The sequence below is a fragment of the Furipterus horrens genome, unplaced genomic scaffold (genome assembly GCF_987537825.1).
Source record: "Furipterus horrens unplaced genomic scaffold, mFurHor1.1.pri manual_scaffold_6, whole genome shotgun sequence".
In the NCBI taxonomy this organism is placed as follows: domain Eukaryota; kingdom Metazoa; phylum Chordata; class Mammalia; order Chiroptera; family Furipteridae; genus Furipterus; species Furipterus horrens.
The window spans coordinates 161916689-162205046 of NW_028327176.1; the positions used below are offsets into that span (position 1 = coordinate 161916689).

General features: G+C 38.2%; 3 protein-coding genes across 6 annotated transcripts; 2 read left to right on the forward strand and 1 right to left on the reverse strand.

Annotated features, from left to right (window-relative positions):
• The first annotated feature begins 15789 nt into the window (after positions 1-15789).
• RNF217 (ring finger protein 217) lies at positions 15790-125516 on the forward strand. 2 transcript variants are annotated; one of them, XM_090279808.1, is made up of 7 exons: positions 15967-16052; positions 16326-16904; positions 88939-89172; positions 104320-104484; positions 118841-119042; positions 123210-123281; positions 124653-125516. In XM_090279808.1, exons 1-7 carry the CDS (start codon positions 16032-16034, stop codon positions 124724-124726), a joined length of 1347 nt encoding a protein of 448 aa, XP_090135934.1. In that variant the 5' UTR covers positions 15967-16031; the 3' UTR covers positions 124727-125516. The 2 variants fall into 2 exon arrangements, with proteins under 2 accessions (XP_090135935.1, XP_090135934.1); XM_090279809.1 differs by having other exon boundaries at positions 15790-16904.
• Positions 125517-169237: 43721 nt separating this feature from the next.
• TPD52L1 (TPD52 like 1) lies at positions 169238-244266 on the forward strand. 3 transcript variants are annotated; one of them, XM_090279813.1, is made up of 8 exons: positions 169238-169482; positions 212902-213017; positions 221058-221206; positions 232524-232625; positions 235761-235775; positions 237378-237416; positions 240328-240388; positions 243634-244266. In XM_090279813.1, exons 1-8 carry the CDS (start codon positions 169464-169466, stop codon positions 243760-243762), a joined length of 630 nt encoding a protein of 209 aa, XP_090135939.1. In that variant the 5' UTR covers positions 169238-169463; the 3' UTR covers positions 243763-244266. The 3 variants fall into 3 exon arrangements, with proteins under 3 accessions (XP_090135939.1, XP_090135936.1, XP_090135938.1); XM_090279810.1 differs by lacking the exons at positions 169238-169482; positions 235761-235775 and adding an exon at positions 202223-202294; XM_090279812.1 differs by lacking the exons at positions 169238-169482; positions 235761-235775; positions 237378-237416 and adding an exon at positions 202226-202294.
• Positions 244267-249615: 5349 nt separating this feature from the next.
• HDDC2 (HD domain containing 2) lies at positions 249616-269110 on the reverse strand. Its single transcript, XM_090279814.1, has 6 exons — positions 268977-269110; positions 267490-267611; positions 265784-265886; positions 260402-260470; positions 252590-252728; positions 249616-250319 (listed from the first exon to the last, which is right to left on the reverse strand). Exons 1-6 carry the CDS (start codon positions 269058-269060, stop codon positions 250222-250224), a joined length of 615 nt encoding a protein of 204 aa, XP_090135940.1. The 5' UTR covers positions 269061-269110; the 3' UTR covers positions 249616-250221.
• Positions 269111-288358: the final 19248 nt, after the last annotated feature.

A 288358-nucleotide genomic window follows, 5' to 3' on the forward strand; every position in this document is an offset into this window, starting at 1 on the left:
ACATTCTGTTTCACATTCTTTCCCTTTATTTTTATTAATAACTCCTTAAAAGCATAAAAACTATTCTTAGTTTGAGGGCTGTACAAAAGGAGGTGGTCAGCTATAGTTTGCCAACTTCTGTATATTAAACAAACATTCCTGTGGTATAATGCTGAGTAACGGCATGAGATAATGCATGTGAAAACACATTTTGCATCATGCTACAGACATGTGTTATATTATTAATGATAATATTTATCTTTTGTCATTTGTAGGGCAGCACAAAGTTCTGAAGGAATTAGACATGGGTAAAGTAGGTTTTGATTGAGGGAATGATTAAGGAAAATTATAGTTCTTGACAGATTAATAGGGTGGGCATACTATTTTCCAAGTAGCAGCACAAAATTCTAGCACTTGTACCATAAGAAAAATAAGGTAGAGGAAACACCAACACCCACATTGTTTATATCACAATATTTTTACAGAGCTAACCTCAGCAGAAATAATCTAGCTGCTTTGAATTTAGGGGAAAATGGCATAAGACCAATGGTTATAATTCTTTCTAACCAGGAAGGTGGAATAATTTATAAAAATAATTTGATTAAAATTCTTTAATAAACAACTGAATTTCTCTCTAAGTTCCTATTTTAAACTTTTACTTAATAGTCTTTCAAATGATTATTGTAAAAAAAATTTTAAAGTTTCTGCATGGCTAAAGAAACCATCAGCAAAATGAAAAGGGAACCAACTGTATGGGAGAACATATTTGCCAATGATATATAGGACAAGGGTTTAATCTCCAAAATATATAAAGAACTCATATTACTCATTACCAGGAAGAGAGACAACCCAATTAAAAATGGGCAAAGGACCTGAAGAGACACTTCTCCAAGCAGGACATACAGAAGGCCCGTAGACATATGAAAATTGCTCTCAGCATCACTAGCCATCAGAGAGATGAAAATTAAAACCACAGTGAGATAAAACCTCACACCTGTCAGAATGGCCATCATTAACAAATCAGTAAACAAGTGCTAGTGAGGATGAGAAGAAAAGAGCACTTTGGTGCACTGTTGGTGGGAATGCAGCCTGATGCAGCTACCATGGAAAACAGTATGGAATTTCCTCAAAAAACTAAAAATAGAACTGCCTTATGACTCAGTGATTCCACTGCTGGGAATATATCCTAAGAATCCTGAAACACCAGTTCAAGAGAACTTATGCACCCCTATGTTCATAACAGGACTATCTACAATAGCTAAGTGTTGGAAATAGCTTAAATGCCCATCAATCGATGAGTAGATTTAAAAAACTGTGGTACCTTTACACAATGGAATACTCGTCGTCGTCGGCAGCCGTCCGTCTCGAGAGACGATGGTGTAGCTCCTTAAGAGTCTATCTGCACCGCCGAGAATGGCTGTGCAGTCCGACTCGGGAGTGACATGGTATCTGTCTCCTCCCCTGTTGAATCGACATCTTGCGATGACGCTGAAGCTACAGAGCCTGGGCAGGGTAATATGGAGGGTCTGCTGTTGCCCATGCAGCAGACCCCCCCTCTCTTCGCAGCTGAAGGGTCCAAGGAAAAGACGGAGTCGATACAGCTTGGGTTCAGGTGCGCCGCAGGAGTTGCCGGTGTTGACTACAACGTCAAACCGCCTTAGGGACTCCGGCTCCGGATTTTCTGTCGGGGTTTACTCCCTTAGCCTTTCCCCTGAAGAGGTATGCCGCAAGGCAGTGGAGGTTTTTTGGAGTCAGAGTTTTCCTTCTCTGAATGGAATACTACACAGCAGAAAAAAAGAAGTCCCACCTTTTACTACAGCATGGATGAAACTGGAGACTATTATGCTAAGTGAAATAAGTCAGCCTGTGAAAGAGAAATACAGTATGATCTCACTTATAACTGGAATGTAATGAATAAGATAAACTAGTGAGAAAAATAGAACCAGAAACATAGAAACATGGAACAGACTGATGACTGTAGAAGGGGAGGCAGGATGGGAGGGATGGTGAAAGAAAGGGGAAGGGACTAGTCAAAGAACATGTGTGAATGACTGGTAGACATGGACAATGGGGAGGAGATCGACTGTGGCGATGGGGGTCATCTGGGTGGAGGGGGGTAAAAGGGAAAAAGGGGATTGGGACAACTGTAATAGAATAAACAATAAAAAATATTTGGAAAAGAGAAAAAAATTATTATACACTCTGAGTTCTCACTGCTGCATTTTAATGAACTTTTCAAGTATGCATTATATCTAGACTTTAAAATACTTTATTAATCATATGATCTGAGGGAAACAAAGAGGAGAGTTTTCCCAAAAGTTATGTTTGATTCAAGTTCATAGACAGTTACTTATCACTGAGAACTTTAAAAATTATCCTAATTTTCTTACTTCATTTTCCCTATCAATTTAAAGGGACTGTTGTTGTTGTTGTTGTTTTTTTTTAATTAAAGAATTAGGCATGTTTTTAAAAGACTTTATTTATTTTTAGAGATAGAGGGAGGGAGGAAGGAATAGAGAGAAAGATTGATGTGTGAGAGAAACATGAGTCACTTGCCTCTTCCATGCCCCCAACTGGGGACCTGGCCCACAACCTAGACATGTGCCCTGACTGGGAATCAAACCTGCAACATTTAGGTTTGCATCCAGTGCTCAATCCACTGAGCCACGCTAGCTGGCATGAAAAGGACTATTCTAAACAACATAAACACTCTCTAAAGCATAGGGTCTGAGAGGTTTTGCAGATCCATGTATGACTCACTGTAACAGTTAGAGATCAGCATACTGTGTTCCCATATGCTGGCAGAATTTCATCCTCAGACACCATTTTGAGAAATGGTGGCACCATGCTGGACAGTTTCTTAAGTGTGGGAAAGTCTATACCATAGGGCCTTGTTGAGTTGTAATTGCACAATATCTCTTAGTCATCCTTAACATTGAAAGCAAGCAATTAAATAACAAATGTACATCACAGAACAAAATGGATAATGACATTAAACACGTTGACTAATTCTCTAGGTTAACTATATCATATAAAGAAGGAAGCATTGCGTCAACTAATGAGGCACAGGCAAATAAGACTGTTACATGGAGTTAAGGGAAAGGGGAAAAAATGCTATAGAGGTCCCAGCCACAACCCCCCTCCCTCCAGAACAGTATTAGTAGAATCTGCTAATATACTCTAGTAACAGAATACAAACCTGAGACACCAACTTAAAAATGTATTTGAGTCACAACCTGCTCACACATCTCATAAGAATTACTGATTTCTATCACTAACATTAGGATTTTTTACAAGATATTTGAAATTTTAACAAATTGTTGAAATGTAAATGCAGAAATAACTAAGCAAGGTTAGAAAATCTTGTTTTAGAAAGGCATAGAAAATTACTTGTGTGAAATCAGGTTTACCTAAGAGGGAGGAAAAACCATTGGAGTTATATTTAATTCCTTGTATGGAATCCTTTTTACTGCATTACATCTATTACCATATCCCACAGATTCTATCGCTAACGGTGACTACCATTTAATAAGTGTTTATTGAGCACCAACTATTGCAAGGCACATTTTTATCTACTGGGGACAAAATAACAAACAAAAATATCCCTGTTCACAGGGAGCTCAAAATCTAAGGTGGGGGTGGACACAATTACCAAATAAAAAATAAATAAATATATACTATGCCACTTGGTGAATATTTTTTGGGAAAATAGAGTAATGGGCTAGAGATGACTGGGGATGAGCTATATGAGGGTGGCGATATTTTATTGAGGTTGGTGAGGAAGGCCTCCAAGACAAAGGGACACATTGAGTAGAGATGAGGCACAAGAACTCGTCAGGCAGAGGGAACAGGGATCAAGGCCCCGGAGTGAGAGTATGATAAGAACATTTGTGTAACAGTGAAGGGCCAGTGAGAGTCTGTGTAGTGAGTGAGGGGGAATGGCATCAGGGGTGCAAAAAAATGGGAAACCTTATGAAAGACCTTAAGAAAGCTTTGGATTTTACTCTGGGATACAGGAAGCCATGAGTGTTCCTTCCCACTTGAGACCCTGTCATAACTCATCAATAGGCTACTATCTCATATCTTGCCTCCTGTGTCTCCTTTTTCTAACTCATATTTTACTTTTTCACAATAGCTATTGTTTTTACACCCAGAACTGATTATTCCTCTCCTATTAAATATATCCCACTGTCTAAAACAAAACAAAATAATTCAAAACACCTGATCAAATCATTGTCAAGGCAATCGACCAAATAATCAGAATCTCTGAAGAAAACAGATAGAAGCAAGCTTAATAGAGCTTAGTAAGGCTCCAATTACAAAGACATGGACAGGATTTAGGATTTGCATAAGAGATAGTGCAGTACCCTGGGATTAGCAACTGTAGAGAACCTTACCTCCTCTTGTAAGTTGAATTGTGTCCCCTCAAAAGATATGTGAAGTCCTAACCCTCTAGTACTTCTTGTTTGGAAATAAGATCATTGCAAATATAATTAGTGAATATAAGGTCATACTGGAGAAGGGTGGGTTCTTAATCCATTATTACTGATGCTCATTTAATAAGAGACATAGAGACAGACACACAAACAGAAGATGGCCAAGTGATGACGGAGGCAAATATTAGAGTAGTGCTCCTACAAGCCCGAAAATGCTGAGGATTGCTAGTGCACACAAAAACCTAGAAGAGACAAGAGTTTTCTCTTACAGATTTCAGAGGGAGCATGGCCCTGCTGACACTTTGGTTTCATATTTCTAGCCTCCAGAACTATAAGTCAATACATTTTTGTTTTCTTAGGCAGCCCAGTTTGTAGTATTTTGTTACAGCAGCCCTAGTGAATGAATATACCTCTCTTTGGCCAGAAGAAACTATCAGAACCCAGAGATGCTAGTACCCGAGGCCTTTGATAGTAGGGCATAGATAACATACAGAGGACCTGCCAACTGACAGCCAGAAAAATAAAGACCAAAACTCTGGTTGCTTGCCAGTGTCTTCCCTGAGTTGAACTGCTTTGGAAGGCAGAGGACAATTGAGGCTGTTGATGCATGCCCCTGAGAGTCAGCCTCCAGGGGCACAGAGGGTAGACAAAAGCAGAAAGGAGATCTAGAAAGAAAAACAGAACTATCCAGCACAAAGTCCCTGAACAATTTTGGGTCATCTTATCTTTCCTGTTTCATCTTCTGTCCTTTCTCTACACATTGCATATGATCAGACACCAGGACCACTAGCTGCCACTCAAGATACCATGTATGTTCTGCCATCATGAGTTTGCTCATATAATTCCCCTACTGAAACATTTACTATCCTTACCACCTTCTCCACCTGTAGAAATCTAATTCATCTTCAGGTCATCCATGAAACTTTTTATGATCCCCTTAGACAGAAATCTTCCCTGTATTGCAACTTCCAAAGTCCCAAGTTTATAGTTCTATGATAGCATCCACCAAAACTTCTAATGCTGAGGAAGGCGAGGACTTCCGGCCAAGATGGAGGCTTAGACAGACACACTGCGTCTCCTTCTACAACTAAGAAGAAATACAACTACTTCAAAACTAGAGACAACCAGAAGTTCCAGGAAACCAAACTGCATGGAAGCCCAACAAGCAAAGATATAAAGAAGAAATACTCATCGGGATAGGTAGGGGGGTGGAGCCGGGGTGGAGAGGACATGGTGTGGTGGTGGCAACAGCGGTGGCAGCAGCAGACCGGCGGAAAGTGCAGTCACATGTTTTAAAAAGTTGGGACACCTGGGGAGCACTGCCAGCACCAGATCAGACCACACAGCTCATGGTCCCAGTGCTGGGGAAAATAAAGCCTCATTGCTTTTGACTGTGAAAACCAGTGGGGGTTGAGGCAGAGGAAGAAACTGCCGGTCTTTCAGCAGAGTCTGCTTATTTATAGGGCCCTCACGGTCTTAGAACGTCTGCAGACCGACCCACTCTGGGAATGACGACCAGGGCAATAGCTAGAGAGGCACCAGTCCCATACAGAAGTGGGAGAAGTGCCTGGAAAGGGGGCAAGTGCTGAGCAGGCAGCATTGTTCCCTCTTGGACCCTTCCCCCACACACAGCGCCACAATGTGGTGAAACGGGTGGCTCTCTACTGACGCTATATAAGGCTCCACCCCTTACAATGTAACAGGAATGACAGTTCTACATAAGACACAGAGGCAAACAACACAGGAGTCTGTCAAGATGGGGAGACAGAGAAGTATGGCCCAAAAGGGAAATGGATCAAGGTTCCAGTGGAAAAACTAAGGGACAAGGAGATAGCCAACCTAACAGACATAGAGTTCAAAACACTGTTGATAAAGATGCTTGCAGACTTGATAGATATGCTTAAGTATGGTAAATGCATAAGGAAAGAAGTGAAGGCTGTGCTAAATGAAACAAAGAAAAATGCACACAAAACCAATGGTGAAGGGAATAAAACTGGGGTTGAAATCAATGATTTGGAACATAAGGAAGGAAAAAACAGTGAACCAGTACAGAATGAGGGAACAAGAATTGAAAAAAAATGAGGAGAGTCTTAGGAACCTCTGAGACAACTTTAAACATGCCAACATCCAAACCATAGGCATGCCAGAAGGAGAAGAGGAAGAGCAAGAAATTGAAAACTTATGTGAAAAAATAATGAAGGGAAACTTCCCAAATTTGGTGAAGGAAATAGACATATAAGTCCAGAAAGCACAGAGAGTCCCAAACAAACTAGACCCAAAAAGAACCACACTAACACACATTATAATTAAAATGTCAAAGCTGAAAGAGAAAGAGAGCATCTTAAAAGCAACAAGAGAAAAGCAGAGAGTTTCTTTCAAAGGGGTGCCTATAAGACTCTCAGCTGATTTCTCAAAAGAAACTGCAGGTAAGAAGGGACTGGCAAGAAGTATTCAATGTGATGAAAAGCAATGACTTACAACCAAGACTACTCTATCCAGCAAAGCTATCATTCAGAATGGAAGAGCAGATAAAGTGCTTCCCAGACAAGGTAAAGCTAAAGGAGTTCATCATCACCAAGCTATTATTATATGAAATGTCAAAGGGCCTTACTTAAGAAAAAGAAGATCAAAATTATGAACATTAAAATGACAACAAACTCACAGCTATCAACAACTGAATCTAAAAAATAAAAACAAAACCCAACTAAGCAAACCAGAATAGGAACAGAATCATAGGTATGGGGGTCATTTGGAGGGTTGTCAGCTGGGAGGCTGAAGGGGGAAAAATGGGGAAATGGTGCAGGGATTAAGAAGCATAATTGGTTGGTACAAAATAGACAGGGGAAAGTTAAGAATAACAGAGGAAAGGGTGAAGCCAAAGAACTTATATACACGACCCATGGACATGAACTAAGGGGGATAGGATTGCTGGAGGGAAGGGGATTACTGGACAGAGGAGGGAAAAGGATAAAGAATTGGAACTACTGTAACAACATAATAAAATACACTTAAAAACAAACAAACAAACAAAAATCCATTTAGTAACTAAACAAATAGCCAAGCAAGTAACAAGAGAAAGCCTCAGGTAGGGCACCATAGTGAGCTCTTACAACATATGATCTAAAATGGCCAATTTCCAACAAAAAAATATGAGATATGCAAAGAAGCAAGAAAGTATGACTCATACACCAGGAATAAAAAGAAGTAACAGAAATTGCCTATGAGAGTGACCAGATGTTGGATTTAATAGACAAAACCTTCAAAGGAGCCAGAACTAAAGGAAACTGCCCTGCCTGATGAAAAAAAACAAACCAAACAACAACAACAACAACCTTCCGATATTATAGTTTGACACCTGTCTTCTCTGTTTAATTGCAAGATTCCTCAGGGCATGGATTGAGTAATAGTCACTATTTGTAAGCCCTATACATTTCACAACAATGTGCCCAAAGTTCAGATTAATATCTATTAAATTGAAAATGATTTTAGTATGAAATGAGCCTTAGAGTCATCCAGTCCAATATTCCCATTTTGCAGAAGTACAAACTGAGGTCCAGAAAAGTTCTGGTAAATATATGACTAAGATACAGATATTCATTTGCCCAGTCTTGTCCTTTTCCCATTTTACAATTATACAGTATAGCATTATTCTCACGAAGTTTGTAATAACAGCTCCAAAGTCTTCTAAAGATAAAAAGTAAAATGTAAATGAGTTAGGAATATTTGTGTAAAAAACCTTTTAAGATGCTTACATGCTGAGAAATTTTTTTGAAGTATTTGAGAAAATATTTTCAGCTTTTTGATTCCACAATGTATGAGAAGCAGCTTGTGGTATTTAACAGCACCCAAAGGCAGCTGGGTTTTCCCATTCCAGCTTGGTAACAGTGTGTTAAGAGATAAATAAATAAAATTATTTCTATAATTCTAAAATAAATACAACTGAATGACTTAAGCTGTCAGTCTAGAGAATTTCAGAGTCATTTAATCCTCTTGTTAGATTTTGTCAAGCAAAATGTTAAAACCAATTTCAAGCAAACTGTATATTTAAAAAGGTCAGTTACTTATCTCTATTATCAGAGGAAATCAATTTTCTTGTGTGACCAGAACAAGGTAATACATTTTCTCTTATTTTTACTTTATATTAAACTAGTCTTATTCTTGCATTAGTGAATATCATACCTTCTCAATGACATCTTTTTGCTTGGGAAACATAAAAAATGGAAACCTAAAAATGTTAATAAACTTCTGTTTTTGAACTGTTGTCGTTCAAGAAGTTGCCAACAATACCCTCAGGTTCAATAATTCTCCAGAAAGACTTATAGAACTCAGCAAAATTGTTAACTTACAGTTATGGTTTATTATACTGAAAGAAGACAGATTATAATTCTCAACAGGCAAGGGTACACAGTGCAAGGTCTGGGAAAGACCAGGCATAAAGCCACCAGCTGCACTCTCCCAGTGCAGTTGTGTGGACAGCATTTATTTCTCCCAGCAATGATGTATGACAATATGCACGGAACATTGCCAACCACAGATGCTCACTAGGCATTAGTGTCCATGGTTCATTAGAAGTCAGTGAGATAGACATGGCTGATCTTAGTTCCCAGCCTCTCCATGTGTCAAGCAGATACCACATGGCCCAAGACTCTAACAAAAATCACATTGTTGGCATAGACTAAGTACCAGGGCTAAGGAGCCCAGGTAATCAGAGAGACTCACTGGTTAAGCCTTTCCTTCAGTCAGAGCCTAGAAGTTACCTCCCAGGAGCTGAGGGCAAGGACCAAAACTTTCTTTAGGCAAGGTTAATCCTTTTATACACAAATGTCTTTTGTAAGTTTGAAATATAAATTTCTTAGAGATTAGAGTCTCTATCCTGTTGTTTCCAACCCAAGGTTCCAAACGTTCTTAATTTATGGAGCACTACGTCTCAGTTATTTTTCATGGAGTCCTTTAGGCCAAAAGAAATTCCTAATAATGTAACAGTAGTAGTTTGCATTGTGTCCAACAGGTGATGCTGTGATTCCCTAAAGAATTTTAAAGGGTTGTTCAAAAAGTCCGTTTACTTTTTCCCATAAAATAAAAGACACATTTTTCATTTTCAGCCACAACTTTATTGATTTGGATATTTTCAGTATGTTGGCTATTTCCTGCATGGTATAACATTGATTGTTCTCAATTAGTGTCTCGATTTGATTGCTATCAACCATGGTCTACCCAACCATGGAGCATCGTCCAGTGAGAAATCTCCAGTATGGATTTTGCAAAAACTTTTGACACATTTGATCAGTCACAGCACCTTCCCCATACACTATACAAATCTTTTTTGCATTTCAGTTGTGTTTTTACATTTCTTGAAATAATAAAACAACATGCCAAAAATGTCACTTATTTTCTTCTATCTTCAGTATTAAAATGTCTACACAAAAATTCTCCAGTTTTGGTAATTTTTAAAAATGCACGCTGATATAACAGATGTCACAATGCAAGCTAACAAAATTGTTTTGAATGAAATTAAAGACAACTAAGTGTTACTAGAGCCATCTTACAGAAAAAAACCGAATGAACTTTTTGGCCAGGGCAATAAATATCCCATGATAACCCTAGAGTTTGCTGCTGTGCCTCAGGGTACCTTGGCACACAATTTGAGAACCATAATTCTATATAATGCTTAAGTTAACATAAAAGACCATTCTTTCATTTTTCCTTTAAAAATATTTTATTGAGAATTAAATATGTGCAGAAGGCTAGGAACTAGGCATTCATATACAGGTAAGATACTCTCTGGACAGTTTAAAGAGTTTTGTAGATATTATAAAGTTAATATTAAAGAAATAAAATTTGGGGAAAGGAGTATTTTCTCCATTGAACAAATAAGTAAACTGAATTTTCCAGAGCTGACACAGGATCTATAGGGCAATCAGGAAGTGTTTGTTGAATTGAATTGTAACAAGTAACAGGACTTGCTTACTTTAAATGTCACAACTGTTCATGCAAATAACATCTATTAATACAAAGCCTATGTTCCTGTTCATTAGAATAAAACTGTTTCACTCTTTTGAAGAATCTTCTTTTTATGTTTTTATATGTTGTTATAAAAGCAACATAGTATTTTAGAAATTTTAGGAAGTAGAGAAGAAATTCATCACCACATCACCACCCTTATGTAATAACCGCTATTACTTTTTTTTTTTTTTTCTCAAAAAGAAGGGAGTTTATTGGGGATTGGGGGCAGCTAAGTTACTGAGCCTGGTCCCTTAACAGTCAAGGCCCGAGGAGAGGATAGCTCAGTTTGCAGTTAGGGCTGGACAGTTTCACTGTTTAGGTTGCTGTGGAGGTGTTTCCCAATGCGGAATAACAGTTTTATAGCAGAAACTGGTCAGTTTCAGAAAGTAAAGTACAAGAATGTGCTGGTCCATTTCATTTTCCCTGTGCAGACCGCTGGCCCCTCTCCAGGACTTCTGATCCCCATGACACTCCTGGCACCTCCATGGGATCCTTTGACTGGCCTCTTACTTTCCCCAGGATGCCTGCCTGCTCTAACCTCAAGGCTTCCACTGCTCCTACTCCAGGAGGGTCTCCTAGGTCTTTCTGTGGGAAGGCCAGATCACAGCCAGATTTCCATCGCCCTGATCCTGGAGCGAAAGGGGCATTCAGTGGGATACCACTATTACTTTTGTCTTTACTTTATCATATAAATGCTACACCGTTGTAATCATACTATGCATTACATTTTCCTGCATTTTTCACTTAACATAGTTGTGTAAGCACTTCTCCTTTGTTTTAAACAAATTTTCTTTAAATAACCTTTTCCTTCTTCCCTAATTTGGAAGAGATTTACTTTTTTTTTCGCTAAGAAAATCTGAAAGTGTTGTCATGTACAAATCCATCTTTGTCTCTCTTACTTTGATGCTTGATTAATCTTTAGTTCAGACAAAAGGATACCCTTCACTGTGAATGACCCAGCAAGGATGGTACCATGAGCTGTACAAGAAGAGATTTATCTTGCACTTGTTTACTCAACGAAGAAGGCATTCCAGTCGCAGGGCCTGCAAGAAGCCAGGCTGTAAATTTTTCTGACTCCTGTTGTAAACAAGCCCATCAGTAGGCAGCTGTGACCTGACACCCTTTTCAGAAAGGGAAGCTGAGGAGCAGAGAGAGCATGCGTCTTTCCTCATTGACTATGTGCCTTGGGAAGAAGAGACTGGGGATTTCTAGATGCAGAGCTAGGGCTGACACTTTCCTGGTAAACAAAAACCACAGTACTAGAAGCTTGGAGTTGCCTTGAAATTGTAAAGCCGTACTCCTTCAGTGAGGAGGTAACTGGGTCTCTCAGGAAAAGGAAGGATCGGTGTTGCACTGTTTGTGAACCTCTTCTTGTCTTCATTCCAAGAGCCTCCATGGTGTGGGCTGAGAGATGGGATTTCCTTGGCACAGCATTCATTTAGGAGTGAGTCTGGGGCACTCGAATAGATACACCTGTATTTTGTAAATGAGGGATTGGCATCTTGGATTTAGAAGTATTAACTATGACTGAGTTTAGCTCTGAACATTTTTAGAGCACTATTGTCCATAGAAGACGTAAGGAGGAAATTTTAAAAAGATGAGGAGGGGGAAACTGTCACAACCTTAACTTCAGGAATAAGAAGTCCTGTAACATATAACACTGCATTATGTATATTCCAGGGGTCATCGACAGTTAATATTTGATTTTTTCCTTTTTACTTAAAAGAATGTGCTCATTAATTAAAAAGTAAGATATTAGTTACACCATTTTTATTTTTCAAAACTCTCCTTATAGTGATTAGGGAAATAGTCTCTCATACCCTCACTATTGATGGGATTATGAATTGGTACTAAGTTTCTGTGGTAAAACCTCGATATTGCACCTACTCTTTTCTGCAGCAATTTAATTTTTAAGACTTTATGCTGTGGTAGGTTAAGAATGTATACAAAGTTTATGTTATATGGTAATATAATACATATTAACGCATTAAGTGTTATATATTCAAAATAATAATCTAATTTTTAAATAAAATAGAACTGGTTAAATAAATTATGACGTATCTATTAGTAAAATTCTTTATGGTCATGAATCCTGATGTACAGATGTTTTAGTAATATGAAAATGTTCAGGATATATTACTAAATTTTTAAAAAGAGCATATATCATTTAATATATATTAAATACAGTCAGATGCAAATACAAATACTAGAATAAAGTATATAGTATACTAATATGTTAAAGTAGTTTCAGTGTTTTTGAAAAGTAGGCCCTTCTTTCTTCTTTCCTTTCTTCTATAGCCTCTTCCTTCTCATTTTTGATTTTCTCTGTTTTCCAAGCTTTGGGGTTTTCATTTTACAATTTGTTTTATTTTTAACATTATCTTATGAAAGTCTGCTATTTGAGTTTTCCGTAGGGAATTCAGGTGAAAAAAGAAAATGAAACAATTATGTTCTTTTCTGTTCTATTTGATGCCCTTTCCCCTAATAATTCAAAGGTCTCTCCCTCCGTGGGTGGAGAGGGGAGTATATAAGAAACATTCCATTATGCCTTTCAGAAGACCTAGAAGACAATTCCACCCTGGTCATTCCTCATCAGGAAATTATGTTTTTTAATAAGAAATGATTTTTACTTCTTTTTACCTGATTTGATAATTGAAAGACTTGTAGAAAAATAAGTCAGGTTGCCGTAAAATTATTTCATGGCATTTAAATAGTATGTATTTCTTCTCCACAGCAGTTAATAAATTAGTTTTGTCTTTAATATATAAGATTTAATGATTTACAGCTTTTCTGATACCTCATAACATTTTTCTTATAAGTTAACAAATCTAGGCTTTTTAATTTTCTAAATGATGTCTGAATTAAAAATTTCAAGAAAACCAAAACAAGTCATATTTAAAGGCTGGGATAAGAAAAGCAGAAATAGCAAAAATAATGTTCAATACTGACTACGAGCAGTTAGTTGACTATGTCACTTTTCCAACTTGAAGTCTTAGGCTTAGGAACGATGCACAGTTTATTGCAGGTTAAGAAATGTTGAGAACTGAAACTGGTAGTGGCAGATAGTGCTTATATTATACTAACATCTGTATATAGTCTGAAATGAGTAGATGGTATACGTTTCAAGAATATCAAGCTTGTGGTAAATAAGTGAAATTTTTGCTAGAGCATATTTTCAAACAACCCTTTTTTAAATAGTGAATCCTATCAGTAAAATCACCATAGGTACTTCATGCACTTCTTTTCAGGCAAAATTGGTGGTAGAACCAGTGTTTGAACTTTGCGCCTTTTAATTTATTTCCATGCTGCCGGTGTCCCCTGGATCCCAGATTGAACACCAATGCTGGGCCCATGATTCAGACAAGTCTGAGTCTATCTTGGGGATGGAGATTTAGATTGCATGCTTCTCTTTTCCCAGAGGCCACATGAAGTGTGCAGGGAGGAAGTCATGGCAATAAGGGCTGAGAGCCATGGGCTGCCTTCAGGAATCCCGGCAGAAACTTCAAGTTGGTTCAGTGTCTAGGAAAGCCCTGCCAATGAACCGAAACCTGAGGGATAAGGAACAAAATGGTGGGCTTTGTAAGAACAAATTCTTGTAATACCTATGACAAATGTGTGCAGGGGGAAGCAGTCCCAAACTATGGGAGGACCTTGAGGGGTTTGATACCTACCAATACCGGAGATACATTTTTTTAATTTTTTATATCCATTATGGTTACTCTGGTCTTACTCTTAGCCTGTTGTCACCTGGAAACAATATTTTTATATTCCTTTTGAAAAATAGTTTTCAGGTGGCATGAACAAAAGGCACATACATGGGTTTCTTGTTCCTGACTTTAAAACAATAAACACTAGAGGTATCATTTGGAGAAAACAGCAGTTACCAGGAAATTAATCAGCCAAGTTGGAGGAAAAAAAATCTCTGAATAGCGTTTCATCTTCCAAACAAGAAATTTTCATTCTTGGGTCAGAATGATAAACGAGGTGGGCATTTAGACTGATAGATTGGATTCATCCCTTTGGTGTGCAACTGAGCATCAAACACACTTGATAGACATGTTCTATGGTGCTGCACTGCTTTTTTAGTATTGCATAGCCACTCACCTTTCTAGCACTTGTATCTGATTTGGAAAATATTTTAGAACAACCCAGTAACAAGTTCAAGATTTAAAAAAAAAAAATTGTACACAGTTCACAGCTCCTTCCTGTTACATGAATGTGTAAATTGAATTCTCTGTCAAGATGAGAAAAACAAGAGTTGGCTTCCCAAAACTGTTTTCATTGGCTTTAGGGAACTAAAACACACCAGTCTGGGTGACTAATACTTCCTGTAAAATGAAGATAGATCAACACATAATTAAATTCTGGCTCAAGTATAATTGTTGTCTTGGAAACAGTTTTGAGGATAAATATGGTTATGCTAATGAAACTCCTCATGATTCCTACCAATGATGCAGTTTCATAATTAGGCCGGGCCATTTAATGACTTTGTGCTTCCCATTTCGAAATATTTAAAGGGTTAAAATTAGTTGATAAAAGAACACTGAAGAGGAGGAAACAAGTGATAAATCTTAAAATTCGTTAGTTAGCAGTGCTCACAAGGATTCCAGCTGGTCCTCTGGTCCAGTTTAAAAGTGTTTTTTGGCATGTTTGTGGCCTTCAAGTCCTTCTTACCCCATTAGGCTTTGTATATTCCGCATTTTGAATAATTCCTAGAGTTATTTTTCTCTCTTTGGGGGATTTAAAATTTGATGGATCCAAGAGAAACAAGAGAAACCAATCCTCTGTAGCCAGTGTTTTCTCCTTCCAGCTTTGAGTGTTGAGTAGTTTTGTACGAAGTTCTACTCAATGCGTAGTCCAAAGAGCAGCCTGCCTGCTCAAGAAGGGTTCTGTTGAGGCCCAGTGTGAACTCCGGGCGCGAGAGCGCATCGCGGCTCTTAGATCACACCCACTCGGGGTGTGCGTGTGGGTGAGCGCGCGTGTGCCTGTGCGCGTGTGTACGTGTGGGGAGGTGTGTGCCAAAGGGGTGGGGTCAGGGGCAGCGAGGAGGGCGCTAGGTGAAGCAGGAGGAGAGGGAGGTCGCCCACAACGGCCTCTGCCCCGGGGACCCCGAGGCTCGCTCGCATTCCGGCTGCACCTCCGGGTGCGCGCCGCGGCCGCGCCACAGGCCCCTAGACCCTAGGACCACCGCCCTCCGGCCGCCTGTCCCACGCGGCCCGCAGCTGGGATAGGCGATGGCGCGGGACTGACGCCGCCTCCCTCCGGACCCCTCTGCCCCGCCCGGGGCTCACGGGGCCCCGGCGCCGCCCCGATCTGCATGTGGGACGGGCGCGCTCGCGCCCGGAGAGAGCGGCCCTTGGCGCCCCCGAGGCTGTGCCGGGCCGCGCGGGAGGACGAGAAGGAGGAGCAGCAAGCCGGGCCCGGCTCCCCGCGCCGCGGCCCGGGAGCAAGGGCTCCCAGGAGGGAGCTCGTGGCGTCCCAGACCCGGAGGAGGGACCCGGAAGCAGAAGCACAGCCGCCAGTCGAGCCGAGCCGCTGCCCCCGCTGCCCGCCGGCGCCGGGTGGGGGTCCCGGCGGCTGGATGGGCAGCGGCGGCGCGGGCCGCGGGCGGCGATGGGCGAGGAGCAGAGCACGGTGAGCGGCGGCGGGCCCCAGGAGGCGGGGGACCCCACTGGAGGCGCCACGGGCCACCCCGAGCCCCCGAGGCCGCGGGGGGACAGCGGTGGGGCGCCCGGCCCGTGCAGCGCCTCCGCGGATCCAAGCGGCGGTGGCTGCGGAAGCGACTCCGGCTGCGCGGACACGAGCGCCCCGGAGCCCGCGCGGAACCGGGGGACCCCGTGCTGGACGGAGAGTCAAGTACCCGGGCAGCCCGCGGGACTGGCCCTCACCGTGCCCCTCAACCCTCAGACTTTGCAACAGCAGCTGGAAGAGGAGGAGGAACAAGCTGGGGACCGAAAAAAGGGAGAGGATGAACAGCAGGAGGTGTCTCCCGGAGAGGAGCCGAAGCCAAGGACCCGCTTTGGGGCCCCGGACGCACTGGTCCTGGACGTGTTGGGTCAACGGCGCCCGCCCTCCGCCCAGAGGCAAGTCTTCTGCTCGGTGTTCTGCGTGGAGAACGACCTGCCCCAGGACCCCACCGCGGAGCAGCTTTCGCCTCCAGCCTCGCCACCTCGGGCTCTGCCGGTGATGGACCCTCCCAACGCCCCCGCCTCCTTTCCCAGTCCCCGGCTGTCCCTCCCGAAGGACCCCCTGCCCCCCGATGGCGGCAGCATCGAGCTGGAGTTCTACCTGGCGCCCGAGCCGTTCTCCGTGCCCAGCCTGTTGGGTGCTCCACCCTACTCTGGCCTGGGTGGGGTAGGGGATCCCTACGCGCCCCTCATGGTGCTGATGTGCCGGGTGTGCCTGGAAGACAAGCCTATCAAGCCCTTGCCCTGCTGCAAGAAGGCCGTCTGCGAGGAGTGCCTCAAAGTCTACCTGAGCTCCCAGGTAACTTCACCCCCTGTGTCCCCTCCTCTGCGCCCCATTCAGCATTCCAAATCACTGGCCAGGAAGTCCAGCTCGCCAGCTCCCTGCTCACAGGAAGAGGTGCCTAGACACCCTTACCGAGGACTTCTATCAGTTTCTTACATCTCAGTTGTTGTAACGTAATTATTTAAGTATGTTTTGTCCTCCCTGGTTAACTTGATTGGAATTTAACTCTGCTCCGAGCTTCAAGCTTTGGTTGGCACCAGCGGAAAAAAACAGGGTACAGTGAATTGCCCTCTTCTTATTTCTTTTACTAGATTGCAAGCAAGAGCTTGCTCAAAAAGGAGGGCCGTGAGAGTGCATAATAGGCCTGGTATCCCAGAAACTAACAGATTGTGGGCATAAAATAAGTATGTATTCACTTGGTGAACGTAAGGGTTGAAATTAATGTTTCTCGTCAGTGATACCTGATTGTTTAAAAAAAAAAATTGCTCCATTTATATATTCCAGAAGTGTAATTTATTTATTCTTTGGCTCTTGCCCACTTTTCAGGTTTTTTTTTTTTCCACAGTAAAGTTGAAGTACTTTTCCTCACTGAACTTTTGTGCCAGCACTGTACTTAATTTCTTTAAGAGGTAACAAAACAGAGAGCAAAGCCAAGCTAAGAGTTTTAACAAAACAAGTGCTGGTGAAACTTTCTTCCTCAGCTTATTTGAAAGCTTTCTTTTTTTTTTTTTTTTTCCTTGGAAAGATTAAGAGTGCAACAGACTTGCTTTCCTTCACTGATGGTGAATGTGTTCTTCCAGCAGTTTTCAGTCTGTTGTGTTTCTGCCAGTGTTTTGCAGAATCTGGAATGCCCTTTGATCCTGTGTCTGATTGTCCTAGGCCTATTCATCCTTCAAACCCTGGCTGTGAGTGCCAACTTTCCTGTGAAGCCTTCCTTCGTCCTCCAGGCCACTGTTTATATATTCCAAGATACTTCTGTGTGTTTTACATTCACTGAAGTTGTTCCTTATGTGTCTGTTTGTATGGACAGGGTCTTACAGTCTCTGTAGCTGGTAGTTTCATGTTGAGCCCCTTTCCTTTAATAGTCCTTTAATAACATTGGCTGAAGCGAACTACACAGGATTCCACGCAGCACAGTGTGGTTCCTTTGTGTTTTGTGGCTAATCTATGCTTGTGTCTAGACTGAAAGTGTGTACTGCGCCCAACTGAAAACGCAAAGGGAAATTTATACAGAATGGAATGTTACACAAACAGTAACTGGCCCAAGATGGTTGAGATTATCCAAATGCCTGTAAGAGAACGATGTTTCTTTCATGCTTTTTTCACAAACAGATACTTGAAACAGGAGGACGTTAGCTGCTCATTGTGGTTGGTCGTTTCTATGACATCACCATCAAACAGATATTGGTACCATCCGTGTGCAAAGACATGTGGTGGCATTCAGACATTTCCAATGTTGTGAGCCCTGCTCCAGTGAAGTCACTGTGAGAGCAGATGTGTACACAACAATACAAAGTAGCATGTAATGAGATGTAAACAGAGTAACAATACCAGGTAGTGATTAATATTAAACACTGGATACAAATACATTAGGTTACAAGTTCAAGAGAAGTAGTCACTGTGGGTTGGGTACTCTGCATTGCAGTTTGATTTCCTTCAGGTGACCCTTTCTCCAAAGCATTTTTTTTTTTTTTTTTTTTTTACTTCTTTGAGTTAGTTATAGGAAGTCAATGTTTTGATCTTTTCGTGGAGAAAAAATGGGAGTGGGAGTGTGGCAAGGAATCATTACAATACACAACCACTAAAAACTCAGAAGTGTCCTAGTATCTGAAGGTTGTCTGCAGCATTTATGATTGTATGTTCCTGACCTTCCCAAGTATGTGACAGAATTTTCAGTAATGAAAAGTATGTTTTATTTAAAATAATAAACAACAAAAAGATGAGTCATGCAGGCCAAGCATGCACACGCCTCAGGGCTTTTGCACTGTCTTCTTGTGCCTGGAATATCCCTGAGGCCATTCCCTTTGCTGGCTTACTCCTGCTCCTGCCTTCCAGGTCTGTATGCATACGTCACCCTTATGGCCTTTACTATCCACACTTTTTGAAGATGAGCCTCACCCCACATTCCTGATATCCTTTCCTGCTTTTTATTTTCTTCATAATGCTAACTTAATACTCTATCTTATACTCCTGCAGTTAATTTCCATGAAGACAGGAGTTTCTGCGTGATTTATTCACTACTGTATCTTTAGCACCTAGAACATTGTCTGACGTATAACAGATGCTTAACTAATAGTTACTGAATTTATGAAGAGCTGAGTGACAAAGGATGAGAGACCCCCAGAAGCCATGTCTGGGAAGTGAGGATCTGCTTGGGCACTAAATTCTCTCTGAGTTTCTTGATGTTTAAGAAAAACACAGACTTAATAGTTCTAATATAGAAGACAAAAACAAAACTGATGTGTTTGCTAAGTTTGCTATTAAACATAGAACTAACGAGTTTGTTGTCAAACTTTTACCTTATACAAAAATGGCATTTTTTTTTTTTTTTTTTTTTTTTAGTTGGATAAAAATGTGGGCTGTTGTTGTAACATTTCTGACCTGGGTTAATTCTAAGGTCCCTTCTATTCAAAGGGTCTGTGTGCCTTAATTCCCTCATCAATATAATGGAATGCAGACCAAGATCTGTAATGACACACCAGTTCTAAAGCAAACAAAATCAAACTGCAGAGTTGTTTTGTTGTCTTATTTAACAAGATCAAAAAGGCATAGTGAGTGCTTTCTTTCTTATTTTATAAGATTTCTTAGGTTTGATAGAAGCAAATCTGGCAAGCCTGAACTTGGCAGGGTTCTTAAGACCTTTTGAAATTATATCTTTCAAAAAAAAAGTCACTAGTTACTTTTCACCATATTTTGAGTCTGCGCCAGATAATGCATTATTTAACATAACTTAAAAAATAAAGCAGAGTCCCTGTTAGGCATTATATACACCCATAAAAAAAAAATGCATCCTAAATGTAAGATGAACTACTCCCTGTGTAAATTAACTTTCTCCTGAAAGGGGATGTTTTATTCTTTGAAAGAAGGTACTAATGTGGACATGGAAGATAGGAATGCAGATTCTCAGATGAGTCTTATTTCCATTTAAGCCATAGACTGAACGTGTGGTAAAGGTCAATGGGTAGCTGTCATCATTATTTCAGTAGACATAACAACTTAATCAATGACATAAATAACCTCCATACTGTGGTTTTAAAATAATAGCTTTATTTTTCAAAAGGTAATTCTCCATTTATTGCTGTTACTGTGGCTGTTGGGAACCTTCCTTAATGGAATGACTTTACAGTGCAGTAGGTACCATCTAGTTTCCAATCGCCATGGTGAAGGCTGGAACTAATAAATTATAATCTTTCACTCTGCACAGGTGTTGACTCAGAGTCTCCAGAGCATGATGACAGGGATAGCAGGGTTATATTGGTTCATATTGCCTGGGTACATTACGTTTTGGTACATACAATTTAGAAGTGCTTTCCAGTGACCTATGTACGCATGCATGACTGGTTAAAGCGCACAACCCCAGGGATGTCTGTAGTCTCCTAGACGTCACTGAGCCATTATAACTGTTGACCTTCTCAGCTGGTTTGGCCTTTTACCACATTTTCCTAGGAGGAAAGGTTGTTGCTTTCGTTGTTTCATACAATGAAATGAATGATTTCATTTCAGAAATCCTCCACAGGTCTCTTTCCTTTATGATTTTGGTTTTAGACAGTAAAATCTGTTATAATACGAAGTATTGATATTTAGCGCTTGAGCTAAAGACAGGAAAGAATTGGGCATGCTTTCTAAAGGTAACAGCTGCTGCGGCTTTCATCACTCTGCTTCAAAGTGGTGCAATTGGCAGATGCATAGGAGTTGGAATGTATACACCTGTCAAACTAGTATTAATAGAGGCACGCAGCACATTTCTCCTACAGATTTTGAACAAAACAGCTGCTGGATGGTAATGACCTAAAATGAGACTCTACTGTAGTCATCCTGAATCAGTGACCTAGGGGTTAAGCTTATGTATCCTATTATTAAACTCTGAGTCATCTAGACCTTTATAGGTAAAAGTATAACCTACTTTTTCCCCCTTAAACCTTAAAGCAACCTGTATATTTGTAGAAACTATCACATTAGGTATGGAGTTTGAATGCTGTTGTCTTCACACGGGTGAATTTACAGATCCTGTCATGCCAGGTGTGATTCTGGTAGTCCTGAGAATGTCACGAATAATATGAGACTGAAATCTGTTAAGTCACTCTACAAATTTGAAAAGTGAAAATTAAGGCATATGTAAGTTTATTCTTTTGTGGTCCAAATTTGTGTGTTTGTGTGTTTGGGAGGTGAGATAACAGTTGCTTTCATACCTTACTGACTCATGCCCTAATTGTTCTCTTTTGTCTCTTTAATAATATCTGTTTCATAGTGTTTTTATTTAACAATTTCTTTCATTTTTTTCCTCTTATTGTTCAAATCTGATTTTAACTGGCATTTGATTTCTGTGGAGGAAACCCCTGTTGAATGCTGAGCTCTGGGCCAGCAGGACCTGGCCAGGGGCTGCCTGGGTGTCACTTGTCTCTCCCAGCTCTCTGGAGAGGAGGCGACAGAAAGCCTGCATCGCGCTCCACTGCCTTCGAGAGCTTAAGTAACAAAACTAGCAACCGCTCACCTGAGGCAACTCCTCAAGCCTGTAGAGTGGTGATTTTTTTTTTCTCCGAGACTAGAGCTCAGATTTTAAACTTAAAGGCTTTGCCTTACTTCTTATGTGAGAGGCTGAAAAAGGAGAATATCAGAACTTGAGCTCCCAGCTTTTTATTAAGAGTTCGTGATGGACAGTGTGGACATACCTGAGCGGCAGTTCCTTATAATTAACTTATTGATTTGTTAGTGTACCATTTATGCACTTAACAAACATTTATTGGGTACCTGTATGCCGAGTACCATGAGATACTCTCACAATGTACTTAATGCCTTCAAGAAGCCATCTCACGGCCTTGTCAGTAGTATTCCTTCTCAGCTTTGTCTGGTGGCATAAATAAGTTTTCCTGTAAGTTCCCAGACATCTGCAGGTCTCTTTCTTTTCTGCTTCATTTCTAGAAGGATTTTACTAAACCACTTCTGGAATACCAGCTTACGTTTTTAGTAAGCACATTACAATTCCTTCCGTTATGTTTAATCTAAAGTAATAAAGTCATTCATTACTTATTTCTCTCTACCCATATTTCTTGGAGCTCTTTCTAATTGTTGGAAATAGAATATTAGTAAACATCTTGCTCCTTTCAAAATATTTATTACCTTCACTTAAAAGAAAACATAATCTTGCCCTGATCCGTATGGCTCAGTTGGTTGGGCATTGACCCGCAAAGTGAAAGAAAGGTCACCGGTTTGGTTCTCGGTCAGGGTACATATCTGGGCTGGGCGTAGGAGAGGCAACCAATTGACGTTTTTCTGTCACACTGAAGTTTCTTTCCCTCTCCTTCTCCCTCCCTTCCACTCTCTAAGAATAAATAAGTGAAATCTTAAAAAAAATAAAACATAACTTTGCTAAGTTTGTTTTGGATCATTCATGACAATATGAGATGTCTTTAAAGTTATGATATATTTTTTAAAAAATGTTTATTTTGTTCAAAATTAGTCTGTCCAAAGAGCTTCATGTGATAACCTAAATGAACCTTACAAATCAAGTTCTTTCTTAAAATAAAATCCAGTGTTCACAGGAAAATAATTTCTAGAATATAGCATTCTCTTTCAACTTCAGCAGTACTATTTGCCCCATCAATTTGAGGTAATTAAAACTTGAGTTTTGAAGTTTCCACAAATAATAAGAACAAGTTTTGTTGGATGTCTGTTTGCTAAGCATTTTAATACTTATTTAATTTTAATACACTTACATATTAAATAGTTGTTACATACAGTCACTCTTATAGGTATTAGGGATACAGAGAGCAAAAACAGATAAAGCCCCTGCCTTCATGAAGTAGTTTATATACTAGGTTGGGGGAGGGGGAGACAGGTAATCAAATAAGTATATTAGGAGATAATAAAGGCTATAGGGAAAAGGAACAAGGAAAGAGTGATAAGAAATTTGGGAGGTTCTTGATATATTCAGGGTTCTGAGGAGAGCTGTCAGGGAGGGTTTGTTTTGCAAGGTGACTTTTGAATATTGGTCTTAATGATGATAGTGAGGGAGCAAACCACGAGGACATCTAAGGGAATAGCAAGTATAGAGTTCCAGAGAGAGGAACAGACTTGGGGGTATTCCAGGAATGGCAGAGATCCATGTGGCCAAAGCACAAGGAATGAGATTAGGAGCCATAAGAAGAAAACAACAGGGGTGGGGAAAGCTGGTTGGATAGGGTTTTTAAGGCCATAGAGAATTTGCATTTTCTCTGAGTAAGACAGGAAGCTAAGCCATAGGAAAGTTTTGGGCTAACCAGATGCGACTTATCCTTTATAAGGGACTACCCTGGCTCTCTGTGGAGAGCATACTGTTATAGAGTCAAGAATGTCAGCAAAGAGGGATGTCAGTTTAGGGGGCTATGACAGTAATCCAGAAGAGATGATACAGTTCAGACCAAGGTGATAAGAGGTGAACATGGTTTGAACTGGTTGAAGTTTGAATATATCCTGAAGTTAGAGCTAACAGAATTTGCTGATGATTGGGTGTGAGATGAGAGAAAAAGTATGGGATGACTCAGCTCTTGAGCCTGAACAATTAGAAGAATGGTGCTGCCCTTTAATCAGATGAGGAATACTGTGGAAGGACTAGGTTTAGGGAGAATCTTACTAAGTTTAAAAAGCTGTTTCAACATCCATGAAGGGATGTTGACTAGACATTTGGTGTCTGGCATTCAGAAGAGAGCTGAACAGAAGATATAAATTTGAACTTTTTTGACATGTAGATGATATTTAAAGCCGTGAGACTAGATGAGGTCATCTGGGGTGTGACTGTAGATAGAGGTGGATTGAGGATTGGGTTGGAGCATACCGCTGGTTACATGTATGGAGCCTGGGACATACAAAAGAACCAGCGAGGAATCTGAAAGGAAGTGGGCCAGTCAGGCACGAAGAGAATCGAGGTAGAGCAGTTACACAGAAGCCAAAACAAAAGTGGTGTTTTGAAAAGGAAGAAGTGACTATTTTTGTCTAATGAGTCTGAGAGTTTCAACAGGGTAAGGATTGAAATTTACCATTGGATTTCCCAACTAGGGGATTGTTTGTAACCATGATCAATGCTGTTTTCATTGGCAGTGGTGGGGTTGGCTTTCTGATAAGAGTGGGTTCAAGAAAACAGGAACAGCTTCATTTATGTACTGCAGTAGGTAGCGAATGTGACATGAGGAAACTCAAGGTTATAGAGAATAAGTAACTTGCCCTACGCCACCTAACTAAAAAATGGCAAAGGTAGGATTTCAATTCAGACCCATTTGGCCCTAAAAGAGACAGCCTCTTTACAGACTTTAAATTTGTTATTATACAAGAGTAGGTTTACATTTGTTCATCTGGAAAAATAATACAATAATTAATTAATAAAACTACAAGAATAAACTTGTGCATTCACAACTGTAAACCTACTTTTGCCACACCCTGTATTTACGAGTTAAATATATTTATTTTTCCTTTAAGTTTATATCTGTGTTGTACAAAATCACAAGTCTTCCCAGTCTAAGAAGAAGCTTAATCACATGCTTTGGGGATGTGGAAGGCTCTTGCCCAAATTTAGATCCAGAGAAAGATTTCTACCAAAACCAACCTCATCTTCATGTAAGAAAATCAAGAGGAATTGAGTTTAGAAAAGCTCTCATTTGACTTGCTGTTAAGTTTTAATGGCAGCCTACATTCCTGTTTTCTCCTTAACTCCCTGGCGTTTCCTTTTGTTTTCATTGGAGCTTCCTTTAGCATCCCTTAATGTTGGTGTCCTCATGGTCCTAAATCCTCTCTTCACATCTCACCCACTCCCATGATTTCAAGTAACACTTGTATGCTTTTGACTTCCAAATCTTTATCTCTATCTCAGATCACTCTTCTCACCTTCAGTACCTTATAGCTAGCTCTCTCCTGGACATTTCCCACCCAAAGACACCTTTAGTTGCTCAAAACAACATCTCCCCTTCCTCTCCTTCCTTCCCATACCCCTAATTCCTTGCTCTTCCTTTGCTGTTCCGTTTCCCTCAGTTACACCCAGGTCATAAACTTGACAGTTCTCATTGAGTACTTCCTCTTTTTCACCTCCCCCTTCTGATTAATCACCAAGTTCTTTCACTTCAAAAAATATTTCTTTCTTCTCTACTTTTCTCCATCTCTACTGGCATTTCCTTTGCTCAGGTCACCAAATCTCATGGATTTCTCAACCACAGCTTCCTACTTGGTCCCACTGCTTAAGTCTTGACCATTTCCTATATGTTTTCTACACTATAGCCAGAGTGTTCTTAATAAGATGCAAGAGTGGTCCTGGAGCCCTGGCTTCTGTGGCTCAGTGGATTGAGCGTCGGTCTGCAAACCAAGTGTCACTGGATCGATGCCCAGTCATGGCATGTAACTACGTTGCACGCCAGGTCCACAGTTTGTGGCGTGTGAGAGGCAACCACACAGTGATGTTTGTCTCCCTCTCTTTCTCCTTTCTCCTCTCTCTAAAATAAATTAAATAAATAAATAAATAAATAAATAAATAAAATTGTTAAAAAAAAGAAGAGTAGTGCTGGCACTCCCCTTCTTAAGCTTTTGATATGTGTCTCTTGCTTTTAGAATAGAATCTAAACATTGTTTACATGTGTCTGAGTGACCTGACTCCTCTTTACTACTCCTCACTTTGTTTCTCAGCAAGTACCCTGCTAAGCCTATAGCCATATTAAACTTCTCTTTGTTTGTTGTGCACTCTGTGACTTAATTATGAGCTTTTGATGTAGTGAGTGACATGAGTTTTTGTCACAGGGAAATTCACTTTTTTTTCTTCCCCTTGAACTCTGGTTTGCCTCTTTCACACTTACCCATCCTTCCAGTCTCAGCTTCAACATTTCTTCCTTTGAGAATTCTTCTTGACCTCTTATATCTGCATTTAGTATCCTTCCTATATTCTTTGACAACTCTTTGTACTCACTATAAAAGTCTTCTTATTTCTGTATTTGAATTGCCTGTTTTCTACTCTGTGCTCCTTTTCTTTTCTGATTAATTTCTTAGCTCTTGGCATATTGTAGGCATAAAATTAGTATTTGTATAGCAAACTTACGTATTTAGACCATAAGCTAGAGGCTGGTTTTGTCAATGTATAAATAATCAAAATAGCCAAAATGATATTTAAAATGAAAATCTTTTTTCTCCACAACCTCTCCAACACTTGTTATTACTTGTCTTGTTGATAATAGCCGTATTAACAAGTGTGAGGTGATATCTCTGATATCTCAAGAGTAATTTTGATTTGCAGTTCCCTGATAGCTGGTGACATTGAACTTCATTTCATATATCTGTTGACTCTCATTCATTGCTGGTGGGAATGTAGACTTTGTACAGCCACTGGAAAATAGTCTGGCAGTTCCTCAAAAAAATTAAGAATAGAGTTACTATATGACCCAGCAATCCCTTGAAAACATTTCTTTGCAAAGATATATGCAGCCCTATGTATACTGCAGCATTATTCAGAGTGGCCAAGACATGGAAACAATCAATGTGTTCTTCAATAGATGACTGGATAAAGAAGATGTGGTGCATATATACAGTGGAATACTACTCACTCATAAGAAATGATAAAATAACTGCTATTTGCGACAACACGGATCTTGAAAATATTATGCTCAGGGAGATAAGTCAGAAATACCTAAGAACCATATGATTTCACTCACATGTGGGACATTAAATTGAAGCTCATAGGCAGAGACAACAACATGGTGGTTACCAGAGGGAAGGGGGTGGGGGTAGGGGTGGTAAAGGAAATCCAATATGTGGTGACAGAAGAGGATTTGACTTTGCATGGTGGACACACAATGCAATATACAGATCATGTATCATAGAAATGTACACTTGAAGCCTATATGATCCTATTAACCAATGTCACCCAATAAATAAAAATAAAATAAAAATAATTAAAAAATGAAAATCTCAACATTTCATTATCTTGCCTATAAACCTGTAAGACCTCCTCCCCATTGCTCTCTGCATAGATTCTAGTCCGTAACACTGCTAGTGAGGTTTGACCTTGGCCTCCCCTTCAGTCCCTGCTGTTTAGGCTTTTAGAATTCTTTTCACTCTGCTGACATTGTATTTCATCCCCTTTTGTCACTATATGTTTGTGTGATGATTTGATGTTTGAATAATTACCTGCCTTCCCCCCAACTATTCTTTGAGCTGCTTTCGAACCAGCACTTTGCACAGAGGCCCAGAATTGAGTAGGTTGCTCAAAGATATATATTTTTTTAAATTTATATTATTTTAATTTTAAAAGATTTTATTTATTTATTTTCAGAGAGAGGGGAAAGGAGGGAGAAAGAGAGGGAGAGAAACATCAATGTGTGGTTGCCTCTCGGGCGCCCCCATCTGGGGAGCCGGTCCACAACCCAGGCATGTGTCCTGTCTGGGGATCAAACCAGCGACCGTTTGGTTCGCAGGCCGGCACTCGATCCACTGAGCCACACCAGCCAGGGCTCAACAGATATTTCTTAAGAGACTGAATGATTGAATGTAAATTATCATATGTTTTATTACACGATATATTTACTTCTTAATGCAATGGAATACTATAACCTGAATCTGTGTCCTGGCATCGCATCCATAACTGAGTACTTCTCTAGTTATAAAACCTATTCTGGTTACTATGTCTCCGGCTTAACAAATTCCTCCAGAACCTAGGGGCATAAGGCAACGATTTTATTTTGAACATAACATGTGGGTCTGGAATTTGGGAAGGGCTCAGCTGGTCAGTTCACACGCGGGGTTTCTCATGGGGTTGTGGTCAGATGTCAGCTCACTCACTTGGCTGTTGTGAGGATGTTCAGCTGCCACTGTCTCAGAAGTGCCTGCATGTGACCTTGCCAGCATGGTCGTCTCGGGGCAGGAGACTTCTTACTTGAAGACTGGCTGCCTTCAAGGTCAACAGTCTTTAGGGACCCAAGTGAAAGCTGCATGATCTTTTCTATCCTAACTTTGGAAGCATCACTTGAGCAAAGCAGTCACAAGGCTGCCTGGATTCAAGAGGAAGAAACTTAAACCCCAACATTTTATGTGAAGGTGTTAGAGAATTGGGGGCCATATTTTTAAACTATCACCCTATTTCAGCCAAAAATCAGGAATGTTGTGAATTTAGGTAGTAAAAGCTTTTGAGCCTTAATTTTAATGTTTAAAAAAATAGTGTTTCATATCTTGTCAATCATTTGATTAAATATTTTCAACTCATTTCGTAGTATTGATCAATGTACATTGATGTTGTTTTTTTGCTTTATCCTTGAATAATTTAATAATAAAGCTTCACTTAATTTGAAGCAAAGCTTACATAAAATCCATTCTCTTTTAAAATGAAATATTTTAGTTAATTTCATTGCAACTGAAATATCTCAAGATCTGACACTGCTTAATTTTCCTTCTGTTATCAAACTTTTAGCTTCAATAATGGTTAAAATATTATTTGAAAAAAATGAGTATCTTTCTGAATCAGAGGAGTTGATATAACATACTTTTGTAGTCCAGGCATATTCCATACAAAAATAATATTGTATATATTAACACCTTAGAAATACCTACCCTAGTTAATCTTTCTTAAATTGTCCCACCATTGTATTTTTATTGTTTGACTTACTAGTTAAATTGGATGATTTTATCATTTGATTAGTGTCCTTTCACGTAGGTAACCATTTAAATTTCCAGAAGCATAACCACTAAAATTTCTTGGTTGAGGTCTGTGCACCCTGAAATAGAGAGGGTATATCGCTTCTATGATGTGTTACCCTCCTTCCTCGGCTCAGGTAACTAAATTCTGGGCTCATTCATTCATGTGAACGACTAATCCCTTTTTAAAGCTTCTTAAGCTATTTACCTCAGTAATATTCTCTACTGTAAGTTCAGAGGCTAATTATAGGCTACCTAGCAAATTACTTCCTTTTTTGTGGTGTTGATTCTTGCCATGTTTCCTCACATGCTTATTGGCCATACTCAGTATTCCTGAGGCTCATTAGCCCTGAGTTGTACAGCGCAAGTTAAATCACGACAGCTTTTTCCTCTTGTTGCTTAACAATTAAAACAGCAGGTAAAATAAAACAATTGCTCATTATATTTCACTTGAGTTTTGTTTCCTTTGATAATGCCATTTTTCTAATGTTTACAGTTTAGTTTAAATTAGTTTATGTCTAAGTAGAACTGTTGGGTCAAATCTGAATTGACTTTGATATGGCCTTATCTTGGTGGACCCTTTTTACGTGAACATAGGACCCCGGTGGGGAAAATGAAATTCTTTCAGTAAGTCTGTAGTGATTAAGGGTTTTTATTTTCCCTGCCAGAGTTTTTTTTATCTTACATTTTTTCCTCTCCAAGACTGTGAAAGAAAGATTTTGAAAATAATAAGCTCCTAAAAATAAAATTTTTCATATGTCCAGTGTGTTGGTACTTTATATCAAAATTATGTGTTTGTGTGTGTGCCAAGGTCTCAAGGTTGTTTATTTATCACAAGAGCATTATTTGCTCCTCTCAATTTGTAAAAATCTAAGTATAGTCATTTCCAGGTAAATTTATGGATTTCAGATGTAGTTTGAATTGACCAAAAATAGGTATTCCTTTGGCTTACCTATTTTTGTTATTTTTTAGTATGTCATTTTGTGAGCCACTGAGGCTTCACCCTTAAGATAAGGGAAGAGCTTAGAAGCAATGCTTGGAAAGAAAATATTTGAAATAATAGTAATTTTTCCCAATACTTGGCTACTCTGTTAGTTTTCAAGATTTTTGAAAAAACTGTTCAGATAGCTTTTCTCTTTAAAAATCACTACAAATTTAAAAAACTTGTAAACTTGTTTTTCTCATGCATAAAAATCACCCAAATGAATTGCTTCAAACAGTTTTTAACCCATTTGTTTAAATAGCTAGTATTTTCTGATTTGCTGTAAGAATAGTTGATTGACATTCAGGAAGATGTAAATTAACTAGCTGGATTTCATTAACAATCTTTAAATAATTGGTAGATGAAACACAAAAGTAAGCATAATGATTTAATAAGCACAAGCAACAATGTCTTTTTCTGGAGCTGGTGTGTGTGAGTTGTTTCTTGTTGTGATAGTCATTAAAACAATGTATCAAAATAAATTGAACATAGACCTTAGATGCCCAGGATCACTAAATGCTGAAAGAAGATTTTTAAAATAAGGGAGTCAGTTATAATACATTGCTTTCACAATTATTAATTTATTAGTGATTATAAAATGTTTTGTATTAATAAAATTAAATTAAGATGCTAAAAATTTACTGGAACTTTTGGATTATTGTTATAGTATTTTTTGGTTTGTTGTAATTTAGATGGACAGAACCCTGTTGGTTTGTTGCTAAAAAGGTCAAGGTCAGCAGTCAGTCTTCACACAGGCTGTTTAATGACATTCTGATGTGTGAATATAAACTACCCTTAACACTACACAGTCATATCATAATATGTCTGTTTCTGATCATAAGACTGTAGCTGAGACTAGATGGAAGAATTAGTATTAATATAATCAACATTTTGGGAAAAAACAAAGTACATGTTTCAATATATAATTAGGGAAAAACAAAGCACATGTTTCAATATATAATTACTTGAGTTGCAGAGATTTCCACATAGAGAAATCTTTTTCACGGGCAAAGACTTTCTTTTCTTTCACTTTGGTTAAGCCATAGAATATCTGTTCTCTATTACAATAGTAAGTCTTCAGTTAAAGTCATTAATAGGTTCTATGATTTTTAAGAGAAACAACTTACAACATAACCAATTTTGACATAGGCTAATTGATACAAACAAAAGTTAAGTTCTTATGGCATCTCATCAAGGTTATAACAAAATGATGTTATTTGAGGACATGCTCCATTCACTTGGTGTAAGAGAATCCAAGGAGTGGGGAGCTAGAGTATTCAAATTCTATTATAAACATTTACTGAGCACAGAACATTTGCTTAGCACCATGCTAATCTCTATGAGAAGAGGCAATTTCTAAACTCTTAGCAAGTTAGAAATTCAGTAGGTGAAAAGTAAGCTCTCTAGGCGAAGATTAGGAAATGTTTATGACTGAATTATGTGATGCTGATTGTTGATTTAAGTGGTTGTAAGGAGAGAAAGCTGTAGGTATGGGAATAGAAAAATTTGGAACCAGTTGCTGTGTAAAAAATGGTTGTTGATGCACAGGGAGAGCAAAAGAAGGGAGTTGAGGTGGTAGGGTCTCTCCAAGTGAGGTGGAGTGAGCGAGCTCATATACACATTCAAAAACACACTTGTAGAAACAAAGTGAGGGTGTGCAGATGACCATGAATGGAGGGGGGTCCAGGTGGACAATATGGCAAATACAGGTAGAGATGTGACAGCTAAATGGTGGGCAGTAGTCAGTGGAACAAAGACTTCTGCACAGAGCAGAGCACCACAGAGCCAGGACCACAGATATGCTGTGTTTCAAGACCAAAGAGTGAAGGGGCTGCTTGTCTCACAGAGGTACATATTGACTCACAGAGGTACATATTGATCAGATCATTTAGAGCTGTGTTGCCCCTCTAGAGAACTGATACTTCATTCCAACTGCGATGAGAAGTCATTGGCAAGTTTAGTAGAGTTGTGAGATGATAATGCTTTAAACAGGTTCTGGCTTTGGTGTGGAGAATCAACTGTTTGAAGGGTGGATGGCAAGAACAGAAGCAGGAAAATGGGTTAGGCTGCAGTTACAGGACGGGTGTCCCTTGGTATTCAGAAGTTCTCTTTGTTTTTACACAAGACCTACATTAGTACTGTTTTTGCTAACGGAGAGAAATCAAAGAGGAATTTTGCTTTTAAGAAAAAAAAAAAAGGCTAAAAGTGAAAATATCATTTAGTATTTCTTTTGTGGCCAGCTGTTAGAAACGCAGAGTGCACCAGGATGCAGTGTGAATGGCCCCACCAAGCTCCTTCCTGGGTGATGACACTCAGTATCTCAGCATCAGGCTGCAGTAGCTTTGACCTGTGTCTCTGAGCAAATGAAATGCTTTATCTCAATTCATTTTGTGCATTCATTAAGGTAATTGCTTCCTAAGGTAATTGCTTCACGCTTTACACCGTTTCAGCTTCAGAAAGTTTCCATAGGCACGTTCTCCTTTTGGATAGTAGGGTGTAAACCTGTAGACCTGACAGAGATGTCAGTGGTTTGCACTAGTCTACAAGCGGTGGAGATGGTTATGTTTCCCACTCTATGACTTATTGGGGTTTGGGTTTAAAACATGTCTTGGGACTTGCATTGCCTTTGGTAGAGCGGAATATCATGCCACTTCTTGCAGCCTTTTCTGTTCAAAGGTCCCAAAGTTATAAAACTTCAACCACAGTCTTTGTCTTTCAAGCAAAATAAGATTAATCTTTATTCAACTTGATTCCGGCTCATCCTTTACCTGTCCGGGATGATTTTGTTCATTTGGTTTTAATTGTTTGGTTTCAGAGACACCATGTTTCAAGTCACTGACCAAATAATATGAAAACATATTTTGAACCACAGTTGTTATTATCCTGATTGTCAGAATCAATTTATTCAAGCCCTTGCCTTCCTGCAAGAAGGCCGTGTGTGAGGAGTGCCTCAAAGTCTACCTGAGCTACCCATTTTTTTTTTCTTTTGCAATTTGCTGTTTTAACTTTCTTCAGTTTCTGCTTAACAGTTTGCTTTCATCATTTTTTGAAACAAGTAAGATCTCCCGCCCTTCAATTCCCACAGGTAACAGGTTTTACTGGTCAACCTTCAGTTCTGAGAGGACGTTATTAGAATTTTGGTAATTCTACTTAGTTTTTGTTCTTTTTAAAATTGTTTTTGATAACTGTCACTTGTTTCCTCCGTTAATTCCTATCTATTTACACATACTTATCTCCTACTTCTCAGAGAAGGAAAACTCTGACTCCAAAAAACCTCCGCTGCCTTGCGGCATACCTCTTCAGGGGAAAGGCTAAGGGAGTAAACCCCGACAGAAAATCCGGAGCCGGAGTCCCTAAGGCGGTTTGACGTTGTAGTCAACACCGGCAACTCCTGCGGCGCACCTGAACCCAAGCTGTACTGACTCCGTCTTTCCCTTGGATCCTTCAGCTGCGAAGAGAGGGGGGGTCTGCTGCATGGGCAACAGCAGACCCTCCATATTACCCTGCCCAGGCTCTGTAGCTTCAGCGTCATCGCAAGATGTCGATTCAACACGGGAGGAGACAGATACTACCATGTCACTCCCGAGTCGGACTGCACAGCCATTCTCGGCGGTGCAGATAGACTCTTGAGAAGCTACACCATCGTCTCTCGAGACGGACGGCTGCCGACGACGATCTCCTACTTCTAATTCTTGTTTTTGTAACAGTGTTCTCTTTGGTGGCAGTTCCACTTCCTCTACCTTTAATGGGAAAGGCCCTTGGGTCATGGCTTAACCATACAATAGCTGTTTTATTTTGATTGTGGCTGTCCTTTTCTTTGTTTTTCTTTCTTTTTAAAGAGTACACTGATAAAGTAACTACATCAACAAAGATTTACTTTGTGGGTTTGAAGCAGAGTAACCGAGTTCCCTGCCCCTGCATGCTTTCATTTGTTTATTTCAGAGCCCCGAAGTTTACTGTTGATCATAAGATGAGTAATATTTCTGTTGGAGGTAATAAATTGTTAATTTTTAAAAAATTTATGAGAAAATCTCAAGTATTTATCTTTAAAACAGGCTTGTTCTGTGTGTGGATTGTCTCACCATAAAACACCACTGGATAAAAGTAATTTGAGAACAATAGTGTTTACTAAATTTAAAATTATAGAGTGTGAGTAACCACAGGGACTGGCTATTATCTAGGAGTACTTTAGCATTTATAAAACAATTTGAGAAACGGTAAAGTCATTAAAAAATTGGACTTCTATATTTTATGTTTAGAACATTCATTAAGTTTGTAATATCTCATTTCAATTCTCATTTGAATTCAAGGAATTTAACTTTTTTTTTTCCGTTTATTTTAATCTTCCTGTCAAGAACAACTCATTTCAAAGTGCATTCATTGTTTTTCCTCTGTAAGGATGAATGGGATTTAATTTTTGAACTCAACACTTTAACATTTTTCCTCAGAAGTAACATTTTATTGAAAAATAAAAGCTAGTTCAGAAGGTAATAGAAGATATTTTTTCAATGTTTCTTACTTTATAGATACTTTGATATTTTCTATAGCAAAAATGTTGATGTCTCATAAAAATTCCATCCTCTAAACTCCATCCTCAACCACCAAGTATTCTTGCATTGCATTTTGTATAAATAACACAGTTTACATAATAATTTATAACCATTGCTATCTTGTAAACTATTTATCATTAATAATGTACTTACTTGTGATGTTATGGTAGATTTTACCTGAAAAGAAATTGAAGAGTTGTTTTACCTACATACCTAACCTCTAAAGACTTAAAAAAAAAATTGTGACATGCAAACACTTTTTTCCCAAGTCGCCTTGGATACATCATAGATAAATTTATAAAGAAAAATATGTCAAAACTGGATGACTTTATGGTATGTGAAAGTAATTTACTCAGTTTTTGATGAGAAGAATGGAAATGGGTTTGCATTACTCAATGTTTTCTTTGAATAGGATTGAAGAATTATGAAGGGAAGTCATTCATCTTTCTTTGCTTAACAGGTTTCCTATCAGGTGAGAAAAGGAAAGAAACAGATGGAATTGTCATAGGAGAAGAACCACTTTACAGAGTACTTTGTTTTAAAGGAAAAGAAAAGTTTTTATGTATTTCTTGTTTGTTACTACTTCAGCCCCCTCCCCCTTACTTCATAGTCTTACCAATTCATGGAATGTCTTAAGGAGGGTTATAAATGCCCTGAAATCTTAGCAAAATATGCTTTTTCTTGTGATTTGCTCCATGATAATTATTGAGTTTCAGACCATTACCCAGAAAAGGTTTAGAACCACTAACTTTAAAAAGTTTTCATGTCTTGGGAGCTAGAGACAACCCAATTGTGGTGATTATTTTGTTTTCAGATAACCAGGGTGTGGGCTAGAACCCTGAATATTCATCTGTGTATTGCACAGAGGAAGACACAAACATTAGAGGACTGAGGTAGTGAATGAAATATGGCCACGATGAGTGTAAATGTGGTTTAGTGGATTTATGTCCTAACCTCTCACTGCTGGAGAGGACCTTAGATGTCATCTATTTCAAGGTAGATATCTAGGAATCAAATCTACCTTTTTAGCAGTCGTACACCTATGTGAACAGAGATAAACAGTAAAAAATATGGGTTATTGTGTTTTATTGTCTATGGTTACCCTCACTTTTGTAAGGGAGGGGTGCATAATAGTGACCTTTAACCCCTAGTAAAATTAATTAATTTTCTATAGTGCTGTGTGGACCTATATCAAATGTAGTGCTTACTTACTGGACCAGTAAAAATAGACTTGAATTTAGCACATTTGAGTTTTACTCTTTGCCATATAATAATCATGTGACTTTTAGAAAAGACATTTAATAGATTGGTGTATATGAGATCTTCACACATTGTAAGGTGTTTATATTATGAAGCTAGTATGAACTTGATAAACAATGAAGGCAGACATGGCGAATACAAAAATAACAATAAAAAGTATTGCAGAAATCATTAATATTAATTTTTAAAAACCTAGATAAAATGCTAGATAATAAAATCCAGTAAATGAGTTTTAAAAAAATATATTATTACAACACACAAGGAGAACTTACCTCCGGAATGCAAAATGTTTTGTCTAACATTGACAAATCTACTTTATATTATTTATTACATTAATAGAGTGAAGGAGAAAGACAATCTAATAATTTCCATAGATGAAGAAACAACATTCAATAAATTAAAAATAAAAGTTCTTTAGATTTTTAAGGATGTATCAAGGGAACCCTAATACACTGTTGGTTGAAATGCAGACCGGTATAGCCACTGTGGAAAACAGTATGGAATTTCCTCAAAAAACTAAAAATGGAACTTCCTTTTGATTCAGCAATTCCACTGGTGGGGTTATACCCAGAGAATCCTGAAACATCAATTTAAAACAACCTGTGCACCCCTGTGTCCATAGCGGAATTATTTAAATGGTCATTGATTTTGGAGGATAATATTACCTGCATGTAATATCTACAAGGATCCAGAGGTAAACTATTAGAACTGACAGGAGACTCAGAGTTGCTTGATACAGGAGCAGCCCAGAGAAGTCTTGGTGTGCTATTCATCAGCAAGAACCAATGAGAAAAAGAAATTAAATTCAAATAGGTTCTTAGAAGTAAATCTAAAGGCAAACAATCTTTACAGAAAAAAAAATCATTAAGCATCGAGGGGGAAAAAAGAATACCTGAATGAATGCAGAGATATATCCCATTGAATGGGAAGATGCAATGTCATAAAGATACCAGTTTTCCTGAATTAATGTAAAATTTAACGTATATTAGTAGGTTTATTTTGTATGTGTTGAAGAATAAAGGTGCAGAGTGAACAGAAGTTGGATAAATAGGGAGACCTTATTTTTGGTTGTCATGTTGGCCTTTGTTTTTACCACGTTGATAAAGATGCAGTTTTGTGGTTAGAGGAAGGGGAGGACAACCATCAGCCTACAGACTTCCTTTATGATTATTTTCAAATACTGATCTCAAGTACTTTCTGGATTTTTACAAAGATATATTCATGGCTTCCATCGTTGATCTCTTCCCCCAGTTGTCTTGAGCCTTTGCTGCAATCTCTGTTGATTTTCTATACGTCCTATTTCCATGTTAGTCATGGTACCTCATCATTTCAAATAGATTTTTTAAAAGTCTGAATTAAACCGATCTCCTCATTGGTACAACAGCTTTCTTTTCTAGCTTACTCAATTTTTCAACATCTGTATTCTTCTTTTTCCTATATCATGGTTGGCAAATATTTTCAGTAAAGGGCTAGATAATAAATACTGTAGGTTTTGCAGGCCAAGAGGCAAAATCAGAAATGTTATGTAGGGACTTACAGAGAAAAAACAAGTCTCTACGTATTTATCGACAAACTTGAAAGTAAGATAGTACGGTATTTTTTATTTGCAATACAGATCTAATAAAATAGAATTGTTTATTTTGTGATAACGTTTTGCTTAACTGTTAGTGTTTTCTATTAATGTTAATTGAAAATATTCATTAATCGATGCTGATCTGTTTTGAGATTTTATAGATTTCATCTTTAAAATGTCTTTTCACACAGGAAGGTATTGCAAAACACTGATATAAACTCACTAGCAAGCGTTTATATTTACCTTTTGAAATTCATTTATAGGATTCATTAAATTTTTCTCTTAGTTTTTGCCTCTTAGAATGTTACTACATTGCAAATTAATTACTGCCAATTGAAGGTTAGTTGGAAGTTCCTCACTTGCACAATTAAATGTATTTTAAAAAACATTTATTGAAATGTATTTTACATACACAGTTCACCTATTTAAACTGTATAATTAAATATTATTTACTATCTTCACAGGGTTGTGAAACCATTATCATTATCTCATTTTAGAATATTTTAGTTCCCTCTTAAAGAAACCCCGTACCCATTAGCCAGACACTCCCAGCCTCCTCCTCTTCACCTTGCCCTCCAGTCCTAAGAAACCACTAACCTACTTTTCGATCTCTTAAGATTGCTTCTTCTGGACATGTCACATAATAGGATCATAAAATATGTGGTCTTTTGTGACTCTTAAATGGATTTTGAAATATGAAATTTCCATTGAACCTGCATGGGGGCCTACAAAGTGCTGTTAAAATTGTAGTTTTAGCTCAGGAAATATGTCTGCTGAAAATTTGCACAGGAATGGAGATCTTGCTTCTCATTTTAATTTTTCACAGTGCAGGAAATTTATAAAGGAGCTTGACATTACTTGTATTCCAATGTTAGTTGTCAAAATGATTTTATTACAGTACAACTTTTGCACATAAGTTCTGTAGTTACTGTGATTTTAGGCTAATTCATCAATAAATACTATAAAGTTTTTAGCAAAGGCTCATTTCCAAAGATGATTGAAGGTGGTTCTTATTATTTAACCTAACCCTGAGCTAAAAAAAATAACAACCTAACCCTGAGCTAAAAAAAATAACAGTTAAATTTTACCACTGCTAGCCCATCAGACTGCTGTGTGATTAGGCATATCAGGATATTCAGCTTCTATTTCTTCCAATATTCACAGAGCTCATTACAGTTTAGCCCAGGAAAGCAGATTAATTTTACTGGTGACACTACTGGTTCAATAACATGATAGATTTGAATATTTTTCAAAAAGTTCCTGCTGATGAATAATGCAGTGAGTAATCATAGCCTTTAAATACTTTAAATTTTCATTATCTCTGAAAAAATTGTCAAACTAAGCCTTTTTCTATTCTAGAGATATTTTTACCACTATCTGTTAAAACACATCTTAGCAGATCCCACTTCAGGCTGTACCGAATTTGTTTTCTCAACTTCTTAAAAAATATCTTTGCCTGTACTTACTCCACACAGGCTGTTTCATAAAGGCTAATTTTCCTATCATTTCAGACACAGCACTGACTCCTAAAAAAAACAAACCAAATCAACAATTAAGCAGTATCTGTATATCTATCAACATATATAAAGCAAAGGAAAATGATTTGAAAACATCTGCCTTGCTTTTAAATTGGCTACTGATATTGCTTCCTATTTCCTCTACTCTTCATGAGTGGTGTTCTCACCCAAAGCCTAATCCTCTTACCAAGTTTATTTTCTTTAGAAACATATCTTTGATGGATGGAATATAAAATGTTTTAATTAACTTAGACTTGATAAACAGCTCTGTTGTGCTTGTCTAAAAAATATGACATTTAAAAACTGAACTTTGGTTGTAGCCTTATGATAGTTTTTACATTTTGTGAAGAAATTCTGCTGTGATAGGTATTCTGGTCTGAATTTTCTAATTTTTCTGACCATTGCTCTTCTATGAATCGGAAACATTTTGATGTTGACATGTATTATATTTTTTAGTGTAGCTTTGATGTTGCTACCTAACAAACAAAATGCTTTGCCCTCTAGTTCAATAATACAATAATCCACTCTCCACTGTGCCTTCAAAGCATGACATTTGAAGTCCATTTTATCTCCTTCTGACATATGCATTGGTAATGAAAAGGTGTCACTGCATAACAATATGCATGGCACTTGAAATGCTGTCAGGTTATAACTCATTAATTGTGATTCATAGTGCACTGTGCAGCAGTGGGAATTAACACCATGTCATCTGTGATCTCTTATCATGGAAAATCATCTCTGCTGTTGATGAGAAAAGCAGCCACAGACAATGCATCAATGATGAGCCTGGCTGTGTTCCAATAAAACTTTATCTGTGCACAGTGAAATTTGAATTCAATATCATTTGCATATGCCACAAAATATTATTCTTCTTTTGATTATTCTTTTTAACCATTTCTAAGAGTAGAAATCACTCCTAGCTTATGAGCGGTACAAGACAGCTAACAGGCCAAATGGTTTGCTGAACTCTGCCCTGTATTATTGATTTTTCCCCGTATTGGATCATTCACATCAGCACATGAATTGGTGCTGATACTGCTTTTTTCTTTAAAAAAAACAAACTACAAAATAAAGACAATAAAAATCCTTCATGGCCCTATTTTCCCTTGCAGCTAGTATTACTTTTCTCTGCTCGCCTTATAATCCTTTTTTTTTTTTTTTTTTGCAAAAGTTGTCTGTACCCTATTGCATTTTTCTTCTTTCCATTGTTTTTTTGAACACACTTCAATCAAGCTTTGCCTCTACTTCTCCATTGTAACTGCTCTTGTATGTGTCATCATTGACCTTTACATTGTTTAATCTGATGGTCTTTTTCTTTGCTATTACATGACTTTATTTCTCAACAGTATTTGGCACAATCAGTCACTCCCTCCATTTTGAAACGTTTTCCTCGCTTTGCTTAAAAATACCATAGACTCCTGATTTTCTTCCTTCCACACTGGATTTTTCTATGATTACTTGTTAATTTCTCCCCTTATGAGTTACTTCTTAACTTTTGCTCAAACTTCCAACAGTCTTGGTCCTCTTCTTCTTTGTATATTACACTCACTGCTCTTGTCGTCTTAGACAATTTCTGCAAATATTCTCTATATGCCATTGAGTCTCTGATTTATATCTCCAGCTTAGGCCATTCCTTCTGTGCGATACAGGTCCACTTGGCTGTGTAATAGACATCTCAAATTTTAAAAAAAACCATTCAATTATACCTCTCTACCTTCCATCTCAGTTCATGGTCATTCCATTTTTCCAGATACTTAGATGAAAACCTTGGCATCAACTTTGACTCTTCTCTTTCTCTCACACTACCTTCTTATATTTCATGAACTGTTGTTAGCTCTACCTTTAAAATATCTCTAGAATCCAGCTGGTTCTCACCATTTCCACTGCTACCATTACGAACCAAACCCCTATCATTTCTGACCCAGGGATCCAGCAATAGGGCCTTAATCATCCTTCCTGCTTCTAAGCCCTGGTACTTTTGTAGAATGATCTTGAGTGAAGCCAGAGGGATCATTTAAAAATGTAAGATCTGACATGTTTCTCCTTTACAATGGATCCTAAGAGTAAAGGGCAAAAATTCACAGTGGCCTGAAGGCCCTACATGATTTATAAATGTTTGCTCGTTTTCCATCTCTCTGACTGTCTCCCATTCCTCCTGCCATGCATGGATCACTCACATACAGCTTCCTGGGACTCTTTGCTTTTCTTCATACAGGTCCTTACTCACATTCTGAGTTTTGCAGAAGCTATTTATGATCTCTGGGTATACTCTTCCTCCTAATATTTACATGGCTAACTCCTATCTGCTTCCAGTCCTTGTTCAAATGTCATCTTTTCCAGTATACTGGCCTCCTCTTAGCGCCCCATGTATAAATGCTACCAACCCTAATCCCCAATACCAGCATCCTTCATTCTCAATCTTCACTCTTTTTCCATAGCCTATTATCTTCCAGTAATTATTTATTAGCAGTATATATTTTTATTTTCTCCCTGTGAAATTGTAAACCATGAGAACAAGAATTTTGGACTGTTTTGTTCATTGATGAAGCCTCAGTATTTGACACATAATAGGTCTTCCAATAGATATTTGTTTTAAATATAGTCCTGAATATTATTTTGTAAATCCTTTTTCTGGACCTAGAATTGTAAGATTTTTAAGCAGGGAGGGATTTTATATTATCAGTAGTCTCTAGTTTCTAGACCTGTGCTGTCAAGAGAGCCACATGGTACTATTTAAACATAGATCAAATTAATTAAAATTGAAATTAAAAATTCTGTTTCTCAGTCTCAATAGCAACATTTCAAATACTAGTGTAACTAGTGGCTTCTGTGTTGGACAGCCCAGGTATAGAACTTCCCCATCATCACAGAGAGCTCATTAGACTGGGCTGCTCTGAGACCTTGGTCATTCAGGTGGATTTCTCAAGACCATACAGGAATTGAACCCAGAGGACCCAAATAATTTATGAAAATTATAAAGCATGCTTGTCCTAAGAAGGCCCTGTGTGATCTTGTTGATATTGCATTCTTATTCAGTAGGTGTGGGATGGGGCCCAAGTTCTGCATTTCTACCAAGCTCCAAGGTAATGCCAGTGCTGCTGTGTGGACATCATACTTTGAACAGTAAGGCTGCAGAACATTCAACCAGTGCTAAAGAACACTAACTTTTAATTATTATTTTAATAGGATATTTACACAACTGTGCTTTTTTATTAGGATAATGTTTTCTGAATAAAACTAGCTGGTGTCTTTAATACTGGTCTCACATTCAACTACATAGATTACAGCGTGTTCTCTATACTCAAATAAAAGCTTCATAAATAATACAGTCAAGCAGGAGAAAGCAAGAAACTGAGAGGCTGTAGAACATCCATTTTAAGACTGTACGTGACATAGGATGCTTTGAATTTCTAATGGTGTGTAGATGTAAAGAAATGTAATAACTACTAGGGCTATGTTAATTCATTCTGGTTTAGGTATTGAAAATTGAGAATAGTGGGTGGAGGGGAGGATTTACTTGTTAAAACTCTTTGTTGTGCAAAATTTTGATTTGGTTTTGAAGAGTGTAAGATTAACTTGAATTATAAAATTACATTGGTGGTTTCTACTTCAAATTTTTATAAAGAATAGTTATTCAGCAAGGTATTTTTTCTTTGTTATAATATACTTTGTTGTCAAATTCTAACTTCAAAGTACTTGAAAGTTTAATAAATTTATTCTAATGAGGTAATAAAGTTGAGCAGCCTCTTTTACCTGAAAGTTTCTTTGATGTTGTCATACTTAGATGTCAGAAAAAGTCAGTGCTGTGAAACCTTCTAAATTCTGTAGTTTAAAAAAATTTTTGTCCATTTTATAAGCTAAGCAACTAATGTCATTGGCCTTGCCTACGCTAGGATCATTCTCAAATGCGTATATCATGGAATAATAAATATTAGGCAACAGTGAACTGCAAAATGAAAACTGTACATTATATCATAGGAACTTTCTTTTTCTCTGTACTACTAGGCCAGTTATTCTTAAAGCTGACTCAACATCAGAAATGCATTTCTGGGCCCTTCCCCCAGGAATGCTGATATAGTAGTTCTGAGATGGGGCCAAGGAATCTGTATTTTTAATAAGTGTCTTGGGTTTTTTGGTTATAGAATTAATATAGAGTATTTTGAATAACAGCAGGTAGTAAACACTAACAAATATTAGCTTTCTCTACTCTCCCTCCATACTATTATTAAAATTATCATCATTAGCCCATCTATTCACAAGCATGTGGTTAGTTCTTCCTTTCTTTGATGAAAAGGCTGAGGAAATACGAGAGAATAAGATTATTCTCTAATTGAAAAAATATTCACTGTGTGCTTTCTAGTGCATTGTTTCAGGCCCTGGAGGTAAAGGTGAACGAACTTGCCATGTTTTTAAGTCAAGGAATTACAGGCTAGACAGGTAGGCATATAAGTAAAAGCACTTGTCTTGCAGTGTAGCAATTCTGCATTCGGGGGCAGGGGCAGGTGTAGAAGGGACTGAATAAAGAGTGTTCAGGCCTAAGAAACACAGCTGAAAGAGCATAGTTCTTCCCACTGAACTGAACTGGCTCCGTAGAAGCAGGAGCTATTCCAGAGAGGTGAGGATGAAATCAGTCACCAAGAGCTTTGTAATCCAGGGCAAGGAACTTGGGCCTTTATGCTGCAGGCCGTGAGAAGTCATTGAAAGTCACTGAAACAATAAGGTGTTGTATTTTAGAAAACAAATAATTTTCTTGAAATGTGGAAGAGAGATTGGAAAAGGGAGGAGTTCATGATGGGAGTGAAGGAAATGGCTAGCCTGAAAGAAATGGTAAATTTAAATTGTTAGCCTAGAGAAAAAAAATGAAAGGTGTGTGTTTTATGAATGTGTGTATGCATCTTTTTACTATGTAAAACTTTAGACATATAAAAAATGGAAGGTTAATATAATCCCCATGTGCCTGTCACACAAATACAGTGGTGACTCATAACCTATTTTGTACTTCCCCTTCATTTATTATTTTGAAATAAATTCCTGACATATTTCATCTGCAAATGTTTCAGTGTGTATATCTGTAAAGTCAGGGCTCTTTCTTTTTAACGTAACCATAATACATTATTACATCAAAACAATTAATAATTTCTTAATGTATCTCTAGTCAGTCATGTTCAAATTTCCAGTTGCCTCATCAGTGCCATTGTTGAAAACTTATAAGTGAAATAACCAATAGTGCCCACCTTTCTGACTCAAGCTCTTCAATGCTGACTCAGTTTCATTGCTGCTTACAGTTATGAGAAAAAGGTTAGTTACTTACATGACTTTGGGTAGGTAACAAGAATTTCTACAACCTACTTTTAAATATATCCTGAAACAAATGTATCCTGAGGTACTCACTATTTTCTTCAATGCTAGTAATGCTACAGTAGGCAGTGATATGGCATTATATTTCAAATTATGGTTGTATCTTTTTAGGGGGGAAAATTACGTTTGAAAATTTGCACCTGTTACTTGACTCTGAATTTCATAGCCTGGTGGCTGACTGTTGGCAGCCTGAGGGATTTAGAGCTCACTTCCTGAAAGAGATAGATAGCATTGAGGTAATCAAGCATATGGGACAAGAATTTTTGATGATCTGGGAATTTATATCATTTGTAAGTTCAGGCTGCTAGTATTATGCCAAAGCAGGATGTTAAGTACTCAGATATTACCTCAGGAAAACTTGTATTTCCATTAAGAAAGAATTAAACAAGATTACTGCTGGTTCTTAGTTGTATTTGTAACCCTGAGTAGGGCAATATTTATGGTTTTTATTTGTACATTCACTTCCTTGACTCATAATTTTTTCAAGTTAGTATAATTTTATTGTCTCTCTGTAATCTCCTTTACAAATTGTGTTTTGTGAAATATTATAGATGCAAAAGAATGTATATAAGATGTGGTTAGATTTTAAAAACAATAAATGCTTAAATATTCATTACTATGCATAAGAACTAGAACCACAAAAGTACCTCTGTTCTGTTCACTGTGCTGCTCATGCAAAATACATTCTGTGCTCCTCGCTTGAGAGATAATCAATATCCCAGATTTTATTGAATCATTAATAATATAGTTTCACCACAGATATATGTATCCCCAAACAGTATTGTTTATTTTTGCCTGATTTCACCCTTATATAAATGAAAACATATATGGTATATATTTTTATTGCATGCTTTTATTTTTTTTATTATTCTTATTTATTTTATTATTCTTATTTATTCTATTATAGTTGGCCCAATTTTTCCCCCTTTGCTCTCCTCTACCCAGCCTACCCTCTGCTCCCTCAGTCAATCTGTACATCATTGTCTGTGTTCATGGGTCATTCGTACATGTTCCTTGACTAGTTCCCTCCCCTTCTTCCCACTATACACTCCCCCTCTCTGGCAGCTGTCAGTCTGTTCCATGTTTCCATGTCTCTGGTTCTGTTGGCTTGTTATATTTTGTTCATTAGATTCCTCTTATAAGTGAGATTATATGGTATTTAGATAAATTTCTGAGGTTCATCCGTATTGAAGTGTGCAGTAGCATTTTGCTCATTCTTAATTGCTGTTTTGTAGTTCATTGTATGAATACGCCCCAGTTTCCTTAGACATTATACTATTGATAAACATTTGCATTGCTTTTGTTGTTGCTCTTTCCTATTTCTCTTACAGATAATGCACATATACAGGAATTTGTCCATGGTTTATATCTGGGAGAGGTAAATTGATGCATCTTAAACATGGCTTGGTATTGCCAAGTTGTTCTCCAGAGTAGTTGTGCCAGTTTCTCCTTGCTCTCACTGATGATGAAAGCTCCTATTGCTTCACAACCTCAATAGTAGTTTGTAGTGTCATACTTTGTTTTTTGCCAGCTGGTGGGCAGGAAGAAAATCTCATGATTTGAGGTATGCACTTTCTTCATTTACAGTGAGGTTTAGTGTTTGTTGTTGGTGGTGGTATTTTTCTGGATGATTATGGCTCATTCACGTTTTCTTAAGGTGATTTTTCATGTCTTTAGCACAATTTTTCATTTGGCTCAGGTTATTTGTATCTTACTTATGGGTTCATAGAAGTTCTATTTTTATACTCAGAATACTAATCCTTTGTTAGTTTTATGTATTGTAAATATCTTTTCCCAGTTTGTAGTTTTTTTCTATATTTTTTAGTGATCTTTTTCCAAAGAGTTTTAATTCTCTTTAATTCATTGCAACCTAAGTTCTGCCCCCACTGTTCCGCTGTTGTTTTCTTTTGAGGATAAACATCTATAATCAGAGGTAGGTCCAGGTTTTTTAGCATTTGAAGCTTATGCAATGTAGCTGTACTTTTTAAAGACAAAACACTTAAGTTGTGAATATAAAATTAGGCTCAAGAAACAGAATAAAATATAAATCAAAACAAATTCTAATTTTTAAAAGCTCACAAATAATACAATGTAAGTCATAATTTTAAAATATTTTTGTATTCACTGCCTTGTACATGTTTATATAAGGCTTTATCTATTTTTTCACTGCATACACTGTGAATCCCTTTGTTTGTATGACAAAAAAATTAAATTGGAATATAATTTTGGGAAACAGACTGTAAAGATGATCCATATCTGCCTCAAGTAGTTCATTGTAATATTTTAGTATTGGTAGTTTGGTGTATAAAACACATACCGCCACATGTAGACTTGTTGTCTGTAGAACTCCTATGAATTGTGTCTTATAAACACAGGTATGCTGATAAATTCTGTTTTATATCATTTCTATCAAAACAGAAGAAAAATTGTGGTGTATTTTTGTTAAACTGATTGAAGAGAACTTCTGTTTACCTTAGGCATGGAGGACAAAATCTGTTTAAAATGTCTTGTGTTTGATGATTGAGAGGATTTTCCTGCAGATAAATTTGTCTCATTTCAAACCTTGTTTTTCCTGTACTACACAAGTATTTTCCACCCTGGGCTTTGCAGGACGTGAACACGTTGTGATGCAGTCCTTAGTACCATGACTCCAGGTGGGGTCTGTACAGAAGGAAGTAAGATATTTTAGGAAGTCATTTCTACCCTGGGGCCTTACCAATTAGTTAACTATTTTCAAAAGTGACTTAAAATCACATGGCCATAGCCCTAAAACTCAGACTGATTATATTCCTAATTCATATTCTCCTTAGGTAAATCTGAAAAATGCTCTCTTTAATTATAGCAGCAGACACAGTGATAGAAGGGAAGTCAAAGTAGAAAGTGACAAGGATGTCAACCAGTTACAAGTGAAATATTTTATTTCCGCAAAAAGATATACCCATGTGAATACTTTTCTAGGTCTTTGAAGGGAGCCTGTGCAAAGAGAGACCCTGACGTTGGTTCCAAGGGATTGCTCGTCTCCTCTTGCTCACCTCCTCTACAGCCCTGACCATTGCTGTGCTTGGTTGCTTGCTTTACGTTCTCTTCACTTCTTCCCGTATTGCCTCTCTCACCCTCAATGGCTTCTCTTGACACTATTTTCTCATTAATGTACAGCAGTGCCTCGCTGTATCACGGTTCATTTATCACGGCCTCAGTGTATCGCGGGATTATTAAAAATATTATATTTAATTATTTATCGTGGAGTTTTTGCTATATCGCGGAATTTTGTGGTACTGTATACATATGTTGTTAAAGTTACGTAGGTTTAAGAGTGTAGAATAAATGTAAGGTTCCTACTTAACTGAGGGGTCTGGAACGTAATACCCGCGGTAAGTGAGGGAATGCTGTATTTCTCCACGACCTGCTTTCAGACTTTTCTCCCCTACCCTGGATGACTCCAGAATGTCCATGTTTACCTTGATCTGTCTTGTAAGCTCCAGAGTCCCTTTTCTGATAGGGAGATGACGGCACCTCTTCACATACCTCAAATTAGATTTGTCCAGAAGGGAAGTTTTCCTATTTTCTCCAACTATTTACCACTTCCTTCTCCTGTGTTCCTTTCTCAGTCACTGTCATCTCCATTCTCCTAGTAGCTTAGCCTCAAGTCTGCTTTCTACAGTTCACTTCCCCCATTTTGTTCCTCTGTTAATGACACCCTTTTTTCTCTATTTCTTTCCCCTGTTTCAGACTCTAACAGATACAAGCTACCCCTTATAGACAAGGGGGAGTGAAGAATAATTCAACTGAAGTTTTTTTAAGGTTAATGTAATTTCATAAGCTTTCCTAGATCTTTGTCCAATATCCCAAAGTTCAGAATGCTCTAAATACCATTTTCCCATACACATTATTTTTACATTCGTCATATCCCTTATCAAATTGATTATAGTTATTTTTCAACATAAGATTATAAACAACTATAAGATTATAAACTTGTATTTGGCAAGGTGTCTATTTTCCCATTTTGGTCAAGAACAACGCCTTACATATAATAGGCACTGAATTAAATACATGTTGAATTGAGTCCTTCAGAAGTGCTTTTTCCTGCCACTTTGTTTTCAAGAATAAATACATCTGTTTATACCTTTATAACTAGTCTAGGACTTACAGTTGACTTATAGCAAAATTTATTGTCAAACGCACAATTTCATGTCTCAAGGTGACTTAGATCCTCTAATGAAAGTACAAGGGAAAACATAGTGTGTCCTGCGGTGAGGACAAGCAAGGCCTGCTGGCTCTTGTTAGCTTAACTCTGGTTCTGTCTCCTAGTCAAGTCCTGAGAGTGGCTGGTCTTGGGGTATTTCAGTTTCAATTTCCCCTTGTAGGAACACCATTCCATTTTTAGCCTGCCTGTGACATCAGTGGCTCACCGCAGGTGCATGGGGCAGTTGGCACTGGAGCTGGCAGGGATTCACTGCTTCCTCAGCTGACATGCCCAGCAACTCTCTTCTCCAGTTTCACTGGATGCTTTCTGTGTTGTGAATACCTATTAGTGTGTTTCTTCTCTCACTTCTCCCACTTGTCTTAGAAAAATAGCAAATACAAATGGTCTTTATTTTTCTCACCCAAGGTTTAAAATTGTAGTTCCAGCTTACGGATATGGTTGATGTGATGTTATAGAAAAAAGTGCTGCACTTGGCCAGAGCCTAAAGTATAACTACAAAGCAGAGCAGGTAACCTAACTGTGCCACGTGTGTCTAACCTTCAGAGTGGAAGTAAGCCCTGAAGGGCTGCTGTACAGGACAGATGAAATGATAAAGACTCCTTTGGAAAGTATGGAGCAGAATTTCTTAAAAGTGAGAAATATTCAGATCACCTTTAAAGAAAAAAAAAAAAAATGTCATGGAGACCCTGCTGTAGAGTTAACTCTATAATACACACAAACATCCATTTATATTTCTCACACACTTTATACTTATTCCTCTCACATAATTCTACAGTTAAAACTGAAACAAAGTGTAATATAGATCCCAGCACAGTTACACAACCAATAGCTTAACTACAAATTAACAGAAACACTTTAGTGTAATAAACCTTTGTTTTTCCTCTGAAACTAAATCAGTGCAGGTGAGATCTGGCTGGTGTGGCTCAGTACACTGAATGCTAGCCTGTGAACCAAAGGGTCACAGGTTCGATCCCAGTGAGGGCACATGCCTGGGTTTCAGGCCAGGTCCCCAATTTGGGGGACGGGGCATGAGAGGCAACCACACTTTGTTGTTTCTCTCCCTCTCTTTCTCCCTCCCTTTCCCTCTCTCTAAAAATAAATAAAATCTTTAAAAAATACTTTATTTAAGTAAATAAATAAATAAATCAGTGCAGATCAATAGTGTCCTGATTATTGTTCTCTCCAGCCGGTCTCCAGTTAGACTACTGATAAACCCTGGTTTATGTAATGAGATCTCATCACTTAATATTTACTTTCTGCATTTACATGTCTGTTCCTTTCCTTTTAGCCCTTGGCAATTAGTAGTATAAAATTTACGTTGTTATGTCATTATCTTGATCTTAAATCAGTGTCTTCATTTATTTAAGAATCTAAAGACATGCCCTATTCAAATGGTGTGAGACACAATCACTTGAAGAAGAGTTTGGAAGAGGAGGGCAAAGGGGGAAAAATTGGGACAACTGTAATAGAATAACAATAACAGTAACAATAAAAAAACATTAAATGGAAAAAAAAAATTTGTTGAGAAAAATCTTAGAGTACAGTGGTGGTTACTATATACTGGATTCCAGTTTAAGAAACACCAACACATAATGTTACAATATATGATGTGTGACGTATAGCACATGAAATATAATGCAAGGGGAATTATTAGAGATGCCAGGCAAGAGTTGGAATTTGTCCACTGTCATTTATATATAAATATAAATGCTGTAAATAAAAGTTATTTTTATTATTTTTCAAAAAACCCAACTGTTCACTTGTTCACCCTTAAATACTACTCTTTCATGGTTTCCTAAGGAAATTTTGGTCCTTACATTAATCAAGTATTCTAGGAAAATATGGCAGATTTCTGATTTGTATACAATTAGAGAAACAGACACATTAGAATATATTTTATTTAAATATTTTGACTGAAATATGGACTATCTGCATATTTTCAAAGGATTGGAAATAATTTTATGACCTAATACATATTGAGGAAGTTTTTCATATTTCAATTTAAATCATGCTTTATAAAAGTTCAGCAGGATACTTCATTAATGGGAAGAGGTGGTCCTGAATGGATTATTATAGTAAAAAGACTGTAAAAAAAAAAAATAGAGTCAGCTTAAATCTTAATTTGAAGAATAACACATTAATATCAGACATTTTTGTTCACCCTTTTCTTTTTATGCTATAAGATATTTCAAAAGTGGTGTAATATATAAGAACTGTTTTCTATCGCTTATAATCTAAAAGTTCCCAATCAGTCTTGGAATATAGCATCACAAATTTTCAACCATCAACTCAGAGATTACCTTTTACTTACTGATTTGGCGTTTTGCAGAATATTAATTTTTAAATTGTCCTTTGAAATTGTTATTGATTAACATCTACCTACTTCTGATTTAGGAGATTTTTCTCATAAGGGAAATAAAAGAAGGCAAAATTATTCTGAGGATTAGAGTTCTATTAAGAAATGCTGAATTCAATATTTATGTGAAGTTCTTTATAAATTGTCTTGTATTCTTAATGTGTTTTTTCTTGTTATCAGTCTTTCTCCTACCATTTATTTTTAGAGGCTATGCCTTTGAGGTCAGTGGTAAATGGAGTTGTTCCTTTAGGCTTCTTGGACTAAGTTTGAAAACTAGAATGAAGGATCTAGTGAAAACTGGGCACATAGAATCCCATAGTAATTTTACCATCTATTAGTGTTTTATAACATGACATGAAAAAGATGTAATGATACATTTTTGTTAACTAGTAATTAAAATATGACAGAAATAAATTAGAATAATTTAGTTAATCCCTGATAATTCTCATAAATATGCTATTTTCAGTATTAAAATATAAAGTTAAAATTTGAATCACAGTCATTAAAATTAGAGATTACAGTACTGCTTACTGGTCTAGAATTCTCTCACTTGTTTGGTTTTCCCTTTTAAGTTTACAATTATGAACGAGGTATAGGATTTCTCCCTGTGTGATAGCAATACAGTGTAATAGAATCCTCCATGCATCACTGCATGGATTTTGTATCATCTGTGCTGAGAGAGGGAAACAAAATGATCATCTTTGAATGCTGACTGGTGTGATTCAAAGCAATGATAAGCCAAAAAATGCACAGCAGTTGGAGAGGAAATGTTACCCCATCAGTGATCCCTGACAGGTAAGGGGGTATCCTGAGGCAGACTTGTGGAATGACTGTTTCCATGGAGGCGGGGTATAGGTACTAAAATAATTTTTGCAGCTATATTTTAAGTGCTATTGTATTCTGAATACGAAACAGGATCTGTATTTATAGAAATTTTTATAAACTTCAAACTCCTAGTAGTTGTCATTCATTAAATTATTTTGCTATTGTTAGAGGGTAAAATAACGGAAAGACTAAACGTGACCTACTTTGGTTATCCCAGTCGTTGTCTTGTTAGCTTCTAAATGAAGTGTCTGTCTGTGTGGTGTGTTGCTATCAAGTGTGAGGGAGCCTGTTTGGCTGCTGAGGAATTTAACTGCCATTTTCCAGGCACTGGAGCAACGTGCTCACTTGTGGATTAAGTAAACCATCACCTTGAGACTTCTACTCCTGCCCGTCACCAGCTTCGTGGTCTTGACCTGGCCCAAGTCACTTTGAATTCCTGTCCTACTTTTGCTTCCACCTCAGTATCTCAGCTCTCTGCACACCCGTCATTTCCCCGTGGGACATAGGAGAATTGCTTGCATCTCTGTGCTTTGTTTTGATTTCATTTCCTCAGTTAATTCCAACCTGGATACCTCCCCTGACTTTCACCCCCAAAGTAGTTATTTCCTTTGGCCTTATTATTTAACCCTACTGCTGCCACACTTACTTTCCTTGGTTGCTTTCCATTGTCAGGTGAACTCTGGCCCTGGGCTTTCCTGTCAGAAGTGTCTCTGAGCCCTTCCTCCTCTCTCTTCTCTACTTTCTGCCAGTGTCTTTTGGGCTTGTGTCCTGGCTTGTAACACTTCGTATCCCTCGTTAGAGTGGAATCTTCTCTATGATGTTATTTTTGTAACTAAGTACTTAAAATATATTGTGAAATTTCTTTGATTATGTTACACGAGAGGGGACCCCCCCAAAACCCGGAATTGTCTTCTGGAGGGCAGGCCCCTTGTAGTACAGGCTTCCCCCACTAGGTCAGTGTTCTAGGAACCCATCTGTATCAGTGCACCGGCTGGTATTATTGTAAGAGGCTGCGTTCAGCTTTAGCGAATTGTTTTTGAAGACTCAACACATATTTCCATTTCATGATTGGTTCTTTACAAACACACCTGCCCATACCATGCTGAGTGTTCAGCAGTTTTTGACCAAAATCAGCCTGACCCCTGTGCCCCACCTTCCCTATTCACTCGATCTCGCCCTGAGAAACTTCTTTTTGTCTCTGAAAAAAATCCTCAAAGAGAAATGTTTTGCCGATGTGGAAGAGGTGAAGCAAAAAATGGTAGAAGTACTAAAAAGGCATTAAAATTGACAAGTTCAAAACTATTTTGAGCAGTGGAAAAAAATGTCTCGATAGGTGTATTGCATCAAATGGAGAGTACTTTGAAGGTGACTGAAGTTTAAATATGTAAGAATAAACACACAATTTCTTATAAATAAATGCCATTTGGGGGGTTCCCCCCTATATGTAGATGAAGGAGAGGGGTTTGCCAACTTTGTTAGTCAGAGGAAGCTATCTGTTCTATAGTGATAGTTCTGGATCCGTGCTATGAAGCAGATCTATCGGACTGATAAGAGTTATCAAGATACTATGGAGTCTGGAAACCTCATTGTAGGATAAGGATAAAGTGAAGAAAATTTTGTTGTATTTTGGAAAGATTAATTTGGTAATAGTGGTGGCCAAAGATTGAGTGGCCTACCTTAGTAAATAATGAGCTTGCTGTTATTCATACATATATACAAGTATAACCTGAATTTGTCATGTAAATAATAATAATTTCCCATAATTCCTAATTATGCTAGAATGCCTTATATCCTATTAAAAAAATCACTTAACTAATTAGCAATCTACACCCAAAAGTTTTCTTTCAAGTTTATGTACACACACTTATATACATATACACATACATAAATATTCATTTTCATGCCAAGCCAGGTAAAGGTGACTGAGAATCAGATATGTGGATATAGTGGATGAGTTTAAAGTCTTGACTTTCAGCAGGATGCTTTAGTGATTTGCATTAGTATTTAGTCTGCAATGCATTGATTATAATAAAACAATTCTTGTTTTTCATCTTTTTTTCTAATTTGAATATTTTTCTGTATTTGTTACTGAAATGTGACATACATAGCTGTGATTGGCAACCTGGAATTTATACTTTTAAAATCCATCTAAACTACACTGTTACACTTGATAGGTTTATTCAAGTTCAGATCAGTAAGAAACAGAATGGAGCGTCTACATACTTCTATAATAACTGATAAGAGAAGGGAGTAAACATTTCTTTGTGGAAAACAGCACTGGTTCTGGAGTCAGATGGATATGCTTGTTGGCTTGTGACCTTGGGAAAGTTTCTTAACTTCCTCAGGTCTCAGGGTCCTCGTGTTGTAATGGTGATACATAACTCGTACGTAATCAACACTCAGTGGTCAACAACAACATTATTATCACTACCATCAGAAGGCAGTGTAAAGAAGGAAAAGGCAAACATTTATTGTCGGTGGGCAGCTATTGTTAGATCTCACACTGTGCTCTTTTATTTATGCCGCCCTTTAGCCTCCAGATCTCCTTGTGACGTAAATGGTTTGGGAGAAGAAATTGAGGTTCAGAGAACTCAGGGAAGGCCTATGATGGGAGCTAAAAACTAATTGATCCCAACATCTGTGTTTAGTCCTCATTGTCCTGCAGCCAAAAGATTTCAGTTTCTGCAAAACTGCACTTGAAATGCATGTCCTTTACTTAGATTTTTTTCTTCTGATTTTTTTTCTTCAATGGTAAGTTAAGAGGTTTTTTTTTTTTTCTTTAAAATTTTGGAATCAAATATGGTTACCTTTCTCAGAGGTAGTTTTGGAAAAAACCCACTAGGACATTTTTAGATAAATGTGTAAATAAAAGATCCAAAACCATTTATTAAAAGAAACAAGACATTCAGTGATCTTATTTTTCTTTAACTTAAGACCTGTATCCAGTCGTCACTCTGTTACTAAGTAAGGTACAGTCCAGCAGTGGACCTCTGCAGGGAGTGCTGCCATCGCAGGGTGGTCCCTCTCTCCTGCACCTTCCAACTCTTAAGTTCCTTTTCCTCTGCCCTCCCCCTCAAACCACACCGCCAGGAAAGTTTTCCTTTGGCTGATGTGTCACCTGGTAAGAGGGATGAAGTGGAAGTGGAGAGGAAATCAGCAGAGCAGTGAAGGCCCTAGCCCGAGGAGAAGAAACGTCAAGTAAAAAAACTATGTCCTTGCTTGGCTAAGAAATTGCACCCAAAGGCAGGTACAGAAGTGTCTGGAGCCATGATAACATCGTTGGAAGAACAAGGCTAATAGTTTCTGTGAGGATCTGAAGCTTTTTAATGATCCTCTGTTATGGTCATTACAAGCTTTCTGTGCAAAGGGGGAGATAAAACTATAAATGCATGAGTATATACACAAAGGATTGCCCTGGCTGGTTTAGCTCAGTGGATTGAGCATCGGCCTGCGAGCTAAGTGTTGCTGGTTCGATCTTCCAGTCAGGGTACATCAGAGAAGGAAAACTCTGACTCCAAAAAACCTCCGCTGCCTTGCGGCATACCTCTTCAGGGGAAAGGCTAAGGGAGTAAACCCCGACAGAAAATCCGGAGCCGGAGTCCCTAAGGCGGTTTGACGTTGTAGTCAACACCGGCAACTCCTGCGGCGCACCTGAACCCAAGCTGTATCGACTCCGTCTTTCCCTTGGACCCTTCAGCTGCGAAGAGAGGGGGGGTCTGCTGCATGGGCAACAGCAGACCCTCCATATTACCCTGCCCAGGCTCTGTAGCTTCAGCGTCATCACAAGATGTCGATTCAACACGGGAGGAGACAGATACCATGTCACTCCCGAGTCGGACTGCACAGCCATTCTCGGCGGTGCAGATAGACTCTTAAGAAGCTACACCATCGTCTCTCGAGACGGACGGCTGCCGACGACGATACACAAAGGACAAGGGCCACAGCTCAGTTTGAAAAATTAATTCTGGTTTGTTTCCTAGAAAGTTAAGTCTCACTACTTTATAGTCACACACTTACGGGGTGTGGCAAAAGTAGGTGTACAGTTGTGAGCATGAGAAACAATTTAATCTTAGTCATATTATTTATTATTGTATTATCTTCCATAGGAACAGTTGTAAACCTATTTTTGCCCCACCCTGTAATCAGATTTTTTAAAATAGTTGACAAAAGGGGAAAAAATGAATTTTCTAAAGGCCTATATGTAGGATTTATAATTGCATGGGAAAGGACTGATTTTGTAAACTGAACCTCAAATAAGGTGCCTCGGGTCACTCAGGGAAGTGTCTGAAGCTTCTTGACATTGAACTATCAGCATATTGAGACATGAAAGGATAAGACACTTTCACGGAAAGATGTTGACTCTGCAATTTAAAGACAGATATATCTTGCCTAACATAAGGGTACATGGTGAAACTCCTTAATGATGATGAGAAAGCAGAAAGAGTCTCTGTTTTGCGGGCAACAGAATGAGAAACATGACTTGTGCAGGAAAAAATTTTGTCATAAAAGCAGATATCTGAATTGGCTCTTAGTCACCGAGTGGTCATCACTTAAGCTTGCCATAACAGATTGCAAAGCTTCCTTTGAAAACCTTTTGAAAGAATTTCTTTCTTAAATCTAAACCTTTGAAACCTTGAAGAAACAATCTTGAATTTTTAAGATGTAATGCTAGAAATTCATATACCATGAATTTTAAAAATGAATTTATGTTATTCTCTTTGATTGAATTATATGCAGCAGAAAGCTTTCAAGTATAGATTGCTAATTAATTAAAAATATGGTTTTCTATAGAACATAAGCCATTCAAGCATAATTAAGAATCATGGGAAATAATTATTTATGAGGCAAATTCAGGCTTGATTTATATTACACTTTCTAGGAGTAGTATTTAAAACGCAGGTAAAGATGATTTATACTGTGTCTGTCCTACAGACTTGAGAAATAGGAAGAAAAGGTGTTCATTTATAGGAACCCAGTGATGGGCTATTAATTCAGTAGGTATTTTTTGAGGCACTCTGCCAAGCCCAGGAAAGTGCTATCGAAGTCTGTATCATCTCCAGCAGCTCCCGCAAGTAACAAGAGGCCTGGGAATTCCTCCCAGGGAACTCCTGCCTCCTCAGAGAGGGCTTTTGCCCATGATGGTGTCAGTTAAAGTGTGAGTAAAGAGCTGGACATAGAAGTAGAGTGTCCCTTTATGTTGGACATGTTTAAGTTGTATTTAACGAAGAGAAAAGAGACCTGAACTTTCTTCTCGAGATTCCAAAATGTGCATTATATCTGTGAGAAATTTCAGTTAGAGGCATTGCCTAATGCAGGTGATTAGGAATACTCAACTCCTTGCTACGGGGCTACAGAAAAGACAGACGTATGTAAGCTCACTTCCCTAGCACAGTCACTAGTGTGATGTCAGCTGAATTATTTTAATGGCTCTGCTTTTCCTCTAGAGTTTCTATTTCTTTTTCACTCCTTTTTAGTTTTTCATGCAGCAGTCTTATTCTTGCCTAGTAGTTTTGTATTCTTCCTTTTATAAATCTGAACATTTGAAACCCACTTAAAGCCCTTTTCCATGTGTTCTGCTGTCTCCAGTGCTTGGGGTGCAGAAATCTCTAGTGTGTGGTGACTAATGATTCTCAGATGTGTGTTTCTCTGTTCTTAACCTTGCACTTCCTTAGGGTTACAGGCATTTTCTAGGTTGTTTTCCAAAGACATCCCTTGTGCTCCAGTTTGGAGTACCATACTTTACAAAGAAGTTCAGCATTAACTACTCCCAGACCAGTCATATATCCGGTTTTCTGTTTGGAGCCCATGAGTCACAGGGGTACTACAAGTCCTGAGCACCCTCCAGGCCTCAGTTTTCAGCTTCTTGGAATGTCTCTCTTTACCCCCAGGGAAGGCTGGTGGGAAGCCCCTGGCCCTTGGTGAGGCCTTGGTTAGTCCTGAGAAGGTGGCTCTGCATTTAGCTCAGGGCATGATCTCCTGTGACTGGAGCCTTTCCCTTCCTTTGAGTGCCCTCAGCGATTGTTTGTGTCTGGGCCCTACCTTCTAGATCCCTTTTTCTTCTGGGTCCTGGAGATTTCGTTCTCTTGGTCTCCAGCTGAAACAGGTAGTAGGAATGTTTTATCACATTCAGCAATTTTAAGTGTTTGTGTCCAATGAAGAGTATTTTTTTCTATCCGTTCAGTTCATCTTCTTGGACTGAAGTCACCCAATTACTTTTCCAAAAAGCTTCATGATTTACTCTGCCACTAGAAGAAGTCCATGAGAGTATTAGTTTCTTCATCCTGACATTAGCAGTGTTACTATTTAAAATGATTTTTCCTGATTTAATATTTGAAAATGATATCTTATTACATGTATTTTTTAATACCACATGACATGTAATTTTACATAACTAGTTTACAAGGAAGAAGGAAGTAGCCAGATTGGGCCTCTCTGAGCAGAGGGGTCAGAGAAGTACATATAAGAGTATTGGTTCTGTGACCTTGCACCATTTTTTCCCTCCTATCCACGGGTCTGTTGCTGGAATTTGGGCAAAGGCATAGGATAGGAAAATCAAGGCTGATGTTTAACTAGTTTTCTTCTCTTTACATCCACACTTACAAGCCATTTCACCAAAAGGGTGAAAGTAGGGCGGATTGTAGACAAAGAGGGCAGATTTATTTGTGCTGCAGGAGCCCCTGTAATTTCTTCAAAGCATCTCCTGTCGAGCCCTCTGAGGGACGTGGCACCTGACCATAGACTATTTTCACTTGCTTAGAAGCAGCAATGATTCTTTTTCAGATGATGCCATCTCTTTCTAGGAAGAATCATAAGGAGGCAAGAAGGGGCAGAGGGAGTGAATATATGGCATGGAGAACTATATTCATGTCGTGATGCATCAAGATGACACAAGACTTTAGTTGATAGCAGCTGACTATTATTGGCCTGATAATTAGTTACAGATTGTCTCTTCTCTTTCTCTTCTCTTCTTTCTCTCTCCCCTCCCTCCCTTCCTTCCTTCCTCCCTTTCTTCCTTCCTCCTTCCCTTCCTTCCTTCCTTCCTTCCTTCCTTCCTTCCTTCCTTCCTTCCTTCCTTCCTTCCTTCCTTCCTTCTCCCCTCCCCTTCCTCTCTCCTTCCCTCCTTCTATTGTGTTATGCCTCTGAAACATGCAGACATGTCTATCAAATACCAAAGCCTTTGCTTTCCTGGCCACTGCATTCCCTCTCCATGCACATCCATTGACGGAAATTTCAGCAAAAACTGTTAGTATCCTTGCAATTTTATTTCCAGTTCCTCTTACCCATGTTATAATATAGAAACTTTAAATGTTTGTATTCTCACGTCACTCCAGTTATTTTAGTTTCAGTAAATAGTTTTTTGTTTTGTTTAGTTTTACTGGGTGGGCTTTTTGGTTTTTGTTGTTCATGCTTGTCTTCCTCCACGTTTTGCTGAAGCAGAGACAGCTCATCATTCTTTTTCGTGAAATCTAATGGTCAGACAGGTTTTCAGACCGGCAGGTTTGGCTTTTACAGAGAAAAGAATGGACAGTAGTTAGCTGATCACTCTCAGGGTGAACGGTATGTCTCCTCTACATCTCATCCATTTCACAATGAGCAACACCTTAAGTTAGCATCCCTGAGTATTTGCTCCAAAGGAATGAGGATAATGTTATTTAGTAGTAGATACAAAGCTGTTAGTGTGACTGCAAATTATTTCCTCTTAAAATAGGAACTTCTAGAACATAACAAATGATATGTTTTTGCTTATTTTTGGTTTATTATTGATAAAGTATGTTCAACTTTAATTTCAACTGAGCTTTCTTGTTGTAATATGCTAAGTATAATGAATGAAATGAATGAAGTGCTTTGATGTAAAAAGTTATCATGTGATATTAAATATCTGCATTACTATAAACAAGCAGTTCATGGAGTAGCTCTATGGAGCATTGGCTTTTGCATATTTGAATGCCCCTACAAAATTCCTCATTTTGAATTGCTAAGAAATTTTGTCAAAAATGCTTCAGCTGAGATTTTAACAATTCAATACAAAGTTTGTTGTATAAAAAACAGTGACCTTTTAGAATTTAAGAAACAAAGCAAGAACTTTCACTTAAATATATACCTGCCCTTAGACCCACCTACTTGATAGAGGAAGCAACATTTATAGAAAAGCACTTTTTTGCCTCTTTGTTCCCGGCCACCCCATTACACCGCAAGTTAAACCAGGGCCTGGGGTGTAAGTGCCTCTGGTAGTCTCCCTAATGCTGCTATATTTGGGTGCAACCAGCTAGAGATCTTGGACATGATCTAAGATCTGCAAGCTCCAAAGTCCAACTCTCCCTGGTCTGCATGGGTACCTAAAATTCTGCTCTTGGATTCATGATTTTAATTATAATGTGTCTCCAAAAAGACAGGGGTAAAATTCAGTTGTAACCTGTAAAGGTTAACACATTAAACTACTGGCATGCCAGGCGCATCACCATAGATTGTTTAGAATTAAATCACTTAGGACAGCAATAATTTTGAAGGTAGTATGACGTGATAAAGTGAACCAAGAATTCAAGAAATGAAATACAGATATTAAAAGGGAAGGAGGCATAAATCCAAAGTCATTTTTATTTTATTTTAAAGTTTTTTCTAGAGTTTACTCCACAAAAATGTTAATCTAAAAGCAAATACTGAGTATTGGGCTCTCACCTTCAGTGATACAGGTAATAATCTAGCCACTGTTTACTGAGTAACTACTGTCAGGTGCCAGCATCTGTGATTTTCAGTTGCTGATCTGATTATTTTAGCCTTGTTAACAATTTTGTGTAATTACTCAAAAATCGCTTGGTTGGGTAATGTCGTAAAACATTTGCAAATGTTCATTAGTGTGGCTGCATCTTTCATTGAATTAGTTACAGAAATTTTACATGAAAGAACAAGGAAATAAAGTATTAGGTTCTGAAAAAGTCCCTTTAATTTTAAAATGATCACCTAATAGGAACCAAGTAATATTTCTTTCATGGTATTTTTCCATACAGTTATCTGTTTGCCTCTGCATTTTGCTTTTTCGTTCCTTTACTCTTCCTCCTCTATGTCTACTCCCATTAGCTGTGGTATGAAAAGAAATTCTTCCTGGTAAGATATTAACTGCCAGCCCTGCTTTTGGTGCTAAGTTCTTGTGTTTTCCTTCTTACTGCATGCGCATGTTTGTGGGAGCTGAAAGGGTCACATCGGGAAGTGCTGGCCAAAAGTTATTTTTAAATCAAAAGCCATTTTTTTTCCTATTGAAAGGACACTCATGGAACAAATACGTACTCATGGGACAAATATATATTGAACTTATTAAAGGCCTAGGTTAAATAAAAGACATAATCAGAGGTGGTGTGATATCTAGTCCTTTAAAAGAGAAAACATTCTTAGGGGTAAAATTGGGACAACTGTAATAGCATACATAATCAATAAAATATAATTTAGAAATTAAAAGAGAAAACATTCTTAAAGCACTAAGACACTTCTAAGGAATCAAAAGCAAGTGAGGCATTCTAGGTGTTTCCAAATATTTTAAATATATTAAAATAGATATAATACTAAAATAGAAAACATTACAGAGACCTGCCCTGGTGAGCGTAACAGAATGAAGGTTTTTAAGTTTGAGTACCTCACCTGACAGAATTTAGAAAGTTTTTGCAAATTGACATCTGAAAATGTTAAGCAGATAATTACAATGAAAATGACATTTTAACTGTACTCCATCATATTTACAGTATGTTTTTATATACTGATGGCATTAACACTGCATATACTCATTATGGATAGTGGTTCACAATTGTATATACTGCTTTTGGGCTTCTATTTAAAAGATATTTTAATAGTGACTATAATTTAACATGCACGTCATTCATGAAGGTGGGTTTATAACTAGGGTATTTTGCATATTCTTAGAAAACTTTAGTCTTGTGTTTTATAGAAATTTATTCGATTCAAAATATCCCAAGAATTTGTTCCCGTGTTTTCCTTTGGTGCTCCTTAGCATAATATGGCACAAGACAGCCTGTGGGAATTGAAGTTATGTCTTAGTTTTATAATGTGCTTGCATCATTAATATTTTAATAAGTTAGAAGTAATGATTTGACTCAATTGAATTTTAGGCTTCATTGGCAAACTTATGATCAAATTGGAATTTCTTACTCATGTGCCTTATATTTTGATGACTATATTCCACTTTCTTTCAAAGCTTGGAGTAAATTAGCTTTGAACAACACATTTGTCATGGAGGGTTTCAGATATAGACTCTAAGTGTTTGTTTCCTTAAAGCATCTCTAAAAGATTTTTAAAAGGCCCATAGGGGAAAAAAGATATATATATAATTTTGATATTTTTACTGATTCAGCATATATTTATTGAGCACCTACTACAGTATTTCCTCACTTATCACGGGCATTACGTTCTAGACAAGCCTCCCCCCCCAACCCCCGCAATAGGTGAAAATCCAAGAAGTAGGAACCTTACATTTATTTTAGTATTTGAGAGAGACTCTGGGTCCCTCGGAGTGGATGAAGAAACTCCTCAGACACTCTCCATCTGAGGAAGGAAGGGAGGGGGTTTTCTCTAATGGAAAATCGCCCTTGTTTCTTTATTAGCCAGGGTTTTTATCTACTTTCCACATGCGGAAATACATAAGGAAAATATGCAGCACTTCTCCAAATAGTAGGGAGTGAAAGGGAAATGCAGATCAATACAGGGTTGAAACATCCAGGTATTTTACAAAAGGTCAAAAACATTTCCTTACTTAATCGTTCTGTTCTTCACATTTTACTGACAAGGATTTGAGGCTTTACAGAGAAAAACAGAGCAGGTTCCCTTTTCCTTAAAAGCCACTTTGTACTTCTATTCTATCTTTAAAATCCCCCAGAGGGTTGGATTCAGAGCAGGCCTGGGAGACAACCTGCCGGCTAAGGGCCCAGCGGGGGCTCCGCACAGCGGTCAGAGTCTTTTAAACCAAGCCTGTCTGCTTCCCATATCTCCCCATAACTGTCTGTCCCCCACAAGTATTTATATATATATTTAACAACATATGTATACAGTATCACAAAATCCCATGATATAGCGAAAAATCTGCAATAAATAATTAAATATAATATTTTTAAAAATCCCGCGATACAGTGAGGCCACGATAAGTGAACCGCAATATAGAGAGGGACTACTGTATATTTAACATAAACTGTTCATCATACTGGGGACATAGTAGTTTACCAAACTGAGTCCCTGCTCAATTTTTAGACCTTACATTCTAGTGGGGAAAGTTAGGTAATAAACAAATATACATAATGGGACAATGGTGATGATGGTTATTGCCAGAAGAACAAAACCAAGGTAAGAGGCAGAGTAGGGATAGGTAAGGTAGGTGCATGTGTGTGTGTCCATGTAATGTTTTTGAGTGTGTGGTCATGAGAGGATTCATGGTTGATGAGATGGTTCAGAAGAGAGCTGAATGAAGCAAGAGAAGGAGGTATGTGAACACCCACCTAGAGGAGGAGCCTCCTAGATAGAAGGATCAGTGGGCATAAAAGTGCTAACGCCAGAGTGTGATATAAGAGTTAAAAAAAAGTCTGAAAGCTTTTGCTATTTTTTAATGCAGATTTATTCATTGCACAGTTCTTACTCATCTACAATGTCTAGTTCATAATGTCTTCTTACTAAAAGACACGTTTGTGAATTCTGAGACAAGGGACATAACTAGAATACTTCACATATATTCCTTGTATCTTAATCACTCAGTGAGTGGCAACTGGAAAGTGCACAAGATTTTTTGTCTTGGTCCAAATCCCCACTTGGCCTTTATTTACTTACAGGATAGTGTTTATAAGGTAAATGACATAATAGCGGCAATAAGTAAAAACAATTATTTATTGCTATAAGATAGAGAATTTATTTGTGAAATTAGTTAGTATATATCCTAGAAATGTATAGCCCTCCAGACTGCATATGCAAGTTATACTAAGTCGGCCAGTCTCGGTTTACAAAAAGAATTATATTTAAGATTTTTTTCTTATCAGCTTGTTATTCTCTAAATGGGAACAGTCTCTAGACAAAATTTAGGGCTAATATGTTACACAACTCCAGAGGGCGCCATTCATATAGACAGCCCCAGGTAGTATCATATATATTCTATTCCCTGGATTTGGGTAGAATGGATAGTACTGAGTAAACTTTGTGCTCCAGATAGATGCAAAGTTCTTCTGTACTTTTATCAAAATGACCACTGTAGAGTAGATAGGAAGAGATTTTGAATAATAATGGTAGTAGTAACTAATACTTACTAAGTTTGTAATGCATTACAGGCTTTACTTTAAATGCCATGCATGCTTTAGTTTACTAAATCCTTGGGAACATTCTATGAGGTATATATTGATGATGAAACCAAGGCACATATAATAAATACTTCAAATTATATTTGGTGTACAGCTCTGCTTTGCCCTATTTAATATTATGATTAAATTATTTGGTATAGCCATTAATTGAATGATATTCTTTCTGAAGATGGAAATAAGATATGAATTCTTCTGTATACTGATTATATCATCCAACTCTAGATAGAATAATTAGCCTCAAGAGACAACTAAATCTTTCAGCCAGTTATTGTTAGAAACAGTTCAAAAATCAAATACACCAAAACCAAACTTTTCATATTGGTTAAATGCTTGGCATTTTGATGGACGGTAATAAAGTCTTCCATTCCTCTAGTGACTCTTTCATTCACCTGGGTATAATTTTCTGAAGAATCCATTTTTGTAATGTAGAAGAATTACTTTTTAAATGAAAAATTAATATTATTTCAGGTCAAGACCATCTGTCTCTTACATAATTTACTCTTATTGATGAGGACTTAAGCCATTTGTTTGATTGAATTTCTGAGCAAATCCAAAGCTGCTTCCTGACGAACCATGTTGACCCTGCTCATGATATTGTTTAGACCACCTGTGTCCTGAGATGAACTAGTCCGCAACTATGTACATTTATTAGGCAGGTGTTTTTATTTTCACAGAAAGCCATCAACATTGACAATTAAATACCTAGTGACTTTCACCTAACACTTTGCAGCTACTTACCAGTTTTCTTGATATCAATGTATATACTATCTAGTGTTTATTAAAAGGTCAGTAAAAATTGTTGATATTCTAGAAGAGGAAGCAAAGGGACACATTAAGTGTCCTGTCTGAAGTCACATCTTCAGAAAGCTACAAACCTGGACTGCTTTACTTTACAATCTTTGTAAAATCTCTCTTTATATAAATAGTGATTTTAAAATACAATCTTTGTAAAATCTCCCTTCATACAAATAGTGACTTTAAAAATAGCCACGTATTAGATGTATCAGATGTCTTTTTAAAAGTTCATACTTTTATTAAATTCAGCAATTTTATGAGTTTTCCTAAGAAAATAATAAAAAATGTACACAGACACACAAATACTCATCATGAGGATATTCATCAGTATATTATATAATAGAGAAAATGTGGAAAATTTGAAACGCTGAATGGTAGATATTGATTCAATAATGGGACAAACATATCTGCAGACACTTTAAAATAGTTTAAAAATAAAATATGGTTATGATATAGTCATGAATGCAAATTACCATAGTGCTGTAGTATGATCCCATTTTATTTTTATTATAGTTTTATTTAAATTATATAAACATATAATCATATAGCAGATAAATATGAATACTACTACATAGTTATATTGTCTGTATTTTCCATATTTTTGTATCATCTTAAAGAAAACAGTAATGTAAAAAAAGAGACATAGTTTTCCCAAGTTTCAAGAATATTACTTCTGGAAATACTCATTCACACATGACTAATTTTTCAGGGATATTCATGGCTGAACTATTTCTAAAAACTAACATTTAGAAACAACCTCAAAGTCTACCAAAAATAGAATGCATTGATAAAATGTGGCCTATTTATATAATGGGATATTATATAGCATTTCATTTGGAAAAATTAAATCTTTATTGGCCAACATAAGTAGGTCACAAAAGATGTTGAGTGAAAAAGGCACAAGACAGAACAATATATGTTGACTATCTATTCGAATTGTACATAAAAGTATAAAGAGGACATGAAGGTCTGCCAGCCTTATGACAGTGGATGCCACTGGAAGAAGAAATAAGAAAATGAGAGTCATGGGGCTGATTAAAGGAGACTTCAGTATTTGTACTATTTAATTTTTAAAAATATGTACAAAAATACATACATAAATGAAAGTCTAAACAAATATAAAAAATTAATAGTTATTATTACTAGATGACAGGAATATGTTTTTATTATTCTTTGTACTTTCCTTGATTTTAAGAAGTTTCTCAAAGAATTAAACATTTAATCAGAAGTGAGAAAGTAAGATAAAATACAGGGCACTCTGACAAATTATACAGTGAAAGAGAGCAGAGAAAGATTAAGACCCTTTAGGGGAATACGGTGTCAACAGAGGAATTTTTTTTTGTCTGTTCAATATGATATACTTTAAAGCTGTGTTTTCAGACTGAGTCATGACTCATTAATGAGTTGTGTAATCAATTCAGTGGGTCGTTAGTGCATTAGTTTAATGAAATTTGTTCAGAAAAGAGTTTAAGCATACCAGGCTTGACCCTGCCAACCGTACAAAGTCCTCCTTGCAAGGTGGCCCATTGGCTGACATATGGGAGCTTGAGTGGTAAGTAAGCATTTTCTTATATTGATGTGAAACTTTCCCTCAAAGTGGATCACTGCCCCTAAATTCTTTGTGCAATATTGTTTATTGTGAAAACTTACCTTTTTTCCTGGGAGTCTGGAATTTTGGTACATGCAAGATAGAGTAAGCTTACATGACACAGGGGAACCATTTTTAACGTAATTCCCATTGAGTTTAATTTTTCAGCTGTTTTAGACTTAAATAGGCAAGTTTATTTCAAAACTGCAGTTAGTTTTCTTCTATCACGTCAAGTTTTTCTGTATAGCTTATCTTAGTGCGACCACCCTAGGCTGGATTGAGCCTGGATCGAGGGAAGTACTAGTGCTCTCCTATTGGCTGAGATCAAACCTCCCTCAAGTGGGGAGGGGTGGGGATGACTTTGGAGACCAGTGACAGGTTCATACTTGTCTAGGCTACTCAGTTACACATGAGACAGTGTGGTGAGAGGTTGTGTGCCGCTCTATAGAGTGAATTGTATTCCGAAGTGTAGTCCGAGTCCTTGTCTGTATACAAGGAGTTAGCAGAATTTATTTTTTTATTTACATACGTACTTATTTCCTTTCCTTCAGACATGTCTGCTTCTACTATTTTTCGTCATAAGTGCCTAAACAACCCTGATTAGTTTTGTTATATCTGTGGCAGTTTCACCATTCCCAGTCAAAGGACAAACATCAGTGCATTTGTCAGGCAAGCCTATTTTGCATATTTTAAAGTAAAACTTGGTGATCCAGGTAAGTCTTGGGCCCCTCACAGGGTGTGCAAGCAGTGTGTCGAGAATTTATGGATGTGGACGAAGGGAACACATGATAAATTGCCATTTGGTATACCTATGGTTTGGCGAGAGCCCAGAGATCATTCAAGTGATGGTTACTTTTGTATAGTGAAAACATCAGGATATAACAAGAAAAATAAATGGGAAATAGAGTATCTTAGTCTACCATCAGCTATATGCTCAGTGCCTCATTCAGCTGAAATCCCAGTGCCAGTTTTCATTGAATTACCCTCTTTGAAAAAACAGGAGTATGGTGAAGAACTAAGTGACAGCAACGATGAAGATTTTGAAATTGAAGATGATTCAATTTGTAAGGGATTTAATCAGCATGAGTTGAATGATTTGGCACAAGATTTGGGACTATCCAAAAAGGCTTCAGTACTCCTAGCATCAAGACTGCACGAGAAAAACTTGCTTGAAAAAGGAGCAAAGGCATCCTACTTTCGATCAAGAGAAAGTGCATTTCTGCAGTACTTTTGAAGTGACGGTGGCTCTGTGTATTGCCATAACATACATGGTTTAATGGACGAATTAGGAATTCCAATCTAGAACACAAGTGAATGATGACTATTCATCGATAGCTCAAAGCAGAGCTTGAAGTGTGTTCTCCACAATGGCAATTTATTTGGTGCAGTCCCAATTAGCCATTTGGTTTGTTTTCATGAAGAATATGAAGACATAAAGAGAGTCATTGATCTGTTGCAATATCACAAGCATAATTGGATCATCTGTGTTGACCTTAAAATGGTCTGCTTCCTTCTTGGTCAGCAATTCGGATACAGCAAGTATCCCTGTTTTCTGAGTATGTGGGACAGCAGAGCTCCTGAGAAGCATTGGGTGGAGTTGAATTGGCCTCCAAGATCTGACCTCAACCTGGTGATCCAAACATTCTACATGAGCCAGTTGTTGACAGAAAGAACATTCTATTCCCACCTCTGCACCTAAAACTGGGTCTCATGAAGCAATTTGTTAAAGCTTTGCCAACTGAAGGAGACTGCTTCAAATATCTCATTTTGGCATTTTCTAGCTTGTCGTTTGAAAAGACAGAATATCTTAATATGTATGTTTGGTAGCAGAACTTTACTACTTGTACACAATTTGACTTACAGTAACAATATGTAGCCTTTATATGAATAAAATAACTCTAAATAAACAGTATATTTAGGTAATTTTTTTCTTTATTTTCCTTGTACATTTTATATGATTTTTGGAACAAAGGGAGGATATCCTGTACCTTAAAAACTTGACATGCTAGAGAAAAACTAGGGTCATTTTTGGATTCAGATGCCAAAAGTTAGTCAAAAACAAGTGTCAGATCTAACTCAACAGAAATTGTGTTCCCCAGTGTGATCAATCCCCAGTCAATATCCTGGGTACTGAGGTCTCTAATGAATCAGGATATTCACACACCTTGTCTGTTGCTGTGTGACTTACACGTGCTCTGCATGGCCCCACCAGGAGAGTACCCTTGGAAGCTGGCACCTGTTTTTCTCTGGACTCATCCTGTGTACTTTTCCCCTTTGCTTATTTTCCCTTTTGCTGTCATAAATCTTAGCTATGAATACAACTAAAAAGAAAAGATATGGCTATATGAAAACATCTTTTGAAAACAGCTTTTTGATGACACTGCCTTTCATGGTATTCAATGTATTTTATATAAAATGTCATACAGATTTTTGTAGAATTTCATGGAGGAAAAATCTTTCTCCCAGTGAGTTGGAATGCTTTTTAAGGCATTGGACCACAATAGCTATTTACAAATGGGGTTTTCCCATTTGTCTTTGCACTAAAAAACAGAGATAAGTTTGGGGATTAATTAATCAACATTAACTCTTTGATGACTTACAGGTAGACATTCTTTGGCCCCTATTTTTCAGCTTTATTATACTTGTATTATTAAAAGCTGCTTTAGGGTTTCGTGGAATTATACATTAGGTATAGAAAATAGTACATGCATGTATAAACCAAGCACAATAACCTATCATGGAGTGAAAAGATTTCTGAAAAGGTAATGTTATTTTGGGAAGTGTACACATTTCTGTCTACTTGACCCTAGGATCATGCGTTTTATAAGCCTTTAAGCTCAAGTATATTTAATCCTTTGGTTAAAATAGGGATTAAATTACTTCCTTAATTATGTATATTTAAATGTCATTGACATTTTGGGAAGTTATTAAGTGTTACCTGAGTGTATATTTTTTACAGTGTGGGTACCAATCACTTTTAACCCTTTTATTCAAATTGTGCTTGGTAGTTAGATTGGCACAAGCATAGCGTTATAAGTGGATTAACACATTCACTGGTAAAAGGCTGAAATAAAACATGTAAAATTACAAAGCCAGTGGTATAGAGATGCATTTACTCACTTCACAAAAGTTACCACATTATTTCTCTGAATCAGATTTTCTGATGCATTTAAACTACTTTTGATTACACAATCAATAGAAATAAAGTTTTCATAAGTACAACCACTAGCCATTTTTAATGCTGGCTATTCAAGAGTTTGTAATAATTACAATTTTTTAAAAATCAGCTTAATTCATACCTCATTTTGATACAACAGAATGAGCTCACTATTACTTCAAGGACAATCTCCCTGAGTACAAGAATTTTCATTGAAAACATCTTGTTTGTTTTAGATAAAAGCTTTCAAAACACATTAGCATTCACAAACCTTGAATTTCAACTCTCAAGGACAATGAGAACAAGGGAAAATACAACAGTGGGCCAGAATTCTATCCAGACCTCTATTTAGTGGGGAAAAAAGGATGGAGGGATAACTGACGTAACTGAGCTTTTTGAAATTTAAGTGATTTAAAAAGGGGGGGCTGGGTATCAACAAGAAAGCTTAGTCTGCACCAGTGAAACTCAGAGAGTCTTTGAACAGGAGATACCTGAATATTTAGAAGACAGTGATGAGCTGTGATGCTGAAAGTAGTAGGATTAGGTGAAAATCTGAATAAGGAAGAGGAACCCAACTCCCCTCACCTTTCTGGACCCTGTCAAGTCCTAAGAATGAAATAGTTATATAAAAAATATAATGTCATTATAATATAATATTAGTCTCAGCAGTAAATAGTATGCATTATTTATGTAGTCACAGTATTCTACATGTGGATTATTAACTAACAAAAACTTGTGCTGCGACTGTATTGGGTGGATGGAAATAAGTAAAATGGTTGGAAAGGTATAAGAGTTCTAAATTTTAATCTTTTAAGAACATAAGAATATTCTCTAGAAACATAAAGCTAATAACAAAAAATAGATAAGAGTTGAAAAGTCCTTTTCAGAGTAAGAGTTTGAGTTGGGTTTCTGTTTTTATTACATTCCTTGTCAGAATCATTTGACTTTTAAAAATAACACATATGTAATAATGATAAAAATAGAGTGAACAGTCACATATAGGTGACTTACCTAACTCAAATTTTAAGCTACATGGGCAATATTTTATTATTCTGTGTCCCTAGCAAAGTTACTTAACTTTTGAACAGCCTTAGTTTCAATTTGCAAAATGGCGATAATAAAGATTTTACTTCTGGTACCAGAGTTATTTATTAGAACTTTTTGTTTTAAGTCTTTTTTAAAGTAAAATATTAGCTTGTATACTCTTATTTTAAAATGAGCTTTTAACTTATATCTACTTCTATTGATAAACATTTAAAAAATTCTAAGGTGGGTTTTCATGATTTTCAGTGTCTTTCTTACATATAGTGATAATTCCTTCTTGTCAAGTGCAGAGCACATTGTTGGTGTTCCATGAATAAGTGCAAATATTGACTACAGCTTGCTTTAGATAATTTTGAAAATTCTATTTTTACTGTGTTATGTATTTGGTAATGCAATTTTTTTGACTTTATGGCTTTTTGGATTCTGCACATGTTTAAACTGATTGTTAAAATCTATCTCTGAATACCTCTGGCAAATTTACTGAAGAAGACCACCAGAACATTTAGTGCTAGGTACATTTATTTTCTGGCCTACTTTTGTCACTAGTATTCTGCCTTGCATTCTTTAGTTAACCTTTTACGTGGGAATGCTTTATCTCTTCAATAAGATTAAAAATACTTTGACGCAAAACAAGGTATATATGCTTATTTTTGCAAAAACGAACATGAGAAAGATAACACTGGAAACAATGGAATGGTTACCTCTTGAGATGGGTGGGAATGGGGTAGAAAGTAGAGAAAGAATAAAATACTGACTGTATACAATACCTTTCTATCTAGTTTTCACTTTTGAGCCATGTTGACATTTTACTTATCAAAATAAAATTAAATCAAAAAATTAAAACAAAAGCACGTCTGAATACAGACTATGAACAAAAGTAAAGGAGCTAAGTTATCAAATTGATTGCATAAAGACACAGAAAAATTAAGTCAGATGACTTTAAAACAGTGCTTTGTCTATGCTTAGCAAGATATAGCCAGAGTACAAAGAGAATTTCAAATAAATCTTGAACTTTATGCAGTAGTTTGTTGTCACTAGTTTGTTGGTATAGGAAATAGGAAAGTTTTACATATGTATTGAAAATAAAACAAATAAATATGTTTATCAGTTTTCTCACACCTGGAGAAAAGAGACATAAATATGGAGTGAAGAAATGTGAGAGAACCCTTGTTAGCCTTGAAGGCATCAGTTTGAAATGATCAGATTTAAAATAAAGGACATATAAGACATATATTTAAATACATTAAATTTATATAACGTATAAGTATAAAATTATATATGTGTGTGTGTGTATGTGTGTGTGTGTGTGTGTGTGTGTGTGTTTAATAACTGTGATGACTGAAAAGGCCTAGAGGCAATAATACCCCTGTAGAAAAAAGAGCATCTGAAGCTTGGATCTTGGTTTCAGAAAATCATTCCCCAGAGGGTTCTTTGGAGAGTCCGATGATTCCAGCTCTAGGAGAGACAGAGGCAGAGAGAGAGAGAGAGAGAAATTGTTTCAAAATTGGAAGCTGGAAAGAAAGACAGGATACAGATTATGCCATTCATTCTTTCATTTAAAAAATGAACTTTAGCAAATTCTTTGCCAGTACAGAGACTTAGTGAAGACTTTGATTTTGCAAAATAAATGGTGTGGAGTTGAAGGCAATTGGCATGTTTCCTAAAATGTGGGATGGATTTTAGTTCAATGTTTTGAAAATACACAATCAAATAATACAGAGACATCAAAATGAAAATCTCTAGGTTGCTAATTCAGGTAGACACTCTTCTCTTTCCCTTTGAGAATTACCTGTTGCCATCTGTTTATTGGGGAAATGAAAACTCCTCCACTAAAATAATATACATTAAAATGAGAATATATTGCTGATTTTGCCTATTAGACTGAAGCCACAGTTTGCCTCCTGTCTCACTCGGCATTATGAAAAACCTCACAGTAAACCTAGGCCAGACCATACATGCTGTGAGGCTCTCCACCTGCCTCAGAAGCTGAGTGCTGTTCCCTCTTGCGTTGCTCTTCTTATGCAGCGTGGCCAGTGTGTTTCCTGTGCCAGACTTCCCACCACGAGCAGGACTTGACAGAGCTGTTCATCATAATGATAAACAACTACCAGTGCAATCAAAAGACACCCTCTGGCTTGAGGTCAGACACCTACCAAGGCTTTGATTATTCTATTTTGACAAACAAATACCATGTGCTTACTGTATGCAAGACAGGGTCGTGGTGATTTCCTAGGATACCAAGGTAAATAAAGTGTGGTATGTGCCTGTGAGAAGTGAATAATCCAGGGAAAGTGGGCCTGAGACAGTTACATCAATATCTGTTATTGAAAGGTAGAGAATGAGAAGTGATTTAAGAGTCAGACAAACAGTACCCTATGAACATTTGGTATTCAGAGGTCCCCTGTCTTTCGTACTATCATGCAGGTCATTCTCAAAATGGAGGGTTGGAGCCCAGTTATCCAGATGGTTTGGAACATTTACAGAACCATGATTAATGGATGTGAAATCTGCTTGTACTTTTTTAATTGCCTTGCTTTCTGATGTTAATTATTGCAACTAGGCTGCCAGGCAAACATCTGTTCAGCGTTGGATTCTGGATACCGGCTTGTTGCTTTGGCTCTTCTTGCTGCAAAGTATTCTGACTTCACATGGAACATTATATAATCTCCATGAATACTGCATGGTATGTAGAGAGCATCGAGCTATTACAGGTCAGCACATGGCTGGAGGATTCACAAAAAAAGAGAAAGCAAAAGATAAATATACTGATATATATGAAAGCTTACAATTCATAAAATAATTAAAACCACACACATTAAAATAAATATTGCCATTTTTGCTTATCATATTAAAGGCAAAAATTTTGTAGGTTTTTGTATTGTTTTAGTTTGCGTGCTTGTTCTTTTTAGTGATAGCACTCAGAGCAAGGTGTAAATGGTTACTGTCATGGACTGTAAATGAATATGACTTTTGGAAAGCAGTGTGGCAATACGTGTCAAGAGTCCAATAATAATCACATACTTTGACCCAATAATTCCAATTCTGGGAATCCATCCTAAGGAAATAATCTGAAATACAGAAAAAGCCTTACGCATGAAGTTGTTCATAACCACATTATTTAACAGCACAAAATTGGAAGCAGCCTCCACAGGTTAACTGTGGCTCATCTACTTTCTGAAACATTATACAATATTCAGAAATGATGATACAGATGGTAACATGGAAAATACTCGTGCTAGGTTATGGAAAGGTAAGATAGCAAATTGAATTTTGGAAAACACATAGCATAAATATAGCATTCCCCTGGCTGGTGTGGTTCAGTGGATTGAACACCATCCTGTGAACCAAAAGGTCTCTGGCTCAATTTCCAGTCAGGGCACATGCCAGGGTTGTGGGTCAGGTCCCCAGTTGGGGGCATGTGAGAGGCAACCGACAGATGTTTCTCTCCCACATTGATGTTTCATCCCTCTCTTTCTCCTTCCCTTCCCCTTTCTCTAAAAATAAATACATCTTTAAAATAATAAATGTAGTATATTGTATAGAGAAGTATATGAAAATGTTAATATTGGTTATATTTGGAAAATAAGTTAAGGCCTAGTTTTTCTGCTTTTTCAGTTTTCCAAATTGCCTTTAAAAAATCACTTATCAGCTGCACAAACACAAGAGACCTCCAAGACTGTCATCAAACACTTCCCCACATTCCAGGCCCCAGTGTGACTGATATCTGTTTTCCTACTAGTTCTAGAAGGTGAGGCCCAAACCAGATCTTTTTGGTTTAGGGAAGAAAAATGTGTTTCTCTTCTCCCTCAAAAACTGTGAAATTATTAAAAAGTTAGATAAAGTTTTTATAGTTGCATTATATAGAATAGGGATCCAATAGAATTTGTTCAGCCCACACACCAGTTTTGGCAACGAGCAAACAAAAGCCACCCCCATACCCCCCCCCCCAAAAAAGGAATGAATGTTCTTTAATCAGAGCAGCCTAGGAACACTTCAGAGTGAAGAAGTTAGACTGGAAGAATGAGCTGGCCAGCAGAGAAGGCCAGAAGTGTTTCTTTCCCTATGTCCCAGCCTTTTTTTTTTTTTCCAGCCAGCAGGTTGGGTGCAACAATGAGTCTGTGCCCAGCCAAGGACGTGTCCTCCCCTTAAGGGAGTCTGGGCTTCCGGCCAGTGTGAGGTCTCTGCACTGGTAGTTGTGACTGATCACTTTTATCTTCTTAGAATTACTGACGAAAGCCAATTTGGCTCTCACCCCCTTCCCTAGTCCTAGAACCCCTTAAAATAGTCCAGAATGGGACATTAATGATTCTACGTACAAGTTGATGTTATATACTAGGTAAAACAAACAAATAAAACCACTTTTTTTTCTCCCCTACAATGGATGCTGCACTTGGACTAGCGGCCCCATGCTCCCCTTGATTGTCTGTGTCTGCTTTGTGCTTGACCCTTACTTTTCTGTGGCTGGAGACCCATTCATTACCTGATCATTACCTAGAAAACAACATCAGCTTTATTAACCTCTTTTGGGATTTTCACCAATATTTTTAAGAACCTACTCTGCCAGGTGGTGAGGGAGGTATCTGAGATACAAGAATGAACAAGGCACAGTTTCTGTCCTCGAAGAGTTTTTGAGATAATGGGAAAAACAAGCAATGTCTCTGTCGTGGGGTAGATAAAATGACAGGCAGAGCAGAGGGTGCTGCAGATGATTAAAGATCACCTGATACAGTTTGGGGGGATTAAGAAAGTCTTCCAAAAGGATATGCCAACTAAGCTAAGACCTGCAGGGTTTATGAAAAAAAGAAAAAAGAAAAAGTAGGTTTGAAGAAATGTCCTAGGTAGAAGGAACAGCATATTCCAGAAGCAAACCAGTCTGTGATGTGGGGCATAGCCTGCGATGAAGGAAATGGCTACGGGGAATCCAGAAAGATAGTGAAGTCATGACTTGGGTCTTTATTTCACATACTAGGGAGTTTTCACTTAATCCTGAGCACAAGGGTATTATTGCAATATTTTAATTGCTGGAGTATCACGATCAGATTTGTGTTGTGTCAGTGGAGATCAAAAGGCATAAATGATTCCTTGAAGCATGAATAAAGTAGAATTTTATTGATTGGTTGAAGGGGAGAAGAGGCAGAATAAAAGGCAGGAGGAGCTAATATAATACTTTGGGCTTTTTTGGTTTCTGTACCTCTCCCTGTGGTAAGGAACAGGAAGGAGAGTGGGCTGACAGGGAGAGATGGGGAGGCAGTGAGCTGGGTTTTAGTGTGAGTTTGAAGCATCTGACTGGAGACATGGAGTAGGGAATTGCTTGTAGTTATGAAGCTCAGTACAGAAATCTGGGCTGGAGGTTGACATGGGGAAGCCCTCAGCATATGTGTGGAGTTGAAACCCTGGAAGTGGAGGAATTATGCTCAGAAAGATTACTCAGTGAGGACAATCTGTTGTATTGGTAACTGGAACCTTGGAGACTCAGGAAGCTTAAAGGGACAGACATTAAAATAATTCACAAAGAAGACAGAGGAAATTTCAAAAACCAAGAGAATGTGATGTCTTAGAGGTCAAGAAAGAAGCAGAGGTCGATGATGTCAGTGCTGCAGAGGGGACATTTAGTGATGAGAATGTCATTCCTAATTTTGTAGCAAGGGACTTAAAGTAGTAGGTTTTTAAATGTGAACATAGAGACAAGAACATTAAGTAATATTTCAGTTAGCTTGGCTGAAAGTGGAAGGGGAGAATAAGACATAAAGACTAAGACACATAGGGTCTTTAAGTGTTCTTATGTTGTTTTTTTACTGTGGGAGAAACTTGAGCATGTTTATATGCTTAATTGTTTGAACTTGCCAGAGAGGGTTGAGATCCCTGATGAGGCAGGTAGAAATAGTGATCTTGGGAAGCCCTGCTTTCTATGGAGGAAGAAAATGCACCCCCAGATGTGTGGGGAACAGAAAGTTGAAGGGGTTCTCATCTGACCACCTTAGGTTTTCTTGCCAAATGGGAGGCGAGGTTGTTGATTGCATGTGTATCAGTCTGCTGAAAGGGAAGGTTGGAGGTGAGGCATTGAGGAAGGAGGTGAAAATTAGAAATGGTTCATAAGAAGGAGTGACAGACCCAGAGAAAAGCTGCTGCTGAGTGATGACATCCAGATGCCCACGGAGAACATCTGCTCGTCTACAGGACTGTGCCTGGAGGGAACAGATGAAGGTTAGACTGCTGATGGTTATCCAAATATCATGTTTAAAAAGGCATATAGTGCATTGGATGAAGCAGTTAAGAACTCACAGTGGCTGGTAGCAACGTGGCATTATTATTCCAAGTGGCTCATTGTGCCAAGTGTGGGTAGGCATTTGCAGGTGCATAGTGATACGTTCAGGCTCTGGCAGTGACTAGGTTTGCATTAAAACTTCAGCACTTTCTTTCTGTGTGACCTGGGGCAAGTTACTCACTCTTCTGTGCTTTGGGATCCTGGTAGGATCTTTATCAGGAAAAAATGAGGTGACTGATAGAAAGGGTTTAGAACAATACATGGACATTAAACATTCAATATTATTAGCTGCTGCTATTATTATTCACTTCATCTGACAATACCAGAAGTTTCTGGAATGTCTACAATTTAAGGCTTTACTGTTGCTTTCTATAGCAGAAAGAATGTCACAAGGCACTGTGCGTTCCTGTTTTGAGAGGATAAAACACAAACGAATATTAAAAAACATTTCTCTAATACAAAATAAGGAATCAAAGTTAGATGTTTATCACATCAGTCTTTTTAGTAGGCAAGTTTCTGTATTCAGTCCCTAAACTCTCCAGGAATTGTACTGCTTTCCTGGGTGACGCTTGACTCCATGGAAACCAAGTGGATGTGTGATTGACGTAACTGCCCAACTCTATCTGCCTGACTGGATTAAAAAAATTAAACACAAAAGAACAATAATGTACTAATAGTACAGTGCAAAGAGTAATAGTGCCTGGGACATGGTATTTATTAAATGAATTGCTGAGTGACCATGACATCATTTGTACTATTGTTAATACAGTTTAGTTTCCTTATTCATCTTAATCCCCTTTTTTTGGTCTGGCACCCATTTAGGTATATGATGAAATCTAGAGGTCTCTGCCCCCAATAATACACAGGTAAGCAGAAGGCAAAAAAATAATTTTAGGACCCCAGGTTAGGATTCCGTGATAAACACTCTTGAGTAGTTCCAAAAGGATTTAACTTCTAGAGTATATGCTATGGCAAAATTTATTGTTATTCAATATAAGAAAGAGATAAGAGCATGTAATAAAACTAGAAATAGCATTAATGCAAAATAGTATTCATAAATATAAAATATATAGTATATGAAGTATACATAGTATTTTCACATAATATTATATAGAAATACCAAATAAAACATTTATGTTGTTATTATTCTCCCTTTACATGTGTACCTATGTTTGGTGTATGAGTTTTTTTTTTTTAAACAACTTGATTTTTAGTTTTACTTATGATTATTCACTCTGTTAACATACTGTAATGTGTTCCATTTCTTTATAGTTCCCTGTCTTCTGATGTGGTCCCTGTCTTACTGTCTTTCAATATACTTTATCTTAGCTAGTTTTCTTAAGTGAATTATTTCAGTCAAAAACTATACATTTGAACTATTTCAATTTTAATACATGAGCAATATTTAACTTGTTGGCCAGTAGAAAAGTCAAGAAGTTTTCATTGTTGTATTACAATCACTTAAAAAAGCTCAGTTGAAGCAGAGAAGGATTTTCTAAAATATATTTGTAGTAAATCAAGACATTTAACACTGAGTATTCCAGTCCTTTTTCAGTCTAGTCACAAAACTTCTCAGTAAAAGTTTATAGCATATCCACTGAAAAAGCAAGTCATGGACACTATTCTATCCCATTCATATTTTTTAAAAAGACATCGCTATCCTCCTAGAATAAGATTTCTCTCTACTTTGGAAGTATAAAATTCAAGTATCAAAAGAGAAGACAATTTAAAGAATATTTTTTTCTCTTTTTATATTCAAACGTACTTTAACTTTGTTCCTTGGAGATAGATGTAAAAGAAAATTTGATCACTCCACACTAAACAGTATTTTATATCAAGAAGTACTGAATAGAAGCGAGGAAGGAGGGAATTATATTTTTCTTTATTGAATCTACAAGCTCCAGGTAATGAACAGACTGTTCCTAGAACTGGGTGGATGGTACACAAAGATACTTTGTTTTGGCATGAAAGAGTCTGTTGAAATTGCTCTTTTTACGTTAAAGAACTGTGTTAACTTGGTTGACGTTTAGGAAAGCTTTGAAGCTTGCCAATACTGAAACACCAAAACCTGTAAAGAAAAAAAACCTATTTAACTGGTTGTAAGTGAAAATATAGAGCACGTGTTTTATAAACGTGTCAAACTTGGATTACCTTCACATTTACAAGTAGTATTGTAAGGAGTGATTTTTTTTTTTTCCTACTTGTTAAACAATTCTCCAGAACAAAGGTTTGGATATAAAAAAAAAAAAAAAAGCTGTTGGACATCAGCTCCATAAAAGGGACGCAGCTGATATGACGGCAGCACTGTGTGGGAGGGGACTCCCACAGCGTTTAGTTTACTTACGACATGACTGCTATCTTCACCACACACTGCAGTGTTAAGACAAAGCCCAGAATTCATTAGTGCAATAGCATACGATAAAACCTGAGACTACCAAGTGTATTCAGAAAGTTAAAATCATGTTCATAGTTCAGCTTTGATAGGTAGAAACCTACACCCAAGTTCTCAGTATCCTGTCTTACTTTTAAGACTAATCCTAAACTTTGGGTACTGGTTTTGCTTATAATTCCAGATCCTATCATCTATAGTACAGAAAACACTTATGCAAAATTTAAAAATTTACTGTATGATCAAAATTTTAACAGAAATATTAGAACTGTAAATAGGAAAAATTCATTTTACAACCTGAAAAATCAATTTTTAGCAATTTCTTCAAATGTCTCAGGTCATGTTTTTTCATACACACATATACTTGTACATACTTATATAAATACAATGATTATTTTGTTTTGTTACCTAGCATTATCAGATGTGTCTTTTTTTTATGATATTTTATGTTTTTTAAGAAACAAGACATAGCCAAATCTCTTCATTATGATTCTTGTCATTCTTCATTGTTTAATTAAAATTACTCCTCTTCTCTGAACAGCCTATCCCAGTTCTCCTTGTGCTTCTCTGCTGGAACTGTGGTGATTTATGCCCATGTCTGTCTCTACTGATAAACTGAAAATTACTTGAGGGTAGCAATTTATTCATCTTGAAATTCCCCGAAGTAGCTAACTGAGTGCCTTGCTCTGAATAAATACTCGGGCAGTGAATATGTACTTGGATACTAAACTGAAACTATTCTATAGAATCAATTACAGCAAAGTGATTTAAAAAGAAGTTGAGATGAGAAGAAAGGAGCAAAGTCAAAGGAGGAAAACGCCAATAAAAAGAGAGCAGAAGTGACAGTATTAATTTCTCATGAAGTAGAGAGAGGATTTAAGTGTAAATAGGGTGAAGACTATGAAGATATCTCATAAGCCTGTTTGCACCAGTAATGTTGCTGTTAAATGTATAAACGAGGAATACATAAACTAGAAGCACACAGATATTTTGGAAAAATTATAGTAAGCAATTTTAATACTCTTCTTTTAGGAGTATCTAAATAATTAAGGAGCTCATTGAAGAATTGATTTAAAGCATCAAAGTTGTGATTTAATAGACATTTATATAGAATCTTAACGTTTCTTGATTAGAGTAGATTTTACTGTCTATGAAACATTTTAAAAAGATTATTTAATGAGTTATAAATAAAACCTTCACATTGTTAAAATTAAGGTTTTACTGTCCACGTTATTTATAATAAAATAAAGTTGAATATAAATATTAGAAAAAATCACCAAAATTATTAACTGCATGGAAATTAAGAAACACTAAAAGAGGAAATGAAAACAGAACATTTTATGCCAAAATGTTAGAACATGGCAAAACTGTATTCATAAAGAGTAAAAGCAGAAGACAAAGGAACTAAGGAATCATTTTAAGAAACTAGAAAAAGTAGCAAAATGAAACAAAAGCAAGAGGAGGATAATACTGAACATAAAAATATATTTTTTTAAAATATAATTTATTTATTTGTTTATTTTATTTTATTGGAGTGAGGGGAAAGGAGAAAGAGAGGGAGAGAAACATCACTGTGTAGTTGCCTCTCACTCACGTCCCCAACTGGGGGCCTGATGCGCAACCTAGTTATGTGCCCTGACTGGGAATCGAACCAGCGACACACTTGGCTCGCAGGCCGATGCTCAATCCACTGAGCCACAGCAGCCAGGGATGAACATAAAAATATTTTTAAAGAGGAAAACAAAAAGATATAAGCAAGCCCTGAAACTAGTTATTTTAAGAAGTAAATTAAAAGATTAATTCTTTTAGGATCCTTGATTTGAGGATCAGAGGAAGTAAAAGCAGACAAGATGAGAAAAGAGATAAAATAAACCATAGAGAGAAAGAGGAAAAACGTAAGAGAATATTTCATTGCAACAGGTGAAAAACCAGAGAATTGATGCTTTCCTAGAAGAAGGCATACCCTAATGTCTTCTGTTGTAATTGGCCCATTCACGTTTTCCACTTCTTACATTAATTTTGGTAACTTAAAATTCCTGGAATCTTTTTTCTTTGAGTTTTCTATCTTTCAGTTTTTACTGTGGTTGAGAATAATCCTGTTTTCCCAGTGACCAGACCATACATCTGCGATGGCTTTGGTTTCTGAATGTCACATTGTTACAAACCAGCAAAGCCAGGAAGAAAGAAAGACTTCCAACAAGATGTGAAGAATAGTTAAAAATCTGGAGCTGTTTTCCTGGGAGAAAGACTGGAGGGACATGATAGCTGTCTTCATATTTTAAGATCCTTAACCAAGAAGAGTGGATAAACACAGTCTGTGAGACCCAAGAGAGGAAGGGAATATAAGGGGGTGAGATGGTAATGGAAAAAAATATAATAAAATATTTTTAAAAATACCTTGTTGTCTACAGGGAACACATTTAGGGAACTACTATATTACTCTTCTTGGCCAACGTGTCTACTTTGTAATAATTTTCCTTGAATCTGTTATCTTAATGTGCCCACTCTTGAGTCAAAGGCACTGATTTGTCCACTCATAAACCTCAGAATCACCTGTATTAGCTAAATTTCACTATTCAAAGTTGTTTAGAGAATTTATTATGATTTGTAGAAGGGCAGAACAGTTTCCATAATGAAAACACCAGTGGTTTTTGCTTTTGTTTGCTTTTGGTATTTTTAGGGTATTTAAGCATATTTTGGAGGCCAAGGGAACATGACTCAGTATAACTTATTGAAAAAAAAAATCCTCTCCACTGCTCTGTTGTGTCATTACATCTAGTGCCCATATTTAAGTGCTTCTGTTCTGTACTGTTTTCTGTTCTGTTGTTCTATTATGTGACCTCATCTGTCCTTGGGTTAGTGTCACACTACTTTAATTACTATAGCTTTATGCTTCATCTTATATCCAGTAGAACATGTCTTACTACTTTCTTTTTCTAGATCATGAATATCATGACTGTCCCTATGTATTTTAGAATCAGCTTGTAATTTTGAACCCAGCTTCCCCTCAAAAAAAAAGAAAAGAAGAAGAAAAGAAAACTGCTGGAGATTTTATTGAAATGGCCTTGAATCTGTAGAGCAATAAGGACAGAATTTACATTTTTACTATATTGAATCTTTCAATTCAAGAACCTGATCTATCCCTCCATTTATTTGCTTCTTTTCATTTTCTCAAAAATATTTAAGATATTTCTGTGGAAAGGTATTGTACAGTTTTTGTTAGATTTAGCCATACCTGATGTTTTTAACATTGCTATAATGATATTATTTCTTTTGTTAATATTTATGTATTTGTTTCAGTTATTACATCTTTTTAAATTAAATTTATTGGAGTGACATTGGTTAATAAGATTATATAAGTTTCAAGTGTACATTTTTATATTATTTTCAAATTGCTACTAGCATATAATATATACATTTGATTTTTGTGTACTAAACTATTCAGCAAATTTGCTAAATTCACTTATTAATTCTAATAGCATATCTGTAGATTATTTTGGAGTTTCTGTATATACAGTTGCACAGTCTTTAAGAAATGGGGGATTATATAGCTTCATTTTTAGTTGTTATATTCATTTTGCTTTTTCTTTTCTTGCATTGGCTATGAGCTCTAGTCAGTGTTAAATAATGAAAGCAGTGCATTTCTGCCCCATTTCTAATCTCAAGTGTAAAGTGCTCACTATTTCATCACTGAACATGATAATTGGGTTTTTTTGTAGATACCGTATCAGATTAAGGAAGTTTATATTTCTTCCTAGTTTGCTAAGATTTTAACGTGAATGGATGTTGAATTTATTAAATAGTTTTTCTGTTGAGATAATAATCATATAATTTTTCACCTTTATTTTATTAATGTGTCAGTTATATCAATATATTTTTTAACGTTAAACCAACCTTACATTCTTGGAATAAACCCGTGATTATGATATATTATCTTTTGCATGTGGTGTTCAATTTGGTTTGCTAATATATTTGTTTAGAATTTTTGCATCTATGTTTATGAAGATGTAGGTCAGTAATTTTCCTTTCCTACAATGTCCGTATCAGGTTTCGGTATTACAATTATGCTGGCCTCATAAAACAACCTGAAAAGTGATCCCCCCTTTTCCCTATTCTCTGAGAGAGAGTAGTTATGTGATATTGGTGTGTTGTCCTTAAGTTCTCAATAGAATTTACCCACATAGTACCTGGGACCAAAGTTTCCTATGTGGGAATGTCTTTTTCCTCTGTTGCTTTTAAGATACTTTTTAAAAAAAGATTTAATTAATTTATTTTTAGAGAGAGGGGAAGAGAAGGGAGAAAGAGAGAAGGAGAAACATCAATGTGTGGCTGCCTCTCATGCGTCCCCAATTGGGGACCTGGCCCATAACCCAGGCATGTGATCTGACTGGGAATCGAACCAGCAACCCTTTGGTTCATAGACCAGTGCTCAATCCACTGAGCCACACCAGCCCAGCAAGATACTTTTTGTTTGGTACTTGGCACTTCAACTTTATGTGCCTATGTGTAATTTTCTTTATGTTTATCTTGTCTCAGATTGAGAGAACTTCTGGGATATTTGGTTTGATGTTTTTATTAGTATTTTCAATAATTAAAGGCATCTAGCACAGTGCTCTGTAATAGCTGCTGAGTAAAACAAAATCATATTTATCAGTAAAGCAGCGCCCTCCTATACACACAGGTGATAAACTTATGGGAAAATCCGTGAACCTGAAAATGAATCTACTTCTATCACGTTCCACAAAGTCATTAATGCACAGAAAATGCTTCGAACAGTGCTTGGCATGTAGGGGGTACCTTTTAAATTTCATTATTACTGTTATTGATTTTGTTGTGGCATACTCTTCTCCACTGCCACATTGACATGTCCCATTTTAAAGGAAATCTGAAATCCCCTGGTATTAAGTGAACGAAAGGCCAAGGCACCTTGTAAACTATCATGACCAATACTTCAAACCAAGACAAAAGTTATAAACAATACATTTGAAAAATTGAGCTTCAAACTTCAAGGTTTATACTCTGTTCTTTTCTCTGGATGCTTTAATTAATTAAACTGCCACTTTTCCAGAGCACTTCTTCACCTGTGTCACTAAACTAATTTTGAGTTCTCCCAGGTGGCAAATTAGCCATCCAGCTTGAGCATTAAGTGGAAAAGAGAGTCTCTTACTAACACCCTTGGAGATTGTTTTAGAGTTAAGTAATTTTGTTTCACAAGAATGGACATGTTTTTGTTCAGAAGAATTGGAGAGGATTTTCCAGTGACAATAATGGTAGTATTAGCATTGAACACAACAGAAATTTAAAATACTTTGGTTTTAAGTATATTAAGTACATAAAATCCTGTAGACGGAATTTAGATGATACATTTTTAAACTGTTAAATTGATATTGAAGAACTATGGTCTTTTGGGGAGATATTTGATATCGTGGTAATGTTTCTTTATAGACCCATGCTGTAATATTTATGAATGAAATATGAAAGAAATAACATGATTTCTGGTATTTGCTTCAAAATCATATGAAAAGGCCATATGGGTCAGGGCACAGAAAAAAAAAAAACAAACAGATTGAGCAAGAATTGATTATTGTTGAAGCTGGAGAATGAGTACTTAAGGGTTTATAATACCAATCTGCCAACTTTTGCATATGTTTATGATTATCCCTAATAAAAATAATTTAAAACATTAGGTAAATATTAAATGAATTAGTACCATCAAATCCCAAGTTATTAGAAGAGGCTGTGAACACAAAATGCTGTATTCTCAAATTCCACGAAGGCAAGACCCATGACTTCAACTACCTTATATCACTTACGTGCACTATTGTAGGAGCTCAGTATGTCTTTTGGATGAATTGGTAATCTTTATTCTCGTTACTATAATAAACTTTCAGTGAATGATTTCCAGCAAATATCACATACCCACGTAAACTATATTTTATTAAAAACTTCTCAGTAAGTAGCACCCTCCAATCATCAAGTTATTTCAAGCAAAACCTAGAATCATCCTTGAGTTCTTCCTTTACTTCATCTTCCGTATCTGATCCATCACCAAACCCTAGTTGGTTTTACTTCCATAATGAACCTGGCTACCTAGATCAATCTTCTGTCATCTACTGCCTGTACAACTGCCACAGTCAGATGCTACTGCTGGGAAGAATAGGTGTAATCTATAGAGTCCTGCTATTGCCTCAATTTCCACTTCTGTTCTTCTACAGTTCAGTCTCCAGGAAGAGTCTGAATGATGCTTTTAATGTAAATCAAAGTATGCCACTCATCATGAAACCAGTCAACGATTCATACTGAACTTAGAATATAATTCGCACTTCTTATCACAGTCAATAAGGCCTGTGTGTTCTGGCTCATTAAGATGTGTTTCAGTAACTCAGTTCTGTTGTCTGAACACAGGCATGTCAAGCACATGGGGCACATTCTGCCCTGGCGCCCTTGTCCTTGTTGCCTTTGCCTGCAGCCTCTCTCCCCAGCTCTCGGCATTGCAGGCCCTTTAGTTGCCAATTCAAGTTGTCACCCCCCTCAGTGATGCCTTCCCTGATGTGTAGTTCCTTCATAATAACTGATTGCAATCTGCTTGGTTTATTCACTTGTTTATTATACATTTCCTCCAATAGAAGCCCTGTCTGTCTCCTCATCTCTCCAGAGTCCATCACTCTGCCTAACCCATAAATACCACATGTTATTGAAATCTAAGAAATGATCAGTTGTAGGATGCAGTATTATATTTTGAGCCACCAAGAAAATTAAAACACTGCAAATTAAACTATGGCACAATGCCAAAGACTTTATTGTAAGATAATCTTGACTTCTGAGATATTAAAATATTGAAAAAATGCATGCTTGAATTCATAAAATACATATCTTTTTAATAAATAAATGAATGTACTTTGCTTAACCATGATGACTTGTTTGCTAGTGATCTTTTCAGGAAATTATTCTGAAAAAGATGTGTAGAGACCAAGAAATGTAGGCCACTAGTAACATTTTATTACGAAAAGGGAGACATTGCTAGTATGAAGAAGTATGAGTAATTCAAAGGATTGTATGAGTAATTGTTTCAAACTGCCAATGACTAACTAGCTTATCAGCAATGATTTTGTAGGTGTTTGTGGGCCAGGAAACTTGAATTCTCAACAAACGTGTCAAAACACTCATGCACTTGTCCGGGAAGTAGATTCAGGCCCTCTGTTGTAAAAGAAAGGAAGGCAAAACAGATGGGGACAGACATGGATAGGGACAGTCAGCAGTGGGAAAATGAGGGAATATAGTCAATAGTGCTTCTGTTTAATAAAATATGAGATCATTTGGCTCATTGCAGTGGAGTTGGGCTTTTGGAGCTTTCTGAAAGAAGGAGTGGAATAGGCAAAATGCAGAAAGTGTGAAAGCATAAGGAAATGGTGTGTTCTATGGAAATAAAATAGACTTGCTATAGATTTGAGAAACACCAAAGAAGAAAACGAGGTACTTGGTTACATGTTAGATGGTCGGTAGCCTCATGCAGTATAGTAAAGAACACTCCTGAAGGAGTAACAAGGTAACCTCCTCCCTTAAGCTGCCTTGTATTTTCTGGTCCCTAAACGATGTTCTGTTTCTACAAGGCCTGACTGTTCCTGGGTGGCTGTGAAATAACGGCTTCTATTGTTATCATTTATACAGTTAGAATAAATAAATTTATAGGTGAGGGAAGGCAGATTAAAACATTGACCTGGGACTAAAAAATTCTGACCGTTACACCCCCCAAGGCATGTTGCTTCCTAATAAATATGAGTCACTTGACCCAAGCGAGCCCCTTCTGTGTGGAATGAAAAGAAATCATCTTTCACACATACAAAGAGAAGTTTTCTATTTTCATAAGAAGAATGTCCAGACTCGTAAGATGGCTTCAGCTCCGCTGCTGTGCTCTGAGCCCAGTTCCTTTGTGCAGCCTCATCTTTCTAAACTTATACTTTGTACTCAGTCTTTACTGTGAGTCTTTCAGTTCACCGAAGGCTGCCATCTTTAAGTTAGGATGCGTGTACCTGAGGACAGTATGTATTTGATCCAATTGGGATGTGGGGAAGATGTGGGTATCCCTGCTACGTTGTGCTGTGTTCTCTTTACTTCCAGACCTTTGCCCATGTTGTATCTTCTGCCTACTTGAAACACTTTTAATCTTGTGTGAGTAAGTCCTGCTAATCTTAAGATCTCGCTTGAAACCTCACTTCTGCACCTACCAAGTGTGAGGTTACAAAGCCTCCCCCGTATCCTGTCGCGCACACTCACCGCTTGTATCCCAACTGCCTCTGAACTGATTGACACTTGCCAAGCTTCAGTGCCTGACCTGGTACATGGCTCAGAAATGGGCTTAATAAATGTCAACAGAATATTGAAAGAGGAAACATTTATTAATTTTAAAATGTCATGTACATCTCATGAAGCCAGTTTCTTATAATATCACACATGGTTTTTGTCTATTTAAAATTTTTCAGAGGACCTCTGTCTTGAGCTATAAATGAAAATAAATTATGATAAAACATAATAACATTGTTATAACTCTGGAACAAGGGTAAGAAAACCTGATTGTAACTATAGTCAAACTCATTTTTAAAAAGTAGAAAAAGTCATTTTGGGCAAGTATTTGAAAAACCTTTCTGGACCATGTTTTGTACAATAGTAGCATAAAATTATGCAGTAATTTACACTTTGAACAGATGGGTATTAATCAGGAAGTTTAACGAACTCTTTCATTTTATTTTCAGCCTGACTCATGCCCTTTACTAGTATTAAATATATTGTTCCCATGCATTCCGCAGCCTGTAGCTTCTTAAATATGTTCCTCAAGTCTTTGTCAGGTAAACAGCAAAGTTAAAAGAAAAGTTACGACGAGTTTAGAATTGTTCTTGGTAGTGATGTTTTTCTTTCTCCCGACCATGTAGCTTGTCACATTCCTCCCTCAGTCTTCAAAGCAGGCGTTTTTCATTAAGGTCAACGTGTTTCCCTCTTCACAATGTCAGATTCATCCAACCGAGAAAGAAATGGTTTAGTACCGTTTGCCATTCAGCACTGTCACTCACCCGCTTGTAGCATTAAAATGAGCAAGAGAGATGGTGATGCCATGGATATAAAGAGCTCTTATTTACCACTTACAGAGAACATTCTAGGTATTCCTTATTCCAGACAAATTTATTTTCTTGATCATTTAAAAGTTAGATGTGTCCACACTCTGTGCTTTGACCTCATATTGTCTTTAACAGTAGCCATATCTGAATCCCATCTCTGATGCGAATGCATTCTTCTCTCCCAGTCAAACTCCATCGCCATTTGAAGAAATTTGTTTTATAAATTATTGAAGTAGTAGCCAGATCTCATTAGGATTTTTTTTTTTTTTTTTACCTGTTGTGATTGGTTTTCTTGTCCTTGTGATTCTGATAGGAACTATTATGTTTTTTACAGGGAAGAATCAGGGAAAATAAAGATATTTTTGGCAATAATAATTATTAAATTACTAAATGAAATGTGTGTGCATGTGTGTATACGTGTATAATCTCTTTTTTGTCCTTTGAAAAGAGTTAAATGTGGCTGAAGTTTAGTGCTGAGGTATTCGGTAGTAAGGTTGAAAAATCTGAAACCCCTTGTCAAGCCAGATGTTCCTTTAGTGTCATATTGTGTAAATGCTGTCTCACACTGGAGTTTCCAGAGAGTGGGATGATAATTTGCTTCTTTGGTGAGCCTGTGGTTTAGGGTCATTGAAGTTCACAAGTACTATAATGATACAGAATGCTTAAACACACTATAAATCATTTTGGAAACATGTAGTGATTAATTATCTTGGTACTAGTCAACATAGGTAGCAAAGTGATTACCATTTACTATGTTAGCAATCATGAGAAATAACAGAGAATTCTTTACTATGATCATTAAATAAAAATACTATATATATATATAAAGAAGAGAGACATAATAACCAATGTCTTGTTTTCTCACCCATCTGCTTTTTCACACAGGTACAGCTTGGCCAAGTAGAAATCAAATGCCCTATCACAGAATGCTTTGAATTCCTGGAGGAAACAACGGTTATCTATAACTTAACGCATGAAGACTCCATTAAATATAAATACTTCTTGGAACTTGGCCGAATTGATTCCAGCACCAAGCCATGTCCTCAATGCAAGCACTTTACAACCTTCAAGAAAAAAGGACATATTCCCACCCCTTCCAGATCAGAAAGCAAATACAAAGTAAGCATGTTCTCCAGAGTTGTGGGTTAGATGTCACATGACAGGAGCAGCCAAATTAGGCCAACTTGTGGTGGCATTAAGTGGGCTTCCTTCCCTTACCGGAGTCTAAGGCTCTGTTTCTTAAAACGTGTGGTCTGGGGAGGCTAATGATAAGAGAGAACTCTTGAGGATTTAATTAAGGTTTCTCTTTGACTTTAACCATGTTTCACATTCATCTGGTAGCATAATTGGAAGGTTAATCTTTAAAGTAATTGTCCTTACTATTACTAAATATTAAGTAAATACTAAGATTGCTTTTAAATTTAGTATAAGCTTGACTTGTTCAGTAGACCCAAAGTGAATCCTTTTTGGCTCTGTCTGTAATAAAGGAAAATAGTACAATTGCTATTTATTCATTTATTGAGCAAATATAAAATATCAGCATATGCTTGGCAGTGTGCTAAGTCTGGGGGATACAGAGACAAATGTGACATAGTCCTTGCTCCAAAAAAGTGTCTAATGATGGTGAGAGACGTATGCTCTAAAATGACAGTTCAATACGATTAGTCAAAAGACAAAACCAGACAAACAAAACATAAAACCCGGTACGCTTGTGCTTTGAGAACACTCACCGAGAATTGGGATTAGGATGTCGGGAGAGGCTTCATAAAGATGCATTCTCCAGACAGATAAACAGTGGAGAGCATTTCAGAGCAAGAGATGAGTCACTGCTGGGGCCTGGAGCCTGAGGCCAGCATGCGGGAAACTGTCGCTTGGTAGAGCTTTCAGAGAGAGTTAAAGGAGAGGCAGCTGGTCAGGTATTTAAGAGCAGATCCTGTTGAGTCTTTTACACTGTGTTCAGAAGTAAGTTTGAATTTAATTCTGTAGGCAGTACAGAAAGATCTTCCTGGCAGCATTAATAAAGGATGTCACAGGAGGGCACCCTGAAGGCCGGCCAACCTAAGGTAGCAAATCAGTGATTTACAACTTTGCCTGCACATTAGAATTACCTGGAGGGCTTTTAGACACACCAGGGCCCCAGGCCCAGCCCAGAATAATTGTCTCACAAATTTTTGAGCCTCACTAGGGGACTCTAACGTGCAGCAGAATTAGGAACCTTTGTAGTGAATGAAGTGGAAAAATGATGAGGCCTGTGGCAGTAGTTTTCATCCTTGTCATTACAGCAGAATGGCAGGATGAAGTGGTTTCAAAGGCTGTTTGAAGTCATCTCCATTTAAGGTAAGTTTTCACCCGCGTTCTGTGGCTTGGACGCAGTGGCTGCTATATCATTCATTCTGTAGCTTTGAGGGGGTTATGGTTTAGCAAGTAGTTTCCTCTGTCACCTGTCATTTGGGTTATAGGTAAGAAGAGAAGCAGGGAGCAAATGGATCAGCATCTCAAACCTAATAAACTTCGTTTTTTCACTTTTGATGAGCAGAGGAGAAGGGGATTTGCTTTGAGGAGGGGGGGATTCAGTACAAAATAAACATTACTGATTATGAAGCAGTTAATCCACAGGAATGGGTGAGGGATGAAAATTTTAATATAAAACTTAAGTATTAAAAACTTTCAAGAGAAAGCTACCACAGAATTGGAGGATAATTATAGTTGTTACTCTTCTTGACTTATAGAAGATCTGTAACAGAATATGTAAATAAGCCCTATTTTATATTGTACATTAAGTTCTACGGCTAATTCAAACAATTTCTGAAGTAATGATTTGACTATTTAGTGTCATATGTACATAACATTTTTCATCATTAAACTGAAGCTCTCACATTAACTTCCTGATTGACATGTCCACACCTGTCTGGACATTATCCATAGGGACATGGATACTCCAACAAACTGTGACATTCATGATTATAAGTAGCACCTTAAACTGAGTCTAAGCTCTTTTTAGATTTGCTGTACTTTTTAAATTCCATTTCCCCAATAACAGACCCCACTTCTAAATTGGTATAGTTTATCCAACATTGCAGAAACAGAAAAGAAACAAAACACGTTTCTACTAATGTGTAACATGTCTGAGCAATTTAAAATCTCTTTATAATATTGTGTACAGCCTAAAGCAGGTTTTGTGTCTATTAATAAAACATTTGTAATGTATATTTTAATATTTCTCTTTTTGAGTCATTGAGTTACAATATCTTGATCCAAAATATCACACTTCAGGCATTCATTATGGCTTCTGCTGTCAATTCAGAAGCATTTAGCATAGAAAGTTAAAATGGTTTGAAAATATCACAGCTATTTTAGATCAAGAAATACCTTTGATTGCATCTCACATGAAATTTGAGATCTAAAATATCATATTTGGGGATTTCATTGGAATAGTGTGTTTTTTTTTTTAATACCACTTGTTCAATTTTTTAAACTCAGCAAATGGAAAAGGTGTAAGCAGAATATGTCAACAAGCAGTAACAAGAACTCTCAGGTGCCAGTTTATGCTTCTAGGCCTTCACTCAACATCTCCCTTCTGGAAACAGTTTGAATAAATAGAGCTTTTCATTATGTTCTGAATGCTCTCAAACTCATTCTATGATATATCAGATATAACAAGTGCATTCCTGAATTGAGAGATTTACATTGAGACGACCTTGACTTTGGTCAAATCCAGTCTTTTTTATTCATAATATTTGTCTTCTTATCCCATTAACTCTTATCATAAGACCAAAAAGTTTTACCATTCTGTTTCTGCAAAGTTAGTTTCATTTTCTAATTAGAAATCTAATTTCTAACCTAAACAGTTCCTGTAATTGATCAATTCAACTCCAACTGCATATTAATACAGGGAATAAGTTAGTGGTGGGGAAATAAAAATGTTGAGGTTGTGGCTGTAATGGCACTCATGTGATACCTGGAGACACACACATCACCAGCACCTGAAGTTTTTCTTCATAGCAATTATCATCTGGGATTTTATGGCGTATTTGTATGGTTATTTGCTTAAAGTCTTTCTTTCCCACTGGTCTCTAGGAGGCCAGGCCCAGGTGTGCTTACTGTTGTTGATAATCTGTATCAGGTAGAGTATGCCGTCAAAATATATTTGTTCAAGGAACTAATAAATGAACCAATGCATAAATAATAATATGTATTGTAATAAATGTGGGTGGGAAATACTGAGAGCATAGGAAAAGAAAGGATAAGCGAGATTGTGAAGGTTTCACTGAAGAATAAACACATTAAACTAAGCCTTGAAATTTTGATCTTGTCAAGGTGGAAAAGGTAGACAGAGCACTAAATTTAAACCCTCAGCCTGCCACATACTAGCTGAATAACCTTGAGTGCAGTTTCTACATCTCTTAGTGGTAGTTGGGGTGATAATAGTCCCTACAGTAATAGTAAATGTCATGAGAATGTAATGAGGATTAAATGAGGTCACACATATAAAGTGCTTAGCACCATCTCTGCTACATCGCTACAGCCTAAGTGCTCAACACATGCTAGAAATTATCGTGCGTGTTCTCGTTTTTGGCAAGGGCAGCAGAATAAGCAGCCCTGGGTTACTGGGAAGGGGATGAAAGAGTCAAACACGATAGAGGTGGAATAAAAGATCGGGTGACTAATGGATTCTGGGAGTAAAGGAGGGATGAAATTGACTTTGTCTTGAGGAAGAGGAGTGGGTTTAGGGGACGGAAAATAATTCAGTTTAAAATGTGTTGATAATGTTAAGTTTGAAGACCCTTTGAGGCATCAAAAGAGATTTCCAGGAAAGTAATATTTGCAGGGGTTGAGGGGAATGATGATCATTGAATTCCCATAAATGAAAAAAGTATGTTTGGGGAAGTAGGGAAAATTATAGTTTTTCATGAAGAGACCAGAGGATTGAAAATTATTAAATATCATTATTTTACTGAAGTAGGGGCAGTTCTAAGTTTCCTTCTGATTTCCAAGTGTAGACCAAGAAATGATCCCCCTTTTCATATGGATTTGAAGTGCATTGAAGGACATACATAAATCAATATAGGGAACTTGTTAGCAGTAATTCTCTTTATGGTTTCCTTGAGGCAAAACTAATAATAATCCCCACTATTCGTCGTCGGCAGCCGTCCGTCTCGAGAGATGATGGTGTAGCTTCTTAAGAGTCTATCTGCACCGCCGAAAATGGCTGTGCAGTCCGACTCGGGAGTGACACGGTATCTGTCTCCTCCCGTGTTGACGCTGGAGTGTCCTCTCCAGTGAAGCTGAAGCTACAGAGCCTGGGCAGGGTGATATGGAGGGTCTGCTGTTGCCCATGCAGCAGACCCCCCCCTCTCTTCGCAGCTGAAGGATCCAAGGGAAAGACGGAGTCAATACAGCTTGGCTTCAGGTGCGCCGCAGGAGTTGCCGGTGTTGACTACAACGTCAAACCGCCTTAGGGACTCCGGCTCCGGATTTTCTGTCGGGGTTTACTCCCTTAGCCTTTCCCCTGAAGAGATAGGCCGCAAGGCAGCGGAGGTTTTTTGGAATCAGAGTTTTCCTTCTCTGATGTGCCCTGACTGGAAGATCGAACCAGCGACACTTAGCTCGCAGGCCGACGCTCAATCCACTGAGCCAAACCAGCCAGGGTAAATCCCCACTATTGCTCCCACAAATATTAAACAAAACCTTGATAACTCACAAAATGGTGCCTTGACTCATCATAAGGTACAAGAAGAAAGCCAGGGTCCTGGGGAAACTTGTTTTGTATTCTCACCTTATGTTTAGAATTCTTGTTTCTTCTAATTATAAACCTTCTGGATAAAATTACATTTCATAAAACTGCATAAATACATGTTTTTCTCAAGTGGTAAAAGAACTTTTCTAAGGTCTTTAAGAATATAATCAAACCAATGTGTTTGTTATTCCTAATTGATATACTTTAAATACTGAAGTGAAAGGCTGATAATACTTATTTTACCCTCTTCCTGTGTCTGTTACTGAATCTTCTCTGACTTCTCCTGTATTCTAGAAAGTGCCCATTTGAAATGTTTCTCCAGACTCCTTGCCATCTTGATTTCTATTTGCATTTGGCCAAGGGTTGGCACTGGCAGAAGCTAGAAGGATAAGGAGAGAATAGTGGATGCATTACTTCCTCACCCCTTAAGTCAGTGCAGAGCTCTGGCAGTGCAGTATCTCAACATGACTGTAGCTTTCCCCTAACTGTTCCCACTCCTGTTTCTTATTCTCACTGGGCTCCAGAAACTTCTTTACTCCCTTGGTGTTTTGGCCCTAGGAGTGGCAGTAACTGCCCACTATTTCTGCTTTTGGGGGCCTGTCAATTTTTTGTTTGCTCACATCCCAGCTGCACCTCTTCAGTTGTACTTCTGATAATTTGCATGTACACGTAAATTAAATAGATGAATGGATGAATGAATGAATGAATAGTGCTTAAGCTTCCCTCTTGCGAAGATGATTTGAGATTTTTTTTCTCTATGTAAAAATGTTTAAAGCTTTCCCATTAAAATGTAGTTAGTATGCTGTTTTGCTCTTCAGTTTTTCTCTGACACCATCACTTTAAGTTGGCAGCGTTTGCAAATTGAGAATTAGATTGTGCATCAGCCTTGCAAGATCAGTTTAGTTAATGATACACACTGTTTTCTCTTAGCATTAATGCACTATTGACGTCAGGAGCTGATAGAAAATAAATGTTGCTTCTTAAATGATGGTTGCTAGTGTAGATTTGTGAGGGAGAGAAAGGTGACGTCATCTAGCCCAGTTTAAAGAAGCCAGCTTAAACAAATGGTGTGTTATATATGTTGCCTTTGAAAAATGCAGCTATGATACAGTTCTACTAAATTTCATTAGGATGCATTTCTCCCTCTAGCTTTGTTAAAGTTGTTCTTTGTTTCTTTCTTAATGTACAAATTAGCCTTAATATTTCATAGAGTCTTTACTTGTGCTTGAACTTCTAACAACAAAAGCCAATTATCGGGATTCATCTGATATTTTAGCCTATGTCTGACAAGTAAAACCTACAATAATTGTACTTATCAAACTCACAACTCTCATAAACTGACCTGCAATGGGACTAAAAAGTGTTTCTTTTTCTTCCCCTTCACTGTATTACATCATCCCTTGGATCTTTAGCACAAGAGACAAGTGAAGAATCGTTTCTCTCTGACGGCCTGCCGAGTGATGGGTGAAAGAGTAAGCCCAGTATGGTGCTCACTATAAAGTGGTCTGGAAGACATTAGGGCTGTACATTTTCACCTGTCATAGTCTGTATTCTCACTTGACCACATTTACCCTCTCAGACCTGTAAGGGAACCTAACACAGTAGTCAATGTGTGCATGAATCTTCTCTACCGAATGCCTCCAAGGTAGCCCAGGCACTGACTGAACAGTCCATTGTTAGGAACTTGGTACTTATAGAATCATTCCTTTCCATTTTGAAAGAATTCATTGTTGCCTTCAGGTTGAGATCTATTTTTTCTCCTGCTTTCACCTGTTTGTCAGAGAAAATATTTCCATTTTCTCACGTGACAATATAATTAGCTGGCTCCCGGCTACGTTATGGGGGTATCTCTATGCAATGTTAGCCTTATTGTGTTGTATCCTATTGGAAACAAGATGATACCATATTGCTGTGGCTTGCGAGCTTCAACTACACAAAGCAGGACAGAATCTGGTACCTTTTATATCCCTGATGAAGATGTGGGTCCTCAGACAAGAAATAGACTCAGCCAGTTAATACTTCTCTGGATCTTTCTTGAGTTTTAGAAGGGAGTCCGTAAATGCTCAAAGGTGTTTCCAGGTGATGGAAGCAAGATGGCTTTGTATAAAACCGGGATTTTCACACTGGGGAGAGAGGACTCTTTTTTAAAGGAAAAAAAACCCCAGCATGCCTCTCAGTTGAAAAGAAAAGCTAGCACTGAAGTGAATGTGTTTTGCAATAAATAGTTTGTTGCATATGTGAAAAGAGCCTGGAAGTTATTTATATGAATAACTACTATATATACATATGGATTATCTTGCCATGTGCTACTCTGTGCTTTTGTCCCCAACCCTTAAGGAAGTTTCTGTTTCATTTTCCAGCTTAGTTTCAGTGATTCTGTGAAAAATGAAGGGAAGGGTAACTTGGCCAAATTTGGATAATGACCTGGAAGCAGTGCCTCGTGAAGCCCATGTGGCCCTGGTGCTTCCATCAGGGATAAATCTTCAAGTAGGAGATAAAACCGTAGGGAATAAGAATCAAAGCAAAAAGGGGGAAAAAACCCAGATCTGAGCAAAACAAAAATGAACTCACAGATACAGAGAACACATTGATGGTAACCTGTGTGAAAGTGGGTTACGGGTGATGGGCCATTCAACATGGTGAAGGGTGTCAATTGTGTGGTACAAGATAGTGATTAGATTTTTGGTAGTGATCACTTTGTGATGTATACAGATGTCAAACTACAATGATACACATTTGAAACACACCAATAATTAGCAAGAAGTCACACTGTGCTTTCCCTTGAGGAGAACCTTTCTCCTCTGCCATTCTTGCTGTAAGATTGGATCTCTTAGTGGAGGAAAGAGTCCTTCCTTGAACATCAAAGACTTCTTTCCTCTTTCTAATGCCCTGCATTTCTTCAGAATCTTCTCCTCTTCAAGAAAACCATCAAGTTGTTACAAAACCTTTTATAACTATGAGATTGGCCTCTTTACATATTGGTCAGTTTCTTTAGGCATACCCTAGTTTGACAGCCATAAGTTTTCCACGTTTCATATGAGGAGTTTTTGGACCACAGTGTATTTTGAGAGAAATAACAAGAGTAGAGGTACATTAATGGAAGACTAATTGGACCCAGTTTTTGGATACTTTGGCAAGGCTCAAGCCAGTTGATGTGATGTCTCTGTTTGAGCTACACTAGAACGCTTGCTATTCTCCACTGCACCTTGTCTCAGACCATCACTGTCCCAGTGACATTCCACTCATATTTCAAGGCCATGTTCTCTCCAGCCTTCCATGAAGCATCTTTCCCTTGGCACCCACTTGTCTAAGCTTCTACTCTGTTAGTACGTAGTTATTTACCTCTCTGGGCTTATATCTGTCTGCCTTCAGTAAATACCTTGAGGACGAGTGCCTAAAATCAGTATACTTAGCACCTGCTGCTTGAAGGTGCTCAATAAATATTTGTTGTATGAGCAGGTGAATTGATGAATACGTTTTATTATTTATTGAGTATTTATCTTAACCTGAAGTTCTAAAAACGCAAATTCTTCTTGGAAAACTTAGTTTTCATTTGTAATGCTAAATTTACACATGGATATTATCCAGTATTTTGAGTTTGATAGGCAATGATTTTGTGATTTATTTAAAAATAATTAATTGGGTTGGCCAACAAATCCATTTGATTTTTTCCCATAAGATGGCTCTAGTAGATCTTAGTAGTCTTTAACTTCACTTGAAACAATTTTATTAGATTGTATTGTGACAGCTGTCCTATCAGCATGCATTTTTTAAAAACTTACCAAATTGGTGAATTTTTGTGTAGCCATTTTAATATTGAAGGTGGAAAAAAATACACATTTTTGACATATTATGCTTTACTATTTCAAGAATGGTAGAAATCCAACTGAAATGCAAAAAGATTTGTGCAGTGTGTGGATAAGGTGCTATGACTGACTGAACATGTCAGGTGGTTTGCAAAGTTTTGAGATTTCACTGGACAATGCTGCACAGTTGGGTAGACCAACTGAAGTTGATAGCAATCAAATTAAGAAATTAATTGAGAACAATCAGTCTTATACCATGTGGCAGATAGCCAACATACTCAAATTATCCATATCAATAAAGTTATTGGTGAAAATGAAAAATGTGTCTTATTTTACAGAAAAGAAAACAACATGCAGACTTTTTGGCCAATCCATTGTATATGGAGGAGTATATAGAATTTATGCAAAGATATACTTAACTGGAGTGCTCTTTGGTTTTGAACTCTTTTTTGAATTCTTTTTGTGGGTTATTTTTGTATTTGGCATGATGAGCTGTTAAGAGAAAATACCATTTACTTAGGTAAAGTGAGTTGGTTTAACTTGTCATCTGAGTGTTATTATAGCCCAGATTTCTAGGAAACCTAAGGGAATTCAAAAGTTAAAAATGTAATATAAAGCTATTTTACATTTCATGGATTCTGGGACAAGTTAATCAAGATTCCTAGCTCTGATAACTTTATTCTTGAAACAGTTGTAGCCCTGCCTCTTGTAGAAGAGTTTGCACGTTAATCTTAATCATGATGCTTAGTAAAATGTCATGTAGATAAAATATTTAGTAAATATCATCTGCTAACCTAAGAAGTAATGCCATCTCAGTCACTGCTCATAAATTAGATGTGTTGGCTTCTCTTTGAATTCATTTAATGTTAGCCAATATTTAGTACTTGGTGTGTGCAAAATAATTCATTTTATAAATAATTAAGCTTCTGTGCCAGAAGCTCTGTGTTGCTTAACTCAGGAAATACAGAATGAATGAAGTGCAGCCTTTGCCCTCAGTGAACTTGAAGGCTGTTAGGGAGATTAGACATCTACACATTCTGTTAAGACAGATACTGAATCTGGTTGGGATGAACAAGGAAGACATCTTGAAGCAAGTAACATTTGATCTGGGTAAGATTTCAGTAGACAGATAGTGTTAATTGGACTTTCTCCAATTACAAGAAGCAGAGATGTGCTCCCTCAAGCTACGTCAGTTAAGGAGGTTTACTTGTGAGGCTCCACACGAAGCAGGAAGGGCAGGAAGGGCAGGAAGGCAGTCTCAGCAGCCACTCCGGCAGGCCTCCCAAAGAATTGGACACTAGCTCTGGTAGCATGAGGGCCCCTTTACTGTTCCCTTCTACTGCGATCTGCACTAGGGTCAAAAGTTCTCTACCTTTGCCTCTGCAACAAAGGTAGAGTGTATGTGTACCTCCATTTCACTCCTCAAGAAAGAAAGTCTGACTTGGCTAATCCCTGTTCAACAGTAGGCACTCTGTGCACGAAATGCATGCCGGCCACCAGATACCTGCTTGTGGCATAGGGCTTCATTCCTGGTGTAAATCAGTTGTGGCCAGGGAGGTGGGGTCACATGGTATAGAGCAATGCTTCTCAAACTTCAGCTTGTCTAGGAATCATGTGGGGACCTTATTAAATGCAGCTCTGATTCAGTAGGTCTTGGGTGTGGCATGAATTCTTTGCTTCCAGTAAGCTTCCAGGTGATGCTAATGGTGCTGCTCCTCTGACAACATTTTGATAGGGAGGAAAGAGCATGGCGACCTCTGTGTGAAGATAATTACTCAGAGGGCAGGCACTCTGTAGGAATCTGTGCTTGTGAGATGGCATTTCATGTGGAGAATTAAGTGTAAATCAAGCACTGGAAGAAAATGCAGTGTTGATGTCTCCATGTGTGTCATATGAGGCCAGTTTTGAATATGGTTAAGGTCAGAATGCATAAGGCATCTTCAGACTGAAGAGTCAGTATTGAGACCATTCAGGTGCAGTCTCTGAATAACAAGGTGGTTGAAGTTAGCTATTAATCCTTTTATTTTTAAATCCAAAGCAAAGATGGTTACTTGAATGTTTTCAGTGAGAGACAGTAAGCAATCAAGTCTGAATTTAAATTACTCATCTTTACTTGAGAGGTTGATGTAAAACTCCTTTATAGTTTGCCACCAAGTTTGTGTTATTGGGGAGGGTTGACAGTAGGATCTGCATTAGCATTTAGTTATTTATTACGAGTAATTGATAGATACAGTCCCTAGTATTGACACCAAGTGTCATATTCCTTATCATTCTGAGATCTTAGGAGAATCATACAATTCTAATTGTCTTCATTAGAGATTCATAGATGTGGTAGTTCAGCCCTTGGACCCAAAGATTCTTGTACTATTATAGTGTCTAACATCCATAGAGTTAATTCCAGCTTCAAAGTACCATTACATTCTTTCTTCTAGTCATTTCATAAATATAATCTAAGACTGACATTTAAAACCAGAGGATTTTTTTTTAATTCGGTGACGCTAGAGTCCAGTGGTTTATAATTATGAATAATGTCTAATGTAACAGAACTGAATTAAGTATTTAGACCCATCTGACATAATGGCAGATACATGAGGGAGAGCAAAATCTTCTGATATCTTCCCCATTTCATGCATTACATTTGAAAATTACTTTCATTTAAGCCCTATGTAATATTTAGTTCTTTTCTTCATGGTTCAATGACATGGGGGAATGATCATTTTATATTCTTTTATCATCTGGACCTCACACACTTTCACTCAGTCTTCTTACTTTAAATATGACTTATTTACACTTTAATGATCAGAAAAGGCAAAATTGGTTAACACATTGTTCACCAGTGACGAGTTAACTCGAGTTTTCCTGCCCAAACATTGTTGACTGGTCACGAGTTAACTGATGTTTTTGTGCCCAAATGTTGTTGACCATTTACGAGTTACCTTGTGTTTTTCTGTCCACAATGTTATTGACTGGTCACGAGTTAACTCGTGTTTTCATGCCCAAACGTTGACTGGTCATGAGTTAGCTCGTGTTTTCATGCCCAAATGTTGCTAATCGATCACAAGTTAGCTTGTGTTTGCACTTGCATTAGCTATTTCAATTTCTAAAATTTAGGGTAATATAGGAGATTGTAAAATCTTCATATTTTTCAATCATGTTCACTTTATTATAAAAAAATTATTTTTCATGATATTTAGATTTTTGTCACAATTTTAGTATTACAGAAATTTCAACCATGACAGATCATGACGGTGAAGAATTTTTCAGTGAATTATATGCAGATGCTTTATCTGATTGTCCTGAGTGATTTTGAAATATATTGTTGTAATTTGGAAACTGATAGTTTATCAGAAGACAGTTATCAATCTGATATTAGACCACCAAAATGGTAAAAAAGAAATGTAACAGAATCTGAAAGTGAAAGTGATTTTGAAGAAGAGTGTATTGAAAATGATATTACACCAACTTTAGAGGATTATTCTAATATTTCTAGTGTAACTGTCGAACTTAGTGATCCACAAAGCATCAGTTAAATGACAGATTTACTTTTTGATAATAGTTTTTTGATTTAATTGTTTCTCAAACCAATTTATACCACCACCAAATGGAACAATTTTATAAAAACTGCTAAAATATCACCATGGGTGGAATTTACCACTGGCGATATAAAGAAGTTTCTCAGTTTATTGCTACTGATGGGACAAACAAAAAATCACATTGGAGAGATTACTGGACAATGGACTCTTTGATTGAAGCACCAGTATTTCCTAAAACTATGAACAGAAAGAGGTTCGAGCAAATTCTTACATTTTCCTATCTCAGTGATAATTCACAAAATACATCTAGTGAAGACAGACTATATAAAATTAGACCTCTTTTGGATTACTTTATTCCCAAATTTCAGTCTTTGTATATACCTAAACAGGAGTTATCCCTAGGTGAAGCAATGGTACCATATAGAGGATGTATCAGCTTCAGAACATATAATCCAGCAAAAATAACAAAATTTGGGATTTTAGTGAGAATGCTTTGTGAAAGTGAGACTGACTACATTTGCAACTTCGAGATCTATTTGGGTGAAGCCAAAAAGCTACAAGAAACTATATTTTCTCTCTTAGAGCCATATCCTGATTCTTGGCACCATGTATATCAAGATAATTATTGTAATAGCATTGCTACAGCTGAAATGTTACTAGAAAATAAAACACTAATCTGTGGTACCATAAGGGAGAACCGTGGTTTGCCAAAGGTACTAAAAGTCAAAGAATCTTCAGAGAGAGGAAGTGACGTTTTACGGAAAGGACTCATTGTTCTTATATCATGGAAAGATAAAAGACTAGCGAATATAATATCACCTATTCACGATGCCTCTGTGAAATCCACTGGAAAGCGAAAGAGGAATTCTGCGGGAGACGTAGTTAAACCTGCGTGCGTATTAGACTACAGCAAGTACATGAAAGGAGGCGATGGAGCAGACCAGTATTTGGCCAACAGCAGTATCTTTTGAAAAACCATAAAGTGGGATAAGAAAGTGGCCTTCCTTCTGGTCAATTGCGCTTTATTCAATGCGTTCAACATTTACCGTCATTACAATTTTCAAAATAAAATAAGATACAAAAAGTTTCTACTACGAGTAGCTAGGGAATGGATAGCTGCTGATTTAAATGAGTGCAGCATAGAACCTGGCACTTCTGGTACCTCTGAACGAGCTCCTTACATTGATTCACCATTCAGGCTTTCAGGACAACTAAAGGACCACGTTTTAGGAAAATAGTCACTGGCATAAAAAAGAATGCAACTAGAACATGCAGTGTATGCTCTTCAAAAGGAAAGCACAGCAAAACCAGATATATTTGCAAAACCTGTTGTGTGCAATTGCATTTAGGTGATTGCTATACAGTTTATTATACCACAAAAGTTATTAAAATGTATATAGAAGATATGTACAAAGTTTCATTTCAATTCATTATGTATAAGTAAAGTATACTGAAGTTTATTAGACTGTTTCACTTTCATACTCCGTTACGAAATAATAGCCGGTGACATGAGATAGCCTCTGCGTAAAATTGCCGGCCAAAAACGTGTTAAGTGATTGACTAGGAATGTCGCTTTTTCTAAAAAACACAAGGATTTTCTTAATTTATGTGAATAAAATCTTGAAAACATTTTCAAATTTCTTATTTTGGTAACCATAGAAGATTGTGACCTACCGAATAGTTTAATCACATAACCTTGTTTGACTTCTGCAGTTTGTTTTTAATTATCAAAGAAAGAATGCTGTTTGGTGTGAGAAGGGGGTTAGGCACAGTGAAAAAGCTCTGGCATTGGAGCCAAACATTTTATCTAAATTTCTTTTTAACATATACTTGCTATTTTACTTTGGGCAAGTTATTTAATCTCTGAGCTTTGTGTTTCTTCCTCTCTAAACCTGCAATGCTCTTACCTACTTTGCAGCATTACTTTGTTGATAAAACTAAGTAATGCATGTGTTGCAGCATTATAAACATTACCATATAACACAATTGCAAAAAATAAAACACTTTAAAATTTTATTAAAAAATATTATTTTATTTTGATATAAATTAAAAAGACAGGTCCTTTTGTTCATATTTGCATGGGAAGAACATTATCTATTCATAACATAAGCGATAACTGTAGTGCTTCAGATTATAAAAGGAAGAGTTGTGATTATAATTGCCACTCAATTAATGTATATATTGGAACCACTGTTGTCAAAAAAAGTAATTTTCCAGAAAAAGGAAGTAGTGATTTTTGTGTAGTTTATCAAAAGAAATTCCAACTGATTTTCAAAATGCTGTCAGTAAATTCATGCATGTTACAGTGAAGTAGTTAATATGCAGGAGCTCAGAGAAGACTAGTCAGTTATCAGTGTTGTTCATAGTTAGACATTTTATTAACTCACTTAAATCAAACAGGTCTAGGAAAGTCAAGCTGTGTTCATGTGTTTTTAGAGAGTGAGGACCAGAAATAGAAATACTGTGTGAGAAGGAGATACTCCACTCTCATTCAAAATGAAGTCAGATCAAGTCTTCCATGTCACCTGGAAGACAAATATTTTCAGTGAATATGCACACACTTTAATACACACAGCCACATCATGAAAATACATGGACATTGTTCTGACGGTTTCCTAACAGGCCACGGAACCCTCAAGAGTGACATATTTCTAATAGGGTCTTTGTATTATTTTTTATAATTTTAAAAAGGGGAGTGTCCATTAGTTTGTGTTGTGCTTCATGGCAGATGGTATAGCAGTTGCCAGCTTTTTTAATTTGATGAAACATCTGTGGGGTTTTGATTTTTATAAAACTGAATGAAGCCATTGATAAGAGCAATGAGTCAAGAGAAAGGCAAATTTAAGGGCAGCAGTCTGAATGTGTGGATTTGGAGCATTGTGAGCCTTCAGGTTTTATTCTGTGTTTCAATCTAGGAGGCATTCTTAAGACCAAATCGTTTTCCAGAATGTCCCAAGTGTTTATTTGTAGTATAGCATACAAAAAGCCAAATCATCTATGCCAAGGCAATTTTTTACTCCTTTAATAACGGAATAGTTGTAGCTTATTGTAGTTCATCTTGTAGAGGAGAGATACTTTAAATCTGGACAAATGATAACCTTTTAGCTAATTTCCCCAAGGTTCACCATTTTTAGGCTTTAGACACTTTCAGTATTTCTACTAGTACTTAATCCTCCTTTTCTTTACACAGATCCAGTGCCCCACTTGCCAATTCATCTGGTGTTTTAAGTGCCACTCTCCTTGGCATGAAGGTGTTAACTGCAAGGAGTACAAAAAAGGGGACAAACTGTTGCGTCACTGGGCCAGCGAAATTGAACATGGGCAGAGGAATGCCCAGAAGTGTCCAAAGTGCAAGGTGAGATCATCTTTAATAGGAAAGGAAGAAATGTGTGCATCTGGATATCATTGAATAATATTATTACAATATTGAAGTGAATTGTGTGTATAACTTTATTATTGCAGGTGTGGAGAAAAAGAATATTTGTTGTTTCATTTTAGAAGAGCGATTATATTACGTAACTAAATTGAAATTTTTATATAGGAACAATGTATGTTCTTATTTGCATTGCCTTTCAAAATTTAGGGAGGCTGCATATAAATATTGATTTTAAACTTGCAAATTTGCACTGAAAAATGGAGATATGTGTACTGGGTAAAACTTATGAAAATATTATTTCCAGTTGGACACATGGACTATAGTCACTAGAGAAATCAGGAAGTCAGTCCAACCAGAAAACTGCATTCGATGTTTGCAGGTTAGGAATTGTTGAAATTTGAAGTGTTTGGGGTATTTTTGTTTTTTTTTTTAAGATCACATTAGTAAATTACATGTGTATGTATGTTTATGTGCAGTCTACCATATGTGGTTTCCACTTTTTGACAAATTTATTTTTAAAAGTCATGTCTAAAGTGGGCTTTATTTTCTCTTAAGAACAATTCTGCAATTTCTGCCTGAATGCTTAGCACCAGAAAAATGAAATTTGGGTTCTAAAGAAATTTTTAAGTTAATCATTTAACTTGAAGTGATAAAAGTGTATCTGAAGCTGATGAATGAGCATGAATATAATGCACAGATCCACTATGCCAAATTCACATGCTAGTTGATACATATAGTAATATAGTAAGTAAAAGCATTGCCTGAAGTAACATGTCACATTCTTAGCAATTGGAAGAAATTTTTGAAATAGTTTAGGTGACCTGGCTCTCTTGAAAGTGAGGTCTACAGATGTTTGTGCTAAAGCTTTCTTTGTTTTCCCTGTAGAAGACAAATTTATCTGCAATTACCTTTTCAATTTTAGGGCTTCTTCAGATCACTGCATTCGGTTGCTCAGTACATTTTAATCTCCATCCATTGATGAACAGTGAAAAAATAAAGCCTTTCCCCCTTTCTGTTGTCCCTTCTGTTTATTGAAAGCTACCACTCAGTTTTAAGCTAAATAAAGGCCAATAGGAATTTAGGAGTGCTGTGAAGTTCTACTTAACACTTCGAACATAAGTATACTTTATATCTCTCTGGAAAGCTATGAAAACAAGTACTGGTTAGCCTAGCTGCAAGATTATATACTGCAGCATTATGCAGTGGGGAAATATAGAATGAATTGAGTTAATACATAAAAACATACATTTGTTCCTGTAATCCCACATCTAACAGTAAGTGGATTCTGATGTCAGGAAAGAAAAGGCAGCCAACTGTAAGGACTTGACTGAAAGCAATACCAATTTCCCCCAGTTTTAACAAATATAAACAGTTAAGAGAAAGCATACATGCTGATTCCCTTGAGAAGTAACAGCTATAAGGTTGGGGGCTTTGAAAGGAATTACTTTTCAAATAGCTGAAAGGAAAGAGTCCAGGGAAGATGGAATCAGTTTACCTGACTACCTTGTAGCAGAGAATTTACTGTCCGGTGAGATTCAAGTTCCGTAACATTCATGTGAGTTTAAGTCATATTTTATTGCCTGTTTTGAATAAGATTGATTTCAGTTTTCTTTTAAGTATATGACTTTAAAGCTTTGCATTTACTTGTGACTTTCTTTTTTTGTCAGACCTTAAAATTGTATTTTCCCTATGAAACATTTCTGTTCTTATAAAATTTATGAGGAGTAATTACTTAATGAATTAATATTTATTTTATACTCCAAGGCTTTATTTTCATAATCCTTTTAAATTTATAAATATAAAAATTAAAGTTGCTAGGAGTTTGTGAAAAAGAGAAACTTTACACACTGCCAGGTGAACAAAACAATGATTATATATTTTCATAAGAATATCTTTCCAATAATGATAAATGTATTTAAATTTAATTGTAACCAAAGTATATTTATATTTTTGTACTATGCATAGGTATAGTTGTTTAGATTGATTCATAATTTTAACAATAATTCTGATTTTTAAATGATTGTTTTATTTATAAACATTATATAACATATGATAGAAATTTGAAAAAGAAAAAGAAAAAAATTCATTCAGAATCCTGCCACTCCAATATACTCACTGTTAATGTATTAGTGTGCCCCCTTGGTCATTCCCTATTTTAGTAATTTTTTTTTTTAAGTTTTAATTGTAGTAGGCAGATAATTTGATATCTTTCATTTTTCTACTTAACATGTCAGATCTTTCTTATAAGTAGCATTCATAATATTTGTTTTATTATTTATGTAATATTCTCTTGAATATTATTTTGCTGTTGGATACCAAAGTTAGTTTTGTTTGGGTTGGAACTGTTTTTTTAATATCTACATATCACAAATAATGTGTTGATGATATTCATCTTGATTACTGTATATCTTTTTTCCCTGTATTTGGACCTTTAAAAGCTTATTTTCTAAAGGTAGACTCACTGGGTTAAAGGATATCAATGTTTTGGGCATTTTGTTCATATTGCCAATTTGCTCTCTAAAAAGATTAGGACAATATGTAATTCCACCAGAAAAAAGTTGAGAAATTGCTCCTCTATGAGCATTTCCTATTAGCATTTCAAGTGGTTTTAAAATTCTAACTCAATAGTTTGAAAATATTTTGCTCTTGTATTTTGAATTGCCTTTTTTGCTTTTAGATTGAGTATAAATTTACATATTTTTGACTTTGTAATACCCCTTTTTGAACTTTATGTTTACATTTTTTGCACCTTTACATGAGTCAGACTGGGATATATTTTTCATTATCAACTTAAATGAGCTCTCTATTTGAAAATATAAATTGTTAAAGAAATACTGTGGAAATATCAGGATTCATAATGCTATTTTTTATTGTGGTAAAAAAATACACAAAATTTAACATCTTAACCATTTTTATGTGCAAATGGTGTTTTTTTTTAAATTTATGTTTTGTTTGAAAACTTGAAATACAGTATTCTGAAGTGTGCACTCATTATGAGTCTTTAAACCAAATCTATTTTACTGTTTTTGATTACAGAAAGTGGTCACCGCATATAATTTTATTTTTCAACACATATATTTTGTCTGTTTATTTAAATAAATTTTAAAATAAGCGTTTATTTTAATTAACTGTAAATGTGCAGCAACACTGCCTGCTGGATATTTCCAAAGACCTGAAAATTTTAGATTTTAGAAGAATTTAAAATCTTAATATTCCTATCTAATATTACTATAAACACTGTCAAAACTAAAAGCAGTTAGGAAGCCTTTAAAAATGTTGGTGAGAACTTTGTTAATAATAATTAATGATCCAATCATCTGGTTGTTCCTCAAAAGGTTTAGTATCAGTTAGTGTTACTTCTTTTAACCAGGCTTTGACTGTTAACCATATCATGGTTTTTCTTTGTGAAGTTTTAAATTGTTAAGACCACATTTTTCCAAATGCCAGATTTCTGCCCTCTTGACTATATATTTTTAACATAGGTACTTTCAAAAGGGAAATAAACCCATCATCAGGTCTTTTAACTAATAATTTGACATAAGCCAGTTTAAAGTAAACAGGAAGTTAAAATTAAGAAACAATTATAAAAGAAGGCAGTATATAAAGAAGCATTGTCTCTTCAAAAAATATTTCTGAGGGAAATATTGCAACATGTTAACATTTTTAAATGTGGTGGTGAATCCATGAACATCTATTACATTGTTATCTCTAATTTTTAAAGTATTTGAAATAGCTCGTGATTAGAAAATAATCTCACATCTCAATTTAGGACATTTTCTAAGACATTGAATAAAGATAATTAATTAGGGAATTATACATTTTCATAGGCTAATAGATAAGCAGTGTAATGTATGAATTAATGAGTAATGAAGTCATTTATTTTATTCCAGGATCAGCATACATGTTCCCCATTTTAGGTGGCTAAATATTCATTTTTATATTTTTTTAAAGAAATGCTAAGATGTGAATAGGGAGTGCTGAATTCTGATATGCCATCTTTATTTCATTTATGAAAATGCCATTGTATAACACTCTTGTCTTTTTGGTATTAGTGGAGTAATAATAATAATAATAATACTGTCTAACATATACTGATGTTTACTACATGTCAGTCTCCAGTGTAGTTTTATACATATGTTGTCCCTTCAAATCCCTAGATGTTATACTAAGATGCGAAGTTCCAATGTGCCATCCAGGTTTTAATTATTCATTATGCTTGTCATTATATTTCCTTTTAGATATTTTATTCTCTTTAATCCTATAATAGAGTGATGTGGGCAAGAATGTATTTTCAGAGATAATGCTTAATTTTCCCCAGTTCACAAAAAAATTAGCACAAAAGCCACATCTGTGGTTGCGGAAGAACTTAAGAGTATTAATGTTAGATCTTAGAGAAAATTGTGCAATTCTCGGGTACCGCTCACACTACTACAAAACCACATTCAGTGAGGGGCCCATGGCTGCTTTCAAATAGTGCCCATTCAGAAAATAAAATAACTTCTCCTTGAGTACTAATTATCCATTTTAATTCTCCACATTGCTTGAAATCACAACTTTTGGAGTAATGGTTATCACTGCTACTGTTTTCTTGGTGTCCCAAAGTTGACACCTTAGTTGTGAGGAGAGTCTGATTGATGACTAATACTTTCTAGGATATAAACTGCATTACAGCCAATACCCCATTTTTATGACAAATAATTTTAAAATTTGTTTACTATCCTGAGATTAAATTAAAATGTGACTACATATAACATTTTATTTAAAAATTAATATATTGTCCTAAATATAACAAAATAGAAATAAGTGAAACTATTATAATGAAACTGTAAGTATTTCAACATGTAAACGTGCAGGTACCAAGACATTAAAAGATACAAAAAAGCAGTCAAATTTTTTTCCCTATTTATAATGTATACCTTTGGATTTAAGGTAATGTATATCTTCAGATATTTATAAACAGATTTTCATCTACATGAATGTCTAATGCATTAGAAAATTCTATGCAGGATGGCCCCAGCATTGCAGGACACAGCCATAAATGCCAACATCAGCCATCTTTGCAACTACAAAACATCCCCCTACAAAACAAAAATTCTGAAGCATTTCCAAGGGGCTGAGAGCCCTTACTGTTACAGGTGAAGGCTCCCAAGAGGGATGAAGTGTAGTGAGCCATGTAGAAAGGGGAATGTTTTCATATGAATGCAACGGGGCCAGTTTTGCCAAAGGATCTAAAGCTTTCTTAGATGATCTGTTTATTTTTATTTTCATTTCAAGTTTTAAGAGCTGCTTTTTTTCTGCAGCAAACTCAACTTCTAATTCAAAACAGGGTGCAGGTTTTACTGGTGGCAGCAGCCAATAGCCGAACAAAGGTTTGGGGGTCTATGAGGAAAGGCATACACTCAAATGCCTGCTCAGTGTCTTCATTTACCTTAATAGACTTCTCCAACACGGTGTATCCTCCTGTCCCCAAGAGGTTCTTCTCTTCATTCCCCACCTCAGTAAATAGCGACTCCAACGCTCTAGCTGCTCAGGTCAAAAATTTCTATCATCCCAGACACTCTTTCTCTCATACCCCAGGTTCATGAGTCATGAAGTTGTATAGATTGTACCTTGAGATATATTCAGAATTTGACCACATCTCAGCACCCCCACTGTCATTGCTGTGGTTACAGGGCATCATCATCTTTCTCTAAGATTTTTGCAATAGCCTCTGGACTGTTTTCTCACTCTTCACAGTATTCTTGACACAGAAACCAGACCGAGGCTATTAAACACAAGCAGATTACATCATCCTCTTCTCAAAACCTTATGTGGCTCTCATCTCACACAAAGCAAGAGCTGTTTCTTATAATGATCCTATAAGGTCACACCGTGGACACACCTCAATGCCATTATTCATCTGACATCACCTTCTACATCCTTCATCTTCCTCCAGTGACACTGCCGTCCTTGCTGGGCTTCAGAAACATTGGGCATGTTCCCTTCTCAGGGCCTCTATACTTGCTTTTTCCCTTTGTCTGGAATATTCATTTTTCAGATGTCTGGATGACCAGCCCCCTAACCCCTACCCTTCATGTCTGAACAAAATTCAGCTTCTCAGTAACTACCTTCCCCTACATTAATGGGTAAAATGACCCTTTTTATGCTTTATTGTTTCCCTGTAGCACCATATAACTTATTATCATTTAAAACAGTGGTTGTATTTTACAGCCTGAGAGCATGGATTTTGATCTATTTTGGTTCTTAATGTACCTTTAGCATTTAGAGCAGTGCTGGGTCCTGTGTCACACTAAACAGAAAATTCTTGAATGAATGAGTGCCATTTTTCTTTCCTCCTTATATGGACTTATAGTGAGAATCCATTCTATGCTCATCAAACATGGTCCTTTTTCTCATGAATCTCACAGAAGGGGCGACACAGTAGTTACACTCACTATGATCAAAGGCTATTGCACTTGAGGAGGGCTTTGCATAGAGTAAGAGGGTTCATGGTGAAAGGGACATCTCATTCATCTTGGGGAATCCAGAAAGAGCTGGGTTGTCAAAGATCATTGGTCAGATTTTGGCATGATAGATGGTATCCAGGAATGGGAGCCTTACAATGAAGAGTGCAAGGGCACAGAGCCAGGAAGTGCGAGCTGTAGAAAACAGCCACAAGTACTTTGTGGTTCCTTTCGAGTAAGGCTCACAGAAGGAAGTGGTAAAAGGAGGGGCTGTAGAAGCAAACAGGCCTGAGCTTTGCATGCAATGTTAAGAAACGTGGGTTTTATCCACCAGACTGAAAAGCTGTAAGCATGGGAATGGTGGTATCAGATTTATATTTTAGGTGGGTTGTTGTTGATTAGATGTTGTTGTAGACATCTAGAAGGAAGTGAGGACAGTATGAGCTAAGCTAGTGCTCAAAAAGCTGGAGAAGAGGAGAAGGATTAGATAGGTATCTTGGACCTAAAGCTATCTGACCTTGGATGTGGGAAATAAAAAGAGTATACCCACCAGAGACCTAGCTTGGGTGTCTAAATGGATGGTGATATTATAAACTGAGGTCAAATATGGAGAATGGACCTAGTATTATTTTGTTGTTGTTGGGTCAGGAGGACAGGGAATGGTGATGAATCTGGTTTTTCTTATTTGAGTTTGAAATGGCTTTAAGGCATATGGGTATATATATCTGACCAGCAAATACATGCTACATGAGTCTGCAGCTCAGGATCCAAGTCCACAGTGGGAATTAAGAAATTAGATCTTGTTGAAGGACATTGAAACCATTTGAGTATGGGAGAGATTATCCGAAGAGCATGTTCAAAGTGGTGAGCCATGTTTGGAATGAGGGATATGTGAAGAAATAGAGGCCTAGGGGAGATATGAGGAGTACCTAGAAAAATGGTGATATTGAAGCAAAAGTATATAAAAGGTCAGAAGGAGGTAGTGATCAACTGATTTAATGACACTGAGAGATACAATTAGATAAGAATGTAAAAATTGGATTTGATCATTAGAAGGTCATGGATAATACTCATCGGTTTTTTTAAATTAGTATTTATTGAGAAGATGCTATGTGACAGGACCTTTGCAAGTCTCTTGGAAGGCCACCTTCCCCCCCCACACCCCCTCTCTTATTAGGGAATACTGGACCCAAGGGTAGGCAGGACGACGACCACGCCCAGCTTGAAGCAGCTAGAAGAGCAGGAGACCGTCGCCCACTGTCCTCTATAAGAATATAAAGGATCCAAAGCCTGGGGGGCGGGGGGGGGGGTGTTATATTTTTTATTGTTATAAAAAGAAATCAATTAATGAATTAATTCTAAAATAGTAATAACATAGGAAAAGGAGAAACCGGAGCGATTGCATGCATGACCCGTGGGCATGGACTGGGGAAGGGAGGGATTGCTGGGGGAGGGGCGTGCTGAGCTGTGGGGAGCAAAGGGGAAAAAATGGAACTATTGTGACAATATAATCTATAAAATGTAATAAAGAAAAATACTTAGGAAAAGAAAACAATAAACAAGATGAATATGATCTGGGCCCTTTTAGATCTTATCAACAGGGAGAGTAGAGGGTTTGAGTGGAGGGATATAGATGATTAAAGAGTTTTTAAATGTTAAAGTGAGGAATGCTTTGGCAGGGCTAGTGCAGGTTGCTTCTCCTTTCATGGAGACAGTTTCACAGATGTGCTGAGCTGGGGATGCTCTCCCTACCTCTGAGTCCTCTGAACTAGTGAACTGCTACTTGACCTTCATTTCTCAGATCAAATGCCCCTTCCTTAGAGAAGCCTCTTCTGATCCTTAGACCAAATCAAACTCCCCCTATTAAGTACTTTCTTCACAACTTGTTCTTTTTCTTCATAGCATGTGTCCTAGCTTATGAGTGCATATTTATTTGTACAATTGATTCATGGCTTTCTACGCCTTAGACTATAAGCCCTTTAAGGGCAAGACCATATCAGATTTTATCAATGGACAAATAAATATTTGTTGAATGCATGAATGAATGAATGTTTCCTGGAGAAACGTAGCTGATCTGGATGTTCCGGTAACATGGGGTTGCAGCCAACTGAGAAGGTAAGAAAAGCAGTGAGTGTAGAATATGCTTTTAAGAAGCTTGGTAAAAATGGAAGGGTGAGGGAAATTATTGGCTAGAAGGTCATGTGGAATTAAAGGAAGGAATTGTTAGGATGTGGCAGTACCCATACTATTGACAGGCTAAGTGATGTACAGTCACAGAGGGGGGAGAGAGTGAAGATGAATGTGGAGGGAAAACTGGCATCTGAAGATTTCTGAGAACATGAAGCATGGGCTCAAAGGAAGTACATTAAAGAAGAAAAAGAAAATTGGGGGCTAATTTTTAGTACAGCTCTATCCTCAAGAATAAGAATAGGACAGTACTCCACACTCTTCTTCAAAAAATTCCTGTCATAAATCAATCATAAGACTTAACTTGACATATATATGAAATTTCCTGTAACAGAAAAACTGGTGTATTGAAGGACAATTAACGTTATCAGAGTATTGGCTTTAAAGAGCTAACATAGCAGGAGGCACCAAATAATTTTGAAATCAACATTTTATTCCTTGCAGTGTAGTCTCCTATAATAGAGGTGACCACTTTTAGTGTGACATGACAGGTGAGAATTCATATCTACCCATTTACTTTCTTCTTCCAATTTTTAATATTATTTTGATTCTTCTTTTGATGATCTTTTACCTTTAAATAGTGTACTTACCATGGTTTTCTCACTGTAAGACACACCTGACCATAAGACACACCTAGGTTTAGAGGACAAAAACAAGAAAAAAATATTCTGAACCAAATGGTGTACTAAAATATTGAATAAAATATAACAGAATAATATTTCAATCATGTAAAGCAAACAGCAGTCCACAGTGGTATTAAGAACCATCATCACTGTCATTAAGAAATGAGGAGAGACCAGCCCTGGCTGCTGTGGCTCAGTGGATTGAGTGTCGGCCTGCGAGCCAAGTGTCGCTGGTTCGATTCCCAGTCAGGGCACATAACTAGGTTGCACGTCAGGTTCCCAGTTGGGGGGGGGAGTGAGAGGCAACCACACAGTGATGTTTCTCTCCCTCTCTTTCTCCTTTCCCCTCTCTCTAAAAATAAAATAAATAAGCGAACAAACAAATAAATAAATTATTTAAAAAAAAAAAAAAAGAAATGAGGAGAGACCTTAAGGTTCAAGTACTCTTCTAGTTTTCTGGGAACCCCAGGTCAGGTGATACACATCATGCTCTGTGACGCAATATTTGCTCCATAAGATGTACAGACACCGCCACCCCCCCACTTTGGGGGGGGGTATGACTTATGGAGCGAAATACATGGTAATTTTCTGTTTCGTATTCTAACAATTTTAGACGGTATATGAGGAACTACCCCTGCTACAATTCTTTTTGCTTCCTCCCATTTCCCAACCTTTGAGCTATACCTTTGTTTTTATATTGTCAAATTGAATAACACTCACATTTTATTCTAATATAATATTTTAATACTTCTGTTTTTTTCTAAACGATGATTCTAACATATAAAAACCAATTGGTGTTTACATAATCAAGCACATATAATTATGGAACTGGGATTACATTTCCTTTTCTAAGAGATCATGACTGCTAGGAAACATGCCCCTAGCATCCATGCTAAGTATCAATTAATTATATCATATTTTGTTACACCCCATATTAAGAACTTACATGCCTTTTATTTTGTTTTGTTTTGTTTTCCCTAAAAATTTTCATTGCTTTTTCCCTTATTGAGAGTAGAAATACCCACATTATTTATCATGTTATTTAATATTTAGCTGCTGAGGAATTTTATTGCTTAATGTATTGTTATTTTTTGAAGATGTTCTTGAAACCACCTGACTTCCTATATTTAATTGGACTAATTGCTTTCCAGCTTTTTCTCTCATATTTCTTACCATCATTTTTTGTTATGTGCTAATATTCTCTTTTATAGAGTTTTACATTCACCTATGAAGTGCTTCCTTGAGTCATGGCTCCAGAAAAAATTTAGAGGAGTCTTAGCATCACTGGGACTGTTTTATTTTTGCTCCTATATATTAATTCTGTAGTTGGACAAGAATTTTAGGTTCATAATATTTTTTATTGTATCTTTGAAGACTTTGTTTCTATCTTTGCATTTTAAAAATGTCTGTGTTATGAAGAATTGGTATAGTAAGCCAAGTAAAGAACTAAATATTACTCGTGGGATATTTTTTAACTTTTTTGTAATTGTTGTTTCTGATCAATTCTTTCAGATAGCAAAAGCCAGTAATGCAAACTCATATGTAAAAGTACAGGGTAAATTATTTTTTAGCAACAATAATATATAACAGTTAATTTAGATATTATTTTCTGCTTAAAGAATATAATAAGTTCTGATTTCTTGGTGAAGGAGATAAATTCTTGCAAGCAGATATGTACTGATTTAATCATAAAATGGGTACGATGTATAGCAGTTCATTTATTCTTATTCTTTCACCTTATTAAGAAGAAGCTGTGTGAAAATAAAAGGCTTAATTCTATTTTTATTTTTAGAAATTTCTGGACATTTTATTTAAAAAAACAATGTAAACAACATGAAGAGGGTAGATACTTAAATATATATGGCTTTTATTAATAATCTTTTACTACAGGTGTTGATATGTCCTATGAAGAATAGCATAGGCTCAAAAATCATCCATATTGTTATTTCTGTCTACTACAATGTAGACTTCATATCAAAAACTCTTATTAAAGAAATATCTAGCATATTCTGACCATTCACCTCATGACTTGTAAAGAGGTATAAGCAACATTTAGTGATTAAATATTCAACTCAAGTATCAGCCATCCTTAGTTGTTATAGATGGGGAAAGGAACTCTGTGAGCAACAACAAAGCAAATGACACTTGTGGTTTCTTAGTAGTCAGTTTAAATTAATGAATTAAGAATATATTGCCTGTTCTACTGTCTCCATCCCTTAAGTAAAAACAAAATATTGATTCTAAATTATAGCCACTTGGGTGGTTCATTATTTTTTAGCAGAGCTAACTCCATGAATGTTTTGAAGCTATGATAAAACAGCTTCATTGAAAAATAAAATGATATTTATGTAAACGTAATTAAGCCTACATTTTAAGGCTCTATGTTTTAAAAATAAAGGTGGCATTGTCAAAGTGTGATCTTTAACAAAATATACAGGGAACTCATTTAACATATGAAATTTATTATCCACTGGGTAATTGGAGTCCAAAATTACAACTTGCTTAGCAACTGTGAAAATTAATGTCTCCTGTTGCACATTAACTTGCATTGTATCAATTCATTTTTCTGTTAGTATCATAATATACTCACATATAATCAAGATATATTCACAGTAGTAATAAAGGTTTGCTGTGTATTTAACAGTTGGTAAATTATGAAATCATTTTTTATGATTAAATCATTGTCTTCTATGTGTGTAAAGTATTCAAATTAATCTATAGAACCATATAATCCTGCAATGCATAAGATTAGTACTATTGTCAGAGCTTGGAATTTTATCACCTACTGTGCAGAAATGTTATTGGACCAACAATATTTTAGTTGCCTGCCATTTTTAGAATATTATTTTAGGAACAAGACAGTTCAGAGAGACTATAAATTGCTGTTTTCATGATTTAAATGAAAAAGTAAATTTATTTCAAGAAATTTTAGAATCCAGTGAAACAACATTACACACAGATATAAAATGACAGTGAAAATTGTAGGTGAAATTTTGAGGCAAATGAACTTTCAGTGACAAGTTTAACTTATTAGAACAAGCTTCCTGTCAGTAAAAGTTTTGATACTGTTTTAAAGGAAGGAATGAGTTGCTCCCTCCCCACCAAAACAAGCTAAAAGTAGAGAAAAGGCTCAGATTTGCCTTGATTGGGAGAGCAAACATGTTTGTCTAACCAATGCAAAGATTATGCTGTCATTTAACAAGAATGTAATTGACCTCTGGTTTTATAATAAAGAAACAGACATGAATCAAAATCCTTCCTCCATTCACTCTAGCAGATTACTTTTCTAAGCTCTGGTTATGAGTAAGAATGCCAATCTTATGGCACAGTTACAAGGCTTAAAGGTGCTAATCTATTTACAATGCTTGGCACATAATGGGCCCTGAACAAATATTAGTTCTTTTCTCTTTGGAAGTCAAATACAGCGCTGTGCTATGTGACCAGAAAATGTTAAGCTTTATTGTCTCCGTTTTAAGATCAAATACAATAGACAATTAAAACGTTGAGTGTGTGACAAAATAACCTTTATTTTGGCTGCTCAGCAGTTTCCTTTGAACGTGTTCTCTCCTAGTGCTCGGGTGGTTTAAAGAACGATCAGAAATTGTTCCAGAGTCCAGCAGGACCATTGGCCTACATTATTCTTGAATGCCGTCCACTGTGGATTGTAACCAAGGCTTAACGGAATGAAGAGAGTCAAGTAGCCACTGGAGGGTTTAACTCACGTGTTAATTGTGAAGTTCTCTGCATTAAAATATTCACTGAACACTAGTCGCAAAGCAAAGTCTTGGGTAGAAACTCTCAGTAGTCAGAATGGTATTGGGAACATTTTAAATACATTTTCTGGATAGATAAATGATAGATGACAGGTAGATAGATAGATAGATAGATAGATAGATAGATAGATAGATGATAGATAGAGGCCCTGGCAGGACAGCTCAGTTGGTCAGAGCTTCGACCCAGTACACCAAGGTTGCAGGATGAACCCCCAGTCAGGGCACATAGAAGAAGCAACCAATGAATGCATTAAACAAGTGAAACAACGAATTGAGGTGTCTCTCTATTCTCTCTGAAGTTAATTTTAAAAGTTTTAAGATAGACATTTCTGGTAAGAATAAGTGAGATGTGACTGGAATGTAGTAAGTGCCTACTCTGTAGTGAAACGGGAAGTCAGTTTTTAGCTGGTTCTGTTTCAATCCATGATTGCTGGACAGTGTTACCAAACCTTTTTTAATGAAATATTGAGCTCTTTCTCATGAATGCTCACCTAAGAGACTAAGTGTGTTCATACTGGAGTGAAAGATGGTTCAGTTTATGAGTGTCCATGAGGATTCTGTACAAGCATCCAATTATATCTCCGAGTAACATCGTAATTAAAATGTGGCCTCAGGGCTTGAGACAGTGACTACCACATTGGGTATATGGTGGACTATTCAAGAATAAAATCTTTGTTACATTAAGATGAAATTATATTTACATGTAATTTGATGGCAACAGTTGAGAAAGGTACTTAGTTGCACAGATAGAATTAGGCAAACAGTTCTATAATGTATTTGCAAATGTTAGAGTTGAAAACTAAAATGGTATTGTGAGTACACTTAGAGCTGCTATCATTTCCTTCCACAAAGAGGCTCCTCTTCCTTGGTGTTTGTTCACAAAAAGATTTACATAATCCTTGCTTTCAAGGAAAACTCTTATCTCCTCTTATTCCCCAAGTCCCCTTGTTCTTGCTGATGATCATAGCATAAACAAGATCTACTTTCTCAGCATTTTTAAATGCCTCCTAAACATTTAGGTATGTGTCTAGAAAGATATGTAAGTTTTCTTTGGAATGTGTTAGTTTATATATTAGTCATAATCAACCAACAGCATGAGAATCTGAAATGTTATTAAGCTTTACACATATGAAGTGTTTGACACAAATATGATTTTGGAGAACATGATTACAAGCCAATTGGCAGCCTCAGGAATGCTATGTAAGGCTTTCATACTGGAGAAATTTGTGATGTTTTGTAACATTTGCCAGATTTAGTTGTTGGAAATTTTAATAGCCTTTCCTTCCCTTTCCCTCTTTTGCTGATACAGATCCACATCCAGAGAACTGAAGGATGTGATCATATGACCTGTTCACAATGTAACACTAATTTTTGTTATCGATGTGGGGAGAGATACCGCCAGCTCCGTTTCTTTGGAGACCACACATCAAACCTCAGTATATTTGGATGCAAATATCGCTACCTCCCAGAGAGACCTCATCTAAGGAGATTAGTGAGAGGGTCTGTTTGTGGTGAGTATCCAACATGACTTTGAAGAATTTTCCCTGGGAAGTAATGAGGGATGATAGCATTTAGAAATGGAATAGCCATGATAATGCAGACCACCTGCCAGGTATTCTAGTGGGGACTTTACCCCAGTACAAGAGGAAGATATTCTCTCTCCCTTTGAGTTTAAAATTAAAAACTTAAATTTGTTAGCAGAACCTTATATGAGCAAGCAGATTTTGTTCAAAAAAACAAATGATTAATTACACTGCAGAAATGTGAAGTCATTAGTCTTTTAAGTTTCTGAAAGTGTATTGTCAGGCCTCTTGTTGAGAGTAACAGCATCACATTTATTTTTATACTGAGAATACCTAACAGCAAATCTTACACATGCCCTGTCTTCATTCATGGAGGCTGTATAATACAATAAAAATTTAAAAAAAATTCCCTTTGTTTCAGAGCCCTGTAATGGAGTTCCATTGGATCTATGTAGTTGATAAGTCCTTGTACATATTTTCTATTGTATTTATAGTTAATATTAATAGCTAACAGTTAATTTAATGAGCATCAAATGCCCTCATTGCATACAAACCCAAGTTTAGATATGCAAGTGCAGATTTTTCTGGGTTGACCTTTTTCCTCCCTCTTCATCCTCAACAACACACAATATCATACACAAATATGCAAACATAATCACAGATTTATGCTCTGCCCTAATGCCACCACCTTTGTGTGAGGCAGAGTTCTTCAGACCTAACAGCTGCTTTTTCAACTGTGCTCCCCTGGAATGTACCCACTGTGGGATTTCTTCCTCTCTCTTCATCACAAAGAACTCTGTTATGTCTTTCTCTGGTAGTCTTTCCTACGTATGTGCAATACTTCTTAACATCTTCCTCATTTCCCCTATTCTGCCTCCTTTTGCCTAATTACTTTATGAAGATCTCTTTACATCCCTGATTAGCCTTCCATCACTGCTATTGCAAACCACTCCCCTTTCCAGAATCATAAGTATGGTGGTTAATCAGACCAAAACTGGTACTGATGATCTATTTCTACCAGGTGAAAAAGAGAACATATATTTTAAAATACCTTTTAACTTATGGAGACCAGTGCCACCATTTTCTAAAATCTTGTCTGATTTCTATAAAGATGCAATACTTACTTATTAGTTAAGTAGACTTGGGAGAAATAGTCAGGACTCTAACCCCTGTTTATAACAGTAATATGAGAAAACTAATTGCAAATTTAAATGTTGGGCTGTAACCTACTCGTAAGTCTATACATACAGAGAACAACCTGAAAACACAAAATTCTAAAATTTCTGTGTTGCTAGTTCTTTCCTTTAATACTTCAGTGCCATTTTATGGCAAGATGTTTTATTCCATTCACAAGAATCCTTCTCAGGGCATACAAAAGTAGAGTTTTTAACAGCCTGTAGAATGGACAACCCATAGACATTGTCAGCAGGGAAATATTTTCTCTGTACCATATTTTCTGTTTTATTTAAACATTTAATGGTCAACTTTCTGTAAATGGTTTTCTTTGGTCCTATTTTGTATTCCGTGTGTGTACAGGTGTCAGAACAAACCTGACACAGTAGGCAGCAGCTGGCATGCAGATAAGCTCTCCCTCCCACACATGTTTTCCCTCCTCCAGCACAGCTGCCGCTAACTCCCGTTGGACCATGACTCCCAGTGTAGTGGTGCCCACCTCTCCCATCTGCACAAAAGGCAGGAACAAAGCTTACTCCCTAAGTCACGAACCTACCTTTTTCCTGCAGTGTAAGAGGAAGATGGATTGATCATAATAAAGCCCTCTCACCCTCTCTCCTTGTGAGATGTAACCCAGTTTGCTCCCTCAGTTTGGGACCACTGCCTCCAGATGTTCTTGGACAGAGGCAGAGAAGGGGCCTGCTCTTCTCTCACAGCTGGGGGATGGGAACCATGGTCTACATTTCATGTGGCCTCGTGACAGCTGCAGATCAGAGGTTCCATTCTGTTCCTAGAGAACAAGGAAGACCATAACTTGGAGGGTGATTGGCAGCTGCTAATATGGGAGCATATCTCTGGTAAAAAAGTAGGCAGATTATTCAATGAATCGTTTTGGGAATAAAAGTGACCGAGGAAAAATGCTTCATTCTCATATGATTCATGCAAATATTCATAGCATTAAATTAAAGCATATAATGGCAAAGAAAATATAGATCTTTAATTGATTTCTAGATTGCAAATAATTCATATAAACAAAAACCATAGAGCCCCCTCCAACTACATATGCGTGTGTGTGTGTGTGTGTGTGTGTGTGTGTGTGTGTGTGTATTTTTTAAGGACAACGAATTCTGGAACTAAAATTGAAGAAATAGAAATAGCCAATAAACATATTTTAAAAATTCAGTGTTAATAATTGACATATAATTTAACATAAAATGCATTTTTGGATTATTGGTTAGCAAATATTTTGCCAAGTTAATACTCAGTGCTGGACTTTCATACCCTACTGAACAAATTGGAAATTTTGTGCAATTCTTTTGCAAAGAAAAATGATAGTAATGTGAAGGACATTTTGAATGTCTTATTTAGATAGACCAACAATGGTTTATGCAAGTATAATTTAAAAAGCAAGAAAAGGGGAAAAATAAGCATAAGAATAAATAAGATATGATAAGTAGATATGATAAAGTATTATTTTAAACATTGAAAGTGGTATTTTAAAATAATTGTTAATGATCTATGAATAAAAGAGTTGTGCTTAATCCCTCAAGACAGTTTCAGCAGCAGACTTAAACATATATTAAATATTGATTGGATGACTGGAATAAGTTTATTACTTCCCATAGAAAGAAAGCATGTATCTGGGTCTTAGAGTTTTGTAATGTTTGGGGGAAAAAATTAGTGCTCTTACTTTGTGGTCGTATTTCATTGCTATTGTGAAAATATACTAATAATTATTTTAGAAGGAAATATGAATGAACTTACTGAGCTACATGTACAGAAAAAAAACATATCCTTTTAAAATACACAAGCCAGTAATGAGATTTAGTATTGCTTAGTTGGATTATGTCATTGGTGAAAAATATAAGTAAAACCTAGGGTTAGACATTGAGTGGTAATCTTTTTAAATTAGATGTTAAAAACTATTTTCTGTCATTCTGATCATGGTTCTAACTGGTTCTAAAGACTACTCGATAAAAATATTGACATTTTTGTCTGGCTCTATTATGTTTCTGTTTTTTTTATACGTATTTAATTGGTTATTCTAAATTACTGTCTTTCAGTTGTAGAATGGTATTGCTGGTTTCTTCTTAAATGGCTATGTGATTCTACTGCAAAGTCCCTCCATCCCTTCCTCATCTATTCTTGTTTCGGGACTCTGCAGCTACACTGCTGTGTCACATGCCTCAAGGTCAAGATTACTACATAATGATGAGATATTAACTATTAGGTTTTTTTGTATGTGTGTGTGCTAGTGCCTTTCAAAGTTAGCGGAGTTCCAGTGGTAAACTCTGTTATGTTTACATGTAACTAGAGTTTATTATAATCAGTTCCCAATTTTTAATCTAGTGGGGAAAAAGGCCGATTGATGCCAGGTGGCATCCTTATCAACATTTAGCCTTCGCCCTTATTATAGAGTGCTTCCTTTTTAATTTTGTTAAAATGATTCACTTGGATAACTTTCAAAGTTTTCTCTAACACTAGTACTGAAACATCTCACTTGTAATTGTTTATTAGGTGTTCATGTCATTAGTTTTTTTGGACTCAAGTAGTAAATAAATCACTTTTTCAAATGTGGGCTTGGGCAGAAGCCCTCCACAGCACCTACTAGCTTTCCATTTTGTGAGCCGATTATATTTTTGACACAGCTCAGAATGTGCCACTCCTTTCTTAATCTCTCAGAATCTTGAAAGTTGAAAATGGAAGAGACCTAAAGGAAAAGCACAAGATGAAAGGTCCTGATAGAATAAAGTGAGCTGGTAGCTCTGTATTTTTTTCTTCTAAAGGATAAGTGATTGATGAAATGTTTGACTAATGTGCCCAGGACTTCAGTGAAGTTATAAAACTACATATGTATATTTGTTCTATACCTGATACATTCCCTTTGAAAAATATTGCCTTAATTAGAATCAGACTTCTTTAAAAAAAATAACATACACTCTGATATTTAAAAAATTGCTGATTTTGCCTTTTGTTTTCCAGCTGGAAAATTATTTGTTGCACCTCTAATCCTGGTCCTGGGATTAGCACTAGGGGCCATAGCAGTTGTAATCGGTAAGAAACACTTAACATACCTGAGATTAGAATTCTCTGCGTGCCGTAGAGAGAGTATGAGTGTAAATGTGATACTGTGAGTCTGTTATTAACTGGACTTGATATCTGTTCAATGCTTGCTTTAGATAGGCAATTAACATATCATTTACAGATTCAGAGACTCGTGTTTCATATAGAATGTATTTGTGTGACACTTGTTCAGTCTGTGGACACTTTGAACCACGTATCTTATGAAGCATTATTAACTCCCTTTTAATATCAATATTAATACAACTAGTATTTTAGTGAAAGAGTCCAGTGGAGTAGAACCCAGATTTTCCAATTCTGAGTTCAGACTGGAACATCAGAGAAAGGAGTCTCTGGTACACCTGTGGGTGTTTGGTTTGTTCTAGTGAAAGGGAGCCCTGGATGGAAAAAGATACCTTTGATGTGATAAAAACATATACTCAACATATACTTCAGCATTGACAAATAGAATGTGTATCATTGGTTTATGTGGTTCATTCATACAAATGTATTAAAATGTATTTTTTAAAGCAGTGGTTTCTCAGACCTCTACCATGCTGTAGAATAACCTGGAGGGCTGTTTGAAGCACAGGTTGCTGGTACCTCCCCAGAGTTTTGGATTTAGTGTGGGGGCAGGGTCTATGGTTTCCCAGTTCTAAAAATTTCTCAGTTGATGCTGATGCTGCCGGTCCAAAGACCACAAGTTGGGAGTCATTGCTTTAGAGAATACTAAATTAAATGCTATAGATAAAGGCATCTCTGATAATTGTTTCAATTAGTGGATGCAATTTTCTTCTAAATAAAATAGCTTTTCATATGTAAATTCGTATTTAGCAAGTTATTTGCATGTATAAGACAGATAGCATTATAAAGTAACTGACATTTCAGTTATTACAGTGAGTGGCACTTTATGTAGTAGATACTATTATTATCTGCATTTTACAGTTGAGAAAATTAAGGCTTCCTAGGCCAATCTTATGTAGTAGAGCTGGGAATGAAACGTGACATTTAGCTCCATGGCCCATGTTGTTAAATAATGGATTAGTCTGCTTGAAAATGAGGGGTGAATATCATATTGTGCAAATGGTATAACCAGAGATAATGAAGAAGACTTAAACTAAGGATGGATATTTTGATAGAAAACATTCCATATTCAAACTGGTATCACTGAGGTTGTTTAAAATGGGGAGAGACCTAAAGAAAAATAATAAAGAATGAAATATTGTAGAAGTAAACACATTTTGTAGTATAGGTGTTGCTAAATAATGATTATTTCTAAATCATTTGCAAAATAGAAAAATTTCAACTATATAAACCTAAATGCGTCTCCTCCTAATGAGCTTAATCTTTTTTTTTAACCCCTAGGTTTATTTGTATTTCCTATCTATTGCCTTTGTAAAAAACAGAGAAAACGGTCACGGACAGGTATGCACTGGTGAAATGCAGATGGTTTCTTCTAACTTAGCTGGTCCAAGCAGGAGCTATACAGAAGGGCACACCCATCTGAGAGTCGCGTCCTGAAACACACGGAGAGGAACCTTCTGCCATCTCGAGTCCCCGTGGTTCTCTGCAGGCCACAATGCCTCTAGCTCCGATGCACTCCCAACAGGGTCTCCTGTCCTTTCCTTATACTGATTGCTGCTTTTAAACAATGGTCACTTCCATACACTATAAACTTCTATATCATAATTCTGACCTTCTTAATGGGTCTTGAAGAAATTATTTTAAATAAGAAACCAAGTTATCCTCAGAATTGTCCGGGCATACCTCTCCTGAGAATTGCTTGGACTGTCTTTGTACCTGAACCCTCCTCCAGCCCACCTTGTTAGACTTGGTGTGCACAGCTGAAGTCCCATCTGTACCAAGAGGCAAGGCCACTATTCAGAAGATAAAGGCTCACCATATGCCCCTGTTTTCATCTGTGGCCCAAGCAGTATAATTCCTTCATCCTTCAGATGACATAATTGTTAAAAGTCTCAGTGCTCGAAAGGGAACTAGTGAAACTAAATTAATGAAAGAATCCTGAGTTACTGAAGTGTATATGTGCAGGGGTATGAATGTGTGTGTATGTATAAATAGCTGTACTAAAACTTGGCCCAATAACCTTGTACTTGTCAAGTTCCATGCCTCTTATACTATTTTTCCACATTTTCATACATTTAAAGATGATGGTTCTTTGTGGGCATAATTTGGGAATGTATTGAATTAAAGTCAATATAGACAACAGGCTATTTTGATGTTGACCCTTTCTATTTCTTGCTCTCTCTTTGTCACACACACAACACACACACACAGATGTGTGCCTTATTACCCCAAGAATTACCAAATTTTATAAACTGACCAAACTCATTGACTAATTTTTAGGAAATTTTCAAGATGTGAGCATTCAGTCTTTTCATATTTCTTCTATTTTGGTATATGTGCTTCACTAGATGAATAAATCCTTTAGGCAAAATTAGTTAATTTAAACAGCAAGTTTGCTGTAGAGAGAACTGCTTAAGCCTTTAAATCTATTCTGCTAAATTTTTAAACAGCTTGTAATTAGAGATAATTTCGCTGTAGGTAAAGGTGTAGTATTATTTACTCCCCATCCTCTTTCTTAACCTCTTTATTTCTCTCTCTTTAATTTGTCCCCAAGTTTTTCATGAAAACAAATACTAGTTTTGAAGGATTCTCCTTATGTTTACTGCTCATATGCATAATAATGTGTTGATATCTTCCTGTGGAGGGGTAATTTGAAAACAAAACTTCTGGGTTTATGGGTTTATCTAAAATATAAACTGATTTTGGAGAAGGAAACCAGAAAATGAAGGAAATATTTTCAGAGAGTTTTACCAAGCTGAGACATCTTTAAAAATAAGAAAGGGACAATTAACTAAATTACGTTATTCCTTTGTTTTCATCACAAAAATTCATCATCAGAAAGGAATAACCCTAAGAAGCCTAAAGTTTTCATTCGTTTCCAACCCTTAAAATTGCCTATCTACATAGAGGTAGCATTAATTTAATAGCAACCTTGTTTGAATTGAAATAGATTATGTGACAAAACATGCATTAACATGGATAGTTTGTCTTGTTGGTCTTCAAGGTTTAAGAATATTTGCGATTTGTATTTAACTTAAGAAGTTCGTGATAATGAAGTTTACTTGCATGGGTAACAAGCCAACACATTTCCATTATTTCTGAATGACACTCAGAATAGGTATACTATAGTTTCTGGACTAGACTATTTCCAATTAGAGGAGAGTGTGTCATTTATGGTTCTGTAATGACATATTATTGAAGCATAACATGGTACAAGAGAAGGGGATGTGCTTTAGTTTTACAGAATATATTTCCATTCGTTCATCCATCCATCCTTTCATTTGACAAATATTTATTGAGCCTGTTCTACATGCTCTAGTATTAAAACCGAGAGAATGCGAATTTCCCTTCTGAATCCGTGTAATTGTGTCAAAAAGTGCTTAATATTTGTAAATTTGTCTTTTCCAGACTTAGATGTTAATTTGACAATATGTGAGTATGATAATTCTAAATCTAGTGGATATGTTTATGTATGATATATATGTATGTATATATAATATTTCTATATAAATATGTGTATATATTATCCATATATTTATGTATGATATATGTATACATATATAATATTTCCATAGATGCATATGAATACATATGCCACATACAGATATACCAACTAGCTAAACAATATACTCTGGTCTTAGATAATTATTTTCGTAGGTTATTGTATCTGTTGTCTTTGGTCTACTCAGGGATTTTTATTTCTTTCTTTGAATAACTTATCTTTGGGAGATATTTTTATATTATTTGGAAATGTTCCAATTTTGCAACTACAAAATGGTATCTGTTCAATGCAGGCTGTTTCATCAGTGCTTGAGCAAGCATGCACTGTGTTGCACAGGAGTTTCCTTTTTCTATGGCATAGATTTTTTAAAAATTAATGTATGCATAGCTTTTGGGATGAATTCTAAAAAACTACTTTAGAGAAAGAAACTTACACATAAAATAAATATCTTTCTATCCAAAGCTTGTCATTTTTATGTTTTTATTGTAAATTCAATATACAGAAGTGGCCAAAAGTAGGTCTACAGTTGTTCATATTGCACAATAATACAATAATTAATAAATAATTATACAAGAATAAACTGTTTTGCATACTCAGAACTGTAAACCTACTTTTACCCATCCTTGTATACCTTTTTTTTTTAATTACAATTCTAAAACACAAATTTATCTGCTTAACTGACCCCTTATTTTCTAGGGGTAGCCACTGTTAATAATTTGGTATGTGTTCTTCCAGACACTTTCTACAAATATACAAATAAATGTTTGTATGTACATGTGTCTATGTGTATATTAGTTTTGTACGAACAATAACATTCTTACTGTCCTGTGACTATTTTTCATTTTATTATCCATTGGTAAACACCTTTCCACATGAATTTAAATACATTTACCTCATTCTTTTGTAAATTACTACATATCCCACTGTGGGGCTATACTTTATTTAATCAGTCCCCTATTGAATGGACAAGATTGTTTTTACTTCTCTAATATAGGCATCAGTGAAGATCCTTTACATATATTGTCACTTTCTGTTAACATTCCCATAATTTTTTTTAATTTGGTTTTTATAAGACATTTGTAATAAAATTTTAATGCATTTTCAGTGAATGAGGTCATAGAGATAATTTGATATCTTTTTCTTGGAGGAAAACAAGATTATATAGAACTGTATAATTTTTAAAGAAAAAGCATCTTTTGCAGGATAATTTAACTCCTGCTTAATTTGCTAAATAATAGCTTGCCAAAGCATATAGAAGAAAATTAAGCTTATTCCAATAAACATAAAATGTAATGAGATGTCTATAAGATATTCAAGAAAGATGCATTGATATCTGGATGGCCTAGTGGTAAAACTTGAGGGATTTAAATGAAATAACCAAATCAATCATGTTTGTCACACTTTTTTGTAAACACTATCCATGTTCATGCATGTTTGCTGCGCAAAGGAACTTAATTATGCCATTGTGAAAGGTAGGAGGCAGCATGTTGCCAATTATGAATGGCCACAATTATCCAGAGAAAAATAAAACAGATTGTATGTAAGGTTTGGTGGTGTGTTGGGGTGTTTAAAATTGTGGAATAACGTGAAACATTCCTCTTACAATGAATCTCAGCAGTTCCCTGAGAACCTCTGCATGTGGAATTAAGAGAGGGGTCAAACTTTTTGGTACGAGCAACATCCTGTTGCCACCACCTTGGTTTTCTGATAGGTGCTATTGTATCCTGAAAGTAAAAGAGACGGGAAAACAATCAAAGCTAATTAAATACCAGTCACGTTACAACCTGATATCTTTCTTGGCATTGGTATCAGGAGTCAGTGGTGCCTGTGAGTAGATCCCCTGTCCTAGCACCCACCATCTATTGGGTCCCACGACCCCAAATGAGCCTTTATGTTTCAGTTCTACCACCCAAATATATGGCCCTTGGCTCCCCTAAAATACCCTCAAACCACCGTAACCTCTTCCAGTCCCCAGTGACTCTCCCCAACCTCATGTATCTACTCCTCTGCTACTCTAGCTCCTTTTCACTAAAGACAGGAGGAGAGACAGGAGGGGATGAAAACTCACTGTGTCACATGTGAAGCATCAGCATTCCGTCCTGACATTTGTCAAATTAGACTACATCTGCCAAGACAGCCATCGAGCTTCTCCCTCATTAAACAAATGTAATTGTTTTTAACATTAGACTTGTGCCGCCTGTTAAATTCATAATTATTTTTTAAAGTTAGTGCCCTAAATAGTACTATGTAATTCCTATACTTCATTCAGTACTTCAAAAATGTTTTTTAAAAATTTATGCCAAAAGCCATTTTAGATTTTTAATTTTATAAGTTGCACATATGCCTTAATGTGAATCTTCCCATTGGATTGTATGCTTATCCTTTCATAATTGTGGCTGAAATCTGTCCCAACTATATTGAAAGTAATTTTCCTATGGTCAGCTTTATTGTTTTGTTCTAATATCTATTAGTAATACTGTATAGCCTTAAAATTAATGCACTTTAAAATATTTGTGCCATTTAAATAATTTGATGGATTTAAAGAAACTGATTACATATATCTGATATAGGCAGTAGAATAACAGTGTTAGCAGATATGTGTCACTTTAAATTTGGGGTGCAATCTGAAGCTGAAATATATACAAGTAAAATGTACCTGAAAAAACTGTAGCCAAGTTTCTGAAATTATAGTAGTCTTAGAAATTGGTAGCAGGAGCTCAAACATAGCAAGTAATTAATAAAGGTTTCCTAATAACCTTGTTAGAATATTTGTTAAAAATACCAAATTAATTTCTACTGTAAATTTTAACTGCATTTTCATATTTCATGAAATCTCTAAAAAGAAATCCCACTGACTAGAAATAAAAGTAAATGAAAATTATCACCAATAGCCAGTTTGAGAATATTTGTTTTTCAAATCTTCGTAACATAATTATGGCATTTTCCTCCTCCTATGGAAAATAAATTCCAAAACTCCATTTTAAATGTATACAACCACAATTATTACTTTAATAAAACTGAAATAATTTTATAGAATCATTAAGATATGGTCTGAACAAAAACAAGAGGCCCAAAAGTTGGAGAGTATTCAAGATTGTAAAATGTTATATTTTGGAGGCAAATCAGTGGTGCAAACCTTTAAAAGAAAAGTCGTGGAATTCTTTGCAACTGTGGTTTTAAGGATAGAATACTCATTTCATAGCTAACAGTGTATCGGGCTTCTATTGTACATCACTGTTCTGAGGCTGGAAGTTTAGTTGGCGTTAACCAAGTTCAAGAAGCAAAGAGAGTCACAGTAGTTCAAGACTTGTAACTGTCCATTTGGAGCATTAGCTGAAATTTCTATATTTCACCTACATAGTGCCAATTTTAGAAGCATGTAATTATGCCTGTGACACACTATTCTTTTTCTGGCTAAAGAAATGACTGTATTGGGAATAGCAAAATGGTACATAAAAGGCAATAAATCATTATTTTTTAAAAACACACAAAAGATTGCCACTACTTTTTCTTCCGCTTCCTTTTAGATCATAAAAAGAAATTTCATTAGGTATATTTAAGTTTGCATCAGCTAGATCATACAGACTCATTACAATAAAAATATTTTCTTCAGGTCTATCCCACATTTTAGTCACTCTGTTCCATCATTAATATTATTTTTTTAAGATGAAACCGTTATCTTCTTTTTTCTGTTTAATCTTTAGTATAATTTTTTCCATTAATGTTAAATGACTTTCTTCCCTGCTTGTGAAATGATACTCTCACCCTTCAACACCGAGTTCCTGTTTTCTTTTAGATTTCTTGGTTGTCTTGCTTTTTCCCTCTGCAGTTCCCTTCCCATTTTGGCCAAATGTGGCATAAGTTCTGTCTCACCATTAACTCCTTTGACTAATGAAATGAAATTCCAACACTGAAAGGACTTCATAGTTCAGCAATGGTAGTGAACATAAGTTACTTTGGTTTATTTTATCTGTAAGTTGAAATGTATCAGGAGCACATGAGACAGTTGGAGAACCCTGCCCAACCCTCTGACAAGAAGTAAAATGAATGAGAAGATGTTGGTTGGATAATAGACCCTAAAATACTCTACAACCAAGCTTCAGAAATTGCTACATGAATATTATAAGGTCAATATTGTGTGCATATTAGTTGAACAGCAAGTGCATGTGGACATGCATCCAAGCCGACACCAAGTCATTCATGATTCATCCAAAATGGCTAAATGTATGGTTGGTTGTTTTTGTTTTAGCCAAGAGTCCTACAGCTTGGACTTGGGGCTGCATTTTTATAGTGTAGCATTTATATGTAAGACTCAGCGTGATTTCATAATTAGGAGTTTTGATCATCTAAAGTAGATCACATTGACTCCAATTGATATTAGCCCTATTCTAGAGAAACCACTTGTCATTTACAAATGTTCAACTTTTTCATTGATGATTTAGATATAAGCCACACTCAAGATATATTTAGTATTGGTTTAGTACATGATGTGGGAAAGTCAAACAGGTATTAAAGGGCCCCAGAAATTTCAAAAATAGGTTCTTCCTTATAGCTGGCAAGCTGTGCTGCCATCAGCTCCCGACAGAGTTTTTAGGTGTTCACCTCATGCCCCAGATGGGGAAATAGTCTCAATAATCCAGTAAATTCTTAATAACATTTATTTTCCATGAATATATTATGTTCTCAGTGTGTCCAAATATACTTTCATTGTTTATTTCAAGTAAATACTACCTAATATTTGATATAATATGCTACTTTATAAAGAAAATTCTAGATAAAATAAATGATTTTTTAATCAGCTGACTACAAATCCTTTTTCTAAGACCCATTTTTTAAAAGTTTCATATGGCAATAGTTTACTTTTGGTACTTGATCATTATCATTATCATTAAATTTCTGTAAATGTTTTTGAAAAAATTAAACCTTATAATTTATATGAAACCTAGGACAGTTTGTGATATATATATATATAGAGAGAGAGAGAGAGAGATACAGATACATAAATCCATTTACCTTGACAAGGACAATCTTACAGATTTTTAATGTGAAAATTAATTGACAATCTTGTTGCTTATGAAAGCAATTATTAAGTAGTAAATTTTGAGAGATCACAGAAATAATTTTATGTAGAAGGAATACAAAAGCAGTAGCATTAAATGTTATGTTAGCACATTATTTATTAAGATGCCACAACAGTTAGCTGTTTTATTTCTATTTTAAACAAAATTGATTATAAAACATTCATGGAACAAATAATTTATATGTATGTATGCCTATTGCAAAACTGGGACAATTAAATTATTTGCATTCACCTTTTTCACAAAGTGTAAACTACTTAAAACGGAAAAAAGTTTGTTTAATATATTACTGTATATTCAGAAATTGCAGCTTTAAGGAATAATTGTCATGTCCTATATGAAATATCAGAATATATCTCATTTTAATTAAATTTCCATAAACAATAGCAAATGAGAAGAAAAATTTTAATTGTAAGATGGACGGCTTTCATTAATAGTTTGTTTCAGATCTTCATTGTTTATACTACATATTTTTCATTTTGTGTAAAATTTATAATTTTACAAATGTCATAATATTTTTGTTTAAAATTAGTCTAGTTGAAAAGAGATTTTCTTTACCACTTCAATAATATTGGAAAATATGTAATTTTATTGTAACCTTTTTTACATTTTATTGGTCAAGTTATTTACTTAGGTATTAATAAAACAATGTGGAGGAAACCATTATGAATATTTTAAGAAAGAGGCAGGTAGAAATAACTAAAAAATAGGTGATATTAATATCATGTAGGAATCCCTGAAATAAAATTGGAAAGGAAAAAACAAATTCTACTGAAATGAAGATGTTGGGAAATAAGGAATATTTAAAACCTCAATTTCTTACATTATTAGAGTAATCAGCTTCTTATTGCCAAATGATTATTTTGATGTGCTGGTTCCATGAATTGTGCTTTTAACATAATATATAATTTCCCCAATTTTACTGAAAAAAGAAATTGGTGAATAAAAGCTAGAGAAACTGGGTTTATTACCATTTTCCAATAGCACTAATGTATAGTTCCCTTTAACCTTTCATATGGTGCTTCGTGTGATGAGAGTATATAACATTTATATATATGTTATTGGTGCCTTATTTTTTCACTTTATTATCTAAAGAGCCATATATATATATATATATTTTTTTTTTGAGTATTCCTTTGTCCCTCTATTTAAAACCCTGATGAGACAGTGTACCTTTAGGAATGTATATAGGCTGCATATTGCTATCTTTCCACTGTGTTATCTCTAAAACAACAGGTTGGTCAATGTATTTTTCTTAAATTCATTGTTTATTTTTAAGCTAAAATATGAAAAGTATATTAAACACCATAAGTTGAAACCATTATAATTGAAACATTTTTAAACCACAAAAAAGAATGATCATTATTAAAGTTTAAAACAGAAGGTGGAATGGCTATCAGTCTTTATAGCTCTTATTAAGACATACTTACTTTGCAAAAAATAATTTTTTTAAATAAATGTATTTAGATGGTACTTAAGGAATTTGACCAGTTCTCTACAATTTGTCTTTGGCAATGTGTTATCTGTCATTGATCTCCACACAGATGCTGAAAAACCATGGTGTTTGCTATTTATATGTAGTTATTCATTCACAGTGGGCTGTATTGATGTCAAGACATTTTGTACAAATACATTATTTTGCTCTTCTTGGTCTTGCCTTTTGTGTTAGCTTTATGCAAAAAGCTAGTTTTGTTGTACTCTTTATGTACTATAGTATATTATTCAACTTTTCATGATGAATGTATGATGAATAATTAAAATAAATCATGTGATTAGAAAAGACAAAGGCTGTATATGCAAATATGTTTAAATATTTGACAAGAAAAGGAAAATGACCTTCCTGCCAACAGTTATGTCCTGCTGGACAGGGCCTGGAAATTAACAGGTTTTGGGGTTTTTTTTTTTTTTTGTTTTTTTGTTTTTTTTAAGCAGTGAAATTTAAAAATCTATTACCTCAAGAATTTTCAGTGGATATGTATCAGTGTACTGCGCCTTCTTAGTAAATGCAGTCTCTCTTGCTGCTGGCAGTAAAAGCACCCAATGTCAGATCACACAAATTTTAGGGGCAAGTCTTTCCAAATGAATACCTTGTGATATTACAGAGTCTAATTTCGGACTTTCAAACGTCCCTATGACCCTTTGTTGTGGTTGGGCTTCCTTTTTATTGTTTTTGTTGGTTGTTTTAGAATGGAAGGGTAATCTTAATTCTCTCATGGAAGGATATAACAATACACTCTACTTGGATGAAAATGTAATGGGCATCAACTATTTTGATTGTCACTGTCTGAATTGTCTGGATTTTGTGGAGTGCTGTGTACTTCCATGATGTGTGCACTACATCATGCAACACCATCTAGCAGTGCCCAATAAAGTTTTTAAAAGAGAAGAATCTTGTCTTTTTTCCAATAGATTTGAAATTTAAGGAAATTAAAAGGTAAGATTTGAAAGTGTCAAATATTATATGTACATAAATAACTTTGGAAAGAGTGAAGTGATTTCTGCACTAGATTCTAAAAATGGAAAAGCAGAAATGAACAGAAATGTATGGGCGTGCTTTTCAGAAAGTGGTTGTGTTGGGTTGCTGTGTCATGATTTCGGGAAAGCGCAAACAACAGCAGAGATCTGTCTGAACATTGTGCAGGGGGTGTGATAAAGAAGCAAAGGTTGTGGAAGTAAGGGTGTGGCCTTGGGCGGTGCTTGCTCCCTAGAGGAAGGGGACTGGACTGGACACTCAACATTAAACAGAAGAAATTCCTTTCACATACTCTATAATCAACAAGTCAGTTAATTATTTTTGCCTGTATTCTTTTAGAGGCTTTCTAGCAAGAGTATGAATTCCATAAGGTCAGGGATGATGTGTCCCCTGGACGTTGGTTAGCAATTAGTAGGTATTATAGGTCACGGACACTGAAATGCTTGTAGAAAAGTTGAGATTTTTTTCCAGGATCCCTCAACTCCAGAAATAATGAAGCCAGGGATTCAAACTGGTTTTCTTTCTCCAAATGGGTGAGTGCACTAGACATGAATTAACAGACGGAGCAGCAGGAGATGGAAGGAACACTAGAAATACAAGTTCATTGATGTTTTGTAAGTCATACAGCAATGGCTTAATTCAAACTCAGTGCTGCTGCCGGCCAGTATGCAGTCTCTTCCCCTGGGAAAATGTTCACATCCTCTGAGAAATAAACTAATTCAGGAAAGGGAGATAGCCTTTCACAATTTCAACATCCTTCACTCAAATTGTAACAGAACCCCTGGGCTGCTCCAATTGAAACAGAACCCACGGGCTGTTTAGTTATGGGCCCGATTGCCCGTCAGCAGAATTATAACTCTCAATACCAGAGTTTGGTGAAAAGAAAAAGAATTGTTTATTTGCACATAGTTCTGCCTCCCCCTCCCAGACCTGGCCAGTCTTAGGAAAGTCAGAAACACCGTTTCCCTACTTCCTAGGCACAGTTCAGCTTTACCAGTAGCTGCCAATCACTCAATTCTGATTGGGGAGGTCCTTTCTGTGCTATGGTGCCCTCCAGCTCTCAATGCAGAACCGCCTTGATTCTCAGCCTCCTTGTAAACTGCCTTCTTCCTGTAAACCGCATGGATTTCCTCTCCTCAAAACCACATGGCGAGAGCTTCTTCTTTAAGCAGCTTGGAGACCCCTGCTCCTCCAAGCCACATGGAAGGAGTCCACGAGAGCCAGGGCCAGGGAGAGCTAGCCCCAGAGAGCCAGAGAGAGCTAAAATGTCCGCAGCTGCTTATCTATCCCTGACTGCGTCCTCTCACGCAGTGGGTGTTGCAAGCAGTTCTCACCATTCACAGAACCTTATGTAGGCTCTATAGGCTCCTCCCATACCAGCCCACAGTCCAAAACCCCTCCCATCTTCCTGAGCCTTAGAAGTAAAGAGAATCTTTGTGCAACAATATTTCCAGCCACTAGCTCCAGGCATGCAAGAGCATCCTGAAAGCTGCTTCCTTTCCCCTATCTCCCAGCTGCAAACTCGGGGGTTTGTTTCTGGACTCCCCTGTTTCTGTAACAAAATTTCCAACTCCGAAACATCAATAAAGTAAGACAAGATCAGGTCAGAATCACCTTTATGCAGAGCAGAGGAGTCCTGTCACAGCGGGTGTCCCCACGCAGAGCCCGGCTGTCCCCACTGCTAGGCTGATGCTTTCAGGGTGCACCAGGCCCAGTGGTGCAACTTCAAGGACACTGCAGTCCTGGGATCGCGGGATGCAAAGGCCTTCCTTCAGGGGGAGCAGGGGCTAGTGCACAGGAGCACCTTTGTCTCCAGCAACCCTAGCACAAGACGACTTCCAGGAGCGGAGGCAGTCGGGTTGGGTGTCCTTCGGGAAGCAGGCTGCGCAATGCGCGGTGCCAAAACGGGTGCGTGCCGCCTGCGCGCTGCTCCACACCCCCGCCCGCCCCCCCCACCCCCACCCGTGCGCCGACCTCTGCTGTTGCTCCACTGCCCGGACTGTGGACCTGTGGGTGGCGCGAGTCTCCTCTCCGAGGGAGCAGCATGAGATACTTGTGAACGCCACAAGACAATTCCAAGGTTGTCTCCTTTACCTGCGTGATTAAAAGTGGAAAGTGGTTTGTTGTTTTTAATTGAATCAATTTTTAAATTAGGGAGGTTAGAAAACAGTTGCCTGAAGTATCCTGAGTGCATCTTCCATTAGCCAGGTCACTGTTCATAAACCTGGCTGATAAATTTTCTACATATCATTGAAAATCTAACCCAAAGGACAAGAAAAAGAACATCAGATCTGTGCAAACAATTTTTAATTTTTATTGTATTTTTCCATTACCCTTTATCCCTTTATACCCCCTGCCTCACCACCCCCACCCCCACAGTCACCACACTGTTGTCCATGTCTATGAGTCCTTTTTCCTTTTTGGTAAATCTGCCCAACCCCCAACCCTCCCATAGCTGTCAATCTGCTCTTTGTCTATGAGTCTGTCTCTCTTTTGCTTGTTAGTTCAGTTTCTTCATTAGATTCTACATATGAGTGAAATCATATGGTACTTGTCTTTCTCTGGCTTATTTCACTTAACATAATGTTCTCCAGGTCCATCCATGCTGTCATACAGGGTAAAGTTTTCTTTTTTGCAGCTGAGTAGTATTCCATTGTATAAATATCCCATAGTTATTTTATCCGCTCATCTAATAATGGACACTGGGCTGATTCCATATCTTGGCGATTGTAAATAACACTGCAATGAACATAGGGGTGCGTATGTTCTTTTGAATTAGTGTTCTAGGTTTCTTTAGATATTTCCCAGAAGTGGGATTTCTGTGTCAAAAAGCAGTTCCATTTTTAATTCTTTGAGGTATCTCTATACTGCTTTCTACACCAGTCCGCATTACCATCAACAGTGCATGAGGGTTCCCTTTTCTCCACATCCTCGCCAGCACTTGTTGTTTGTTGGTTTGTTAATGATGGCCATTCTAACAGGTGTAAGGTGATATCTCACTGTGGTTTTGATTTGCATTTCTCTGATGATTAGTGATGTTGATCATCTTTTCGTATGCCCATTGGCCATCTTTATATACACTTTGGAGAAAGTTCAAACTCTTCAGTTCTAGCATTTCTCTAACCCAGATAGGTCGTGGCAAGCCCCTGTGTCTTTGCACAGACTGGTTCTCTACCTCCTCTTTCTCTACCAAAACCCCTCCTCCTCCATGGTTCTCAGTCCCAGTGTCTTCTCCTGACAGATTGCAGCCTGCCCATACAACCTGGGCCACATCACCATGGCCTCCTCTGTTGAGTACTCTGCAGATCACTTCTGAGCAAGGCAGTTGTGTTCATTTCTTACAAGCTAAGTGAAAAGAAATGTATTCTCTCAGTTCTAGAGGCTAGAAGTCCAACATCAAAGTGTCAGCCAGAGTGGTCCTTTCTGAAGGTTCTGGAGAAGAACCTGCTTTGTGCCTCATTCCAAGCTCATGATAGTTTCCAATAATCTTTGGCATTCTTTTACTTGCAGTATTATTCTTGAACAGAAAGAGTTCATCTACCCAACACTGGCAGAGCCAAACACTAGACTCCAAGAACTGCGCTGGAGAAAGATTGCCTATTTTGTTATGAATGGTGCTGCCCAGGACAATGAGAAACTAATGCTCAAAAGCCCAGACACCTCAATGGCATGTAGATTATAGATTGTATAGGGCAAAATTGCAAGACACTGTAAGTTACGGAGTTTGAGGTTGTGCTGGGAAATGATTAATTGCAGGTGAGGTAAGTGTAATCAATCATTTCCTCAGGTCTTAGGGACAGTTCTGAAGTTTGTTGCAGAAGTTCTCTGTCTGGTCCCATGAGAAAGTAGCCAGGGGGTTGTTGCACTTTAGGGCCAAGGAGCTGAAACATAACTTAGGTCAAGATGTTATCTTTAGCCTTCCAGAGTTTCAGACAGTATAATAATTATTCATGTCTCAGTTGTTGTCTTCTGCTGCCTCAGATTTGTTGATTATCCAGGGAGAAAGTTTAGGACTCTGAGATATATAGATAGAGATGGAGAGAGATAGAGATATATAGATACAGTCTGTCCAGAAAGTATCCAGCCACATACTATGACTTATAGAGACATTTATTGAAGAAGATACAAGAAATATTGTACATAGGATAATGACACCTCAGTCCTCTTCAAAGTAGGCACCTTGGGACCTCACACAGTTCTCCTAGCATCTCTTCCACTGTTAAAAACCCTCTGCAAAATCCTTTGTTGGAACCGCTATTAACTGCGACTTTGCCACATCTTCTTTGGGTGTGAACAACCAGGCAACTTCTACTGGGAGGACTGGGCCTTCATTTCTGGACCATACAAGTAGAAAAAGACCCATGATTCATCTCCAGTTCTGACATTCTTCATTGGTAGCAGTTTGATTCAATACATTAGCAGCTGCAGCACAATGTTTCTTCTGTTCTGGTAGCAGAAGCTGAAGAATAAGTTTTTCCATGACACATGTCATGCCAAGATCCTGTGTCAAAATCTTGGACAAGGTAGTTTTCCGAATCCCCAGATCAGTTTCTAGTTCTCGCACTGACAGTCGCTGATCTTTGTTGATTGCAGCCCATACACGTTCAGCATTCTCAGGGATTCTGCGTGTTGCAGGCCTTCCAGAAGGTGGGTCACTTTCAACAGGTTCTTGACCATCTTTGAAGGGTTTGTATCACACTTTTATTTGCGCTTCACTCATTGCATCATCCCCGAAAGCCTTTTGAATCATCCAAATAGTTTTTGTAGAGGAACGTTCAAGCTTAACACAAAATTTGATGCAGATTCATTGCTTTACTCACTGAATCATTTTTTTTTAATTTTAAGTATATTTTATTGATTATGTTGTTACAGTAGTCCCAACTTTGTTCCCTTTGCTCCCCTCTGCCCATTACCTCCCTTCCCTCCAGTAATCCCACCCCCCTTAGTTCATATTGATGGGTCGTGCAGATAAGTTCTTTGGCTTTTCCCCTTCCTATATTATTCTTAACTTTCTCCTTTCTAATTTGTACCATCCAATTATGCTTCTTAATCCCTGCACCATTTCCCCATTTCTCCCCCTCCCCCTCCCAGCTGATAACCCTCCAAATGATCCCTATACCTATGATTCTGTTCCTGTTCTGCTTTGCTTAGTTGGATTTTGTTTTCATTTTTTAGATTCAGTTGTTGATAGTTGTGAGCCTGTTGTCATTTTAATGTTCATAGTTTCAATATTCTTTTTATTAAAAAAGTCCCCTTAACATTTCATATAATAACAGCTTGGTGATGATGAACTCCTTTAGCTTGACTTTGTCTGGGAAGCACTTTATCTGCCCTTCCATTCTAAATGATAGTTTTGCTGGGTAGTGTAATCTATGTTTTAGGTCCTTGCTTTCATCACATTGAATACTTATTGCCAGTCCCTTCTTGCTTGCCAATTTTCTTTTGAGAAATCAGCTGATAGTCTTATAGGCACCCCTTTGTAGGTAACTCTCTTCTTTTCTCTTGCTGCTTTTAAGATTCTCTCTTTATCTTGAACCTTTGGCATTTCAATTATGATGTGTCTTGGTGTGGTCCTCCTTGAGTCTAACTTGTTCGGGACTCTCTGTGCTTCCTGGACTTGTATGTCTATTTCCTTCACCAAATTCGGGAAGTTTTCCTTCATTACTTTTTCACATAAGCTTTTGATTTCTTGTTCTTCCTCTTTTTCTTCTGGCACCCCTATGACTCAGATGTTGACACATTTAAAGTTGTTTCAGAGGTTCCTAAGCCTCTCCTAATTTTTTTCAATTATTGTTTCCTCATTCTGTATTGGTTGAATGTTTTCTTGTTCCTTATGTTCCAAATCATTCATTTGAATCCCAGATTTGAATCCTGGTTCCTTCCCTTCACCCTTGATTTTGTGTGGGTTTTCCTTCGTTTCATTTAGCATAGCCTTCACTTCTTCCCTAATGCACTTGCCATACTTAAGAACATGTGTCAAGCCTATGAGCTTCTTTATCACCAGTGCTTTGAACTCTACATATGTTAGGTTGGCTATCTCCTCATTGCTTAGTTCTCCCACTGGAACCTTGATCTATTCCCTCTCTTGGGCCATACTTCTCTGTCTCCTCATCTTGACAGTCTCCTGTGTTTGTTTGCCTTTGTGTCTTAGGTAGAGCTGTCATACCTGTTATGTTGTAAGGGGCGGAGCCTTAGGTATTTGTCACTACGGGCAACCTGTTCCACCACGTTGTGGCACTGTATGTTGGGGAGTGATCTGAGAGGGAACAATGCTGCTTGCTCAGCACTCACCCCTTTTCCAGGCACTTCTCCCACTTCTGTATGGGTCTGGCACCTCTAGTTGTTGCCCTGGCCATTGTTCCCAGAGTGGGTGGGTCTGCAGATGTTATAGGACAATGGGGGCCCTTTAAACAAGCAGACTGTGCTGTGAGATCGGCAGTTTCTTCCTCTGCCCACACCCTCACTGGTTTGCACAGTCAGAAGCAATGAGGTTTAATCTTCCCCAGTGCTGGGACATGAGCTCATTGGTCTGGTCAGGAGTTGGGAGCACTCCCCAGGTGTCCCTACTTTTTAAAATGTGTGACTGTGCTTTCCACCAGCTTGCCACTGCTGCCGCTGCTGCTGTCACCACCACACTGTGTCCTCTCCGCCCCGGCTCCACCTCTCCTATCTGTCTGGATAAGTATTTCTTCTTTATATTTCTGTTTGTTGAACTTCCATGAAGCTCAATTTTCTGGAACTTCTGGTTGTCTATAGTTTTGAGGTAGTTGTATTCCTTCTTAGTTGTGGAGGGACATGCAGCATGCCTGTCTAGGCCTCTGTCTTGACTGGAAGTCCTCACTCAGTCATTTTGAATGTGTCAGCCACATAGCACACATGCTCACTCACTGGCATCTACTGCCCCCACTGACTAGTACAGTGAAGTCATCATTGTTCAAACCTGTGCATTCTAGTCCACTCTCCTTGGCTGCCAGTTTACATTGATGTTGCATAAACCATTCTCATTATATTAACAATGAGAGAGACAGAGAGATATAGAGAGCAATGATTTCTAGAACTAGGATTTAAATCTAAATTTAATCAAAGTCATAAGGACCTTCAGTTTCAAAATCTTCAGTTATTGGATTTAGGAACCACTTTCATCAAGTATGATAATGTTATGGGTTAAATTGTGTCCTTCCAAACTTCATATTGTAACCACCAGTATTTAGGTAATTATTGATGAAAAGGGAAGCAAAGGGAACTAGATATTGAGAATAATGAATTGGGAAGCATAAACATTCTTGCTAACCAGGCAGCTACAGCTTCCCACCCCAGGGGATTACAGCCTTGCTCCACCAAGGGATTAACACGCCTCCCTTCCTTACTCCAGTACTGGATCACTGGGTGGGCACACAGAGAGGTGTCAGTCTCATTAGGGGATATAAACCCATCCAAAACCCATGAAAGCTTGGAGAGTTGGTTGGTTCTTTTGAAAAAGCACCTGGATAATCCCAAACCCAAGCTAATATAATCCCAGAGAAACAATGAGTCTCTCTCTCTCTCTCTCTCTCTCTCTCTCTCTCTCTCTCACTTGACCACCAAGTGATGCACTTGCCCCATTCATTTACGCATTCCCCCATCCAGGAACATATGACCAGATGGATCTAGCAGCTACTGCAGCATACAGCAGATGGCATGGATTCCAAAAGGAGTAATCAACCTCTCTCCCCACCTCTCTTTCTTTCTGTCTCTCTCCATCCCCCACTGTGTGATCTGCACTGGCCCCGTGCACTTGCACATTACTCTGTTCATAGCTGTGAGGCCCTAGTAGCTTCATGGCTAATGGTCATGCAGGCTCCACACTCAGGCTCCAGGAGGGAGTCTCAATACTACAGCACAGCAATAGACTGAAGCTGGAAACACACTCTAAGCCACCCAGATGTTGGGCTGGACTGGACTCATGAAGCAGAAATTCTGGATGCTGGCTTTTGTGTTGACCCTAGAGAAGACAAGATTGGACTTCTTCCATGGTAAGACACATGGAGATCTGACTTTGGGAAGTCAGGAGGGAGTCCCCTTAATTTTACATCATCAATAAAGTCTACTCAGAGCCTCATCTTCCCTGTGGGTCTCAGGAATTTCTTTTCCTCTAGACACCACACAAACTCATTTTCTACCAATAACAATATGTTTAAGCCATAACCCCATAACCTTAGAATATGACTCTATTTGGAGGTAGGGTCTTTAAAGAGGTAATTAAGGCAAAATGAGATCATATCAATGGGTCCTGATCCAATATAACAAAAAATTGGAATAATGTGATGACATTTCATTGCCTCTGTTCTGACTGCAAGGAGACTACCTTCCTAGGGTGATCAGACAAAACAAAGGACAATCAATATCAGTTAAATTTTAACCTCAGAAAAAGAACAAGTAATTTTCATATAAATATGTCTCAAATATTTTATTTTGGGAAATTTTATATATATGTGTGTGTGTGTATATATATATACACACACACACACATGTATATATATCAGAGGTGATAGAATTAACATAACATAGACAGACATTGGACCCAGACAGACAAAGTTATAAATCTAGGCTCTCCTGTTCAGCTCAGAGAACTGAGACAAGTTACTTCCCCTATCTGTGCCTCAAATTTCTCGTCCGTAGAAGTGGAATCCACTCACCTGGAAGAGTTGTTGTGAGATTAAGTGCCTTTTATGTCATGGCTCAGTAACTGTAACACTGTCTGATACATAGTGATCCGTGGCTTAGCAAATATTTTTGAAAGAATAAACACTTTCCTCTTCCCTATATGGAATTCTCTGGAAGACTGGGACAGTTTCCAGCCATCCCTAAGATGGGCTACAGGACAATCTAGGGCACACCCCAGGCTTCCATGGGAAAACTCGCTCTACAGCCTCTGTCCCTGAAAACCTAGTTCTAGGATGCAAGAGGATTCTTCTCTAAGACATACAGCAAATTTGACATGGAGACTGTTTTCCTTCTAGAGGAATGTGTGACTGTTTATTATGGTACAATGGTGGCAACATCTGACATTAAAATTGGAAAGTCACCTAACATCTCAGGGCTCGTTTCCACATGTTTTACATCGAAATTCAAAGCATCCTCCTTCTTGTGAAAGTGACCCTAATTTAAATGAATTGAAAAACTTATTAAATAGCAACATAGGCAACTTCCATTTTATTAGAAAATTATTGGAGCAGCTCATTTATTTCCTGGTGCTGGGATGAAAATTTTGTGTCCATTTATAGTAGGCATTTTTGTATAATCAATAGGTAATAGTGAAAAACATCTAAAAAGTGTATTACTGTGGACATAAGGCTATTTCTGTTCAGAAATAAAAATCATTGTAAACAGAGAGGTTTTTTTAATGCTACTTTTGTACCTAGGAGTTTTGTTCTTGACTTGCATTCCTAATCAAGAAACTTGTATCACATAAGTATGATGGTGTAGGGTAGTGAAGAGATCTTTGACTCATGAGTCTAAAGGCCTGGATTCTACTGCCTGCTCATGGGTGCTGTGGCCTTGGACCAGGTGTTCAGTCTCTCTGTAGCCAAGTGTTCCTCCCTTGAATACAGGAAAACCAGCTCTTTAACGTACTATAACATATTAAATGAATAGTAATGTGTGGCTGGTTTAGCTCAGTGGATTGAGCGTTGGCCTGCGAGCTAAGTGTCGCTGGTTCGATCTTCCAGTCAGGGCACATCAGAGAAGGAAAACTCTGACTCCAAAAAACCTCCGCTGCCTTGCGGCATACCTCTTCAGGGGAAAGGCTAAGGGAGTAAACCCCGACAGAAAATCCGGAGCCGGAGTCCCTAAGGCGCTTTGACGTTGTAGTCAACACCGGCAACTCCTGCGGCGCACCTGAACCCAAGCTGTATCGACTCCGTCTTTCCCTTGGACCCTTCAGCTGCGAAGAGAGGGGGGTCTGCTGCATGGGCAACAGCAGACCCTCCATATTACCCTGCCCAGGCTCTGTAGCTTCAGCGTCATCGCATGATGTCGATTCAACACGGGAGGAGACAGATACCGTGTCACTCCCGAGTCGGACTGCACAGCCATTCTCGGCGGTGCAGATAGACTCTTAAGAAGCTACACCATCGTCTCTCGAGACGGACGGCTGCCGACGAGTAATGTGTAATAAAACTAAACTGCAGCAGTTAAAAACTATCACAATTTTATAAAGTTAAATTTTGCTTTAACATCTGCACAATGGGAATACATATACTGTGGGTACTGTTAACACAGGAGGCCCAAAGTAGTATTCAATGAATGGAAAATCCCTTCTTCCTTCCCTCAAGCAACTCAGGGAATGTTGTTATTAAAACAACAATTGCTGGGTGGCAACTGTGACACCCCCCGCCCCCCCCCCCCCCCCCCCGCCCCCGGTGCCCCGTCCCCAATTAATATGCTTCTGATTCTGGCCAGTAAACTTTGAATTAACACATGTTGTCTTGTCAAATTAGAATTTTGGTTTGCCAGGTTAGTCACAATTGCATGCTTTAAGACGTTTTAAGGTTTGTTTCTCTTAGGCAATCCACTATAGAAACTGGGCGCAGGAAGTGCTAGTATCAGGAGAACAGCCCCAAGAAATCATCCAGGCATTCCATGAGGGAGGTTAGACGATTTCCCCCTCAACCAGCAGCACAGAGGCCCTTTCAACACCCAGAAATAGATCTCCCATTGAGCCTCTGTTTATCTCCTGTGACCATAAAAAGCAGCTGGCCCTGCAGGAAAGACTGGCGGCTGCAATTAACTCCAGGAGGCCATAAGCCGGAATCCTGAGCAACAAGAATAAAGGCTGCTCAAAGAACTTTTGGAGTCATGTTGCTAGCTCATTGCTAGAACCATTCAGTCCTCTGAGGAGTAAATCTGTGAACTAAACACCACACACATCACTGCAAAATTTCCTGTAGCCCCCAGAGGGCTCAGAATCATTTTATTTTTCTCAGAGTTGCTTCATGATAATTATTTATCAAATATATACTATAGGGACAGATATCGATGGTGTTTTGGTAAATGAAAGGTATTCAGAAAGCATTGATTGATACAACTGGTCTTACCTTCCATTACTTTGTATTCAGACTTAGTTCAGTATTAGACCAACAGTAATTATGAAATCAGATGGTTTTAAAGCCGCCTCAGGCAATAAAATGTTTCTATTAGAACACTTCACATATTGTTGCTGAACAATTACCAGATCATTAGGAAACAGCTTCAAACATCTGTCATATTCCTGCTAAGAGCCCTTAAAAACACTATTCTTGCTGCTTATCTTCTATACAAATGCATTAATGAATGCCTGGAAAATTGCATAATTTAATTCATTAGGCATATGTCCAGGAGCAGAACTGGGAAGTATCAAATGTTGCCAAATGACCCTCTGAAACCTATTCCCAGATGGCCCTCTCAACCCAACCTGCTATTACTCTTAAATAAACCAAAACGAGGTCCCAAATCTTTAACCCCAAACTTCTTTGAGGTTGAACAAATGTATTTAAGCTATTGGTAGACATTTTTATTATAAAATTCAAGCTCTTTGCATAATACCTTTATTTTATCTAAAATTAGGTCTCTAAACAAAAATAAATGTTTCTGAGGAGTACAGGTTTTGATATGGTGATGTAAACCCCCAAGAGCTGATTTCACCTTGCTGCAGAAGACAAAAATAAAAGCTTGCTGGCTGGGAAGGCTGAGAGTAAGCAAGACCAGGTGCAGTGTGGTGGGGAGTCAAAACGTGCAAAAGCTATACCCCTGTGGTGCAGCTTTTAGTTGCCCTCAAATGATCTTGCCCCAAAGAGGCAAGTTTCAAGGGCCACAGCCGCTAGAATTCCAGCAGAAACCTCTGCCATCTTACCTGCTTTTGGAAATACAGCAAGAAGGCAGGACAAGAGGGGAGTCGTGGAGGAGAGAAAGATGGAAAAGGTAAAATGAACAAAAAGAGAAACCTCAACAAAGAAATAGAAACTTAAAAAAAAAAAAAGAACGAAGCAAAAAAATTAGAATCAAACAAGCTAATATACGGAAAACTTCACTGGATGAGTTCAAGTGTATAATGGAGTTAACACACTAAAGAATCAGTAAACTTGAAGATAGATAAAAGAAGTTATTTTTATTTGAAAAACAGAAAGAAAAAAGATTGAAGGGAAATATAGAGAACCTTAAGGATCCGTGAATCAAGATCAAAAGTTTTGATGTATGTGTACTTGGAATCCCAGGCAGAGAGAAGAAAGAGGTTGGAGGATGGATTACAAAGGGATCTGAGGAAACTTTGAAAATGTCCATTAACTTAATTGTGGTAATGATTTACACATACGGTAGGTGGGAATGCATTTAATTGCACACTTTAAATTTAAGAGTTTAATGTCATTTGTGCTTTAATAAAATTGTTTAAAAGTTTTAAAACTTATGTACACACACAAAATAAATAAATGTTTTTACACATGAAACTGAGGGTCCTTATGACTTTGATTAAAGTCAGTTTTAAACCCAGCTCTAGAAATCATCTCTCTCTCTCTCTCTCTCTCTCTCTCTCTCTCTCTCTCTCTCTCTCTCTCTCTCAATCAGTGGTTCTCAACCTTCCTAGTGCTGTGACCCTTTAATACCATTCCTCATGTTGTGGTGACCCCCAACCATAAAATTATTTTTGTTGCTACTTCATAACTGTAATTTTCCTACTGTTATGAATTGTAATGTAAATATCTGATATGCAGGATGTATTTTCATTGTTACAAATTGAACATAATTAAAGCATAGTGATTAATCAAAAAAACAATATGTAATTATATATGTATTTTTCATTGGTCTTAGGCGACCCCTGTGAAAGGGTCGTTTGACTCCCAAAGGGGTCGTGACCCACAGGTTGAGAACCGCTGCTCTCTCTCTCTCTCTCTCTCTCTCTCTCTATATATATATAGAGAGAGAGAGAGATCTAGCCTTTCCCTAGGATAATCAACAGTCCTAAGGCAGCAGAAGACAGTAGCTGGAGACCTAATAGTCACAAGGTCTGGATCTCTGGCTGGCTAAAGATGACAGCTTGACCTAAGTTATGTTTCAGCTCCAGAAAGCTAAGGTTAAAATGACCAGTCGCTACTTTTTCATGGTACCAGACAGAGGGGCACAGGAGCAGCCTTCAGAACTGTCCTTAAAACCTGAAGAAATTATTGATTACCCTTACCTCACCTCCAACCAATCAGCTCCCAGCACAACTTGAACCCCCTAACCCACTGTGTCTTGTGATTTTGCCCTATGTACTCTGTAAGCTACCCGTCATTGGGGAGTCAGGTTTTTAACATTAGCTTCCCATCTCTGGATTGGCCAATTCAATATTAAATTATTTTTCTTTTTATACTGCAGACTTTTGTTCCTACACTTATTTGGGCCAGTGCATGCAGGCAGATGGAATCAAAAACGTTGGGGTTCCAGTAACACACGCGAATAATATTAGAGTGATTTTTTTTTTCTCCTTTGTGTGTGTGTGTGTGTGTGTGTGTGCTCTAAATTCTCAGCACGTGCATATCTTTGTGTTCAAATTTTATGTTTCAAAATTGGGAAAAATTAAAATGATTTTTTTCTAAGCAAGCAACTTAGCTTAAATATAGCATTACTCATCTGTTTATGTATTTGAGTATTTTCCATTAGTTTTCAAGAACATTTAAATTTTACATTTATCTTATCTATTTGATATGTTGTGTGTTTAAGAGTTTCTTGTTTTATTTTATTTGAATTAGCCAACCTCAATACTAAGATTTTGATTCCTGTCTATCCGAAAAAGAAGTAAAACAAAGAAATATATTAATCATAATAGCTATCTTACCATAGTTAAATAGTTTAAACTAAAGCAAAAAATAATATAACCCAATCTATAACCCAGAATGATTATGGGTTAAAGCTACCTTCTGAGTTCATTATTAATATTTTCTTTTCACTTAGAGAGGTGAAAATTAACTTAATCACAATGTTCTGCTATTTTAATATTATGACAACTGTTTCTATGACCATTTTAAACTCTTACACTGCATAAGAATTTTGTGTCATCTTAAATATATACTTCTAGTATGTCACTATAAGAATTAATTTTTAGAGGGGAGAGGGAGAAAAGAAAGGAAAGAAGAGGAAGGGTCTAGTCAAGGAACTAGTATGAATGACCCATGAACATGGACAACAGGGTGGGGACTGAATATGGGAGGGGGGTGGGCAGGGTAGGGGGAGCAATGGGGGGAAAGAGGAACAACTGTAATAGAAAAACAATAAATTTTAAAAATGCAAAGAATTAATTTTTAGTAAATATGGGCAGGAGAAATGGATAGCTTACTGAGTAAATGTATATTTATTTATCTCTGATAATTTGCTGCTATATAAGCCTTAAATAGAACAAGCTCAAGACAATTGGTTTTATAGACCACTGCATTGCAAATATATTCTCATTTTTATAGGCCCATTTAGATTTTATTACATAGCTATCTTTCCTTTATTAAAAGTTCCAATCTAAGCCAAATAGCCTTAATTTGCAGTTAAACTAAAAAGAACGCAAATTAAGTATTTTGTAGACAAAACTTCAGTGACTTACTTGGTGGTGTTGATGGTGATTATATTTCATCAAGTCGCTATCATTATATAGCTTTGGCAAAAAACCTAAAATTTCAGGCAGCACCCTCCAAAAGAGGAGAGCCCAAGATTAGATCTTGCTTGAAGGTAGTTTATTTTGGGATGTGAATTCAAGAAACAGAAGGGAGCCTCTGGGAGAATGAACCAGGGAAGGAAGGAGAGCTTAAGCGAGGCGCTGTGCTCCACCGTACAGAACCCTTTGAAGAACCATGGAGCCTGTGCGTCGGAATTGCCCACCCCAAATACAGAAGCGGAGATGTTCACCCACCTGCTCTGATCCCCATTAGTCAAGGGTTGCTCCGTGAGTCAACAACTTGCTCATACTTCCATGTTTGCACATGAATCCAAGGGCCTCCTATGCAGTAGAGGCAGAGAGCTTCCAAGTTGGAAGTCTGAGGACGGGGCTGCCAGGTCGCACTTGCTCGCAGCTGGTGGCCTCCGCATGGCTTGAAGTAAAAGGATGGGCTGAGGAGACGTGAGAGCGCAGCGGTGTCAATACTGCATTGTGGTGATAAATCCACCACCAAAAAACAGAGATGAGATGATTTCTTAGGCATTTTAGACAAGAAAAATAACATTAGCCTCCAACACATCCACACACCCCCTCTCCCCCGCACCCATACATACCTTTATGTATATGTGTGCATGTCTCGAAGCTGGCTTCCATCAGCTTTGGAGAATCAGTTACGTTCATCTCTTCCAGAATCCTTGTTCAGTAACATCAAGTTGATAGTTTCAAATTGGGAAAGATGGGGGTGTTTACACTACAGAAATGGGCAAACTCTATAAACCAGAGCGTTTGGTGTAGGGGGTGGGGAATGAGGTCAGGGCAGAAAGCTGGTGTACCAGCACATCACTGGTATGTATACGTATGTACATGTGCTTGTGTGTGCACATACATAGACACATGTGATAAAGGCGTAACAAATCTACAAATCGTATTATTAAAATAAAAATTTTGGTTCCAAAGTAACTATCTATAGGAGCTTTTCTGTGAAGAAATAGACTTGAAAACATGAGGAAAATTTTAATGCCACCACTTACCAACCTACAGATCAAATAAGGAAAGAAAAAGGACATTAGCTTAGTTAATAGTGATATGACAATCTGTTATGGTCTCACTGGTGTGCTCATGAAATTTACCATATTCAAGGACGAAGCCATCCAGTACAAGTAGCCCTCCAATCTTTTCAAAACTCCTCATTAAAAAACAAGTGTGTTTTACCATTCAAACATTGTCATTTTGGGCCTCAATTCAAACTATTGAAGTTATCAGATTGCTTATAACTTCTTGCAATTTGCAAGATCTTAACTTATAACTTATGATCCACAAACTTCAACTAATTTAGAGAACAATCTGGTGATCAAATGTAGAAAGTCTTGTCAGAGAGAAGTATTTGTTCAGAGGGTCAGAACACACAAACGGGAGAAACCTCTGCAAAGGCCAATGCTTCAATTCAATAATTATATTTGCTGTCAGAAATCAGGGCTATTCTATTTATATTTTTACCATGTAATTTCTTAGTAAGTATTCTAATGTAGGACTACTGTCACATTTTAAAATTCACAATTTAAATTTCTTTCATGATACTTCTGCTTAGTAGAAACTAAAGAGTTTCTTGTGGTGAACATTCTAGGTTCTTGTGCAATGTACTTAGCAGTATAAATATTAGCTGAATCAAGTAATGATTATTAAGGCCATAATAATTACAATCATTACCCTGAAACCTCTCCTTGTCTGTGCCTCTCTCTTTTTAAATAGAGTGCTCTCTTGGTATTTAATTCTTGCATTTCTAAAATGACCCATAGTCCTGTAGCCAAATGTGGCTTTAAGTTCAAATTTACTCTTACCTTGTTCCAAGTCATTTTATTATATTATGAAATGCATCTACAGTACAGTGGTGAATTTATTTAAGTCTAGTGACTCATTCTGTTGCCTCTTTTTCCTGATAAATATACATAATAATATTATGATGAACTTCCAATAGTTTTATTGACACTGTTGTGGCTTGTATGATGATTGCTGTTGAACTTTAAACCTACTACTAAACCACTATATGCCATTATAATTGATATGTTCAGTATTATGTATTTAATGCACATGAAGAGAAGCAGGAAGAGATGAAGAGAAAGAATTTACTCTGAGATGCTTGAAAAGCTGTTTGACTTAGTAAAATCCGAAGATTTAGCTTTAAACAAACTCGTTTTCACCAGTAACTGGTAATCTTAGGCAAATTACTTAATCTCTTTAAACCTCAGTTTTTTCTTCTACGAAAGAAGAATGCAATATAATCTAACCCATGAAGATTCTTGAAAATTATAATCTAATCTACATAAAAGCCTTAACACCTTGCATGGAACAATGTTACATTCAGAGGATCAAATTGAAATAAAATAATATTTTATTATCTCATCTATAAAATTAAGATAATGGTAGCTAATTTTAAGGGATAGTGTAAGAAATAAATGAGTTTACTTATGTAAATTGCCTAGAAAACTGCTTAAAATAAAATAGATAATCAAGAAATGACAGTTATTAACATCGCTGGATTTGTTGCCATTGAAGTAATCTTTTATTACACGTTTATATTTTAAAATGCTTATGATTTAGTGCCCTCTGGTGCTCATCTTGGACACTGTAATTTTTGAGTCAGTGTTCAGTTTAGATCACTGATTCCTTTGGTGTTATCGTTTAAATTATTTTGCCATGTCCAAATGAGCTGTTACTTATTTAATATTTTTTATTTAAACTAACTTATTTCTTAAGTTAAAATGAATGTATTTCCAAACCCATTTTTCTATCATTATGATAAATGGAAAATCCGCATGTTTTCCAGTGTGTTTAATCTTGGAGTAGCTTATTTTTTAAAGTATTGTTTTACTTTTATTTTAGGAAAACATATATAAAATATCAGGGAAAGTAAATTTTGATAAATGCCCCTGGGTTATGAGCAACTTTTTAAAGTAAAGATGATTAGATCATTGGCAACAATACAGCGGCTGGCTTGAAGGAAAGAACAAAACTAAAAAAATTAGAGGTGGCCAAATGAGTTAAATTATGCCTTCATCACCCATAGTCCACATGAAGGAACATAAAGGCATTTCATTTGTCATAAATGCTAAACTATGAGAGCTAAAAATAGTTTTAGGGCATTACAAACAAGAAGGCAGTCATTTATACTCTTTTTTAAAAAAGACTCATTAAATTAAGTAACAGGGCTTATTGGAAGTAATGAAACAGTCTCAGAGATAAAAAGTACTGACAGAAGAATAGACGTCTTAGAATGATATGAGAATATCACATGCCAAGCAGAGATTAGTACAATGCCAAGCAAGCCTGAATAACAGCAAATAGAATCATGATGACAGAAAAAAAAGGCTGAATAAATGCTCATTAGCAACATATAAATTATAGGAAAAAATGTCCCTTTACTTGAATAATTATATTGTGTACTCCAAATTCTTGTGCAGCTTTTATTGAAAACAACAGATCTAGGTGGAACATTTTAGCTTATGAAATAGTAGAAATCAATTGTGAATATTCTCAATGTGAATTATAACCAGAGTGACTGTGTGTGTATATATATTAGTGCAGAGTGGTGTTTTAGCAAGAGTGGTGTGGAGATAGTGGCAGAATTTTTTTAAAAAATTAAGGTAGAAAGCAAAACTCCTCGAATACATAAGAGGAGTTAAAAGAGTGCAAAAATCTTTTTTTTAATAAGACATTAAATTATTCAAGCAGTTTGATGGATCTTGTTTGCTCTCAGATTGATTCTATTTACCAGCAGTTATGTGACTGCTTTATTCATTTGACAGTTATAAGGAATAATTACAAAATTTCTTTTCTGAATTGGTTTGAAATGTCACGTTGCTTGACAATTCCTGTGGTTTGTCAGGTGCTGTTAATTTTCTTCATTTTCCTAGTGATGTTTTAATCTGCTGACCCAGCTCGTAAGTAGAGCAGCCCTTTCCTTTCTCCTCTGACATGACAGGTGACTGCTTAACAGATGTCATTAGACACACAGAAAGGGAAACATCCTGACACAGATGTAAGTCAATATTTCTAAGAGAAAGTCAATGTATTTTTTTCTTCTTTCCAAAATTTTCCTTTAATATTATGCAACACTCATTTTAGGTGATTTTAATCCATTAAACTTGGTTTTTAGTTTATATTGTCACTGCCTATTCTCTGATATTATTACTGTATGAACTGTGACAGTAATTGTTTAACTGTTCTCAAGAATGGAGGGAAAGGAAATTAGAAATTGGAGGCAGACTGTTACTTGTGTTAAGAACACAGGTTGAGGAATTTAGTCTGAGATCATATCCCAGCTCCACTGTTATTAACTGTCTGACTTAAGTCACTTAAATAATCTCAGTTAAATAAGACTCAGTTTCTTTGTAAAATGAGGATAATACTACCTACCCCCAAGGAGATTACATGCACGCACACACACACACACAGAAGCGGCAAGATGGTTGGTGGGGAGAAGGACTTTCTAAGGAGATGAAAAAAGAATGGGGACAGGTGAGAAAATGTACAGGTAGAGGAAGGCTGGTCAATAAAACCGGTCCCACCGAGATGAGGGGTTACCCGGGAATTAGTTATAGATAAGATTAGATAGGTATGTGAAACCCAAGGAGATCACCAAATGTTTCATTATACTACTAGAGGTCATGTTTTCATTTTTAGTTTAATAAAAAACAAAAACTAGTAATATTAACTTAAGTATATATTAACAATTTTATTTTGGACTGTGTCAAATAATAATATCTCTCTCTTTCACACACACACACATACCTAACTTTAGATTTTCTTAAATATGTATGTTAAACTATTAAGATAATCATTTAGAGAACAGAGTTGTGTATATATTAAAACAATTACATAGAAATAGTGAAATACGAAAAATGACAGGATTTAAAACAAAAAAATTAGAGTAAAAATGTACAAATAAGATGGTAGAAATAAATGACTATGTGAGTTAATTACAATCAATGTTAAAGAAATAAATTGTCAGATTATATAAAACACACAAACAAACAAATCCTGCAGTATGTTTTTCACAAGAGACAACAAAGACTGAATCTAAAAGTTGGAAAAAGTTCTATCAAGTAAATGCAAACCTAAAGAAATGTAGCATAGCTATGTTAATTAATACTTGTTTAAGTAGTATTTCAAGGCAAAATAGAAAGAATCATTATATAAAGATAAAAAATTAACTTCCCTGGAAGGATGTAACACTTCTAAATAAGAGATATTAACTACACCATTATAGTGGAAACCTTTCACACATAACTTTTAGTAATTGATTAAATGTGCAGAAAAAATCAGTTAGGATATAAAAAGTTTTCACAACATCATGAACAAGTTTGATCTAAAGGGAATGTAAATATTTATGAATGTGAGAATATACAGTCCTTTAAATATAAGTGAAAATTTAAAAAATTGACTATATTAGACAATATAGCTTGTCTGACAAATTTCGAAGAGGTGACATCATAAAGACCACATTTGTTAAACACATGTAATTAAATTGAAAATAAAAAACAAGAAGACATCTTATTACATTAGACACTAAGAGCATAATTTTAAAAGAATTCTTGGGTCAAAAAAAGAAATAAAAATTTAAAATTATTTAGAGTTAAATACTAACTGCACTACATGGCAAAATTTGAGCTAGCAGTATAGTTATACTCAGAAGGAATTGTAAAAACTTACATACATATATTATACAAAAGAAAGAGAAATATGAAAGAGCTAGTCATCCAACTTAGAAAGTCACTCACAAATATAAGTTCATATATTCTAAACAAAATATGAGTAAACTAAGTTGGGTTTATTCCAAGGATACAGCAGCAGATTTATATGAGAGAGTGCATTGATAGAATTCCCTATAATAAAAATTTCAAGAAAACCTATATCTCACTAGATGAAGAAAAACTACTTGGAAAAAATTCAGCATCTATTCAAGGTGAAAACCTAAGAAAACATGAAACTGAAGGGAATTGCCACCAAGAAAATCTACTGTATTATCCTAAATGATTAAAAATTAGAAATTTTGCTTTAAAATCAGGAAGAAGACAAAAATGTTCCCGCTTGCCATGTCTGTTTAGTTATTGTACTGAGAAGGGATAGATAGATACATGTAGATGGATGATAGATAGTTAATTAGATATATAGACAGTTGTTTTTGAAGATTACCTGGATAACCAAAAAATATCTATACAAATGAGAATTTAGCAAGTTTAGTGAATGAAAAATCAATATTAAAAACTTGACTATTTCTAAACACCAAAAAGTTAGAAATTATATTTATAAAGGCACTGTTTTAATTGTAGCAAGTTTCCTAGGAATGAATATAAAAAAAGAGGTTCAAGGTCTCCATTAAGATATTAAACTTTATTGAAAGATATTAAAGAAAACTTAAATGAATGGATGTAGTTACTATAATCATGGGTGGGAGATGCAAATATCTTTAAATTTATCTATAAATTCTATGATATTTTGATCAAAATTCTAGTGATGTTTTTTGTAGAACAGTGACCAGAGGGGAGGGTGAGGAGGATAAGGGGGAAAAGAATGGGAAGGGTCTAGTCAAGGAACTAGTATGAATGACTCATGGACATGGACAACGGGGTGGGAATTGACTGTGTAAGCAGGGATATGTGTGGAGCAGGTGAGAGCAATGGGGGGGAGGGGATTGGGATAATTGTAATAGAATAACAATAAATAAAATTTTAAATGAAACGCATATGAAAGAATAAAGAGTTATGAATAGCCAAGCCCATCTTGTAGGCCTACAAACAGATTTAAAATTTAATATAAAATAATATCAATTAAGATGCTGTAGTATTGGCCTGAGGTTATATAAACTAATCAATGGAACAGACTAGATATTCTAGAAGTAAAACCACAAAAATATAGAAATGTCATATGTGGTAGAGTTGACATTGCAAATCTGTTGGAAAAAAAGATGTACTAATAATTCCCCTGGCATGGTATAGGGGAAAATACACTTGGATCTCTTATTCACACTATAAGCAAAATTAAATCCACTTGAATTTAAAGAAATTGTTATTTATATGTGAAAGACAAACTATTAAGTCCTTTAGAAGAAAATATATGAGAATATATTTATAACTCCAGGATAATTAATCTCTTACTAAACAGAATAGCACAAAAAGTAAGTGTAAATTGATCAGTTCACCATATTCAGATTGGAATGTCTTTCAATTAAAAAAAATAGAAAACAGATGAGAAAAGAAGCTACAAAGTGGGAGAAAATGTTTGCAATACAGGTAACTGACAAAGCACTAATGTATAGAATTGTAAAAAGTTAACCAGAAAATGCAAACAACCCAAAAGAAAAGCAGGTAAAAAATTGAACAGGTATATTTCAAAAGAGGAAACATAATGGTCAATAATCATGTAAAAATATACTTAATCTCATTATTCCAGGACTTACATATTAAGATTACAGTGAAATATTGATTGATAACTCTTATGAAACATTCTATTGAAATTAAATATGGTCATAAAATAAACATATATTGATGAAGTTTGTGAAAGTAATTATAAAAATCAATATTGATTATATTAGCCCACTCCAATGTATAGCCTTTACCATTTGCAGAGTATTTTTACATATTGGCAAGGATATGGAGCAAGAAAAATTATTATATAAGGTTGAGCATCTATGAGAAGAAATGGAAACAATTTTTATATAATTTAATATTATATTAAAAATTAAATATTTGATATGCTTCAAATCAGCAATTCCACTCCTTAAGTGTACACTTTAACAAAAACATTGCATAATTAGACAAGAATATATTTACAGAAATGTGCATAGTAGCCCTAATTTATAAAAGCCAAAATAGGAAACAACTCAAATGGCATTTGAGGTGAAAATGGATAAACTATCCATTTTGTGTATCTAGCCCAACCAAAATCACATTACTCCTTTCCTTAATTTAATTTAATAATTAAATATTTATTTTATTCATTAAAAAAATATGTTCATTAATGTGCAACAGGGAAATTCAGAGAATAAATCACTCATAATCTCCTAACTCAAACAACCAGTATTAATATGTGTTTCTTTCAGTCTTTTAAAAACTTAGGTTCCCTGCCTTTAAACATAGTTAAAATATATTTTTCTATATAATTTTTACCTTGATATTTTTATTTGAAAATCTCTGTCATACTCTTTTCTATGGTATCTATATGTTTTTAGCAATTTTAAATGATAATTTTAATTTACTACTAACTGTGCAAATGACACCAATTCAATACTGTGCAGTAAATCAGTTATGGAAGTCCAATATTAAACAATAGCATATGGGATAAATCTATGGATAGAATAAAAAGTATATGGTATGGTGGTGGTTGGTATCACATAATTTTTATTCTACTGTCTATCCACCATTTAAAATCATAAGTTTAATGGGCATTTGATTTTTTTCTAAAAAATATATTTATTTAATAATTCTTCACAGTTGGGTTTTCTTTTTTTTTTTTTTGTAAATTTCTATAATAATTCCCAAAAAAAGTATTTTGTGCATACATTTTTTTTTTGTGCTTAGAAGTGATTTTAGGATAGAATACCATAGATGGAATTATTAGGCCAATATTATTTTTCAAAACAAATGTGCCAATTTACTTTTCCACAGTACCCATTTCACAGAAGGTTGACATCAAGTTAGCAAGTGGGATTATACTGTTATAAAACAAAAAGTTATAGTTTTGATGTTGTTTCTAGTCTGAGTGAATAATACCACTTCCATTCAGGTGGACATGTCTGAAATCTAGAAGATGTCAGTGACACATGCATCATTTCCATCATTCCCATAATGCAATACTGCCTCTTACTGCTTTTACCCTCCAAATATTTCTCAAGTTTCTCTACTTCTTTCCATTTTAACAAATAACACCCTTGTCTTTCTCTTCTAATCTATGGCCAAACCTGTAAACTTTAAAAACTTCTGTTTAATTATGAACTTATAAAAACAATACCAAAACAGTAGAGAGTATAACATAAATCCTGTGTGCTTACCACCCTGTTTTCTTAAATTCTTACATTTTTACCAATATTGGGTCAAAAATTTTAAAGAAACATTATAGAAATTATTGAAGCCCTATGTACTGGGTCCTATTCCCTTCCCTTCTTCCAAATTATCCTGAATTTTCTATATTTAATTCCTATATATGTTTTATATTATTGGTAAATATGCCTGTATCAATCAATATTATAAAGCATTGCTTTGCATATTTTCAAACTTTAGAGAAAAGAGATTGCTGTACATTTTCTGCAAATTGCTTTTGCTCAACCTTCTACTTTTGAGATTTAACCATATGGATACTTGTAGCTCCAAACAGTTTAATATAAGTATATAAATTGTATATATTTATTTATACATTGTCTTATTGGTGAGCACTTACAATGTTTAAAATTTGTGCTATTATAACTAATAGCAATAAGCATCTGTTCATGTATCCCTGTGCATATAGACAAGGGTTTCCTCTAAGTTTAAGGTGCAGATCTAGGTGTGAATTTAATGGGTTGACACATACATCTTCAAATTTACTAGATATTGCCCAATTGTTCTCCACATCCACAATACAGATTTACACTCCCACCAGCAATGGGTGAGAATCCCAATCACTCCTCATCCTAATAGCATTGTTAAATTCCATCCTCCCCCTTTTTAAGTTGGAATATATGTGCTGCTATTTTGTTGTGATGACAATTTGCATTTCTTTGCTTTCTAGTAAACTTGAATACTTTTCATTGATTTATCTGCCATTTATATTACCTCTTTGTGAATTGTCTTTTTATTACCTTTGCCCGTTTATATTGAGTTAGTGTCTATTAGTATTGATTTGTAAGTGACAAAATCATTCACCCTTGACTTATAAAACTTATAAAGTGTTAAATGGTGGTTTTGCCTTCTTCCCAGATAATGCAATTTAAACTCTTAACATGTACACAATTGTGCAGTATTTTCAATTCCAAAACATTCCATACATATTAAATTCTGCAAAACATTTTATTATATTTTAGAGTCAATATTTATTTTGCTTTACCCCTCATAGTCACCATTTGTTTTTCAATTCATTCTACATTTTATATCTTTCATCTAGGTTAATTTTTCTTTTTGCCTGACTAACAGCCTTCTGTGTTTCCTGAAAATTTGACAATGTATCTCTCATCAGCCATTATAAGTTAGGTCCAGGATCTACTGGTTTAATTATTATATTTACTGAAATTAAACCATCCATGGACTTCTTGTTTGAGGCTTGATTGGTAAAGTGATAAACACACACATGCACACACACAATACACTGTTAAATTTGATTTGCCTTCATTTATTTAGAACTTTTGCATTGATAGTAATAATTTTTCATAATTTTCTTTCCTGGGACTTTTCTTGTTGGGCTTTGGGATAAGTTATAGCTATGCAAGGTCTTATAGAGTCTGGAGAGTTCATTCATTTCTCTATTGTTATTGTAAATTATTTTACAATTTAGTAATTTTGGTTATTTTTAATAGATGAAAGTTTTAATTATTGAAGTCAAATGATATTCTTCTATGAAATCTAAACTTTAGAAGTACTCTTCAAACCTCAAAACTTAATAAATATTCAATTATATTTTCTTCTAGCTTTTCTATGATCTAAAAATGTTTGATATTTTAATTTCTGCGGAATAAATTTTGATGTATTAGGTGAAAAGAATGTATAAATTGAATTGTTCAAAGTTTCTACTCAGAACTTTTCAAGAATGATAAAAACTTTTGAATTATTTTCTAATTTAAACATTTATTTAAAATTTTTTTTAGTCTTAGTAAATTCATTTCAAGATTTTCACAACATATATGATTGTTTTATGCTTAAATAACTTTTCAAAAAGTTTTGAAAATAGTTAACTTATAACAACTCTATACTCTACAGGAGCAATAAAATTTATAGATGTTTTTTACCTAGAGTATGTGTTCGAAATTAGTGAATGTAAAGTGTAAACAATTCTCAAGTTATTTATGAGTTAATATTATATAGAATATATTTGATGCACTAATATATCCCACACAGTTTGCTTCATCAACTTATTGCTGGAAAGTCCTCTGGAGAAACAGATTTCTGTTAATCATCACTTCTGGGGAAGACTAGCTACTGAAAAACAAGAACTTCTCAGAGAGATCTCATAAAATTTTTCTCTGCACGAATCTGTAAGTGCATTTTTCCTAACTTCTATTCAAAAGTTTAAATATTAGAATATTTGAAGAATTAAAGTTGATGGTGTTTAAAAATTTTACTAATTTTAAAATGATTCTTTTCAATAATTATTAATTATGAATTTATTTTATTCTTTCACTAATATTTTGGAACATTGTACAATATTCAATATTTCCAATTTGAATTTACATGCCTTCAATTCATTTTCTAGTTTGCAAAATCAAAAGTTAATATTATTTACTGTTCACATTATGAATAAGAGCTGACTTTCTGATTGGGTCTTAACTGACATAAGTCCACCTACCAGGCCAGGTCCTTGAATATAACACAACTTACGTTGATATGTCATTATTGACATACCACACAGTTTTTATGATCAATTTGGATTGTCCTTCGCATCTATTTAAGACCCAGTTTAGATTATGTCAAGTGTGAGAGTCGCTTGGAGGTTTTAGAAAGTAGCTATTGTGGTCAGTAAACAATCCTTTGCTGTTTTGCAGTGTTGTTTGTGACCTATCCTTTGACCGTGGACAATAGATGTTTACGCGGTCATCAAGATGTCACACAGATTTCTCCTTATCAAAATAAATGAGCCACCTGGATCCTTTAATTTTCCCTAAGGATCTTATCAATAATCCTTGTGACAGTCTACATAACCTTTCTTGAATTTTTCAATGTCACTTGTAAACAATGAATCCAGAAATGTCCATTATATTTGAAAAAGAATTAGACCACACCTGATCTTCTGTTCCTGTTCCACAAGAATGGTGTGGTAACATCCATATAGCTAAAGGTCAAACTCTAGCAAGGACAGCTGCTGGAAACACAGCCAGCCACTAACCGCAGAGCCTTCGAATCAGCAACAGGTTATGCTGGAGTGGTAAAGAAATCGCACTGTTGAGTAAACAAGACAAAAGTCCTCTAAAAAACGAGAAAACTCAAAAAATGAAGGAGTTGATTGTGTGGTTAGAGGGCTTTGTCTTTTTATGCTGTCGTTTTGTGCCTCTCTTGGTGTTTTTTGTTCCCATCACCCCTGCTAAGTCCTGTACTGGCCTCGTCCAAATTGACAACACTTCCTTTTCTTTCTCCCCTTTGTGCTACTTAAAGAGGTGAACATTTTGAACAGAAACATCATAAACACTCAGCAGGAAAAAAAATACCAAATAATAGACAAAAGAGAGGCAAGCAGCTTGAAAATAGCCAATTTCTCAAACTACAGGTTTTAGAATTTAAGAAAACCAAATGCTAATCATTGCATGACTGGTGCAGGCCTGGGGGCCTCTTTCTTTCCAGCAACTTGGATTTCTTGTGTCGAATGTCACATTCCATCCTGAAAGATCATCTAAATGATGTCTTCTCAGTCCTCTTAGTGACGCTGCTCTCAAGAAAAGAGATTGGGCTAAGTACACAGTCACTCTAAGGTCAGGCGTATTCCTGAGAAGTTTGCCATTTTGCAGTGTTGTTTGTGACTGTGGACAACAGATGTGTGTGCCGACAGGGATTAGTTCAATCTCAAATAAGAGGAAGAACATCTAGTACTGTCCTCAAGCAGAGGTACAGGGTGACAGCCACACGGATCACGCTACCTTCTCCTGCTCTTCCCTTGTCTCTGGGAATGAGGTAAAACCCCTCAGAGTCCTTTCTTGGACAATGGCATCTGTTCAGGCGGCAGATGAGGAATGACTGACAACAATAGAGACAGAAAAACTCTAAGGGCATATCTATGTGGAAATAATAGGCAAAAGTCCCCTTCCTGGCTAGGTTCAGAGCATTTCCCTGTATTGCAGGAATTCCTGAGTTATATAGGGTAATCATTTTTATTTGTAATGATTCTTGATCTTCAAGAAAGAGTTAAAGCTATGGTTCTCACCCGGGGTAACTTTGCTCTCCAGGAGACATTTGACAATGTTGGGAGAGATTCCTGATTGTCACAACTGAAGAATTGCTACTGGCATTGAATGGGGAGAAGCCAGGGATGGTCCTATACATCATACAATAAAACAAAGACAGCCTATGAAAATGCCAATAGTGCAAAGTTGCGATTCCCTTCATTAAGACCTTGGAAAACAAATACATTTAGATTTTTTTAAAGATTGCTCTTTGCACAGAGCTGCCATCAATACCAAGCAGGAAAAAGCTGGCCCTTTTACACAGATTGGCCCCTCATATGAAACAGACAGCTAATTTATCAGAAACTGCACGTTATTGGACATATTCTGGGACAGACCAAGATTATGGGGCGGGAGAACACACCCACCATCTTCCCTGAAGATTAAACAGCACCACCCAGGAGAGAACCAGAAATTACACCTTCCCCATCACACCAGAAGCCCCCTCTAGAAGCAGGTGGAGGTGGTACATGTGGTGCTGTTGGATGTTAGAGGCATCACCCCCCCTGGGCCTCGTACTGATAAAAAGACAGCAAGCCAGCATAGTGAAGACCAGCCAAGCCTGAAGGAGACAGTCACAGACTGTGGATCATGTGTAGCCTCAAACAGGCTACCTAAAGCTAGACTGCGACACCAGCTGACATTACTAGGGATGGATCCTGAAGGAGAAGACAGAAGGCAAACATAAGCTAGACTACTGAGACAAATTCCACCCCGTTCTTTTTCATTATTTGTGTTACTTTTTCTCCTGCATAGCTTTTTAACACTGTTTCTGTGTCTTCAATTTTGTTCCTATTATTTTATTTAACTTTTATTATATATATATATTATTATTATTATTTATTTTTATTTTAGTTTTATTTCAAATCTCAAATTTTATTTTAACTCCATTTTACCTTCATCCTTCTCTTCCTTATTTTTGTTTTAAACTTTATTTTTTCCCTTTCATGTCTTGTTTCTATTCCTCACTTTTACTATTTCTCCTCCTTCCATCCACTTAAAACCATCTTTCTATCCATTAGTCATCTCACATTCTTTTTCTCTTTCTTATAATGTCCTTATTCTTGTTCCACCTTTATTATTATTTGCTTGGTTGTCATTGATATTGATGTTGTTGTTGTATTTCTCAAATTTTATTTGTAAATTTTCACTTTTTTAAATTTAAATCTCATATTTTACTGTTCCCCCATCCTACTCCATTTTGCCTTTCTCCTTCCTTGTCTTATTTTTGTTTTTAATTTTATTTTCTCCTTTTCTTAGCCTGGTTTCTAACCCTTATGCTTATTACTTCTTAGCCTTCTATCCTCTCAAAATAATTTTCCTACCCTTTAGAAATCTCGCTTTCTTTTAGTTCTTTTCTTTCTTGTAGTATCTTATTCTCCTTTCACCTTTATTAATTGTTGCTCATTTGTCATAGATATCACTGCAGTGGTTATTTCTTTTCAATTTGGATCCAATTTTTTCACTATTTTTTTCAACCCTCATGTTGTACTCTTTTCCTTTCTTACTCCATTTTGTCCTATTCCCTCCCTATTTTATTTACACTGTAAATTATATTTTCTCCTTTCCTTCACCTTGAATACATTCCCTATTCTTATTATCTCTTTCTCTTTACCCTCTCAAAGTCATTTTTCTTTCCATTAGTCACTTCATATTCTTTTTTCCTTTTGTATAATATTCTTATCCTCTTTCCACCTTTATTAATCTTAGCACATTTGTTGTTGACATTATGGTAGTGGCTGAGGGTATTTTTGCTAGTGTGGGTTTTGTTCGCTGGGTTGTTTTATTTTGTTCTGGCAGCTCCGTACAACAACATACAAGGTGTGGTAAGGGTTGTGACTTGCAGTCAGCCAGCTGAAGGGGAGAACCCACTGATAAACAAGTCAACAACAACCCAAAACCCAATTACAACAAGAGAACCCACATAAACTGTATAAATGGTATCCCTAAAGCATCCAGCTCAGGGGTTCAAGGAGACTGCACCACTGAATCCCACAGTTCTCCCACCAAAGAAGGCCATCCCACAAAGACAGATAATCAAAGCGAATCAATCTAATATGTAGAAACAAACAAAAAGAGTCACCTAAAATGGGGAGAAAAAGAGACACACTCCCAATTGAAAGGAAAGGAAGAATCCCCTAAAAGAGTGTTAAGTAAAATTGTGACAAGCAATTTATTAGACATAGAGCTCAAAATAATGGTTGTAATGATGCTAAAGGAACTCAGTGAGAACTACAATGAACTTAGTTGGGACTACATTGCCATAAAAAAAGACATAGAAACTATGAATAAGACCCAGGAGGAAATGAAAGATACAATATCTGAAATGAAAAACTAGAAGGAATTAAAAGCAGGCTAGATGAAGCAGAGGACTGAGTCGGCAAGTTGGAATACAAGGTAGAAGAAAACACCCAGTCAGAGCAACAAAATGAAAAAAGATTCAAAAAGAACAAAGATGTTTTAAAGGAGCTGTAGGACAACATGAGACATAACAATACTCACATCTTAGGGATACCAGAAGGAGAAGAAAAGGAGCAAGGGAGACAAAACCTCTTTGAAAAAATAATCACAGAAAACTTCCCTAACTTGATGAGGAAAAAATGTCACACAAGTTCAGGAACCACAGAGGACCTCAATCAAGATTAACCTAAAGAGGCCCATTCCAAGACACATTATAATTAAAATGGTAAAATTTAAAGACAGAAATAATCTTAAAGGCAGCAAGGAAGAAACAGCCAGTAACATATAAGGGAGCTACAATAAAGCTACTAGCTGATTTTGCAACAGAAACACTATAAGCCAGAAGGGAATGGCAAAAAATATTCCAAGCAGTGAAAAGCAAAGACTTGCAACCAAAACTACGTTACACAGCAAGGCTCTTACTTAAAATAGAAGGCGATATAGCAGCTTCCCAAGCCAAAAAAGTCTAAAAGAGTACATGTCCTCCAAACTAGCATTGAAAAATATGCTAAAGGGATTTCCTTAAGAAGATGAAGAAAAATAGAAAAAGGAACACAGGCACAAAGGGAAAAAATGGCAATGAATAAAGAACTATCAATAATAACTTTAAACATAAATTGATTAAATGTCCCAATCAAAAGATATAGGTTAGCTGAATGGATAAGAAAACATGATCCACATAATATGCTGTCTACAAGACACTCACTTCAGAACCAAAGATCAATACAGACTGAAAGTGAAGGGATGGAAAAAAAATATTCCAAGCAAATGGACAAAAAAAAAAAAAAAAAAAAAAAGCTGGGGTAACAATGCTTATATCAGACAAAATAGACTTCAAAACAAAAGTCATAACATGAGACAAAGAAAGTCATTACATAATACTTAAGGGAGTTGTCCAACAAGAGGATATAACCGTTGTAAATTTATATGCAGCCAACATAATAGCATCTAAATATGTAAGGAAAATATCAGATGACTTGAAGAGGAAGATCAACAGCAATACAGTCATCATAGGGTTTTTTAACTCCCCAGTATCAGCAATGGATATAGATCATCCAAACAAAAAGTCAATGAGGATATTGTGGCATTGAGTGACACCCTAAATCAAATGGACTTAATTGATATTTACAGAGAATTTCACCCCAAAAAGTAAAACACACATTCTTTTCAAATGCACATGGAACATTTTCAAAGATAGACCACATGGTAGGACACAAACAAGCCTCGACAAATTCAAGAAAATTGAAAATATATCAAGCACCTTCTCGGATCACAATGACTTGAAACTAAAAACCAACCTCAAGGAAAAAACTCAAAACATTCAAATACACGGAGACTGATTAACATGTTATTAAATAATGAATGGGTTAACAATGAGATCAAGGAAGAAATCAAAAAGTATTTGGAAACAAATGAAAATGAACACAGAACAACCCAAAACCTATGGGACACAGCAAAGGCAGTTCTGAGAGGGAAGTTCATAGAAAATACAGGCTTACCTAAAGAAGATAGGCAAATCTCAAATAAACAACCTAACCCTATCTAAAAGAACTAGAGGAACAACAATAAAGAAAGCCTATAGTGAATAGAAGGAAGGAAATCATCATGATCAGAGCAGAATTAAATGACATAGAAACTAAAAAAACAAACAAACAACAATTCAAAGGATCAGTGAATCTAGGGTCTGGTTCTTTGAAAAGGTAAACAAAATTGACAAACCTCTAACCAGACTCATCAAGAAAAAGGAGAGAGGATCCAAATAAATAAAATCAGAAACAAAAGAGGAGAATAACAACCAATATCACAGAAATACAAAGGATTGCAAGAAATTACTATGAACAACTATGTGCCAAGAAATTGGACAACCTGGGTGAAATGGATAAATTTCTAGAAACATGCAATCTTCCCAAACTGAACCAAGAAGAAGCAGAAAGCCTGAATAGATCAACAACAACTAACGAAATAGAGACAGTAAAAAACAAAACAAACAAATTAAAAAAACCGCGGCACACATAAGCCCTGGACCAGATGGCTTGACAGGTGAATTTTACCAAACATTCAAAAAAGAACTGACTCCTATCCTTCTCAAACTATTACAAAAAAAAAAATTCAAGAAGAAGGAACACTCCAAAACTATTTTTATGAGGCCAGAATTATCCTACTTGCAAAACCAAGTAAAAACACAATAAAGAGTAAATTATAGGCCAATATCTCTGATGAAGATAGATGCTAAAATTCTCAACAAAATATTGGCAACCCAGAACTAGCAACACATTAAAAAGATCATGCACCATGATCAAGTGGGACTCATTCCAGGGATGCAAGGATGGTACAACATTCACAAATCAATAAACGTAATACACCGCATAAACAAAATGAAGGACAAAAGCCACATGATCATATCAATAGATGGTGAAAAAACATTTAATAAAATCCAGCACCCATCTATGATAAAAACACTCAGCTGAGGCAAACATCTTTAAAGAAATGCTCCTTATTCTCTTCAGCATTCTCTTACCGCTGACAAGCACACTGGGCTCACCTTGAGCATGACACTTATCATATTCCTTGCTTTATAAAGCATCTGTTTATCCCTCTTTCTCCCCAGACCATGAACTTCCTGGTAAAAAGGAACAGGCCTTTTACTTGTATACTTAACATCTAATACAGTCCCCAGTACAGAGAATATTCAATAAGTATTTCTAATGAACATCAATATTTTATTATTATAAACATTCATATTAAGGGGGTAGTAACTTAAAATTATATAAATCAGAAAAATGAGTCAGAGTTTAGATCAAGGTTAAATGACTCAAGCTGGAAAGTCATTGACTATTTTTAGCTTCTTTTAACAGCTGAGAGTCTAGTCTAACCTGGTGTTTAATTTCCAGGGTAGAGAGGACCAGAACAACTGAACTGACTCTAAAACTGATTTAACATTGATTCTTTTTTTTTTTTTTTTTTTAATCACTGATTCTAACTTGTCACTTGGTATATCCATGGTCACTATCACCAAAAGCCATTTAAAAAGTCCTATGTTTAGTATTGTATAGAGCAATTTTAATGTCATTGATTACAAATCAAGGATCTCTTGAATGTAACAAAAAAAACACTCATATGTTCTTACGTGTGACAGGAAATCATGAGTGTTCCTTCTCAAAGGCAAAAATTAATTTAAAAGTACATTAGCATTTATTAAGTCTATACTTTGAAATAACTTGGGCATGGGTAAAATAGAACCTAATGGTCAGTTAATTGTTTATTCACTAAATCTTGTTTTGAGTTATGAATTTGTGTAAGGCTCTTTGGTAGGAAATAGGCAGGAGGAGCTCAACATGGGACTGACACTTAATCCTGACAGACTTTACCATCTATTTTATGAAAGAAAAAAGAAACCAAAAAACTGAACAAAATAGCAAACCAAGACCAAATGTAAATAAATACTATATTTCTTTTTATAGATGCAGATTGTGTAAATGTGAAGAAAAAGGGGAGATCTGCAACAGCTAAAGACCCGATCAAGGTGAGACATGAGCTGATAATTCTTAGTCCCTGCCATGCTTTCTAGTCACATTGCCAGGCCAAGCTTGGAATAGAAATGGAAATTTCTAGTCTTTTCTTGAAAATGTGACTGTTCCATCGACCAATAGACATAGTCTTTTTTTAAAAACATGATTTTAGAGCGAGAGGAAGTGAGAGAGAGAGAGAGACATTGATGTGAGAGAGACACGTTGATCAGTTGCCTTCCATATGTGCCCCGACCAGGGATCCAACCCTTAACCTAGGTATCTGCTCTGACTGGGAATGAACCAAGGACCTTTCAGTTATGGGACAATGCTCCAACCAAATGAGCTGCACTTGCCAGAGCAGATTTTTGGGTTAGAAAATATATTCACAGTTGATTTATTAGGTGCAAGTTCCATATTTGTGAACTTCCCTCCTCACTAAAATTTATTTATGACACCAAAATCAATATAGCATTCTTCATGACCATTCCTAGACATGAGCAGAGCCCTGAAAAAATTTGGGTGGACACACATACCTTCCCTGCTGAGGTTAAACAAGGCTAAGATCTACCTTCTTATTTCAGCTCTCAGACTGTAAACAAGTGCCCTTTTCACAGACTACAAATAAACCATTGTTGTGCTTTCTTTGAGGGGGGGGGGGAGGAAGGGGAAGGGCGGGCGTTGCTATTTAAAATGGCCTCCAAGGAGAGTGCTGAAGTGTTGTCCAGTGTCCTAGGGACAAAATACGTAAGTTAAAAGGTTAGTGAGTTACCAACAATAGATGTTAAGGTATCTTTAAACAGATACGCACATAAAACAAGGTTTTTTTTTATATTCGTCAGTTGACAAAAATATTGAGTCCAGAGGGTAACAAAAACCAAACAATATTTCCACCAGGAGCAATAATCGTTTATTATTGTAAATCCTCCCTCCTTTCTCTCTCCCAAGGCATTTGCCTTGGCACAACCGAGTTCAGGGCCTACCTGAGCTCGCTTAGAAATTTATTTGGCCTGAGCCAGGAGGGGGCGCCCTCTGCTCAATGCGCAGAGCAGTCGGCAGGTGGCGCCCAGCGGCGGTCTCCCCCGCCCCCCTCCACCCCCACCAACCCCCCGAGGCGGTCTAGGCCAGGTGGACTGGAAGGGGCCGAGGTAACCAGAAGTGGCCAGTGGTGGCTGCCCGAGGCTCCTCTTCCACTGCACGCAGAGCTCACGACACACGTGCAGAGAGAGGGCGCCAGCCGCTGAACCAGCTGCGTTCTGAACTGGGGTACCGCTGCCTGAATATCTGCGAGCACGCTCCTGCCACCCTCAGCCCGAAGTCGGCCACCATGGAGGCGCAGGCACAAGGTGAGTGAGTGGTCCCCGATCGCCCAGAGGGTCCGCTCCCCGGCGCATATGAAGGCGCTTTTCTTGCATCTCCTAACTTCTCGGACAGCGCGGACCGGTGCCAGCTTCACAGGTCTGCAACTCTGCTCCTACCCGCGCCCACGGGATGATTCCTGATCCCCAAACTCAGGGTTTGCTGTGGGGCTGGAGACCAGTGAAGGAGACGTTAAGGGGAGAAGTTCTTCCGTGGGAAATAGCCCATGGAATACTCTTGCCTTTTCCAGGCATCCTGAACCTCGTGAGTGCCCAAAGGACCTGTTGTGCAGGAACAGAAATCCGCGTTTAGTTCCTTTTCCCACTGCGAATGGGGGAGGGAGCGCGACTTCTCTCGCCCGTAGTGGTGGACTTGCGTCCTGCAGCTCCTAAATTTCGGGCTGAGCGCGGGACGCTCGGAGGTGGTGGCTCCGCGGAGATCGGGGTCTCCTGGATACGAGAGGGGCTGGCCTCTCAGGGACTGGCCTTCCCTGGCGAGGAGAGGGTTGCCCGCCCGCTGATCTGTAGCCGACCAACACGCTGTGTCCCGGTTTCCCGCGGTCCTGGAGCTCCCTCTGTCTCACTAGGCGCACGGGGCCCCTAGCCGTGGTCTGGTCTCCCAGCTCCCGACTCGTGGAGCAGCCAGCTGGAGGAGCCGGCTGTGGCTTCACTAAGGGCATGCTTATATCTGGAATGACACTCGGACCGGGGATAGGGAAGCTCGATGGGATCTTGCGGACACAGGAGTAAACGGACTGTGGAAAGGAGCAGAGATGGGAGAAGTGGAGCACGAGACAGGCAGGAAGAACGCTAATTCTGGGATCTATCTTGGAAGCGACACCGGGAAGGGATGGGTTGAGTTCAGCTTTCTTTAGCCTGTAAAACAACCATCAGACCTTTCTTATACAATGTAGGGAATTCTGTGGTGACTTAACGTAAACAAAAGAAGAGGAGGTTCTTATGCGCTCGCTCTTAGGGGCAGGACGAGCCGTTTGGGGGGTGCCGGGGCCTTGAGCCATCCAACAGGTTTGCTGCCAGGATTACAATCGTCTGAACAATGTAAACCATCCTTGTTTGTTCCATCAGCTGCGATCCTGCCCATTATATAAATAAGAAAGAATTCAAGGTCCCTGAGGTTGGTCAAATTCAAAAGCAGAGGCCAGCTAGGAGGCCTTCCTTCGTGAATTGAAGCAGATGGGAACAACACTGGAGCTTTCCAACCTGACTTGCAAATTAGAGTTATTTGGAGAGTTTTCAATACTGGCTGTGGCTAATCCCAGACCAATCAAACTGGCATCTCTGGGGTCTGGGCATGGCTATGTTTGAAAGCTTTCCAGGTCATTCTGTTACTCAGAGAGTTGGAGAAAAACTAATTCTGAAGACATCTGAAACTGCAGATTGGAAACTCTGGTGTCATGGTTTTGCCTGACGTGAGAGATTTACTTAACAAACATTGTAGTGCTTTTCTTTGCCAAGCACGGTGCTAGGAAAAGCAAACACAGATCTGATTTCTACTTCCTGAAGTTTATAGTATAGGAAAAGACAGACATTCATTTGAGAGTAATTTGATGAATGTGAAATTACAGTCTTGTTTATGATATGGAAAGAGGGCCACGTAGTGCAGGGAGAGCCTGAAAATTTTTAGGCCTGGTAGATGATAGTCAAAATAGTGAGGCTTGTTTACTGTGCACCTGTTTCTGTTCTTTGTGCTTTGCGTGTGTTCACTCATTTCTCCTTGACAATAGTCCCTGGAGGTAGGTAGTGTTCTCATTCCCATTTTACAGAGAGGAGATAGGCACAGGATGTCAAGAAATTTCTCATAAATAAAGTAGGTAATGAATAGTAGAGGTGATGCTTGGGTGCCCCATTACCCCTCAAAGCCTACCGCTTTTCGAGGAAAGATAAAACCTAAGTCCCTCCGCCTCTCTTCCCCTTCCCTCATGAATGGGTGGATCCTGAGGGGCTGGGATGACAAGTTAAAAGTCAACTGAAATAGTCCTAGGGAGACTTGGATTAGGGTGGTGGTCAGCTATGAGGAGAAAAGTGAACAGATTTTAAAAAACACTTAGGAAGAAAATCAAAATTACTTTGATTAGACATGAAGGAGCGTGGTGTTAAGGCTGACCCTTACTATACTTTCACAACCAGGTGGATAATATTTGCTTCTTAAATACTTATTTTCTCACTACTTCATGGTTTTCATTTGAAGGCCCATTTTTTGTCATTTAAGTTTTTTAAGAAATAAAACTATTCAAAAATGTTTATAGTTCATATTAAATATGAAATCTTCTTTCCGCTTGGCATATTTTTTTCTGGCTAAATGCAGTTGACTCTTAGATTCTAAGAGAGTCTTGTGTAAGTTTGTATCATCAGCACAACTTATTTTAAAATTATCTAGAGTGGTAATGGCTTATCTTTCTTACTCTTAATGTAGAGAGAATAGAAATGAGTTAGCTTAATTATAAGGTAGCTGCTGCTGCATCCCTTGTACTTTCCAGGAACCAAGCAGGTGCTGTGGACATCATTTGCACATATAGTTCAATAAGTGCAGCAGCCAGTCCTAAAAACTCTTGGTAGGCAGAATCTGAGGAGTTGCTTTATAAAACTTATCAGCAAGAGGATCCATTTTTGTGGCCTATGATAAGATTCGGCCCTTAGTGAGCTAAAGTAAGTAATAAATAAGTACTTCACAAGTATTGCCTTGTCAAATAAATATTTCAACAACTATTTATTGATTACTATAGGAACAGCAAATATTTGACAAGCACTTAATATTGAGAGACAGCAGGGGACCGTGGTTACAATCGCAGAATCAAGGCAAACTGCCTGGATTTTAATCCTGCCAGTGTCACCATTAAGACGACCCTGAGCAAGTTACTTCTTTCTCTGGGCCTTGGTTCTCAATATGTAAAGCGAGGGTAATAATAGCAACTAGATCACAGGATTATAATGAGGATTTAACAAATGAATACAAGCAATGTTTTTAAAAACAGGGCCTGGTGCATGCTAAGTACTATATAAATATTTGTCGTTGCTTTTTAAGAGCATATGCTAAGGACTTTACGTGCATTATTTTATTGAGTCCTTATAGTAACGTCATAGGATAGATGCCATTACTTTTAACTCAATTATAAACAGGGAAATGGAAGGTCCGAAAAATGAAGTAAGGAAGGCAGGATTTAACGCTAGGTTCATCTAAGTCCAGAGTATGACCTTCAACACTACTACACTGTCCCTCAGTCTGCACAGGGCAACATACGCCAACAGGAAACAAAGATGAATTTGACATGGATTATCTTCTCAGGGAGGATAACAAAGAAGTCATCCCTGTGGGCTGTGAAACATAGTACTGATATAATGACCTATTTCCGTCCCAATGGAATTTTTAGAGTACTAAAGTGCTAATCACAACGAATTCAGATTGAGGGTGATGATAATAATAATATCTTAGTGTTCAGTGTTTTTTAAAATACCAGATACCATGCCATGCACTTAAAAAATTATGTTACTTAATAAATACAACAAAGTCATTAAGAAGGTTACAGATGAGGAAACTGAAGGACAGAGTCGTTACACGACTTTCTCCAACTCGTACAGCTTCGACATGTTGGACATGCTGCGCAGATCTTATTCTGGTCTCTTGTGGCTGGGATGTAGGTAGGTGATTGCAGTGCAGCTGGGCTGACGGAATGCAGAGCCAGTGGAGAAAGGTGTGTGCTCTTGACGGCAGGACTTGGAAGATCCTGGTGTCAGTTGCTTAGCAGCATGCTTAAGATTTCTGAGTATTCTGAAAAGCTTCTAATGACAAATATAGATTTCTACTCTTGCTATTTTAGATTTAAAAAAAAATAAGACACAAATAAAAACTTTTAGTATGTATGTGTATATGTACATATATACATTGCATATAGATGTGATCCCATCACCATCTATCCCCTTTACTCTGCTTTCTTTTCCTTCATAGAACTATATCATTTTATATATTGTGCATAATTATTTGTTTTCTTTTCTCCCAATGAGCATTTAAGCCCCTTGAGGGCAGGGACCTTGACTGTTTTCTTTATTGCCATATCCCCAGTGTCTAGACATGACTGGTCCATGGAAAACAATCTGTAAAACAATGAATGACAGAATGAATAGTACTGAGTAAATAATATCATAGATGACCATGGAGTAGGTGTATATCAACATGAGGACAGAACTAAGTTCTTTTTCTTAAGAAAATGAGAGTGAGGGGGTATAGAGAAGGTAAGGGGGAAATATGGGAAGGGGAAGAAAGGTCACACAAAGACTGAGTCCTGGAGAGACAAAATATAAATAGAGTGGAAGAGAGAATAGATGCCTCAGGAGGCTGAGGAGAGAAGCTTAGAACAAGAGATGCTTCTAATGATGTTTTCCTAAGAAGTGCTATAAATGACTTCTAGTGTCCCCTATAGTATCTTTAATAAATTCTGCAATGAATGTTCAGATTTTTTGTGCAAATGGTTTTGATGTGGGACAGCTCAAAAAAAAAAAAAAATAAGGCGGTGACTGGAGAGCTGCTGTGTATTTTACAAAGAAACGGGGATTTAATTTCTCTCCATCTCCATTAAGCAAATATTGAGTTAACACTTAGACTGTTAGTGTGAGATGTGCAAATAACCGTGTGCTCTGGGTGCCATGTCTTGCTCTCTGTCCTGGTGCAGAGGTTCCAATGTGGCAGAGGAGGGATGAGAAGGAGAGAGCTGCAGTCCATTGCCACCAGGAATGGTTTGCCTGGGCAGCTCATTTGCAGGCAGTTGAAAACCTTGGGTTGGCAACACCTGTTAAATTATTTTAAATGGACAGATGAAAGTTCCATTTATAGAAATAAAAACTACAATTATTTTGGTGGCATTTTCTTCTGTTGTATGCATGTGGCCTGCTCTGATTAGCTAGTTTATTGACATTTATGAGAAAATATGTCCATATTCTTGTGTTGCTTAAAACCATTATTCTGTATGTTGCAAGTAGTTACTGAATTAAACCTGAAAAAAAAAACAAAACACTATATTTCTTTCCCTGAATGTGCTGCCTCCCCCAAGTTCTCACTGATAACTTGTTAGAATTTGAAATATTGATGAAGATGAATCCATTCATCCCCATATTTCACTGACCTTACAATGAAGAGTATTTTAGCTTTGTTGAGCATTTAGGACAAAGGAAATCTTGTACAGAAATATCTGATTATGTGGGTATTCCTTCAGTTTTGTGGAACTCAAGATGGATTCTGTAACATGATATTTGAGCCATCATTAACCTTATACTAATAAAGTAGTATAAGCTTATTTTTAAGTAAACAGCCAAGAGATTACTTTGTAATTTAAAAAGCATATTCTTCTTGTAAAATCTAATCTAATATAAATGGATATAATAATTTTGATAATTGTTTGTTTAGGTCCTAATTAAATACTGTCATTGTGCCATGAAACTATCTCTGACATCCTAGCAGATATGGTAAAGGCTGCTACTAATACATTAGTTTTTTTTGAGCTATACATATATTCATTAACACAGGGTGAAGTGCTCTCTTGGCTAGACTTTATGGCTGGCCCACCGTTGGACATTTTCTCTGATTCCCCATTTTCCCAACCCACTTTCTCTTTCCCATGTTTGCTCAGGTGGTTTCATCCACCTCAAATGCTGTTTCTCCTCATTTCAACTTGTCAGATCCCAGTAATGAGCTCCTGGTTTTCCCAGTGGAAGTAATCCTCCTCCCTTCTCAACTCCCACAGCATTTTGAGTCTGTTTTATTGTCCTTAAGAAGTACCATCATAATTTAGAATGGGACGGGACTTAATTAATGGTCTCATACAATCTCCTCATTTGGCAGATGAAAGCGCTCCAAAACATCAGGGGACTTGCGTGGGCTAGTTTCTTATAGGTGGGGGCCCTGCAGCAGGACCTTAGTTTTCTGCCCTGCAGCCCTCCCTGTGGTCCCTTCTCTGCACCAAGCAGTCTGGAGCACATTTTGGTGATTCAGATTTCTGTCCTGCTGTAAGGACTATTTGGAGGTTTATTTGTAATTTAAAGTTAACATTTTATTTATTAAAGTCAGATTCAGAAAACTTACACTTTAAAGTTCAGCCTGCAAATCTTATTCTATTTATAAAATTAGCAAATGTTAATAATTACTTTTAAAGGAACTTGGAATAGTGTGATATTTAAACAGTAGGATATCAACTGACATACAAATTTAGCTGATATACTCAATTTCATATTTAAGTACTTCAGTTTTCTAATTGATTAACCTTCCTGAGGATGTAAATCTAAAAGTTAAATGTGTAAATACAGTAAATCTAAACTTTTCTTAAAGGCAATATGACATGCAAATTTAGTAGGATTTCCCCTTAAAAATCACATTTAAATCAATTGCCAAATTAAACACTCAAAATTGTAATTATAAGCTTGATATCCTCTCAATAGACCAAATTCTCTCAAACATAATATAAAATACCAAATATTCAGATGCTTTCCCACAGATATACTAGTTCTATAGCTTTAGTTGTATTTAATTTTTTCATTCAATTATTAATTCAGTAATTATCTAAAATATCTATATGCCAGGCACTGTTCTAGGTTCCTGAAACAAGCAACCCAAATAAAAATTTCTACCCCCAGGAAGTTCATATTCTAGGAAAGAGGCAAAGAGTAAATAACATAAATTAATAAAGGACATAGGATACTAGCTATTGGTAAAAGCTAAGGAGAACAATACATTGAAGAAGGGGGTTGTGAAATGTGTAGGTGGGTGGAGAGGTTGTAGATGATTCCATGCCTCTCTAGGATTGATACTCTGCACGGAGACTTGACTCTCCAGCAGACAGGGGTGGCTTTCTGAGCACACTTGAGGCTACACAAGTACCAGAGATTTGGGTTGGGACTAGATTTCCACTGATGACTCTGGTGAGTACTTTGAACTTATAATGAATGGCCTAGTCCACCACTCCATGATGTCTAAAGGGAAACCTGCAACCCCCACATCACTTGCTTGGAGTTTATATCTCTTTGGCTCTTACAAAATGTAAGCACACTTTCCACCCAACTGTAAAGACCTTTGCGGGAACCCTGAATTCCTTCATATTCTTGAGACCACTCCATTTTAACAGTCATAGCTGACTGAATTCCAGGCATCCCTCATGGTTTTGTCCTACACTTTGGACACAACCTCCCTGCTCACTTTCCTGATCAATTTTAGCTCTCCAAGAGACAGTGAAATTCAAGAGGAAAGCACGATGCCTTGGCTCTGTTTTGTTTCTCACGAATCACTGTGTAGTGTAGAGCGCAATGGGTTGGAAACCCAAGCAGACACTCAGTGCATGTTGTCTAAGGTGGGAGACTGAGTGCAGCCCTAAGACACAGGTCATCCCACTCAGGCTCCTGATTGCAGGCAACTGCCCAGAGACCAGAGCTCTGAAGTGTGAATAGGAGTTGTGAAAGCACTGTGTAAACTCAGAACCACTATAGGAATACCAGTTTTCTTTCGTAACAGTAGCTGAATGTTTATTTTAAAAATCTCTTAAAGCATTTCACAAACAGAACATTCTTTTCCCTTTCCCCGTAGGATTTACGATAATGTTAATTGCGCTACTGTTTTGTTTTTACAGTGTTGTACCTGGTATATATTTAACTCACAAGTTCTTTTTCACAGGATAGCTTCCATGTAGTGGAATGATCTTTCATTTCTTTCTTTTCACTCCATGATACTAACTCGCTTTTTTTTTTCTTATTCTTTCATTTTACTTATTCTGAATACCAGTGATCTTTTTTATGCACCAAGATGCCAAGAAGGCAGCTCTTCTTTAAAGTGAGTCTTTTCTCTCTCATGCATGAGACCGTTGTTAGAGCATCCTGAGAAAAATTCAGAGATGATTTTAAGAATGCTGTGTTGCTCTGGGGAACAGCCTCTGACTGGATATGTGATTAAGGGAAGGTGTTGGAAAGCCATTTCAACAAGGAAAGTCACTTTCTCCCTGGAGTCTGAGTTCACCTCAATCTGCCACCAGACTGAACTCTGATACCATCCTGACACCACATGTTCATTGCCTTGAGCCCATAGCTCTGGTTATTGCTGTTCTTCAATTTGTGCTGTCATGTGGGTAACTCTTAGAGGCTTTGGGAATCTTCTCATGTCTTAGTTTCCCTCTGTCCTCGAAACTAACTGCTGCACAAGCCCTACTTTGTTTTAATGTAATTATTAGTTGATCATATATGATGTTGTGAGCCAATCCAACTTTATGGAGATAAGGTGGAAAGGGGAAGGAAGGAAGGAAAAGAAAGACAATCTTGTAATATTATATTTTCAAAGACAGATATATTTGAAAGTGTGTATTGTCCCAGAATTATGAAACAGCTGCTGTGGTTAATTGGACACAGTTAGGGCCAAGCATGGTTTATAACCATGGTTTTTCAATTGAGCAAAAGTTTACTTTAACCTAGAAGGTCATGAAATTACTGAATTACACATTAGAGTTTGCAAATTAAATGTGGTACATACATTTAAACATATAAATATATATGTATATACTGCTATGTATATATTCAGCTGTTTCTTGACCAGAGAACATAAATGAGACTGTTAATTACTACCCCATTACTTCATTCTGGAGAATTCAAATTACAATTGAAAACATGAAGTGGGAATGTTTAACATCAATATAAAACAGGTTCCTGGTCCTTCTAATGATACATTCAGGTATCAAGAACGTTTTCTGCTTACTTTCTCAGAGTTCTTTAAATAAAGATACAGAATCACACCAGCTTCCTTCTCTGAGGCCCACACAATCACAGCCAAATGATTTGCTGTTACCATAACCCTTTACATTTGGTGAGTACTTTCCAATTCATCTAGCTGTGAGTATTCACAGTACTTCCTGGTGGTGTGAACGAGGCTGGTGTTGCTCTTGTGCAGATTACAAAGCTAGAACGAGAAGCGGAAGAAAATGGTGGTTTATAGTAATCGTAGACCTTGCGTTCAAGACTACAGTTCATTTTTCTCTTTAAGATCAAGAAAGGTGAAGAATCTGATGGCAATGAACCAAGTAGTGAACATAATGTCATAATTAATTTATTTATACCCAGTAGTAATTAATTTGTAACAATTAATTAGCAAACTTAGTAATATATTATCCATATAACTAGCGCAAGTAACAATACTAAGACCAAAGCTCAGGAAGACTAAGGGGTCAGAATATAGTAAGATACCTCTTCTGGAGGACTTAAGAAGAAACAAAAGAAATAACAGACCTATCTAGGAGACCCAAGAAACATTTCAGTGGTAGTGTTGAGGCAAACTGGCTATATTACCTTATTATGTGCATACTGTCTGTTTTCTATAGAATAGAGAGAAGGAAACAAACTGAGACTTAGCCAGCATTATAAGATTTCAATATCAGATGATGAATACTAGCTAAGGATTTGGGTGTTTCATACTAGCACTGAGGACAGACCTAGATAGAAGCATTTCCCATTTCATGATAATATTTATTTGCTGATAAACCTTGGGTGAACTCTTCTGTGTGCTGGGCAATGTATAGATTCTGGCGATGCAATGATGAACCAGAACAGATACTAAAATGTGTCAGCGCAGATAACTATGACCACCCAGGCCTTCTCAGTTTATCTTGGATGGTGGAGCCATGGGTTTTGGGGCAGTATCTCTCTTCTCCCAAGTTGTCAAAGGCAGGATTTTCCAGGAGAATTGGAGTGAGTCAGTGTTAGATGGTGCACTGATTGTAGGGTCTAAGGACTCCCTGGGACATCAGGGAGATTCTTGGGCAGTCGGGTTTCATTTGGAAAGTTGGCTTTGGACTGCCTCTGTCCTGGTAGCTTCTGTTTAAATCACCCCTTCAGGACAGCTGTTGTGGACAGAGCTGCCCTAGGACACTTCTGGCTTTTGAAAGGCTCTGCTATGCTCCTTTACAGCATAGTGACCAAGAGTCCTTGGGAAGGCAAGTAGGCATAGATGCTGAGTCACTGCCAGGTGCCTTTATGAAATCAATATTTGCCAGTGTCAGTTGGCTGGGCATTGTACAAATGACTGTAACAATGTAAACAGCACTGTGCCTTCTCTAAGGCAAACATACAAACAGGAAAGGCACATAGGGGCACCGGGGAAGTAAGTAAACCCTGAACAGCTGCACAGTGTCCTTTCACCTTTGATATATAAGCACAAGCCACCTTTTCCAGGAGTCGTGAGCTGAAGTCGTGAGCAAAGTGTTGTAGGAGTTGTGTTTTTGGAGAGAGCGAGGTAGAGAAAAGTGGCTCCCTCTGTAATAGTCAGGAACGATTGTTGAGGGGGTGGTTTTTGAGAGTTGATTGAAATAGAAAGGGGGGAACCTGCCATCTGGATGTTGACGACATTCCAAGCCTTAGGTACAGCATCTTAAAGTTCTCTTGCTTTTGGAGTATATTAAGAGAACATTAAATTACTTTGGCTAATAGCTGAGGGAGTCAGGATGTCAAGAGCACTGGCTTGGCTGGCAGACGTCATCATTCCCACAACTTCCTTACTCGGGACACTGGACAATGGCTCTGTAAGCATTGCCATTCAGGGTCCTAGGTTATCTTCTCCAAAACACAGCCATGCGGGAGATGACAGTGTCTCCACTTCACAGATGAGTAATTGGAGGCCCAAATAATATAACTTGTGCACCAAGTACTTAAAAATTAATGTGTGTGTATGTATGTTTATATATCACATATGAACACATGCATACATGCTCTGAAGATTAAGAATGCAAGGGATGTTGTTTTTTGTGACTTTATGCCAGTCACTATGTTATAAACTGTGAGGATAGCAAAAAAGACAAATTCCCCTTTTCTGAGGAATTTCCAGAAAAATCAGCCCTTATATAATAAAAAATAAGAATGAAGGGCAAATTTGGGAAGCAACACTGAAGGTGTATGTAGACCACTGAAGCATCCAGAAGACCCAGGGTGGCCAGCCTGGGTCAGAGCTGGATGGGAGAATCTCTGGAAGAGTGAGCTTGGAGCTAGGTTTTGTAGTTAGAAATGATAGGATGTAAATATTTGAAAGAAACATGGGTAGATGAAGAGTTCCTCTTTGAAGGGCCTTGATTAGAAGCATATGTTGATGCCACTGATATTTCTCTATATAACTCCACTAGAAGATCTTAAGGGAAGTACTTTTAATAACAATGAACAAAGCATCACTGGATTGTATGAGAATAAAACTGCAAAACATTTATAAAATCTGTGAAAGTAACTATAGGACAGTAAAACAAGGTTCAACCTTTAACCATCTTTTTTCCTGCAAAGCCAATCTCTAGCAACTTAGTTGACACTCCAGTGTTGGTTAAATGTAAGTAAATGATGATAATAATTGGGAATGTATAATATAAGAGCTACATAAAGATTCTTGATGTAGAAAAGACATATTGAAAGGGAAACTTTGTCTAAAGCCAGAAGTACTAAATTATTATTTCAGTAAAATAAGTGAGTTTTATGAGAAGAAAGGGAGAGTATGATTCAGGGTCCAGTGGAAGAGGACAGAATCCACCCACCTATTTTAAAAAGGAAGAATTTGTTACAGAACCATGTTAAATGGCCACACAGAATCATTGTATGGCTGGAGTGGTAGACTCTAGACTAAGCTTTCAGGAACAACTCTCCAGACCTTGGCCCCCAATGTTGCTGCTGCCATGGCTACTATTATGAAGTGTTTGGGGTCAAGAAACTGCTGCCACCGGGACCTGCCTTGTCACCAGGCTACTGGTCCTGCCATTGGCTGCAGAACTGTGCTACACCGACTTCTGTTTGCAACAGCTAAATGAATAAGTCACACCATGAAGCTGAAGGGGACACAGGGACCTCCCCCACAGAAAGCCAGTGGCTGCAAGACTGTGCTTGGCTGTGGGAACTGCATAGGTGGCTGAAGTGCAGCCTCTAGCTCTGGTCTCACAGATCTCCTGCTGAGGCTTCTGACCAGAGTCACATGAGGGCCCCCTAGCTCCGAGGGGACCAGCTTTCGAAGCTTTGCAGTGGAGGCACGCAAATCCACACACAGAGAGAATTCCAGTTCTTGGCAAGGGGGAAGCAATGCAGGAGTAGCAACTGGAAGGAAGAAATAGTTGGCATTTTGTTTGTATAAGGTTGTAAACATTTGATTTTTGTCTGATAACTAGCATTAGGCATCTTGTTTTCAGAAAATTTTAATACAAGTTTTGTGAGGGGAAGGCAATAAACTTATAGAATTGAAAAAAGTGGTGGAACTTTTAAATTAGAAAGAGAAAAAAAGGAATAAATAGAAACTTTACCAAGCTAGCAAAATAGTAAAGAGAAAAAGGGAAGAAACAATGAAGTAAACTGTAAATATAAAATTAAAAAATCAAGTATACAATTGTTACAATAAAATACAAAAGGTATAAATACCCCTACCTAAAAGGAGAGACTGCTGGCATACAAATAAAAAATGTAGATGAGAGATACTGTAAGAAATATATTTAATCAATATTTTTTTAAAAGTTGAGGGAAGACAGAGACAGGCAAAAATATGCAAGACAAAGAGCAAATGTAATAAAACATGAAGAACAGAAATTAAATTAGTAAGAATGCACAAAACATAGAGAGAGACACAATTTGTGAAGTCATAAAATCTTATGCCCAATTGGCATTTAGCTAGAAATCCATAATCAAAAGCTATCACAACTGCAGAGAGAACTGTTGAATAATTCAGTTTTATAATGGTGTATTTTAATGAATAAACAGTAGATAATAGATAAAGACAGAAGGGCCTTGAACAATCCAATTAAGTTGAATTAATTGAATATATTATAAAACTTTATGTAGAACTTCATGTTCCTTCTTCAGCTGAAAGAATACCTTAAACCATCAGTAGAGCTCTTAAAGACCACATTCTTTAATTAGTGTGCAACAATATTAGAAATAAATATTAAAATATAACTCAAAATCTTTAACAAGTTGGAAATTTAGAATCATGCTTGAGCCAAGGGAAAAATAAGTAAATAAATTCTGAAATATTTAGAAAATAATGAAAGAGAAATCCTCTAAAATCTAAGACACAAAGTACTCCCAAATAATAAAAGTTAATACTACAGAACTAGAAGAAAAGTATACTAAAAGAAAAGAGAATTTTAGAAGATGGAGGCAGACATTTGTAAAATCAGAATCAGTAGCAACAAAAGTAGCAGAAAGGATAAATTCAAAAGTTAATTTAAAAAAAAATACAAACCCTTTGTGAACCTATTTCTGGAAAAAAGCAAAGTTAGAAATGGAAAAGAAAATATAAGTAAAATATTGACAAAATTATATTTTAACCATAGTTCAGAGATCTGCATACTTTTTCTATAGAGGACCATACAGTAAATATTTTAGGCTTTGTGGGTCAAACAATCTCTTTCACACTGTATTCTGTCACTGTAGCCCAAAGGACCCTTAGACATCATGAGAACCAATGTACATATCTATGATCCAATAAAACTACTTACAAAAATAGATGGAGCTACATTTGGCCTGTGGGCTAGGTTTTCTGACCTCTGAACCAGAGAAAGAATAGCAAAATATTAACTACCAAAATTGATCCAAGGAGAATATAAAACTTCAGTAGATAAATGTTATTCCATTAAAAGTCCCAAAGAAGATATTTTGGAATTGGGTAAAATGCATTTAGAGTACCTACAGAAGAATAAGTATGTGAGACCAGACAAGGTATTAGGATAAAGACAACTGGGTGGAGAAGGAGTTGCCTTATGGACTGTGAATATATGCCATAAATTCACTTTCATCAAAATAGCATGATATTGACATAAGTACCACAAAATGGAGTCCAGAATGAAGCTTTAAAAATTCTGAAATTTAGTATATGCAATTCAATGAGAAATATGTTTTAGTAAAAAATGCTAGTATATTTGACTATCTGAAAAAATAGTTTGATTATTATTTTATGCCTTATAGAGTGAATTTTATGTAGATTAAAACCTTTATAATAAAACACAAATACAAATATTTTTAAAAAATGAGATGACTATGTATAATGTTATAACTGGGGTACTGTTCCAGCCAAGAGGGGAAACACAGAAGGTACAAAAGAAACACAACACATGTTTTATCCTATATGAAATTTTAAATTATTTACATGGCAAAATATATTATCAGATTCAATAGACAGACAATGGATGGGAGAAAATTTCATCACATATAGAAGTTAATGGGTTAATACCAATAAAATATAAACAAATCTAAAAATTTGGTATACCAAGAAAAATGGGCAAATATTTTAAATGGACAGTTTACAGAAGAGTAAATCCAACTGGCCAACAGCATATGAAAAGATTCTTAAATTAATTATTTTAGAAAAAGACATTTCAGCAATAATATTTTATTGTGTTCTATACCTTGGGCAGTCAAAAGTTAAAAGTATGATGACTAATTGCTGAGAAGGAAGGAAAAACAGAAAACTTCCACATGTTGCTGGTGGAAATGTGAATCACTCCAGTCTTTTTGGAAAACAATTGGGTAGCATCTATTAAAATTGAAATTCTCATGGAATATTTGGAACTAAAATTACTCTATGCAATGATACATGCACAAAGGTATTCAGTGCAACACTAATTATAATAGGTATCTGTCCACCCAGAAAAAGGTGAAATACAATGTTTGAATACATACAATATTCACTTACCATGAAATATTCAGCAGTCATTTAAAAAATGAGTTACAACTATACCATTTGGCACATATATTTAGTATGAATTCTGAAGTTCAAGTAGCAAGATACAGAGGAGTATGTAAATATGCCATTTTTTTCAAACAGTGGCAAAGAAGAGCATCTGTATATATAATTACATATGGAAATGCACACATACACACACACACATTGCCAAAAAATAGTCTTGTGTTATTGTAAATCCAGAAACTGTCAAACATACTTTATTTTTACACCTCCTCATATACCGATGTTTTTTATGGTGTTGAAGAACAAAGGGTTTTAGCTGGGGTTAGAGGGAGGAGTAAGGGGAACATTTCACATTTAAGACTAATTATTGGAGATCTTGTTTTGGAGGTTGCTGTTGAGGTGTCCAAGTTCTATGGCATCACCTTTTGGATAAAATATCCCAGTTATCCAAGCATATGGTACCTTTCACCAGGGCCTTCACAGATGGTTAGATTTCAGAACAAGGTACCATAACTGAGAAAGCCAATGACCCCAGTGGAAACTTTTCCTCTCTCCTCTGTTAAAATAGCTGCTTCTTCAACCTATTATCCAAGCAGAAAGGCCTGTTTATATTCCTTAGTGGATCTGTCTTTGTGTGTTGTTGATTCTTCTTCTCACAGCTGTGTTCTGAGTGTAGCTAGAAGTGGCTTCGTCCATATATATATATATAGTCACATATGGGGTGTGTGTGTGTGTGTATAAATATATATGAATATAGTGGAAACAAAAATTCATGAAGTATTGCTTGCCCTTACTTTGTGCATTTCTAATCATTTCTAGTCTATTTGATTTTAGTTTGTTTCCTTTAAAAACTGCTTGTCACAGTCCATTAAGTTGACTTAATGATCCATTCAATGGGGTAGTGACCTGCAGTTTGAAAAAAGCACTGTATCAAAGGAGTGCTATCAAAACTGCATGCATGGCATTTTGTGGTCAGGAGATTTCCACTGGCTGGCAAGGCAGTGACTCAGGAAGGTCAAATCCAGACCTAGGCATGTTTTTGTTCGTTTATTCCATGCCAATAAAGCTAGCTTATATGGAAGACATCCTGACAATAGGTTTCTTAAGGTAGTTTTAAGTCTTAGATGAAGAGGCACTGTAATATGTTTAGAAAATTAGCTTAAAATGGGGGCAAATACTTCTTTACTGCTGTGGTTGATACCTTAGTAACGATTTTTCTCCAGCATTTGGGACTATCATGAGAAGGCTAGTCATCTTGGTATAAATAGAAGGCATCTCAATTGATTTCACCTCTGCCTCAAGCATTCTTGGATTATCTTTCCCACTTAGACTTGAAAATTATATACTCAAGTTGGAAAAAAGAATTTCCATACCAAACTAAAGAACAATTAAGTATATTCTTTTATAATAATTACCCCAGTTGGGAAGACTGATAAATTAATTCTCCTTAAGACCAGTAAGATCAGCCCTGACAAGTGTGGTTTGGTTGGGTGCTGTCCACAGAGCCAAAGGTCACAAGTTTGATTCCCAGTCAAGGCACATGTCTGAGTTGCAGATTCGGTCCCCGGTCAGAGTGTATACAAGAGGCCACCAATTGATGTTTCTCTGTCACGTCATTGTTTCTCTCCCTCTCTTTCTCCCGTCCTTCCCCTCTCTCTAAAAATAAATACATAAAATCTTTTTTAGAAATTAGACCAGTAAGATCAGTTGTGCATTCTGTTCCAATACAGGATTTGTGTGAGTCACAGCGCAGAGGTGGCTGATGCGTAGGCTTTTAAAGTGGAAATGTTTGAAAACCTGACCTATAGTTTGACCACAAAGAGAAATGATGTGTGTTATATCTAACTGAATTTGGGAGCAAAGAGCTTCAAAAGCAAGATGGGAAATGGATTCTGCCTATGGCATTCTTTATAGTATACCTAACTTAAGATGTGTATTAAAAAACAGTTAAAATATTCATTAGGGAAGAAAGGCTGTTATATCCTGCCATTAAGTTTATTTTCAATCTAACTTTCTTCCTTAGTAGTTAACATTGATGCCTTTGATGTTGTGGGTGTTGTCAAAGATAGTTCATCACATGGAGAAAGAGCAGAGGGGGAGGATTGGCAACTTCTCTCTTCTTGGTGTTTTTCCATAAGATTCTTTTCACCAACCTCATTGTTATTTCCTTTTTAATCTGAGGGAGTTCCAAATCTGATATTGTAGGAACTTGATTTTATTTCCTTACTACATTAGTATTTGAAAGAAATTGAGACTTTTTCAAGATGTTTAATAAGCAGCACAGAAAGAAGAATGTAAAATAAAAGCAATAGAAACAATAACTGCAGTTGCCAAAATACCTAACAAAAAGGGTCTCTGAGATGTAGAAAATCAAATTAAAAGTGCCCCCAAAATTCATCTTTCCATTGTCCTTCCCTTACTGGAATTCTCTGCCAATATTACAGTATTGGGAGTTAGGACAGGAAGGAAGTATAGATAAAGCTTTCTGCTCTTAAGACATTTGCCATTTTTTTTTTTTTTTTTTTTTTTTGTAGCTGAAGACAATTAACTGCAAAGTAGCTGAAAGTGCTGATTGGACTTTCAGTTACTATGAATGAGAGTGGCCATAATTTGAACTATTTCTATCAGCTGTGTCTTTGTGACTGGCTTTTTTTGGTTTGCAGGACTGTCAAAAAATGAGACACCAAACTTGCGACCAGTCCCAAATGAAGCAGACTGTGGCCTCTAGTGCTCCGTTTTCAGAATAAGCCTCAGGTGTTTCGTTCTCTCTGAAAATAGTACTAAAGTAGGTGGCATGTGGGAACCACTGGAACAGCAAACTGATGACAGAAAATCAGTGAGACCAAGAGCCATCAGCCTTCCATCAGCACGCTTTAGAATTTTTAAGACGTACTCAGTATACTCTTTTGCTACACCAAGGCAATAAGATGGAATCATCCATTCTCTACATTTGACTGCAGGATTTGGATGACATAGCACATGATGTTATATGGAATCTGAATTCAGCTGTGTTCCAAAGTATAACTAACATTTTGTTTTAAATAGAATAACTCCTTGCTGACCTCAGGGTTTTATTTTGTTCTTGGTGTGTATGTATGTGTGTGGATGGTTACCTGTTCAAATGGTATCTTCTCCATTTCTTTACTTCAGTGGTATTTCTAGCCTTATTTTCTAGTGGACAGTTTTGCAGAGGAACAAACTGTCCTTAGACACTTGTTTCTCATCCATTGTCCACTTGTTTGATGTGTTTTTGTGAACACTGGCAGCAGCTTTTCCACACTTTCTCTTCTAAGTGAAGAAGAGAGAGACCAAATGTCCTTTTCTAGGTTCCAGGAAAATATGGATTTAATTCTTTTTCCTTAATTCCAAAAGGAAAAGGCAGAACAATGCATTCAAAATTGGTCAAAGGCTATTATTTCTTCTAACTGAAGCCGTGTAGGGGAGCCGACCCCCTATTAGAGCTCACTGTGCGGCATTATAAAGTTGCCCAAGAAGAGTAGTGCTTTTCCACTTGGTGAACTGTTCTCACTTGTTTGGCAAAATAGAGAAACTGGATGTACATATTCTGAGTATAAGACTGAACCCACTCTGAGTGTGTCTCTATCCCTGTCACAGAAGGAGAGAGAACTCTGAGCAGAGAAAGAAATGAACAACTGGGGGACATCTCACAGTCCTCAGTGACCTTCAGATGCCTTTGTTTTATGCTCCCTTCTTCTGTTCATTGGACAATAACATACCTTGTCACAATGAACTATTATTTTTTTAAACAAGGTAAGTTCAAGAAAAATTAAAAAGAACCTATATATATATATATATATATATGGTGTAATAGTATGGAACCTACAATCCTAGGGCAAAATTGAAGTAAAATCACAAAAGATTTGAACAACACTATCAAGGAAGGACTGGACGTAGCTCCTACCTAGCCCCTCCGCTTTCCCAGTGACTTCTGTAATGTGCGGTTGGAGAAGAAAACTGTGTCCTGTCATCGTTCCCCCAGGAACAGGGGGAGGAGCTGAGGGTGACTTTGATTCCAAGTGGAAATTTTCATTTTCCTGATGAACCTGACTAGCTCGCAGGACACCAGCCATTTAGCTCTGGGCAGATGACTGTCTCCTAATCATATTGTCATCTTTCTTAATGCCAAAGGTTTCAAACCCAGCTGATTCTAGCTCCATGAAGTTCTTTTGGCTTCATCTGTAGAAGTCAAACTGTGTTTCTGCATCCAAAAATGTACTTGCTGGCAGCCTGAAAAGTAGTCTGTTAAGAGGAGGAGAAACAGAGCTGTAGATGTGATGTGACTCATTCAGACTTCATTCCTTTAATGGAAAAAAACCTGCTGTGACATTACCTAGTCACCAGGGGACGTACTTCTCCAGAGAGCTCTTGTTTCATCTATTAGTATCTCCTGGGGATCAAAGAAAGGCCTGGGTTTTGTGTAGCAGCACCTTACAGAGAATGCAGCTGCCCAGCTTCATTTCTAAGGAAATACACATTGATTTTTTCCCTCTATGTTGTTAGTTTGCTGAATCCACTTTTCTCTGTGTTAATAAAGAGCCCAGAGAGAAAAGAGAATATTAGCAGTGGTTCCAAACACCAACCAAGCACTTTGCTGCGGTCTGCTTGGGTGGGAGGCCTGTGTCTGCACTGACCCAGCACGGCTGCAGCCTCCCTCATGCTCTGCATCTGACCCCACATGTGCCTTACTGGAGAAGCTGGCCTGTGTGTGGCCACCACAGTGGGAGCTGGATCCATACCAAGTGTCCCATCTGATCTTGAAAGACTGTTAGGATCTACGCCCTCCATGTTAAGCATTTAATTATAAGGGCACTGACAGTTCAGATCAGGTCTGCCTGGCAGGTCGTTTATTTTAATCGTTGCTGCCGTCTATTCATTATCCTTATGTGTTAAACATTGTACCCAAGAGTTTCTATAATTTTACCTTATGCAATCCTCCAAATAACTATTTGAGATAGTTATTATTATTTTTTTCTATTTTACAAGTGAGGAAAGTGAAACCTAGAGAAGCTAAATGAGATGGCCAGGATTATTCAGCTAATAATTGTGTTGCTAGCACTAGACTTGGGCCCATCCTACTCCAAAGGCCATATTCTCAAGTTATACTGTGGTTCTTGGTTTGTGAAGGGGTGGGGAAGGGGTAGGGGGCGGTTGGCGAATGTGACAGAAGGACCTAGGGAATTTCTTTCAACTGCTGTGTTTCTATTCTCCTTTTCCATTTTCCTCCTCTCCTCCTTTCCCCTACTCGGTCTGATTTGCTCTCCTGGCTGCTGGGATTGGGGGAGTGCCCGTCCCAACCACTGAGGGTCACGGCTACACTGAGTCACTATTTGGGGGGGGGGGGTCAGAGGGGGGATGCCACAACCCTCAGGAGTACTGTGATAGAAAAACGGCTGAGAACCAGTGGGCTGAAGGAGGGATGACAAATCCTAAAGCAATATTTCTGTGATTTCCTGTGTGTGGAGTTTTCTCTTTGGTGGCATAGTTTCAGGTGGCATGCACAGTGGCGGACGGCTGAGGAAGGGTGAAAAACGGCTTTTATAGGTATAAAAAACATGTATAAGAAATGGGAAACATATATAAAATGCATATATACATGGAAAACATGCCTAGGCAAAACACATACACATGGAAATCATATATTAATACTTATATGAAAATAGACTCGGTATGGATGTCCCCCTCTCGCAGTTCCAGCGTCATTGTTAATGAGAGTGCAAAGCTGTCACATGTTCCCCATGCAGGAACTCTTCCTTGAGCCTTGCGGACTGTGCTGGGGGGCTGAGGGGGATAAAGGCTGTACCCGGCCTTCAAGGAGCTCACAGCCCAAAGGGCTTTTGTTTTTTTGGAGAATAACACGGAAAGTTCAATTTATAGATCAGTTTTCTTAGATTGTCATGATTTATATAGTCAGAGAATTCTGTTAAAACGTTTTCTGAAAAGTAAACAGAACAAAATAAACAGCTAATATGAGGCCCCATGCCTTTTTATCCCTAAAAGCTGACTACTGGGACACCTTTGCATTTCAAGCTTATTCACTCAGTTATATTATAGGATTAAGTGTGACTTGTTAGTTTCCTTTGGCAACTTCTCGTTTACAATCAATTAGACATGGCAGTTGACAGCAGGGAAAAATCTGGAAGAAACACCAACTATCTGTTCTGACCTTTTGGTTTAAAGTTCCTTAAAGCCCCTGCAGTCACCCGTGAAGTACACTGTAGTGGCAGAAGAGTAGTGTTTTCTTCCTGGAGGACACTTCTTAGCCTATCAGTCCTCTGCTCCAAAGCCTTCTGTCCTTCTCTCCACTTCCTCCTTCTCCTTTCCATCTTTCCACATCAAGGCCTTCCCTTAGAGCCTAACCCCAGCTAATCCAGCAACTCTTCCTTTACTGTTCCTAAACTGCCCTGCTTCTCATACTTTGCTAACACTCTTCCCTACATGATCTCTCTCCCTGTCTCTACCTGTCAAAAATCTCACTTTGAAAGCAAAATCAAAAATGTTATCTCTATGAAGACCTTCAGGATTCATGACTGGACTTAAACTTCCCTTCTCTGTGCTGATAGTACATGGCTCAGACCTTGAGTAAAGTGTTTAATATACTCTTTCTTGATTTGTAGTTACTTGGGGACATTAAGGACCTCTGCCCTCTTCTTTGAGGATCAGATGTCCTGCATTGTATAAAATGTGTCATTTTAAAATAGTTTAAGTAACCTTTAAGTCTAAGGGAATAGCACTTGTGTGGAATTCCCTGATAATACCGGACAAGCAATTAGCATCCCAAGTTGCTCTGGTCAACAAGTGCATCTTTTGATCCTTTGATATACAGGACAGGTTTTAACATAGGACTTTTGAACTATCTGTTACCTCTCCTTAGAAATCTCTTTTCTTTTGGTGTTTGACATGGCAGCTCCTTCCTGGGGCCAGCAAAATGGATCCATCTTGGAGATTCTGTCTCTGAACTCTCAGACTGTTGAAGCTCTGTCTCTGGTCACTGTGTCCCAGTGCCCTGTTGTACTATACAGCACTGCCACAGCCAGGTAAATTTTTGCTTGTCTGCTCAGCATGTTTCTTAAGCTTCATGAGAGCAGGGGCCCTGTTTGCTCTACGAATCATTATACAACAGGTCCTCCAGAAGCTGGTTCCCAGTAGAAGGCACTGTTGATATCTGTTGATATTATAACAAGGGTACCTATGTCACTCCAGGCCATTCCTGGAGGCTGTCCTGCCAAGTGAGACAGTGGCACAAGCCTGCTTCTTGTAATTGCAGGCATGGTACAGAAGAAGCAGATGTCACCGTAGGACTGCTGAACTTCCCTGGAAAGGCTGGTGGCCATGGTGTGGAGGGTCCACCTCTTCTTGTACCTCTGTGGCATTGGGCTTAGGCCTGGTCACACTGGTATCCCTGACTCTGGCTGCCATTGTCTGAGGTGTTGACAAGAGGCATCGGGCTGCTTCCCTCCCTGCAATGTGCCCTGTGTCTGCTTCCCAATTTATAAAAAAAAGTAAAATGTATGTAATTTCATATATATATATATATATATATATATATGTAAATGGCTGACAGTGGTGCCATTTATATCATATTGTATTATTTAAAATCAGTGGTTTTCAATTAGCTTCCCATCAGGCCACCTGTGGGGCTTTGAAAAACACAGGTGTGCAAGGTCGACCTCAAAGATTTCAACTCACTTGGCCTGGAATGGTGCTCTTAAACTTGGCTCTATGAATCATCAAAGGCTCAGGAAAACAAGGGAAGGTAAGCTTTCCATAGCTTCCAAAGCTGTGCTTGTTTTTAAGACTTTCTGAGTTCTATTTTAAATCCTCATCTCATATCCTTAATCCTTGTGACTGTCCACAGAAAGATAATAATAAGATCAAACATGAACTTATATTAGCCACAGGAACATCTGAGGTAGTTCCAAAGTTTTAATTATTGTTTCAGTCATGTAAGAGCTTAATTATAGTTTTAATATATAAACAACTTTTGGTATGTTGCCATACAAATAAAGGAAACATAAATAATTATCAACCAGGCTTCTGTCTCAATGCATGACCAACAATCACCAAGTTATTTTTAAGAAATGTACTACAAAAAAAAAAAGAAAGAAAGAAAGAAAGAAATGTACTACATATTAAATGGCTATTTTTCTGTTAGCTTATATGAAGTACATGATAGTGAATAACTTGATATAAATGCTTATTCCATCCATAATACATCTTTGGTGTTTCTCTGATTCTACTTAAACCATAGAACAGATTTCTGTGAAAATACAGCTTTCCTTTTTTTTCATATTTGTGTATTTGTTATCAGATTTTATTCTAAACTCACCACCTCCTTCAGGAGCATCATGGTATCTAAACGGATTTTTAAGTGTGACATGCTGTCCCCCTTACTTTATGTATGAGGCACAGAGATGGCAGACCCAGCATTGGAATTCATCCCTCTTGATATCAAAGGTGTAGTCATATTTCTAAATCATTAAATAAGAAAACAAAAACTAGCAACCTTAAAACTATTCCTCAGTGATATCTGGCCAAGTCTGTGCCTTTAATTAAAATAATCATGTGGTAAATCTCCCATTGGGGATCTCCAGAAAAGATTTCACAAGTTTTTCTGGACCGTGAAGAGCTACATTAAGTTTATCACCTGAAAATATTTATTAAACTGGACTCAAAATCTTGCTTCCTGAAATGTTTCATCCTTCTTACTTGCTTGCTGAGAGAAGAGCTTGTTCCCCTTTCCTTTTAACAAACACCCTGCCAATGTGAAGTCTCTAGAGATATTCCTTTTCCAAAATAAATCTATTTTTGCCATATTACCACCTTGACCTTCCAAACCCAGGAATCATTTTCGTTTTTCATCTTGGTCTATCTGTTCCCTTCATAATCTCTAATTAAATTGTTCTAAACCACACATGTTCACCAGTCAATCCCATTCAGTCTAGAGTGGGTATAAATCAAGTTCACAGACTCAGAAATACAAGAAATGTAACTTTCCTTGTTTTCTTGCAACTTATTTTCATGTCCATTTTGAGTTCTTTTTCTACCAAGGAGAATTTTAGAGAAATGTTTGTCCCTCAAAGCAGGAGACACTCTCTTCCCTCTTACTCCCTACCAGGCTCCAAAAGAAAGAGTGTTCAGAATTCTTAAGAGGCAGAATAGTTGAAAGGGTTTTTTTGTTTGTTTTTTTTTTTTAAAGCAAAGCCTATTTTCTACCCAAAGTAGAATATAATTAAAGTACTAAACAAGTATGAACATTTGCTATTTCTAAAATAACAAATAACTTAATATTTTCTTAAAGTTAGATGACACTTCAGAAACAAGAGTGCCTCTAAAATAAGATGTACCCCAAAACATTAGAACCACTTGCTGCGTTGCTTGCATTTTCTTTCATTTTGGTGCCGACGATTCAGATGGTGGCAGGAACTAGGTAAGCCAAAGTGTACATATTAGAAGTTACCCTGGCTGGTTTGGCTCAGTGGATTGAGCGTCGGCCTGCGAGCTAAGTGTCGCTGGTTCGATCTTCCAGTCAGGGCACATCAGAGAAGGAAAACTCTGACTCCAAAAAACCTCCGCTGCCTTGCGGCATACCTCTTCAGGGGAAAGGCTAAGGGAGTAAACCCTGACAGAAAATCCGGAGCCGGAGTCCCTAAGGCGGTTTGACATTGTAGTCAACACCGGCAACTCCTGCGGCGCACCTGAAGCCAAGCTGTATTGACTCCGTCTTTCCCTTGGACCCTTCAGCTGCGAAGAGAGGGGGGGTCTGCTGCATGGGCAACAGCAGACCCTCCATATCACCCTGCCCAGGCTCTGTAGCTTCAGCTTCACTGGAGAGGACACTCCAGCGTCATTGCAAGATGTCGATTCAACACGGGAGGAGACAGATACCGTGTCACTCCCGAGTCGGACTGCACAGCCATTCTCGGCGGTGCAGATAGACTCTTAAGAAGCTACACCATCCTCTCTCGAGACGGACGGCTGCCGACGATGACATATTGGAAGTGGAAGAATCCAAAGGGAACTGAAGTTCACTATACCTCAGAGGTAAGGGCTTGCATCATCGATTTTCAGCATCTAAAAAAGGCATCTGTGTGTCTATATGTGAAACAGCAGCATCACTAGTGACTCCAGAAAAAGGGAAACAAAAGGAGGAGGTAGGGGAATGTCACAATAGGGTGTGGTTAACAGCAGCTCATTTCTGGAGTCAGTGTAAGGCTGGGCCAGTGCCTCTGGGCAAGGTGATCGGTTAGCCTGGGACCTCCGAGTGAGCCTGGGGCTCCAACTAAAGAAGCAGAGGCTAGGGTCTGAGAAGGTCAACACCGTCAAAGTCCTACAGAGAACTAGGATTATACCCTGGGCTTCTAGCCAAGGCCCTGGTTCTCTGACTAATGTGAGTGTGATCTTGAACTGTGTTTGGCTCTCGGAGAGGAGAAGGAGCCCAAGGCCTGTCTGTCTTAAGGGATAGAAGATCTGTGGCTTGTTTCCAGTGAATCCTGATGAGAGCAGGGGCAACCCTGAAGGTTCTCAGCCACTGGGAGGCTCTCACAGTGCTTTAAACCCTGTAAGGCAATTTGAGTCTTCTGCGCCTACTGTATTCCCTGTTGCTTTATGGAGTATTTAAAACTTATAGTGGCAGGGGTAAGTGATTTTTCACCTATTAACTGGAAATGGGAAAATTGTGAAGTTCCCCTCCTTTACTCTCCATCTCTGTTCATGTGCAGTGGCCGCTCCAATTCTGTCTGTCCTTGCACACACATGTTTGGATGCATGGGGTGAGGATAATCTGCCTACAAACACATGACCGAATTCCAAAGCTGGGAGGTCCAGGGACATGCTGAGGCAATACATCACCTGAATATAGAAAAAGCAGGAGAACCCAGCTTGACCACTTTTTCTCTGTGAACATCAACTTTCTCATCTACAAATTAGGGATAATGATATTGACCTATATGAATTAATGTGCGTAAAACCCCTGGCCTAATGCCTGATACATTATGGACATAAGAGTCAGTGCATATAATTGTGGACATGGAGCTGTCTCTACAAGGGAGCTGAGTTTCCTCAATTGTTCTCAACCAGTTGTAATTTTGTCTTACAGGGGACATTAGACAGTGTCTGGAGACATTTTTAATAGTCACAATGGAGGGAAAGTTACTACTGGTATCTGACTGAGAGAGGCCATGTGTACTACTAAACATCCTACAATGCCCAGGACAAAACAAAGAACCCTCCTGCCCAAAATGTCAATAGTGCTCAGGCTGAGAAATCCATCCAGCTAAATAGTCATAGCAAAAAGGGACAAAGCTGACTTTTCTTCATCCTTAGGTGAAAGAACGTGTTCAAATACTGTTAACATACTAACATTACTGGCTTCATCTGGCACCAAAGGAGACAAAGAGACTGTAGACTCTAGACACTGCTTTGAAACTAAATCCAATTGTGGTGAAAGAGAACTTTTCCTTGATTCTAAAAAGAAAGTAAATGATTTTCTAAAAATTTAAACAAACAACTCTAACTACTCAACAAGTTTATTGCATTACAGATTTTAGGCGCTAAGGCTGGATTTTGTTGATTTTAATTTTTACCAATAATACAGCCTGAAATTTTTTGATAGATCTGTGTGATTTATTAAATAATTGCTGATACTTGCATGACACCAAAAAAAGGTCACTTGTTAAATTCTGCATATAGAGTATTATCTCAAGTCAAATGAAACACTAAAGGAAAAAAAGACATGTTAAGTTTATCTTGCCTTTTCAGAAGTGAATACTTTTATCATAAAAATAGTGGGAATCTGATGTTGATAAAAAATTTTTAATGACTTAATGCATAAAACACCCTGGCGTGATAGAGCAATTTTTAAAGCTCAGCTCTCATTGCATTTCCACATTGTTCCATTGTTACGTGAAGTGTCCTCAGTAACCACCTGGGCTGGGTTCCCTGGGACACATGCGAGAGCTGGCAGTTAGTCATTGCCCTGCTCTGCTCTTGTTAGTTCGTGTCTGACTCCTCTTTGAGAGAAGCGTACATTTTTAAAGCCAATGATTATTACTGAAACCCTTCTTTCAGTCATCTCCTTTGCAGACTTTCATTTTTTAGTTTTGTTTGCCAACAAAGAAGGATTTTAAAAGAGAACTTGGGCCCCGTCCTGCTTCTACAATATGTTTAGCATGGCATAAATTCCATTAATAAATTCTTAAAGTAGTTTGAGCTTCTATTTTTTAAAAACAGTTCTAAGTTCAGTCATTTGTTAAAAATGTGTTGATTTAAGTACATATTTTTTTGAAACAATTTTCATCCAAAATATCAGAAATGTTTTCAGAAAATAAAGGCAAAGATGTACACAGTTTCTCAATAATTCAACATGACCTAAATGTTAAATGTCCCTCTGTAGTCGTTAATGTCCAGAGTCAGCAAAGGCTGTGTGTCTTCAAGTTTGGGACACTCCAGCAGCTGCTGCTGACTTCTGATTTCAAGTTTATGGACGGCCCCTGTTTGCTGTGTCCTCACAGGTGGAAGGGGCCAGAGAGCTCTCTGGGGTCTTTTATAAAGACACCAATCTCATTCATGAGGACTACACCCTCATGACTTAATCGCCACCTGAGGTCCCACCTCCTAAAAGCATCACATTAAGGATTATGATTTCAACATATGTATCTGAGGAAACACAAAGCTTCAGTCCATTGCACATGCTTATTGTAACCAGGCAAATATTACAGAGGTATGTAAAGGAGTGTCGGTCTTCTTCTCATTCAGTCTCACCCTTTCACTGTAACCACCATACAATTTAGTATGTATCTTTTCTCACCTTCCTCAGGGCTCATACAAACACATGGACATTCCCATTCACATGTAAGATATTTTTGTGAAGCAGAGTACTGTGTACTGGTTTTATTAGTTCCAAGAGAGCAAAACACTGTGTACCAGCCCCAAGGGAGAAATCCAAACACTGGTGTCTGTTGCATCTTGGTGTTGGAATTGCCAAGGAAAACAGTCAAGCACTGGCTGGAACAACCCCTTCTTGCATAGAGAAGAAACAGAACAAGATTGGCTTCAATAATATGCATCAGTCTCTTATGGCTAGCAGGTCCCCCCTATATCCCTAGCAGTTGATTGAGCAATTGGCCTATGTACACACCTCTTCTTTCTACCACTATCAGCAATGGAGGGAAGGACTCCAACCCCTGCGCCTTCCCTGTGGAGTCTGAAATACTGGGGATCATCGACACCCCATGCTTAAGCAGAACGAGAAAGCACATACTGAGCCTAAGATAGGGAAAGATACTCCCTTACAAGATGATACACTGGTCTGGTCACAGGCTACGTGGGCTCTGTATCCCTGGTAAGAAGTATTAACAGGCCCAAGCCCATTCTTACTTGGTAAAGTGGGGGTCCAAAGGCTGCATGCACGAGACTAACTTTGCCAACCATTTTTATTCCTCTCCCTAAGTGGATTATGTGCAAACACTACCCAGAACTCGCTTTTCACATTTGACAATATACAATGAACATTCTTTCTGATCATTATTTCTAATAACTCAGAAACATAGTGGGTGCACTGTACTTGTTTCACTTATTCCCCTACTGATGGGCATCCAAGGTTTTTATAGTTGTCTACGACTGCCAGCAATGCTGCAGTAAATATCTAAAACCTGTCTTCTTAGGCAGTCTTTTCTTTTTTGTCATATTTGACTTCCTTTCCCAAGTTCTGGGAGAGGTAAATTTGAATACATGTGTGGGTGTTGGTGTGTGTGGGGGGGGTGTGAAATGAGGGTAGAGATGCAGAAAAAAGGATGATTGAAAGGTTAAAGTGGTATACACTGTATGGTTTGTCTGTATACATTCCTGTAATATTTTTATTTTTTCTCTTGCAATGTAGGTGTTTATTCAGAAAAGGAAGTTCCTAGAGTCTACCCACCAGGAACATTAGCTATTTTTGGTTTTCCAGAACCATCTGTTTGGTTTTCTTTATTCACACATTTGTGGCTGTTGTGTTTTTATGCCTTTGTTCTTGCGTTATTTTGGTCTGAGTTGCTGTTTTGTACAGTGTGCATCTATTTTGTGTTAGTGTCAAACTGTGCCTTCCAAGAGTAGCAAGTAGTGGTTCGAAATGAAAAGAATATCCCAAATGTCTAAATCTCATACTTGAAAATGAAGAGATTTGTCATAAGTATTGTACATCTTTTAATTGAAAACCGAGCGTAGCCACTGAAATGCTCATAATCAGAAGAAGCCACAGGTGTGGATGAGGTCATGTGACCTCGGGTGAGGCATAAAAGCGCAGGTCTCAGTGGCTCACTCTGGTTGTGATTGAAGTCTGTCCCACTGGAGTGAAGTTCAGAAGCAGCCCCTGGAGGAACACATTTACCACATCATCTGTAAGGAACTTAAGCTTCTGTATTTCTGGATTTCATCTCAAAAAACCTATGCCTTCTATATTTGTTCCCTTGACCGACTTAAAAAATAATTTAAATTTTTTTCTACAGTATTGACAGTTAACTAAAGTTTTCTTTTATTATTATATTTTCAACAACATGAATTAACATGGAGGTTGGAAAGTATAGCACAGCTGTGTCCTGGTGACATGAAGAGACACCTTTCTACCACAAATAGTCCCAGGCATATGTTAGTTTTCAGCTTATCAGGATGTCGCGTGAGATCCTGCTGGAGCCTTTGAAGGGGCTAGATGCAGCAACAGTAGTGGTGTTGCTACTGGTACAGATGAGATACTGATGGTGTGTTTGTTCCTTCTCTGTCACATAGTATTTGCTATCTCCTTAAATGGCCATGGTATGGGTTGTAAGTTGTCATTATTTTATCTTCAACACTACAAAAAGAGATGCTCCCTTGACTGTATCATTTAATTTATAGACATTTGAATATTGCATATGTAAGGAACAGTAGCTAATTAAATTATTCCACAGATATTCATTGAGCAACTAGTGTTAACAGTGAAGAAAGTACCTTATACTCTAAAGGAGAAAGACAACAAAAGCAGTTAAAACACATTATAAGTGCTTCAATATCTTGAAGTCGTCTAACTCCCTTTAGTTTTCCCCATGCTTACCAATAATCTTTTGCTGTTCATTTGGTTTCTCAAGTCAATTTTATTCTGAGGTTGTAAAGGTTATAGAATTTGCCCTAAGATATTTGATGTTCTTGACAAATCAGTCTCCCACGAGATTTGTTAGTAGAAACTGTCATCTAAGAGGCTCATCACTGCAGTGTGAACTGGTGAAATAAAATTTCTAGACCTAACAAACCACAGAAAATGATATGAACTTAAGTTCCGTATATGATATCTTAGAATATGATTATTTCTCTAATATGCAGTCAAACTGGGATGCCAGTAATCAAAGGTGTGTATTAGTGCAATGTTCGCTTCTGTAGTTAGCCCAGTAAAATCATTAAGCAAGCCACTTCCATGGCCCTGGGCAGTGCCACTGTAGCCTTCAGGTGAGCTGGTCCTATCCATCACCCTAAATTCCTATAGTACTCAATGCCTTTAGGAACAACCTAAAGCCATGGGTTAGCATGAGACCAGGGAAGCCTTGGGTATTAGGGCCTGGTCAGGTTCCCTAGGATTATTATTCTTGGAGCCCAATAGGAGTTCTGGTCAGACCTTAGCCACAAAAATGATAATTTATGTTTTTGTGCATATCTAATTGGTTTGACCTCCTTGGAGTTTGCTCACTCTTGAGACTACATGATACATGCTAAACTATTGGATACCATATGTTTTCTGTTATCTTTAGTATCCTATTGAATATTAGTGATTTCAACAATACAAAGTTAACCTGAGAATTTTATATCAAAGTTATATTCCTTTTTGACTTCAGAAGATAGTCAGCTTATACACAGGGATGAACGAGAAATGGAAGGGCATATTTCCATATATTTGTTGATCTCTGTCTCATAGTATGTCACTTCTGTCTTTAGCTAAAATTTGGTTTTGTGCCGCGGCGCTCCCCCCGCCGCGCGTCCGGGACCGGGGTCCGGTGCGGAGAGCCCCTCGTCCCGGGAAACGGGGCGTGGCCGGAAAGGCGTCCGCCCCCTCGCCCCGTCACGCATTGCACGTTCGTGGGGAACCTGGCGCTAAACCATTCATAGACGACTGCTTCTGGGTCGGGGTTTCGTACGTAGCAGAGCAGCTCCCTCGCTACGATCTATTGAAAGTCAGCCCTGGACACACACACACACACACAAAAATTTGGTTTTGGCCAGTCACAAATTTTTCTGTAGACATTAAAGTTGGTTTTAATTAGCCTTTATTTGGATTGTCACCTAAACAGTTTATATTTTTTTCAACTGAAAAATGGATTGTAAGAATTTAATTTAACCTATTACAACCTTAGAAGCATCTTCTGATGAAATGCTTAGTAAAAAGCATAAAATCTTTTTTTGTTCACCTGATTCATACACGAACAAGCTGAGTACAAATATGACTTCTTTTTTAAGCAACATTATTAAATGAAACCAAAGCTTTAGAAAACAATGCTATTAATAGTGGTGACTCATGTGTTTATATTTTAAGAAGAATGATAAGCTTCTGCAGGACAGTGTGAAATAATTTTTCATAAAGTTGTTTAACTGTAATTATAGTAATACATATTACTATTTGTCTTAATTCAATTTATAATGCAAGTTGTAATGTAGCTCATACTACATAGAGTATTTAGTAGTGATATATAGTAATGTATATAGTAAGATGGGTAGAAGACAAAAACGTCAATACTTTAGATCAATTTAAAGCACATACATGTTCCTTGTTATTCTAGTGGTGTTGGCAACTTGGTAGAATGTTTAGAAGAGAGACAGAGAAAGAAGAGGAAAGAGCCTTTTGAGAGTGATGAAGAGGCACAAAAGCATGGGATTGAATAGAGTGTGACTGAGGGACACTGCATAGGGCAGCCTGGCTGGTTTCAAGGTTTGGTGGGAAAATCCTAGGCAGGTTCATTGAAACCATCACTTGCATGCTAGTATAACAATTTTCAAATTCAGGCTGGAAGTGATTCCATCCATTGAATATTTTTTGAACTGAGTTTTGACATGATGAAAGCGATGTGTTCAAAATATTGATCTGAGTGTTGTGTAGGCTGGGTGGTGGGGAGATTACTAAGGTTTAAGTAGTCAAGTAGTCTGTGTAGGGATAAAGCCTAAATCACTGTCATAGCAACTAAAATTAAAAGGTGTAGACAAATATGACAGATAACAAAAAATATGGAAAGGAAACAAAGGAGACTTTATAGCTTAATTTTCTATCTAAGGAGATTAATTCAGCAAACATTAAATGAGAAACTCTTATTTGAGATGGCAAAGGAGACATAAGCCCATTCTGAACTTTTCACAGTGCTCAGTAGTGGAGAAGCTACAGATGTTAAAGTTATAGACCTTGCCCTTCCATAAACCTGTCTTGCTGAGGAGAAGGTTTTCTGAGGTGGGATAAAGAGACATTTTAGTTTCTGTTTCATCTCTACATGAGATATTGAGATCAAGTTGAGAAAAACATGAACTCTGTAACCTGATAGCCTTGCAGTCAATGCTTAAGTCTAGCATTTATCAACCATGTGAGGTCGGGTAAGATATTTAACATTTTGATCCATCATTTCTTTATTTGCAAAATGAGAAACCACCTATACACAATGATTCTAAGTATATCTTGCATTTCTGCCCATATTGCAACAAGATGCATTAACAGCCTTTTTTTCTGGACTATCCTTTCATGGATGTTTACAGGGAACAGCCTTGGAAGATAGAGATAGTGTCCATCTCTAGAGTAGAAGTCAAGCTGGCTCACTGTCCAGTAGAATAAAGATGTGTCCCTCTGGGGTGAAGGTCAGGCAGGTTTGCTAGCTCCCTATTAAATGCATTCAGATTCCTTAAGCTTGAGGTTCTTTAGTTATGATGCACGCCCACTGCAGCAGCATTTCCCATCTAGGCCCCACCTTGTCACTCCTCTCCCGCCGTGGGACTTGGTGGCGAGGGAAACAACCCTGAATGTGATGTTCATGTTGCTAGCTGTGCCATGGGTATCTGACCCAGGAGTCTTAGGTCTTCTGCCAGCATCCATGAGACTGTGGCAGCCTCACTTATCAGCTCACAAGTTGGGTAAAGTCTGAAATCTTTTATCTTGATGCCACCTGTCTAATGTGTTTCTGGGGAGGTTGCATCATGGGATGGATTGGGGCACCTTTGACCTGATGTTATTTCAGATGAGCTGAAAAAAGGTTAGAGGAGAAGGCTGTCAGAAAAAAAGATTAAGTTACGAAACAGTCTGATCTTATTTGTAGATATATGGGAATATCTAAATATCTGTATGTTTATATATATTAGATTTTAAATACATTAATATCTATATGAGATTTTTAAAAGCCCAGATGCCAAAGATTGTAAGATATCCATTGTTTTATCCACCACTAAGAAGGAAAAAATGGTGCCAATTAATTGTAAGACAACATTGATTATAAGAGGTGTCCTGATTTCAGAAATGTGAAGTGAAAAAAAAAGGTTTGCTGTACATAGGAAAAGATTTGTAGAGAGGTACATATGAAAGTTTTATAGTGGTGACCTCTGGGAAGTGAGATTATGATTTTTCTTTCATTATTGCTAATCTGAGTATACAAATTTCTTCCATTGCTGCTCTCTTCCTACTTCACTCTTTAACCCACTCTCAGAGGATAGAGGTAGATTAGCTTACGCCCTGGCAGAACCTGTTTTCAAATCTTTTAGTGTATCATGCATTAGAGCTCAAGCCTTGGCTCAAGAATGTAGAAATGGTAAACTCCCCCTGTATTGTTCTTAGCACTTGGTGCCTCTGCCAAAATGTCAGGGCAACTGGGGAAAATACATCAAAGGCCCTATCTACTATGTGCATCTTCATTAATTGACTAGATACAAGGTATTGGTAAATGAATGAAAAGCAGTTCAATAATGGAGGTCCGTAAGAAATAACATGCAAGTTTTTGTGGTAGGTATGGTAAATGTGTAGAAAGGAATCTAATAAAGAAATTTGTTTTATATCTTTAATTTTCACCCTCTTAGAATTAACATGTATAAAATTTTTGTGCGTTTAATGACAATCATAAATCCAACATTAATGAGATTGGCTCAATAGTTCTTCCCTTGAGAAGTAAATGAAAATATTTTGAAATTTGATGCTTGCCTGAGGTTATTTTTACCAAACATCATGAAGAAAATATAATTAAGTAATAAATATTAAAGTCTTAAATTTATTATTTAAGAAAGGGTAACTTTATTTAAGCTACTTTCTTTCATCCTTTCTTTTATGAAATTCTGGATTAATTTTGTATTCTTTTCTTCCTTTGCTTGGTAATACAGATGGATTTATTTGTTATTTCCTTAATATGGTTCTCATATAAATACATGCAAGATTATTTTGCTATTTAAAAGAATTTCTGATCATGTAGCATGGAAACATGCACTTGAAATCTATATGATCTTATTAACCAATGTCACCCCAACAAATTTAATTTAAAAATAAAATGAAATGAAAAGTAAAGAGGTAAGTAATGTATTATTTTTAAAAATTCTTAAAATTAAAGAACTCAAACAAAAATTAAAATAAATGCTGAAACTTTTATATATTTTTCAACAATGCAGAATATGGCCACTCATCTGAAATCATAGTTTGTAATCATTTTAACTTACAGCTGTCTGTACCGTTTCAAACATGTGTATGAAGCCATAACCAAATCCACTGGCGTGCTTGACAGTGAGCATTAAAAGTGTGTGGGTGCTGACCAGCCCACAGGGAAGCAAGCAAAGCCAACAGGTCAGGAGAGGTGGTTCCTGCTGATGTCATAGAGCACCTTGGCTATCAGCTGCCTGATAGCAGAGAGCTCTGCCTGCTTCACCCCCTGCTGTGCCCCGGTCTCTGGAACCAGCCCAGCATGCCCAGTTCCTCCCCCTGGCCCATGTTGACCCATGAGCCTTTTCCCTGTAAAATGTTTCCCAACGTTAATGTTGGGAGTTCCCATAGTAAAGCCCAAGTATGTACTACATCACTTAACGCTTCTCAAAATACAGTATTCTCAGCCCCAATTCTGTACAGAAAGGATGAAAAACAAAGTATCCAAAACATTTTTGTGGATCAGATCATCGTTTATTACAAAACTCGGAAAAAACAACCCTCACAAACGTTGGAGCAAAGGGGAGCAGGGGAGGGGAGCAGGGCCCCAGGAGAAAACAGTCCAGGGAGACGCGGGATCCCCTCCTGGTGTGAATCCCCTGCAGAGAACGCTGCGGCAGCTCGCACACGTCCGTCCTCCACCAGACCAGGTCCTGTCACCTGCACACACGGTGTGTGCTTCTGGCCCCGCTCTCACCCGCAGCTGCCTATGTCCATCCACCTCTGGTGCTGTAGGCCGTCCACAACTTTAAAAATTATGTTGGCTTGACTCTTGTCTTTTTGTGATGCTGCTTGTGAGTAGATGGCCCACAGCATAGACATTTTTAAGAAAAACCTGAAGGTTCTGTGAGCCACACTCCACTGGCCCTGGCTGGGGCCAGACGGAGATCCTGGGGTCCCAGCAGGCTGTGCAGCCTGGACGCGGTTGTCATTGGGGGTTCCTTCTGGGGATCCTGCAGCGTTTCTGGTGCTGTCGCACCTGGGGGCGGTGGGGGAGCCACCAGGGTCACACTGAAGGGCAGGGCTCGGCGTGGCCGTAGGGAAGTGTTGGTCCTGGACGTCAGGCTGGCTTCCGGTGGGGGAATGGTCGTTCTCGACCCCAGGCGGCTTGAGGGAAGGGCAGGCTCTTCTGTGCTCTCCCTGATGTTGCAGGCAGGTGAGGGGCAGGGCCTTATCTGGATGGCATAGCCCATCATCCTGGTTGTCGTGGTTTTGAGGATCAGGTATGTTCCCATAACCCTGTTGTATTTATTTTGTGTCAATGACTCCTGAATCTCTTGCTTCATAAACCCTAGGTTCTTCATTATGTCTATCACCTCGGGGTCAAGGTCACCCACAGTCACATCACTGTACAGCCTCAGTTCCTCCCCATGGCCTATGTTGACCCATGGGTCTTGCTGTATGTCTTTCAGGGTTAGCCTTTTCCTGAGGTTGAGGGTCAGTAATTTTTGTAAAAGATTTTGACCTTCTTTGGATAGAAAGCATGGTACCCCGAACTTCCCCTCAGGATCTTCTTCTTTACCTCTCAAAATGTGTCCCTGACTGGGAACCAAACCAGTGATCCTTTGGTTCTCAGGCTGGCATTCAATCCACTGAGCCACACCAGCAAGGGCAAAAGAGAACATTTTCTGATCTCTTTCAGCAAGGTCAATACAGATCCAAAGATGTAAAGCTGTCAAGACAAAAGCCAAGCTCTGGGTAAGTCCAATTTGAGGTCTCCTATAGGGTCGGGTATTCAATTAGGTGAATGAGGTACAAATGAAGAGTTTTTTAAAAATAAACAGTTCATGGATTGGTACCATTTAACCTTGCAGCTCAAGGATTAGTTAGCACTATGCAGTATAGTCCACTCCAGCGAGGCTGGAGGGAGTTCTTGTCGACCATGTACCCAGGTTGTGGGCCATGATGCTCGGTGCCAACTCCCAGAAGTGCACTGTGGAAAGATTGCCCTATGAGCTTGCACTGATTTCAAGGGCCTTTGTAAGTTCTTAGCAGTAAGTTAGAAGGTCTCCTTATTAAGGCAGGTTCCCACATTCCCTGATATAACCTCACAGGACAGGCCTTCCAGTCACAATTTTAGAAGGGGACAATTGAAAAAAAAAAAAAGTGTGGGGGTGCCAATGAAAGATTTTGTTTCAAAGTTGAAGGAGGCACTTCAGTGCAACACTCATCTTTGGATCTGTACTCTACAACATTTTGTTTACTATTCTTCAAATGATTGTAAGACAGGGAAGAGTATAAGCTTTGGAGTCAGATTGGCCTCAGTTAGATCCCAGCAACCTGTGACTGAGCCAGACCCTGAACCCAGGTTCCCTGCATGAGGGTCCTCATCAGCCAGGCTGGATCCAATTTCTCAGTTGGATCTGGTCCAGTTTTTTGTGTCATGTGGGACTCCAATGAGTCATTACTGGCCAATTGTAGGTATGGTGAACGCAGGAGTATGCGAGCATTTGACAAGTACTCTAAGACAGACCTGCTTCCAAAAGATGTCACCGGGCTAATGCAGACCTGTGGATTTTTGCTTCCTTTATTAAAACAAGTGTATGTATTTTACTGCATGTAAATGAATGTAAAATGGCTGTCTTTAAGTGCAAAACACTCCTATGGCAGGATCACAAAATTTATTTACATTACACTTCAATGTACACACATGTGCTCCATGTTTTTAAAACCTATACCTGATCTGGGTATGAGCCCTTAAGTTTTCAGGAGTGGGGAAGAAAAACACGTTTAGTCCATTCAAAGCAATAATTTTTAAAATTACCTTAAATAATATTCATTTTCTCAGGAAAAGTATGCTTTAACTCAGTTTTACTTTTTGTCAGCTCCCCTTTGCCTTGTCCTGGCTAAGGCAGTATGTGGTATATGGAAGCAGGAAGGGCCCATGTATTGCCTTGTATTTTCTGCTGACTCTTCTGGCATCTGGAACCATGATATCTTCTGATGCTAACATTTCTGCTGATATTACTCTCAAGCTTGTCTTCCTCTTCTGAGTTTGGGCACAGTAGCCCTCCCAAACTGATGCAGCCTCACCTTGGCTCTCTTTGGGGGATATTTTCTACCTCTTCCATTCATACTTCCAGCCAGGGTCCCTAACCCCAGCATCTGCTGCAAGGACATCAACCCCTTGCCAACGTGGCAAGGTTCTTCCTTAGTACTGTGGGGATGTCTGGATCCCATGTATGGTTAACTGACTTCAGAAGTGTCTGTTAGGGAACTAAACACCAAGGACTGATTTTTGCAACCACCCAGCTCCTGCCTCATTTACAGGCATGTGGCTTTCTCTGCTCCAGGTTGGTTGTGGGGAATAGCCTGAAGGTTATTTATTTTCTAGAGTTCAAAAAGGATATTAGGGTAGTCTTCCTGCACCAGTCAGGGGCCAGAAAAGAAACAGATGGATGGCATTTTCAAAATGGTTGCCTGATTCATAAGAGTTTAATGAAGGGGCTATTAAAAAGATGGGAAGAGTTAAGGGAAACCAACAGGGGATATTGAAGCTCCTCAGAACCATAGCAGTGGGAAGTCAATACAGTCCTTAGGCCAGACGAGAGGGTGGGGTTCTTGAACTTGACAAGAGCAGAGCTGTAGAAGAAGGCTTCCAGATAGTTAGTGGCCTTTGGTAGTGAAAAGCCAAACCATGCCCGGCACAGCCTGGCAGGGAGGGAAGCGATATGCTGTGAACATTGCCCGCCTCTCTCTTCAGTGCTGTGTCACACTGGGGCCTCTCATTGGCCAGGAAGCAAGAGCATCCAGGAGCCATTGCAATCCTTACATCAATCTCCCTGGGCACAGAGCAGGGGAGAGGCAGGTATATGGTGGATCTGCAGGAGCAAACAATCTCTCCCAGGTTCCTCTACAAATCTTCTTGGGTCCAGGCCAAAGAGAAAGATTGGACACACACATCTCTCAGCTTCTCTCTCCTTTCTCCCTTCCCTCATCCCACTGTCTCCCAGGGATAGAACAGGAGGCACAAACATCCTCGGTCAGTCCTGGTGCACTGTGTAACGAAGCAGAACTTCCTTGACTGGATGTCTTGGGCTGGCTTTTGAAACACAAAGAGGAAAATGAAAGTTGGAGAATTTCCCCTTCTAAGAAATCTGCTTATTTTGCAAGGCTGTCTGTCTCTCTGGCAAATCCAATTTCAAATGCCGAAAATCTGAATATTAATTTTTTTCTTTGCGTTTCTTTTGCTTCTCGGCCCTCCTCAAACAGATGGGTACCTTACATCAGCTAGGAAAATACAACATTATTGGGGAGGCAAAAGGGAATATAGCTAATTAATATTAAAAAAAAATGATTACCCCCAGTTTCAGCAATATGCTGCTATAGTTTGTATGGAAATTAAAGATTTAAAAACATTTTTCACATATCTGCTTAAACATCATTTAATCTTAAAATCCATCCATTTTATAGATGAGGTCATTGAGATCAAGTGTACTCTGCTACTTAGCAGCAAACGCACAGGTGGAATCCCTGACTTCCTGGCATCCATTGCAGTGCCAGATGAAAGGTTTGAGCATTTGGGAAAGAGAACCAAATTAATGAAGTTGCCTCATAACGTACAGTATCTGCTAAAAATTGTGCTTCCTGAATAGCTTTGCCAGTTATTTTTATTAAAAATATGTTTTTAATGTCTGCTTCCATAGTAACCAGGTCATTTTATACTCATTTCACTGCCCTTGTCACATTATCATCTGCTACTTGGTATCCTTTACCATTTGCTTTTGGTTCCTGTGGTTCTGATTTAGTTCCCAGTTCATCACTTTTCACCTATTCTGATTCTGGAATTCTCATTTGACCTCATGATTTGATGAATGCTTCACTGACTCAGTGAGTAGAGCATTTTCTGGTGAAAACAGCAGGCCTTGATTTCCTTTTGTCTGTGTGTAATGGCCTCCTAAGCTGAACCGTGTAGCTCAGAGAACACCCACTGCTAAAGCATGTAGCAGGGAAATAAATACATAAGTAGAAAAAGGAGATGGGGAACTATTATTTAATTTCAAAGATGAGAATGAAGAAAGTAACTGGTCTAATTAACCAAGAACTAACTAGCAACCTGGCCTCCAGGCAGATTTCCTGAATGGCTGGTTTCTGGGAGTGGGACTTTGAAAGATTCGTGACATCTTTGAGGAGTGGGACGTGTGACAGATCAGAGCTAAAGGTCTGTGCAGAATATCTCACTTTATAAAATTTATGTACCTGCCCCATGAAAAGTATTGAATAGAAGCTTCTTGCTGCATGTGGGAGTCTGTCTTTCCCTAAATTCAATAGAAGTTTCCCAATTCATGTTTTATCAGTTAAGATGGATTTTGAATTTTCATCTTAGAATTGTGTGAAGATAGTAAAGATGTTTGATGTCTTGAAAAGTCTTAAGTACCTGGAATTATTGTCTATTCTTTTGCCTAGTAGATGTCCTCTTACACTGTCAAGGGAGAAGTTTGAGAATTTGGGTTCTAGCTGAAGTTGAGCAGTATCCCTAAGTCCCAGGGCCAGGCTGAGTTGGAGAGAAAACCAGAGTGTCTTACAAGTTCCTACCATACTGTTTCCTAACCCCCAGTGCAAGGGGCAGCTTACCTTCCCGGCCCACCTCTTACACCTGTGCTTGGAATGGCTGCTGATTCCTGATTTAGACATTTATCCTAGGACGCTTACTAAAAATAATTGGTCACATGTAAACATAAATATTTACTAGCAGAAATAAGTGACCCTGGTTTTTCTCCCTTTAACCCTTTGAGTGCTAACATCACTGTGAGCGACGCTGACAAATTTTCCCAAAAGTGCCAGAGACCTTTTTTTCGATGGCTCTAAATGTAAATAACAATGGAATAATTCATATTTTATGTTTTGTTCTCTTTTTTGTACCTCAGGTTATATGTTGATATAATTTTTTCTCATGTTTGATCCAAATTTCAAATTACACATGGCACTCAAAGAGTTAAATAAGTTATTTACATTGTTGTTCCAAGAGTCTAGAGATATTCTCCTAGGTTCCTGATGTTTATGTGAAATTGACACAGCCTGTCTGGCAAATGATTCGCCAGTGGGTTTCCAGTTTGTGCCTTTTGACTCAGTAGCACAATGTATATATACTAAATCATCAAGATTTTGCCTAATGACTTGGCCAGGAGATCCTCACTACAGGTTCCTAATAAACAGGATAAATTATCATCATGCATGAAACAAAATACTGTACAGCCATCAAAAATATACACAAGTAGATACGGAGTTTTTTAAAAAATTTAACCTTTATCGTATTTTTTCCCATTACCATTTTGTCTCCTCGTACACCCTTCCCCCCAGCAATCACCACACTGTCGTCCATGACTCCTTTTCTTTTTTGCTCAGTCCCTCCACCCCTTAACCTACCCCCATCCACTAGCTGTCATCTGCTCTCCTTCTATGAGTCTGTCTCTGTTTTGCTTGTTAGTTTAGTTTGTTCATTAGGTTCCACATGTGAGTGAAATCATATGGTATTTGTCTTTCTCTGACTGGCTTATTTCATTTAGCACAATGTTCTCCAGGTCCATCCATACTGTTGCAAATGGTAAAATTTTCTTCTTTTTTAGAGCCAAGTAGTATTTCACTCATCTACTGATGGACACTTGGGCTGCTTCCATGTCTTGGTGATTGTAAATAATTCTGCAGTGAACATAGGGATGCTTATCTTCTTTTGAATTAGTGTTTGGGGTTCCTTCAGATATATTTCCAGAAGTGGGATCACTGGGTCAAAAAGCATTGCTATTTTAAAATTTTCGAAGCATCTCCATATTGCTTTCCACAGTGGCTGCACCAGTCTGCATTCCCACCAATAGTGCAAGAGGGTCCCCCATTCTCCGCATCTTCACCAACACTTGTTGTTTGTTGATTTATTGACAATAGCCATTTTGACAGGTGTGAGATCGTACTCCATTGTGATTTTAATTTACATTTCTCTGATGATTAGTGATGTTGAGCATCTTTTCATATGTCTATTGGCCATCTGTATGCCCTCTTTGGAGAAATGTCTATTCAGGACCTTTGCTCCTTTTTTAATTGGGTTGTTTGATTTTTGAGTTTTGTAAGTACGTTATAAATTTTGGATATTAACCCCTTATCAGATGTATTGGTGAATATGTTCTCCCATTCTGTGGGTTGTCTTTTGTTTTATTGATGATTTCCTTTGCTATGCAAAAACTTTTTAGTTTGATATAGTCCTATTTGTTTATTTTTTCTTTTGTTTCCCTTGACTGGGGAGATATATCTGATAAAAATTTTCTATGAGCAATGTTGAAGATTTTGCTACTTATGTTTTCTTCTAGGATTTTTATGGTTTCTGGTCTAACATTTAAGTCTTTGATCCATTTTGAATTTATTTTTGTGTGTGATGTCAGATGGTGGTCTAGTTTAATTTTTCTGCACGTATCTATTCAATTTTCCCAGCACCATTTATTGAATAAACTGTCTTTAGCCTGTGCTTACTTCCTCTGTTGAATATTAATTGACTGTAAAGGTGTGGGTTTATTTCTGGGTTCTCTGTTCTGTTCTGTTGATCAATGTGTCTGTTTCTATGCTAGTGCCAGGCTGTTTTGATTATTATGACCTTAAAATGTAGTTTGCTATCAGGTAACATGATTTCTCCAAATTTTCTTCTTTCTCAGGATCATTGTTGCTATGCAGAGCCTTTTATGGTTCTATATAAATTTTTGAAATATTTGTACTAGGTCTGTGAAATATGTTATTGGGTTCTTAATGAGAATTGCATTGACTATATAGATTGCTTTGGGTAGTATGGACATTTCAATGATGTGAATTCTTTCTATCCATGAACACGTATATGCTTCCATTTATTTGTATCTTCTTCAATCTCTTTCTTCAATGTCTTATAATTTTCTGAGTATAAGTCTTTTACATCCTTAGTTAGGTTTATTCCTAGGTATTTTATTCTTTTTGAAACACTTATGAATGGGATTATTTTTTTAATTTCCCCTTCTGTTAGTTTGTTACTGGTATATAAAAATGCAACTGATTTCTGGATATTAATTTTGTATCCTGCTACTTTGCTGAATTCATTTATCAGACCTAGTAGTTTCTCAGTGGAATCTTTGGGGTTCTTTATGGACAGTATCATGTTATCTGCAAAATAGATGTTGTTTTAGACATGAAAGATTTTCATGATATCTTATTGAATGAATACATAAATCAAGTTCACAACAGTAAATGCATATAAAGTCTATAAAAAGTTTATACATATGCACAGAAGAAATATTATCAAGGATGGACCAAAAGGATAATTATTTCTGGGTAATGTGAATAATAGTCATTTTAAGAAGAAATGGATAACTTTATTTTCCTGTCTTCTGCAATAAACCAGTATTACTCATAGGAAAGAACATTATTGAATACTGAAACTGGCCTCTGGAGTGCATAGAAAAGAAAAGGATCTGGGTCATCAAGATGCTGTCCGTGTTCACCGATGTATGTTAGGGTATCAGCAGTAATACAAGATGCTGACAGTACACTGTTGATTCAGACAAAAAGATGTGAGGACAGTGAACTCAAGAGTGAGGCCACATTCAGAAGAACTCTGCAGATTAGGTCATATTTTTACTCTCTTTAATTAGACTGCTCTGATTTTGTAGGACAATTACAGTTAAGATATTAGTTTCAGGGGTACAGCATAGTGGTTAGACAGTTGCACAATTAATGAAGTGACCCTCCAGTTTACAAAGTTATCCTCCGATAGATAATTCTAATACCCACCTGACACCGTACATAGTTCTTACAGTGTTATTGACTGTATTCCCTATGCTGTACTTTAAAATTATTTTATTTAAGTGTAGTTGGTATACAATATTTTATTAGTTTTAAGCATACAATTTAGTGATTGGACATTTTTATACCTTACAATGTGATCACACCAGCCAACTTATTATATTATTGACTATATTCTCCTTCACCTTTTTCACCCACTCTCCCCTCTCTCTGGAACCATTTCTTTGGAATCTGTTTCTATGAGTCTGTTTGTGTTTTGTTTTGTTTGTTCATTCATTTAAAAAATTACATTATGTTTTATTGATCTTGCCTAAAGGTTTGTTGGAGACTGAACCATTGCAAGGCAGAGATGAAGACTCAGTAGTCAGTGCTGACTTCTCGAGCATGCTCTCTGAAGAAGAAAAACAAGAGTTAAAAGCAGAATTAGTTCAGGTATGTCTAGTAATTTTATTGCAGCTATGTCTCTCTCTGGGTTTCGAGAGTTACTATTACTTTGTTATAAGTCCCGTATTACAATTGTTATACTACATTCAGTAAAATTTAATAAATCATATGTTGCAAGAGGGTTTATTTTGGGGGGGTATTTTGTAATGCTAAGTGTCCATTATTTATTGGTTACAGTATGAAAATGAATGGCTATGCTGCTTAAGCAACAGTGACAATTAGTTGTAAATATGCATCTCTTGTTCCTTTTAGTTATCACGACACTTTGGGAAAGATAAATCGCTTACAAAGCTGGTGGAATTCCTTCAAGACCTTGATGAAAATACAAACTGCTTTTTAAGAGTCGTTCTTGTTTTAGCAACTTATCTCAACAAATACTTTGAAATTATTTAGTTTTGTAATGAAAAAGTCACAAGGCAACTAAATTTATTGAGTTGTGTGCTCTTTTGCAGAAGAATAAAGCTGTAGGGATGGAAGGGCAGGCTGTGAGGAATGTGGGCGTCATTAGTTCTTAGGTAGTTGTTGGGGCATCTGGACTTACAGGCGAGGTGGATGCCTGGCTCACTGTGAATACAAGTCTTCATTCAAGCCTTTTGTTTGCAAAACCCTTCAACTCTTTGCTAAGGAGTGGTTGGTTACATGATAGGAGAAAAGGGCCGGACACAGAGGGTTTCCCAAGTAGAATGAACATCAGGGCAAGAGGGGCAAAACCAGCATACCCTCCCCATTCTGAATCCCTGGCTCAGAAGGCAGGAAGCTCCTGGTCCAACTGGAAGGAAGACATTGTCCCCTTGCTTTGGCCTCTTCTGCAGGCTGGGGAACAGAGCTTTGAGATCCACCTTACCCTCACCTTTTGTCCATTCCAGACTCCTCAAGTTCTAATATTTTGATAGTGTGTATTCATGACAGGACATCATTATACTGAAGATTTTTCAAGTGCTTTCACAAGACACACCCTAAAGTAACTTTATTGTAAAATAAAAGAGCAGCTTGTTCCTCTGGTACAGCAGGAATTGTTTTAATAAGCACAATACCTCAAACCAGAGAGCCTGCTTCTTTTCGCTGGGTTTGTCTGTGGCCACTGATCCAGAACTACTTGCTCAGCTTACTTCACTTTGGCCACACATTCCAGAGTGCACTGACCAAAATCAGCCTTCGCTGAGAATGTACCAGCTCCACATTTTCTTAAAGCCTGGAATGCTGGTTCATGACCTGTTCATGCCAATTGTGGTGTCCAAAAGTTATATTCTGTAGACCGGTGTAAATAAATGGATTCCATGCTAAACTTTAACTCCTTCATATGATAGCCCAAGTTTAAATTCAGTTATCACCTCCGTAACAGACAGCGTTTATAAAAGGACTTGATTTTTCTGGGTTCTGGGATTGTTGGGCTATGCACATATACATACATATATCAGTGTATTTTTGTGCATTCCATATTTCCTAAGTGTTCAGTAGTGAGCATGTATTACTTTTATACTCAAGAAAAAGTAAGCCTGGGTTCTAACTGGAGACCTCATGAATATAAATAACCAACAGTGTTCTCAGAAATTTGTCTTATTTGGCCACATTAATAAGCTTCCAGTGCATCTCATTTCTTAACACTTTTTGAGCTTGACTTCTGAAAATACCACCAGACTCCTATTACTTGTTCAAGTTACCAGGATTTCTGTTTTCATCCTTCACAATGCATTAGCCTCCATGCTTGCTGTCTCTTATTTCTGGACTCCTCAGAGCTAAGGAAGTATCACATCTTGCCAAAGCAGTATCGTGACTCCCATGGGCACAGCTGTATGCCCAGGCGCAGTGAAAAGCAAAAGATGTCTTTGCTGTTTCCCCTCTTCACATTTTTTTCCTTCTCCCTCCACCTCAGGCCGCCTCTGCGTTGATCATTCTTTTTCTTAAATCTGTTTTCTGGGCCCTTCTGCAAGTACTGGTTAGCACATATTTGCATGTGCACACACACAAATCAGGTTCTTTCAGAACACACATGTGTTCATGGCAAGGATTTAATTATAATGAGGAACACACAGAGAACCACCTCAAAAGTCTCACAAATGGCTGGTAAGGAACTGAGACATCTTTTAAATGCTCAGCTTCTCTGCTTCGACTCTCTAGATATTCCTTCAGGGCCCCCGGTCTCAAGCAACCTCTCTCTGTGTCTGAGGGGAGATGCTGCCGGGTCTGTTAGCCACTTGGGTAACAGAACACCTCACAAGCCTACCTATTCGATTGCCTGTGAATCAACCAATCAGTTCTGGCTATGATCTAATGCAAGACCTTTGTGTACAGGACTTCTTATCTCTGGCTGCTTTGCTTAAAAGGGGCCTTCGGGTGTGCCAATCTCCTCTCAATACACTCCTCTCCCTGGTTTCCAGAGGTTCTCCTGCTGTCTTCTGGCTCTGCTGGCTCCCTCCCCACTGCGTTATCCTGCACGTTTTTTTGTTTATATTCCTATGAGGATCCCAAGAGACATTGGGAAAACTCCTAATTTCATTCACCCACACCACTAACAACATACTGTTCTGTGCTTACCAAATGCTGGCAATAGGAAGACCTGTCCTTGTCGGGGGAGACATAAACTAAGCCAATAATGTCCCAAAGACTACATCTTAGACAAAGTCTGCATTTTAAATGACACAATTCAGTCTTTGGTTTATGATTGTAGCCATGTGATACCATATGTGTGTTTTCGAAAGTTCCTTCAATGTGAGGTCAATGTCACCTCACATTGGTGCAGTGGTTTGTGCCTAGCAGATGCTCAATAAGACTTATAATTAACTTGAATGATCCTATAGCTTCAATGAATATTTACATTTTATTTGTAAATACCAGAAGTAAATTATGCTTTTTATAAGCTCATTAATATATAAAAAATATTATTTTGTGGCAGAGATTTGTTCTCATCTGTCTTATTACCAGTTGCTCCTGACCTCTCTGAGGTCTTTGCACAACTTTTCTGTATATTTTTTCCCTCTATCTCCCTTTTTAAATAAATTTGCTCGGTATTACTGTGCTTCTAACACCCTACTCCCACTTTCATTTCACTAAGCTGTATTTTATGCTTTGTATTCCATAATGTGACTTGGTTTTTTAAAAGGATGAAGTGTTGGCATTAGTACTGCAAATTTGTGTTATGTAACAATCAAAACCTGCCAATGTCCCCTTGATAAAATGACTCAAGAAAAATGGGCATTAATAGGATTAGGAAAAATACCAGACAGCATTATGGAGTAGGCAGAACCTGCTCTCAGGCTCCCTTTATCCTCTCCTGGCGCTTCTCTCTTGCTTGGCTGTGTGGTCCCCAGGAAGAACACACAGTGCCCTCAAGCTCCCATCTCTTAGACTTACAGGCTCCATTCCTTCCTTCAGAATCTTTCTTCTTTCTGCACTAAGCTAGTGTTCCTAACTGATAATGTCTTATTGTAACATTTTCCTGTATTAGTCAGGTTCTCCAGAGGAACGGAACCAGTAATATGGAAATGGAAATAGATTTATAATAAGAAATTGGCTGCTGTGATGATGGAGGCAAACAGGTTCCCAGATCTACAGTCAGCAAGCTGGAGGCTCAGGTTAATGGCGTAGCTCCATTCTGTAGGACGGCAGGCTCAAGGCCCAGGAAGAGCTGATGTTATGGTTTGAATACAAGGGCAAAAAAACAAAAACAACAACAACAAAACAACAACAACAGTGTCTCAGCTCAAATGCAGTCAGGCAGGAAGAGTTCCCTCACTTGAGGAAGGGTCGCCTTTTTAGTTCTGTTTAGGCCTTCAACTGATTGGATGAGGCCCACCAACATGGAGAGGGCCATCTGCTTGACTCATGATGCCAATTCAGATGTTAATCTCATGTAGGAACACCCTCTCAGACACACCCAGAATAATGTTTGGCCAAGTGACTGGGCACCCCACATGCCTCACTCAAGTTGACACATAAAATTAAGCATCAAACCCTCCCAGATGGTACCTGCATTTTAATCTTCATTCTTCCAGACTCTTTGCTAAAGGGCAGGAGCAACCAGGAGAGGCAGGCTTGAAGCAGTGTGTACAAAAGACCAGATACTCTTAATTAGTATTTCTTTTATTGGATTTAAGTTAGATACTTTATGTAATCTAGAAAATAGCATAGAAAAGTAAATTTTCAGTCTTACACATAAATTTCATGTTGAAGCTAATCATTTATTAGGATTAGTTAATTTATGTTTCTTTTGCATTTTTATTGAAGTAAATTGGTATAACATAAAACTAACTATTTTAAACTGAACACTTCAATGGCATTTAGTACACTTACAATGTTGTGTAACTTCCACCTCTATCTAACTTCCAAAACATTTTCATCTGTTCAAAAGGAAACATCATACCCACTAAGCAGTTGCCCCCCATTTCCCCTTCCTCGCTGCAACCACCAGTCTGTAGTCTGTCTCTATGAATTTATCTATTCTGGATATTTCATATAAATTTAATCATTTTGTGACCTGTTGTGTCTGGCTTTCTTCACCAATGTTTTTTGAGGCTCATCTATGTTGTAGATGGTCTCAATCCTTCCTTTTCATGGCTGAATAATATTCTAATAGATCATATGATAATTCTGTGTTTAACTTTTTGAGAAACTGCCAGATGTTTTTCACAGTGGCTGAACCATTTCACATTCCCACCAAAAATGTACAAATGTTCCTTTTTCTTTTTCATCTTGGCCAGTACTTATGTTCCTGTTCATTCATATTTAAATAATCAAGTTTAAATATCTGATCTTGGGCATAAATATTTATCCTGTTATCTTCTATGGAGTCAAGGAACCAAAGAACCAGACTATTAGTTTTTTAATGAAGACATGATTAACTTAAAATTAAAGGGAAGAGAATATATTAAATACTTTAATTAATGATTTACTTACACTGCACCTCATTCCAAAAGAGAATTTGATATGTCATACAACATACTTAAAATATAGCGTTTCCATTCTACCTGCATCAGAATATTTGTGGGTGCTTATTAAATAATGTGTGTCATCTGGCCCCACCAAATTCAAGCCATCAGAATCTCAGGGCTTTAAGAAGGGCATACACCTGGAATCTGCATTTTAAGTATGCTCTTTGAGTGACTTTTATGTAACTGAAGTTGAGAACCACTGGTGTAACCAGACCAAAAAAATCTCCATAGTAAAAGGAGTGATTGAATCTCACCATGATCTCCATTTAAAGCATTTGTGAGGAAAGCCATCCTGTTATGGCAGGACTCTGCTTTGTGGAAAGAGATGTGGTTGGCTATTTTCAATCTTGCAAGTTAATATAATTTAAGATTATATGTTTTTTTACTTCTGGAATCTGCTTAATAGATGTTTGGCATATGTTGAGATCACTAATAAATATACTGACAGCTTTATGAAGAGTGAGTCTTACATTTATTGAAATGGGGAGAATTTTATTATAGAGTCTGAGAACAGATCCAACTGAATAACCAAGTTCAGGTTTCCAGCATTAGAAGTTTCTTTTCCATAAATGCCTTTTAACGTAGGCATTGATTTTTAAAAATCATTAAGTATGAGACTTTATATTTCTTTCTTTAGGATATTTGGTAAATTGATCACTTCAATGTTTTTCACTATTTTGTGGTTGAGGATTTCATTAGAAAACTATGGATCCTTTACTCACTCTTCCCAAATAGCTAATAAATATTCTACTACCCCCAAATTTTGCATAAATTTCTGGGATTCCATAGATATAAGGTTGAGAAGATCAAGATGGTTAAACATCTTTCTCATTCTCTACATCTGTAATTTCTCTCTGCAACATAAAAATTTTCCCATTATTTTTATTACACAGTGGGAACTATAGCAATGCCTGATGTAACAGCAACAACAAAAACAAAAACAGACTCTCAGTAATATCAGTCACTTGAAACATATTATTTTTCCAAAAGAAAGCAGAAAAAGTGTTTCCAATATAGAATGAAAAGCTGACATGTAGCCAAAGCATTTTCTTTGTTAAAAGCTACAGAATCAACCTGGACAATTACTAGGCACATTAAATGCAGGAAGACACACTGAAAAAGATGGAAAGGGGGAGTATAGTATGATCACAAAAGAATACAGGGTTTAATTTTTAATATAACAGTGTGTTCTCATTCAATAAAAACAATAAAAGCATTATCCCCTTTCTGGTCTCTGATCATAACCCTTTTGTTGTAATGAATATACGTTAGCATACTGAGGACTCTTGTTCATCAAGAAAAGGCAGAGTTCTGTTGCTCATAACATGTTTATGGAAGGTATAATTCATTACAAAAAGATTTTCATGTGCATAAAAATAAATGTACCGTCTATGTAAAAAAAATGCATAATGTTAAATTATCAGAACAGTTTGCTGATATTAAAGCCCCAAGATCCTGTTATTTTCTACTGTAGTATTTAAGATGCTTCTGATCTAGTATTTCTGTCTGTTTTGCTTAAGGTATTTGTGTATAGGAATGTTCACCATTGGGGCACCATTGCGTTTGTAAGAAGATGAATTTTTGCAAAGTTAGATGTCTTTCTCAAGATGCCTTTCTAACAGTTGTGTCTCTGATGACCCAAGGAACACCTTTGCAAATGGCTGATAGGGTTAGTGATGCACTTCATGGTCAGAAGTAGAGTGATACTTTACTCTATTTTTTTAAGTAAGAAAAGTAGTAAAGTGTTAGGCTTTTATTACCTCCATGCATGTGGGATACTCTTCTGGTTTCACAAGGAAGGTCGCAAGTATTTATACTTTTCAGACAAAAAATATGTAATTTTAAGCAATACTACCAGGGCAATATGTTATAACATACGAGTACAACAACCAATTAAAATCAAATACTTAGTGAAGGTTCAAATTTATTTTCATGGGATATAGCAACACTCTCTAAAATCTGGGTATTTTACAGAACGCTTTGTTAGAAATCACATTTGCAAGAGCGATTTATAATGCTGAAAGAGGAAATACGTCCATACAAAGCCTTGTTCATGAATGTTCATAGCAGCTCTATTTGCATTAGCCAAACCTAAATGTCCTACAGTAGGTGAATAGATTAAGAAAAACAACAGCAATAGTGGTTCATCAATATAATGGAATACTATTCTGCCATTAAAGGGGAAGAACCATTGATAATGCAGCATCATGGATGGATCTCAAATAATGTCAAGTAATTAGGTTGAGTGAAAAAGTCAGGCAAGCTTGAGTATATACTGTACAATTCAATTTAGATAAAATTGTAGAAAATGCAAAATAAACTCTAGTGGAAGAGAGATCAGTGGCTGCTTGGCGGGAGGGGGAGATGGAGGGAGGAATGCCACAGGACCTAGAAAACTCTTGAAGGTGATTAACGGACATGTTCACTATCTTGATTGCAATGACTTCACAGGAGTATACATGTGTCAAAACCTGCATTTTATATACTTTAAATGTGTGCGGCTTACGGCATGATAGTTACATGTCAATAAAATCGCTAAAAAGAAAAAGCAACACAAATCTCTCCCTTACATACATCCTCTCCTCCCTGTTCCTCCCTGCCTAATGTTCTAGCTTGGCCAAAAGGTGTCTGCACTAATGCAGCTGGGTGTTGTAAGAAAAAATAATAATAATAACAAGCCACACCAACTAGTGACACTTGAAAAGAAGTTGTTTATAAAATAAGGCCTACAGTACAAAACTGGTATTTTGGTCAAAAATTTTATCTGTGTATAATTTTAGAAGAATGTTTGGAAGGTTAGAAACGAGAAGAGTAAGTGGTGCCGATTTCCCAGTACATTACAGGTGATTTTATTTTTCTTGTTTATATTTTGCTGTGCAAAATAAATCTTTCACAAGGAGCACTGATTACCTTTATACTCATTAGAACTGAAAAATCTATTTCTAACTATTAAACTGTCATTGTGACAGGATGTGTTTACCGTCACCCAGAGAGGGCTGTGTAGACTAAAGGGTGCAAAGGCTGCTTCGGAGCAGAGACTTGCAGGGTATGTTTCAGCTGGTCTGACATCTTTCCCCACCTCTCTCCTTCCTCCTTGCAGCTAGAAGACGAAATTACAACATTACGACAAGTTTTAGCAGCGAAAGAAAGGCACCTGGTGGAGATAAAACAAAAACTCGGCATGAACCTGATGAATGAGTTAAAACAGAACTTCAGCAAAAGCTGGCATGACATGCAGACTACTACTGCGTAAGTATATTAGCAGAATATTAATAATTAGTTAACTTGCTGTCTCTCCATTCTTCTGTTTTTTTTCTCCCAAGGTGACTTGGTACGGTGGCTAGGGGAAAAAAAAGAGCGTTTTCTAAAAGTGGAAAAAAACCCTGATAATCATTAAATACGTTGCATGTGAAGCAGACTCTATAAAGTAGCTTTATGAAATTAAACTTTGTTCATTAAAATTCTCTTTTCACTCAGTCCACCTTTATGGAGTTGTACAGTTACAATTTTTTTCTCTTTAGTATATATTTTTAAGCCTTTGTTTAATATGAATAATTTTTTTCTTTGTGGTTTCTCAAAAAATTGTAAAAGGAGCTGGAGAGGCCTGGTGGTAGGAAGGCACAGCCGTGGAGAGTAATTATTTCCATTTTGCTGGAGGCCAACTTTGCCTGCTGGCTCCTGAGAATGAAGGTCTGTGACCTTTTGTTCCTGTGTGAAGGTGCCCTTTGTGTGAGGAGCTGGATCTAAAAGGAGTTTGCTGTTTCCCCACTATGTGGTTCCTTAAGTTTCCATCTGAAAAGAGAATGTTCTCTCCCGGTAACAACCTAGCCACCCTATAGGCTCTTATGCTTGTGCACCCCAAGAACTCAACCTGGACAGGGTTGGGGCACAGCCCAGAGTAGGGCAGGATGGAGCCAGGAGCCCAGCAGTTTACCTGCAGAGGCTAACCAAACTTCCTCAGTCTGATAAGACACCACACATTGACATTTATAAATTTAAAACACATATCGCAACACCATATGAACAATCTCCTGAAAAGCATCGCTGGATTTCAGGCACTAAATTAAGTGAGCTGATCCATCAGTAGTTTGGCCTTTGTGTTTGTACATTGGTGGCCTATACCAGTTAATGGCCCTGACAACATGAAGTGGGACAATCTCCGATTCCTTGGGTCTAGCCACCTCTATTTAATCCAGGTCTGAAGGCTTCAAGACACACTGACCTGAACTTCCTTCTGGGTGTGAGAATCAGGCTGGATTTTTCTACCTGGCCTCCCTAACCACACTGCTGGGATAAGCTAACCTAAGGAGGGCCTGGCAATTCAGGCCGTTCTGTTGCTGAAGGGAGGGAGGGAGCAGGAAGATGGGCAGAGGGTGCCTCAATTTTGCTCTAGGTGTGATGGGGGTGGGCAATGGGGCAGCGAAGGGAGAGATTCATAGTCCTTCTGGCACCTGGAATTGGAGCAGGCAAGTTCCAGGAAGGCTTCTAGCCTCTTCACATAGGGGAGATTATGTAGTCTGTATTTTTCCCATGTTTGAAAAACAAATTGGTTTTATAGTCAGGCATCCTACTTAAATATCAAGTTTTTGTTGAATGAATAGAATACATTTATTCTCTGGGGTATGGAGTTAGAGTCTAGTCAGGAAAACAAAGTTTTATTTTCATTTATCTTATAAGTTATCACAAATTACCAGTTAAAAGTTAAGTGTGGCCCTGGCTGGTGTCGCTCAGCAGCGTGCGGGCCTGCGAACCAAAGGGTCACCAGTTTGATTCACATTCAGGGCACATGCTTGGGTTATGGGCTGGTCCCCCATTGGGGGTGTGCAAGAGGCAACCACACATTGATGTTTCTCTCTTTTTCTTTCTCCCTCCCTTCCCCTCTCTCTAAAAATAAGTAAGTAAAACCTTAAGAAAAAAAAAGTTAAGTGTGAAATACAAGGGCATTATCAGGTTGGAAAGCTGGAAGTTGAACCTTGCTGGGATCCTAGGGAAGGCTTCCCAAGCAAGAAATGTCTAAGCATCTTTGAAGGATGAGTTGAAATTTCTGGCTATAGGGGCAGGAGGAGGCTCCTTGGGAGGCCCAGCTTGGTGAAGTTCCACAGGAGAGGAGGCTCCTCATGAGGGAAAATAGGCCAGTTACTTGGTGTTGTGGAGTCAGCAGGGAGAAGAAGCCTTGTGGCATCTGTTCACAAAGTTATTCTTTATCCACAGGCAATAGAAAGCCATTAAAGGGGTCATGACAGTTCACTTATCCATCAACTTAAATGAGTGTCTACTCTCGGGCATTATTACCGAGAAGCTCGTCTAAACCCACAGGATAGAGGCTTCAACAAGATGGACCAAGTTCCTACTCTCTTTGTGTGTTGAAAGGGAAACAAATAAGGAAATACAGAAGAAGAAAGTGCTATGATGTAAATAGCAGAGGGGGATGTTTTAGAGGGTGACTTGGAGGAGCGGGGAGAAGCTGCCGTGATTGGCTCCCAGTCAGGGAAATCCTGTCCTGAGAGGTTAGGTAGAGCTGAGACCTAAATAATGAGGAAGACCCTTTTTTGATGATCTGAGTCAGAGATTTCAGGCAGAGTCAAAAGTTTCTGCAAACATCCTGAGGCCAGAACTAGCTTAACTGGTTTCAGGAGCTCAAAGAAAGTGTTGTGTCTGGAGGTAGTGAGAAAAGAGGAGCCCAGAGCCTCTGGGTCCTCGGCCACAGAGACAAGCCTGGAGTTTCTTCCAAAGGCTCAGGAATCTAATGGGGAGTTTGAAGCAGGAAGGGACTTGTTCTGATTCACTGTTCAGAAAGATCACTCTTTCTGACTGTAAAGAGGCAGGAGTGGAAACTGGAAAATCATTTATGAGTCTATTGCAAGTAGTCCAGCTGGTGATGATGGCGAGGGAGAGTTATATACAGGGAGGGAACAGGAATAGGTGGTCAGGCCAATGACACTTCCCAATGGCTGGGAGGTGGAGGATGAGGGAAATAGAAGTTATCAAATGTGACTCAGGTCCTTGACTCGGGCTACTGGGTGAGTATGGGCACTATTTACCACAGTGGGAGTATAGCATTGTAGTTAAGCCCATGGGCTATGGACTCCAGGGGCTTGGGTTGAAATCCAGGTCTGCCTGCATCTGTGGAAAGAGATCCTATTAGAGCCTATTTCATAGGAAGTGAGGATTCAATGAGTTAATATGTATGCAGCATGTAGGACCATGTCTGACACTTTGTAGGCATGTTCAGTGTTCTAGGAAAGACTGAGACTGATCTGATGGGGAGACCCAAGAATTGTCATGGCTGTGTGAAGTCTGAAATGCCCAGTGGACAAACAAGTTCATATACTGAGAGGGCAAGTCAGAGGGAGTCATCTGCATAGTGATGTCTGGAAAGCTATGGGACTAGATGACATTTCCTCAGATTAATAAAAACAGGTAAATGTGGATTCACTAACCTTTAGGAATGATGTGAACTTTCCTTCGTAGGGAAGAATCAATCCCTTTCTTAAGAGGAAGAGACCCGCCTACAACAACATAATTTTGATGAGGGCGTTTTCCTCCCACACTTTTTTCTTGGCTGCTGAAGGAAGGGAAAAAGTCTTAATCACATGTTGGGGTAGGGTAAAATGGAATCTATTTTCTCCATTAATTAATTAAACCCCTGCTGTTAATGTCCATAATGCGCATTCCAGAATAAGCTCTATACCTCACACAATGAAAATTTTGATGTGAGGGAATTGGGGTGGGATTAGGTTGGGTAGAATTAGATTTTAAAGTATTAAAAAGAATTTTAGCTGTCAGAATTGTTGGTGATTCCCAGAGGCAATACTTTGCATAACGATTAGGCAATCATGACCTATTTAGTTTGATTTATAATGAAAAAAATTGGTAGCATGGTAATGAAAGATCTTAGCATATTTTAGTCTGTGGCAGGATTCAAATTGGAAGAGGACTGGATGAGCAGGAATAATTACACAGCAGAGTGAAACTCTCTCCTTTCCGGAAAGATAGCCATACAACAGCATGTCCTAAGAAAGCACCCGTGGCCAGGGTTTGCTGTTGCGGTCATTTTCGTCATAGTTTTTTCCACTCCCTGTTCTGAGATACTCTAAGAGCAGACCCAAAGTATTTCCCATCCTTTTTTAAAAAATGATCTCTGCTGCCTTTTTCATGTTGTCTTTAGGCTTCAAGGAGGTACAGGCATGTATGTGGCTTTGGGTCTAGGTGTGGGGAAACCACTGGAGAAGATATTGAATCTCTCTGTAGGTAGGAGTAGGGATTCAGAAATGCTGCCTTGTGGTGAGCCATTTAATCTGATGATGCTTCATTCTAATAAGTGTTCTGCCTTTGCTAACGCATGAGATTCTCCTACTGATAAACCTCTGAGTTGTACCACAGACCAAATAAATGGGAGGTCTACAAAAGAGAAGGTTTTGGAATGGAATTCAAACCATGTCATCTTTTTGGAAAGCTTAATAACTTTGTCCTTTATAAAGAGGAACAAAAGTCTAACATTCAGCATTTTAAAAATGCACAATGCTTGAAAATTGAAGTTTAGTTTATGATTTATTTACTCTTTGATTTTGTACTTCTAAGACTTCCAGGACATTGTGGTCAATAATGATTATAATCTTTTTGTAAGGAGCCCATTGGAGTACCACTGAGTTCAGAAGTGCCAGTGAAGATTAAAGACCTAATTTTAAAAGCCACATGTAGCCAATTTCTCACAGTTGTTCATTCCTCTTACCTTTCAGCTTTCATCTTATTACGCAAGGCAGGAAATGGATTGTTTTCTAGATTCAAAATGCAAATCTATGTTTTAATAACACGTTTAGAGAATCTTTGGGAAAATATAAGCCTCAGTATTTTTGTATCTTTGGCAAAATGATGCATATGCAACCATTAAAGTAATGCTCTCTTTTAAATTCTATAATATAAAATACATTTATGCTATAAAATACCTTCTTGAAAAAAGATTGTTGAATTTTTATTTTTTTTCTTTTATGTGTGTGTAGAAAAATGCTTTAAGGCAAAATATTTTAGAAGAAGATATCCTTTCCCCTTTTGATTATATTTTATAGTACTGACTTTTAAATTAGTGAAACATGACAAGAAGAATCTACATGAAAAGTCAATAGGATACCCTTTATTTGGCCTGCAGAGGACCTTACCCCACATACTGATGATCCCCTTGTTGGTGTGCTGGCCCAGTAGTTAACTTGCTCTGGCCATTAAATGCTATTCTTTCCTTAAAGAAGGCGTGGTATGTACATATGTACAATGGAATATTATTCAGCCACGAGGAAAAAGGAAATCCTGCCATTTGCGACAATGTGGATAAACCTTGAAGACAGCATGCTGAAATAAGTCAGAGAGAAAGACAGATACTAAATGGTATCACTTTTATGTGAAATCTAAAAAAGAGTTGGGCTCTTGGTAATAGACTGCAAGGGTGATTGCAGGGGGTGTGGGAGAAGAGGTTGGTAAAGGAGTACAAACTTTGAGTTATAAGATGAATATAACCTGAGGAGTTAAGTATAATATGGTGACTATAGTAGGTAACTCTTTTATAATTGAAATTTGTTGAGAGAACTTAAATTTTGTGTGTGTATCATTATCATATCCATCACTTATATATATATATATATACACTATATATATGCAAATTATGTATGTATGTTTGTGTTTGTGTATATACATGATGAGGGATGTGATAATTAGATGGGAAGAATCCTTTCACAATGTATATGTATATCTAATCATCACGATGTGCACTTTAAATATCTTACAATATTACCTATCTCAAGAAATCAGAAAAAAAAAGCTACCCATTCCAGCCAAATGGAGTGTCTGTAAAGTAAAGCCTATTTCCCTGCTGACTTTCATTGATAAATGAGAAGTTTCCTGCACTCAAAACAAAAAATATTTCCCAGTAAGCACTCACTCTTCAGTGAGTTCATGCATACAAAGTGCTCGATAAATGTGAGCTGCTGTTGCTGTGACAATTTAACCTTTGCCCAGGGAAGGCTCAGTGCTAGATGAGAATCAAGGTTTGCTGGGCCCAGGCCTCTGCAAAGCTGCTGCTTGCTGGAACTGCTTTTGAGCACCCAAGGACGAATTTCCCTTCACTCACCTTAAGGCTTCCCTTGCCCTCCTCCAGAGTAAGGAACTTCCCCTTTTGCCCTTACTCTGCACCTGTAGCTGAAATCTGGGAATCAGACCGGATTCTTTCCTTCCTTTGACCTCATGTGGCTCCTGCTGTGGTTTATTCCAGCGCTGGGGATACAGTGATGATGAGCAAGATTTGGCCCCTGCCCTCCGGAAGTTTAGACAGGTCATGGAGACAGATTTGAAAACCATAATTGCGACACAATGGGAAAATGTTTGGAAAGAGCTGTGCAAAGGGGATGATGGGAAGACAGAGGAGAGGCACATAACAGCTATCTTGAAGCATATACTCCCATGTTTTCTGCCTCTCAGTGCACAACAGACAGCAAACTGGCAATATCTTAACATTTTGACTTCTATTTAAAGAGAATATATTTGTTCCCTACTTTATCAGTTGTGTAAATTAACAATAGTGTAATATATATTTAGGTTAAAATAAGAGACACTAATAATCTAAAATGCTAAATACCATTTCCATTTAAATTACAATGGTTGTTAATCAGAAGGTTGATATTTAAGTTCTTTTTCATTATTTGAATATTACTGAACTGATTTTATATGATAGGGTTGAAAATAATTTTAAGTATTAGTAGTACAAACTGTACCAAATTCCATGAGGATAAAATGCGAATATACTACCTTTTTTGGGGTTTTTCATTGGCTCGACAGGAGGGTCTTTTATCAAGATGCCAGCTCCTAGACTCTAGACAGGGATGTATATTACTTGTTCAATATTCAGATCAAGCCAATTACGATACAGTATAAGATTATAGTATCTGGTCCACAACTGCACCAGGGCCCTTCACTTCGTGATGTGAATGGTCTGTGTTGGAGCTTTAAAGTGATCTCGGCCCAATAGCCCATTTCTCACGGGCTCCCTGGTGATTTGGAAATTACTTCCTCATGTATAATCCTCTCTCATTGCCTACCCCCTTAAAATCTCTTTCCCTCAATTATTGGTCTCTAAGTAACATATATGAAATTATTATTCATTGTTGTCAAGAAATGTAATAGTTAGCCCAGGGAAGAGGTATAAAAATGTGAGGAAAAAATGTACATCTTAGAATTCTTGAAATGCAGTATTATTTCTCTCCACAGCCACTGGAGCTATAGAAAGCTGACCTAATTGACCCTGAAATGTCGGTCATCTCCAAGGCAGCCAGACAATCTGTTAGGAAGGCAAGGACACCAGCCTGGGTTCTTGCCCTACCTGTCACTGAAGAGTCACGTAACTCTCCTGGGCCTCAGTTCGTCATCTGTAGTGTGAAGGGATTGGGCTCTAGTCCCTTTCAAATTTAACATGATGTAATGCTCAGAAGCAAAGAGTTAGAAGTCCTGAAAAATCCCTTTTTAACACTCCACTGAACTCCATATGGTTGACTTATAACTCTGAAATTTCACATAGATATAGAACGGCATTTATCATGGTGAGGACATAAATGTCACTGATACTTGACTAAAGTAGCCTGAGGCCTGTGTACACCCACCTCATGTTTTGATATAGAAGTGTGTTTAAAACACAATGTAGCCCACTCTTATTGCTTACTATATGTACTTCTCTCTAGCCAGCTATTTTTTAATTAAGCCATCAAATTCAGAATATTACAGAAAAGTCACCTCATCTCAAAATTCAAAGCAGTCTCAAAAAAATAAAGGTAAGCTACACAGAACCATTTACAAGAAAATTAAGTATTTGCTCTAATTGCAAGAAATTCTTGAAGAAATGCAGGAACAATGCTGTAACTAGTATTCACTTCTGACCACAGATATTGCAAGATATGTCTTTACTCTTCCTTTGAGTCACCTTTAAGGCCTTACAGACTCAATACCGTGTGGGTGCCCAGTAAAATTTCTTCCCTTGGCCTTCCTTGATTTTATTTTCTACCCCAGCTCCCCTGTCCTCCCACAGCCGGGCTCTGTTCTGTGGACACCCCCTTGATTCCAGGGACCCCTGTCCCTGATTGGACAGGAAAAGGTAGTTTCCATAGTCTTCCTAAGGGTGTAAGTTTAGGTTTTTTAAATTCTTCAAAGCGGGGCATTTGCAATACAACAAACCCCTTTTCTTGCCTGATTTAATGGCCTTGTAGAGCAGAACACCCAGAGCAGGGGTCCTGAGGCAGGATGAGGCCCCAGATGTTTGAGGCACAGTGAGGAGGTCAGGGCAGCTGGAACACAGGGAGAAAGTAGGAAGAGAAGGTGGGAGAAGCGCTAGGGGACCCGCTGTGTAGGCCCCTCAGAAGGCTTGTTGTATGGGCTTTGCCTTCTACTCGGAGTGAAATGAGGAGCCAGTGCAAGGCTGTGACAGAGAAGCAAAGTGCTCTGACAGTGTTTTAATGGGTCCTTTTGGCTGCTGTGTCGAGAAGGGACTGTTGGGAGTTAAGGAGGCGGGTAGGGAGACTAGTTGCAGCTACTGCAATAGCCTAGGTGAGTGATGTTGGTAGACTGGACTAAGGCGGAGAGCAGGGGCGGGCGTGAGACAGTAGGCAGATTCCGGATGTTTGCAAGGTTGAACTAACAGGGTCTCTTGATGAACTGGATAGGGAGTATGAAAGGAATAGAAAGGGGAAAGATGATACTGCCTCCCATTTGGATCTTTGCATAGAAAGAAGTTTTTCTTGATATTTTTCAGAATGGTATTGTGAGCAGAAGGAGTCCTGGATTGAGCCGAATTCTGAATCCCAGTCCCTGGTTCAAGAGCAAGTTTCATTTGCAGTTAATATTGTGCTTTCCTCGCTTCCAAAATGTGTGGATTCCATTTGTAAATACATTTTTTTATAGATCCGATTTCCTGACCCAGTCACTACTTTGTGAAAACTTTGGAGCATCCTAAAAACATAATGAGTAGGCATTTCCAACTTTTCTTCCTTAATTTGTAAATAAATCCCTTTGTTTTTAAGGCTGAAACCAACACTTTTAAGTCTTTCTTTTGAGACTATTTCTAATCCACTACACTTAAATTATTCATTTTTATTTTTTAAATTAATTTATTTATTTTTATTGTATTATTTTCCATTACCATTTAGTTCCCCTATGCCCCTCGCCTCCGCTGCAGTCGCCACATTGTTGACCATGTCCATGAACTCTTTTTCCTTTTTGCTCAATCCCTTTTATAGAGCATTTCTAAGCCCAGTTAATCCAAGAGTTCAGGACACTGCATGCTTCGTCTGAAGAATTCTCAGCAATGTCATTTCAAGATCACACTTCACCAAAATCTTAAAATAATGACTCATGGTTTTTTTGTTTTTCTTTTTGATCATTAACATTTACTACTATTTGAACTGCCTTATCACTGGCATCACAAGTTAGATGTTAATATTTTATTTCATATGTTAACTGCCTGAAATTCCATGGTTTTATGTAATAAAAAATTTTTCCATAGTTAAAACTCAAAGTCATGTATTAAAATGTAAAAATAAAATTATACTTTGAATAAGCTGGTAGTTTTGTACCTTCATAGAAAACAAAATAGAAAAACATCCCAAAAGCTGCTCCTCTCTTCCATTTTCTTATATCTCATTTGCTGCTTGACCCAGAGCCATCTGGGGTCCCCCTTCCCCGTTCTACTTGCACAGCAGTCCCCAGGCACAGATTCCCTTCTACCCACCAGATTCCTCTTTGACCCTGATTTTCCTTGGTCTTTCTATATTCACTGGGAAGTGCCTGTTCAGTAAATGAATAATCTGGTTTGGCTTTATGATCTAAACCAGCGATTTTCAACCCCTTGCATCTCCTGGCGCACATGAACTAATCACTAAAATTCCACAGCATACCAAAAAATATATTCTTTGCTGATATGGCCAAAAATAGGTATTATTTTGATTCATTCACACTGGGTGGCTATTGTTGTGTTGGCTGTTGTCATTTTTTTAATTTGACAGTCTCAGGGAAAAGAGGCCAGTGCCCCTGACTAAATAGCCAGGTATTGCATGCTATAAAAATTCTTGCAACACACCAGTTGAAAACTGCTAGTCTAGATAATATGATTTTTACACTTCCTGAAAAACAGGCATTGTATAAATAAATAACATATGGTGCTAAAATATTGTAAACTGATTCCTTCCTGCTAACAAAAAGACAGTAATGGAATACCATATTAATAAAGTAATTTCAGTCCTGAAGAAGACCAAGGGGCATGTTTAAAGCGTTTCCTTCAAGTATGACAGTACATTTAGGACTGTATGACTTGTGAGAGGTGGAAGGGATGGAGGGATAAGGGACATTCCTACACAACTGATTTCATATAATATAAAGTCTTCTCAGAGGTACCAAATAATGCAAGTGTTCTAGCCTAAGCAGGCAGCTTTGGAGGAACTTACTTGGGACCAGCATATATTGGAAGAAGATGTTATGTGCATATAAGAATTAGTTTTTAATAAAATCTATACAAAACACTTTTGATTTATTTTTAGTTTAAAGTTACTGTACTGTGTAAGTTTAAAGTGTATGGTATAATGACTTATATTGTGAAGTGAGGTACAAAATGATTTGTTGATTTCTTTTTATTCCCTATGCTAGGTGTCTTTTGTTTCCCACTGTAATAACTCTTAGAAAGTTCTCAGACCTGCAGATATAGCACTGTTCTTCCTGTCACTATGCTCAAAACCTCAGGCTGATCTTTTCATCTTGTTCTATTTGTCACTCACAAACTCCTGTGAAGTCTGTGCCCTATATCTCTGTGACCCACCACACCTCTCTGTTCTAACTGCCACGACTCCCAACTCAGAGACATAGAAGAGCATCCTTTGATCATCAGTTCATTCACCCAGTATTTACTGAGTTTCTCCAGATACTGGGGACACAAAGATGAATGGCTTCCTTGCCTTCAAGGAGTCAGTCTAGTGGGGACATAGACCATGAACAGGTAGATCTCTGAAACTGTTCTGAAAAAAATCACTATGTTGTCTTAAATTATGTGCCTTTCTTATTCTCAGATATAAGTATTAGAAAAGTAAGTTAAATACTAGTTATAGTTTCCCTTTTTATGGTTAATTTCACTCACAGAAACAGTAAAAGCTTAAATTTTCTTTTGAAATATACATTTAAGAAATTTCTGTGTTACCTTTGATGGCTAGAGAGCTTTCATTGACAAGTGTCTCTTCATAGAGTTAATACATTTTTTTAAGAATGACTGTCTACTCTCAGAATAGTTCCACTGTGTGATTAAAGACCTGTACATTCAGGTCTATACGTGTGTGTGTGTGTGTGTGTGTGTGTGTTTCCTGAATTCAGATTTAACAGTGTGACTTTCCCTCTGATGAGTGGTAGCCAACCCATCATTCCCAAACAATGACTAGAAACAATCACTTCTGTAGATTATCTTCTTGCTAAATCTGTTAGGAAAGTAAGGAGAGAAGGACGATGACTGTTTATGGGAGATCATGATATATAAACTTTTGTTCTGTTCTACTTCTAGCTACAAGAAGACACATGAAACCCTGAGTCATGCAGGGCAGAAGGCAACTGCTGCGTTCAGCAATGTTGGGACGGCCATCAGCAAGAAGTTTGGAGACATGAGGTATTGTGGGAGAGAACCGTGGCTTTCCCAGAGAGGGGGAGCGTTCTTTATTGGCTGGTCTTCCTAACATATTCTTTGTTTATTGGATTAAAATATTATGTGGTGGTAATGATTGGTGACTGAGATAAATTTTTATATTGGGACATTTTCTGACTGAAGGTCAGCTTAATGGCAGGACTGGGTCCCAAAGATGCCTTTTCCCCTAGGACCCAACCTAGTAAAACTAGAAGTTGAGAGGATGCCTTTAATCACGGGTAATGAGGGGGAATTTCAAAAGAATGCAGCAACACTGAATTTTAATTATTGTAATTTAAACAATGAGTTAAAATATGCATTCAGTAGAATATGCTCTGATAAACTACTCTAGTTACAGTTTTATATAACATAAGTATTATTTTATTCCAAAAAATTGCCTTTTGGTATATATATTTCTGGTAGTTTTCTTTCTTCACTTTGGCAATATTATGAATATGTCAATAAGTGTCTATTACAACTTCCTTTTTAATGACTGTATTAGCTTCCATGGCTACAGCAAAACTTCTGAACCAGTCCCCTTGCATATTTTAGTTATTTCCATATTTCACTACCATATAAAGTTAGGGTGAACATCAAGATTTTGAACTGACAACCAAATGTCCTCACTATAGTCACCAGAAAAACATTCTAGTATTGACCATTATTTTTTATATGAAGTGCTAAGAAATTATATAGAATTGTTACTCCTTATATTTTTTGCTTGTTTAAATAACTATCATAGTTTATTTTGAATTTAGCTGTTACGCTTATAAGATCTGTCTTTATAATAAATCAGTTTCATGTGTCTCTAGAAATCAAATTTATTCTTTAAATACTTCCAAAGTACATTTTAAATTTCTTATTTTAAAAGGATCTGTGTGTATTATTTCCCTGGATTCTTAAACTATTACTTTTTTATTAACCTCTAGCTTTGATACCTAGAAGCAAGTATTTATATCTTTGTGTTTATTTTTGGCTTTAAATATTGCTAGATTGTGCCCAATATTAACATACCATCTTAACAACTTGACATTGGTGAGGCTAGAGTTAAGTAAGTACATGTACAATAATCTGAGTATTCTTACTAATGATGCAATAACGAAAGCCATTGACATTCTTCAGAAGCAGCAAGTGATTAAGAGGTAAACATTCTGATTATTAATTAATTTTATTACAAATAAAATTTTCAATCATTTCAATGGCATTAAAACATTTACCTAATCTAATTAAATAATTTCTTAAATAGGGAAGACCCTATTATGTGTTCTATCCAAGGAAATAGACTTATCAATGTTTATAAAATTCATTCTCCACAAACTTGAAAGCTTTCACTTAAACACTGGGACCTCAGTGTTTCTACATCCTTAGGGGACCTTATAAACCCCCCTGGATCTTGTTTAAAGTACATATTTCCAGACTGTACCTTTCTGAGATTATACCTCAGTAGGTCTTGAGTAGAGTCCAGGAATCTACATTAGTAACAGGCTCCCAGGTGATTCAACTTCAGGGGGTCAGGTTATGAGAAAGCCAGATGTAATTCAGCTCACATGTACCTGGGGGTTTTGTCAGTTATGAAACAGCGATAAGAGCACAAGGTCATCAAGTTATTTTAAAAGTAGCAGAAGAGAGCCTGCCGTGTATTCAGCACTCCATAAATGCTCATTATTATCTTTCCTAAGTGACCATCTCAGTTACACAGTGGCCCCATATGACAGAAATGAGAAAGAATCCATTAACAGGAGCACGCTACATTTCATAAAAGCTTTGCTCGTTGTATTTCTGAGTAGTAACTGTATTTGAAATACGCAATATGTTGACATATTCGTGTTCATACACTACTTTGGTACAATATCCAGGTTATGTGACTGCCTTTCCTCCTGTTTCTGTGTGGCTTTGTTTTAGTGTAGTGGATAACCTATTTCCAGGAGTTCTAAACTTTTTGTTAATTATCGCCCTATATAGAGGATACAACATTTTCATTATGAACCGTGGCTAAACATATTGGGAAATGTAACCGATGTTACTGGAAATGCAGATAATGATCCTATAATATTCTGTAGACCTATATTTTCAGACCTATAGTTTTCTCTAAGTATAATATATTACATTTTGCATAAATGAAGATAAGTCTTTGTGAAAGCAACAAGTTTTGCAAAGAGTTTTTAGTTTTAAATTATGCTAAAAGAAGTAATATAAGTAAAAGGCCTATTTGAAAATTACTTAAATTTACTCTAATAAATATTCTTAAATGAGAAAAAGTAACTTTTTGTTGTTCAAATTAATTTGCTAGTTTATAAAATGATAGTGAAGAAGTTTAAAAATTGTATCATAAACATTTTCCTTGGAATCCCTTTTTGGTTTAAAAGTATATTAATCTATAGTTACATGATGAAATTCATTTGTGCATCCTGATAACAAATTTCTGAACTTGTTTGAAAAGATTGCCACCAAAATTCAGATACCTGTGAAGAAAAACAGTACCTCTAGTTTTTCTTTAAAATAATTTCAAGCTAATATGTATAGATTTTGAAAACCTAGAATTTGGGGCCTTTTAATAACTGAATGAAAAACCCTATATTATAATTTAATTTGTTTTGTAAAAATAAGTAATATTTCCCAAGCTAAGATACTCATTCTAGCCTGATTGCCATTAAATGAAGTCCCCTTAGCTCAGTCATGGAATTGCTCAATCCTCCATCCATGTAATAACATTGTTAAAAGCTACCTAACTAAAATGTTTCCTGTGGAGTTAAAATGAGGTCACATTTGTGAAAGTTCTGGGAAGAAATGCAAGCTGTTGGAATAATTTTTATAATATTGGCATCTCCCTAGAACGTCTCAGTGAATTTGTTCAAATTGCACCTAGAACAGATGAACTCTCTTGAGGAGGCACATAATTTTATTAGAGAGTTTCCCCATCATTACATATCCCTGAGAATAACAGAAGCACAACGTATGACAGGTTGGTAAAATAAGACACATTAAAAAGTTGGTAGACTCAAAAAGTGTAATGCTTCGGGATTCTGGCAAAAGGGGACAACAGCCAGTGCGGTTGTTCCTTTGCATCCCGATGTGCTAACTCTGCTCCTGCTCTTCTCTCCTGTGCTGCCCGGGCCGCAGGTCTCACTCCATCGGGTAAGCGCTGCTGCTGGGGCCCTGCCGGCCGGCCTCCCCGCTGTCCGGCCCTTCCTTCCCAGAGCTCGCTGTCTCTTTCACACTGTGGGTGGGCCTCAGCCAAAACCTCAGTCTCGTTTCCTGAATGTCCGTGACCAGGGAGTTAGAGTATAGGGCACCCAGTGCATTTGAATCTATGTCAGCACGTACTTATCTCATTTCTGAATCATCTACCCCAGGGTCGCTTGCTGAGCCATCTCTTACGAATCTTTTTCATATCATTCCTTCCTATACGGGCAGAGGTCGTTCAACTGCGAGAAGGAAAAAAGGAACGTGGATATGGAGAGCTGTGTATTTTTAGAAAATTTACAGAAAATAAGGTTAAGAAAAAGGAAATTATTTGTCTTGTTTTTCTGAACATCTTGTAACTTACTCATGGTCCTGGTTCATCTTCAACTTTCTGTACCTTCTTAAGTTGAAGAGAAAAAAAAATTCCCGGAGAAGCACATATGTTAGGAAGTGTGAAGATATCAGGCCAGGCCTCTGAATTAAACTTTTTATTTTTTTTAGCTGGAATCTCATTTTATACTTTTTTTAAAATTTGTTTTTTAAAGAGATTAATAGATTGATAATGCTGATGAATTTCTTTTAGTACTTTTTTTTTAATATAAGCTCTGAGGCAATATTTTGCCTATAGTTTCCAAATGGAGTGTTTAAGGTAGGACCCCAAGAATCCCCTGAATTTCTTTGTCCTTTGCTGTTTGAATGCTAGTAGAGTGCCGCCCATACTAATAACCTCAGTGGGTGCTGACGGGGAAGGGTGATGAGTTGGACGCCTTCCCAGTTAGCATCTGGGGAGGAGAGAAAGCAGGCATGGTGTTAGAATGTGTACCGGGATAGCACTAGCCCAGGAAAATGGACCTCATTTCGCTTCTTTCCTCCACCCAGCCTGATTTCTCAGTGGAACTCACACAGAAATAGCAGGCAATTAATTAGAGGGAAAATGAGTCAACTGCTGTCGGATTAATGGAGTGAGAAGGCTGAAAGTCTTTGAGTTCTCCCAAGTGTTGGTATTTGTACCGATGACATAGAATGGAATGGAGCAGGAGTCCCTTGTGTCTGACTGTGTGAATTGTTTTTGCCTGGTGTGTGTGCTTCCTTGATTATCTTGTGTTAGCTATGGGTATTCCTCTGGAGAATTTCTCTACAATGAACGATTAGCTTTTACCTGCACAGCTCTACTTCCTGCATGAGCCTTTCCTGTCTTCTGGAGCAGAAGGAAGTAGAGAAGGAGCTGGACCTTAAGAGGATGCCCAGGGGCTACTGGACTGATCTGGAGGAAACCAGACATTCTCCTCAGATTTCCTGGCCTACAGGGAACCAACAGGAAACACAATAATATGCAACTACAGACCACCTACTCTTCCTTTACACCCTTGGAACCAACAGTGGCCCATGCTACCCAATGAAAATAAATACCATCTTGGCGGGGTGGGCAGCAAATACTTCAGATAGTTGAGATTGCTGTTGTAGAACTGTGAATAGGGAGTTTCTCATGTACTTACATTGTGCTATCTTCTTTTTTCCTTTTTTCCCTCCCTTTAATCTGCTTTTGCCCCGAAGCTACTCCATTCGCCATTCCATAAGTATGCCTGCTATGAGGTAATGTGTGTAAATTATTTTAAATAATGTTATTGCAGAACATGTATGAAGTGTCAGTTTATTGATATTTACCTGGTAATTTTTTCCCCTCCTTTATATGAAAGGAAGTGTTGTGTGGTTTTTTCCTCCTTCTTTATATGAGAGGAAGTGCCATGACCTACTTTATTCTCTTTTCTTATTGTCCTCAGGAGAAAAAGCTGACAATTCTGTTGAAGTATTGAAGGGGCTTGGGCTTTTGACCAAACGCACTAGCTTAAATCCAGCCTCTCCTGATTTGTGAGGCCTGAGACAAGTTAATCAGCTTACCTCAATCATCAGTCTCTTATCTGTATACTGGGGGAAATAAGACCTACTTCATATAGTTGTTGCGAGATGTAAACCCAGTAACCTGTGTCGTAAAGCACTTAGTACAGGGCCTAGAACATTCTGAGCATACTTGCGAATGGTGGAAATATGTTTCTTATTTCCCCAGAATTAAATGCAATCCTGGAAGAAAGTTTAAATGAAAGGATAGGAGATTAAGAGCGCTACAGTTTTAGAAAGGGTATCATTAGGATTTTTTAAGGTGTATATTAAGGTGAGGCATCTCTTGAACAATACAGATGTCATTAAAATTACTGCTTGCTGAAAGCTGAGACGGGTGTTTTCTGCTTCCTGTTTGCTTGACTTTGTGATACAACAGATAAAATCAAACTAATAGTAATAAAGATAGAGGCATGAAAGTTAGATTGGGAATCAGAGGATACAAGTGGCAGGCCAGCTCTGCCAAGAGTGAACTTTGCAGACTTGGAAAACTTACCTCAGTCATATCAGTTTCATCATGTTTACAATAAGGGGCTAGAACCAGATTTACTGCTCTTCCATGGTGCTTGCCTTAAGTTACCATGGTGATGCTGTTGGGGGCAGGGTAGTAATCAAGCCCCTGGTACCCTCCCCTATTTCAGTTAAAACTGTGCTACTTCTTCCTGCTTTATATAATATATGGTGGTATGGATACATTATAGAAGAGCTTCAATTACTCTAAATAGTTTGCAAGTCTTGAAGTCAAGTTCTTTTGGGGGTCATTTGTAGTGCTAAAAGTTGGTAGTTGTATGTGATATGATGAAATCTGAATAAACATCTCTCCCTGTTCTCTAGCATGTATTCTACTGTAATTTATTTAGAAGAATGTTTTATTATGTCCAATGAAGTCTCTTCTACACTGGGGTTAACTGGTTACTTTGGGAATTTAATCACAGTATTAAATATCCCTAATATGGTGGTAGAGAGCATAGATTCAGGATTGCTTTGTCTATGTTTGAATGACTCCCTCTCACATAAGAACACCCAGACTGAGTAATGTAACCTGAGGCTCCGAGCTCTTGTCAAATTTTAAGTCAGGAGCTTGCAAAAAATTTAAATGATTTTGCTCTGTGAACCAGGAGTTCATCTAGAGGCTTATGAGTGAAATTTAGTCCTCATAAAGTTGCCTGAAATTAACTTCTAAAACAAATGATTTTATTCATCTAACATACACCCATAAAGCCTTAGGCAAACTGTCTGCAGGGTGTGAGCTAATGTAACTTGATGGATGACAGCAGTCACATGAGCAGGCTTGGCCAAATAGAACTTGCTGTGAAAGTCAGATGCCAATAAATATCTACTTTTGAGACATTCAAGTATAATTTCACTAATATTTCCTGATGAAAAAGAGGTATTACGGAGGATTACTCATGGGAATTTGACTCGTGTTTGAATCAATTACAAGATGTGTTGCCATGCTCTGGCCCTCTGATCTCATTGTTATGAATTCATGCAGCCAAAAGCAAATGCATTACTGATCATCTGGAGCATCAGGGTCTTGGGATAACAACCTAAAAAAGCCAGATTTGCTAAAAAATATAACCTCAACATTCTTTTCTCATTGATAGTATTAGAGCTGTGCTTCATCCTGCACTGTACAATGAAGCCTGTGTGTTATAGCCATTCTTCTTTCTGAAGTTTCTCCTCTTATTTATATATTTTTTTGCGCTCGAGACAATCTTAAGTGTCTTATCAACTGAATTATTTGATCTGAAAATGATGACAATCATTGTTGCTGAAAGCTGACATGGATACAAGATTTAAGACACATTTTTAGTTCAGTTCTTGTTTCTTTAATTGGACTTGGTGATGACAATTTTAACGGTAATGTTGTCATTAAATCATGTCATGTGGCCAAATCCAGTACAGGAAACCAAAAAGCACCAGATGAAGTATTTAATGCTTATAGTTACAAATGGTATAGAGATTGTTTAACACAATGATGAGTCACAAATAAAATGTAAATAGACTGTGAAGGTTCTCTTTGGTAAGAGAACAAATGGGTTTATCCTCTTAGGAAGGAAAACTGCCACACGCGAATAATACCATTTTGACAAGTAGTATTCAACTTACAATAATCAAAGCATTGACTTCCAGAAACACTACTTTATGGAAGCTGACCAAGTGATTACTTTTGAAGGTATTGAAAAGAAAAAAACTTATAAACATTTTATTCCTTGAGCTAGTTCTGTCTTGTCTCAAATTCACTGAAATAAGTTAACTTTAACATTCCAAGTGGGAAAACTCAAGCGTGACACTCTTTAGATAGACTTTGCATGCTAACAATAAAAAAAACAACAACATGGAATTATTAATTACATTTGTATCAGTGCCAAATACTATATTATTCTACAATTGAGTGACTACTTAGAAAAATTCCATGTCAACTCATGGTTTATGGATCTAACCTAGCAGAAGTGAAATATATGTTAAAAGATAATTGGTGTAGGTGGCAAACTGACAGCTAGCTCTGGTGCAGAAGTGATGTTTACAAGAGCAGAAATCAGACAGCAGAGTTACTAAGACAGGTAGGTCTTTGGAGCTGACCTCTCTTTTTTTGTTATTTTAGGAATTCTCCTACTTTCAAATCATTTGAGGAGAGGGTTGAGACAACTGTCACAAGTCTTAAGGTACAGATGAAGTGAATCTTGTGTCGTTGGGGCCACTGAATCAGGACAGCATAGTAGTTGCTGTGGTTCGTTCCAAAGATGAGACTACCAGCCTTTGGTGCTGTCAAGAAGGCAGCCTTGCACAGAGTCAGTCTTCACATTATGAATCTATAAATAAAACTAGGATTAAATAGTGTTTCTGTATCCCTACAAAGTTGTTCGTATAAACCACTAAGAATGAATTGTTCATTAAAGTGCCTTCATTGGTTTCATTTACCAGCAGTTGCTAGTTGTGCAGTTTCGTGCCTCTGCTTGTCAACATCATCATTTGAGTGACAAGCAGAAGCCATTAAATTGTCCCTACTTGTAGGGAAATTTTTGATAGGGAGGGATATACAATCTCTCAGACATTTCTCTTGCTAGAATATCTAGTTTCAAAACAAAAGGTTAAAAAAAATCTTAGCAGTCAATTTCTCAACATTTGATTCGCAACCTAAGACATTCCAAAGAGGATGGATTCTGTTGCTTTTTAGACAAGCTCTGACATAGGAGAAGTTGTGCTTTTTAGGTTTTCTTTAGAAGAAGGAGCTATGAAGAAGCAAAAGAAGAATAAAGAGCAACCTATTTTCATTTGCTTACCAGGAAACTCTGGTAAGCTCACCGCTCACATATGATTTTATGGTTTAAGTGTTTGACCTGCACTCTCAGCTTCTCACTTTCTTACCTCATTGGGATCTAAGGTGCAGAGCCTGTCTGCTCCTCCAAGCACGCACAGAACTAACACAGCCAACTGGGTACTAGCCTGTGTCAAGACCTTCTGAAAGTGGATGATTGTTCATGGGTTTAATAAGACTCACAGCCCACCTGCTTCCTAAGTCACCAACTATGCCTAGCTCCTCTTTTTCTTCCCACCCAGGCAGTAGAGAATAGCTAATAATCTTGCTTTGTGTAAAACCTCCCACTTCCTTGGTAATTACAAATTTCTCATTCCTTTTTTTCTTTAGAGGAAATAATGGATGTCTAACCCTTCTTTATATAGCTTATTTTCTGCATATACTTTTGTGTCCTAAATCTTTTACAACGTTTCCCTGATGTTCTTCAATTGTGGGCCCTGAGTCCGTTTGATGCTGAGGGAATGACTCAAGAATCAGTAAGGATGAGTGAAATTTCTTGCAGGTCTATATGCTGCATTTCCTTTCTCACATACTGCTCGATTCTTAAACAAAAGGCAAGATACTTATTGTTTCTTTGCATCTTTTCAACCAGCTATTTTATTATGAGAGATAAATCAATTTTTTTCCAAAGAACAATTATAATTTGCGGGACCAAGTGGCAAATTCTTGGATGAAAAACCATTATGAAGGGAAGGGTTCAGGAGGGGTTTACTATTCACATATTTACTTAAGTAGGTCCATACCTCAAGTATTGCAATGTACAGTCATTAACTGCCTCCCCCCACCCCCGCCATGCCTAGGAAACTCCTTTATTTCACTCCTCTTTGCCAAATTGCTTATTTCATGGTGGTTTCCCCCTTCTTTATTTTTTTTTATTTTTTTATTTTGATGAGAGAAAACCAAGAACTAACTATGAGAAAAGAATGAAACAAAACCCAGAACAGCATCAATTCGTATTGATCTGATTCAATACTGTGCATAATTTTTATGGCAAAAAAGAATGTGAATAAAATAGAGGAGAATGGGAACTATTAACAGAGTAAATTATATTGGATTAAGCTTGTTCGTCTCAGGAAAGAAATAGCATGGGGGAAAAAAATCACATAATTGAAAGCCACCTCCTTCGTCACAGTGCTAAAATAGCACCAATTAATGGAAAAATCAATGCTCTGTGCCAGAGGTATGTAAACTAAGGTGTGTGGGTCAAATCTAGCTGGTCACCTTCTTTTGAATGGCCTATAAGCTAAGAATGTTTTTTATACTCCTTTAATGGCTGAAAAAATAAAAGAAAAATAATATTTGTGATTTCTGAAAATTAAATTACAAGATATTCACCCTTCAGTGTTTATATAGTCCTTTTGAAAACACCCATGCTCATTCACTTTTCATTGTTTTTCGATGCTTTCTACGATGGCGAATTTGAGTATTTGTGATACCCATGCCTAAAATATTTATCTGTCACTTTCCAGAACAAATTTCTTGACCTCCAGTAAACAGAAAAATTCAACTTATTAATTGAATTTAAAGAGGTAGAAAGGGATTTTGTTGACAATTGAAAAAAGTGTATGTCTGTATTATAAGGACTGAACTATTTTTAAACCCTGGTTAAGATTTTAAAAGGGCTGGCCAAGCATAGGTGGATACATTTATTCCCCAGTGTGGTTTGTGTTCTTGGTGACAGTGAGGTGTAGACAGCAGTTTGAGAATAGCAATGTTATCTGTCCTATACCTTCCTTTTCCTCAATGTTTTTTTAATATTGTTAATGGTTAAAGAAAGACCAATGTGACTATTATTAAGAATTTCATTAAGCATTATGGATGACTAAATATTGTTTTGAAGAACTTTTTAATTAGGAATTTTTCAAAATATTTAATATTTAATATTTCACTTTAATAAAATGCTATATACCATATTTCTTAACTACAAATTGATTTCTTCCTGGATCTGTTTTAGCCAATAACAAGTACATAAAAAGAGGAGTCTCGTAAAGCATTATAACTTTGCACTTTAAGGTATATTCCTCCTATAAAGGCAATTGCCTAAAAAAGGTATGATGTGAGCAGTGCTTAAGACTGGATTCATCTTCAACTCTCAAAACAGAGGCCAGAAATCATGTTCACTTGAACCACTTAGCCTTTTCAAGAGACATTTGTCAGACATGCAGATTGCTTTGTTAAATCTCAAGTAGAGAACGTAAGTTGAAATCGCTTAAAAATGTCCATACATTTGTAAAATTGAAGGAATATATCTAAATCCATTTCTGTTTTTGCTACTTAAATCATTTCTCTGGCTGAGCGAGTGGATGGTGACAATCCACAGATCTGATTGTGCTCCTTAAGGGACTGAGGATCTTAAATGTAGAAGAGATAAAGAGAGCACTAATAAAACTGTAAAAAATGAAAATTTCTATTCCAATCCCAGAACCCAAGTATGAATGACATCCTAGCACTGTGCTATACGAAACTTCTTTACACCCTTTACAAACCCTCTCAAGAAAAATTTTAAAAAGGTATTGCTGACCTTGAAACTAATCAATGTTATAAAAACATTACAGAGAATAAACTGCATTTGTGCGTCTCTGCCCCTTTCAGACGAAAGTAGGCGGCGGGACGAACCACAGCGGAGGCAGCTTTGAAGAGGTACTCAGCTCCACGGCCCACGCCAGCGCGCAGAGCTCGGCGAGCGGCCCCCGGCGGGCGGACGAGGAACTGCAGGGCTAGGGCTGCCTGCCGGCCCGCGCCTGCAGAGGCCCATCACCCCGCGCACACCGGACATGAAGACCAAAATCCCACTGAGAAAACCCAGGCCTTGACCTTCAAATGGGCTCTCCACAAAGTTTAATGTAATGATTTCGTTTGTATCTGTGTTGATAATGGATCACTTGACCACACTCTTCAGTATTCACAGATCATCCATCATCTTTTAATATGTCCTGATTTGAGCAGGTAGTCAATTGGTTATGACCCTTCTCTGTGTACTTCAAACATATTTTCCAGACATGAGCTATTAGGTATTTGCTTTGATTTTTGCTTGGATGCCGTTACCATGTGCATGGCTTTGAAGGCTGAGTGAGCACCCCCTTTCAGTTCAGTCAGTCCACTGGAATCAGTCTTTATCCAGCAATGGGATGACACTAGGAAATTTCATCAAGCTGCTTGTGGTCCCCTTCGCCTACATCAACTACATGTTATTTAAGCAATTAAAATAATTGATTTTAACGATGACTTTAAGTTCTTAATTTCTTTAAGTCTTCAGGGATATTTATGACCTTAAAAGGGGGTAACTATAATTCTGCAGACACTATCTTAAATCAACTTCTACTGCTAATCTGGTGAACAGGAAAGAGGATATGTAGTTATAATACCAGCTACTTTAGGATGCTAAAACAATCTTCAATTCTAAAATTCTCTCTAATCTACATAGAGTAGGAGTTAACTCAGGTAAACTGCTAAATATGTAAGGGATATCTGCAAAGGGAATATAGTAGCTAGAAAATGGGAAAAGCCAGTCTGAAATTCCTTCCAGTTTGCAAAATTGCTCACATGAATGAAAAAGCATTGTGTTAAAAAGATTTCTGCAGTAACTTTTACCTTCCACATTATATGCTTCTCTTTTCTTCTAAATGGGTAACAGAGATACATCCTATAGATACATTTTTAAAATGCATACAGACTAGACCTTCTAATAAAAAAATCTATTTAAGTATATTTAAATATATGTATTTATAACATATAATCCATGTAATATATAGGTAGCCTATATGTAGCGTGTTCACTATTCATTTTTTAAATGTATTATTAAGTAGAAATTAACATAGTGAAATAAAGCCAACCTGAACATTTTTATTCTAATGGAGGACAACCTATATACCTGATTGAAAATCAAGCTGGTTCAGGGCCACTTCTCTGAGGCCTGGACCCTTAGCAGGTATAGGTATGGACAAATATGGACAAAGAAGCCCTGCTGGTAGGAGCACTGGTGTTCTCTCTGATTGATCCTTCTCGGCTGTTGGTTGAAGCCAAACCCTGTCCCGCTGGCTTGTGAGCACATTGCTCATCCACTGCTGCATGTGGGTACTCATCTCTCTGTGCCGAATCTGCCGTTGCCTAGTGCGTTTGAAATGCTCATCTTTTGTAAACTCATTGCCACCTTCCTTGTTTTACCACATTCAGCACACTGCATTGTATCATAGAAAAAGCAGAATTATGGTGTTATAAATATCTTCATTCACCAACCGATTTCTGCACAGTGGTCTCAGACGTCCAATCTGAAAACACAGTGTCAAGATTGGGTAGGAAACCATCAAGAAAGTTAGTGTTGATGCCGATGCCTCAGAGCTTCAAATATATTTACCTGTTTATTGAAACCATTCATCAGTTTTGTAAAAGCTATATTCATGTCACCTCTGTTAATTGGAAAGTTTTTAATTATTCACACTGTTGTTGGGGTCTTAGATGGGATCGCAAGAAAAGCACCCCAAGGACCCACACGCAGGTGACGGTGGTGTGGCAAAATTAGAGTGGAAATAGAAGCTATCCCCTGGGTTTCCAATATCCCATCTCTTTCTGTGCCGGCATGAAAAAAGTCCATATCTTCATCAAGGGCAAACAAAAGCCAAGGTCCAGAGGTTCTGGTTCACATTAAAGCTCAGTCTTTGAAGCCAATGCATTCTGGCATGGCTGTGTGCTCCCAGACAAGAGAAAACGTGTGAACGCCAGGCTTCATCTCCCTGGGATTATATTAGCTTGGGTTTGGGGTGGACCAGGTGCTTCCGTGGGCTTTTTGATGGGTCTACCTCCCAACCAATCTTTTTTTCCCCCAGCTAGACTGACAGGACTCTTTGGTCAAGCACCTCCCCCTAAGCCCCCCAACAGTCCATACCAGAAGGGTGCAAATGGATGGGTGTTAACCCCTTGGCAGAGCAATGCTATATCCCCTGGGATGTGAAGCTATAGCTTCCTGGAAAAGCAAACAGGTTTATGCTCCCCAGTTTATTAAGTTCAATGTCTAACTCCCTTTATTCTATTTCCTTTGTTAACATCTAGTTAACTACCTATAGAAATAACTCTGATCTGGGAATGATATGATGGCGATTACATGAGAAGTCTTTTCATTTTGTGTGTGGACAAGCGATATAATTGATTAGAATAATCAAATCAGTTGCTAGTGGGTAGGTAGCCTTGGGCTAGAGGTTTTACTTCCTCACTGCCTGATCACTCAAGAGTTGCCTGTTTCTCTCTCCCTTTGCATGTGCAAGTTCACACACAGAGGTTAAAGTGTTATTCCAGTGCTAAGGCATTTGCACGCAATGGATGTAGCTTTTTACTAACAAATCAAAATAACTTCCGGTCAGGACCATGTATAATGATACAACAAAAAATATACACTCATCTCCTTATCCGCAGTTTCTCTTTCTGCAGGTTGTTACCTGCGGTCAACCTCAGTCCAAAAATATAAATGCTAGATTCCAGAAATAAACAATTCTTAAGTTTTAAGTTGTACATCATTCTAAGTGGCTGACGAAACCTCAAGCCAGTCTTCTTCATCCTGCCAGAGATGTTGTCTGAGTTATCAGATGGACTGCCTTGGTATCCCAGCGCTTGTGTTTAATACTTTATTTTACTTATTAAGGGTCCCAAAGGGCAAGAATAATGATGTTGGCAATTCAGATATGCCACAGAGAAGCCATAAACTGGATATGTGCACGGGAAAAGAACAGTATATATAGGGGTACTATCCAGGCACCCAATGGGGGTCTGAGAACATGACGTGGGGAGGTGGGCTATAGTACCTCAATAATAAAAAATTCCAATGTGAATTGTGATTCCAAAATAAACTGGCTTTTTTTAAAAAAAGCGAGCCATCTATAAATTAAGCATCTTCCACTTTTTAAACAGTTGCTCTGATGGAAAATATTCATAAATTTATGCTGCAACTTTATCTTAAACTCACATCTCATAAAGACTGCAACTGTTGGTAGGTCATGTCAGCAAAGAAATCTGCATTTTACCCTACATTACACAATTGCTTGTAAGTCTGATCTTGAACCATGGGAAACAGAACTGTGTGCTTTATTATGGAATGTCTTGATATGCCAGTCATTCAGTGGTCAATATGAGGACACCTGAATCTAAGCTGCTCTCCTGCCACTGTATATTGTTCAAGAGTTATCTGTCAGTTTGAAATTTGTTGAACTTCACTGGAAAATGGTGCATAACATTGCAAACTTCAATCTCAACACTCTCACTTATTATCAAATGAGTGTGGGTGGATATAATAAAGGAAGATGGTGATAAGGTTAAAAAGTGATTTAAATATAAAATGTGAAGCAACTTTAAACCTGGTGTTCAAATATAATTTCAAACTGTGATATCGGGCAAAATCTTATGGTTACTTTTGATAATCTCTAAGAATGGTGCAAACCTTTATTCTACATTTTTACTTGACTTAATTTATTATAGAGTATGTATTAAGGCAAATAAAAAATTATAAATCTCCCACAAAAATCATCCTCAATCTCACTTTGAATATGAAGACTAACACATTAAATGAAAATTCTGGGTATAGAGGATGCCTTTTCACGATGCACTCCATCAAGTCATTTATCCCAGAGCATATATTACAAGCCTTTCAGATAAATAAGTTGGACTTCTGTTGGAATCAACATTTTTTCAAATACAGGGGTATTGAGAATTATGTAACATCTAATGAAATGCTAGCCCATGAAGAAAAAACAAGTTATTGTTTTTGGCAAAGAACCTCCCTCCCCAGTCAGCCCCAGGGACTGGGCAGAGAGAACTGTTTCCCCTGCAGCTCTGCCCTTCTGCCCTCTCCTCCTTTTCAGCAGGGTAGTCTCTCTTCCTCATTACGAGGAGGTAACAAGGAATATTTCTTAGTTCATGTTGGAGGAGGTCATGGAGGATGTAACTCCTAGCTAGCTGACGTGCAAGCTGCACCTGGGCAACCAGAGGCTCCTCACCCACACCCGTCCTTGTAATGTATGTTCTGCCCACTATTCCCATACTAGGAGCTCTTTCAAGGACACAGCCTTGAGAGAGCAGTGCCTTGTTGGGACCATCTGGATGGTATATGTGACTGAACTCAAAGAGAAAGCCTCTAAGATTCTGGCATGCAGGTGGAGTGATTTACTCACCTTGTGACCACCCCAGACAAGCCCCATATGCAAGTTCCCCTGCTTATTAAACCTGCCACTGTCAGTCTGGAGTGGTCTGCATCCTTCTTTGGTCTCTCTTTGCTCTTCATGTATGGCAGTAAGTTTGTAAACCAAGAGTTCAACCCAAGAATAATTATTTATTCTGCATCATAATGATTGGCTTGGTATTCAGAAAACCAATTCCAGGCAAGTAGCATGTATCTTCCAAGAAAAATACACTTTCTAAGTGATAATATTCAAATATTTGTAGACATTGGCTGATAAATTCAATAGCTATCTATTTTTTTAAGGTTTTATTTATTTTTAGAGAGAGGGGAAGGGAGGAAGAGGGGGAGAAACATCAATGCATGGTTGCTTCTCATGCGCTCCCAACCTAGGGACCTGGCTTACAACCCAGGCATGTGCCCTGACTGGGGAATGAAACCTGCGACCCTTTTGTTTGCAAGCCGGCGCTCAATCCACTGAGCCACACCAGCCAGGTCAATAACTATCATTTTATTGATCTTCATTTTATTCTTATATTTATCGCACCATTACATTTTCATTGTTTGTAAACATATTACCTCAGTAAGGAAGGTGTGGGACTGTGTGAACCCCCACCTGGTAAGTATATGGAAACCTAGATAACAATTAAGTGACCAGCATTAAGTCTGACCCAGTAAAGGGTTCCAAAGTCTCTCCATGAATTTAGGAAAAATACAGCAGGCAAAATATCCCAAATAAACCCCCTGGGCCACAGGCAATATTTCAGTTGTAAATATTTGAACCTCATCTTGAGTTATTTTGTGTGCATGTTTTTAAGCCAGGAGAATAAACCTCCAAAATACTGATAGATGCAGTTCTATTTTCCTACCAGCTGTATCTCCAATAATAACCATACTTTTCAACCATTTATCACCTTTTAATTACTGTTGCTGCGATGCAGCATTTGGAAGCAAAGCAGCATTGCTCTTTTCAACGCAGAGCAGCTAGCTGTGTGTGCTGCTTCTGAAGAGATCATGCACCTTGCTTCCTCCAGACAGGGTATCCATAGAGACTGCAAAGAGTTTCCAAAGAAACGCTGCCTAGAATTCTCACCATGCCAGCCTAAGAGGCTTTCTTCAAATGGAGACTGACATTTGAATTAAAGGGACAGGCATCGTCTTCCACATGAAAATCACTGCAAAATACTGAGCAGGTCTGCACCAATGGTTGAGCATCATTTAAATGCCAATGGGCAGATTACTTATCCTATGAAAGGGAAATGACAGGAAGAAACCAGGTCTGATGTGTTCCCTACATAAGGTCTAGTGACCTTATTCTTATTATTATATCTTTCTCACCTAGTGATAAACACTTCTATAATCAAGGTCTGAACATCTGTAAGTCAGGGGAAAAAAAAAAACCAGCGGAAGCCAAGTAACAGCTGAAATTGCATGCTCCAATTTATATCTCCAAATGACAAACAGAATTGGAAGAAGGGGTGGAACCCGTTAGCAGGTTTACAAATCCGTGATCAAAGGCCTGAAGCAGGTCACAGTGATATTAAAAATCTGGCTCCAGAGAGTGATCATATGAATAAAGCAGCATTTCATCTGAGGAGATAATGCATTATAATGCATTCATTTTCCTGGATCCTTACCAGTAAGTCAGCTGAAAAATCTGTTCTTAAAAGCTATCATAATTGAACTTTCTATCGTTCAATAAATCTGGCCCTTGGGGATGTAGGATATAAGTTCAGTGGATTTAAAATCTCCAATAAATATTCCAAAGTTTATGGTTTTTAAAATTTATGTATTTGGTTCACAAAACGACACCCACCCTGAAGTCTTCACCCATGCATTTTCATGACCACATCCTGTTCTGTGCTTCTTTTATGGCCCAATTGTATCACGTTTCTTGCTGGAGTCCAGGCCATTGAAAATAAAGACTCACATCTGGGGAAATCAGCAAACCAACAGGCAAACCCAACAGCAGGGGGAAAATAAAACGTTTGTTACAGGGGTGCAGCCACATACAGAACATCTCAGGAGTGCGGTTTGCTGGCGGCGGCAGCTATGCTAGTGTTTCTTTCTGTCTCAAGTTCAGAAACAAGCTGGACTATCTCAGGGTGACTGAACTTTCCTGCAAGGCAAGAAGACAGGAAAAGATAAGGACAAGATAATACATTAGTTTTTCCAGCTTGACCCCAGGTCTTGTCAGGGGCTCCAGTCTGTGCCCTGACCCATGCTTTACTCCAATGCAGAACACAATTCCAAGTCCTTCCTTCTGGTTTGGAGAGGGGCCAAAGGGGACCACCCGGAGCTTATTCTCCATCACCCCCGATGCCACCGCACACATAAGATGAGAATCTGGCAAGGAACTGTCGATTACAGAGCTAGGAGAAACTTTACCAGGCAGCCCCTGAAAGAAGGAACTGCGGGGAAACAAGAGGAAACTCAACTCAGTGCAGCGAATTTTCATCTCAGCTCAGTTATGGACAGTCACCGTCTTTCCAGGCTCAAGTTTCTTCCTCGATAAAAAGTTTAAACTAGATAACTCTTCCAGTGCCCACATTTTTTATTTTACTAGTATTTCCATGTTTCTTCTTTTTTTTCCATTGAGAATGTGTCAAAATGTGTTAAACACAAAGATCACATAAACATGACGTATTTCATTTACATTATTGGTGAAATATACTATCTTAGAACCCAATCACTGCTTATAACACAGTTGGCAAATCTTTTCTGTAAGGAGTCAGACAGTATATACTTTAGGCTTCGTGAACTTACATATCTCTGTTGCAAATTACTCAACCCTGCAGCTGTAGCACAGAAGTGGCAGAGATAATACATGAAGAATGAGCATGGCTGTCTAGATAAAACCTTACACAACAAGCACAGCAGGCCAGTGCGCCCTGTGGGCCATGGTTTGCTGACCCCAGGATTGCAGCTTTATTCTATTTCATGGAAGTCAACAGTTTTGAATACCATATATCAAAGACAGATGAGACAAAACTGGGCTTGGCCCTCAAACAGCTTATTATAGGATGCGGTGAACAAGTGGGAGTTTGGGAAGAGACCCAAGGAGGGGTATCATTAAGGAGAATGCAAGTCAGACTAAGAAACACTATGGGAAGGTCTAGACCAAGTGTAGACTGAGCAAACTAAGGGAACACATGTTGACAGGGAGGACAAGGAAAGGAGACCAGAGAGGCGAGTGGCCTTAGACTGCACAGCTTGATAGGCCACTCAAAAGTGTCAGCATTTCATCTTTTAGGAAGAAGAAAGCCACAAGAGTTTTAAAAAACAAACATGTGATGGTACCCATACCTACAAAGGAGGAAAACATTATGACATGCAGGATGAACTGGTGAGCCTGGCAGGCTAAGTTAGGTGGTTATAACAACAGCCCAAAACAGAAATAATGAGCCATGCCTAGTGCAGAGGCAGTAAGGCTGGAAAAGAGAAGGAAAATCAACTCAACTTCATTACAATGCAAATCAAGTTTTGGACCACTGTCTGTGATCTGGGACCTTCCTGTATTTGGTGGGGCCACATGAGGGTCCTGAGAGTTCCCAGCAAGGCCATCTCTAACTCCTCTGGAAGGACATGGAGGCTGAGCTGAACCTGAAGAGTCCCCAGGGAAGAGGTGGAGTTTTACTCCAGGGAGAAAGAGGAACATCAGCCATCACTAATACAGGGTACCTAGCTCCTCACTCTGGAAACTGTATCAAAATGAAGATAGTTAAGGCTTATTGCCAGGTATTATTCTAAGTACCTCATAATAATTAACCCTTTATATCCCCAAACAACTCTACAAAGCAGATTCTGTAATTATCTGCACTTTCAAAATAAGGAAACGAAGGCCCAGAGCCAGGTTAAGTAATTTGCTGGAGGTTACAGAGAGTTTGTGGCAGAACCAGGATTCAAACGAGGCAGCTGGACTCCAGCTCTGTGCTATAATGACATTGGTATGGAGACTTCAGCCATTTGGGGTTTTCTTGTTTTAAATCTCTATTTCTACCTCCACCTCATATGACCTTATACCTATAAAGCATCTATAGATCATAATGCACTTTCACATAAATTATCTCTCTTGAATCTCAAAACCAACCTATGATTTAAGCGGCAAATAGTTTGATCTTCATTGTTCAGAGGACACAGGGGTCAGGAGGCTGCCCAGGGGCACACAGCTAGTAGGTGTGAACGTGAACCTGGTGCTTCGACTCCAGGGTGGCACTGCTCTCCTGCACCAGACCCCCACCCCCAATGAATCTCACCTTTTCCCTTTAGATGCTCCATATGGAAAGGTCAGAAGACAGTAAGCACAGTGGACTCACTAACATAATGTTATTTACTACACTAGGAGAGAGCCAAACTATAATGACGCTTATTGCAAACAGCACCGAGTACCTGCTGTGGAGTCATAGAAGTCCTGCAGTCTCCCTGGTTTGTTCTCAAGGTCTTCATATTCAGATGCCTGAAGAATCATCTCACACTGGTCCAGCTGCTTCACAAATTTGGCTTCTGCACTAGATTGGGTCTCATATTCCTAAGTAATGGGACAATTAGAGCAGCATGATTGGGACTTGCATGATAGGGTAATCCAGGAAAATTCTGATTCTGGTACCTGGAATCAAGCCACAGCTAAAAAGCACGTTCTGAATTGCCCACGTTTCTCCACTGTATATAAACCCTTCACAGAGATGCTTCCCCTGTAATTTCACAGCCAGTATCATTGCCCCATGCAAGAAGGACATGCTCGCAATGCCATGTGTTCCACCAGATGCCTCAAAGTCTCATTTGTTCACATTGACACTCCCAAGCATTTTTCTTCCTGTTAAGTTTCTTGTCTTCATTTCAAGATCATTATTCTTTAATCCATCTGAGTGGCTTAGGTCTTTTGTAACTTCAAGCTAGCATTTCATCTCATACATCTCAAATTATTTCCCTCTCCATTTAATGCTAGGTTTCCTTTTCCTTTTCAAGTAAATTTCTGGTTTTCCCATTTAATTTTAGTTACCATTTTATACTTGGAATCTCTGTCCTTACTTTCTAAATAGGGAGAACTTAAGTCTCTCAGGGTTATGACTCTAAAAGAAACAGTCAGGACCTCTGAATCCTTCATACAGTGGTGTGTGTGTACAAGTGTTGGTGGGAGGGGTGTGGCGAGGGTACTGGACAAGGAGTTTACCTGCCCTCTTCCTACTGGTCCCTCCTTCCTTAGTACAAACCTGAAACAAGAAGCTACAGGAGGTCTGTGCTTAGAGCCTGACGCATGTCACACAACCACAGGTCCCAATTATTACTATATAGAATCATTCTTCTGTTAAAAACCAAAGTGTTCCCAACTGGTTTCCCTGCAAAATTTTCATTTGTAATTCCACCCCAGATGTGTTCAGATGATGAACCTGTCATGCTTTCTTGGCAGGAAAATGCAATGTGAATCGCTGAAGGTTTCTTTGTTTTGATTAAATGCCTTATTCTTATAAAGGCAGACATTTGAATTTTGATAGAGCTTAAAATTATACAGGCAAATCATTTTAATATAAAACCAAATACATTTTGTTTCACTTCAAAGGCACTTAGAAATAATTACTTTTAATTTTTATGTTTAATTGTATTTATATTTAATAAATTTAAGTTTATTACTTAACAAAAATAAATGGAATACTCTAAGCATAGCAGTCCAGAATTTTTCTCTGTTGAAAGTGAGAAAAAAGATTATAAGACCATTAGGAAATAACACATTTAATAACAAAATCCACTGAAATTACACATTCCTTTTAAAAATATAAATCACGGGGTTTTCTCTCAAAAAGTAATGGCGTTGGCATTCTTTAGCTTCACTTTCCAACAGGAGGCAGGGCAGCGAGAATGGTGCTGCAGGTAAGGCTCTCAAGTTAAGAAGAAGCTGTGCATCTCTGGGGAACTTACTGCAAACAGTTCCTAATGGTAGGATGGAGAATTGAGGAAGGAAGGCGGGAGGGAAGAGGCTGAAGGTGGGGGAAGAGCCAGCTCCTGAAAGGCCTATGGTTTATGCTGTGGAGTCTCAGCTTATCCTGCAGCTACTGGACATCATTGAAGGGTTTCTAGCAAGAAGTGTCCTGATCAGATTTGCATTTTAGAAACGGCATTCTAGCTTCTGTGTGGAAGATGGCTAGACTGAAAGCAGGGATATCACGTTTGAGACTTTGTAGCACTAGCAGAGAAGTTATGAGAATCTGGCAATGAAGTTGGGGAAAAGTGGGCAGATTTGAGAAATGTTAAGGAAGAAGCAGCAAACCAAAATGTGAAAGTGAGGGAAAGGGAGAGTCATAAAGGGCTCCCTAGGTTCTGGCTTGGGAAACTACCGAGGGAGCAAAACAGAAGACAGAAAGAAAAGGAATAGAAAACCAAAATCCTCAGAGCAAACATTGATAACAAAGCTGAGGGTCACAACATCACCAGGAACTACAAAGTCTACATGAGTGAGGACAAATCGCCTCCAGCCACAAGCCCTGCATGCAATCAGTGTCTGTCTAGGAGGAATTAGAGGGGATTATGGGCAACAACAGGGCATCTGTTGGACCTAAGAATAGGAGAACCTCTAAACAGATGATAGGTATTCGTCGTATTACCAAAATGTAAGAACAGAGACCAACACTGAAGGAATCCTGCCCACTCCAACGGCAGCCAATAGAAGCCCAGTCCTGGTGAATGTGCCAACCTGACCTGTTGGGGCTCCTTCCAGGTCACGGCCCCACAGAAGAAACAGCTGGGAGTGAAATCAAAGCTGAATGGGATAAGCACAACAGAGATGAAGAAAAGAGAAAGTCCAGATAAGAGTGGGGAAGGGGAATAAAGTCAGGAAATCTCTGAGGGTAAACCACCACATTTTTACACATCTTTAAAAAACCAACAAAACAAAACAAAAAACAAACAAACAAAACCCACAAAAAAGGAAGCTCTGTGAAGTTAACTATTTGAACTAAGTTTATTTCCAAATGTCCAGGAAAACTAATAGTATATCAAAATGAACAACAACAAAAAAAAGCATAGAGGTCAGATTTCATACAAACTTACCATAAGATAAAGAGAATAAAAAGTAAAATAACATCTCTACAGACAATTCACATCAGAAAGACATCCTTGTTTTTAAAATAATCTAATATACAACAAACTATTTCAAAAAGAACTAAAAGATATTAAGAACATGTTAAGACATGAAAGAGCAACATAAAAGCAATTAGAGATAAAAGAAAATCATTTTAGAAATAAAGACTAAGCAATAAGGAACACAAGGATAATCAAACATGATAAATAATGCCTTAAGAGAAATAGAAATCAAAAAGATTAAGTTTAAAAGTCAAAAAGAAATGAAAATGACAAAGAATAGAGAGAAGGTAATAAATATTGAAGACAGTTAAAGAAGAACCAACACACAGATATATAGGAGTCTTGGAGGAAAAATATCAAAGTGAAAGGAAAACATATTGAAAAAATATTTTCTTAAAATTAAAAAATAAAATAAAATTGAAAGTATATATTGAAAATGCACACTAAGTTCCTCAGGATATTAAGCCAGAATAACCAACAATACCAAGACACATTCTAATAAAATTGCCATATATTAAAAAAAATCCTTTGGACACTTATGCAAAAAGTACATCTGCTATATAAGGAAAATATAATTATGATCACTTTGACAGCAATGTTTTACGACAGAAGAAAATGGAAGTAAGATATTTAAGATATGCAAGGAAAGAAACTGGGAGCCCAGGATTTCATTTCAAGTGTAACTGACCTTCAAGCATAAAGAACAGAGTATTAAAAACATGTAACACTGAGAGAATATTGTTCCTGTGAGACCTTCTTGAAGAACCTACTAGAGAACAGGTTTCAGACAACCAAAATGACTGAGGAGAGACTGACAGAAGTACTGGTGGTGAGCATGAACTACACAGTTACTGAGAGAGGTTATAGTATGTAATGGTTAATGTTTTGACAATGTAGATATATTGTACAACTATAAAAATAGGGGGAGAATGGAGACAGCAAAAGCAAACCATTTTTAAAACTGTTCTCAAGAATCATAATTGATGATAATGGTATATACAACTGTTATTCTGAGAGAAGGAAAACTCTGACTCCAAAAAACCTCCGCTGCCTTGCGGCATACCTCTTCAGGGGAAAGGCTAAGGGAGTAAACCCCGACAGAAAATCCGGAGCCGGAGTCCCTAAGGCGGTTTGACGTTGTAGTCAACACCGGCAACTCCTGCGGCGCACCTGAAGCCAAGCTGTATCGACTCCGTCTTTCCCTTGGACCCTTCAGCTGCGAAGAGAGGGGGGGTCTGCTGCATGGGCAACAGCAGACCCTCCATATTACCCTGCCCAGGCTCTGTAGCTTCAGCGTCATCGCAAGATGTCGATTCAACACGGGAGGAGACAGATACTACCATGTCACTCCCGAGTCAGACTGCACAGCCATTCTCGGCGGTGCAGATGGACTCTTAAGAAGCTACACCATCGTCTCTCGAGACGGACGGCTGCCGACGACGACACGTGTAATGAAGGATAAAGGCTATATAACCAGGATTCCTGGTTTAGAAGGACATGCAACATAATATGCAAGAGGTTAAGTACAAAATGAATTGGAAATATCACTGTGAATTCACAAGGTATTTTATGTGTGTATATATATCCCAGCTCTGTCCATTAAAAAGCACAGAAACAATAGCCAAGTAAGTAGCAATGAGCATCCTTAGTGCCTATATTGTGGTCTTGAAATAACAGTTTCTATTTAAAAAAATTAATAAAAAAGAAGACAGGCGGTCTCACCAGGGCTTGTTCAAGATGAATGAGGCTACATCACCCGGCCATTCCTTCTATCCAGGGAGCCCACCGGGTCACGTGTTTTTACCACTGCTTTCTGATATGACCTTAACCAGAAAGGAGGTGAGGGAAAAGCATCTGCTAACAAAGTTACTTCAGCTACAAAATGAAAAGGAAATAAAAACATTACAATACTATTCTGCAACCCCAAAGGACTGAGGGAATAAATATAAGCACCAAGAAAACCCACATATATGTGTTGCACAATGAAAGAATCCAACACCACCTACAGTTTTGCCAAAAGGATCCAACCTGAGTCCGATCCAGCCTCTGGGTGCAGCTGCCAGTCTGCAGAAAATGAGGAACGTGATGTGCACTGTGAGTCTGCAAATGGCAAAACCCAGACTATGAGAAACTCTACTACAGGCCAAATGGACTGGATTCTTCAACGATAACTTGTAAGAAAAAGGAAGGGGGAGGGAGAACTGCAGATTCAAAGACATTTAAAAGACATTAAGTCTTTTTAAAAATGGCAATATTAAACTAAACTCTCTAGGGATGAACACTTCGGTGAAACAACCATAAATAAATTCAAGCACTTCCAGACAAGATGGAGGCATAGACAGACACGCTGCATCTCCTTCCACAGCTAAGAAGGAATACAACTACCTCAAAACTAGAAACAACCATAAGTTCCAGAAAATCAAGCTGCATGAAGTCCAGCACACAAAGATATAAAGAAGAAATACTCATCCCCGGATGGGTAGGAGGGGCGGAGCCGGGGCAGAGCCAGGATGTGGGCCGGTGGAAAGCACAGTCACACGTTTTAGAAAGTCAGGAGGGACACCTGGAGAGCTTTCCCAGCTCCTCACCAGACCTCGCAGCTCACTGACCCAGCACCGGGGAAAATCAAGCCTCATTGCTTCTGACTGTGCAGACCAGTGGGGGTTGGGGTGGAGGCAGAAACTGTGGGTCTCTCAGCAGAATCCACTTGTTTAAAGGGCCCCCACAGTCCTAGAACATCTGCAGACCCACCCACTCTGGGAATGATGGCCAGGGCAGCAATCAGAGGGGCACCAGTCCAGTGCAGAAGTGGGAGAGGTGCCTGGAAAAGGGGCGAGTGCTGGGCAGGCAACATTGTTCCCTCTCAGACCCCTCCTCCACATACAGCACCACAATGTGGTGAAACAGGTCGTCCTATACTGACCAATCCCTAAGGCTCCTCCCCTAACAACGTAACAGGAACGACAGCTCTACCTGGGATGTGGAGGAAAACAAACACAGGAGCCTGTCAGAATGAGGAGACAGAGAAGTATGGCCCAAAAGGGGAAAAGGATCAAGGTTCCAGTGGGAGAACTAAGCAATGAGGAGATAGCCAATCTAACAGATTAGGAGATAGACAACCTAACAGATGCAGAATTCAAAACACTGGTGATAAAGATGCTCACAGGCTTGACAGATATGCTTGAGTATGGCAAACGCATAAGAGAAGAAATGAAGGCTATGGTAAGTGAAACAAAGGAAAATCCACACAAAACCAATGGTGAAGGGAAGGAAACCAGGGTTCAAATCAATGATGTGGAACATAAGAAAAAAACAGTCAACCAGTACAGAATGAGGGAGCAAGAATTGAAAAAAATGAGGAAAACTTCCCAAATTTTGTGAAGGAGATGGACATATAGGTCCAGGAAGCATGGAGGGTCACAGGAGAGCTGGACCCAGAGGGGACCACACCAGGATGCATCATGACTGAGCTGCCAAAGGTGAAAGATAAAGACGGAGTCCTGGGGGCAGCAAGAGAGAGGCAGAGAGTTGCCTACAGGGGGGTGCCTATAGGACTATAGCTGATTTCTCAGAGGACACTTTGCAGGCAGGAAGGGACTGGCAAGCAGTATTCAATGTGATGAAAAGCAACCTACAACCAAGATTATTCTATCCAGCAAAGCTATCATTTGGAATGGAAGGGCAGATGAAGTGCTTCTCAGACAAGGTAAAGCTTAAAGAAGCTCATCGTCACCAAGTCATTATTATATGAAATGTCAAAGGGACTTACTTAAGAAAAAGAAAACCAAAACTATGAACACTAAAATGACAACAAACTCACAACTATCAACAACTGAATCTAAAAAATAAAAATAAAATCTAACTAACCAAACCAGAATAGGAAGAGAATCATAGGTATGGGGATCATTTGGAGGGTTATCAGCTGGGAGGCGGGAGGGGGAGAAATGGGGATATGGTGCAGGGATTAAGAAGAATAATCAGTTGGTACAAAGTAGACAGGGGGAAGTTAAGAATAACAGAGGAAAGGGTGAAGCCAAAGAACTTATATGCACGACCCATGGAGATGAACTAAAGGGGGTGGGATGAACGGAGAGAAGGGGGGTACTGGGCAGAGGGGAGCAAAGGGGAGGAAAACTGGAACTACTGTAACAATATAATCAATAAAATATACTTAAAAAAAAAAAAACTCAAGTGATCACTATGAAAAGTATAGGTTGTGCCGGGTCATGGTATAAAAAAAGGGCTTCAGGGGAGAATGGCAAAGTTCCAAATCTTGACATGGATGGTAGTTACAAGAAAGTTGTCCTTCTAATAATTCACTATGGTATACATCAGTTTTTGTGTGGTTTTCTGTATTTTTCAGTAAAAAGTTTTTAAATAATAAAAATGGCCACAGAAAGTGAGGAGGGCCATGCTGAGTTTCGGTCCCTATTGATCTTTAGGGGAGCTGCCCAGTAGGCTGTGGGATGCATAGGTGGGGAGTCAGCAGGGGTTTGCTTTGTTTTCACAAATGAGAAGCAGCAGGAGGAGGGGCAATGGCAGCACAGCGGCTTTCTGTGCTCTCTCCCTGCAGCCAAGCTGCCTCTGCAGTCCCAACATCAGCAGCACTGGGAGGGAGGGAGCACTGGCAAAGCCCGTGCTGTGCTGGCCGTCACAGCAGCACTTTCTCTTGACCCCAGTCAGCCCTAACAACCCTCCAAGTTTCATAGGCAGGCAACAGACAGATGGGAATGTGCCCAGGGTCACTGAGCCAGGAAACGGTGACATGGGAGTCAAACCCAGTACTGAACTACCAAAGCCCGTGTCGTTTTAGGGGACCAGAAATGGGTGGTGAGTATGGGGCTGGTGGGGGTGGTAGGGTTGGGGGGGTGACAGCAATGCATCAGGAAATCCAGGGACTGAGTCAGGTCGTATACCACGCAATATGGTGACAAGGGAAATGGAGAAATTGGAGGAAGAAAAAATATTAGCCACGAGAAATTCCTGCAAAAGCTGAGAGGTGAAAAAGATACAAACCTGAAGATAGTAAGTTAGAGACAGCCTTGTTCAGCTAATGTAACTAAAACATTGATGAGGCGTATAAATTCAGTCACAATAAGTAAAAAGCAACCTGTCATATATACTTACTTCCCAAAGTTCATAGAGCTCCTTTCCAAGATCCTTTGAGAGAAGTTGGGTTAACTGCCTCATAGCTGCCTGAAACATCAAACCATTATTTTAATCATCTCACATTTAAACTCATCTACAACAGCCAAGTACTGGACTCAAACCCTTACAAATAACTTCCAAAGGGGCAGAATATTGGACAATACTTATGGCTTACAAGGAGGGCAGTTGTGCACATTAAATAAGAAAGTATATTCATTCACATGGACATCACTAAGCACTTATTTTGTGGCCTGCAGCACACCACACATAAAAAAGGACAATGAGGAGGGTGTAAGACAATTACAGAAATAAAAGAAGCGAGGCCAAAGATTTTACATCTTGTCAATGAATCGCAAGATGTCCACATCAATTTCAGTCATAAGTATACTAGAGTTCAACACAAACCTACAAGTGGAAAGAATAGGAAAGGAACAATGAATTACAAAGTTCATAGAAATGTTTTGTACACTATTATATCCATTTCCTATTATTAATTCCTTTTATTGCAAAATGTAAAGCACCACACAAATGGTCCGTTATTATCATTAACATAAAGGAAATTACATGGCAGCATCAGACTCAGGCTGAAAAGGGACATTGAAGGGTAATCAGCCACATCATCCATGACAAGTATCTGAACCCTTCAACAGCATCAGTGAACACATCTTGTCCTCCCCCAATAAACATGTCTGGTGAGGGGATCCTGGTACCTCAAGAGGCTGCCCAAATGGGCTTTAAGCAGCACTGACAGAAAGAATTTCCTTAAATCCAACTGAAATTGTCCCTCTAGTTCTTCCACTGTGCCTAACCCCTCCTTCTGCCCTCCTCCCTCTCACAAACACAACGTCCAACACATGAACAGTGACCCAGCTGGGCTAGAGTTTTTGTGGCCACAGCGATTGGTCCGAGGAATGGCCATGTAAGTCAAACCAGTCACTTGGGGGCCATCAGCATGATTTGTCCAGCAGAGACAGAAGCCACAAACAGAAGTCTCAGAGAGTCAGAAACCGAAGAGAAGTGGAGATAAGAGAAAGAGCCAGCAGAGGATGTTTGGTACTTATTTTTAGTCTCCGAAGTCCCAGGAGCCTCATTCGCCTTGCTTCCTTCATTTCTATGTTGCTCCAGTGCCCTTCTAAAATATCACATTTGGGGGTGGGGGGTGGGGTCTGCAAGTTACCCTCAAATGGCTTCAAATTTCATGACCATCCTCACCCTACACCTCCTAATCTGTTTCAGTTCTAACCAAAGGTTACATTCCTTGAAAAAAATATGGTTATAAGAACCACTTTTGGCAATGGTTTTAAAAAAGTGGCAACAGTCTTATATAAAATGAAAACGTGAATTGGGGAAAAGCAATGGAAATAAATATGGACATCTGTGTATATATTTATTACTGGGAGGAAAAAATATTAAAGAATACAACCTCTTCTAAAGCAAAACATATTTGCCAGTGTCAACAATCTGTTCTTGTACATAGTAACATCACCACCCTGAACGGCTTGTAGCATCATACCACCCTTAGCGGTACAAAATTTAGATTATTCTGTACCTGAATTCTCCCTTGTTACTTTTTCATAAATCTCGGTAAAATACTTGAAAAAAATACTTTGCTTTTTCAAAAATTAAAGCTCTTTTTATAAATAGTTCATCTTTCCACTATTCCAGACACACAAGTTTGTCTTTGAAAAAATAAACTGAATAACATATATGTATAGTTCTCTAAAATCTAAACTTTTAGAATACAAACATAAATGTTCTGCTTTGACAAGAGATTGGGTTTCATTCCATTGAAAGTTATGCACCCATCACTGAATGCAGTTATGGATGTATTGTATGACCAAGTGGAACGGAATGGAACTAAAGCCTCCTCAAGCTAGATACTCTACCATATAAAGGCAGCCTAGGACTGAATTGGCCTTCTGGAGAACACATCCAATTACTGACTTATTAATTCTCTTTCTGTTGACTAAAATCACAACATCTATTAAAAAAAACATAAAAGATAAACAAGTATATTGTTGCTCTCTTCCTAAAATTGAGCAACTATTTTCTGGATCTAAACTCATGGATATCATTTGTTGTTATACAATCAGAATTGCATTTTGAGGCCTTTTAGGTAGTTGATATGCCTTGTTTGTAGCATATGCCACAGAATCATGCCCACCTTTTTAAATGAACTCTTGGAAATCAACTCCATAGAAGTCCAAGGTACATGGCTGAGAATGCCAGACTTTCCCTTCCTGATGGTGAGCCCTGCCATGCCCACTTCCATACTTTTGCCTTGTTCACATAGATTTAGAGAGAATTTTCCTTGCTTCTTCCTGTTAGCAAAGCATGTCAAGAATCTGCCTGAAGTTCTGAGCAAATGAAGATTTCAGCAAATATCTTGGGTCAGTTTTGTGACAAGCACCCAGAAAGTGTTATTCATTATTCACACATCATTGGCGAGGCTAAACAGTGCCACAGCTAACTACAAACTATTGATTCACATGGAGTTGGAAACCAGCTAGCCGTTTACTAGCTGTGGAACTCTGAGCAAGTTACTTGACCTCTTTGTCCTTCAGGTTTCTCAACTGTGAAATGAGGTTAATAATGGTATGTACCTGAAAGGACTGCTGTGCGGATTAAATAGTTTATATATAAAGTATTTATTACCTGGCACACACTAAGCACTCATTTCTCATTTTCTCCATTTTGCCACGTTGATTCCCATAATAAAGTTTCATTCTTCTCCTTTTAACCTCTCAGGTTCCTTAGCAACTTTAACCCTCACAGATACACATATACCATGACTCTTCTTCTGTCTTAGCAAGTTTTCCCCTTTACGAAGGAATATAACTTGCCATTGCTGTACTCCAGCCTCAAGCTCCACCCCACTAGTTACTGATGATCCCTACCAGGAGCCCCCTACCAACTTGGGTTATAATATAAAGTACATTTTATCCTGCTTAGGAAAGAGTCAGACTACAAGTATTGCTTTTGGCCCCCAATTTTTCTCTTTTACACCCTCATCCTCATTTCATCCAAATATTTGCTCTCCTCCAAAACAATCAACCTTCTCTTATCAAGTATTTTTTCTCCCCTCTCCTTCCATGTAAAGCCTTCTGGATGCAGTTGGCAAGCCTCTGGGCAAATGATGCTCCCTGCTTCTCATTATGTGCATTCCACCTCGAGCCAAGAAACCCTCGTTTAATTATCTGAATGCATGGTTCAGACATCCACATCTTATTCATAAACACCATCTGCACAGGGAATGGTTCATTTCCCAGATCCTTCTCTCTGTTCTCACACCCTAGCCAGCAGCAGGAAAAGGAAATGGAATATCAGTGCTCTCCAAGCCTCTGGTTTCTTGTCCAAGAACTTGCAGTTCTCTAAGATGTTTCTCTTGTCCCTTCTGATTATGGTATTCATTCTCCTGTGAATCAGAAAGAGTGGGCAGCCGGCAGGAGATTCAGCAAGATCACAAAGGTTTTTCATCACTGCCAGGACACAGAGTCCAGGAAGACTGCAACACTCTGATGGTTCAGGTCCACTCACTCTATGCCCTTCCATGGAGGCCAGGGCTCAGCTCATCAGGACAGTAGTAGGTCCTCTCTCACCTCCAGTAGTTGGAGATCCTTCCTCTGGATGGTGCTTTTTCTTCAGAAGGTTATGACTTGCTCCTTTATGAAGTAAGCCTCAAATTCACTGTGTAACTGTCTTCTCTTCTTCCTCTGTATCACTTTCAAATCTTTAGTTACCCTCTGGTATCTCAGTATATGATTTCTCGTCCACAATATCCAGGTGTACCCTTGAAGATATACCCTTGAATAAAACTACCATATATCCTTAAATGAGTTGTATCATTGAGGAGGTTTATCCCTTCTTTTTCTCTATGTCATAAGTCATTAATCAACATCCTCTGTTCAGGATTAATTCCTTTCTATAATTCAGTATCTTAAGCTAATTGACTTCTTTTAAAATTAATTCTGTTAATCAACCTAGGAACTTTTTACTGTCTTTTCATCTTTTTTTTAAATTATTTTTTAAAATCTTTTTCAGTTATAGCTCACATACAATATTATATTAGTTGCAGGTGTACAAGACATTGATTATATATATATATATATACACATATATATACATATATATATATGTGTATATATATATATATACACCTTACAAACTGATCACTCCACAATGACAGTCTAAACTCTCTATACAGAAAGACTTTCTTAGCTTCCTCCCTTTCTATAGTCGGTCATGATGCTGAGCCTACTTTTTAGACCTGTATTCTGGCAGGAAAAATACATTCCTTATACTATTCCTCTTGTGTCCATAATTTAGAATGTGTTACAGTTCCTAAATTGGGATTCCTTGTGGATTTTCTTGCCTGTAGAGGAACAAAAAGGCTGTTGGCTACGAAGTTCATCTCCCCTCAGCTCTGAGGACAAATATTTAAGGCCACCTGCCCTGTTAAACCATCTGAAATAAAAGATTTGTCTACTTAGCAATTTAGGATCTGTGGCCTATAATAAAAGTAGCTTGCAAAGATCCCTGAATTGAGAACTAGCCATTCAGCATTATAAGAAAAGCCTTCATGGATTTTTCAGCCTCTGCTTTAAATGCGTCTTCCTCTTTGGCCCTAGCCTCTGGGTTTAGAGCCCAAAATGATATAGATCTCATATTTTATTGGTGTTGTTCATTTCTTACTAATAGAAATACTTTTTATTCCTAACCACTAAATTAAAGAGCTCATTTAAAATCCAACAAATAATGATTATAAAAATGATTATACTTGTAATTTACAGAACTTTTCACCAAAGAGCTTAACTTGCATGGAGAATTCCTTTAAGTTCTAACTATTTCTATTGTTCTAATGAAAGCCATGCTATCTCCATCCACCTACTAATGAGAAATGAAACCAGCATAGTTTGCTGTCCCTGTGTTAAACAAAGCTGGGGACAGGCATATTTTCCTGTTCTTGTGTTAAACAAGGTTGGAAACAAGCAAAAAGTATTTGGGTCTTACTCCTGGGAAATCCTTGTACTGGAAGCTAAGACTGTAAATCCTAAAATACAGTGAATACTAGTAGCTTACTCCTCAAGAGGGGCCAAGATTGTGCCTCACCAGTCCCACCAATCCAAGCCTATTATGTCCCAAACTCTGGGCTGCCCACCTTGTAAGATCCATTTAAACATCTTCCAGCCCAGGCTCTAAAACTCTATGTAGCCTCCCCTGACGTTCCCCTTCCCTTACTGAAACACTATGACTCTGCCAAGGTGGGGCACTCCCTTATTCCAACAGGTCTAATAAACTTAGCTTTGCTTCAGCAACAGGTTTTTCTGGTGGTCTCTTGTGGAGTCAATAGTCAACACTGACCTCTTCTCGCCTATGTTTTTCTTCTTTGGGAATGTTATCTGCTGGTGCTATGTCCCCAACGATGCATTCTGCCATATCGTGAACCAGGGCTAGGCGTACACATCTGACCAGGCAAGAAACGGTGAATAATTACATAGGATTATATTCATTACAAACTCCTTCTCTATACTATTTTAGAAGTTACATATTATTCTTTCTCTACCCTCACAGAGTATTTTAATGCAATATTTTCTAAAGTAACTATATTTTGCCAACCTTCAACAGTTCTGAATCAAAAGTACTTGTTAATATTCAAAACAAAACATGAGAATGGAAAGGAAAATGTTAGTCTGTATCTTTTGTAAAGTGGCTGGTTTCTCAAATACCACTTTAAAAGATAATTTCAGATCACAAAGCCAGGAGATGATCTGGGTATAAAATTCAGAAACAATCATTTCCCCAATATACTAGTTCATGTCAAAATGAGGCCCTTTATAAAAAAATGAATAGAACTGGACAGATCTGGGTTCAAATCTAGCAACCAACATTTATTAGCTGTGTGATCTTTGTCAAGTTATTTAATTTCTTTAAATGCTAAATTTTGTAGGCCTTCATTTTACCATCTGAAAAAAAGAGGTAATACTTCATAAGGTTGGTATGAAAACTAAATTTGATAATTATGTTCCTGGCACAGTTGTTCATGCAACAATGGCTATGATTATTAGTAATAATGAGTAGTGATTAGGACAATCATTGTCAAAATAATGAAGGCAGGTCATGAGATAAATGTCCCAGAGGGCCAGGTTCCCACTATTACCAAGGCAGCACAAGGCCTAACCAAATTCTTACAGGTGTCTCCTCCCCACCTGCAGTGTCTCCCTGATCCAGTTAAAACCTCAGACTACTCTTAGGTTTATCTCCATTCGCCACCATGTTCATCTTGTACTGTTTGTCAAAAATCTAAGTTCCGTACCATCTACAGAGTAACAGGGCTGCTCAGACTCCCTAATGAAACTCTGCTGCAATTAAATTGACTTAAGTATGCCCTCACTCTCCTGCCATCAGGGTTTTGGTTTCTTTGCATTTCCCTTGGCATGCTGAGCCTTCTACTTCTCTGCCTAGTCAACCCTTCAGAGCTCACCTCAGATTCCCAACAATAGGTGCTCTCTCCTGTTGGACTATGGTGCTAATTTTCTAACATAACTTATTCCTGAAACCACTTTGGGCCTGTATAATTCATGTGGTATTTACTTAATGTCTTATATTGCTAGGAACTTTGTCTTATGCTTAAAAAAGTATTCTACACTGTTGCTTGACTGAAGAGAGAATATCTTTCTCAGTTATACCTTGCACATACGGTTCCCAAAAGTCACCCCACTAAAAGGGGCTAGATAAAAGTGCACAGTGTACTAATCCAATGATAAAGTGTAAGACATAACACACTCATTTCAAAGGCCCTGGAACCCCTAATATCACACTTATGTTTCCTTGAGACCAAGGCAGGCTCTTTCACTTGCCAAGAGAACCCAGAGTGCAATTAACAACTGAAGCAATCAACACATACAGTTCCCATTCTCACATTCTGAATCTGTATGATTTGCCTCAAATAATTTTTCTTGACGTATAAACTAACCTACAAGAATTTGACACACACCTCAGTCATGAAAAGCAGTTCATAATTATAGAGCAGAGACCCTACCTGACAACCACTCAAGTTCACAGCTTACCGGTCTTTGTTAAGGTGATCATCTTTGGTTACCAGAGCCATAATTGCCATCCTGTACATGTGATCTGATACACTCTCCGGCCTCTCAACATTTCTGTACACCCAGCCAGTCCGTGGGACTCTCTGATGAACATGAAGAAGAGAAAGAAGTTTATAAAAATAAGTATCTTACCTATCTGCTATGCTCTTCAAGAGACGTCCAGGGTATAGGACACAGAAACAGGGCAAATGGTTTCAGAACATATTAAAAAATACTTGCCCTGGCTAGTGTGGCTCAGTGGATTGAGTGCCAGTCTGCCAACCGAAAGTCACCAGTTCAACTCCCAGTCAGGGCACATGCCTGGGTTGCAGGCCAGGTCCCCGGGGTTGGGGGCCTGCGAGAGGCACCTGATAGATGTATCTCTCATGCATAGATGTTTCTCTCTCGCTCTCCCCCTTCCTTTCTCTTTAAAAATAAATAAAATCTTTTAAAAAACACTTAACCAAAGTGGTCAACATCTGGAATCAAATAAACCAGTGAAGTTGGAGAATTACAGAGGAATGGGAGGATAGCTCCAACTATACAATACAGAAGTCCAATGGTCAAGTTACTCTGTTACTGATGTATAAATTTTGGAACACATACAAGTCCTTTAGCCGTAAAGTGTAAAATAGCTTATTTTTCATAACTACAAGATTTGGCAAGTTTTGCCTTCCAACAACCCCATTAGACAGACACAAGTAGAAAACACTGGTACAAGCTCTGAACTTGAACAAGTGATAGACTTCCAAGTTCTTAAGCTGAAAGGATAAAGGCATTTCTAATGGTTCTTCCTTTTATTCACATCATGATGTAATCTTGTAAGAATGCATTTCCTCCTCAGAAGTCTACATTTCTCAAGAATTGTATAAACTGTAGTAAGAGTGGCAGGAAAGATAATCTCGGAGGTTGAACTTGGCAGAAATTCCGCAAAATCGCTAACGGGGCGGCGGCGGATGACATGAACGTGATGCCCATCCAGTGTATTCTATATAAAATCCTCCGTAAAAGCAGAAAGCCTTGTTAATTCTGTAAATAGTTGCTAGACAGCTTTTTGGACACACCGCTTAAAATCTGCGAGACTGAAGGGTGCACGGAAGTCAACACCCGCTCCCGTTGTAGGGTCGTGCGCGCCAAACGTACAAGACGCGGGCCAGCGCAGAGGGTCCCACACGGGACCGCGCCGGCCGCTGCCAAGAAACCTCTGGGCCCCACTGAGCCCCGTGCTCGCCTGCCGACACAGGCTACACCGCGGTTTGCACTCCACCCGGCCGGGTCGGGCGCCATAAGCGTCGGCTCGCTTCCTCCGCCTTCCGTCCGCAAGCACAACGGCACCGGAGGGTGTCGCTCTGCCTGAGCTTGCGGGGCGGAGATGGCGGAGGGTGCCGGAGGCCGCGGCTTGGCGGCCGCCCGGCCCTCCCACCACTCGGCCTGCAGCAGCTCCAGATGGCTCGCTGGCGCCCGCTCACCTTGAGCTGCCCCACCAGCCGTAGGAACTGCAGCAGATTCCGGGACCCGCTGCCCATGCCGACCACCGAGGAGGCCGAAGCCATGCGGCCAGTGGTCCGGACGGGGCGGAGCTGGCCAAGCGGCTGCCGCCCGAAGCCCCGCCCCTTCCCTCCTCTCCCCCTCCCCTGCTCACCCTCTCCTCCTGCCTCCTCCTCCCTCTATCCTCCCTTCTCCTCTTCTTCCACCTTCTCTTCTTCCTCCTCCACTTCCTCACCCTGAGTTCCCCAGACCCTCTGTCCTGGTTTCCACCTTCCTCTCTTCCTGCGCCTTGGGTGGACACAGTGCTTGGCACACACTTGCACTCGTTCCTCGTTTGCTAAACTTCATTTAATGGAAATCCAGCAAACTTGTACAAGGATCGCGGGTGTGTTTGGAGGAGGAAAACTAAGCCGAATTGCACAAAACGCTTGCCTTTTAGGAACTCAGAGTCTGGTTGGGGAAAAGATAAGGAGCTCTACTTAAGGATGGGCAAACTAGAAACATTTGAACATTGGCACAAGGAAAGTACTGACAAGGTGAGAAATTAATGGGGAATGACAAAAGTACCGGTAGGGCTTTGGCGTTACTCATAGCCAGGGACTGTGGAGATAGACATGTATGGGCTGGGGAGTGAAAACAATCCCAGGAGGTAATCACAACTTCCCTTAACACCTCAAGTGCTGAAGAATCGCCAAACCCCCCAAAGTTGGTCTTAATTCCATCAACAATCAATGGTAACAATTTTAAAAAGTATTTAGTAGATAAGTACCCAGAATGACTCAGGGAGAGTAATGTTGGAAATAGATTATTCGGGGTAGGGAGGCCAATCAGGAGACTATTGAAACAATACTTCGGAAGCCCTGGGGGAGTAGCTCAGTTGGTTAGAACCTCCTGTGATACAAGGTTGGGAGTTTGATCTCTGGTCAGGGCATGTACAAAAAGCAACCAATTAATGCATCAATTAGTGGAACAGCAAATCAATGTTTCTCTCTCTCAAATCAATAAATAAAAATAAATAAAAATAAAAAATACTTTAAAGAAACACTACTTTGGGGAGAAGACTCTGGTTTGGTCCAAGGTGATAGCGGTAGGTGTGCTGAGATATTGTTGAATTTTGGATACAACTTGAAGATGGGACTAACAGAATCTGTGACAGATTGGGCATAGGAAGTGAAAGAAAGGATTCAAGGATGACCCCACAGATTTTGGCTTGACTACTAGAAAGATGGAGTTGCTATTTACTGAGCTAGAGAAAAGGACAAGAAAAGTAGGTTGTGGGGAAGGGTAGGGTCCAGAAGTTTAGTTTAGGACTCTTAGGTTCAGTAAGAGCCTCAAAACCCCCCACCCAATAAGTTGATTAGCAGGAAGTAAAAACCATAAACAATGACTATTGAGCAGTTCAGTGAAAAGTTCCTCAAATCTTGCAAAGCACCAGTAGGAGGTAGAAAATTTTTTACTCCCTTATTCTATTCTTCTCCCCAGCAACATGCCCAATAAATCACCAAGTAACTTCTCCCGAACAACATACCCAACAGAACACCAAGTGCCTCGTTGTTCCCATCATTGTTCGCGCCGTTACCCCCAGGCCAAACCAATCACTAGGCGCCCCAATACCCTGTTCCAGTCATCCTCTATCCCTCCCTTTAAAACCTTGTCAGCCTGTACGCCAGCTGCTGTTCTCTCCTTTGAGACAGCCCGGCAGATTCCTCTTATAAATCTTGCATCTCAGCTTCCTCGGTTTCGGTTTTTACTATTTCTAACAAGGACATGCTGAGATGCCTATTACAGATCCTAATAAAGATATAATCTGGAAGTCAGGAGGAAGACAAACATTTTGTGTCATTAACATGTAAGGTGGGGCCCTGGCTGGGCAGATCAGTTGGTTAGAATACCATCCCCTTATGTCAAGGTTGCATGCTCAATCCCTGGTCAGGGTACATAGAAGAATCAACCAACAGATGCATAAATAAGTGGAAAAATTCTAAGATGGTTTTTAAAACCATGAACCTGATGAGACCTCCTGGTGAGAAAGTACAGATGAAGAAGAAAAGATATCTAAGGCCTAAGCCCTGGGGCAACCCAACATTTAAAGTTTGGGAGACCAAGAATAAGCAGCCAGTGAGGTAGGAAGAGGACTGAGAGAGAGTTGTGTCCTGGGAGTCAAACGAAGAAAATATTTCAAGAAGGAAGGAATATGGTCAACTAAGTCATATCAGATAAGGGTTGAGATTTGACCACCAGACTTAGCAAATCCAACGTCATTGGTGACCTTGACAAGAGAAGATTCAATTGTAGTGGGGCAAGCAGAACCCTAAATGGTTCCAGAGTGAATGGGAATAAGTATTGTAACCCATTTAAAATGGGTGGGACTACTAGAGGAGAGGGTTTTTTAAGACAGAAGCTAGTATATTTATTGACTGATAAGAGTGATCTAGTAGACAGGGAAGAGAAAAATGCTGGAATGATGGCTTTGAGTAGATAAAAGAGGATACAACCTAGTGTACATGATGAAAGGAAGGTAGAGCATACAGTGACTAATTAATGGCAGATGTGGTTGTGGGAGATTGTAGATTTCTCTTCTGATTGCTTCTGTTTTCTCACTGAAATAAAAAGCCAAGCCTACACTAGGTTGTGTTGTAGCAACAAGCAACCTCTGTGTCTTAACAGTTTAACACATCAAAGGTTAAGTGTCTATTGCTGGTCAGCTGGAGATGCTCCTTTAACCTCATCCAGGGAGCTAGGTAACTCTTTGTGCTTCTCTATTGTTGAGACTGAAAAAAAAGAAAAGTGGCACCTGAAACCTGTCCCTGGAAATGATATATGGCCCTTCTACATGGCATTGGCCAAAATAAGTAATAATGTCCCATGTAACTTCAAAAGGGGGCTGTGGAGTACAATCTTACCATGCTCCTAGGAGGGGGGTGGGGAGATCACAATATTTGTGCCTGGAGGAGGAGGCATTGAAGGATTAAGGAGCAAGAAGAAGGTGTAAAATAATTGTTTTGGAGAGTTAGACAGCAACAAGATTAAATATGACGAAACACCAAACAAATGCCAAAGGCAGCGGGGCATGTATTAAAAACTGTTAGGATAATGGACTAGAAGCTATTTTTGTGTTGGTAGGTGGTGCTAAATAAGGGAGGAATCAAAGACAAGTAGTGAGGTCCCCTAGAGGAAAAGAAAGGATTCAGCAGAATAAGAGAAATAAGGATATTTGACTTGCAGGGGAATATAATGAGGAACATTCTAGAGATGGGTGCCATGAAGCAATGGGACTGCAAGCCAGATGGTGAGCATGCAGTGTGACCTGTTATGTGTTCTAAGTTACCTTGTCCCACTTTCTTGCCAACAGTGTCTTGATTACCTTTAAGCTCTTTCTCAATTGTGCAAGCTTGATTCAGTCTTCATGGGTATCTCTACTAGCTATTTGCAACTTTCCTTACAAAATACATGTGAGTTCTCTTAACTTTGTATGATAAACTATGAAGAATTTCTCCAGGGGCCTAAGTTATCAGGACTTCAAAGACATTAAGTTGCTGCGAAGTTATGAATTGGGTATATGCAGCTTATTTTTTTATTTTTAGGGAGATGTGAAGGGAAGGAGAAAGAGAGGGAGAGAAACATCAATGTGTGGTTGCCTCTTGCGCACCCAATGGGGGATCTGGCCCACAACCCAGGCATGTGCCCTGACTGGGAATCGAACCAGAAACCCTTTGGTTTGCAGGCTGGTGCTCAATCCACTGAGCCACACCAGCCAGGGTGGATATATGCAGCTTTTGAAAGGCCTTATTTTAAAGATGATAGGGAATTTTTTGAGGAGCTATTATTATCCAAAAGTACATACATATAATTATAGTACAAAAAATACTGCCAACTTGTTGCTTTTCATACCTGTAAATGTTCATCAGGGCTTGTAACAGGGCTTATTCTTACCTTGCCATAAAAAAATATTAAGAAGAAGGTGGCTCTGGTATGTAGACTAATGGTCTCCCCAGGGTGCCCCATGTGCTCACCTTTAGAACCTGTGAATATGTTACATTAAATAGCAAAGGGGAATGGTAGCAGATGGCATTAAATTTGCTGATCAGCTGAATTTAAAATAGAATTATCTCAGATTACCCAGATGAGCCAAATGTAATAAAAAAGGTCTTTGAAGGTAGAAGAGGGAGGCAGAAGAGTTAGTGTGAGAGTGATGACATGTGAGAAAGATTCAGCTGGCCATCGTTGGCTCTGAAGATGGAAGGGGGTCATGAGCCAAGGAATGCAGACAGTCTCCATAAGGCAGGCAAGGCAAAAAAAATCAGATGTCCCCTTCAGTCCCCCAGAAAGAAATGCAGCCTGGCCAACACCTCAAGTTTAGCCCAGTGAGACCCATTTTGAATGTCTGACCTTCAGAGCTGGAAGATAATAAACTTGTGCTGTATTAAGCTACGAAGTGTATAGTAATGTGTTACAGAAGCCGTAGGAAACTAATACAGTGACTAATCATATTGAATGGCGTGACTCCTTTTTACCCTTCTTCACCTTTTTTTCCTGAAAAATTGAAATTGGCAAGGCCCTTTGTCCTCCTCCAAACCAATGACTTATTTCAAGGACCTGCTGGCTGACTACTAGCATCAGGGGAAATGGGAACCCATTTCTTTCTACAGAAGGGGGTGCCAGTTGAGAGCAATGCACAAGGAAAACAATTTGACACCCCTTGCTTGAGTCCATTGAAAGAAAAGATGAAACGAGAAGGCTCTCATTAGAGGGATTGTTCATTTTGGCTCAAGTTATACTTTAGGGGTGTCTCTAAATATTCTAAAATTGTCTATAAATGGTGTTAGTTATGAGGGTTTTTCTGTTTATTAGATCTGTAAAGAGGTCTCTGACCAGAAAAGGTGCAAACCCTCAGCTGCTTCAACATGCACCTGTGGTATAGTCTACAACGCTTTGGTCTTGGTGTTATAATCAAGTTATCACTGAGCGAGCTTCTGTCAGTGAGATGTATTGTTACACATCTCACCTCATTTTAATTCCTCCAACATCCCTCTAAAATATTAACAATCCCTCATTTCAGATGAGGAAACTGAGTTGCCCAGAAGCTGAACAGCTGGCTTAAGTTTTCATAGAATTGGAGCTCTGGTATGTGTTCATACAAATCTTTCTTCCTATGGCATGTTGCTTCCCAGACAACTGACTATTAGTATCCACTTATTATCATTATGAAATTAAAGTGATTGCATGAAGTAGATTTTTTAAATTGTTATATGCAAAGAATTGGGCAAGATAATAGAAAACAGTGTATTTATCTGAGAAAAATTTCCCAGAAAACATTTATGAATAAGCTAAAGGAACTAACTAAACAGTAAAGCCCAAGTCTGACTAAAATCCAAGGTTTTTTCCCCCCTTTAAGTCATCTCAGTAAGAAATAGTGCTTCAGCCTGGTATATCTTCATAGGTGGAAAGGTTAATAGTTGGTCTGCATCAGTGGTTCTCAAGCTCAGGGTGATTTTGCCCTAAGGGAACATTTAGCAATGTTTGGGGACATTTTTGTTGTCCCAAAATGTATGTGTGTGTGTGTGCGTGCGTGCACACACACGCATGCATCTAGTGGGCGGGGGCTAGGGTGGCTACTGGAAGTTCTCCAAATCCTGACAACCTGCCAGGACAAAGAATTATCAGGTGTGAAAGATCACTAGTGCTGAGTTTAATAAACCACAGTCCATTTGTCCAAAAAGAAAATGCTTACAATTAAATTCCTTACATTGTTGATGAAATATAATCAGCTGAGAAGTGATGATATATTTATATTAAAATAAGTGAAGTAGTAAAGGAAACAAACAATTTTCAAATGGTAACCCATCTTTTAAAAAAAGAAGAGAAAGGCTCCTGAGCTTGGCTCTGTTGGAGATTCTGGAAAGATGAGGGGAATCTGAGGAGGGCTTTGATCATTTAGGTAACTAGGCTAAAACAGAGCAATTCAGCTCAGAGAAGATAAAAATGTAGGATAATAAGTCTGGGGAGGAAGGACCATTACAGAAGGAATGTTTGTCCACGGAAAGAGATTGGGCTTTGTTCTATTATGCCACTTTCTTGCCTGTGATGCAGTATCGCAGGGCAGCAACAAAGTCAGAGTGCACCACTATCCCCACAAAGCCAGCCTTTAACTAAAGAGCTGCGGGAGCGCTTTCTGCTGGAAAGAGCAGCAGCAGAGTGAACAGAGCCTCTGCTGGCTCAGGGTGATGCCAAACACATCGCCCAGAAAGACGGGCCACTTTTCCAGTGAACCTGTAATGGAGGCAGGACAGTGGTTTGGCTCCAGGCCAATTGCCATTACTAGGTGGTTCAAGTTACTTCTGGACACAATGGGATTACAGAGTGGAAGGGTCTGCCTGTATAAAGACAATGTTATGTTTTGTTTTAAATTATTATCTGAGCAAATACAGCTGACCCTTGAATAACATGAGTTTGAATTGCACATGTCCACTTACACACTGATTTTTTCAATAAATACGGTAAAAGTATTTTTCTTATCATTTTCTTAATAACATTTTCTTTTTTCTGTCTTATTTTATTGTGAGATTATGGTACATAATTCATATAACATACAAAATATGTGTTTATTGACTGCTAATGTTCTGGATAATGCTTCCAATCAACAGAAGGCTGTTCGTCGGCAGCCGTCCGTCTCAAGAGACGATGGCGTAGCTTCCTGAGAGTCTATCTGCACCGCCGAGAATGGCTGTGCAGTCCGACTCGGGAGTGACAATCCCTGCCACACTTGTTACAGGTGAAGGCAGATGGCCGTTGTTGCTGCTGTTGACGCTGCTTCCGCCTCGATCTTTTCTGAACCGCCTCCTCGTTGCGCGCAGCCTCTGCACGTGACGTACCTTGCCTGACCGCAAGCCTCCAGGCTAGGCGGTCGTCTGCTTGAACTTCCCATGTGTTGAGATTGATGGAGCATTGTGTCATGTCCTTTTTGCAGATGTCTTTGAACCGCAGTTTTGGGCGCCCTGTCCTCCTCTTGCCTTCTGCTAGCTCACCATAGAGGAGGTCTTTGGGGATACGGCCTGCATCCATTCTTTTGACATGGCCGAGCCACCTGAGGCGTCTCTCGCTAAGAACTGCATGCAAACTGCTCATATTGGCTCGCTTCAGCACCTCGGTGTTGGGGACCTTATCCTGCCAGGCGACATGCAGGACGCGTCGCAGGCACCTCATGTGGAAGCTGTTGAGTTTCCTTTTGTGCCTTGCGTAGGTGGTCCACGTCTCGCTGCCATAGAGGAGAGTGCTGAGTACGCAGGCTTGGTAGATGCGCAGTCTGGTTTTCTCAGTGAGGCTGGAATTGTTCCACACTCGCCGGTTCAGTCTGGCCATAACTGTGGCTGCCCTGGCGATTCTCCGGTTGACCTCCAGGTCGACTGACAGAGAGCTCGAGATGGTGGACCCGAGGTAAGTGAAGTCGTTGACAACCTCCAGGGTGTATCCGTCGATGGTGATGCATGGGGGAGTCCCCGTGCCTTGAGCCATAACGTTCGTCTTCGTCAGGCTGATGGCTAGTCCGAACTCCTTGCATGCATGGGAAAGGCAAGTGACTAGCTGCTGGAGTCCCTCTTCGGAGTGTGATGTCAAAGCTGCGTCGTCGGCGAAGAGCATCTCACGGATGAGCACCTCTTTGACTTTGGTCTTGGCTCGTAGACGGGCCAGGTTGTAGAGCTTGCCATCGGATCTGGTGTGAATGAAGACACCCTCGCTGCAGTCCTTAAAGGCGTATTGGAGGAGCATGGAGAAGAAGATTCCGGACAGCGTAGGCGCGAGGACGCAGCCCTGCTTTACTCCGCTGCTGACTGGGAAGGCCTCAGAGGTTGCGCCGTTGTAGGACACCGTGCTGTGCATGTTGTCATGAAAGGACATGACCACAGCAAGCAGATGTGGTGGACAGCCAATCTTCCGTAGCAAGCTGAAGAGACCGCTTCGACTGACCAGATCAAACGCCTTCGTGAGGTCGATAAAGGCGAGGTAGAGTGGTTTATGCTGCTCGTGACACTTCTTCTGCAGCTGGCGTAGAGAGAAGATCATGTCCACTGTTGAACGGCCAGCTCTGAAGCCACACTGGGACTCTGGGTAGACGCGGGAAGCAAGGGTCTGCAGGCGGGCAAGAGTGACCCGGGCGAATACTTTGCCGACGACGCTGAGGAGAGAGATGCCCCGGTAGTTGTTGCAGTCGCTGCGGTCTCCTTTGTTCTTGTACATGGTGATAATGTTGGCATCTCTCATATCCTGGGGGATGTAACCATCCTTCCAGCAGCGACAGAGTAGATGGTGGAGCGGCTGTAGCAGGACTGGTTTCCCGCTCTTTAGGATTTCTGGAGGGATTCCGTCGCTTCCTGGTGCTTTCCCGCAAGCGAGGTGGTCGATGGCTTTGCCGAGCTCTGCCGCAGTAGGTGGGGTGTCTAGCTCCTCCATGACTGGTAGGTCTGGGATGGCGTTAAGAGCAGTGTCTGTTACGGTGTTCTTCGTTGCGTACAGCTCGAGGTAGTGCTCGGTCCACCGCCGCATTTGCTGTTCCTGGTCAGTGATGACCTCACCTGTCTTGGACTTAAGGGGGGCGATCTTGGAGGGGATTGGGCCTGTTGCCTTCTTGATACCCTCATACATTCCTCGTGCGTTGCCTATATCGGCGGCTTCCTGAATGCTTCTGCACAGGTTTAGCCAATAGGTGTTGGCACAGTGGCGGGCGGTCTTCTGGACTTTGTTCCTGGCAGCCCGTAGAGCTTGAAGTGTACTGGGAGTGGGCGTGACCTTGTAAGCCAGTAGGGCCTTCCTCTTAGCCTCGATCACGGGTTCCATTTCTTCCCAGTGAGCCTCGTACCAGTCAGCGTTCTTCCGCTCTTTCTTCCCGTAAGCAATAATGGCGGAGTTGTATATGGCGTCGCGGAGACGTGGCCAATTGGATTCGATAATGTCATCTGCCGCCACTCCCTCGCCGAGTGCATCTTCCATCTTGTTGATGAATTGCTGGGTCTTAACTGGGTTGCTGGCACAACTGGTGTTGATGCGTGGGCGACCCTTCATCTTGGAGTGGTGCAACCTCTTCGGCATTATGCGCACCTTGCTTACCACGAGGGCATGGTCCGTGTCGCAGTCTGCACTGTGGTAGCTGCGGGTGAGGAGGGTGCTGCCAATATCCGTTCTTCTGGTGATGACGAGGTCAAGCTGGTGCCAATGGCGGGAGCGGGGGTGCCTCCATGACACCTGGTGGATCTCTTTGCACTTGAAGAATGTGTTTGTCACGCACAGGCCGTGGTGACACGAAAGCTCAAGCAGTCGCTGACCATTCTCATTGATCTTTCCTCTCCCAAAGTTTCCAAGGCAGGTGGGCCAGGCCATGTGGTCGGCTCCTACTCTTGCGTTGAAGTCTCCAAGGAGATAGAGAGCGTTACTTCTGGGGATCTTGGATAACGCTTCGTCCAGTGCATGGTAGAACTGTTCTTTCTCTTCAATGGTGGCGCAGAGGGTTGGGGCGTACGCGCTAAGAATGCTGACTGGGCCGAAAGTTGTTGACAATCGGAGGGTAAGTAATCTCTCTGTGCCTCCTGTGGGTGGCTCTATGGAGTTAACAAGCGTGTTCTTCACAGCGAACCCAACACCGTGCTGTCTTGGTTGGTCCGGAGACTTCCCTTGCCAGTAGAAGGTGTAGTTGGTTTCTCTGATAGTTCCGTTGTCGGCCAACCGGGTCTCCTGTAGAGCCGCAATGTCGATGTTTAGTCGTGCCAGTTCCCTATCGATGACAGCGGTTTTCCTGGCACCATTGATCCACGGAAGGTCTGCAGTAAGTCCGGGGCACATGGTCCTGATGTTCCAGCTAGTGAGACGAAGAGCTGGAGGCTTCTTTCTTGTTGTTTGCTTGGAATTAACTGGTGCGGGTGTTTTGTGGCCCACTTTTCGAGAGGCGCCTCTCTGATCCCCACGCACCCAGTGGGGCAGGCGAGCCATGGCGAGACGGCACCTAATTGGCTGGGGCTGCCCAGCTTGAGGCGGGCAGTAGCTGTCCAGTGAGGTGCGATGACCTCTCCCACCGTCAGAGGAGACCCCTGACGCTCGTTTCCTTCGCCAATCGGATGAGCTTATAACCGGTATCTGTCTCCTCCCGTGTTGAGTCGACATCTTGCGATGACGCTGGAGTGTCCTCTCCAGTGAAACTGAAGCTACAGAGCCTGGGCAGGGTGATATGGAGGGTCTGCTGTTGCCCATGCAGCAGACCCCCCCCTCTCTTCGCAGCTGAAGGGTCCAAGGGAAAGACGAAGTCAATACAGCTTGGCTTCAGGTGCGCCGCAGGAGTTGCCGGTGTTGACTACAACGTCAAACCGCCTTAGGGACTCCGGCTCCGGATTTTCTGTCGGGGTTTACTCCCTTAGCCTTTCCCCTGAAGAGGTATGCCGCAAGACAGCGGAGGTTTTTTTGGAGTCAGAGTTTTCCTTCTCTGATTTTAGAGATGTCCTTCCTCTTTCCTGCTTTACAGGAGTAGAGATGGCCCACTTGGTGTCTGAGCCACCTGCCCCCTCCAGGACCTGATTCACTCCAGATATCCTTGCTAGTCAGCGGCAGAGCTGTATTTTGGATCCAGGGTCCTGGGGTGATGTGTACACACTGACCAAGTTGGTGTGTTGTCCAAAATGGCAGCTTGTAGCCTTAAGCCCCTTGTTTGGGCACAGGATGTCACAGACTCCAGCCAGCAGTGTCCGTGATGTTGCAGATGAAGGCAAAAACTTCACATGAACTCTATGATCCAGCAGCTGCCAATCACTCAATCTGATTGGCGAGGTCCTTTCTGTGCTGTGGTGTCCTTCAGCTCTCAATGCAGGACCACCTGGATTCTCAGCCTCCTTGCGAACTGTCTTCTTTCTGTAAACTGCATGGATCTCCTCTCCTTCTCCAGAGCACCTCCTGGGCTCAAGCGGAGGAAAGGCAGAGAGGACTGGAGATGCTTGGGGAGAGTTTGGTGTGGTGGCTTTGAGGGGAGAGCTGGGGAAGCGGCTGGCCGGGTCCCAGGGCTGACTCACCCCCACACTGCAGGCAGACCATTCCTGGCCAAGTGGCTGTTACTAGTTAAGTTTTGGGGGAGTCAAAATTGAAACTTGGATTTTCCATTTGAGCCAGTGGGAGGTGGGGAGAGGGGTAGTTATTGGTTCCCTAACCCCTGCATTGTTCAAGGATCAGTTGTAATCCCTTCCACCAATTTTTGGCTAAGCCCTCAAATCTTCTCCACAGATGACCATCTTCAGTACTAAAGATTTTCTTAATTGTACAAGAATTTTTAACTACTTATCACCTCATCCTTATCATATGGAATAGACTATTCCATCCTTATCCTATGAACTTGACTTGAACTTTTATCTCTCTCAGGTGACCAAAGCTATGGCTTGGCCCTCTTCAGCATGTATCAGGAACAGGGCAGGGACTGCAGGTGAATTTCACTGAGGACCTTGCCACTTGCCACTGGGAGCTGCTACCTGATCATCCATTGGGTGCCTTAGACCTGATGGCATAGTTCTTCTCCAAACACAGAAGAAGAAATTAAACAAGGCACAAACTCAGTGGTAGCATTTTCTTTTAAAATAAAGAAAAACAGTTACTCATGAAACAGCAGCCAAGTTAAGTAATAAACATATAGACTGTTATATTAAAAAGGGAACGAGGAAAAGTATGGATAATATGCAGCTTCTAATTATTTAGACTATTTTTTTTTACTTCTAACTAAAGGATGTGCCATTATTGATCCAGTGCTTTCTTACTATTGAAGAGTCAGAATGGTATGGTATGGAACTCGGAGGATTAAAGAATTAAAGGGAGGAAGAAAATTAAAAGTGTGTCCAATAGGAAAGAAAAGGTGCTCACCTAGAGCATCCAACATTAAAGCCGCCAAACCAAAACACTGACTGGACTTGGTCCAAGGTGTCACTTGGCACTTAATGGTCTCTTGGTTTGATGTTCAGAAGAAACAGAGCCATTTCAGTGTCTTATAAAAGTCATGAAAGGCAAAGCACATCAGCATTCAAGCCAGGAGTTGTAGAGAAAGTTTGAAGGAAGAGAAGAGAAAAACAAAAGAGGGGAATGGCAAGTGACAAAGGCAGCAAGTGATGGGTACTGCAAGTGGTAGCAACAGGCATAAACATTAGGAAAAAATTAGGTATAAGGGCAGATAACAAAACTACAGAGCTTGGCTGTGCAAAAAGCACAAGACAGTTGGCAATCTCGCAGTGCCGGGGTGTGGTGGTGCTCATGAGGGGTATCGGGGAGTTGGAACAAGGCGTCTTTAGATGCCAATGATAATGCCTTTCTTTAAAGAACACTTCACTTGTGCCAGGCACTTTATTAGGACCTCTACCATGTTATACCAATTTGTGCATCTCTTCCAAATAGTATTATCTACTTTTTGCAGGTGAGGAAAAGGGTTCAGAAAGGGTCAATAACTTGCCCAAGGTTCTACACCTTTTTAAAAAATATATTTGTATTTATTTATTTATTTTAGACAGAGGGGAAAGGAGAAAGAGAGGGAGATAAACATCACTGTGTGGTTGCCTCTCACTCGCCCCCAACTGGGGACCTGACGTGCAATCTAGTCATGTGCCCTGACTGGGAATCGAGCCAATGACACTTGGTTTGCAGGCCGATGCACAATCCACTGAGCCACAGCAGCCAGGGCAAGGTTGTACACCTTTTAAGTTGCTGTGTCAGAATGCAAACTTTGTAACACCATGGCTTATGTATTTTCCAGCAGCCATACTACCTCTCAGAACTTTCCAGAATGGCAATTGGGAATCATGGCAATCATTAAGGTCTCTATGTGGGGAGAGCACTTCATATAGAGAGAGTGTGGTATCGTGATTTATAAGAAATATGTATGTGGCCATTCAGATGACCAAACTATATTTCTCATATATATTTGGTGTTGGTCCACAGTTTCTGGCTCACAGATCCCCAAACCCTTGGAATTTCTTAGGGGTGGAGAATGATCAAGGTGTCTTCTGTTATATTAATGAGGTGGCCTTTGGAAAGCACCAAAGGTTGGAAGCCAGTGTCAGCTGAGCCAACCCTGTGATGACAGTGTTGGACCTTTCAGTCTTCTTCCTTCTTGATCTCTAGAGAGATAAGAAGGCCTGGATGTTGAATTGTTTGCCACTTGCCAATGATTTAATCTCTGAACCCTGAGCGGTGAAAACCTGGAGATGTGGGGAAGGTGACCCTCCTGGAGAGGGTGTGGAGGTGCCACAACCCACCCCTCACCTTGCCTTATGCACACATCCCTTCCATCTGGCTATTCCTGAGTTGTATCCTTTTATAATAAACTAGTGCTCCAGTAAGGAAAATGTTTCCCTGAGTCCTATGAGCCACTCTAGCAAATTAACCTACCCCCAAAAGGAGGGGTTGGTGGGAACCTCTGCTTACCACCAGTTGGTCAGAAGTGCACATAACAACTCAGACTTGCAACTGGTATCTGAAGCAGGCAGTGGGGCAGGGTCGGGGCAGGGTGGGCAGGAGTCTTGTAGAACTGAACCCTTAACCTGTGGAAACTTGTGCTATCTCTGGCTAGATAGTATCAGAATTGAATAGAATTCTTGGACACCCTGATGGTATCTGAGAATTGTTTGTTGGTGGTGCAGGGAACCTTCCCCACATTGGAAGTTGAATCTCAGAGCCCCAATTTAGAGAGGTTTTATCAGACTAGGGCACTGCCATGTAATACTGAATGAATCTGAAGTGGTTCTGTTGCCAAGGAATCATGTTTTAGAGCTCGGAAGGGAATAATTGAGCAGAAACCTTCTTCTATGTAAAGTGCATCTCACTTTATATAGAATATATATATTATAAAATACTATATAAAGTATTTTCTTCTCCATGCTCCTCCAATACGCCTTTAAGGACTGCAGCGAGGGTGTCTTCATTCACACCAGATCCGATGGCAAGCTCTACAACCTGGCCTGTCTACGAGCCAAGACCAAAGTCAAAGAGGTGCTCATCCGTGAGATGCTCTTCGCCGACGACGCAGCTTTGACATCACACTCCGAAGAGGGACTCCAGCAGCTAGTCACTTGCCTTTCCCACGCATGCAAGGAGTTCGGACTAGCCATCAGCCTGACGAAGACGAATGTTATGGCTCAAGGCACGGGGACTCCCCCATGCATCACCATCGACGGATACACCCTGGAGGTTGTCAACGACTTCACTTACCTCGGGTCCACCATCTCGAGCTCTCTGTCAGTCGACTTGGAGGTCAACCGGAGAATCGCCAGGGCAGCCACAGTTATGGCCAGACTGAACCAGCGAGCGTGGAACAATTCCAGCCTCACTGAGAAAACCAGACTGTGCATCTACCAAGCCTGCGTACTCAGCACTCTCCTCTATGGCAGCGAGACGTGGACCACCTACGCAAGGCACGAAAGGAAACTCAACAGCTTCCACATGAGGTGCCTGCGACGCGTCCTGCATGTCGCCTGGCAGGATAAGGTCCCCAACACCGAGGTGCTGAAGCGAGCCAATATGAGCAGTTTGCATGCAGTTCTTAGCGAGAGACGCCTCAGGTGGCTTGGCCATGTCAAAAGAATGGATGCAGGCCGTATCCCCAAAGACCTCCTCTACGGCGAGCTAGCAGAAGGCAAGAGGATGACAGGGCGCCCAAAACTGCGGTTCAAAGACATCTGCAAAAAGGACATGACACAATGCTCCATCAATCTCAACACATGGGAAGTTCAAGCAGACGACCGCCTAGCCTGGAGGCTCACGGTCAGGCAAGGTACGTCACGTGCAGAGGCTGCGCGCAACGAGGAGGCGGTCCAGAAAAGATCGAGGCGGAAGCAGCGTCAACAGCAGCAACAACGGCCATCTGCCTTCACCTCTACCAAGTGTGGCAGGGATTGTCACTCCCGAGTTGGACTGCACAGCCATTCTCGGCGGTGCAGATAGACTCTCAAGAAGCTACGCCATCGTCTCTCGAGACGGACGGCTGCCGACGACGACGACAACGACGACGACGACGACGGATAAAGTATTATTTAGAGATACATACTTGAGGTTCTTCATGTGTCTGTGGTTCATTCTAAGTGAAATGGGACTTGAGTTAGGTCAGGTTTCCTTCCTGATGGCTGTGCCTGTCTTTTCACAGTGGACTTGACCTTAGAAGGTGGAAAAACCAAATGGCCAACTATGAAGCTACAGAAGCATTCTCTAATTTTCTGTAACTATGTTTCTGAGCTCATGGAATATTTCTCAGGCAGTTTTACTGTGAAGGTGATACTAGACAGAAAGATTCTTGGGAGTAGACACTGGGTCTGATCCATTTCCTTTCCTCAGAACCAAGAACCTCGTATGACATTCCCCTGCATATGGTGATGAGAAAATGGTGATGGGGACAGAGGGGGGTGGGGAGATGTAAAGAAGACACCCATTTCAGGGGCAGAATCACCCTGCCCAATGCAAAGAGGTGTGAGCCATCAGGATGTTTGAAGAGTGGCACAAATCAGTAGCTCAAAAAATTTAATTTAATGAACAAAACCAGTCAATTCAGAAGCTATTTCTTGACTTCTACTGAAGAGACGCTATCGGCCCATGGGCCATGGCATTTCTGTAAAGCAAAGCTATTCAGGATTGGGACGTACCTGCTCCTCTTCTCCCATGCCTGGTGAGGCTGGGGTGGCAGGATGTCTGTTAAACTGCCCAGGTGTTCCTTCCGGCTCTGAGGCCGGGCCCTCTCTACCACCAGAGCCACAGCAGCAGCATCTGTTCTGTTCCAACTTGCTCTTTCTTCCTACCTCTAGCTGAGCTTTGCCTTTAAAATAGGAGCAGCAGTGGGCCTGAAAGTGCCTTCAGCTGTTTGTAATTCTCTCCCAGCCTCACCCTCTCCCAATAAATGACACCCTGTAGAAAGCATTTTATAGCCTAACTTGTCAATAGATCCAGATCATTATGTAACAAAGCAGCCATCAAGGTTAAAACACAAATATGACAAAAATATGAGTTAGGTAAAGATAGTGTCATCTATAAAAGAAGGAGCTGGACCATCTACTTTTTGAAGTCCCTTCTAATTCTAAAATTCTAAACTTCAAAACAAGATTTCCTCACCGTTGAAGGATATACTGCTTTATACTTGGATATTGGATTTTCTGTTGGCAACATTCATTTCCCCCCCAGATTCTACTATAAATGCGTGAATGAATAACATGCGAATAATTAAGTCTGCTCAGGATTCAGGACTGAATGTCTGTAGAGCTCTGTAGGACGCCTCACTTAACATCACTGTGACCAAAGTAATTAAATTGTCAGTAACTACAGGATATACTATCATTAAACATTTTTTCTTAACTTTCATAATGAAAAGTGAGCATTGTCTCCCTTCTTCTAGGGTAAGGAAAGTATTCTGAATGGAGAGTAAGGCCAAAGTTTAACTTGCAAATGTCAAGAAGGATCTCATCATCCTTTGTTACTTTCTGATTGGTTAATATTTTAGTTAATTGCTGACTTGTTGCTAATGAACTGTTATAAGCACAGAGAGGCTGTAACTATTCATATTAGAAGTAACAAGCAAACTAGTAAAGTCATGCTGAACAGATGCGAGTGTGTTGTCCACAGCCCTGCTGGGTAGGGAGAGGGAAGTGTGTGGGAGCAAGCGGGGCATTCCCACCTTCTCAGTGAAGACCAGAATTGGAGGACTCCTTTGGCTATTATTTCCCCACCACTTACGAAGTCGCTGCCTGTAGTACTAAGAGACTACCACTAAGTGGCACCATCTCACCAGTGTTCTTTCTCATCAGCTTGATGAAGACTATTGGGCTGATAGGAGCTTAGCGAAAGCTTTCTGCTCTCACCATGGTTCCCAGGATTTCTGGTTCTTCTTGCTGATGTTTAGTTTAGTTCTGGGAATCTGGGCCAATACCTAGGCATAGCTATAGAGATGATGGCCATCATGGTGTAATAATCACAAAAGACAACCTTAAGAAGAGAAATACTGATAGTGACCTTTCAACAAACACCTATTATGTGTCAAAAGCTTTCCAGATACTACATCCAAGACCCATCGGAACTCTGCAAGGTTGCCTCAATTTTATGAGCAAGAAAACTGAGGTTCAGAGAATTGAAGCAACTTTCCCAAGAATACCCAATAAGTAGGTAATAGAGGCACAACATGAATCCAAGACATTAATGATCTTTGGATCATTCATGGCACTTGAATATTGGGCATAGTGAAAAAAAAAAAAAAAAAAGCCAAAAACCTTACTTTTTGTGAAGTTTGCAATCTAAAGGAGAGAACAGAATAAAAACGGAGGACTCAGAGAACACATTATTTGTAAATAAAGGGGAAAAAAAAACATACGAGATCTGTCCAGAAGGTATCCAGCCATATAATATGAAAAAGAGACATTGATTGAAGAAGATACAATACACAAGAAACACTGTGCATAGGACAATGACACCTTAGTCCCCTTCAAAGTCAGCACCTTGGGACCTCACACAGTTCTCCCAATCACCATCAGTCTGAAATCTTTTCTCTTTGAATGGTGATTTTAGTTTTGGGAAAAAACAGAAGTCACGGGGTGCCAAATCTGGGCTGTAGGACAGCTGTGTCACCAGTGTGATTTGATGTTTCACCAAAAATCTCTGCACAAGACATGATGCATGAGTGGGTGTGTTGTCATGATGAAGCTGCCAATCACCAGTTATCCATAGCTGTGGCCTTCTGAGTGATCTGAATAGTTTCCATGGAGGAATGTTCAAGCTCAATGCAAAATTTGATGCAGATTCACTGCTCTACTTGCACAGTCATTTTGAATGCGATGGCCACACAGTACACATGCTCACTCAATGGTATCTACCGCCCCCACTGCCTAGTACAGTGAAGTTGTCATTGTTTAAGAGTGTGTATTCCAGCCCACTTTCCTTGGCTGCTGGGTTATGTTGATGTCGTGCAAACCGTTCTAGTTACATTAACAATGGCTGGGCTTTTTCTAGACAGATCTCATATATCTGACTTTTTAAAGAAGTCCATAAAATTTATTAAGGGTTTGAGATTATTGGGAACACCAACTAAGTAGTCAGTTCTTCTCATGGAGTAGAATTCTTCTCTAAGAGATACGGTTCTGGCTCTGAATATAACAGTAAGGAGGGCAGAATAAAAAGTAGATATTCTTGGGTTTACTATCAAATTCTTGAATCCTTATGGTCAATCATTTTGTTTTATGACACTTGAATTTGTTCTATGTCCTTTTGAAGTGATGTCTCAGCTGGAGCTTTATAATAAGTAACCTAAGTAAAATATGTTAAGTGCTAAGAAGCCCAACTGCTTCAGGTTATCTACCCCACACAATCATATGAACAGCAGAAATCTTATAATAATACTAAGACAAACTAATGTGTGTGCGCGCGTGCATGCGCCTGCACATGCGCTTTGCTGTGGGCTGGACATCCCAGTGGGTGCCATGCACTTATTACTGTACTAAATTGCTATCCCCTGAGGATGTCAAGCTTAGACAGGTTCAATAACTATCCAGAGAGCACACAGCTAGTAAGTGGTGAAGCTGGGATTCCATCCAAGTTGGCAGATCAAAGAGCCCAGCTTTCAACCATTAAACACACTGTGTCCATTTAACATGCTACATGTGAGTGAGCAAATGCTCTGGCCATTGTCATACTAACTTAAATTTGCTTATAAGTTGCAAAGAACTTACAAGTATATTATTGGATTTGATAGTAGCAACAATCCCTTGAGAAAGGCAGTTTATGTTTTCTTACTACTATTCCTTACCCCTATCCCTGATCTCTCTATCTCTCTCTCTCTGTCTCTCTCTGTCTCTCTCTCTCTCTCTCTCTCTCTGTCTCTCTCTGTCTCTGTCTCTGTCTCTCTCTGTCTCTGTCTCTCTCTCTCTCTCTCTCTCTCTCTCTCTCTCTCACATACACACATACACACATACACACACACACACACACACCTCCATCAGGAGACTCTGGTGACTTGGGTTAAGTCAGAGAGCTGCTAAGTGGCAGACACTGTACTTGAATCCAAAGTTCTCATTCTTAGTCCATTGGCTTTCTCCTGCAATAAAAACACCCCTTTATAGTAAATATTAAAAGGTAAAGTTCCCTCCATTGGTATTCAGACTACATTATCTCCATAAGTCTCTGTTAAAAATCAAGCATGCTATTTAGGAAAAACTGTATGATCATCAAATAATACATAGAGGTAGATATTTTAAATCACTTAAAACTCCCTGCAAGGGAAGAAGAATACTCATATAAATTACATTTTTTAAAATGATTTTAGAGACATGTAGTGAACTATATAACTATTTAGTATCAACATCTGTTTTTTGTGTGTTATGATTAGAGATAT

Bases quoted from the DNA above. Each gene is read 5' to 3' on its own strand.
- RNF217 (XM_090279809.1), top strand. From the start codon at position 16,032: ATGGGCGAGGAGCAGAGCACGGTGAGCGGCGGCGGGCCCCAGGAGGCG. The intron at 104,485-118,840 runs GTGAGATCATCT...TTGCTGATACAG, and splicing joins AGAAGTGTCCAAAGTGCAAG to ATCCACATCCAGAGAACTGA. The intron at 123,282-124,652 runs GTAAGAAACACT...TTTAACCCCTAG, and splicing joins GGCCATAGCAGTTGTAATCG to GTTTATTTGTATTTCCTATC.
- TPD52L1 (XM_090279810.1), top strand. From the start codon at position 202,255: ATGAGACTGTGGCAGCCTCACTTATCAGCTCACAAGTTGG. The intron at 202,295-212,901 runs GTAAAGTCTGAA...TCTTGCCTAAAG, and splicing joins CTTATCAGCTCACAAGTTGG to GTTTGTTGGAGACTGAACCA. The intron at 221,207-232,523 runs GTAAGTATATTA...TTCTACTTCTAG, and splicing joins GACATGCAGACTACTACTGC to CTACAAGAAGACACATGAAA.
- HDDC2 (XM_090279814.1), bottom strand. From the start codon at position 269,060: ATGGCTTCGGCCTCCTCGGTGGTCGGCATGGGCAGCGGGTCCCGGAAT. The intron at 265,887-267,489 runs GTAAGCTGTGAA...TTGCCTGGTCAG, and splicing joins GATCACCTTAACAAAGACCG to ATGTGTACGCCTAGCCCTGG. The intron at 252,729-260,401 runs GTAAGTATATAT...CCCATTACTTAG, and splicing joins AGCTCTATGAACTTTGGGAA to GAATATGAGACCCAATCTAG.